This window comes from Nesoenas mayeri, assembly GCF_963082525.1.
Source record: "Nesoenas mayeri genome assembly, chromosome: 2".
Classification (NCBI taxonomy): Eukaryota; Metazoa; Chordata; class Aves; order Columbiformes; family Columbidae; genus Nesoenas; species Nesoenas mayeri.
This window is the reverse complement of record NC_137543.1, coordinates 98988776-99277133: the sequence shown is the minus strand read 5'-3', so window position 1 is coordinate 99277133 and position 288358 is coordinate 98988776.

Genomic DNA, 288358 nt, shown 5'->3' with positions numbered 1-288358 from the left:
CTACCGAAGGCAATTGGCTCGGATTAGCCGAGGTGCTTCTAGATAAATCAGGTACCTATTTTATGAGAAGTGATGTTGCACTTATCAATAGAAATCTCAGAATTTTTTTCACCAGAAATCTGCATGCTTGCTTATTTTTGATCTCTTTCTCTGTTCTGCTCAAGACCAAAGAAGGGGATCTGAGAAAGGGAAATTTGAGGAACTGGAGAATGTCTCTGTGATTTCTGTTGCCCCTTTTTTAGCTGAACATGCAACCGAAATTTATTGCCTTGGATGTTGTGGAAGTGACTAGTGACTGAGCTGGGCATCTTTGGTGCAATTTTTATGTACCTTTTTCTAAATAAATAGTTCTCCTTTCTTGGAAGCCAGGGAAATCCGATGAATGGAAAATGTTTTGCAGCTCCAATCTCTCTGTTCTGCCAGCGCTTATCTGACCTCTTTGAGAGCCCTTATTTGCAGTCATGCTACAGTGCTTATTCAGACCATCTCTTTGCCAGTGGTTTTTGGTATTTTTGTCTGCACCCCAGCAATATAGTAACATGTGTTAGCAGGGCAGCAGCAGTGAAGACAGAGCAATGTAGTTTTCGGAGAGCCATAGGAACCACAGTGTGGACATGCAGTCTGTGGGTCTTCTTTAGTCTGGTTGGTATCATGTGTTATAACTTAGACAACAGAACATTTTCACTGCTATTGCCCGTATCAGCTGGATTGACCAGAAGGGATATAATAATGTTAGTGAAAGTCTATCTAAGAAGTCTGGCAAAAGAGTGAAGTGAGGAGAAAGTAGTTCTCTCCAAGGGAAAAAGACTGAATTGTCCCTCATCTCCCTTTTCAGAGCCAGCTCCTCTGTAGAAGAGTAGGAGTGGGAGCAGAGAATGATCAGCCCTGCTCCTTCCTACATCTCCAAATATAGGAAGAACATATAGGATAGGAACATCATTTTAGGAAGGATTTGGTGCTTCTGGGCTGTGCTCCTTGGAAGTAAAGGAGCATTTAGTCCATTTGAGGAGGAAAACAAAACCTTTTGCCAGTGTGGCAAGAAGCGGCTTTCTAGATAGTCTGAAGAATAATGCAGTGTCTTAGTAACGTATGTGCCAAACAAATGTGTGTTTTTGAGTGTAAGATCTGCCAGACTCTTGCCAGTGGTGCTTAACAGGCAAATTGCTTAACAATTAGAGGAGGAGTTCTGCAACTGGGATCTGTGCAGGTGCAGGCTCCTGGTTATGGGCCAGGCTGATTTTGCAATGCCACTGGCTAAAATAATTTTTAAAGAAAAGCATAATGGAACTGTATATATTTCTATACATGTGCCTATAAGTGTGTGAGGGCCTGGGCAAACATAGGTACGAGTATGTTTGAACTGCACGCTGACAGTAGTTGGAGCAGCATAGAAGTATTGCCAGGGTTGCTGGTGATGAATTAACCCCAGTGGACTGAGTTTAGTTTGATTACTCTGAAACAAAAAAAAGCCATCGTCAGCACTGAAGATTAACAACACGTGGCATGGTGAAATAATGACTTTAGAAACTCAACAAAGTTGTTTTGTGTTTTCAAACAGCATGGGATAACGTGAGCACAAAAACATACTGCAAGCCTAAGCTGAGCACAGGTCAGGATAATCTCAGCTGGATTTCTCCCCGCATCTGGGGAGGACGTTGAGCACACAGAGCAGTATTTTTCAGTCTCAACAGCTTGTGAACTTCATTTGCTTAAACAGTTGCAGAATAGGAAATGTACAGAATTATTTATAAGTGATTTTTATCAGAGACTGTCTTAATTGAGGTACTAAGAGAACTAGCTGTAGAATAGATTTTGGTGACAGATGTACTATGCTTTACTGTTATGTAAAAAGCCACCTTACCTTCTCTGTCAGCTGTGGTATCTGGCTATAATTAGAAGAAATAATATCTGTAAAATAATTGGTTATGCACATTTTGATTAATTTCCTGGGACAACTCACTCCTGTGTCACTTCTCAATCTCCCTGTGATTTCTTCATTTTCCTATTTGGGAGAACTTCTGATTAATTAGACTCCATAATCTTGCAAACAGCTTCGTAAATATGTGCAGTAAGGTTTATTTCCTTATACACTTGTGAGATACTACTGTAAGCGACACATGGTATTCTCAAAGTGTGTCCCATAAATTATATAGCACCATTGCTACTGGAAGTGGAAAAAACTGTAGTAGAGCATTTTTCTTGAAAGTTTAGTTGTAGCATGAAGAAGGAATGTACTAGTTTATGCGCACTGTAAGCCTACTTTGCTGGTTGGTTGTGCTTCAAGCAGGTTAAGATTGTGAAAGATGTTTTTAGTGAGAGAAAATGTTTTGAAACATAAGACTTGTCCATCTCATTGTGGCTTTGTTAAGTGCATTTAATTTTCTTTTTAAGAAGTGAACCTGAAGAATTTTCAGAATTGTGAATTTGGTATTTATGTCAGACAGCAATGATTATCCTCTCCAAAATGTAAAATCAAAACAAGCAGAAGAAAGAACCCACGCTAGAAAAAATGGTTTTGTTCCCAGGCATGGGACCAACTGAAAGATGGGAAAAAGATGTGGAGAAAACCAAGGAAATCAGTTCCAAATCTTTCCTAGGGCTACTGCTTCGATAGCCTCTGTGTGTGTTGCATTGGCAAGCATGGTGCCTGGGCTGCTGCAGCCCTCCCCAGTGGATCCACAGGTGTGTGGGTGTGAGACTCACTCTGGATCTATGCCAGGCACCCTCGTGCCCTGCCTGGCTGTGCCGTGGGCGCCACTCAGGCAGGGGACTGAGTGGCAGCGATGGCAGCTCACCATGCCAGCCCTGTTGCTCCTGCCTCTGCGGCTTGCAACAGGCACCAGCACGCTATGACGGTGGCAGCCTAAAGAGCCTCCAGGCTCAGGGCAGAGATTATTTTATCTGACTTTGTAGAGATAATAAAATATTAAACATCCAGTATTTCTCCAAAATAAGAGTAACTGGAGAAAGAACAACTTTGTTCTTTTAATTTTCTCTTTTCTTTCAGCAATTCCTTTGGGGCACACAGTAGTAACAGTAACCTATATTAAATGTGCTCTAATATTTGAGCCCTAATGCAGTATTTTCCTGGAGTGTATGCACTACTGATTATCTTTCCTTATAAAAGCCTTGAAGGAGATCCACCAGCATTTTGGGAAAGACACAGTAGACTATGACTCAAACATCATAAACGTTAGGTTAAAATGTAGGATGAAGTTGCAGACCTTCTGAAAACCTTTGGAGTTTTTTACTGATTTAGAAGAGGCCAAGACTTTCCTATAATATGTTATGAAAATGGGCCAGACTTTATTTTGGTATCACCATATTGAGCATGGACTCTTCTCAATCCAATCTCTACTTATTTTCAGTGTAAGTTCACCCTCCTCTATGCAAAAGGCAGACCTGACCTGAGGATGGATGCACTGTGACCAAACCATGCTGGGCAGCAGAATTTTCCTGCCCACCTGCATATGGGTCAGGAGATGGGGTCTGCAGGGGAACCCTGGGGTCGACCCAGGGTGCAGCGAGGTCTGAGGTGAAGCTTCCTTTGCTGTACCCAGGCTGACCAGTGGGATGCACACCTGTGCACAGGAGAACACTGCACCAGAACACTTACATACTGCCTCCCACCCAGGAGGTCTGGCAGGCATTGCACTTAGCAGTGCTCTTACCGTCCTGGTCTTGCTTTGAGGAGTGTAGATCTGTAGTGCTGCATTTCTTAGTCAATTCTCCATTGTTGGAGACAGCATCAAGAGAAAAATACATCCCCCTCTGGCTCTACCAGACTGTTTTCAACCCCTCACATGCTAGTGTGTTTAGCTATTCAATAGTGTATGCTCCTCTATACTTCATATACCTTTCTTCTCTTCACTTTTCCTCCATGTCCCTGAACACTGATCTGTATGTTGTATTCCTTGAAATTCGTGATTAAATCCTTCTGTTTAGAGCCCAAATCCTACTGGCTGCATTTTCAGCTTCTCACATTCCTGCCTATCTCCCACTCCAAATTTGCTGTCCTATCCATTTGGTGGTCTCAACTGAGGGAGGGTGTTGCCCATCATGGTGAGGCCCAGCTGCCTTCACGGCAGCATGAAATGGCACCAGAAGCCCCAAGTGAGGCCAGCCCACCTGGGTGTGCAGAAAGCTGAACTGCCGCTGCCTGCTGCTGTTGTTGTGACAGATAGTGCCATGAAGCGCATGTGATGTGGTTGTTAGGCTGTGATTCGGTTCATACCGAGTGGTATTGATTGGTGTTGGTTCAGTGCTTGCTACATATTTTATCAATTGACCTTCCAGACTGTATTGCTGCTTTGCTTCTTTTACTTCTAATACTGCTTTATCTCCAGGTTTTGTAGCTCCTAGTCTTCTTGTGCTTGATTTCTCATAATGTTTCTTTAGTATTCTGTTATGCAGAAACTCTCTTCCTGGTGAAACTGTGCTTTCTTTCCTTTGCTTCCCTTCCCTTTGTTCGCCTTTTACAATATATTTTTTTTTTAAGAAATCCACCTGTTCTTCCCTGATCTATGATTTCCATTAAGAAATTCAGCTTCCAAAATATTTTCGCCCTCAGCAGAAGAAAGAACTCTAAATGCAGGTGTTTTGCAGTAAAGCTCAGAGGTGCAGAAACAGGTTTTATAGCAGATCTTGTCAAACAGGATTTACAGAACCCGATAACATAATACAGTTCGATAACATAATGCTTTCACGAACTGTTCTCCTGGCCATCTGCAAAGCCTCATGGTTACACCAGCTGAAGATCTGGTAGCCTATTTCCAAGATGTTGTTTATAAATATGCACTGAAAATGTGAAAGAGTAATTGTAGTTAAGTGCATTTAGCAGGGTGCAGTTCACTGCAGGTATTAATTTTGGACTTCTACTGGAAACAAGGGAGACAACATTGTTTGCTGTGTCATTTTAGCACTGGCTGGTAAGAAAACAAGGTAGGGAGTTAAAACTTATACGCAGATCTATGCCGCTGTCTATATGGCAAAATTATGGTTGACACTCAGGAATTTCTGTCCCACAGCTCTCTGCTCAGCCCAGGAGTGTGCTGCCTGTGTGTTGCAGACCTCTAACATACAGATCTGCTGTATCAAGTAAAGAGACTAAGATTGCAAGAGATTCAGCGCAGGAAAAATAGCAAGCTTGTGCAAGTCAAAATAATAAAAGATAAATAATACACTGTTGATTAACAATGTGTGAAATGCCTTCAGCAAGGAGATGCAGAGCATCAGAAAGAAGACCAGGGGATTTTCAAGCCTTTTGTTAGTTATGAGGGATAGAAAATTTCTAGTAGTAAATGTGAATTCATACAGATATGAATTACGATAATTTAAAGATTTCTGATTCATACACCTGGCTGAAGTTCAGGGTTATCAATTAGGAAATGCTTTCTAGGTTCTTACCACAGCCTTTGTGTAGGAGTGAATTTGAAACTCACAGCCCAGAAGACTTGTGATTGGTGTCAAAAAAGGGACAGGATTTTCAAGATATATAACATAGAACCATAATAAGGTGCCAGCTCTTTAGAAATCTCCCCTTGTCAATAGTGCACAAGTGCCTATTCTCCATGCAATTTCATCCAAATGCACTCTTTAATGACCTGGATCATGAGAGACTTAGCAAATCTAAAGATAAAACAAGTCTAAGAAAGATTGCAAGCATATTGGGGGAAAGAATTACAATTAAAAGTGATTCAGACAAATTGGAGACATTTCCTGAAAATAATAAAATTTCACAGTGCCTCATGCAAGGTATTGGGCAAAAAATCATTAATCAAATAAAGGATGAGAAACTGTTGGTTTCTTCCAGGAAGGATATTGGAACTATGTTGGATCACAAGATGAGCAGGTGTAAACAATGTCAGCCTGTGGTGGAAAGGAGAAAGTCCATCTTGAGATGTGTAAAAAATCCCACCCAAAACCAAAAAAATGTCATGAAATAATCCTTCTGCTGGTAAAGCTATTTTATGTCCAGTATCAGGCACTGTGCTTCAAGAAAGCCATAGATCACTTGGAGAGAAAGGAGTAAAGCAAGATTAAAATATCTAAAAATGTGACCTAAGCACATAGACTAAGAAGAGAAAAGGCAAAGATTTGAGTTATTTGTCCTGAGGGAGGGTAAACTGGTGGAGGAAAAGGGACAGGATAACAGTTTTCAAGTGGAAAGAGAAGGGAATGATCTACTCTCTATATCTATGGTAGGCAAAGCAAGAAGTAATAGTCAGAAGCTACAGAGAGAACCTAAGTGAGAAAGCAAGACAGAATATGAGGATAGTGAGGAATCTGACAGGAATATCTGTGAGGCTGGGGAGTCATCCTCCTCAATGGGCTTTCAGACAAGCATCCACTACAAATGACGCTGATATTCAGCTTGCTCTCGCCTGAGACATCTCAAGGTGTTTTCCAGCTCTGCCTGCTGTGATACGCATCAATGAAACCTGCAGGAATGATGCCATGCCTGCAGAAAGCATGGGACAGTTAGATGATAAATGGGTCATGTGACACTGTGTCTGCATTAATGCTGGTGAAAGTTTTGCCACTGACAACCAGCAGTCACAGCACCCCAACTTTTAACTTAGAAATGAAATTTGTTGCTGTTGTGTTTTGTGATGATTAAAAAAAAATAAAAAAATCCTGCAATCACAGGGTTGCCCTTGAGACTGCTGGAATTTTCCAGAGCTTCCTTGGACTGTTTTTAGGGGCTTTCTTCCAAGCGTTCCTTTTCCCCTAGCACTCTCTGAGAAGATAAATTGTAAAAAATATTTATGCTGCATCTAATACTGTTGTTTTCACTTGAGCAGTGGGCTCATAATCTTTGGATGCAGACACACATTCCTTTTAGACCTAGCTGTACTACAGTGAAATGTTTCTTCTGCCCCTTTCCTGCCCACACCCCCATTAGGTGGCCTCAGGAGAGCCAACATGAGGGACCTGTCTTTGAGAGCACCTGGGCGCGTGTCAGCCAGGCTACCTGTCACTGACCCATCCTTGTCCTTTGGGTAGGTGCTGCGGTGCCAACAGGAACAAGTGCTTTAAATAACAGGGTAAGTACTGGGAAACCAGCACTGCTAATGAAGCTCCTGTGGAAATGGGCAGCTCAGATGCATTTTGAAAATGTAGGAGAATTCAGTCACACAGACACAGTCTGTTCCCTGCCATCTGGCCTCGATGCCACAGGATGGTCCCAGTCATCCTTTTTTTTTAACTAGTATAGATGTAACCCCTGTTGCCAGCAAACTCCTCCAAAGCAATAGCTGTTGTAGCAGTGAGACTTGCCATGAGGGCAGTGGTTCTCCAAGCTCAATCCAATGGTCAGCATGACCTCAACTAAAACATGGCAGGCCTGAAGTAATTCCATCTAGTACCTAGAACATCCCCTGAACAATACAGCATAATCTGAGTGCATTACCCAAGCTCCATCAACTTCAACATATTCCCCGCAAATTTCTAACCAGACTATCTGACCCAGATAGTGCCAAAACCAAACAGACAAGACAGCCACTTTAGTCTAGGCTCTGAGTACAACGTGTAAGTGTGAGGTCAGGTCTTATTCTCAGCATGGTACAGGGCAGATGCCAAGTGCTTTTTCAAGCCCATCTCTCCCTCTTGTAGCAGCGCTGGAAGGAAATGGCACATGTGTTTTAAAAATTGCCCCTCATTCAACGTGGTAATATTTGAGTGTGTTTGTGAAACCACTTCAGAATTACATTTAAACAAAAGGAAAAAAAATCCTACTTCAATTATCTCTGAACAGACCAGCCTGCCTGATAATGTTACACTATGAGAGTAGCAAGAAAAATATTTTCACAGCCAAAACACTTGCCAGAAAAGTATTCTGGACCATTTTCTTAAAACTACTACTTGAGATTTTAAAGGAAATCATTATGACCACCACAGTGTTTTGTTTGTTTTTTTTTTTCCGAATTCTGCTTCATTCATTGAAACTGTTTTCACACTTGTGTTATTTTGCAGTGCCATACCATTGCAAATATTTGACCCATTTTTTTTAAGTCAAATCTGAATACTTTCTCGGTTTAGATCTTTATATGTTTCAATTACAGAAAAAAATAAGGTCAAAAAATGATGAAGACTTAGTGAGACTTGTAGTAAAGCTGATTTTATTACATATGAATAATGATGTTGAATATATTCACCTTTGTGTCCCTCCCAGATTTTGCATCTCAGCTTTTCTATTACCTGAGAAGCTTCAGGGTTTCCCTGGGGGTCAGAAAGATGCAATGCATTTCAGCGCCACAAAGTCCAGATAATAGATAGCCAAGGACCATTTCTATCAACTGCCTTGTTTGATCACCAGCCACAAGGGTAGATGAAGAGTAAATGAGAGAAATTTCAGACTTTCTGCCTTCAGTCTTAAAAACTTACGGCAAGTTCCCAAGGGCAAGCTGTGGAGTGACTCCAGAACTGATCACAACACTGACGAACAGAAGACAAGCCAGCCCATAATGGTACAGCCCCGGCAGATGTGTCCTCTGTTCTTTGAACCCATCACAGTACCTCCCCACACCAGCAGTTGCTAACCTCAAGAGCTTGCAGGTCGAAGATTGGGTTTTGCTCTTTTTTTTTTAATGATCCTTTTGAGCACTGATAAATTTCATCCAATCTTGTACAATGTGAACAGAGTGTGAAATCCTACATTGCTGCACAGTGGAAAGGGAACAGCGCTATCTTGTAATGTACTTATTCGTCTCTGTGAGGGATTGCTGCCAAGCTTCTGCAAATAGACATTTTTGGCCACCCTCCCTTAAATGAGCAAAAAATGCTGAAAATTTATTCCCACAAACCCCAAAACTTCTTTCTGGTATTTCATGACATTAAAACACACATACAAACATGTATACACACAGGCAAAACTTTGCCAGGATTAAAACTGCTTTTTTGCGACCATAGCATCTGATTTCCCAAAGCCTCAGAAAACACTTGGAGGTATCTAAGTCATCAGTTTACTCAAAATTTTGTGGTTTTTTATATCTCTGTAACTCTAAAATCATTGCCATTATGACAGACAAAATGAAACCTGAAAAATACAATGCACATCTTGTGCAGCTATATTAAGACTATTTCTGAGAAGGGGGAGAAAAATAGGAGAGAATAGCTAAGTCCAACACTTAATAAGTAGGTAATAGTTCACATTCCATAGTTGGAGTAGTTTTTTACTAAAAGAAAAGCAAATAAAAGTGACTGATTAAATGTTCCTTGCATCCTTATAAATTTGCTATTCTCCAAAGAAGGCCATGCACTTGCTTGGAGTGTGTGCACATGAGTGTGTTATATCTCTTTCTATGTGCAGGATATATTTCCATCAGAGACAGGTAGTAGAACTGATGAGTACAAGACAGGAAAAGGCTTTGGTGATGAATGATCAAATTTTCACAAACATCTCACCTCATTTGATTTGTTCATAAAATCCATTACAAGAATAAATAGTATTTTCCTACCTCAGGCATTCTGCAATTCTTGGCCACAGGATGATGGTTTTCTGTTGTTGGTTTGTTGGAGGTTTGTTGTTTGCTGTCTTTTGTTAAATAGTGTGTCATCTGAAAAAACACCAGTATTTTTTCTGAAGGAACATTGTGGCATTGGGAAATTGACAGCATCATCAAACAGTCAGCAGTGGTGTATAGGTAAGGACTTCCTATTTAGAGTGATCTATTTGATAGCCAGGGTTGGGAAAAGGAGGGTGAAAGAGACAAAGAAATGATCGTGCTGATATAAATGTTTCTCTTATCGTTTTTCTTTCTCTGAAAGCAAGAGCTTCTGGAATAGCCTGTGCTGTCTCTTTAGATCAGTTTTGGAGAGGCCAGCATGCAAGCTTGGACTCACACCAAGGAAAGTCTCTGCACCTTGCAGAGTCAGAACCAATGTGCCATTTTCTGCAAATATTGCTTTGCAGTTTAATCCCAGAAAGTACTGTCTACTCCTACTTCTGCTATTGACTAGTCCTTTTTAAATAGTCTTCATCCTATGTGAAATTGTAAAGAAAATGAATTTTTGTTCTCTTAACTGGCCTCCAACAGAAGATGCTTTTGGGACTCCACCTCTCTGCATGGGCTTATAAGGCAGTTGGTGAGTTTTTTCTGTCCTTATATACAGCATGTTACTGAATTGCAATAGCACTTTTCAGTTCCTGAGTCTGGAGGCATGTTTTCTTTGGATGAAACCCAAGTGCAGAGGAAACCCAGGCCCAGTGAGGGCTGTGATGTATACCACGACCCCCTAGATGCCCCAGACTCTGTGATGTATAGCTCAGTAGGTAATGTATATGCAGCTGTAGCGACCAGCATTTGCATTAGTTGTGGTGCGTTAATGATTAAGCTCCAGAGACTCACAAATAATTAAGCTTATTAATATATGGAAGGCTTCACAATGTTGGGAGCCTTTATCAGAGGCTCAGATGCAGTTTTTGTGATATTCCAGTAGGGAAGTTTGTGATGCTTTTAAGTCACTCCGATGTTGGGGCTTTTCCTTCTCAGTCTTGGCAAAGTCAGTGATCAGCAACTTGGCCACCAATGCTCTGTCCCACGAATTTCCGTGCCACACAACAACTGGTGCAAATAGGTTCCTGCCAAATCTTCAGAAAGATGTGCTTGTATGTATCTCCCTCCCCAGGGCCAACAGGACAAGGGCAATTCATGGCCATGGGTTGTCTGAGGAGACTCTGAGATGCCTTCTGCTGTGCTGTGGTCCAGAGGGTGTCCCTCCAGATGAAATAGCAGCTTGACTGACAGCATGCCACTTTGAGTGATGTTTGGGTTCATATCACTGTCCTGCCCAAGGTTGTGCTAGGGGCGGCAGGCAGTGGCTGGACGCTGCCTCCTCTCTATGGGCATTTTGGGCAATTATGATCTTTGCGGGGATATCATGTCCTGTGGCTTGTGCCTGCTTCTGGAAGCAGCACTGTGGCTTGAAAACTTTCTCCTCATCTGGCTACTTACGGTGTCACGTTCATGAAATGGTGAAAGCTGACAGGCCCTCTACATCCACTGCCTCTGCTCTGAGCTGGGTATATCTGCCTCGGGGGCCTTCCATTAGGCGTGATGGACTTTTTACGGCACCTACATTGCTGAAGGACTCAGAGCGCCAGTCCAGACTGGGCAATCCTCTTTGCTTGGCAAACTCTCATTGCAGCCCCAAGAGTTTGTTCCCCAAGCAGACTCTGAATGAGTGTTCTGCTACTGGTGCCCATCACCCACTGCTCCTTTGTCAAGACAGGATTAAGCTTCCTGACTTTGGACAGTCAACACATGTGCTTTACATATATGCTATATTTTTCTCCTATTTCACAGTCTCTTCATATTTTCAGCTACTTTAAAAAAAAGCTGTCTTCTTTTTGTTTTCCAATTTACAATGAAACATTGTTCCAAACCTTTTCCAGTTACTCATAGGTTTCTAGAGAGTTTAAACAATATTGTGTGTTTTACTGCTTCATTATCTTCTTAGATTCTTGCTTAATTCTTCTGATGGCTAGAACCATATGCTGTGTGGTAGTCACTGATACAGGAAGTCTGGGAAAGGTTAAAAGTGCATGTTAAAAATACAGTTTTCCACAGGTCTCATTGGGAAAAATGCTATTGATCTTTTGTCAACCATTTGGGCTTTTTATGTATAGTTCTGCTTAAAAATGCCTTCAGGGAAGTGCTTAGAGAATGAAATTTCAGGTCGTGAAAGATGGAAAGGCTGAGAACTCAAAAAAATCAAACCTTTCATTTTTTCAGAGAACAGTACAGACCTTGCACCAGGCTGGTGGCAATATACATTTCCTCCTGCTGCTCCCATTGAGGTACTGGGTTTGAAGGAGCTGTGCACTGCTCAGAGGGTGGTGTGTAACAAGTTGGTTAAGCCCTCTGCTCCATGGTGAGCGTATGAGAAAGGTCTCTGGGAAGTGTTGGTCAGGCAGGGCTGGGCTCCAGGAGCAAGTTGTTCAGTAGCCTGAACCACCCGGTTTATTTGAAGGATTCAGTGGCGAAGTCCTCAAATGAAACATACTCATGCAGTTTCCCAGGCTTGGCCTGAGGTAGGTCTACTGGCCATTCCCACATGTCACTTATCGATGATGGGCACATGTACACCCCAGACAGGCTGAACTCTACAGCCAATGTTTGATCTTTTTGCTGTTGTGGTGGTTAAAAATAACCAACTGCAGTCTTAGCCATCTGGGTTAAATATTTTAAATTTTATTGGGGGTGAGTTGACTTGGAGTATTTGGACACCAGGCTCTCCATGCTGAAGGAGCTGAACTTCCCTCTCCACTTTTCCCTCTTTCTTAACTTACTTTTGGCAGTAGTTTGCAGAAAACACATCTGCTACCCTTGGCAACTAAAGGCACCTTCGTTTTCAGACAGACTCTGTAAATACCAAACAAAACATATTATAGATGCTTGGCTTGGATCTAGTATAAAATTTGTCTCCTAAGCCACTTTTTTCTCCTGTGGTTTATGCAGACATAAGGGCGTTTCTGCAGCTATACAGGACTTTTCATCTATGTGATGTTTTCATATCTGATTGAGGTCTAGTCGCCACCATCCTTCTCCTCCTGCTTCTAAGGACATAACCTGCAAAACGTGATCTGGACTGAGCATGGCTGCTGTTCATTTGCCAGAAAATCGGGAGGGAATAGACTCCATTTCTCCCAAAACTCAGTGGATCTGTGTCAGGCCCCGAGTGTGCTTCCTCCTGCAGCAAATGTGATGGCCACACTGAGAAAATAATTGCCATGAATCACTTGCTTCATAAATTCTTGTCCTTTCCTTCCTTCGGGTCTTGGTCTGCCTGTAGGCAAGATGGGATTTTATCAAGCACCCGCAGCATCCCTCTAAAGGATTCTTTGTCTGCTGGGCACCCGTCTGTCTGTCTGGAGACAGAGGTTACATGGTATGTTTCTGTCCTTTCAGTGGATCTCTAGAATCCTTCTTCTGGGAAAAAATATTTGGGTTTGCAGTTTTGAAAATTGCTTACCACAAATATTTGCCTAAAATCTGCCGGTGCAGGGAATGTTTCTTCAGTAAACACATTTGCCCGCGTGTTTTCAGTCAGTAAACACCGCAGAGGTGTGAACACAGTTGAAGGGAATTAATTTTTAATATAAAATAATTTGGAGAAGGCTGGAATCAGCTTTTCCTCTTGTATTTTGGGGAACGCTCTCCAGCCCAAACCCAGACATGCTCAGTGTGAGCCTGTACATTTTGAGGGGGGTGAAAAGAGCACAAGATGCAGCAACGTGTTCCTCAGTTTGGAGGGAGCTGGTGGTGTACCTCTGTGTGATATGAACCAGCACATTTAACTTGACTGGACATTAATGGTGACTTGTCACACTGTGAGGGTCCTCACAGCAGTCCTTGTGACCAGTCTTTTGGCGGGGGGGAAGAGAGGCAGGCGGGAAATGGGAGCTCAAGTTGCGCTGAGCCCTGGTGGAGGTGGTGCTTGGTGGAATCAGGCACCAAAGAGCTGGTGGGACTCAACATGTTTCTGTGGTGACTTAGCCTAGGAAAAAGGGGCACACTGAGGAAGAGGAGGCCTTGTTTCCTTCCTGCTGAGGTGTCAGCTCCTGGCCAGGCTAGTGAGAGCAGCTGCTCATATTTCAGGCTGCCTTCTTGGTGTCCTTTCCCCCTACCCTGAAATCTCTGAAGTGGGGCACCTTATCCTATGAATGGTTTTTCATCGCAAGTTTTCCTGCCCTCCTTTGTGGAAGGAGTGCTGCACTACTCTACTGTTGTTTCTCCAAGATGGTTTAACTTTGGGAGGAGGCGATAGGTTCCCAGATTCCATCTCTCGAGCAGGGGTAAGCCTGTGGTGGGACAGAGCAGCTTGCTTTGCCCTGGCCTGGGGGCTTCACCTGGCCTGGGCCTGGCAAGAGGAGAATTTGCACAGGGTGCTGGTATGTGCAGAATTGCCAGGCTGTACCAAGGATGTGGCTTCATTATTATGGATTTGCACTCCAGTTTTAAAGCTAATTTGCAAGCTCTAGAGAAGTGATGGCTTGGCAAAAGTGAGATGTCATTATTCTTATTAGCATCCGTAGTTTTTGACCAAAACCTCTGTCCTCACTCCCCGAGAGTCTGTTGATTTTCAGCCAAGAAATGTTGTGACCCAGGTTGGGTAAAATATTATATTTATTTCTAGGTAGGGGAATATCCTCTCAGAATGACATAGCCAGGAACATAAGCACGACTTGTTATTTTCATTCCAGGGATCTCTGAAGCTTGTCAGGGCTGCTGAAGATAATCAACCCCCTGTCTTATTAAAGATCCTTTTCTTCATCAGTATGTTGTCCACCGGCAAAGTGGGAGGCTCAGTCACTGATGCCAGGGTAGACTGCGGGCTCATAGAGGAGCTAATTATGTTTTGCGTTTTTAATTTTTTTTTCTTCTTTCATCACAGAAAGACAGAATAGTTGTGAATAAATTGGGAAAGGGGAGGGTGAGGAGAACTGAGGGTTCATTAATATTCATATTTAGCCACAAGTACACAGAAAAGGTGACAAGGAGCTGGCTCCCTGGAAACCTATGCACCTTGGCAGTAGATGGAAAATTGCATTTAATTATAGCTACCTTTAGCTCAGCACCTAATGAGTATGTTTGAAACCATGCAGGGTTGCCGTATACTAGAGGAAGATCCAAGACAAACAGAAAATGAAAACCTTCCCTCATTCTTCCCTGTTCTGCTGAATTTAAAATAATTCTGCCAAGGCCCAGGAGACCCAGTGGACTTTTATTCTTGATTTCTCAGTGATTATGACAGAAATCCATCCAGAAAAAAAAAAAAAAAAATCAAATATGATCGTCAGCAGGGGGGAAAAAGCACATTTTAATGGCGAGTAAAAGAATGGAGAATTATTTCATTCTCACTTTGCCTAGTGAGCACTGCTAGGGTCTTGAGGTCTCTCTATTTTTCTCTCTCTTTTCCTGCTGATTTATCTATTCTTTGATAGCTTTCAGCATTTTCTTCTTTTTAATTTTATTTTTGGGGAGACTGCTATCTGTGGATTTTACTGCCTTGTAGCTAGGGAAGAGAGGAACCAAGGAGATTTCTTTCACACACATTTCTTAGGGTTGCTTTAGCATGTTGGTTCCCACAGCAACTTTAAAACTGTAGAGCCAAATCCTCCATAGCACACAAGCACAGGCAGAGATTGAAGCTAGCGGAGATATGTGAGTTTAGGGGAAACCAGAATATGGTCTATACATGGCCTTTCATCTAATAAACTTCACCTCACTGAAATGTCTCAAACAAAACATTCGAAGCTGCTTTTTAGCTTTATAGCAAGGAACTGATGCTTGTGGTGCAAGCTCAGCAGATATTACTTTCATTTCAGTGGCTGAGGTAGGAAAGTTAGTATCCCAAATTAACCCTTATATTTTTAACACATGCTGAAATTTGGCTTTTTTCATATGGTCCAGTCCACGAACTGTCAATAATGACCTAGTAGAGGATTGTGTTTATCTTTAAGGAGAAGCTACTTCCAGTGTGAAGAAACCTTAAAAGATTTGGCAAGTGAAATGCCATGTTGGCCCAGGGGCATGTTAGAGCTCTGCGGTTCCTGGGCTGTTGCTTCTCCTCATCATTGCTGAGGGCAGAAGCAGCAAGTCTGGCATTCAGTGATGCTGCCGGTTCCCTTACACCCTGACCTGTGAAAGTCTGGTCGGCAGTGGCTCATCCCATGAAATGTGCATGGTCTGTGGGGAAGAAGCTGCTGAGGAATAGCCATGTGCATCCAGGAGCCTGGGGGAGAACCCATGCAAGGCAGGAAGGCTGGCAGGATGGAGGGCAGTTGAGATGGGCAAACAAGCTATGAAATGCAATCTGGCCCTGATTCTCGAGTTTGGGCCAGTTATTTCTCAGCTTGTACCTTTGTTGTTGTTGTTGTTTTTTTTCCCCCTGAAATCGCTATGTTTTCTTCTTCCTTGGCTCTGCCCTTGGGAAATCTGGTAAACCTTGGGACAAACAGAAAATCGTATGAGTTTCCATTTGGTCGTTGTCCTCTTTGAGTCTTTTTTTGGTGAGACTTTGCTAATGGTGAACGCTGCTTAAATATCCCTATGCTCCTAGCAGATAGATAACACTGGTTCTTGAGAGTTTCTTCCGATAAATCTCTTATGGACATGTGACAGTTAGTATACCATGTTTTCTCTCTCATGCCTCTTCAGTATGCATTTAGTGATTTGTTGGTTTGCAGGAACTAGCCTCAGCTTCAGAACTCTCCCATGTATTTTATTTTCTTTCCTTACTGGAGATGTTTCCTTCTGCTTCTACTCTTTGCAGATTCATATTGCTTTTCTAGCAACATTACAGTCTATTTTGGCTGATTTAGAACAGGATGGATAGAAAGGCACAAATATTATTTCCTGGTAAATAAGCAAGACTAGATATGCCTCAAACACATTTTAAAACATTTTAAGCCCTTATTCACAGTCAATTTATATAGCTGACTAGTGGGCAAATATAAATCCCTAAATCCTTATTTTCCTTTATTTTGATCAGCGTTGTTTTGTCTTTCTTCTGCTTTTCTTGTCAGCTTATTCTAAAGGCAGGAGGTGCTAACATGCTTTCAAAAAATCCTGTTATATTGCCTTTTTAGACACCTGCATGCCACAACAAAATTTTACCTCAGTTGTCACTTATTTTTTGAATGAAAATAGTTTTGAATTGGGATCAATAAGAAAACTTTCTATGCATGTGTGCCTTTAAAGGCATGATATATACCTATAGCTGGATGTTGTTGCTGCTACGCTATCTTTTGTTTATTAGAGTCCTCAGCTGAACAGAGGACATGCAGAGTGACAGGCACTTTTGAGTAGACTTAAGGATGTGCCAGAGCCCCAAAGTGATTCATGAGGTGTGACAGACATCCACAATTTTTTACCTATATGTGGAGCTTAAAATGCTGCAAGATGCCTTTCTTCTGTAAAAAATAGCTGCTACTCAAGGAGCCATGGTTCAGGCACTGTGGGTCCTCCCTGTTGATGCTGCAGGGGAGGAGATACTGTTGTACAGGCTGGAAAAGGCACAGTCCGGTCAGGAGACAGTTATGGGAAAATTTCCTGTGACTTCTTGATCTTTTCACGGCCATTGTGATACCTTGTGATGCATAGTGTGCATTGCTCTGGTTTGCCTGGGGAATGAGGCGATTTTACAATATTTCCAGTCAAAACATTTTGGTTTTCAATGAAGTATGTGTGAAAAATATTTTGTATTTTTGGCTTTCAGTGAAGTATATGGTTTATCCTCCACCCCTCTTGAAGATACACCAAATTTGTGGGGGAAGAAATGGACTTAAATCTATCGGTGATATTATGTTCTGTCAAGAAACCAATACATTTTAATGGAAAAATTTTAATCAAATATGGAAAAAAACCACTTTTTCTCAGCAGCGATCCTGCCATCTGCAGAGAAGAAATTTAGGATCTGAGGTGGTTACCTTCTGGTTTTGAGCCTTAAAGCTCATGTTTTCAAACTCCTCAAGCCTCATGCCATACAGGTGTGCACAGCTGGAGCATTATGAAAAATAAATAAGAAGAGATTTCTAATAGAATAACCAGCAGTGGTAAAAGTGGCTTCACCTGCTCCGCTGAGAGGTTCATGAAGTGATGCTCCCCTGTGGCAACTGACACGCACCTGCTCTTGCCATCATCGCTAAGACTTCTATGTCTTTCCTTCGAAATATGATTTCTTTGTGTCAGCTATATCTTTATCAATACCTTTATGCATGATAAAGCCCTAAAACTGATAAAGTGAATTTAGATGGTGCCTCCCACTGATACCCACTGACCGATTCCCAGCCATTGCGTAAGAGCCTGTGGGAGAATGCAGGGAGATGGCCCTACAACAGCATAGATGGATTATCAGATTGCATCAGGCATGAGAATAACTGTATGCACAGAATGTATTCAGCCCTCAGGCACATATCCATATGTTTGCATGCTGGTGGGTGTTTTTTTAAAGTTACTGTTTTAAAGATATCCACACAGGTGGTTAGCAAGCATTTGTTAGATGGTATAGCATGAATACTGAAGCAATCTGACTGCTCGTGGGTGAGGAATAGAAGGAGAAGCAGAGCTGTGTACTCAAGCTTTTCAGGATAATGGTTATTCTCTTTAAGAAGGAAAGGATTAGTTTTTTCCAGTTAGCTTTGGAGAAGTGTACAGGGCTGTGTGGAGGCTGACAGAGAAAACAAAAACTTCATGGGTTAGAGGCACTTCAGAAAAACAAAGCCAGTTTTCATGATATAATTTTTTTTTTAATTTTTTTTTTTTTTTTTTTACAAATGGCATAAAGGACATAAAGCATGGGGGGAAGGCAGCGTTTTGGTTTTGTGCTAGTTGTTTTTTTTGGACAATGGAAATACATGTTGAAGCCGGAGTGTGCCATTGCAGAACAACACTGTGATGAGCAGCGGGACAAAGCTGTGCAGCCCCTGAGGTTGGGCAGTTGGTTTGCAAAGGCCACAGGCTCACCAGAGAGGCACAATCCTGCACCACTTCCTTGTGGGATGATGAGAGCTCTCCCCTGCAGCCAGCCGGCTTCTCTGGGTTTCGTTTCCTCCCTCTATTTAATGGTCACTGGAGCACCCCTCCAGAAGGACTGGTTCATCGTGTGGACAGTCACTTAGAAGACACCAGGTGTTGCTGGTGCACACTCAGAAGCATCTTTACTGGAAGGATTTTGAAGCCAACTTCAATCCACAACCTTCTCCAGGTCTAAGCTTGCTCAATGAAGAGAAAGCAATAAACACCAAATAAAGATGGGTTACTAATTGTAAAGGAGATTTTCCAGGGACAAAAATCATTCTGAGGAACTTTTCCTTCTAAAACAGCAAAGACAGCCACTGAGCTGTTGGAGACCCATCTTCTATTTCCAAAAGCTTGCTGAAAATAGAAGGACTGTCAGTAAAAAGCCCTAATTCCAAATGCTGCTGAAGCCATGTAGAAAACATAATTTCTTCAGACAGGCCCACGACTTCTCCATCATGTCTCCAACAAGTACACTCTCATCGCAACTTTTTGTTGCATCTACAAGGCTTGTGCCAATGTTCGCTGAGGAAAACAATTCTAATGTAGGCTTGCTGGCTCATTAGCTGTGAGTCTATAAGGGCATGAGTGACGTATGAGAGGAGTTAATTAAAAGAGCTATTGTTGCGAGGACGGAATGAATACCGGTGGTCATACGGGGTGGGAGTGGGACTCAGGCGATATTCATATTGAACTATAACTGGGATATATAGGTGCCTGAGCCAAGTATTAGCAGCAGAACCACCCATATGCTGAGGGAGTAGTCAGCTGGTGAAGCCAGGAAAACAGAATAGGACCAAAACTGACTCAAAATGTCAACATGAATCCCTTACTAAACTGACCTGCACCACGCAAATCTGTGCATTGTTAAGGGAGAGCTGTACAGAACATAATATTTTAACCTGAAGTGGGTCTGGCCAGCACTCAGCTGTAAAGACAGCAATTGCCTATCACAATTTGCTTCAAATGTGATTGAAACTCAAGAAAAATTAGTATACCTAGGCTGACACTATCAAAATTACTGCAAAAAATTAAAAAGATTATCCAGTAAAAAAACCCAAACCACCTGGATTTCTGTTGAAAAGCTGTGGTGCTCCATGTGAAACCTTGGAAATGACTGAGTGATGCTCCAGGTCCTTTGTCTGCCAACTCTCATAGCTGCCATATGGGTGGCTTCTACATGGGCTGTGTGAGGCAGAGCTGGTGGAAACTTGTTATTTCCAAGCTTCTGACCTCAAGCTGTAGTGTATGTGGGTGGTCTTTAATAATCGTTACTGAAATGACACCTTATGTAGGCACGCACGTGTTCACCTGTGCACATTGTGGACTGTGCATCACCCTTCCATCCTTTGTTTTTGGTCATTTTGGGAATACCTTCCCTTGTGGACTCTGACTCATTCTGTTCTTTTGCCATCTCTGAGCGATGTTTATGCTGCATTATGCTGAGAAGCCACTTAAATCTTCGCATGCACCCTCACGCGCGCATGCAGACAGTCCGGCATTATCAAACGCCATGGTGAGGATGTTCGCATTTCTTCTCATTAGCGATGTGCAATGTAAAAGGTTTGCCTCGAGTATCTTGAAGAGGGCAGTAATGAAGCTCTGAAAAAATAGTCAGGGGACTGGAGCTAATTAAAATGCAGCAGGGTGTAGAAGTAAAGGTAGAAGCAGCTCGCTATGCCATGTCTCTGGCAATCAGCAGTCCCTAGTTTACCCACGCTAATTGACAGGAGACGCGGTGCTACTGAGCGTGCACACAGCCAGCGTTAATGGAGTCGGCACACGCTGCTCTGCCTGCCTGACTTGTCTCATTACCGACCTTGAACTGGCAAAGGTCAGTTGATGGTGCTGCTTTCATCAAGATGACAGGTGTCTGAAGATCTTCTCTTTGTAGTATAATAATTTGGCAGTTGTCTTATCCTGTCTGTGAATTAGTGATCTGATCCTGAAGAGATGATGGATAAAAAAGACTGGCTTACCGTGGTGAGGAGCTGGGCTGTTGTGCATTTAAAAAAAATAACAGGTACTGACAGTTCTGGAAGAAGGAAACAGAACTATATTGCATATTTCCTCTTGGAGAAGGTAGTGCCTGAAGAAGCGAACAGGCAAATTTTCACAAGTGGAAATGCAGTCGGCCCACTGTTAAAAATCGGCAGCTTGTTTGAGTTGATAATGAGCACCAGGTGCACTGCTGTCTATCTGCAAATATCTAATAATAAGAAGAACAATAGTCAGGGCACCTGACACCTGCAGTAAGCTGTAACAGTGTTGTTGAGGAGATGTCTCATCCAAAACCAGTGTTGTCTCCTCAAGATGCATCATTATAACATGCTGCGCCAGAGCCGCATCTCATGTGCTCTCCTTTTTTTACCCCTTTGTTACAGATGGTCTCAGCAAAGACAGTGGAGACTGACAGAAATACTTCTGCCATCCTCCCCTTCAAATCTGCAAAACCAGCATTTTTGACAAATACTTTGGTTTTTCTGAGAGATGACTGGCAGCCTGTGTCTTGTGGCTCCTCTGGTCAGAAGTGGAGCTTTCTGGAGCCTGGGCTTGCATCTCCTTTTCTCTCCCACATTCACCCATGCAGGGTATGTATAAAGGTGTCACATGCTGCCATAGCAGCATTTGGCAGTTGTTTGTGGGTGCAAAATAGAGTAAATCAGGGCCTAGATCTGGGAGTTGTCCACAATCCCCAGCAGTCCTGACAGAAAAGAGCTTGCTGTTGGAGAGCTGAGAGGAAGTCTTACTGGGGACAGACTTGGAGGCAGTACTCGACCGCATTTTTCTTCACTAAATTAGGAAGGAAATGTAAAGTCAGCAGGAGGCCAGATATGTAAAACGGTACCTGCAAAGGGACTTCTTCAAAGAGGCAAGTGCCTCTTCTCCCTCATGTCAGTGTGGGGGCTCTGATCCCGCCATGGTTGGCTCCTGGGAAGCTCTTGCACACAGCTCTGCTCTGTCTCTACTGAGCGCAGAGGAAGGTGCTGGTCTCCAGCCTGCGGTGCCCCTCCTGAGCAAGATGGGGTGGGTGCAACCCTCACCAGAGATGGAGAAGGGCAAGCAGAGAACAGCTTCTCTTTCCTTCACCTGCTGTTTTCCAGGATCTTTTTATAATATCTGTCTGTGAAAGCAACCACTTTTTGCTAGTATAATTACCAGAATATTTCTTCATTTATCAGTGATTATAGGAAACTGAAGTATTGTATGAGGAACAGAATACTCTGTAACCTGAAAATGATTTATAACAACTCTCTTTTTAAAGATGTTTGGAAAAAAAAAATGCTGGGGCAAAATATATGTGTGATGTCTGTATGGCTGCAGTCCAGCTATAAAAACAGAAGACCAGGAACTTTTTAGCAGGGCAAACCTGAGGTGACTAATAGGATGATTTTTGAAACAGAAAAATGTTTTTATTATTGAGCCTTCCCAGTTGGACAAGTTTTCTCAGCTGCCTCTGAGGTTACTGCCAGGTGTACAGGATGCTCCTGGTGTCTCATCCTCCCAGTACCTGCACTGGTATCGCAGAAACCCTCAGGCTTCCCACCACCCCCTGGCATGTGGAGGGGCTGTTTGGTGTCTGCTCCCAGCACTGCATCCAGTCCACTGTGTCAGGATGCACTCTTCTTCGGGGACAGGAGAGCAAGCCTCCGTCTTTGTAATGGGTTGTGAAAGCAGTTGTAAAAATAAATGTTAAAAGGAAAAAAGTGTTGCCTAAGTGCATCCCGAGATCAATAAAATATGCAAGCATGGTCTCCTGCTGTTCAGATCTGCAACAGTCTCTAACCTGGAGCCAGGGGGCCTGGAACAGCACTTTGGGGCTACTCTAAGTGGCAGCTGATAAGAATCCTAAATTAATGCAACAGGTAAGGCTCATACGTTTGTACCCTGAAGTCTCAGGTTCAGGTGCCAGCTGTGAGAGGGCTCTCAGGAGGTCCCTGTCTAAAGAAGTTGTGGTAAAGGAAAGAAGTATTGATAAAAGAAACTCTAGCAATTAAGGTTTTATGCCTTGGTTAACTCCTTGCAACACTGGGTCATTTTTTGTTTTGCAGAAGAGGATCTATCTCTTTCTTTCCCCAGCTAGGAGACAATCAATAATATAAGTGGTGAAAAACAAGGACAGTGGCCACTTTTATTTTCCTGAGGAAAGAGATTCATGGATCTTTTCTTCTTGAAATGAAAAGCTCAGCTTATGCTACTGAAACCAATAGCAACATGGTAAGACAATAGTTTCTTCCCTCTACCAGTGGAAAGGCTGGTGAGTGGAGCAATAATATGCACGTGGGAATTATAAGATGACAACTACGACAAATACATGGTTGTATTTGCCTGTTACATCAACCTCAGTTTCTGTTAACTCCCAGGTTATCTCTTTTATTAAAGAAAAAACCCGCCAAACAAAATAACAAAGCCAAAACCAAAAACAATAGTAGTAGCAAGGGAAAAAACATCACACAAGTATCCGGGCTGCTTCCTTGTTGTTTTTGTTGTAAGGGTCATCTGGGTCCTGAACCCTGAATACTCTGGGAGTGGCAGTTTGCAGTATTCCATAATTAAGGCACCAATAGAAGTTTCTAAGGATTAAAGTATATGATTTAAAGCAAAGTCATCCAGGAATATTTGTGGCTCACAGGAGCATTTGTGTTCAAAACATTTGTGCCAGTCATTTGAAATCCTAAGTGTTTCATCCCTGTCCTTTTCCTGTGTGTGTGTGTGCAGGCAGCAAAGTCAGGACTGAAAAATGAAGTGGCCTCTGGTGTGATAGCTTTCATAAAGGCTGTTGGGTGAGGCGTCCTCAGGGATCTGGTGCCAGTTTGTCATCTCTGAGGAGGGAAGAACAAGACCCATGAACAGTCAAGCAACTTGTGCAAAAGGAATCAGAGCTTTTGGGAGACAAAAATGCAGCAGCTCTCTCACTGAATCAGGTACACATTTCAAACAGAAACCAGTTTTAAGGCTTAGATGAATTCAAAGCTGTGCTGGGACCTCTCTAGCTGACTTCAGCTGCTCTGAAGAGGGCCCAGTGGGTGGATGTGAGGCAGGATGGAGACTACATGCAGGCAGCCCTGGCTGCTCCTTTGTGGGACTCTGAGGTGGGAAGAGAGTCTGGAAAGGACCTGAGGTTGATTGACAAGGAGTTTCCTGGTGAGAGAAACAAATGTTTGCTTCAGAGGTTGATATGTAGACAGTGAGAGAGGGTAGCAGGAGGTAGTAAAGAAAAGGATGTCTTGCTGAGACCACAAAATTCAGAATTTGGAAAGGGAAAAGCAGTACTTTGTTTTTTTTCTTGTCATCCAATTAGAGTGACGCGTTAATGCCACAGAGACCTGAGCTATGAGAGGCCTTTTGACTCCTGCGTAAGCTCCCAAGGAACCTGGGAAAGTGGACAAAGAGAAGAGATGTGAAGAGGGGAAAAATAATCTTTTCTCCTTCCTTCTGGCTGGCAGCTCTCCGGGAAACTGACTTTTCTGTGTCTGGGTAGGGAGGACTGACCACTCTGGCTAAAAGTTTCTCTTACACCAGAAGCAGGTTTCTGGGGTAGATGCAGGAACTGGTGAGTTCTCTTTAGCCTATGTCACATGGGAAGTCTGACCACAAGAGCATTCAGGTCCCTTCTGGCTACGTATGTTGAGTGTTGTCCCTTGTTTAAAGAGGGAAAAGGGTTAAAGTATCCTCTGTCCCCATATTCTCCTCTCCCTCAGCAATCCTGAGATTTTCCCTCTTGTCACTACCCCAGTGAGTATTGCCTTTGGCTGAGTGCTCTGGGTGACACAGCTTTTGCATAGCATCCCCCTCTTGCAAGAGGCAAGGAATTAGTTTCCCTGTTTCTGAGTGCAAATTACAGAGAATTATTCCAGACCCAGGCTCAGCCATGGAGACTGTCTCAAAACTGTGTTCAGTGAAAAAATGAGGAAACATCAAACATACAAACTCTTTGTAGGTCTAAGGATTCCTGAAGGAGGCCAGAGGTCTTGAAGATTCGGTTCAAATGGTGCTCCCAATTTCATCAGCTTTGTCTCCCAGCAGTTAAGACCTTTTGTTTTACAGCATTTCTTAACTCCAGTTTATCAGTGAAATATCAGTGAAATATCAGTGAAACGTTTTACTCTGAAAGACTGTCACTTCACACAGCTACTCTGGTATGGCCAGAAGTGATTTGCTGCGATTGTGTTAGTCACGGCATTATTAACTGTTAATGTCCAGGTGCACTACTTTGGGATGTGAGTCAATCTCTGCTTTTAGACCATTTTAGAAAGCTGGTTATCCTTACTCCAGAAGGATGATTATTTTTCCAGCTCTTTCCAATACCATTCTCTAGAAAATCTTGAGTATACAGTTTTTCGTTTTGCACTGATTTGCAGCAGCACAGAGGCTTGTCTGAATTTTCACACTATCCTTCAAAAGAAGTGGCTGTGTCTTCACACTCTCCTGTTAGGCAAGAAACTCTCTCTTGCCTTCTAGTAGTAGCTTGAAAATTCCTGTATCTTCAAAGATTAGTGTCAATATTTCCAAATAATTTGATTCATATAATTTTTGATTCCACAACTGGAAGTAACTAAGTCCTGAAAAACAATTTCTTTTCTAATCTGGAAAAAGCTTAAAGAAAAATATGCTGAGAGAAGGACAATGAGTTCTGTTCTTATATCTTGTCTGTTTTGTTGTCGAGTCCTCTATTAATCATCATCAACACAGCACAGCAGAAATGTTTACCATACCAGAAGACTATGCATTTAGTGGAAAGCATCTTTCTAAAGTTTTGTCTTGCTTCACTCAGAGATTTTTGTCAGATATGCACATTTTCTATCACATTGCTATGTCACAGGAAAGCCAAGGAAAGTGAAAGGAAAAAGAAAATTAATAAAAGGAGACAGATAAAGCATGTGCAATGTGTTCCAGTGGTGCTTGTGTTGTTTGGGTCTGTGCTCAGCTCTGGGACCGTCGTTGCTGGAGATCTGCAGCAGGCGACAGGGTGCTCATCTTTTACAGAAACCCCAGGCAAAGCCGTGATGAAGACCAAGCTGCAGCAAGGTGAGCTGTTGAGGAAACACCTTTCCAAGAACTGCACATGCAGAAACACTATTGAAGTTTTCTCAAAGTGGAGTTGTGGAGTTTTTTTTGGTCATCCCTTGTATGTAACCAGAGAGAGAGGACATAGTGTTAGAAGTTCAGAGAATGGACTTGCCTGGCTCCATGCAAACCTGGATTCAAAAGGTGCCAACACAACTTTACAAATCCAAAGCATTTAGACATTCTTATAATCAGATCAGAATTAGAATGAAAGTTCTTTTCTATTTGCCTACTAAGAAAGTAATTTTAGTAATAGATTTTTTTTTTTAACATTCCTGCACATGTGTATTTTTGTGGTCTAGATTTTCTTCTGCAATTCACATTTTCATGAGTTTTGGTCCATTATATAGTGGCATAATCAAGCCAAGGGAAAAGGTAATGTTTCTTTTCTGTGTGCTGCTTTTGAATAAAATTAAGGTCATGACAGAAAAGCCGATGAAACCTAGGGAAAATGTAGATTATCTGAAAAACTTTTAAGAAAAGTAATTACTGCAAAGTCATTGCATATTTTTATGCAGGTGGCTTATTTGTTTTCCAGATTCCTGGTTCTTGTGGCTAGCCTTTGTGCTCATGTCAAAATCTCCTTTGCTTTGGATATGCGTGTATAGTGATCCATATGGGTGATCCAAAGTCAAATGAAGTCAACAGTGGTATTTCCATTAATTTTAATCCATTAAAAAAATATGTTTGTATCATATTCAGTGGTTTGGAATCTGATCTTATGCATTTGCAATGGAAAGAAGTGTGTCTATGTCTATATCCCATTTATACTTTAGAAACCTCTTTCACCTCTTTCAGTTTTATTTGTTGCTTTAAAAAAAAAAAAAGAAAAGCACCTGTCATCTGCCTTTTGGTGTTATCTGTCACTTATGAGGAAGTCACTGCTATACTTGGATGTCAAGAAAACTATGAGCATATGTTCTGTGATAATGGCTTAAAGGAAATAGAATTAAGCATTAAAAGTAAACTGACTGGACTAAGTTATTACAAGGAGCATTAAGAATTTTCCTCAGCATACATCTAGATCTGGTGTTTGAGATCTGAAGGGAACCATTCAGTTTCAAAACAAGAATGTTTCTGATTTTGCCGCGTTCCTACAGTGCTCCATGCTTGCTGCTGGAACTAGATTCAGAAGGATGGAAATACTGAGCGGGAAAAAGACATCTCTGAGAAACACTTCTTGGCTAAGTATGAAGTGCCATGAACATGTACTTGTGAGATTACACCCTAGGGGATTTGCACCCTTAAAATATTTAAATTACAGAAGAACGCTGAGACTTTGAGGGAGCTCATTGTGTCTCAGCCTATGAATTTCACATATTCCCACTGCTACCAATAATAACATATGCAGAGAGTAGTTTTACAGCCACAGTCTTATCTGAAGTTCATATCTGGGTTTTGTTGTTCATTTGCAAGATAGCAGCCTGAGGCATCCTCCCTACTTTCCTGTAAGATGCCTGAAATTACTTTCCTTTTCCTGTTCAAGAGGCAAAATAGGCAGAGAGGAGTACAAGATACAGGAGGAGATGTTCAGTTTCTCTCCATTACCTGGTGGGAAACATTTGTATTTAGAAGTTCGTCTCTTTCCCCTTTTTCTCAGAATGGGAGCTACCAGGAAGGGAAAGGAGAGAAACAGTCTTCTCTGTGTCGTATGGAAACTTGTGGCTGGATTAACTCTTCCCAACTATAAGCAAAGCAGAAAGCCAGACAGTTTCATTTCTAGCCAGTCAGCCTGGCCACAGTTCAGTTCCAACAGAAGTAAGTCTTCTACCTTGTCATGAGGGAAAGTAATCACAAAACACTTCCTATGTTATAAATATTAGAGAGATCTTTATTAAAAGGATTACCTATTGCAATTTTTTTTTTTGTCATTGTGGCAGGCACCAAATGGCCATTTTGTTTAAACCAACACCAGAGAGACCATGGCTTCACCTTTTGGACCATGCTGGCCGTATGATCTAGCTAGCTATGGTGTGACCTTACCTCTGTGGGTTTCAGCATGTGCCTGGTTAGACTTTAACTTGTTTCTGTCCACTGGGTGTTCGCTCACAGAAATCCAGAGGAAAAACGTCTTGTCACAAGGGTTCTTTTCTCAAAGGTCTTTCTGAAATTAGTGAGAACTGAAGGTAGATTTGTGTCTCCAAAATCCAGTCGTAAGGAAGCTGCTATTTAGCACGCAGTTCTGCCATCCTGACCACTATGTTATCTTTCTGTTATCTTGTTTTGCCAAGCCCCTTTCTCTGCCTTTGCCAAGCCCTCTCATTAATTCCTGAGAGTCTAGTGTCCAATGTACACTCAATGGAAGTAATGATGGCACAATTAACTTTAAAGAAAAGAAGAGGATTGCAGGTGAAGGTGTGAGAGAGACAGAGAGGAAAACAGAGAAGAAGTGCAGTTTTGTGGGCATTGATGCACCTGTGGTGCCATATCTCTATTGCAGTAATAAAAACTTGAGTGTGTCACCACTGTGTTTAGACAAGATCTCAGAGACCAGCAGTGACTCTTTAGTGGGGATGAACTGTGAGCCGAGCAACCCCTCCCATTTGATTTTTAGAATCATAGAATCATTTTGGTTGGAAGAGACCTTCAAGATTATCAGGTCCAACCATAACCTAACGTTGTCACTAAACCATGTCCCTAAGAGCCTCATCTACAAGTCTTTGAAACACGTCCAGGGATGGTGACTCAACCACTTACTTCCCTGGGCAGCATGTTCCAGTGTTTCACAACCCCTTCCATGAAGAAATTTTTCCTAATATCCAATCTAAACCTCCCCTGGCACAACTTGAGGTCATTTCCTCTTGTCCTATCACTTGCTACTTGGGAGAGGAGACCAACACCCTCCATGCTACAACCTCCTTTTAGTTAGTTGTAGATAGTGATCAGGTCTCCCCTCAGCCTCCTTTTCTCCAGGCTATTCTCTGTATGGGATGGTTAAGGCAGAGAAACCAAAGAGGACAGGTTTTACTGGTATAATTTGCTTCAATTCCCAGGTCGGGGGTAACCCAGCCACTTCAGGCAGGTTGGACCTGTATGGGACCAAATGCTGAGCTGTTTGGCTCCTGTTTGCCCAACCTCCCTGAGCTGCTGAAGGCTTCTTGTCTCTGATCTGTCAGGATTCTTACTGAAAGCTGTTCCTCCTGCTGATGCAGCATTGTCACACAGAGGGATCACTGGGACATGTCCTGAGGCGAGTAAGATATCACTGGCAAGGGCCTCAGATTTCGACTTCATGCGTGTGTTATGAATGCAGCTTGTTTTCTGAAGAAGATTCTGAAAAGTAGATCAGACTGTCCTTTAAAAAGAATTATTACAAGGCTAAAAGAGTTCCAGAAAGGAGGACAGTAACATCACTCAGCAAAAAGGGATCTTTAGCCAACTCTTAATTAGAACCCACAACTTCACTAAAGGCAACAGAGCAGTATGGGTGTAAGAAATGAACAGTGCAGTCCATTTAACTTCTGAGGCTGGTAGCAAAGATTTAGAGTTGTTGATATAAAGTGTCAAGGGTTTGGATTAGACCCCTTGCTTTTTTCCACTGGGATGCTTGGGGAGCTGATCATGATTTTCCTATGCTCAGTGATACTTCACCCAAAAAACACCAAAGGTCCAGCCAATGTCAGCACAGCCGTGAGCTGCATGGAGCCAGGCAGAAATTCTGCCCCATTATCTTAACATTTATCCATTTGGGGACTTTCCTCTTTGAAGAGGAATATCTTGCTTTTCCACTTGGTATATGCTGATAAAGCTATGAATTGACTCCTTTGCTCTGAATTTTCAACAGTTCTGTTCTTTTAAAGATCATCTTTTTTCTTTCCCTTTTGCTCCATCTTCCCCTGAAGTTCCCTGGCCATGATGAAATAGCATTGGGCATGACCCAGGAAGAAAGGAGCAGTGTTGAAGTGTGTGTGTGTGCTTTGTGGCTTTCCTGTGCTTTCATTTGGAATTAAACTGTCCATGCAAGAAGAGAATTAAAATGACATGAACATTCTTTTTTTTTCTCCTCAAAGTTTCCCTTCCTGAACTCCACATAACAAGTTTAGATTTTTGCTGGAATTATTTCCCTCAGGACGAAGCCTACGGGCCATAAAGGACTGAGCGCTGCAGAACAGCACCACACGTTGAAAATCATCCTAGCACACACTTGGGGGCGGTTGTGTTTTTATGCGGTTCAGTCAAGCAGCTCTCTAAACTAGGAATCATTATCTTTGATTCTAATGGCTAACTTGATGGCTAAGGTGACAATTTGGGTGATAGTTACCTCTTGCGTTCTCATGTGAATGCTGGATAGTTACCATGCCTGTGAGCCTGCAAAAGCAATTGCCCATTTAAAAAAAAAAAAAATTATTTTTTTTTTCCCCTCTGGTGTTCATGTACAGCTGTTAGAGGCAGGGAAACAAGTTCATTGTGAAAAAATGTGTAAACAGTTTGAATGTGGTGAGAGTGCTTATGGTTTTGCCTGTGACTTGGAACAAAAGACCAAATCCTAAATCAAAGCATATATGTTTGCTAATAGCAAAAACTGAAAGCTGTCAAAGGAAAAAAATAAACAGAGGACCAAAAGGCACTCGCAAGAGGCAAAGACAGCAAAAAATCAGCCAAAGGCATCTCTCATGGCAGAAGCGGTGCTAGGAGCAGGGTACCCCTGGCTGCCCCCCACTTCCTGGGCAGAGTGACGATGCACTGGGCACTGGTTATCTCCATGCTCTGCCCTCCACAGTGGTGGTGGCAGTGGTGGTGGCAGCAAAAGGAGACTTCAGGGATCAAGGCTGGCTTAGGGAACCACTGACACGTGTTGACTGCCTGCTGCCACCTCAGCCGCTGCTTTTTGTGGCCGAGAGCTACCCCAGGCACAGCAGGAAACATACTCTGGGCTGGTTTTTTATGTTAAATCACACCTCCTCCTACTTTTCTGAATTCTGTTGAGGGGCAAGGGTTATAAACTAGCGAAAAGCATTGGCCCCTTGTGTCTGTGCCTAGTCTGCTTGAGTTAATTCATTTTTTGGCTCATTACATTTTCTGCCCCATTACTAATCACCTCTTGGGCTCTACTCATTGCCAGAGTTTTCTGACCGTCAAAACATTACTAAACAAATGAACTAAATAAAAAGTAAGCCTTCTTGAAGAGCCTTCCCCCAACCCTCCTCTTGTGTTAGTATTCCAAGTGTGCCCAACAGGTAGGCATCTGCACTCATGTTATCTGTATTAATTAGACTGTAATACCCTTGGCACAAGCCAAGGACAGGGATGCAAAAGAGTCTCTCCTGCAGCTCTCTGATAATTTATACCAACTGAAAGCTTGCTGCAATGTCTTTCTCCAGTGCCACATGTACCAATAGTGATGCATAAATAAGATTAATTTTTATTAGGCATTTTCCCTTCCTTCCAACTAATTAGCCCCTTCTCCACAATATCTGAGCCCTACACAGTATTTAATGAGCATTTTGCAGCAAACTCCTGAGGCGGAAGTACTGTTATCCCCAGACAGACTGTCTGCATCACCTATAGTCATGGGAGAAGTCTCTGATAGAGCGAAACATGAACTCAAGTTTCCCAAGGTATACATTGGTGCTCAAATGACCAAATCCTCCTGCCCAGCAACTACCTGTAGTAGTTGTTTACCGTTCCCCAACTTTTCACACTTGTATCTTATGCCAAACATACCTAAATCCTTCATGTATAAAACCTAACAGTTGAAGCAATCTGTCTTCTGTATTAGGTTTCTTAACTTTGCAGCATCTATATTTCTTAAAATCAGAGGGAAGAGGAGGGTAAACATGATTGACTCAAGGGATAAGCTTGCCATGCTTTTCATTACGGTTGATAAGTAATCTAAGCAGTTCAGTATCAAAAGTACTACAATTAGTTGCTCAACCTTGGGATGTGCTTGACCAGGCTATGAAGTTCATGTTACTGTAAAAGCAGAGCAGGATTCATTATGCAGCCAGCAATGCTATGGTAATAAAAGAAGCACCAAAAGTGAGTTTGTTGATTAATGCCTGAATCCATGTTATCTGTCAAGGGCTACATTCTACACATATGAGCATCTTCTCTTAGCAAGAAAGTTTAGCACCAGGGCTTGTCCTCTGCTGCTCACTGCTCTCACCTCCTCCCACTCACCCTGGGTGGTTTCTGTCTCCTGCTGGCTTTGCAGAACCAAATCACAAAATCACAGAATCAGAGAATGTAAGGGACTGGAAGGGACCTCAAAAGATCATCTAGTCCAATCTCCCTGCCAGAGCAGGAACACCTAGATGAGGATACACAGGAATGTGTCCAGGTGGGTTTTGAATGTCTCCAGAGTAGGAGACTCCACAACCTCCCTAGGTTCCAGTGTTCTGTTACCCTCACTGAGAAGAAGTTTCTTCTCAAATTTAAGTGGAACCTCTTGTGTTCTAGTTTGAACCCATTACCACTTGTCCTACCATTGGTTGTCACCGAGAAGAGCCTGGCTTCATCCTTGTGAAACTCACCCTTTACATATTTATAAACATTAATGAGGTCACCCCTCAGTCTCCTCCAAGCTAAAGAGACCCAGCTCCCTCAGCCTTTTCTCATAAGGGAGATACTCCACTCCCTTAATCATCTTTGTTGCACTGTGCTTGACTCTTTCCAGCAGTTCCCTGTCCTTCTTGAACAGAGGGGCTCAGAACTGGACACAATATTCCAGATGCAGTCTCACCAGGGCAGAGTAGAGGAGGAGAACCTCTCTCGACCTACTAAGCACCCCCTTCTAATACACCCTAGGATGGGTCTTCTTGGCCACAAGGGCACAGTGCTGGCTCATGGTCATCCTGTTGTCCACCAGGACCCCCAGGTCCCTTTCCCCTACACTGCTCTTTAATAGGTTATTTCCCAACTTATGCTGGAACCTGGGGTTGTTCCTGCCCAGATGCAATACTCTTCACTTTCCCTTGTTATATTTCATTAAATTTTTCCCCGCCCAACTCTCCAGCCTGTCCAGGTCTCGCTGGATGGCAGTACAGCCTTCTGGCGTGTCAGACGCTCCTCCCAGTTTGGTGTCATCAGCAAACTTGCTGATAGTACACTCTATTCCCTTATCCTAGTCATTGATGAATATATTGAATAATACTGGTCCCAGTACTGACCCCTGAGGCAGATACTAGATACAGGCCTCCAACTGAGCTCCGCCCCATTGACCACGACTCTCTGGCTTCTTTCCTTCAGCCAATTCCCAGTCCACCTCACTGCCCGATCGTGCAGACCGCACTTCCTCAGTTTAGCTGTGAGGATGTCATAGCCCTCTTCCTTAGAAGCAAGAGTTGCTGGTAGCCTGAGGCACCCCTTTGGCCACGTGGTCATCGCTTGCCTCATGGGAAGATTCAGTCTAGACATGAAGAAGAAATTTTTTACAGTGAGGGTGGTTAAAACACTGGCACAGATTGCCCAGAGAGGTGGTAGATGCCCCATCCCTGGAAACATTCAAGGCCAGGCTTGAAGGAGCTCTGAGCAACCTGATCTAGTTGAAGATGTCTCTGCTCATGGCAGGGGGTTGGACTAGGTGACCTTTGAAAGTCCCTTCCAACCCAAACTATCTATGATTCTATGATTCTATGATTCTATGCCTGTTGTCGTGCAAAGGTGAAGGTGGAGAGCAGTGCATCTACACCCTGCATGGCACTTTTAGAAACACCTGTTGTCCCACATCCAGAGTGGGAATGAGGGATGCCACTGGAGCCCTGTGGCCCCAGGAGAAGGGGATGGGTGGGCAGCCTTCAGCAGGAGGGCAGCACACACCAGAGCTGGGGTGTACCAGAGCCCGGAGGCTCTGCTCAGGAAACCCAAGGTTTGGCCTTTGACGCAGGGTGTAGGTTTGTACAGAGCAGGGTTTTTGTGCCTGAAGTACCATTAACAGCATGTTTTGAGCCACTTTGGGAACTCACACCTTTGCCAAAGTTTTTGCATTGTCACATTCTTTTGGTTAATACAAGTATTTAGGTGAAGCATGAAGGCATTGTATTTCCGAAAGGAAAACACACAGAAAAAGGTCCGATCTTTTTGTTATTTTTTTTTCTTTGGGTATGATTGTCTCTACTTGTTTATGGCTGCCACTAATTTGCTCATTTGCTTGCTGGAAAATAGCTAATTAAAACCCACTTCAGCTAACAAGCTGACTGGGACCATGCAAATGTCACTCTCTGCTGTCTGCTATTTTCGTTTATACTTTACATTATTAGTGTTGTTTTTCCTCCCTCCATAGTAATAAACACAAGGATAGATTTAGTACCCTCTTCACAGGTGTGTGCTTGTACATCAGCACATCATCCTGAGAAAAGTGCTGCTGTTTTACTGCACTTCAGTACTTTGAGTGTTATTACCTCTGACAGTTAATGGTTTCAGACTACACTGCTTGTTAGCACTAGATTCTGAACAGCTTCATCTATCTTTTTGTTTTTACACTGACTGGTCACATTAAGTATATGTGTCTGAGCTATTAGTCCCGTCTGTTCATTGCATGCATTTCATTTGGTGCTTTTTTTCGCTAAAATTAGTATGTATTGTCATCCATATACTTCAACACATCGACTTTTGTTATAATTATGCTGTCATCATTTTGCTTCCACACACTTGCTAATTTATTGTAGCTAAATTAGACCTAATATTAGCAATTTTGCAGCTGTTCCCATAGACCATGCTCAGCCATATATTTGTACATTGTTTGGTAATTGGATTTGAGGGCTCAGGAATGGATGACGGCACTCTTAGAAACAAGGGAAAGATTTGAGGAAATGGGAGAAAAGATAAAGAATACAAGCCCCATGAGAGGCTTCAGGGGTGAATTTCCAGAGCCAGCTTAAAAGGATTGCACATGGCCAAACAAATCAGAGACTTAGTGTACCAGAGCACAAACTTTCCAAAAGGCATGTCTCATTCAGGCAGGGGATTAGTCATTACTCCTGAATATGCTTTTTATTTTAACCAAGACTGGACCATGAAAAATCCCTGGGGACTTATGGAGGGTCTAGGGAAATGGTTCTTATTGCAGCACATTAGAAATCTCCAGGAAAGGATCTTGGCGCCAGGCGTGGCTGTTCTCAGATTATTTCTTTGGGTTGAAGCATGGGGAGAGAAGAAGGAGAGAATGGTTTTGTTTTGGAGTGCAGGCTCTCCATCCCTGTATAGTGACATCCACCACTTGTTGCTTATCCAGCGCTGCTTCAGCTGATATCGATAGGAACAGAGAACGAAAGGGACGATTTTTCGAAAACAAGAGAGAAAATGAAGAAGGCAGAATACAGCTGCTCAGATCTTATTATCCTTTCTGGGAACAGGTTATTTTGTTGCCAAGGGAGGTACAGGTCCAGCAAAAGAAATTATGAGAGCCTACCACTGAATTTTGTATGTCCTTTTTGTAAATAATCTTCTCATGTGATAGACAAAATTGTGAAGGAGACTGTTCAGACTGATGCCACAGAATCAGTTTAATTCCCAGTCCAACAGAAGAAATAAAAGAAACTTAATCACTAAAGAGCATACCCTTAACCGAAATGGAACTAAATTCTCTCTGCCTCTGATACATCCACCTGCTTAATAGGAATATTATAACAAGATGCAGTGCTGCTGGCAGATGCACATGCAAGTTTAAAAATAAGTCAGTGAAATTAACTAAAAAAAAGGGTATTTGCTTAGATCTCATCTATAACACAGAGTTCTTTCCAACTCACTACAAGCTGTTGCAGCAGGTTGCATTCTGCTCTGTTTCTCCCTTGTCCAAAGCTTAATTTCTGTTTGGAAAAGAATAGAGCAAAGTGACCTGCCAAAAAGTAAGACAGCATAGGCTGAGTAATGTAAGAACTCAGGCCCTACAAATAACTTGTGCAGGGTAGGAAAGTGGAGGCCAAAAGCCAGGCCACTTAACATATTTTTAAATTATTTCAACTCACACAAAATATTTAAAATAACGAATCCAGCTTAAAATATACCCCTTCCCCCCATAACAAATGTTAATAACCAAATCATTGACAGATTCTCTTGTCCTGACAAAACTGTCATTAACCTTCCTCTCCTATCAATCACCAGGAAAAGAGATCAGTAGATCTTACAGTAGCCTGAACAGTTACTGCATGTAGCAATGGAGAAGTCAGTCTCTCAGCAGCTTTTTCCAGTAGATGCTGTGACCATGGTCAGCATACCCTGTGGGGAACAGGGAATTACGTGCTTCGCTCATTTACTCTGCTTTGGGTTTTTGAGGGATTCATTTACTTTACTCTGGCTAGTCTTCTCTTGGACTCCATGATCTGGAGACCCAATCAGGTCAACCTCTTCTTTGTTGCTGTTGTCAGCACACCTTGCCCTGTTTCACATCTCTACTTTTCGTGTAATTTCTCACCCTCTTGTCTTCACTCTATGTGAGATTGTCTCTTAAGTGGAGATAGGCAAAGGCTTTTTTTCTCCCCCCCCAACCCCCGCCCTGTAATTCCCAGTTATTATTAATATTGCTGACCAGTGTAGAAAGATGCATGCAAAGAACACTCATGGCAGAGAACATATATATTACAATACACATTTCAAGGTGATCATAAAAAGAGGAGGTTTGGCAACAGTAAGTCTTAGCTTGCACATACTGTTTAAGTTCTTGAGTTTTGCTACTTTACTGTAACATCTTTTCTATCAAGCTGCTAAAGACCTACTAAAAGGGTACAAAATGAAGTCATTAGCAGAAACTTGTTTAAGGCCTCCACACACATATGTGCTCTTCAGGTAGCTGGCTGGGCAGTGTTGTGAGGCTCTTACTTGGAAGCTGGAGCAATAAATGTCATGTCAGAGGCCAGCTGTCTGTAATCACAGTTAGCAGGTTGAACAGACTTGTGAAAATATTTTCTTTATGTGAAGGGAGACACTGCACACTTTGCCGCAGCAGAAGTTGCTAAACCTAATGTAATATGACAAGTCCTTTGGCAGCAAAAGCCACATTTAATAGACACACTGCCTGTGTAATGGGAAAGAAACAAAAGCAGTTTTCTGCACAAATGTCATCATCTGTCTTTTGCAGTATCTCTCACCTTGTCCTACTCCCACACCTTTTGTTTTCCATATGACATAGGCCATGTGGAGTGGTATTCCTCCACAGCATCCCCAGCTGTCTTCTTCAGATGCTCTGAGACCTGGTCTTTCCCCATCCAGAGCCTTGCTAGCGATGCCCAACCTTAATATTCCATCCTTGTGCCTAGAAATCCAGCTGGTAAGGGGTGTATTGCTCTGCTGGCCGTGGAAGGGAACCTGGCACGCCACAGCAGGGAACCCTTGTCACCCTGCACTGGGCCACAGACTGGATACATCTCCCATATGCTATTGCCTAAAGAGGTGGTAGGTGCCCCATCCCTGGAGACATTCCAGGCCAGGCTGGATGGGGCTCTGAGCAACCTGATCTAGTTGAAGATGTCCCTGCTCATTGCAGAGGTTTGGACAAGATGACCTTTGAAGGTCTTTTCCAATGCAAACTATTCTATGATTCTATAGTAGCCTCACTTTACAAGCAACATGCCTGTAGCGCTTTGTGCAGCTAGTAGTGTCTTTCAGGAAACTTCTAGGGACAGTTGTGAGACAGGGAATAGTCTGTCTGTCCTCCAGTGGCACCAGTGGATGGCCAGCTGGGGCCAGTCTCTGCATCCCACCACTGTATCAGCAGGTACATAATACCATAGGCTCTGCTGCTGCAAGTGTGGCGCTGGCTTGTCATCACAGGTGACCTGAATAGAAAGGGCGTCACACCTGAGTCCTCCCTGGCCAGTATTCAACCACAGCAGCATTCTCTCCTGCCTTGCACAGCATCAAATGCTAACCCTGCTTTGAAGACACGACAAGATTTCCCTACCAAATAGCCTGCAAGAAGGCATCCTTGAGTCAAAGGCACAAGGTCAAACAATGCTGTTTATCTTGTGCAAACAATAGTGGTGTGCATACCCCCAGACCCTCTCTGAAGAAGTTCAGTCTCATCCTCCACTGCTCTGCCTGGTGGAAGCGGGTGGGGAAATGCAGACTGAGTCAGACCTCTCTGCTTGCAGCTGTGTGATGGTGTCTTGCACCCTCTTTGCACTGAAGTAAAGGATTATGTGAGGTGTGAGGCAGTGGAGAATCAGGCTCCCGAGGGCTCCTTAGAAGATGGCAAATAATTAATGACAGTGTGCAACCCAAGTGCAATAGCCTTAACAGTGAAGTCAAGACTTTTACTTGCAAAAACAATTGTTCTGTCACTGAGCTATTATAACAGAAAACTAGTTTAAAAAGGAGATCCTCATAAAAATGTTTCCAGCAGCAGCCAGGGTAATTTTCTGTAGTGGCTTTGCACAGAATCTAAAGTCAATCTATTGAGCCAGAATATCTTTAGTACTAAGATGTGTTCAGGAACAGAATAAAGTGAACCCATCAAGAAATGGGTTTCTGAGATTTCCCTTCTTAAGAATTATTGTCAAGCTTCATGATGACTGGCAGCAATACTTGAGGGCCTACAGGGAAGTACAGTGCTGGTCTGCCTGCCATCCAGTCTTCTCTCTCTCTGTAGGACTTCTCTTCCCCTTGGCAAGATGCTTTTTCAGCTGAAAGGGGATGGACACAGAGGCTCAAAGTAATTTTCTGATCTTTTTCCATTGAATGCTCAAGGACAAGACCTTGAAGAAAAGCAACAAAGAAACAAGAATAAGTGAAGCATTTTAAATCTACTGCTCCCTTTCACAGTTCTTTTCAGCAATTTGGTTTCCTAGTAAGACTATGCCATTAGGAAGATAGGAACAAAGCATGTGTGAAGGCGTATGAAGGGAGGGAGGTAAAAAAATATGCTGCAGCAAGATGCCAGGCTCACATTTCTTATTCTTGACTCATTCCCCAACATGTTACTCCATATGAAAGGATGCAATGGCAGTGATCGGAAAAGCAAGTGTAGCATCCCTTGAACTACAGATCATTTCTAAGTTTCACTGTGACAGATAGATGAGCTGATCTAGTGATGAGGGTGTATATGTTCCATTTCTTTGAAGTTGTAGCAGGGAAAAGCAAGGAATAAGTTAGAAAAGACTCCAGGCACAAGCGTTATAGATGAGAGAAGTAACAGATTGGCACTTGAGGTAATAGTGTTTGTTTGACTTAAGAGAATGATTTAAGTATACTAAAGAATAAAATGGCAAGCGACATATATTTTCCCTCAAGTTTTATCTGAGATCAGCCTTTGCAGTCTTTGTTTTAAAATCAGAGCGCAGACCTTCCTGGCTTCCACTTTTCTCTCTGGGTGTTCATCAGACTTCCAGGTTCATTTCAGGCAGGATCACAGCATATTGGTCCCCCACTGCCTTGAAACTATGTTGCCATCTATAGTGCATTTGAATGCCAGAGCTCTACAGAGCTTGGCACTGACACAGGGCAAGGTGGGTATCAAGGTCCCTGCCAGCAGTCCCCCTGGAGTCCTAGTACCCCAGTGCAAGCGGAAACTGGGAAGTGCAGGAAGAAATAAGTTTGAGCTTATTCATATTTAAATCACATCAGCTTGCTCCGTAGCATTATTTTCATGATCATAGCTTCTTAAGCGGCATTTAAGCCTGTTCTCCTAGCCCACAGCTGCATGTTGGAAATGCCGTTTTCCAAGTCACTTTCAATGTACATACAGATTTATAGCCTGTGCCGCAGAGGAAGTATTTTTTGCTGACCCTGCTTTGCTTCTTAAAGTGGACCCTGAAAATATTTCACGTGCTGCACTGGCTAGAGCAATAGCACTAATGTTGCAACCCTGATATTTTAGACAGCTGCAACTGTATCGTTTTTACTATAGAACTGACATTCAATTTGGATATAAATTCAGTACATAAATGTATAATAAACTGTTCGGTGATATTAAGGTAGTAACTTTTATTTATTTATTTATTTATTTTTCTGAACAAACCACCGAAATGACTGAACCAGTGTAGTTAATTAAAATCGATCTCACTTTTTAGCACCAGGAAGTGCATAATGGAAGATAAGATTGATTGTAACATTGGATCACTTCATTTAAAGATTACTAATAGGTTAAAATGACAGAACCAATCTAGAATTATAATTTCAGAATCAATATAATTTTTATAACGTTGTCAAATCTAAAAAATTAATCTAAATTTATGCTGTGAAACTAGCAAATCCTTCCTAGCTATTGTAATGAAATGAACCAACATTTTATTATATTACTTCTTTAAATAGAAAAAAGGCTTCTTTATTGGCATGGCATTGCAACAGCCTAGGTAACCAGGCTTTCAGCTTAGGGAGTAGCTGCTCATTTCCTTCTAGGGCAAGAGTAGAAATGGATTTTAACCTTCCCTGTTTCCATTATAGACCCATTTTTCCACATTATTAAGCCTCCACAACAATGTGAGAGCAGGCTGCATTTCAGAAGAAAAGATCAGGACTGCAAGGAGAGTAGCACTTCAGGAAGGAATTCAAGTTTGTTAACAAAGCTGTAGTAGAAACATGGGCCTCCTTGTTCACTATTGCTATCCCTATACCCTCAGAAGAAATGTAGACTCACCTTCTCCAGAAGAAAGAAAGGGAAAGCGGTGGTAGCTTAAAGACAGATATTTTCCTTCCCTTACAAATTTATTTTGGGAGTAGGGCCTGTCCCAAGGCCACATTGCTGATTTTGATAATAATTTGGTGTGTTCTTTCCCTTCAGAAGCAAAAAAAAAGCTACTATCATGGCTTCAGTGCACATTGATATTTCTGTGGATGTCAGGTGTTCAGGTTGTTCTCTATTTTTTTTTTTCCCAGCCATAAATTCACTGCAGAACTTGTAATGACTTATTTGCTCTAAGTTCAGAACCATTCTTGTATACTGAGCCATATGGTGTTGACTGGGCTTCCAGTGGCAGAGCTCACCCAGGGCTGCGGATTGTGCCTCTTCCACTTGAGCTCCTCAGCAGCAGCAGATCTGTCAGGAGCTTTAGCAACCACACGATAAAGCAGGTCCGGCCACCACAGATCTGGGCTGTTTGCACTCTTGAGTCTCTTTTGGAGCTACTTATCTCTCTCCTATGGAGACCTGGAAGTTCTACTTGGGAAAACCAAAGCTACTCCTCTCCAATAACCTGTGAGTCATGAGTCAAACCACACTCAGGGCAACACCTAGCTATGAGTTATCTCTGTGTGTTTTCTGACTGATGTTGATGTGTTTGGCAACAGCCTTATCTTCAGCTCTTCGTGCTGTGCTGCTGTTCTTTAAAAAGGAAACACTGCCCATAGCTTGGCCTTTACACTGAGCAGGAAGAAGGCTCAAGTCAAGTCAAATAGAAACAAGCTGGTCCATCCTCTGCAGTAGTCTCTTGTGTTGGCTGAAGGAGTGCTTTATGCTGATCCTAACATGCCCTCAAGTTTCCAGTTGAACTGATTTCAGCTGAATTGAGAAGGAAAGTGAATTGGGGAAAAGCCGGGCACCAGACCGGAGCTGCCACATCCATTAACTCCAGCAGGTGGGAGCCGTCCCAATAGTGAGCATACACAAATTACCCTGGCTTTTTCAAACCTACTTTCTTACTGCCTGCCTGGGCCCAGGGCCTGAGTCCAGGTTTCTGTATCCAAACGCTATTAGGGAAAGTGATAGCCCTATAGAGCCTTCTTCCTGCTCAGTGTAAAGGCCAAGCTATGGGCAGTTTCCTTTTTAAAGCATACATACTGCTGAACTGCTCCCAGAACTAGCTGTCGTCCCTCAGGACTGCACAGGGGTGAGGACCCCGGTCTCACTGAAAAGAAGGGAGCCTTCTAACAGGTGTCAATCAGGCCAGGACTGTGGTTTGAGAGCCCTACCTTTAGTGGAGGGAATTAAGATTTCTCCAGAGAAGTTGGTTGGAAGACCACCATCCCTATTTCTCCAAAGAAGCTGCAGAAGCCCCTGTCTGAAAAAGGGCATGAAGCCTGGAAAAGTAGAACAGGGCATCCTTATGTACAAGGCATTTCTCTTGCATCTGCACACAAAAGTAGAGGCAATGCACAGGCAAACTCCACCCTGAATTCATTTTGCAGTGGTGGGAGGTGAGGCTGAGCATGTCTGAGTGGGACCTGTATGAAGGATCTGACCCTGGGATGGCAGTAATTATTGCAGGAAAGGGTGAGAGAACACATGTATGGAGACCCCAAAGAGCACTTTGGAGAGCTTTGTGTTTCTTGGAGGTTTAATGTATTATAATCTGATTCGGCACAAGCCAATCTGGGAATAAAAGAGAAATGCAGAAAGACTAATGATTTGAAGCACAGGGGGAAGTGGAAAGAAAACAGCACTTTTAAGTGCATTTTTCCCCTTTTATGCAAGATCTGACTAGGGCCAGGCAGAGAGAGTAAAAAGCTTCTGTGAGTTAACACAAAAGTGAAGCAGTACTTTAAAGAGGCTTTATTTGCTCCTTAGAGCCTTCTTTTGATTTTTATTATCTCTGAGACTTGTCAGGGAGAAAACAGACAAAGACATTAGATTCCAGGTCTTGAGAAAAGCTCAGGGGCTTGAGACTTCCACAAAATGAGAGAAATTACAGCCTGAAAAAGCTGACGACCTTACCCTAAGAGCTGCAAGTCAAATAGAAACAAGCTGGTCCATCCTCTGCAGTAGTCTCTTGTGTTGGCTGAAGGAGTGCTTTGTGCTGATCCTAACATGCCCTCAAGTTTCCAGTTGAACTGATTTCAGCTGGATTGAGAAGGAAAGTGAATTGGGGAAAAGCAGGGCACCAGACCGGAGCTGCCACCTCCATTAACTCCAGCAGGTGGGAGCCGTCCCAATGGTGAGCATACACAAATTACCCTGGCTTTTTCAAACCTACTTTCTTACTGCCTGCCTGGGCCCAGGGCCTGAGTCCAGGTTTCTGTGTCCAAATGCTGTTAGGGAAAGTGGATATCGAGTGATATTACCAAGGACCTGCTTTTGGTTCAGTAGCTGACAGTTCTGAAGCCACTTCAGCTCGAGAAACAAGAAGCCAAGTTTGGTTTTCACTCAGGGTCAACTTGTTTTGATTGTTTGAGTCTGTTTTAACTACACAAAAGAAATAATTTCAGCTGCTTTCTGACACTTTCATGTATTTCTGACACTTGCCTGCCTTCTGCTGGTTTCAACCAGAAGAAAATAATGCTAATGGTAAAGATGCTATAAAAAATAGACCCTGAGGTAAATTTTGCCAAAAGCCAATTAGAGATTTGAAACAAAGATAGATGTTTCAGGCCAACTCAAAGCTAATCAAATTGAGCTTCTGGTGGTTCCAAAAGAGTACATAGACTGAACCAACTCTGAAACACCCAGCAGATGCAGCCGGAGAGATGTGCAGCCAGCTGAGACCCTCTGCTGAGGGAGCCTCAAGGTCTGCAAGAAGCCTACAGAGTGCAATGGCTGCAGTGGGACATAAAGAAAACGTCTGTCTCTTTGCAAAGTGGGTTCCCAACTACAGAGAAAGCTGTTGATCTTAGGCAGCATCACAAGCTTCATTTGAAAGCAGACAAGGACCACTCCAGAACTTTTAAAAGACAGACATATATTTTCTGAATGGAGTTTTCCAGTGGTAGCTTCATGAAGAATAGGCTTCACTACTCCAGCCTAGGGACTCCAAAATTGTTGGCTGTCTAAATAGTGGAGGACTTGATCTGAGTCAAGCATGGGAAAACTTGGGTTTTCGTAATCATGCATGGAATTCATTTGTGATAAAACATAAAAGCAGCTTGTATTTCTAGGTTAAAAGTCACTAGAGCAAGTTGTGAATTTGTCCATATTTATTGCTCGATTTAGGATAAGGAAGTGACTGCCATTGAAAGAATGCACAGGGAATATGTTGGGAGGCTTAGCTATTTTTAAGCCATTGATTTCTGCTGAGTGTGTCTCCTATGGCCATTACTTAATCTGCAGGACTGCCACCATTCTTTCCAGTGAAGACTCCCACACATATCCTGTTTTTCACATTTCTGCAAGAACATCTGTTTGCCGTTCTTCCAGTGGATTTTGAAAATGCAAAAGCCACTCATGATGGGACTTTCCATTATGACCTAAAACCTAGGATTGCCCATTCCAGAAGATTGAGTGGCTTTGACTATCCAGATGTTTCTACTGGAACGTACCATTCTGAAGAAGGAAATTGAGGAAAGGATAAAGGAGAAATGACCCTTTGCTAATAATGAAAGAAAAGCGAGAACTTCATGAGACATCATGAAAAATATATTATCTTTTCCAGAGATATATCAGAGGGAGAAAACATGAAAGATGGTGGTCTACTTCAGCCCACCCATCCTACTTCTAGCAAGATTTGGACTTCTGCTCATGCCCCTGCTGTTTGCTTACAGATGTGTGTGTGAGGAATATCAAGAACTGAAGTCAAAGTTCAAAACCCTTCCTTCCTTCCTTCCTTCCTTCCTTCCTTCCTTCCTTCCTTCCTTCCTCCCTCCCTCCCTCCCTCCCTCCCTCCCTCCCTTCCACGCATGGGAAGAAGAAACCAGGTTTATCAACAGTTATCAAAAGACAGAAGTCCTCCTCCTATCAGCTGTAGTTAGGAAGATGATCCAGGCTTAAAAAGCATCCCAAAGTTGTTACTGTGCAAAACTGACGTAACCATCACTCTTCTGTTGCATCTGTGGAAGAAAAGGGTTCACTCTCTAGATCACTCACTTCAGAGAAAAAGAACACACTTCATGCTCCTGCATTCAGCAAGGAATCCATAAGCATTTGTACCTCCAATCTGATGGCCAGACTGAGAAATACTGCACAGTAAGGGTTGGCCCCATCCCAAACATCTAAGTCACAGGGTCTCAGTATCTGCTTTACAGCTATCCTTTGCTATAAGAGAAGTTGCTTCAGGATGCTGTGAAGCCCCTAAGCAAGCAAGAATGTTCACGGACAGGAGTTTTCTCTTACAAAGCATTTAATTTGTGGGAAAGTTGTTTTTAAAACCTAGAACTTCCTGTGTCTGTGTATGTTTTATTTTCAACATGGATAGTATTTTCCATCAAAACCAGAAGGAGAGCCTCTTTCACTCTGAATAATAGATTGAGGTGTTCACTCGAAGCAGTGACTTGTCTCACTTTTACATGTTGGAAATATGTGTCTGAAGCACCAAGTGGTTTGTTATTCTCAAGCAGATATTTCCCTTCCTCTTCTGTGCATCCTAGATAAGTTCCCCAGTTATAAATAATTGAAATGGCAGAAGAGTCTCTAGTTGTTGCAAGTGAAAGCTTTTACAAGGCATGGGTTGATTCTGTGGTGGAAGAAGGACCCCAACTTTTTTTTTCTGTTTTTTGTTTTTTTTTTTTTAATCTCAAAATGTTTTGTGGGATGACTAAACTGTTCTCCCACAGCTCTTGTTTTGACAGTTTGAAATCTCTTTGTAATCTTCAAAGCGATAACTAGTTTCCCAGGGGCTTTCATTAACCATTAGAATGCAACAAGAACAAGTGGCTGGACATGAAAACCAGATGTATTCAATTTAGAAGTGATGCATCTATTTTTGAAAGTGCCAGTGACTGGGAGAGACCTTCACTGGTAGAGGTGACTTTCCTAAATCTTGTTACCATCTGTCCCAGACAAAGTATCTAGTAGGAAGGTATACTTCAATCAATCTGATATGAGCATAATAATAGAAAAACTCTCTGCTCTGAACACCCAGAAGATGGGATCAGAGATGTCTACATCCCTTAGTCTTGCCTTTGAGGAGACAGAGTTCTTCATGCAGATGTGGCAGGAAAAGGCTGGTGGATAAAAGTTTGGACATGAACCGGTAATGTGCACTTGCAGCCCAGAAGGTCCCCCATACCCTCGGCTGCATCAAAAGTACTATGGCCAACAGGTCGAGGGAGGTGATTCTGCCCCTCTGCTTGCCAGCCTGGAGTCCTGCATCCAGCTCTGGTGTCCTCAGGACAGGAAAGACCTGGACATCTTGGAGAGGGGCCAGAGGAGGCCACAAAAATGGTCAGAGGGTTGGAACACCTCTGCTGTGAGGACAGGCTGGGAGAGTTGGGGTGGTTCAGCCTGGAGAAGAAAAGGCTCTGGGGAGACCTTATTGTGGCCTTTCAGTACTTAAAAGGGGCCAATAAGAAAGGTGGGGACAGACTTTTTATCAGGGCCTGTTGCGACAGGACAAGGGGTAATGGTTTTAAACTAGAAGAGGGTAGATTCAGGCTAGACATGAAGAAGAAATATTTTACAATGAGAGTGGTGAAACACTCAAACAAGTTTTCCAGAGAGGTGGTAGATGCCCCATCCCTGAAGACAGTAAAGGCCAAGCTGGACGGGGCTCTGAGCAACCTGATCTAGTTGAAGATGTCCCTGCTCATGGCGGGGAGGTGGACTAGATGAGTTTTGAAGGTCCCTTCCAACCCAAACTATTCTATGATTCTGTGTGCTGTTGATGCCCTGCAACTGCTGGATCTGTTAATGTAGGGACATATCTGAGGCTGTGAGGACATCTGCCACACTTCATGTGCATCAGTCAGACTGTGTGCTTGGATGGACACTACGTAACAGCACAGCAGCTCTGCACTGTAGGACTAGGTGATTGAACACACCTTAAAATCCATGCAATGATACAAGTATGTGGTTTGTGTTGCCCACGTAGATGTTGAGGTAATTTTTTCCTCTCCTCCATATGCTACCACAGAGAGCTTCTTATTTGGATGATAAGGAAGGACAAGTAGGACATAAAACCAGATGGAAATTCCTGAGTTAGTAAGACGACAACTTTGTTTTCTCATCCCATTCATAAGCGTGCCAAGGAAAGAGTTAACATATCCTGAAAATACTGCCAAGGATAGGTATTTGTGGAACCTAAACCAGGTTTAAGAAGGCAGGGGGTAATTAGGGTAGTTGGTTTTTAATTATTTTTGAAGTCAGTCCTTGCTAGGCCGCCCAGCCATATCCAGGTTAATGGTCACCAATGTATGCTGAGTCAGCAAACCCACGTGTTTGCCTTCACCGGGGGCTCCTAATTGGCTGAGGCTGGCTCTTTTTGCTGGATGTGCTGAACTTCTCTCTGAAGCCAGGATGATTAAAAGAGAAAATCATTTTACAGTTTTAATCAAGCTCACAGGAACACACCTTCCAGATTTTGTGAGACGAGGTATTTGTTACCTCCTGTCCTCTGGCATGGTAGCAGCTTAATGAAAGGCTGCATATTTTTCTGTTAGCAGCTCAACCACTTAATTCTTGAGTTCCTTCAGAGCTCTCAGATGTATGCCATCTGGTCATGGTGACTTGTTGCTCTTTAATTTGTGAATTTGTTCCAGCACTTCCAGTTTTGACACCTCAATCTCTCACAGAGTCTCATCTTCATTACTTGAAAAGAATAGCTCAGAGGGCTGCTTCTCTCTCTTACATGCATCTTCTTGTAGTTTCAATTTCATTAATAGAATTTTAACTTGGAGCAGAATTTATAGCTTTTCCAAAATATGCCATCTCTCCACCTCCTACCAGTCCTGCAATACTTTATTGTGCTATATTTTTATTAAACAAAAACACATCTGAAAAGTACATGGAACATGTGCAGACAGGTAACCAGTAACTTTTCTATCTTAATAGAGCTCTGAAAGTGCAAAGAAACTTTTCCCCAGAAAAGTTCCCAGAAAGCAAAGAAACATCTATCACATCCACCAAAGTGATCGGACAAGAGAATTGGACAGTCCATTTAAACACATATAGAATTCCTTTTTGTGGAAAATGTTATTTATTTATGTATTATAAAGAATAGCTATTATTTACTCTCTATTTGCTTTTCAGGTTTTCAGGGAAGTTGAGTCCCCATTGTAACATGCACTCTACAAACACATAGTCAAAGGTAATTCCTCTTCTGAGGACTTTACAAATAAAGAAGACAAATGGCTAAGAACAGACAACATACAAAGAAGTTGTCAAAGACAAATGTCCTTACAGATAAATTTTATTGGATTTTTCTTATATATACAATGTCCTCCACTCACTTCCCAGTGTCTCTCCAGATATCTACCCCCACCTAGCCTCACCAGGGTTTCCTAATATGTTTTATTTCCATCCTTTCCCCCCTGCAGGAAGATGTGACAGCAAAAACCTTGGCAGTGAAGAACACCAGCCCCTGCCAGCCCCTTTTTCCTCTTTCTGGGAAACTGAAACAGTTTTTCCAGAGGTATCTTTGCTTGTGGGGTATGGGGCAGGAGGCTCACCTGGCTTCTTTCCCTTGTTCCCTTCTTTCTCATGAACAAAGCGTGGGTAGTATGGCAACTGCATTGCCCTGGCAGCAGAGGCCACTGCCAAAAAGCATCCTTTGCCTTCAAACCATGGAGGCAGAGAAGGGAGGGCTGCTCTGTTGCCCCTCTCTGTATTTTGTATTGGCAGGAAACTTTTCTGCAATGCCCTTCCCAAACCTTGGAAATGGGCTGGCTGGCAGGAGCGATTGTGGATGGGCATGGAAAGGGCAGGAACTTGAATCTGCTCTTCACTTCTTTATTAAATCTAGGTAATGACAGAATCTCACTCCCCTCCTGACAAAGTCTGAGGGTCTCTAGTGACATTTATGTCACTGGAAAGGCATATAATATGTACACTGTGGTTTAATTTTATCTTAATGAAACAATATACATATAAAACTATCCATTAAATATAAAACAGTGAAGTAATTTGCAAATTTTCCTACAGCATAATAAATTAAGCATGGAGAGCACTAAGGAATGCAATTTGCAGTCATTTATAATGCAGTGTTTTATGTTAATAATTCAAAATCACATGCTATTTGGAGACACTTCTAATTAATGTATTTATGAAATTGTGAACTGTGACGGTTTTGGTTCCATTTAGCTAAACATTTCAACAGAATGGGCTTGCTGTTGTTTTGTGTTTGCTTAATGGCACCAGCAAGCATCAAATGTACAACTGGGGAAAGTTGGGGGTGGTATCTGTTGCAGTTTTTTTAATATGTATGTGTTTTTGTCTGTGTGCTGTATACATGCCTGTGATTACACTCCTGATCTCACTGAGGAGAAGAAAGTTCTGTAATAATTTGAGAAGGAAACAAGGAAAGGGAAGTTTTATGGATGAATAATTAATTGCAAGAAAAGTTCAGTACCTTCTTAAAGAGTTGCTAATATATTCAGTACTTTTCATATAGCAGATCTGTATACACTGACATTTCTCCTGACTGGTTAATTATAACTGATACAGCTCGTAAATTTGTATTCATATTTTTATTTCAATATTACTCAGCTTTTTTCATCAGACTAAGTATTTGTCATGCTGCTGCTTTATCAGAATGCTCTGAAGAATGTCACGATTCCCCAGAAAGTTATTATCCTGAGAGGACACTTGCAGAGATTTTGGATTATTTTGAAATTTCGAGTACATTTTAAGAAAAAAACCCACACATAGCAGAATTTGTAGTGAATTATTACATGTCAAAGCCCTGATTCTGAAAATGGCTTGAAATGAATGGGCTTCTAGGCATATGCAGAACCAGATGCTAATAGCACTCTGTTGTAGCTCTGCACAGAAAAGTGAAGGGAAAGCTCTTGAAGTAATTTTCTAGGAACAATCTGTTTCACACAGAAACGGAAAAAAAAAGAAAAAAGAAAAAGAAAGAAACCTGAAACTCCTCAAACCCATACTAAAGAGGTCCAAGGCACTGTATGTGGCCCCGTCCACCTTGAAAAACAGTTCTGAGAATTCTGTGCGATGGTAAATTAAAAATGCCATGTCTCCTGGTAATTTCAAAGCTCACTTGCAGATCTGTAACTCCATGTTGAATGTTTTATTTCACCACTGTGCTTTCTGTATGATTGTTATTCTTTTCCTTTCTTGGTTGCTTGCCTTTTTGCCTTTTTTTTTTTTTTTTTTCTTTCATTTAGTGCTTGAGACAATACGTATATGGGTGGGAAAATATTTTAAAAGTTCTCATGGCCTTTAGCTGTGGTCTTGGAAATTGACCAATGTAATCATTAGACTGAGAATTAAAGCCGGATTTTGACCACTTTGTGTGATTTATATTTTAAACAATGTAGCATTTAGGAGGCAATATGGGTGTCAAGGACCTAGCTCCCTACTCCTTGCCGTCATCTGAGTTGTTCTATTGAGTCTTTTTATTTCCTTGGTATCAAGCAACAAATATTGGCAATGCATTAGATTAGCTGAATGATTACTAAACTGCTTTTTCCTAAAATGAAAAACATTACCATATCTTCTGCATTTCTTCAGTTTTGTCCAGTATGAATGCATTCAGAAAAAGTCCCATGTATTTATATATTTGTCTGCTTCTGTTTCTAGTCTCAGACTAAACTGGAATTTCCAGGAATTGGTGAAAATAAAGATTCAGATCTGAATAATATTTTAGGTGAATTGCTCTATCTGTATGTCATTTCTTCCTGGATTCTTAACTAGAATTTCTCTTTCACTCAATGACATGGATTTGTGGGAGATTCCAAAAATGAGGCTAAAATTGTTGGATCAAAATTTTTATCCAAGCAATGTTCTTTAAGAATATATCTTCTTAAAAAAAAAAAAAAAATACACATATATATATAGAGAGAGAGAGAGAGATGCACACGTACACACACACACACACAGATACATATATATATATATATATATATACACACACTTGTCACAGGGACCTAAGGTGTTAGATATGTCTGTGGTGCATCAGTACAAGACGTAAGGTGATATAGTGTACTGGGAAACAAACTGTGAGATAGAGGGCATCTGGAATAGATGTTCTGTGGACTTTGCTAACTTATTAGTTATTACCTGTTGTCAACAACCTTGGTGGTTTGGATACAATGATCCAGCTTTATTTAGAGCTGTATGCTCCCAGGTTTATGCCTGAATTTGAGTTTTATAGTTAGTGCCCATCTCTAAAATTAATTTACAGCAACACAGAAGGAAAGTGTCTTTGCTATTTTGCCTTTTTTGTCTTTTCTTCCAGTTTGAACATCTTCACTTTATTGTGAGGCATGATGGCTGCTTACAGCTTCTGTTTCAGCCTTGCAGTATTTCAGCATTTAAAAGACTATGGGAGGTTTGCTTCAAAATCCTTTCTCCAGTGGCAGCAAAACAGCAAAACTTGGAAACATGTGTACTTTTCTTTTTCCTTTTAATTGTTTTGGCATGATTTGTAGAACTAGATCCACAGTTGCCAGTGGTTAAACGCTATTCATTAAAGGTACTGTAAAACAAAGCAAGCCAAAAACACCGATTCTAACTGCTCTGTTCAAAGCTTATGTTACCATTTTTGATTGTAAGTTTGCCTGAAAATTATGGTTTTATTTGTTAACATATACAGGCATGACACAAGAGTAACCATATCAAAATCACTTCAGTAAGTTTTGCTGGATGTGATTAGACACCTGTAACTTTTACAATTTGCAAATAATGTTATGATGCTTTGTCTTACACCTTATTATCAGAGGGCAGGAATCATTGGCAAGCCTGAATGTAGGTGCTTCAGCACACATAAAACTAGAGTTAAATTAACCACAATGTTTTGAAAGAAGAATGAACCCAAGCAAATTTAACGAGGATGTCTCATGGAATTTCACCACATGGCAGGTGAAGATTTTCTTTCAATTAAATGTTAGGGAGATTCAATGTGGATGTAATTATTAAATTGTATTGGTTGATCTGAAAATTCAGCAGAGGAGCTGCCATTCTTTAGCATTCTAATTATCTTACAGGATTTTTATTTGGTGATTTATTTAGAATTTATCAATCAGAATTATTTCTGTAGAAACTGTGGTCTCTTTCTGGGGAGCTCTGTTGTTTTACCTCCTCAATTTGACATGGTTTTTCAAAATGGAAGGCTGTTTTTTTGTTTTGTTTTGTTTTGTTTTGTTTTGTTTTTAAATCTTCAAAGATACCTAACTAATCAGTTTGAAAGACATCAAAGAAGGACAGGAAAACAAAGACTGGCAGAGCTCTTTATGAAGGAAGAAATGCTATACTTCTATTTATGATCAATGTCTACTAACCTGTTTCCTGGGGATAGCTACAGCTATGTATCAAACTGTAAATAGATACTATAATAGTTAAGGTAAATACACCATTTCTTTTTTTAGATTTCAAACAAAAACTTTACCTGTAAAGTCCTTGACCCTTTCTTCCCCCTTGGGCTGTAGAAGGACATGCCTCTCCTCATTTCTGATTCTACCCAAAACTGCAATTTGGATAGGCAAGATAATCTGGAGGAAGAATAAACATATAGGCATACTTGAGAGATGGAGTATGTTAAGTAAAAGAATAAGAAATACTGCAAATTTTGTTGACTGGCACAGAGAACTCTTTGGTGCAGGACAAATCCTGGGAAAGCTAAAGCTTTGGGACTCTGAACTGGCTGGAGACTGGAGAAGGAGCAGACGGTCTGTGTCTCTTTTTTTTTTGTAGGAGCTCAGAAAAACTCTACATAAGAGAAGAAATTTAGGGGATTTTGGTACATTGCTACCACAAAATGATAAATTAACCAATCAGTAAAAGAAAATTCAGCACCTGCTGCAGCGACAGCTTGGTAAGAGGTAAAGGATTTTGCCACAGAGCTTAATTCAGCTCCCACTGAGTTCCCTGGGAACTGAATTCAGCCTTTTCAAGTCAGAGCAAAGGAAGTTTTCCAAGCTGTTCGGAATATTTCTATAGCCATGAACAAAGCTGCTGGGTAAGGCATAAGCAAACAAACAAAAAAACCCCAGATACAGTAATGGCCAGCAGTGTACGGAGTTGTCTAGCAGCAAGCAACAACAAAAAAATCCACACATCCTCTGCCGAACAGTTAAGCATTTGTCTCAGCAGTGTTTGCAACCCCATTGCATCTGTTTGCCACATACATTATGTGAAGGTGCTTGACTAGACCAAATGCTAAGGGAAAATTTATTTCAAGTGCCACATTTCTAATATTCTTGGGCAGAGAAGTTGGGAAATCTGAGAAGGAGTTTTATGGGCCAAATTTTCTGAGACAAGTCCCCATAGGCCACACTGAAGATGCAGGGACCTGGCCCACAGTTACTCCTGCCAAGGACCACATGGAGAACTTAGCAAGACCCACTTTATGGAAGCCACACCATTTGAAAATAAAATATTGAGTTAAATAGCATTTTCCAAATACCATTTACCCACCAGTGCAGTTGAGAAAATAATATCTTTGAGACCATTAAGCAAACTGAAAAATTGGGGAAAATCACTGAATCAATGACCTGGTCTGTGTCTTCCCCCTCACTTGGATAAACTTAAAGTACTTGCTTTTTAAAGCACATCTCTCCCTCCCTCCTGCCGGTTATTTAATGCAGTTTGAGTCTAACTTAGGTGGGATATGCTGGGAATTAACAGTGGTACTGCCTGACATTTCTGCAAACTGAGTTCAAGGGGCAGAGGAACAGGCTTCTGGCAGCGGGTCTTCTTTGGCAACGCAGAGGGTTAACAGCCACCAGAGACGCAAGTGACATAACGGAATATTCTTGGGCAATCCTAAAGTACTGAAAGAGACCAGGCTGGACAGAAAAAAATACCCTGAAAGAACCAACTTGCCTCTCTTTGGGACATTTACACTGCCAACAACTTATTTTACATCCATTTATGATGTGAACATTTTGTGAAATGTTGCTCCCTTGCTAAACTTTGTTTTGGTGTGTTGTTCAGGACACTGGAAAAGAGAAATGGACTGCATTCAATCTCTATTAAAGCAGAGAGGCGTCTTCCTCAGAATTTATTTTCAGAAGCTTTGCGCTAACTTCATTCTCTTATTAGGTGAAATTACCAGTGAGACATTTTTAGCAATGATGCCAAATGTGTTCATGGAAAAGATGTGTCTGTCTGTGCTCAATGAATTGCCTACTGTTTTGTCAGCTTGGAGAGAACAGATCTTTACTATGGGATTTGGGGGTCTGGGATTAGGTCCTAGTGATAATTCACGTGGGAAAAATGTTATATCATATGTAATTATAGAAAAGCAAATATAGGGGAAGACAGCAAGAAAATGTTACAGGTAGTTAGAGGTGCAGGAGAAAAGGAATTAATAACCTGAAAAAAAAAAATTGATATTAATATTTGTGATTCTTGAAAATTGAGAACAAACAAATTGGGAAATTTAATTTTTTGGGAATTGAAAGTCCAAAATAATTATATTGTGAATGTGCTTTTGTGGCATTTTCATATCCCTGTGAAATAAACTGAGAGATAAATTAAACCGATGCAAAACACACTGGCTTGCTGGAAGAGCATGTTTTCTGATAGTGGTACAGTGAAGCTGAAGATGGGGAGCACTAGGCTCTCACTTTTCCCACAAGGGTCTAATCCCTTGTGTATGCTACATCTTCTGTAACACATCTGTAGGTACACAGTGCCCATGGCAAATATTCTCCCTGCAGGAGAATGTGGGACATCATGAAAGGCATGGGATCCTAGGAGGCAATGTGCCACTAAAAGGCAATTGGGTTTAAGATGGAACTGCTGCAGAATGAATGGGCTTAGGTCAGTCCAGCAATCTGAGGAATTCTGATTTGGAACAAGTTTGAGCAACAGAAAATCGTTAATGATGATATCTGCAATGGGGGTGGGAGGAAGATAGAAAATTTTGGCAAAAATAAGAACAAATTAATCTGGAAAAAATACAGCACTGTGGAAATGGCGTCTTTTATGTGAAATTCACTCTGAGGAAGTGGACTATATGATCACTGGAGGTCCATTCCAACTAAAATATTCTATTCTATTCTATTCCGTTCCATGCTATTCTATTCCGTTCCATGCTATTCTATTCTATTCTATTCTATTCTATTCTATTCTATTCTATTCTATTCTATTCTATTCTATTCATTATTTGTGTTAGCAAGCCACCCTCTTGATAGTCTTCAGGATGTTAAGCCATAACTTCCATGGACTGGGCACTTGGCAGTGAAGCTTTAACTCTCAAGGAGAGAGTATTTTTTCCCTGCTTATTCTCCTGTGTATATTATATACTGCACAGGCTAAGGAAAGCTGTATCTTTAGAGAAGAACCTGTTTGAAAGACATGAGGAGCATGTGCAGAGAATGTGGACATCACACAGCCTGCACTATTTAGACTGAAAAAAGTTCAGAGTAAGATCCTGCCTTATCCTGCAGCCTGACCTCTAACACCTCTGCTTCAGAGGTGAAGCATGAGCTGTAACTAGCAGATTGGGGTGAATCATTACTGGTGGGTCATGCAGGTACATATTATTGATTTCAGGTCAGCCCAGTTCTCTAGGAAGCACCACCTCAGATTGCCCTCAACTCATTTGAAGAGTCTGGGATGAGATTAATTTGGACGGTGGGGTAGGTTATCTCAGCTCTAGCCTACCAGAGAAAAACCTGTCATTTCTTGTGTTGCCTTTCAGGGTGAACTGGGAAGACAAGAACTGCATGGGATGCTGAACTGCCTCTAAAAGAAATGTTGGCATTGATAAGGCTGTCATGCTGACATGTATGGAAAGCTGGACTTGGGGCTGCCCAGCTTAATTTCTTTAACCAAGCCAGTGCCTTTTAACAGCTCCACAATAATGCTGCTTCTATGCATGTTTCCTTATAAATAGAATGTATAGGGCCATGTTCCGTCTGTGTATCTGTCTTTGCATCCCTGTCTCCAAAAACTTTTGTTCATTTCAAGGAAATTTGACATAGGAGTAGAAGTTTCTAGGTATTTGCCAGTTTGTTTGTTCGATGTGACATATAAAACATGGAGCTACACAAAACATGATAGCCAGACATGTTGTGATGGCTCATTTGCACCGTTCATGCAGCATTACCCTCACTTTTCCATTTCTTATTGATTTTAAAAACAGAATGAACAGCAGGAGCAGCTGCTGCCAGGAAAAGAAACTGCAGGAGCCGGGGGGACACACACGAGGGAGTGCAAAGACACAGGCTTTCACTGCTAATGACCTTGGCTTCTAGCACATCCCATGATCAGCATAACTCCTCCTATTGCTGGAAGGCACAGGGACTGAATCTGTGCATCCCATTTAGGGCTCAAGAAAAGGAAATAAATCTGCTTTGCTTAACAAATTCAGTGAAAAACTGGTGATTTTCTACTTACGGTTACTGCAACCTTATGTGGGAAAAATACTTTCAGGAATGATTTTATTCCTTAAAAAAAAAATCTACTGCTCCATAGCTGTTAGAGGGACACAGACCAATACTTGTTTTGTGTTCTACTCTATGTTGTTTCAAATGCTCTTGAAAGCATTTTGCTCTCTGTCATTATTGATAGAGTGTTGCTCTTGTTTTTACCACTCTGTAAGTACAGGTATTGACACTTCCACTAACTGTGTTATCAGGTCCCTGCAGTAGCAGGGAGGTGGTGAGGAGTCATACCCAGGAACATCCTTGGGACCTGCTCATGTCTGAGACCAGTATGTAAAATTCCACCTGTTATTTTACAGGATGCTCCCTCAGCGTCACATTTTCTCCTTGTTTCCCTATTTATCTTCTCCTATCTGCTCACGCTGCATTTACATTTTTCATTATTTCTTTTTCCTGCCTACTATTTTGTTTCCATGTTCACAGCTGGGATAAGAATACAATAACTTTACATTTGAACACTTGCTCTGTGATATCTGAATGCACAAATATTCAATGCATCTATTGTGTGATGTTTTTCATTTGGGTTCTTCCTGCACATCCCCAAGGAGAATGAACATTAAATGCAGTACGGCCAAACATAAATATTTAGGTTAATTAAGAGACAATGAGAAATTGGCTTTAAAGTTTTTTCCTGCTGCAAATATCTCTGGGGGAAGATTGCTGTGGAATGATGTTCCTTTAATGTGGTAGACATGTAACATGTACCAAGTTACATATTGAATATATTTGGCCAGTTGATTTCAGTAAAGGACTATTCCTGTATGCTCTTCTACACTACTGTATGAATTATCCATGAACATTTAATTAGTTTTGTAGAGGAAATCTGTAAAAACATGAAAGCGATCATCAGTTGACCTCTGAATCAAGCTGAACTCTACAGTTTAGGAAACAATGAGGAAAAGATAGTTCTTTTCCAACTAGAATTTGATTGTGAAATAAACAACAGTCTATTTTCATGCAGGTTCATGAGCTAAAAGGAGGAGTAAAACTTTACATACATCAGGATGCAGCTATATTTAAAGCTTTTAATAACATGTTGGCCAAAACTCAGACTCTGTTTCCATTTCAGTGCCCTGTACAGAGTCACAATGGTCATAATTGGCTACACTGGGCATTTCAGTTCCAATGAAAAAATCAAGGCAAGTTTGTGGTTTGTTTTTTTTTTCTTCCCATCCTGGATTTTTTCTTTCCTGATAATTTCTAATCTCACCATTATGAAATTTCATGCACTGTGTTGTTAAGGTTTAACCAGCTAGAAAAATGTAGATAATGATGGTGGTAGAGAGTAACTGCACGTCTCTCACAGGTGCAGTTGCTCTGCAGTGTTTGCAGGTGTGCTCTGGGCACTGCCCAGCTCAGCTGCCACTGATACACCCTGCTTTCCTTTGCAAAGAAACTCAGGGCATAAGCAGGGAAAGAACCATGCTACCCTCCAAGAGCCCAGGTCAATGGGGAATGTGTTGAGTTATACCAGTCCCATGGTGCAGACAGGGACAGTTAGGTGGAGTGTGTTCAGAGTAAGTGCATTGATGCCAGCTGATCCCGGTAAAGGATGCTGAAATAGCTGTGTCTTTGTGCCAGTGAAGGAGCTGAACCAGGATGAGCCAAAAGGAAAACATTCTCCTAGAGGGAGTTCTCTCCTGATCTATAAGCCTCTCTGAGGGAAAAAGTGAAAAAGAACTAAAAAAAGTTACAAAATTGGCCTTTGCACAATAAGGCATGACCTTGGGCTATGAGGAAGGTAAGCGAATGAGAGACTGAACTGTGTCCATTTTCCACAGAGTGAAACAATCCTGGTATCTTTTGGTAACTGCTTTGGTGAAGAAAGGTTGGTGCTTGTTTACTCTGTCTCATTGCAGACTGTACTTATTTCAACTGTCTCCAGCTGAGGCAAGGCATTTGAGTAATATGAATAGAGGCTCTTATCAGGTAAGCAATTATATGTGGGTTTAAAATAGCTGTAAGGCTCTAATACCCTTACAAAATTTCTTGCTCAGTATTCTATATTATAGAAGCTATTTTATAACAAGAATATTTTATATGTGCACGAGGTGTAACCCCTTTTTGATATACACAAAACTGTTTCAAGAATTCTCATTAAATAATATTATGTAGGCTTGATTCAGAATAAAATCTTTGGCTTCTCTCTCACTGTACATACCTTTGTAAGGGACAGGTGTTTGTTTTTTTTTTTTCCCCTTACTGTTCCTTTCCTTTGGTTTTAAATTCATTTGCTTTGTTCAGACCTTGGGTTAAATAATTTTTACATTTAATATGTATCCTGATGGGGGCTCTAAACACGTTTTTGAATCTGGGAATTTGGAAGGACATCTCTCTTTGATGTGTGGAGATGTATGCCTACAAAGTATCAGCCTTAATCATTCATACCTGCAGGCCTTATGCTTGTGTTCACACACATTCACTGTAATTTGTGCATGTACCTATTGTTCCCTCTGATTTCAGAAGCTGAGGGAATTTAATGTCTGAATATGCCATTCAGGACTGAACTGGGGGAACCTAGGCTTTGTGAATGTTGTCCTTGTTTCACACAAAGTTATCAAAGGGCAAAATGCAAGTGACCTGTTCTTTTACTCTCTGTCATAGATGTCACCATGACACAGTGATATCTCTCTATTTCTTGTAACAGCATCCTAACCACGCCTTTGAAAGAGCTGAAGTCTTTTGGACCAATGAGTTGTGTCTTTATAATGCCCAGGGAGCAATAGGCTGGAACGCCTTTCCTCTGAGGACAGTCTGAGAGAGTTGGGGTTGTTCAGCCTGGAGAAGAGAAGGCTCCAGGGAGACCTTATGGTGGCCATTCAGTACTTAAAAGGGGCCAATAAGAAAGAAGGAGGACGGACTTTTTATCAGGGGCTGTTGTGTTAGGGCAAGGGGTAATGGTTTTAAACTAAAGGATTCAGGCTAGAAATGAGGAATAATTTTTTTATACAATAAAGGTGGTAAAACAATGAACAGGTTGCCCAGAGAGGTGGTAGATGCCCCATCTCTGGAGATATTCCAGGCCAGGCTGGACGGCGGTCTGAGAAACCTGTTCTAGTTGAAGATGCCCCTGCTCATGGCAGGGGGTTGGGCTGGGTGACCTTTGACAGTCCCTTCCAGCCCAAACTATTCTATGATTCCTCAACCAAAAGCAGAAGAAATTCCCACTTATAATTAAGATTGAACACACAGCCATTATTTCCATCTCTTTGGTGTCATAATGTTATAATACAAGATATCACTGTGTGCTTTATAGTGTTTCCCAAACACAAATACTAGGGTTACCCAACTCATCTTTTCTCAGCACAGAAAGGCTGGGCTGTAGGCACCTCTCCCTGGCTGTAACTGTGTGATACCATGTGGTGCAAAATGGCTTCTGCCAGCAATGCTGCAAATCTGCTTTGTTTTGTAAGGAAGCATTTTTGTAGGAGGTTTGATAAATTGTCTTGTCACACTTGGATTAAACTATTGATTTACCAACACCCTTATATGTTGACCCAAGAAAACACAGTGGATGCTATTTAGAATATTACAAAACCTCTGCCATACGCATGTTGTCTAGCCTACACTTCAACCCTATCACCTTTCAGCAGATTGCTGTAGACAAGAAATCTCATGGGCGGGGAATCTGCAATGCATATAAGCTTACTTGCTCATTTAATACAAGAGAGTCCTAGATACTGACCTTGTCTATAGCTTCCAGCTTGGCAGGCCTGTAACGCCACAAAGACCTGCAAATCCCTTTTTAACAAGACTACCTAAACCAAATGGCCAAGGTCCAAATACATGAAAACTTGAAGATGTCCAACAGATAAGTTGCCCATACCTTTAAGTAGAAAATTGTCTGACGCTGCATATACTGTTGTCTGCTTACATGGTTCAGTATCAACTCCCAGCATAACAGTGTGTTCATTGTCAGTTCTTAAAACACTATATGTATTATTATTTCATTAGTGAACCGTGGAAGGGTATTTTACATGGTAGACATGGAAGTGCAAATGTTTACCCAAGACATGTCACAATTTGAAGTAAAAAACATGTTCTATCTATGTGGATTTTGTTTTTAATTATTTGAAACAGATAACATTTTCGCTTTGGGCAGGTAAATGGGAACAAGTCTCTTTATCTGCATAATGGCACCATGACATTAAAGGCTGAAAAACTGTGTGAGTTAAGAAGGCATTTGGGGAGTGCATTGGGACAGAAAGGTGTGGGCCTTCCTGTATGTCCCCAAGCTTGTTTTAGCAGCCCTTTCCATGAGCCTGGCAAAGAACAGAGGGAACTGGGATATGGAAGCGCACATGGTGAGGACTGTGAGCACCTGGGCACAAGGTAGCATGCTGACTCCTGCAGGGAGAAAATAGATAACGACTAAGCCTAAACTGAAGTTCGGCAAAACTGTATCAGAGGTTACAGTCTGATGGAAGCAAAACCAAAGATCGTTTCCACTTCTGGTTTACCCAGATCAGCAAAGTTCAAGGTAGTGTCAGATGTAAATGCCTGAGCAAAAAGGCTTCACTTTTGTCCTGCCTAGGAATAGCTTGTGTGTTACAAAATATATCATGCTTTCTTTCGCCAGTGATAAAGGAAGACTGACATGGCAAACCATAGTAGCAGTGTTTTAAAGCAATAGCTGAGTAACTTGGCAAAATTTTTAGTCTATTGCCTTTCATATACATATTTAAATACTTACAGGACCAGGGACCTCCACACTGCTCAGAATTTCCTAATTTTTTGTGCAGGCTCATGTGTGATGCCACTCAGCTTCTATGACATCAGGTCAAATTATGTCATATTGTAGGATGTGGTATTCCCTGGTACATTGTGCAATATAATAACCTTTTCAGCTTATAAACAGAAAGAGACAAGTACTCTTGAAATCTGAATATTTTGCTGCATTATTATTTAAAGATTCGGAGTGCCTGTTGACACAGCAGTTAATCTCATATTAACACTTCATAAAAATAATAAAGAGCAAAAACTCACCATCCATAATGGCTACAATTAAGATTGTCACCCTTTTGTTAGCTTTACAATCAGATAAATTAAAAACCAAACAATTGAAGCCCCTGCAGAATCACCAAAGTGTAAACCAAATAAACTCATCTTAAATCACCCTCTGAAGCTCAAGGAAGACATGCATCAATAGGCATATAAAAGGGGGGTTTCCACACAAAAGTCCTCACCTAAAAAATCACTGCCTCTGAGCCTGATAGCTCCGGGGACTGACTACTCAACTGCACTTAGCTGTGAAAGCTGGAGGAGAAAGTGGCAGATGTATAGACAAAGGTGGTGTCCTTCCTACAGCAGGCTCTAAAAATCCAGGGTTATCACTGACATCTTGAGCAGTGATCAGCAAAGGACAGAAAGTGAGTGTGAGAGAGGAAAATATGCCTATTTGCAGGAAGCCCCTGACTTGTAGGAATCATGGTCGTATGTGGTTGCTAATAAAAAACTCTGCTTGTATCCCAACCACAGGTAACAAAACCACCCAGATAAAGGGTATAGCAGGCGAGGTTCTGTTGGCAAATCCTGTTTCTCAGCTGTTTTGTAATATAACACTTGCCCAGCATTGTGGCCTCTGGGCACAAGAAATGAAACTCAAGAATGAAAATAACCAACCTGTGACCATGTGAGATTAGAAACACTGCCCACAAATTACATCAAACATTACTAGAAGAAAAATGAAAGCAATCAATCAAACTGTTGCTGGGCAACCAGCAGATAACTCTCATCCTATAGGAGGGAATTATACCACTCTTTTGTCTGCAATCACCAATATAATGATCCCTGAGCAGGCTCCACTCTGGCTTCAGTGCTGCAAATTCTTTTCATGCACAGATATCCTGTACACGAGGACAGATGGGGAGAGTATCAGTAATGAAAAACACTGTCTGCTAAGTTTTTTGGAAAATAATGCAAAAGGATATTCAGAAAAGAAGTCTAATTAAAAGAGCTGCTTGCTGGCGTGTAGCTTTCTGGGTCCTTGCTCTTCTCTATTTAGGCAGAAAATAAAATATTTCCTACTGCAAGGAGCAAAACTATTTTTCATGGAGAACACTGGTTTTTGTCTGTATTTCATTCTCTGCACTTAATACTAGGGCAGGCTAAAAGATTTGACTTTTGTAGGCTGACTGCCAAATAACAAAAACTCCACCAGATTCCTAATACCAAGCTGTACTTCCCAGAATCACATATAAATTTTTTGTAGTGATAATCTCTATTTCTGACTGAATGGTTTATAGAATCATAGAATCATTTCGGTTGGAAGAGATCTTCAGGATCATCGAGTCCAACCATAACCTAACATTGTCATTAAATCACATCCCTAAGAACAGTCTAAATGCCTTTTAAACACCTCCAGAGATGGTGGTCACCATGTCCCTGGGCAGTCTGTTCCAATGCCTGACAACCCTTTCAGCAAAGAAGTTTTTCTTTATATCCAATCTAAACCTCACCTGGTGCAACTTGAGGTCATTTCCTCTTGTCCCTTCACTTGCTGCCTGGGAGAAGAGACCAACATCCTCCATGCTACAACCTCCTTTCAGGTAGTTGCAGACAGTGATCAGGTCTCCCTTCAGCCTCCTTTTCTCCAGGCTAAACATCCCCAGTTCCCTCAGCTGCTCCTCATCAGACTTGTGCTCCAGGCCCCTCACCAGCTTTGTTGCCCTTCTCTGTGCTCTCTCTAGTACTTCAATGTCCTTATGATGAGGGGCCCAAAACTGAGCACAGGATTCAACGTGGGGCCTCAACAGCACTGAGTACAGTCCTGCTGACCACACTATTCCTGATACAAGCCAGGGTGCTGTTGGCCTTCTTGGCCACCTGGGCACACTGCTGGCTCGTGTTCAGCTGCTGTCAATCAACACCGCCAGACCCTTTCTGCCAGGCAGTTTTCTACCCACTTTTCACCAAGCCTGTAGCACTGCCTGGGGTTATTGTGACCCAAGTGGAGGACCCAGCACTTGGCCTTGTTGAACCTCATACAACTGGCTTGAGCCCAATGATACAGCTGGTCCAGATCCCTCTGTATGGCCTTCCTACCCTCCAGCAGGTCAACACTCCCACCCAATTTGGTGTCATCTGCAAACTTACTGAGGGTGCACGCAATCCCCCAATCCAGATAATTGATAAGGGGATTAAACAGAACTGGCCCCTATACTGAGCCCTGGGGATCACCACTCATGACTGGCCACCAACTGGATTTGGCTCTGCTCACCACAACTCTTTGTGCCCAGCCATCCAGCCAGTTCTTCATCCATCGAAGAGTACACCCATCCAAGTTGTGACCTGCCAGGTTCTCCAGGAGAATGCTGTGAGATACTGTGTCAAAGGCCTTACTGAAGTCTAAGTACACAACATCCACAGCCTTTCCCTCACCTACTAGGTAGGTCACTTTGTTGTAGGAGATCAAGTTGGTCAAGCAGGGCCTGCCTTTCATAAACGCATGTTAACTGGGCCTGACCCCTTGTTTTTCTTGCATGTGCCTTGTGATATCACTCAGGATGATCTGCTCCATGACCTTTCCTGACACCAAGGTTAGACTGTCAGGTCTGTAGTTCCCCAGATCCTCCTTACAGCCCTTCTTGTAGATGGGTGTCATGTTTGCCAACTTCCAGTCAACTGGGACCTCCCCAGCTAGACAAAATTGCTGCTAGATAATGGAAAGTGGCTTAGTGATCACCTCTGTCAGCTTCCTCAGCACCCTTGGGTGTATCCCACTTGCCCCATAGACTTGTGGGTGTCCAAGTGATATAGCAGGTTGCCTGCTCCCCATCCCTTGTCTTCTGGCTCAGGGGCCTGGGTACCTGGAGCACGACTGGTCTGACTATTAAAGACTGGGGCAAAGAAGGCATTTAGTACCTCAGCCTTTCCCTCATTTTCTGTCATTGTGTTTCCCCCTGTATCCATCAGGGCATGGAGATTCTCCTTAGTACTCCTTTTGTTTCTGACATATTCATAGAAGCATTTCTTGTTGCCTTTCACAGCAGTAGTTAGGCTCAGCTTTAGTTCAGCTTTGGCTCTTCCAATTTTCTCCCTGCTCAACTTCACAGCATTTTTGTATTGCTCTTCAGTAGCCTGCCCCTCCTTCCAAAGGTTGTAAATTCTTTTTTTTATTCCTAAGTTCCAGCTGCAGCTCTCTATTCAGCCAGGCCAGGCTTCTTCCCCACAGGCTCACCTTCCTGCACCTGGGGACAACCTGCTCCTGTGGCTCTAAGATTACCTTCTTGAAGAGAGACCAACCTTCCTGGACTACTTTGTCCTTCAGGACTGCCATCCAAGTGACTGCCAACCAGCCTCCTAAACAGAAGAAAGTCTGCCCTTCAGAAGTCCAAAGTAGCCGTTCTGCTTACCACCCTTCTAACTTCTCCAAGAACAGAAAATCATTTCATGGTCACTATACTCAAGGTGACCTCCACCCGTCATGTTGCCCAGAAGTCCTTCTCTATTTACAAACAACAGATTCAGTGGGATACCTTCCCTAGTAGGCTCACTAACCAGCTGTGTCAGGAAGTTGTCGTCCATGCACTCCAGGAGACTCCTAGACTGCTTCGTCTCTGCTGTGTTGTATTTCCAGCAGACATCTGGTAGGTTGAAGTCCTCCATAAGAACAAGGGCTAGAGATCAGGAGACTTCTCACAGCTGCCCGCAAAGTATTTCATCTGCCTCTTCATCCTGGTTGGGTGGTCTGTAACAGACTCCCACCAGGATGTCCACTTTATAGCTCTTCCCCTTGATTCTCACCCATACACACTCAACCCTATAATCACTCTCATCAAGCTCCAGACAATCAAACCACTCCCTAACACACAGGGCTACCCCATCTCCTCTCTTTCCTCACCTATCCCTTCTGAAGGGTTTATAGCTATCCATTGGAGCGCTCCAGTTATGAGAGTCATCCCACTATGTTCCTGTGATGGCAATTACATTGTAGTTTTTCTGCCTCACAAGGGCTTACAGCTCTTCATGTTTATTGCCCATGCTGCATGCATTTGCATAGATGCACTTTAGCTGGGCTAGTGATTCTGCCACGTTTTTCTGGTAGGAAGCCCTGATTCCTTTGTGGCCATCCTCAAGTGCTTCCATGGTTTCTAACACATCAATAACCTTTGTGTTTCTCCTACTGCATGCCTCTGCATTCCCTACCTCTACTGGGACATCAGACTGAAGGGACTCACTAGCTCTTCCCTCAAATGCTGGCATGTCACCCTTGGGTATGCCACTGCCACACCCAGTTTCCTCCCTGTTCAAATTGTATGCATGTCCTTTACAGTGGAGAATACTATCAAGAGAAACAGGATTCTTTGTTTCAAAATATTCTTTAGTCAGGTATTGAACACATTTCTTGAAAGATCAAAAACATTTTCTTCAAGCACCCACCAAGTGTACATTTCTACCAATCCTGTTCTTTTCTGGTTGAGAGATCCTTATAGGTAATGTTGTATGTTTACAGAATCATAGAATGGCTTTGGTTGGAAAAGACCCTTAAGATCATGGAGTTCAACCATAAACCTAACACTGTGAAGTCCACCACTAAACCATGTCTTTCAGCACCACATCTACACATCTTTTAAATACCTCCAAGGATGGTGACTTAACCACATCCTTGGGAAGCCTCTTCCAATGCTTGACAACCTTTTGGTGAAGAAATTTTTCCCAATATCCAATGTAAACATGCCCTAGTGCCACTTGAGTCCATTTCCTTTCATTCTATCACCTGTCACTAGGGAAAAGAGACTGTTACCCTCCTCTCTACAACCTCCTTACATTTTCCTTCCTGAGAAATGTAAAGATTCTAGTTAGTATAAGTTCTTTTTTCTTATCTTCTATATAATTTCAAATGTTGTTCAAACTAATCGCTCCTTTTCATTATTTCACAGAGAGTTCCTCTGTCTCCTTGTCATATATTTTTGTATTGGTTACTGTTAGATTTGAGTATGGCTTATGAAGCTTTCATATCACTGGGATTTTGTATGTATGTATGCATTAGCATACATTTTGTAGCTGTGTTCTCTTCTACCTTCCTTCTAGAACTTGGTGTGAGAATATAGACGTGGTGTTTGTATTGTATTTTACCTCCTGTTCCTCCATGTGAGTGATTGTAGCAGCATCTACTATATGAGTGGCACCAATGCTGTTTTGAAAGCTGTATACCCATCATTGCTCATGCAAGTAGGAATGAAGTCAAGGTGTGTATGGTTGAAGGGAATAGGCTAGCCACTCATGTTCTTGCAGAAGATCAATTCACATTCCTCTAACGCAAAAGGTGGCAGGTTTTATACAGCTCAAGCTCTGTTCCTCTAGGAGTCTTTCCAGTTGCATTGATGAGTGGACCCTGGCACAAAGCTGTTCAGGTCATACTCATGCACCAGTTGTAACTGGTTTTGAACTCAGGCCTGTAGGATTTGACTACTTCAACACTAATACAGCGCTCATGATCATAATAAGAATCTAAGTTTTGCTGAGTCTCTTAAGGGATGGTTTGGCTCAGGCAAACACAGCAGAGAGTATTAACACAAACCCCACACTCCAGGCCCACCACTGCTGCCCTTTATCCAGTCACCCACAGCTGCAGTAATTGGATCTTTAGGTACAGGTTAATGGGATAATTAGCCAAATGAGATCAAACTTGTACTCTGTGTAGAAATGGATGGTTGCTGTCTCACAGCTGCCTGCTGTATGCCACTAGGGCAACCTGCATTTCTTTTCAATGGGCAATAAAGTAGGAGATGATTTAGATGTGAGTGATTCTGCCTGCTCGTGGTGGTGAGGACAGCTTCACTAGTACTGCATGTTAAAGAGCAAATAATACGGTTAGCAATTGCAGCTGGAAGCATATTGGCAGGGAAGTCTTCCGTTCATCACTCTCCTGAGGCAGGCCAAGCACTCAAGTCTCAACAGCTTACATTCAAGGACGTTCCTAGGGAATGACACTGCCAAGAGAAAGGCTGTCTGCTAAATTGTCCTCATACAGAGGACCCTGAAGACTCTTCATTTTTGGTACTTTTATAATAGAACTGAAATAGACAGTTTCGATATCACATGGAGCTTACTTATAGACTCACATTTTTTCATAGTTCATGGCTGACTTGGATTTGACCCATGACTTGCCTTGCTAGATTGAGAGGGAACAGGCATATGTTCAGATCTAAGCAATTCCAGGAATCTTTTCAGATAAAAATATTTCAAGTTTTCATTTGGGTTTTTAGGACCATCATGAATGCTTTTCATTCAGAGATCACTCTTGAGATCAGGTTTTGGTGACATGAATGAACTAATCTTCTTATAAAAGTGTTGGCAGAGACTTTATTCACCCTACACTGATGGATGAGGAAGCCCACAGAGCAATTTTTAACTAATGCCAGAAACATATTTTGTGGTGGATTTAGGAATGCCATCCCAGTCTTCAGATTTTTATTACTGACTCAAGAGGCCATCTTCTGCAAAGTAAGTGATTAATGCAGGGTGATATGAAAGGAATGTTTTTAAAAGAGCTTCCTGTGTATTTGGCATAGTTTATGGCTTTTTAATAACAAATCATTATTATTGTAAATTATTAAGCCCAGAATCTTCCATAATTTATTTCAAACTGATCTCTATTTATAACCTGTTCACAGATTTTGTTCATTCCACGGCTGTTGATTCATGGATTATTATTAGATAGGTTTTAAAAATTTAAAGTGGTGTAGGAGAGAGGCTTTTATTCACAAACTCGTGTTTTGGGGTTTTTTTCCTGTGTCAGAGAGACTGATTGGTTTACACCGCAGCATCCACTGTGGCGTATAGGGACCTACTATGTACAGTGCAGAATTCTACCAAGGTGAGGTCAGTCTGCCAGGCAGCAGACACGACACCAGTGCAGCACATTCAACAGGCTGTAAACTAGCCAAGGAAGGGGGTAAGGTCACTGACACCAAGTCCAGCACAGTTGCAACCAGCCTTCCTCCCAAAAAAACTAATTTAAAGTAGATTGAATATTTCCACTCTACACTACAGTCACATTTGATATTACAGTGGAGACACAGACATGGCCCATTGTTTCCCCATTTGCTGCAGTTAGAAACAGCAGTTGTCAATTAAACTAGAAATAATGTGACATATATGCAGATAAACACACTGAGGTTTAGTAAGTCAGTTTGTGCTTACAACATACATATGGACTTTTCTTCCTTGCAAAATTCCCAGAACATTTTGTTGCAAGCTCAGTAATAACATATATATATGAGGGTATACAGAAAAAAAAAAAAAAAGGATGAGGTGAGCCCTTATTTAAACTCTTTGAAAACTTAAAAAAAAACAAAAAAGGAGTTGTGTTCATTTCCAGCAATAGACCGTGGGTTTCTAGTCAGCTGACACATTGCAGAGTTGGGGCTGAAAGCTGTTTTTTTCTTAACTGGTTCAGCCTTTCCTATACGTGACCAGCATGGATCCTGAACGTGCAAGATACTGATAAATCTATAGGAGGCAAAGGCATTCATCATCTCATAGAAAGTGCTCATTGTCTAGTAGCGTGAGGCCATGATGTTTGTACAGTCTTCTAAATTGGTGAAAGCATTAATTACACTGAATAATGGTAACCCTGGTATCTTGGCAGACATCTGAAACCTTGGATAATTATAGCTTCTGCTAAACAAATTTTAGTTCTTCTCTGAATTTTGATTTTAGGGGATAGAAATAATTTTCAGATAACCCAATGCCTGAGAAATCAGGCTGTGAAGAACTGGAGTTTTACCTGAATGAAAATGATTGATAGACAGGAGAAAAAGACCACTTCTGATGAGATCCTGTATTTCTCCTAAGTCTGAAGAAATGGAAAGCATTGAAAAAACAGTGAAAAACCAAACCAGACTGACTCACAAAACATATTTTTAGCAAAGGAACACAACATAATGGAACATGAAATTAAAAGAAAAACATGGAATCAGTCTTGATGAGGACTGGAAAATCTACATGTCAGCAAAAATAAACTTGTTACTTAATAAGGTTAATAATAGAAAAAGAACCCTAAAGATAAATTGTTATCACAGCTGACGACCATTTTATTAAAATGTTAATGGCCTGAGGCAAAAGCAAACTGTTCCCTTAATCTGCCAGAAGAACTGCTTTCTCAGGAATTATATACGCCAGAGCACTTGGGATCTGAGCTAACTGTAATAAGCATGTTTGAGAACTGGAGCATCCACAGCTTGTGAATTTGTGACTAAAAAGCAGTGGATCTCACATGTCTCAAAATGCCAAACACAACTTTCACTTGCATTTTCAAGTGAAAAATCTGTTAGATTCAATTGCAGCAGTCAAAACAGCGGAAGTGTCAGTGATTGAAAGAATTTTTTCTTTGCCTTCTTCCAGACTAACTGTGAAAAGGTATAGCTTAATAAGGGCAATTGCAGTAATAACAAACAGAATGAAAATATGTTTTCATGAACACCTGTAAGCATGGCAAAATTACAAAGCAACCTGGCAAATATGCTAAGCATTCAATGAATTATGATAGATAGCAGCATGATTTGTCTGGGATGAGAATACTAATAAAAAAGCCTCCACAAGATTTGATGAAAGCTCATGTACAGAAGGACTTCTTTCTACAAGCACAGTATCAGCACAAAACACAACAGAACTGATGAAGTTGAGTTCACGTCCTATATTTCCTTGTGACATATGAAATGCATATCCCTCAAAACTCTCGGACAACTGAGCAGTGAGAAAGAAATGGCAAAGCAGAATGCATTTGTGATGCCGAATGCTACAGTTCTTCTCAATCTATCTCAATGGTAAAGGTACAAAAAATACATAAAAGCTATACTATAAATACATGCCTAGCACCCAAACCTCCTCTGCCAAAGTTTGCATGAAATGAAAGGGAATGAGTAAGACTGAAGCAGTTAGCACAGGGGTTGTCTCCCTCATGGGGGAGGGAGGTATATCCTGATTCACAAGTAGTTCCAGGGCAGAGGATCCAGCAACATAGAACAGTCTGATGTAGCTCCAGCCCTGAAGCTGGTTTGTGTGTGCAACAGGCACTCAGACTCCCCTAGGTCTGGTCTGGGGAGGAATATTACCAAGCCTTCCTTCCTTCTGTCCCACCCTCTGTCCACAGGGTCCATGACAATAATGGTGTAAGTTTTGCAGTAGGCTTTTGGGTCAAGGGCAGGTGTTCTGAGAGCAGCCCCATTTTGGGCCACAGCCAGGAGGGACTCTGGGAAGAGGCATAAAGTTCTTCACCCTGACCCAGAAGGCATTGCCTATGGGTGTAGCGTTTCTATGCACTCTTAAGTCCCCTAAGAGGATAACACAAGGTGTTATACCTTCTTCTTTTCAGTAACATTTATTCTTATTTTACCCAGTATTCATACACGCAACCTAAACACAGTTTTTAACATAGGTCTTCCACACTTACTCAAACAGTTCAATTGTTTTAAGTGAAGCTTCCTCCTGTCCCTTTATGGAACAAAAGGCAAAGGCTTCATGGATGTATGTCTGATCATCAGTCTTTCGGGCAGACACTTATCATTCTTTTTTGAGGAATTTTATGTACCAGTTGAATCAGAGAGGGAATTCAGATACTTTGGTGCAGAGATATAAAAGAAGGTTTGTAAGAGAGTGGTTTTTTTCCTCTTTGTCATATGAATTCATGCAGTTATTCTCCTTAATTTACTGTTTTCCATTGTTTTCCAGGCCAACTATTAACCTTACTTTAGAAAAACTGCAATTTTCTGGGCCAAATGTATTTAACTGCCATGCTACACCTGCAGTTCATTTAGTAATTTCCTCCCACAACAGATATAAGCCTTCCTCAAAAACTGGAAGGTGGTTGAGTATTAATCACTTATAACACTCTCATGTTCTTCCACTCAGCTTTCGTATAATACGAAGGTGAGTATCATTCTCACATGTGAGATGACTTTTCTTTGATGTAAAAAATAGCACCTAATCAGTTTAAGTAAGGATCATGATGGGGCCAAAAAAGATGATATCTACAGATATTTCTGCACAGTGAAATGAGTGGTGCATGCAAAACACCTTTCCACCTGCAATGATGGCATTTAATCCACCTGTGCCTGGGAGAGGTGGAGTTCAGGATATCTACTCACAGACCAGTCCGTGGTACATTCAACTTTGCCTGACTTGTCCATGGTGCATCAAGATATTTGGTCTGTGCTAGAGCCCCACACATGCTCTCTCCCATCAGGAGAAGCACCAGAGCTGAGTCTATCTTTGTGCTTCAGAAGGCACCATGCTTTTGCAACAGACCTGCTTTGTATTGAGGTGATAGGATAAACATTTTCTGTGCATCTGCGTTCTTTCAGCATTGTTTATTCTGCCTTTTTCCTCAGAGCAGCCCTGAATATGTGTTGCATGGTGAGTGGCGTGGCCCTCTTGCAGAGCTACGTGCAAGTCTGGCCTCTGCATGGGAGGTTGGAGGACAGCAGTTGAGCAGTAGCATCCTCCTTGACAGAAATCAACTGGAATGCCACTTTTTTGGACCAATGTAGATAGAGCTGTTACTTTGAAGCAAGAAACAAAGGCCAGGACACGGAAGTAAGAAAGCGCTGCACAAATTTTAACAAACAAGTTCACATTTCTTGCAGGAAAAAAGCCTTTTGTCACCTTTCCCTTCTTCTAACCTGATGACCAATGTGTAATGTTGTAAGAAATTCAGAAATGGTACTGTTTGGTGCTAAGCAGAGATGAGAAGGTAGCTAAACTACTACATGGCTTTATTAGACTGGAGTGCTTCTTCATTGTAGTTTCAACTTTATGTGCTGGAGACAATTCAGAGAAGGGTAAAGAAGCTGGTGAAGGATTTGGAGCACAAGTCTGATGAGTAGCGGCTGAGGGAACTGGGGCTGTTTAGGCTGGAGAAAAGGAGGCTGAGGGGAGACCTGATTGCTGTCTACAACTGCCTGAAAGGAGGCTGTAGCATGGAGGCTGTTGGTCTCTTCTCCCAAGTAGCAAGTGAAGTGGCAAGAGGAAATGGCCTCAGATTGCACCAGGTGAGGTTTAGATTGGATATTAGGAAAAAATTATTCACAGGAAGGGTTGTCAGGCATTGGAACAGGCTGCCCAAGGAAGTGGTTGAGTCACCATCCCTGGAGGTGTTTATTATTATAAAGATGCATGGATCAGGACATTTTGATCTATGCTAAAGCTCTCTCCCATCAGGAGAGGCACCAGAGCTGAGTCCATCTTTGTGTTTCAGAAAGCACCATGCTTTTGCAACAGGCCTGCTCTGTAGTGAGGTGATAGGATAAACATAGAGGTCTTAGGGACATGGTTTAGAGGTGGACTTGGCAGTGCTAGATTAACAGTTGGACTCAATGATCTTAGATGTGTTTTCCAGCCAAAAGGATTCTATGATTCTAAGAAACACAGTGCAGCAGCACAGTACCCAGTTTGATACTTTTTTATAGACAACTGGGCAAATAAAGCTGACACCATCCACATAAAATGTGCACACTGGGCAGCATCTTTTTGCAACAGTTGTAGTTCAAGATCAGCATCTGGAAAGGGTATTGGACGGCAGACTTTTGGGGGGCATCCCCAGTGGGCTGTGCAGTGAGGCTGCTGCACGGTGGGCCTGCCCAGAGAGCAGGGATGGAGCCAGGTGGGTGCGCTTTTCCGGCCGGAGTCGGCAGCCACAAAAGCCATTGGAGAGGCAGCAGGGACTGGCCAACCAGTTCTCCCAGAAGATGACAGTCTCTTGCCTGGGAGTGCCAAGCTGGGGATGACACAGCCAGATTTCTTGCAGAGCTTAGGAGGAGCACTGCACTCGTGCAGCTCTACAGCTGTCAAACCAGAGCTCTCTCAAGCCTGGCCAGCTCAAGCTCTAGCGAGCGAACGTGTGCTGGTCTACACGCAGCCCAGAGTGTCCAGAAACGCTTAGTGACAGAAATTAACAGCTTCCATTATAGCACACTAACTTCACTGTGTAGGCAAGCCCTCAGAAGCCATATTAACCCAAGCTTAGACTGTAATTTGAACTCTCTGGCAAAGGTACTCCCTAACTAAATGCAGAAAATCTCTGTGATGTGGAGTAACAGTGCATAAGAAATAAAATAACAGCAGGACTAGGGAATAGGAATGACACATCTTTCCTTCCAAATTGAATTGTTCACTTCGTTGTGAGAAGGAATAATTACCATGTTTATTGTGTTTGGCTCAATTAAGCTGGAATCTTAGGCCAGGAACCTTTCTTTTTACATTTCTGTAAATGTTTTCCATATATGGCTGCGTCAGCATCGATTTTCCTATCATGAAGGTACCACAGCTGTCTGCCTGAATGGAAACATGCAAACCAGAACCAATTCTTAAAGTCTTTCTTCTTTCTTCTTTCTTAGTTTTAATCATCTAAATTTGCTAGTAGACGGAAAGAAAAGCAAGCAAGCCTCTTGCATTATTTCTGTAGAGTATTGCCCTTGAATTCACCAGGGACAAAGTATGGCTTGAAACTTTCCTTTTGTATGTGGTGCACATTTACTCATGGAACCTATTACAACAAGATGCATTAAAACCATATGCACAGGGAGATTAGAAAATGTGCATTACTTTTGTCAAGTGACATACATGTGTGACTGGCACATGGCATTATGAGCAGGAGACAGGGAAGCTTGTGGTAATATTCAGTATTTTGTACTGGGTAGAGGAGAGCAGAAGATAAGTACCTGATGTCAAGAACACAGGTACATACAGTTTAGTTAGCAGCAAGTCTGTGTGGGACTACATGTCGTAGTCTTCTACTAATTCTAGTGGCAAGGCGCATGTTTTTAAGAGCTACACATTTAAACAATGAAAGAGAGGCTCTCTCAAAGACATCTATCTTCAAGCTCCACTTGTAGAAATATAGTTTCCCAACAGGAGAGGACTGGGATCAAATATGTAAGAGGAGGAGAAGTCAATCACTCCTACAGGTCTATGAAGTCCTTGAGGGGGAGAGGAGGTATATTTGTGTGAGATCACTCAAGAGTATCTTAACCATAACTATTTGCATGCTGGATACATCAGTGTCTGGGAATACTGTTAGTATCAGAATGACCTAGCAAATTACCTGTTGGACTTCTGCATTAACCCTTTTTCAGCTGGGGAGGTCTATAATTCCACAGTCACTACCAGTGACTGGTAAGGGTGAACAGAAGAAACTATATCTACACTTCTAGAAGCTGTTTTAGGCCAATTTCCTCTGATTTTTTTTAAAAATTTCTGTTTCTATATAAAGAGATAGAGAAGCATAGAGAACTAGAGATTATAAATGTGTGAATAATGCAAGGTGAAAAGTAAGGGGTAATACTTACCTTGAGAACTGGGAAGAATTCTGGGAAAAGGCAGATATGCAATGGCAAGAGCAGTTCAATAAAACTTTGTTATGCCATTGTTAGTTGAGGTGAACTAGAATATGTGACAGAGGAATGGCATGTAAAGAAAACTGTCATGTTTCAAATTCATTACATTTGCAGAATGACTATGATACCTGCTTATTAGCTCAACTTGTCTTAATGTCCTAAGGTGTGGAAGGAAGAGTAACACAGAGAAGAGCTGTATTAAAAAATAGTAGTTTGGGTTTTGTTTCCTCATGCTAAAACCCGCAAAATGCTTCATGATGCAACAACACTCAGCTGAGACTTGAAGTCTAGCCTGAACCATAGGAAAGTCCAGTCCAAATAAAAGTCCAGTCAAATAAAAAAAAAAAAAAAGCATAACCAAAGCATGTGTCCAGCTTTTGGTTGCCCCAAGACATGCTGGTTTTCTCTGCATTGTCATATGAGATTGCACACTAAATACAACTCATGCCTCTTCTCATATTCTAACAGTTGCTACTTTAAAGAAAACCTTGCTGCACATCTTCATGCAGGTACAGAGGTGATTCCTAAGAAGGGACTAATCACCTCAAGAAGCCAGCAGAAGACTTCTCACTGCCAGAAGTGATACCGCATTGTTTCAGTAGGCAGAGCAATTCCATGCCATCCTCAGTGCTGGCATGTAGGGAGTTCTTGGCAGCTCAGATGGTGGGTCATAAATCCTCCTTCACCAGTTTGGGGGCTTGATTATTCTTTTGTGCTCTGCTGGAAACATTACTTATGAGAATTGGGGCATTTTAATTTGGCTGTGCTACCACTTTATTAATATTTGAACATCTCACTGTTTTCTGTCTTGGCACAACGGGATCCACAAAAAGAGGCTAAAAGAGCTCCCCTCCCTGACACCAGATTCCTGCCCTTTTATTTTTAATTACTTTGAATTATTTCTGGAACTTTTTATGCCATTTTGAGAATACAAATTAAGTTTTGACTGTAAGAAAGAATACTATAGAAAGCAAGTAAATGTGGCCTTACAAGTTCATCCAGAGACTGCATCAAACAGGCAAGGGACAGACACTTGCCAATTTATCCATTATATCCTGGCATAACAATGATCCATTAGCCTGAGCAAGGCCTATGTGAACTGTATGCACATTTGGCTAAACCCACTCAGTTTATTTAGCCTCTGGTGTGCTCTAGATTAAAGCAGGCGCTCATTAGAGAATAGCATTTCTTCCACAAATGCTGTTTTCCATCATCTGAGAGAAGTGACAGAGCTTTTCAAAAGCCTTTGGTATTTAAGGACAAATGCTCCCTTCTTGTAAATGTTCATCCAAGATTCAATAGGTTTTAACTGTTAGTGTTTCTAAAAGCAAATGTTGATCCTGAGGCTAAAAGAATAAGACCAGAATCATGGAAGATTGAGCACCTTTAGCTGGGATTTACCACTTGAGCACAATGTGTTTGTTTCCCAGCAGCTCACCATAAAAGGCTGAACCCCCAAAGCTCAACTCCCTGACATTTCTGAAACATACCTTGAGATCCCAAAGTAAAAGTTACCTCTTGCGGTGGGATAAATCTGTTCTGTGGCTTCTTTCCAGGAGGATTTCATCACCAAACCAGGGATTGGAAGGAAAAAGCACCTCAGAATCCTCAGTAATTATCTGGCTGTCAGATATAAGGGACCTGGTTCTTGGTGGTACTCCAGCATCTTTACACCGATTATGTAAAGAGTAGACATTTTAGGCCCATTTTAGTCCCCTTCAGGCATTCAGACTTCAGATCACCTTCCAGGAGAAGAGCGAATCTACTGTATGTGCCAGGGCACCATAGCATTTATTTTCTTTAAAATCAGATTGGTGTCTTTTTAGCAGGTTCACTGGGAGAACTATTACTCATAATTGTAAGGACATTTAAGTACAACATGTATCTTTCAGTTAACAAAAAATGATGGGGTCAAACCCTGAATCTAATTAAAATAAATGTGAGTCCTCACATATATTCCCACTAGTTCATGATCCTTGGCTGGAGAAGATGACATATTCAAATGGACTTTGCTGCCCTATGCAGCAGTTGAATTAATAATTTTATTATAAATGTGTGCAATTCAGTCTAGATACATTTCTGTTATCCCAAACTGCCAGTTCTATTGCCATCTCATATGTGTAAATCTTCACAGATTAACTTAGAAAAGTTCAATGTTGAGAAGATTTGCATTTACTTTTATACTTTACTTTGAGTTTCAGTCATTCGCCATCAGTTGCTTTGTGGTATGTGCAAAACTTATCCACTTTTGGAATTATATACTTTGCACATTCAGACATATAAATAATAATGCCTAATAAAAGCAGGAACGAATATAAAAAAACTGTTCCCCGGGATGCAACTGATTTTCTACTTTACATCAGTCTTTGGAGCACAACGCCTACAAACTGTGTACCATATATTTTACTGTGAGAGGATGGATAAAAGCATGGTAAGAGGTCCTGAAAACCACAGCTTGCCTATACACAACATTGTCACGTTTCAGTGTAATTCCTCCTTTCAGCTGGACCCAAAGATGGTGCTTTCTGATAGTAAAGAATGACCACGTGCAGCCTCTGCCTGCATCCCTGAGGAATTATTAGGCAATAGCATGTGAGACAGTTGAGGAGGTGGGTCAAGGCCAGGGCTAAATGACAGAGCTACATAGCAACTAACAAACAGGCTGTTTAAAACACATTGGCTCATAATATCAGAACTTAAACTATTATAAAGGGAAAATACCAATGGATCTTATTAAGATATTATTTCATCTTGATTTGGTGAAAGGTATTCATTCAATATACTTGGCTCACATCTGAAGATATTTATTAGTATAAAAATGAGACAGATAAAAAAGAGAATAGATGTTGATATTAAAAAAAAAAAAAAAAAAAAGATTTAACGAAAAGAACAATGCCCAGAAGTGAAAAGTTTCCCCTTTTCTCCTCCCCAAAACAAAGGCCCAAATTAATGCATCCTGAACTCTACAAGCCACAGGATGAATATTTTACATAGGCTTTCAGGAGTGCCCGACTAATAGCAAATGACAGTACTGGGAAAGCAGGTGACATGTAGCCCAGGTGAATCTCCATAAAGATTATATATTTTTAACTATAATGACCCTTTGGGAAAGGTTTTGTGGTATTTTGTTTTGTTTTACAAAATAATTTGAAGGTGTGCAGAAGGGCCAGGGAGGAACAACAGGTGGAAGGGCAAGTGAGCTGCACCAGCAGCAGCCTCCCACCGCAAACCACGAGAGGGCTGCGGGCAGTGAAGGGGATGCTGCTGTTACAACTGTTTATCAGAAAACCAACTAGAAACAGGGTTTATCCAAAATTATTCAGCACTCCGACAACTTTATAAAACACAGGTTCAGATGCCAGTTAAGAGTTTGATTACTACACAGCCGACTTAAACTCAAACCCAGAAAATTTCTTACTGGTTTGGCAAGATACCTCAGTCCTCAAGGAATGTTCCTTGATGGCTAGTCTAAGGAGGAGAGTCTTCAACAGCAGACTCACTGCTCCAAGGAAGACCAACTCAATGAGGGTCTTCAGGGGCTCCATTTCTACCCGAGTTGATTTATACCCAGTCTGAGCTGTGGTACTTTACTGTAGTAGTCCAGAAACTTCTTTCAACCAAGGCATTTCATTGGTCAAGGGCCCTGTTGACCAAGGTGCATGTGCATGACCATAGCGGTAGATCAGCCTAGAAGTTTCTGTTGCTTTTGGTTGGTATCAGGAAGTGTACCTGCCACAATCTGACGTGGTATATCTAAGCAGAATGATAAATACGTCTCCTGGCTGCTCCTGCTGCCTCCCGCCTCTCCTCATTCAGGAGTGTACAAGAGCCTGTTTGGAGCAGGCTCTGCTACCTAACAGCTCTGCGTGAACTAACAGGTTTGTTTTGTGCATACTCCCTGAGCTGAGAGGTCTTTTGCTCTTTCTTCCCCAAGTTATTTCCACCTATCTGCCTCACCTCATCCCTCTCTGCTCCAGATGAGCTCAGCCCTCCAGCATCCAAGCCTGAGAAAAAACAAGCAGTAGCAGCGGTCAGCTCCAGCTAAGCACTATTTGTAGGCCATGCTCTTGTGCTTTATTTTTTCTGCTATGCACAGAACTGAAAGGGAAACAGACCCCTGTTACCATCAAGAGTGACAACCCATCAGTCTTCTCAACCTGCTTAGTCCCCTCTGAAGGAAGAGGACAGGGCTGCTGAAAGGCAACGACATCTATTCCTGCCATGTCAGCAGCACTTCATAGTATCAGAGACAGCTGATGGATTGCAAAGGAGAACAGTAACTTTATTAACTACTTCTCTTGTGTTGAGCTGCTTTAGCAGAAATTTGAATAACCGTCTCGTACCCTGGGTTTATCGGACGTGGTTTGTTTTTGCAAGTGGGAAAACAATTGTGAGCTTCGCGCCTGGATGAGCAAACGTGTTTACACAACACTGCTGACGCAGCAGAAACAGGGTACAATATGTGTCAAATATTGCTTGGGCTGCAGGCAAAATAACTGTTGAGCTGAAAGGCAGCGCTCGGTTCCTTTTGCCAGAGGCAGCTGTCTGGTACGTGTGAGGGTGAAGGGACAGGAATGGGGCTCAGTGTTTAAATCCCTTGTTGCAAAGCAGTTCCCAGAATGAGGAGAAGTCTTCCAAGGTTGCTACCACTCTTCACCTGGCAATGCATAATAACTATTCCCATCAATTAATTTAAGTGGGACTTGAGTGGCACATAGACCCTCGGCTTCGCCCTTAGCATCTGACTAAAAAACATCTGAAGTCAGTGGGAAACTTTTCACTGATTTTGGTGTGAGGCTCATTTCGTATTTTGGGTGGTGAAGAGATAGATTTGCAAAGCCTAATTTCTGCATCAGGATATCTGCATAGCAAGGAGAGAGGGAGCTTGGCTCTTTCTAACACACAATAACACAGAGCACAGAAAGATGGGCATTTCAGATGATTGGTTTAAAAGAGCTACCCTATAATGGCAGCACAATTACAAGCCTGCAGGGAAAATTTCTGGGCTTTTGTATAAAAAGGAGCAAAGAAGAACACAAAAAGGTTTCAATGAGTTGCAGTGCCAGGGTTTCAGTTACCAGTTCTGTAGGAAAGCCAAGAAGAGGGCTTAACTAAAGATATTTCCAGCACTGAGCCCATATACGAAATGGGTGGATGTGCAAAAGCAGAGTGGGAGGCAGAATGGTAAAGGAGAATGGGGTGTGATACAGGAGCAACCTGCTGTGAACAAGAATTACCACAGAAAGTGGCCAGAGCAGTGAGGAGCAGAGAGACTTTCTGGACAGAAAAGGGTGGTCTGATGTTCTCCAAATAAATGAAGATTTAAAAAAGGGGAAAATAAAGGGAAAGTGAAATCAGCTGCCAAGGACTGCTGGAGCCAGAAAAAGCAACAAAGGCCTATTTTTAATGTAACTTTTTTTTTTTTCTTTTTTTTTTTTTCCTGCCAGTAAAAAAATCAAATTATAAAATAGGCTAGAGAAAGGAAGCAATTGGGAATGGCTGAAGAGGATTCCCAGCTGTGCCTGCAATCAGTGCAATTCATGACTCACAACATGCTGGCCACATCACTTCCCAGGAGCAACATATTCTCATGAACAAGCAAAACAAGTCAGATGCAATCTTTAAAGGCTTTTTGGATCATTCAGGGCTTAGTTGTGAAATCGCCCATGAAGCAGCTCGCTGGCTTTGAGGGTGAGGGTAATTTGAGGATTGGTCAGCTTTCCTTTTTGCTTCGGCTGCCACCCCATCCACCAGCCCTTGGCGGTGTGGCCAAGGACATCCACTCTTCTCGGTCTTCTGACTGAAAGGAAGACCTGGAAATAAAACTCCTTTACTGGCTTTCAAGTAATTATTGTCATTCCAATTTCCCACAAGGACCTTCTGCTACCCTGAAAAGAATGAAAAAAAAAAAAAAATCTCAAAATAATACTTAGATCTTTATGTGAAACCAAATGTCTCAGAATTGAGTGCCTGTATCTAGGTCTTGCTCATTCTCACCTGCCTGGTATGTAAATAATCTGATTCAAATGATAATACTGTGGGTCCCTCCAAATCTCAGCTTCCATTTAACTGGGTCAGACTGCTGCTTTTAATCAGTAATATTTTTAAAAAATAAAATTGTGCACTTGTTCTACCACACAGTGAAATGTTTAGCAATATATATAGTTATCATGTAGCTACACTGCTGAAATAGAGAAGATACATTTAGTGCTGCAATAACCTTGAGTTTTTCTCATGGTTGGTGTTTATTTACTTTTATTTCATGACTGAGTAATTTTTTTTTCTTCAGACTTTTCATCACTGATTGAAGGTTACATATCTCATTTCATAACAGGGTTGAGGATCACACACTAACTGTTAGGGTTAGAGTCCAGCTAAAGGTTCAAACTTCTGTGAAGTGTCATTCCTGTCGTCAAAGTTTTCTTACCCAGCTATGACATCTGCTATGTGTGTTGGAGTATTCTTTGCCAACGTTACAGTTACGCTCACGTACAGCAGATAAGCTCTTTTTCCCCAGTGTACTGCAACCTTTTCAAATTGATCAGTGCTCTGAATCTGAATCCAAAGTCCGAATTTTGAAATTTCCAAGGGAATGAATGCTGTGAAAATAGCAAATAGGAAACATCAAAGGATTTTGTTTCTACTTGACTGAAACACTGACTCTTTTGTTTTATAAGTGCTTTTTTTTTGTTTGTTTTAATATTGCTTGATATATGTACGTTTTCAAGGAATACAGAATGTAGAACATGCACTAACACAGAGAGAAAAATAAAATTATCTCAACGTTAAATCATGACTAAAAAAACCAAACCAGAACAACCACAATAATATCAAAATGTTTTCAACACTCTTCTTTTGGAAATGCAACTGGGTTTTGTGTGGATTTTTTTTTTTAACAGTATGCATTCTCTGATGGAAGAGCATGTCCTTGATGTCCTTTTAAGAAGCTCAGTTATCACTGCATCTTAGAAGAAAGCAACTTATAAGCTTTGATGGAAGGGAAGAGGACTTATTTTAGAAAAAAAAAAAAAATCAGAGGTAAGGATGTGAAATATACAGGTGAGTTACTGTGTTTTAGTAATGTTACGGTAAGCCAGTTGGTAAAAAAACTCAAAGCATTCATTATTTCATGCACCATAGCTGGATCATGTCCTTTAAATATATGCTGAAAAAATATCAAGCCAATGGGCCAGTTAAATCCAGGGATCTCTGCTCCAGAATGTATTTGAAGAGATTTATGTAACAGAGGTAACAAAGTCTCATACTGGCTTTGTATTGCAGTAATTAATAAAACCTCTAGAACAAATGATATAAAGTTATTTTCATTTGAACAGAACCACTGGTGTTAATTTCTGCCCAACAAGAGCTCTTGGGACGAAGAGATCTCTGGTAGTCCTGCCTTCTTTTGGGACACTGTCTTTGGGGTTATCCTGGACTTTGTCACATATTTCTAGCAAGTAGTCTGAGAGCTGAATTTCAGAGTGAAAATAAGTGTGAAATTCTTGAGTTTCTTTTTGCTTTTCCTTTAGGATCTACTGTTTGAGGAGGCATAGCATTTTGAAGTTGCTGGGAAATTCAGAGTTTAGCACATCAGTAAACAGACTGTAATCTTTAGTGTTTGTTCTAAAATGGAGTTCTAAAATTGTGAATCAGAGGAATACAATAGCACTGTTTTGCCCTTGCAAAGGCCAGTTTCACCACAAATAAGTCACGTCTTCAAGATGCTGACCATCTCTTGACAGACCTTGTCCATCTCTCTCAGGAATTAAAAGGCCAGAGCCTGACCACGATAACAAAAGAATTAGTTTTTCTGTTGCCGAGACATTTCATTAAAAAATCCATGAAGCTTTGACATATCTATTGTGTTTTCTCTTTCAAAATCTTGCTAGACAAGGTTTGACTGATTTTTAGTCCAGCCAGCAGAGGTTCCAAGACTGGCTACCTGATATAACTCTCACAGCAGCAGTTATCTCTTCACAGTTTGGAAATATAGGGAAAATGTGAATTACAGCATTAAAATACTGAGCCACAAGAGAAACAAAGAAATAATGTTTCAATTTTCAGTATGAGAAAGGCGATGTCTCAGCCTAGCAATATTTATGAGCTGGTAAAAAGCTGTTTATGTCACAGTGGTCATATGTTCCTTAAATGTCAAGTCACAATCAATAACCTTGCTGAAATTTGACCCTGTTGGGCATGGTGTAGAAGAATTGAACGCTCTCCAGGCTATCGGTTGAGAGGCAAGAAACAGCAAGCAACTGATGAGAAGCTATCAATAAAACCTTAGTATTGTTTTGAGTTCAATTTCAAGTAATTGCTAGACATCTGAGATTGAGTCTGACAGACATGAAGAGGGCTAATGTTGTTTTCTGGTAATGAAAAGTAGGTTTCTTGTTCAAAATAGCACAATGGGACCTAATAGTGGAATGGCTTCCCCCTCGAAAAACATGTTGCTCTATGAGCATAGGAACCAGTGAAGCCCATGGTTTTATGGACTTGTGCTCTATGTCCTTACAACCCTCTCCCTTTGTCCTTCCCTCTTCGCCCTCTGCTTCCCAGCAGCTCCAGTTTCTCCCTTTTATCTTCTGTTCACTGCATAAAGCAACATGGGCCCCCTATTTGTTACTCCAGCTTTCACCAAAAATACCAGGTCAGGGATGTATTTTCCTTTTTTTTTTTTTTTTTTTCTTATCTTCTTTTACTTAATAATAGAAATTATACTGGCACAAAATATGCCATCTCAATTATTTTTCAAGTGAATTCCCTGTAAAAGTGCCAGGTCTCTTCACAAGACACCCTAAGTTAAAGCAAAGGTTTCAATGGTACATTTTGCTTGTCCATTGTAGGCAGATTAGGTGCTTATGGGGAATCACAGTAACAAGATTGAGAGAGGGATACTTATTAATTTGTTCTTAACATAATTATCTGTGATCATGTGTTGGAACGCCCTTTTTATATTACTTAACAGACTCTGCAAAATAATTTGTCATAAAGTTGTTCAGTGATGCATAATTCAGGAAATGAATCCTTAAAAGAAATGTCTTCCCCCATTCTCATACTGTTCAGGAGGAACTTGCCAGAACACAAACTTCTGGCAGAAATACTATTAAGCATATAATAGCACCAAAATCATTGAAGGAAATTACAGCCTTCAGGAGGCTTTCACTTCCCACACAGAGCTCCGCATCAGTTTTTCAGCTGAGTTCTCTTGTACTTTGACACTATAACATTTTGGAAAGAGCACTCAGAGGCAGTGGCACATGCAGGCACATGAGATTCAGCATAAGGCTTGATCCTGAGGCTGAATCAGGATTTAGTGTTCAGACTGGCTGAAAGAATAGCTGAAACTACTGAGGCAGCTCCTTTATTCCAGTCATATCCTGACCACCAGGTAGAAATGTGGTGACGTTTTTTCATTTCCTTGGCCAAAGCCCCATGGAGGCAGATAATCATATAAAATTAAAGATGTGTTTGGAATCTCCTTCCTTCCCTCCCTCTTTCTTTCTTTCTTTCTTTCTTTCTTTCTTGCTTTGTTTCTTTGTTTGTTTGTTTGTTTGTTTCTTTCTTTCTTTCTTTCTTTCTTGCCTGCCTGCCTGCCTGCCTGCCTGCCTGCCTGCCTTCCTCCCTCTTTGAGAGGATTCTTCTTAGTTTTAGTCCATGTCTTGCTGTCTGGCTTGGCTGTTAGCTAGGATTAGACTGGGACAGGAAGCCAAGACCAACTGGACATAACCTTGTTCTGATGGGTAGTCCCATCAACAGGGCTGTCGCTATGGCTGACTGATATTACAGTAAAGTGTCTCATGTTTCCAAATAATCTCTAACTTTCTGCAGGTCCCTGCACATGCCTCTCCAACCCCCAGAATTTCTGGGCTTGTTTAATTTCCTCAACAGTGCACAGGCCTCATCTTCAGCTCTTTAGAAAAAATTTGTTCCTTTGATTCTGTGTTTCAGCTGCACTTATGAGGTTGTTTTTATCCTTTGGATTTTTTTTTTTTCTTGTTATGGTCAAGACATTCTCTTGTGCTTAAAGAGACAGGGCAAGAATCACACAAAGGGTGAAAACGCAATCTGTAGCTTCTTTCTGGCAAACCAAGCTTTACTGCTCCAATAGTCAAGTACACTACTTCATCTCTCTGCAGAGGCCTCGTATGTGCTGAAGTCAAGTCCAGGCCTAAGTGTGAACAAGTGCAAATATCAGCCTAAGTATTGTACAAAATTTTATTTGAGCTCTGAGCCCAGAAGTCCCATCAAACATTGTGGCAGATGAGGTTTATTCAGGATATCCTAGTGCCCTTGCAACTGAAGCTGCGTAACTGCTTCATTGGTGCAGTCATTATATTTTCTTTTCTCTATCTGCTTTGCCTGTTGCAGTTCACCTCTTTCGATGAGAGGCAGGAGTGGGAGATTCTGCCATTGCTCTTGATATTTTGTTTCTTTTTTTTTTTTTTTTAGTACTTCATGAGCTCGACATTTGCAGAATCTGGTTCTTATCTTTCTCTTGACATGAACGTGTATAGATGTACATATTTTCCTGTGGAAGTCACTGTGCTAAAATTCATGGTAACTTTTAAGGTTAGCTGACATATCCTGAAATCACACCTGCTTCAAGTTGTTTCCCTCATGATCATACTGTGCTAAAACATATAAAACGGTACAGCCTGAAGCCTTTTAAACTCTTTTTAATAGCAAAGAGTAGCTGGGTCAAGGGAAGATTTATGTTGTGAATACAACTTCAAATGTGACAGAAAAAGAGATTTCCTTTGTGAAAGATTCTCAGTGCCTGTGATTTACAAGAGGACAAATGGGTAGGAAAGGAGCTCACAGTGCCTCCATCATAACGACCCAATTAACTGCACTCTCGCCTTTGAGTTCAAGTTGGTCTCTGTGCCCTCGGTACACACTGTACTGCAGCACTATGTAAAAGGCGAAAGCTGCATTATGAAGGGTGGAGGAGGCCTGGAGAGGCCTATCCAGCCAGGAAGCACTAGTTCCAGGCTGGGACATGATATTTTTCAGAGCTGATCAAGATCACTCTTGTTTCTTGGTAATGGCATGTGATAGTACCATGGTTGATTGCCTTCACCCTGTACCAACACCACCAACCTCAGTGTGTAAAGTCCAACTCCTGGAGAAACTAGTCACCTGAATATAATTCCCAGGTATCTCTCATAAGGGTAACCTAAGCTGAATCCCTTTGAGTTATGCAAGCAGAGAGTTAATTTTGCCTTTTATATGCTTATTCTAAGGAAATCCAAGTAATTTGAACAGCTTGGGTCTAAGAAACTGGTTTTAATATCATGTGTTCTCTATAATCCCAATGTTGGGCACTCCAGGAAGTATTCTGATTTTTAAAAATCTTTATTTCTAGATGGAAATCAGGAGGACAAAAAAGGGAAGCTAATGGTAGGAAGACCAACAGCCACTTTTGAACTCCATTAATAGTTTGATTTGCACTCAAGTTTCAGTCTGAGATCTGGAGATGAGAGTTGTCTGTTCTTGGCTCCACAGGGTGTGAGGGAGCCAGAACAAAATAAATGTCTTGGTGGTATATAATTTACTGAGCATGGCCACTCTTCCTGTGGTTTATACAACCTTCATAGATGCAAGGGAAAAGACTGCAGTGTCATTAGTTTACTTTCACCATTAAAAATACTTGCAGATGAGTTCTGGATATAGTTTGTCCTCCAAGTCTTTTTTTGTTTCTTCAGAATGGAGGAATTCTGATACACACAAAAAGCAAAATAGAAACTGACCTTTGAGCTATGGCAGAATGTGCTCTTTGGCAGGGACAGTTCAGCTACTCAAGGCTCTGCCTCACAGGGTATTTTCTGATGGGCTCCTGCATCTCCCTACCACTATCCCACTGTGAGCACTGGGTTACAGTACTTAAAAATATTTGCTTCCAGGTGTGTGTTAGTGAGAAGTCAGTCCTATCAGCAAGGGTTAAAGTAGACCGAGTGTAAAAAAAAAATCACTGAGATAGCAGAGCTGGTCTTTTTATTCGCTTTTATTCAAACTGTGTGTCTTCTCTACTACTTCTTTTTTTTTTTTTTTTATGTATTTTTTTCACTGAGGGATCTCAAAGCGGATATAAGTAGGACTGAGGGAAAAGTGTCTGCTTTTCTCTGTTCTACCATAGTCCATATAGTAAGCAAGTCCAACTTAGCTTTCTATGGGAAAAGAATAGAAACAAGAAAGTAATATTAAAGATTATCTGTATTCACTTTCCTTCCTCAGAAATGCTTATCCCAAACCTTAGAGCCCCTATTGCCATAAAGCTAATCTATCCTGCTAATAGCCATGTGGAGCAACAAATTGACTTCTTGCCCAAGTGGATAGAATGCATTCAATCTAATCACCATCTGGCTGAAGGGGTTTGAATTAATCTTGCTTGGCTGCTTTGTTTATTGTTCATCTCCCCCACAACTCCCTATCTCCTCCCATAAACCCCAACAGCACCCACTCCACCTTGATTCTCTGCTTCTTATGCTTAAATAAAATGTTAGCATGGTGGGGAGGTTTCCGTGTTTCCTTTCCTATAGAGGCAGCCAAACTGGTGTCGGGGAACCCCATGAACTACCCTTTCCTGAGGTTGCTCTGGCACATTTACTATGACATGTTTGACAGAAACACAGGATCACAGCCTTGAAAGACCATTTCATTTAATCCCTTGTATTACCATACAACTTCCCAGTGGCCCCAGAGATCTTTGCAGAGACTCTGGAATAATAAAGGACACTGGGATGTGCTTAGTTTTATATGTCTTCTTATTATGGGGAGTTCCTTTCTTTTCCTGCTTTTACTGCTTTTTCTAGTATCCCTGAAAGAAAGGATGAAGAAACATTTGAACTTCCACTGAGTGTTAGCTCCTGTTGGGGGACCTCTGCTGCTTCAGCAGGAATCCTCCCATCTGCAGCTTGTGGTGGCCAGCCTGAGCTACCCACTGATCCAGGCAGTGTGGTCATTCTCTAGTGATATACTTCACCAACAAATGCAAAGCCTTGCATCAATAGTGATTTTCTTTGATCAACAGTTGTTAATCTCATTACTTTAAAGACTTGCCTTCTTGGGATTGGTGAGTCAGTAATTTGAGTCTACTTTATAATCCAATCTAATAGAAGTCAATTGCAAAATATAAGAAATGAGAAAGGAAACGAGCTCACTAGGTTCATTCCTCTTTGGATTTGTCATGAGCTGATCTTCTAAAGAATGTGGTGAAGTATTTCCTTCCAGGCAGCTTTGTGAATGACACTCAGGTTTCAGAAATTCTGACTCTATCAGCTTCCCACTCTTGCATGTGAATTCTGATGAGGCCTTTTTTCTGTTTTTATTGTTGGTTTCCTTTTAAAATATGTTGATTTGTTTCAGAGATTTAAAAAATTTGGGTTATAATAAGAGCCTCATTGATCAGATGTAGAAAGAAAAAAAAAACCCTTAAATAATCTCTTCGGCGTTTGTAATTTTTAAAACATCCATAGGATCCACATAAGAAAAAAAAATAAAAAAATTACAAATATTACATTTTGACAACATATAAATACCCAGCTGTGTAAGGACATCAGCATACTGTAGCATTAATAGCTGTCATTGAAGCAGCAAGTATTCAGTAAGATTCTATTTTGTTTTATTGTCTCCATGAGGGCACTTGCATTTAGAAGTGGGAGAAAGAGTATGTACCATCCTGTCCTATTACTTGCAATGTAGAATTAAGTGAATCTCACAAATGAATGTTGCCTCCAGATCAGATTCTGGATATTACTGAGTTTTACTTCTTTAAGATTTTTGGGGGCTTTTTCTTCCAATGAGGAATTGCTGAACATAGTGCTCTAATATAAAGATTTATGTTTAACACTGGGGCTATTTGCAAGGCTACTTGTAGAAAGCCATAGTGTGGAATTGGTGATCAGATATCATACCCTTGGAGTGTCATTAAAACTCAGCCCTTTTTGTGGTGCACTGTTGTGAACATTTATGATCAGGCTATAACAAGGGAAGGGAGATAATGTTAATGAAGCCAAAGCCATTTAGTAAGGTGCCATCTAGTTAGACATTATGCAGAAGAGAATTTATTTCCAAAAGGAGACTGTAAACAGAGCATTTTAATCTTTGCAGATTCAATACTTGACCTTCAATGAAGGTGTAGTTTTGAGGCAGAGCAGGGCTGAAAAAGGAGAAAGCAAATTGTGGAAGCAGCTAAGCTCTAACTTGGGCTCAAAGCAGCTTTCTTCTTTGATGTAAATGTTATGTTGCAGTGTCCTAAGGTTCTTAGTGTATTATCAAAACAGTATTCAGATTTTCAACTTCACGGGTCTCATATATGTGACTGGGAGTATTAGCATAGTATTGTCAACACTGTGCACTGTTGAGCTACTGCTGCCCTCCACATCAAGAAACATTCAGCTTCACCTGGCACATGAAATCACAGCAGGACAAATTACCATTACCATGGGGGAAAGCTCTTACTCTGTGCTTACTAATATGGGTGTACTGTTACTTGTTCTGGAATTTTGTTGGACAAAGCAGCATTAGTGTTACTAATTGTCCTAGAAGTCGTCAGGCTGCAATTCAATGCAGCTTCTGAGAAACAATTTGAGAAACATGCCTTTTATCAAACTGTGACTTTTTTCTTCCATGGGTATAACAGGCAGTTGGATTTTTTTTAAATAGTGAAGACTAGCTGAACATGAGTTCCACTACTTTAGTTCTACCTGAATTGTAGGTTGATGTGATAGTATGAACTAGTGAGAACTTAAGTAACTTGAAAGTACAGCTGCAAGAAAAAGTTTAAGATTCACTCAGAACTTTGAATTATTATTAACAGACCAAATTATTTTATATTTGTTGTGAAAATTTTGGTAGAACTGTGAATGACTTTTAAGCTAAAAGAGGTAAGTTTTTGTCTTCACAAAAGTAGACATCATTTACTTCACCTACTGGCAGCTTAAAAGTCAGCAATCAATGGGAAGAAGGACACATTCTTAGCATGCTTCTAGCACACAATCATTTGTAATTTCTCTCTCCTGGCCTTCAACTCACATACCCTGGTGCACTGCTGAGGGACTAATATGAATTGTAGCGTATGTTACCAATAAAGATATGCACATTGGTTTAATTCAGTATTTGAATGTGTTTTTGTCATATGACAAAGTGGCATGGCAAGGTTAATTACCTTAAAAAATTGTTTTATTAAGTCCCATTGGCCACACTGACTTCTCCTCTGTAAACAGCAGCCTGACAGCCTGTTGATTGCCTCTGAACTAGGCTCATTTGTACTAAATTGTGGAACTATAATTCCCACTATTGTTTATGTCATTTGTGTATATTGGTCACATCTTACTCTTTCTAGGAAATATTAAATATTGCAATCCAGGAGATACTGAAGTCAAAACAAATTATGCTTTCTTGACATGCAATGCCTTCCTCAGATAAAAATAAATACATGGGTAATTGTTCTATATTGCATTTAGAATCAAATGTAGACATTGTGCTAGGCTAGCATTTATTTTGCTTTGCTACTTGGTGATGGGGTTTTTTTATTTCTAAGAATAGGCTGGGGCAGAGAAATTGTGTATTGTCCTATGCATGCAAAGAGAAAAAATACACTGCTGGTGTTGGGTCTAAAACTTGATGTCATTAACTTACCTCTCCCGAAATGAAGGCAGATTCCCAACGGCTTATCAGCCTCTGTTGAGGCTTGGTGTTGCTTGTAAGCATTGCCAGTGAAGGTGTCACCCACAGAAACCTGGTTTGAGTTCTATCCACTGCAAACACACCGGGCCCTGAGGTAAATATAGTGAATCTCAGCTCTGGTTGCTCAGTCCCTATCTCACCCCACATCCATAAATCTTGAAAACAGACACATTCCTATGTAATACACAGATATAGTACCTTGTATGATAGGGCTACTGTTTTGAATGCAAAGATATACAAGCTTCCTGCTCCCAGGGCCTTATGGGTCTAGCACAAAGAGCTGCATGTTGAGCGCTCCATGTTGTGGGCATGGCTCCATCATGTAATCTCATGCATGTGCCCCCACCACATATGACTTCTTGATGATGTCTAGAAAGCTCTATTTAAAAGTAAGACAAAACCAGCTGAAGCCTGTGCTTAAAAAAAAAAACAAAGGGGGAAATAAATGACACTGTCTACAAGCTCAATGAGCCATATTTCTCAATTTACAAGCAATGAATTAACTGCTAAATAAATGGGTTGACACAACCAGAATGGAAATTGTAGGAGGGGGGAAAGGAGAAGAACGGAAATAATTTGGAAAACTTTAATTGTTCACACTAGGTTAAATTTTTACCCTATGGCACTTTGACAATAACCCCTTACAAAGCCTTCTTGTAGCAGTCAGTGGGTGAACCACATTAGCATTTGAGTTTGGATCCAGCATGCGTTTCTGCAGCAAATCTCCTGACTGTCCCCATACCCCTACTTTACTTTGGTTCATATTGTGGAGCAGTCTTAGAGGATGGAAACTGGATTCCTTCTGGATGAAACTCAGTTGCAGTATGTGCTCCAGCAGTGCACTTAGTGTGATCCAGCTGTTAGTGGTTTTCATATTTTCCGAACTAAGCTACATTTATTTTAAATTAACACCCAGCCAAACACATATGGTGTGGATATGGCATAATTTCTCCCCCTCTACAGGTGCTCTTCTGACCACAATACCTGGTACTAAGCAGCCATGACTTGCTAAGGTGATTGCTACTACCCTTCCTCTGTTTCTGCTTCTTTCAGAAACGGCTGCTCAGGCTCAAAAAGTTGACCTGAACTGAGGTTCAGTATCTGAAGGGTGCTCCAGTCAAGGTGAAGCCTGAGTTAGTCACTATGAAGTTGCACACACATCAATGATAACCAGAGAGAGCTTAAAATCAGAAGGCACAAAAATGAAGAGATCAGTTTCTATTAACAGGTGACAAATGTGTGAAAGGTTAAATCTGATGACATTTTTGTGCCTGAACTTTGCAGGCTGGGTTTCACAGGCTCACAGCAACGTTGGGTTACAGCTCCCTGAGAAGAATATAAGGCCAGAACAAAGATCCAGTATATCAGTTCTCTGACTGTGGCTGGTAGTGGAGAAAATGTAAGGAAAGTACACTGTGATTCTAGCTTCAGAAAATCTAAGACTCTTCCTGAACTGTAATTTGCACCTACATTATCAGGTTTTACCCATCATGGACCTTTCTTCCATTAATTTGTATAATTTCTATTTGAACTCATTTATGGTTTTGGCCTTGCAAGCATCCTGTGTAATGTGTTCCACAATTTCATTATGCAGTGTGTGAAAAAGTACTTCCTTTTGCTTTAAGCCTGTTGCCTGATAATTTCATTTGGTATCTTCACTTCTTATGTTAGAAGAAAGGCAGAATTGTTGGTCCTTGTTTACCTTTCCCACGCAAACTTTATTATAGCCCTTTCCAACCACCTTTCTTCTCCTTTGTACAAGAAAATCCTGTGTAATTTAAACAAAAGCAACAACCAAACAAAACCCCTACTACTCCAAGTCTACATTAGCATTTTTGTCCAATGTGAGCTTTGAAGCAAACCTTCCACTTACCTTCATTCACTTTTCATTGCTTGATTGATTCTGGCTGTACCATGCAGATTCCTTTCAGATTTACACTTGCTCCAGACTTGCTCTGTAAACATGCTCCAAGTCCTACCAGAAACAGAAGGGTCCAAACCAATGACTGGTCCCACAGCCCGATTTGGACCCCGCGTCCAGGTGGCTGAACTAAACTAGTCTGAAATGTTTTCCTTTGGGGTGTAGAGCTCTTAGCATCAATTGCTTTGATCTGCCAGTCCACCCTTCAACACCCAATTAGTTTCTAATGTAGATGTGACTTCATTCCTGTCTGGAAGCTTTGTCTAACTCCCAGTCATCCCAGTTGCCTGCTCTGCACTTTATCTCAGTCTAGTAATTCCTCTTTGTGGTGGTGGGAGCAACACAAAAAAAAATTATACAATACCATAATGATGTTTTCTCTTTTGCCATTGATTTCTTTCCTACTAATTCCTAACAGTTCATATGTTGCTTTACGAGATCGACACTGAACCAGTGTTTTCAGAGCCTTGTCCACATGACACAAAATCTCTTTCCTGAGTGGCAAGAACTCACCCAGAACACAGTGTCTATGTGTACACACACAGATGTTGTTTTCTTAATGTATGTTATTTCACAACTGTCAGAATCAAATTTACTTTGCCCTGTTATTTTCTAGTCAGTCAGTACCATGAGATATTTCTGAACTCTTTGCAGACAAATTGCATATTTGCTGCCTTGAATTATTTGGTATCATCAGCATGCTTCATTATTTACCCAGTTTTTCAGCTCATTTTATCAATATAGTCCTGGTACACATCATGGTGTGATTCCACTAGACCTCCCTCTACTGTGAAAACTGGCCATATATTCCTTTGCTTCCTGTCTTTTTCCAATTTACCACATTATGTGAGAATCTTATCTTTTGCTATAAGACTTAACAAAAAACTTTTTGGATATGCAAGAAAACTGTATCAGTGAGATCACCCTTTTCCATCTGTTCACCCTCTGATGACCTTCATAAATTCTGGTGGTATGACTTCCCTCCCCATGCCATTATATTGAATTTATCCATGTATAAACTGATTATGTTCTTCTTCATAGTTGCTAGTAATTGATCTGATGTGGAAATCACTTCTAGTTTTCTGGACCACCTCTCCTTCAGGGACTTTTTTAAAACAGTGGCATCACTTCTGACACTTTCTATTCTTGTGAGATGGAGACCAGTTTCCAATATTTGAGTTTCTTCAGAACTTTTGGGTAACATAACATAAATAGAGGGATTTAGTATTCATTTTAATGATGTATTTTAAAATCTACTGACATTTTGATATTAAACAGTTGCTCTAACTCATTCCTTCAGTCTCCAATGTGAAAAATTTCCTAAGCTTTCCCGTAATCAAACCTGACAGAGAATTAATTTGGGTTCTTGTGATTCTGGCTAAAATCCCCTAGGTTTTCATTCACAAAACTGTCTTAGATTTCCATTAATAAAAAGCCCCAGTCATTCCCACTAAAATATTATGGATCATCAGGAGTTAAAAGAAGTTGCAGAAGGAAGAGTTCAATTAGTTCAATTGTTTATTCTCCTTGTCTGCTGAGATCATTGTGGTGGATATGCCAGATAAAGCTATCTGTGGAAACTGGGCATTCTCTTATCTCTGCTACGCCCATCACTGAAATACCAAGATATCTAGAAGACATTTAAAAGTAGAGATAAGTTAATATTTACTTTTTTTCTGCTTCTCACGTCTTTTGCCATTCCTTTTACACAAAACTTGTTGGAACTCCTCTTGCTGAGAGAATATGTGGGATAATTAAAAGAAAAATCAGTATCTATATGCCTAGTAAAGAAGGATTAATTTAATTTCATGGTTCCTTTACATTAAGACCACTGCTGTCTACTCATAGGACTTCTTTTTATTTTCAACTTCCTGTCAATGATTCTGTGCTCTGACTTCTCATGTTGCAGACCTTTCAATCACAAATCACCAGCCAGCTGGAACAGCAGAAGAAGGACAGTTCATACACACCCTGTGTCTCAGCTAGTCTCTGTGAGAAGTGCACAGAAGTTCTGCTCTTTCCCATCTAATGCAGGCAGAGAAATCACAAACAGCTTATCACCCCCAGCAAGTTTTAAGGTAACCTAGCAGCTAAGTGTTGACCCTGGAATATTTGTCATCAGCACTCAGGGGAACCATTTGCACCTCGGATTTGTATAAACTTACATCTTAATGTGAACAACTATATGCATCCAACACATGGTCCCCAGTGATGTTGAATGCCATTTACTTTGAAGTGCTGAACCTACAACAAGATAAGCAACAGGAAACCTTGGTTCCAATGGTAGGGGCCACTTCTGGCCACTGTGCATTGCTATTCCAGTATTTTTTTGCCATCGTTGTTTCTTAGGAATAAGTCCAAAAATGGCTCTTTGTGATACTGATATGAATCAATGGAGACACATGTAAGTGGGAAATGACAATAATTGGAGAACCTTGATGACTAAGGAGTTGCTAGCTCAGGGACTCCCAAGTAACAACCCAGCCATCTGGCCAGCCATTCAGCTGCCTGCTGTGAAGGTTCTGCATTTAAAAATTGTGTTATCAACTTTACAATAAAGAAACAGCCACTTGAGCATCAGCTTGCAGAAAAGACAGAACTAAGAGATCCATTATTTAAATATAACCCTTTTGGCCAAATAGAATTAGGAGAAAAAAACCAAGAACACTTCCTTATCACTCAACCACCCAAGCATCAATAAATGAACAAGAGAAACAGAGTTGCAACAGTTACTTGTAGTGCTTCATGTTGCTGGAGGAAAATCAAACTGATGTTGTGTCCTTTCCATGTGTTCTCGTCCTTCCAGATGAGCTGCAGGAAGTATTGTCTCATACAAAAGACAGGCAAGATGAAAGGCACCGCCAAACCGCACATATTAAAAAAAAATAAATAGACTACTGAGTGCTTGTGGAAGTGGTGAAACAGATGTAAATTGATGGGGGAAAAAAATGAAAAAAACACTGGTAGTAGCTAGATAGACAAAGGTCTATCTTGTCCTGAAGAACCATCATACATGATTTTGTGCAAAAATGGATGCTAAAATGGATGCTTTCCTCCTAGTACTAAGCTAGTACTAGCTGTACTAGCTATACTAGCTAGTACTAGCTATACTAGCTGTACTAAGCTAGTACAGCAGTTAAGGCAGCTTTTTTTTTTCTTAATAAGTTGGAACAGTTGACATGCATTTGTCAGAGATAATAAATTCCTCCCAGCATCATCTTTACAAACAAAAACTTCATTTACTGTGTAGAAGATTAACTGGACATTTGGCAAAGCTGCTGTAAGAAAGCAGCACCCTTCTGCTGTTCTGAATACATGATCTGCTCAACGCAGATAATCCAAGCTCCTTTCTTTCAGTCATTTAACCTTACTAATAATTCAGATCTTCTTGGGCAGAGGCTGTAAATGTTGTCAGATTGAAGCAGCTCACAAAAGTAATTTTTCTTGTTATTCTGAGAAGTAGGTACTGGTTATGGTCTTCACTCATCATATGAAAAAAATCATTAGCTGTAAGCAGTGTATTTGTAATGAAAGAATAACTAGTATAGAAGTATTGTAGGACTTGGCAAGTTTCATTGAACTGTGTGATAACATGCTGTGGGGAAAAGCTGGGAAGTAGGAGATGTGCCCATGTGATTTTAGGGACTCAGAATGTATCATTACACACAGAAACATACATGTTTGTATGCACACGTCTACCATCAAATGCCATTTATAATGGCCAAATAAAACATTAGACATGAATGTGTATTTCTTGTTAAGAAAAAAAAAAAAATTTTTTACTGTCATAACTCATTTGAATGATTTATACTTAAAACATATATACCTTTACTGTGCGTGTATTTTGCTCAAGTGCTGTCCTACAGCTGGTTTAGAGCAGAATTTTACTTGTGTTGAAATTAATAGCAAAATTTCGATGTCCTCTATTATAGGAATGGGCTTATAGCTTTTTAGAGAACTCTGAAGGCACTGCACAACTATCTACTGTGCAATGCATACTAAAAAGCTAGTCAGCAGCTAAACTTAATGTCAAGGTTTAGACCCTTAGACTAACTAAGGGTCTAACTGTCTAACTGTAAAGTGAACAGGAAACACACTTTGCTTAAGAAGGCTCATTTGCCAACTGTGTATCTGCCTCTCTGTGATACCACAAAGTAAAACAGTAAATTGGGATCTCTGAAAGCACAAGGGCTTTTTTCACCACAGTTGGTTTCTCAAGGGAAGAAGACTGAGGCTATCCTGGAGCCATCATTTCGTACAGCAGTGGGTACAATCCAAACATAGCTGGGTGTGACAACTCTCAAAAAGTAAGAAGGAAAGTTCTCAGTTCAAGACCAATGGTTTATCCTATTTCTACCTCCATCCTTGTGATCTCTGAGTCAGCAGTAACTGCCAGTTATAAAAAGGAGGCACCCAGTTTAAGTTTGAAAAATCCATTAAAGCTCTCAGGATGCCTGCATTTTGAGCTTTATAGAGTGGTTGATCTCTCACACCTCATTGAATTCTGTTGATTTCGTTCACTAGTTCTTTCATGAAAATTCAAGGTCCCATTTTAGGTGGCCAATTCTGCAATAAGAAAGGAAGAAATCTGATTATATTCCCTTCTCTCCAGGTGAATTCTCTGACTTTCTGTTTCTTTCAAACCTATTTCTCATTCAGAGAAAAGTGAAGAGACAGAGTAGTGGGTGAACAGACACTGGGAAGTGCAGAAGCTTCACAGACATCATTTCTCCTTTTCTCAGCAAGGTATCATCTGTCCCTCAAAGTACTTATTTTTCTCCTCTGTTTGTTTAGAAATGTGGTCCAGACAAGGATTAGAGTTTTTTTGTCAGCTCCAGGCTGGGTTATTGACTTCTTTCATGTCTGAAGCTGAATGTGAACACATTATGCAAGTTCTGACTGCTACAGAAATTGGCTGTGCACTTTCTGGAGGGTTTAAGCTTGTGCTCAAATCTCTCCATAACTGATTCCCAGAGAACTTCCAGTTCTTCTTCACTTTGAGAACAAAAGGTTCAAGCCTTAGCTACATGGGACACACCAGTTTGGTCTAGGAGATATCTGTCTCCTGGACAATGCAAATTTCAAAGACCAAGATGAGGTGTAAGATGACTAGGAGTCCCTCATTCCTTGCCAGTGCAGCCCAGCTATGTAGGGGAGCACCCTCCAGAGGAGATCAAGTGCATTGTTGAGTCTGCCTACTTGCATGAAGCACTGGGAAAACATCTTTGAGGAGCATCTTTCTTTCATTCTTCCAGATCAAAGATCCTTTTTATTTCCATGAATTCCTCAAACTCAAACACAATTTTGACTTTCTGAATGCCAAAGAACACAAAGACTACTGCTGTTGTGATTTTATGCTGATGGGACTCTGTTGATAATGGACAGTCTTATATTTAAGACTCATCCTAATGTTGAATATTGATACCAAGTTTCCTTATGTAATCTTCCACCTAATTTTGTTCTCCTGTGGAAACAGGCAATTCAGAGGCTCAGAAAGAGGACAGGGAATTGATATGCTTAAGGACGGGAAACCGTTTTACTCCTAGCTTCAAAGCTGAAAAGAAAAACACAGAGAATAAAATACAGTCTTCAGAGTCTTCTGGCCTAGGGCAATGGAGCAACCCTATAATGGGCTCCTTTTTTTTTTTTTTTTTTTTCTTAAGCACCCTGGTAACATAAATTACTTCTGTTCTGTCACAAGATCACATTAGGGATGTGTCATATAGGATCCCACAGTCTCAAGGCTCTGAATGGCAACAGAAAACCATGTGAAGCCTCACAGAGTTATTAATTCAACTCATGTCACTACCGGACACAGCCAGATATAGAACATACTGGGGCAAATTACAGCCATGAGGAGATTTTGCAAAAATGCTACTTGACAACTCTTTGTTTTGCATTCCGCCTAAAACCAGCCATCAAAGAGGATCAGGTTTGCTTTTTTGTACTGCCACCAGGAGGATACCTACAAATCTCAGTGTCTGAGCTCTTTTAGGTCTTGTTAGTCAGTAGAAGCTACTAGGGGCTAGGACACCCAGTTTACACAATCAAATTACTCTGGATTAGCAGGTATTATACCAGGTGTAACAGACTGGTGTATGGCCTGCTTAAATATTGATGCAAGTGTACTCCTGATTAAAGACATACACACAGGAACCGCTCCAGTGCTGTCCTTGGTTGGCCCATGCAGACCGTTGGAGCTGCCTGCTCCTCTTCCTGTCATGTCGTGCTTAACATTTGGGATGTCTGCTTCTCTTCCAGCACTCACTTTTCCTTCAGAGTTGCGTACGCCCTTGAAACAAGCAATATGTGGATGTCTGTGTGTGGGAGGGGGTGGGGAGGTATTGGGGATGAAGTGGGACACCTTCATGGAGTACTGTATGTTAAATAACAGACTGAGAGAGGGAGTGATGAGTCTCTCAAGGAAGCATAAACACTATGTACTCATTAGAAGACTCATTATAAATAAAGTACAGGGAAGGTGCTCTGAGAGCAAGCTTTTTCGTTGGTATTTATTAGGACAAAGAGCTCCTTTAATAGGGCAACTGAAAAGCACTCTGCTGCAATCATTAATAGGCATTACCACTTTTACTGACTTCTTGGGAACAGTTTTGCCCTTCTCACTGCCTCTGCATTAAAGGGACAGGCTCTTTACTCCATATTTATTCCAAAAGTACAAACCAGGCCAAGGCTGGGGGGAAGGAGTGCAAAACCCCAAGAACTTTTACATCTCAGCTCAGAGGCAAAGCTTCGCTGATGGTGTGAAACACAGCAGGAGGCTGATAGACTTGGATGGGCTCCTTTGCCTGGATTTCCTCTATTTTGGGAGCTCCAACTGGGTACTTCAACCCACTAGAGGAAAAATATAGCAAAAAAATGAGAGTAGGAGAGAAAGAGAGGAGCTCGCTCTCTGAAGTTCCACTATGTATTTTATCACTTCTGCCAGGCTGGAGCAGAGTTCTCTGCTTTAGCTAAACACTGTGCTTCTGGCTTTCAAACCACAAAGATAATTGCAATTTGGCACCTGAAAATGGCAGCCATTTTCTCTGTCAAGTTAACATACTCTTCTTGAAGCTGCAGAAACTACCAGCCTGCTGGAACACAGCCGTGGTGAACAGGAAAGTTTGCTGTTTGCACTTTTTCTTTTTAGTGGTGTTGGTTTTTTTTGTTGGTTTTTTTTTTTTTTTTTTTTTTTCTCCCTAGTGGAATTGTAAGGTATGAAAACATTATTTTCTTCTGAGATTTCTTTCTTGCTTGTTGTTGGATTTTACCAGGCTGTGCATGATAAATGTGCATGGAAGACTGAGCACTGAGAACAATTTGCAATTTTTTGCATTATGTGATCTTGAGCCAACACATGCGATGAGCACTGGGAAAGGAAAATATTCAGAGCAATTGTAAAGAAAAGTGAACTTTGTTATTTTCCTTTAAAAAACATACACATGTGACTTTGAATTGGCTGTCTTTCCATTCTGCGCAGGCACATGCACGTAGCCATCCTTCTGCTTTTCAGAAGAAAATGAAATAGGTGAAATGTTTTTGCTGAGAGCCAGTGCCTGCAATTGCAAATGTTGCCTCCCCTAGAGGATCGTGCTCCTGTAGGACTGCATAATCTCCACAGCAAGGTGCAGTGGAGAACTATACTTGGAGTAATCTGTCTCCTTTCCCAGCTGGCTGAATAGCATGTTGCTGAACCCAAGCTGACTTGGCTACATTGCTCTGGGCCAGAGGCACTCACTTCAGGCTCTCCCAAAATGTGGAAGGAGTGGACATACAACAGCCTATGCTGAGAGAGGTCCCTGTCATGCACAGCCTGAACACTGGAAGACAAGTACTGCACAATAATGTGCACTTCTGTGCACCACAGCTTTCGGTCCTTGTTATTTCTGCAACTTTTTTCCTCCCAAGGCAAGCACAGCAGCTACCAGTCAAACGCCTGAGAGGACTTTTTCTGCGGTCTCACTCTCTTGGTCCTCTGTGTTTCTATTTCCTCTTTGCTTACTCTCTCCTTCTCTTCAAGTCTGGACAGTTCCCTCAGCCCCAGATGTGTGACATTGCTGGATGAGATCAATGATTTCTCCTGCTCACCACCTTATTTTGAAAGAAGCCAGGACTGGGTGTTCTGAAGATTTTAAGAACAGTGCAAAAATGTGGATTGAAGTAATGTCTTTGCCTTTTCATGGAGCATTAGGTTTACTTTGGTGTTCATTTTGTCAATAGAGAGGCTTATTTGGAATGAAGAAAGCAATCTAGGTGAGTTCTCTGGCCCATTATTTCTCATTGTTATTTCTGTCACACAAAATAAGTATCTCTTTCTAGGTTGTCTGTGCAATATATTTAGTTAGGCAAAGTATTGACCACTCTGGTCCCCAAATAACTTTCCTCAGCTGTCTGTAGTTGAAGGTTAATGGGAGAAATGCAAAAATCAGTATTGAGCTGTGAGTTTGTGGAAAACCTGCAGCCTTTGCTTCAAACATTTTCTTTTAAATTCATGAACTTAAACAAGTGCATAACACTCTTCAGACAAGCTTAGTTCATTTGAAATCAGGCTTATATCAATTTAGATTAGACAGACAAGAATCAATATAAGCTGTCACCCATGCCAGCCAATGTTAAATTGAACTTAGAGCGACTACACAGTGGTTCACACTAGTTTAATCCCTTGTTCAAAAAAAATAACTTACATTGAACTGCTTTCACCACCTCGTAAAGAAAAGTCTTTGCTCTACCTAATCATGTTGCCTGTGAACTTTAGCTGAAACTACGGGACCAATGATGAGCATTTCTGAGCTTTAGCCTTCTGCATGCATCTCTCTCAAGACCTTTCTATTGTATGTGGTAGCCACCCGAGAAGGTTTTAAGGAAGGACACATCCAGGTGATACAACACAGCACTTTGCATCAGTACTTGCTTCAAGCAAGGTAGCTCAGGGACTGTATGAAGTGTGATGTCTTCTGTAGTGATATGTCCAACCTAAGTAAGTTGGTATATACCTGAGTTAAAACGTACAGCTAAGTAGGACTGTGGGCTGTATGGCGGCTGAGAGGTACATGGTTTGAGGAAATGTGGGTGAGCATTTAACCCCATTGTTGCTGAGCTCCCATTTTCTGCTGTGAACTGCTGGGGTCTACATAGAGGCTGCATGACACCTGCTGCCATTCCCTGTAGCACAGGCTGAGCTCTGAGTCTCCTGGAGCAAGTGAAAAACTGCCTCTGATCTTCCTCCCTAGTCTTCTGAAGAGATCTTTTTCTCTTCTAAACAATGTAGAGGAGGTTGAGTGTGTGGTTATTTTACAAAATCTCTTTGAATTTCCATTTGCAGGCAGACCTAAAAAGCAAAATGAGGAGATATTTGCCTATTAATAAATTCCATCCAGGTCCCCAAAATTTGCAGTCATAGAGGAACTGGGGAAGCTTGAGCTGTGTGTAATGTTCCATCTGCCCATGATGCTGTTACAAACAACCAACACTCCCCTCCCCCAAACAAATGAAGCGGGGAGAAATAACCCCAAACCCCAACAACCTTACTTATAGTAGGCCTGTGCTGAGTATCTGACTTAATTGGAAATCAATCTGGACAACTTCCCAGATAACATATCTGTCCCTGTAATTCCTATCTCAAGGATGAAGTTGATCAGAGAACTGGAGAGGACTGGTGAGTTATTCTTAGTGTTTATCAGGGTAGCACCTGGAGGTGATCTGATCTTCCCGCCTCCTCAAAAAAAAAAATCTGTCTTCCCTTGGCTAGCTCACAAATCTGCACCCAAACGCTTCTGTGCCAAACATGTGCAGGTGTACAGTATGTGTGTTACTACTGAGCCATCTGCAGCCTCCCCTGCATGGCAGTTGTTTTACTTTGGAGTTCCTTTACCGACCAAATGGAAGTCTGCAGAACAGTTTCAATAGCACAAATTAAGAAGCTAATGCTTTCTCACAGTGAGATCAGCTTTGCCTGAGCTCACGTTGCAGGAACAGGAGATTTTTCTGTCATTCTGCTTGTCTCACTAAAGAAAGTATTCGAGAGGCAAGAGAAGTGGTGTTATAGGGCCCACCTTTATCCCCCATCCAGGGCAAATATTGGACAGACAGTCCCACTTAAGGGAAACAATACTAGGATTAAATTTCATCTCAAGAAGTTGTGGTCAGCTGGTCAAAGCATCATCTCAAGGTCACACTGAGCATTGACTATCAGAGGTATGAGACATCCCAGCTTCCCATCCCTCTCTCAGAAAGCACTGTTTTTTCCCCAAACTAAACTCTTTTGTATCTCTAGCTCCCTCAGATCATAACATGCTCAGCATTACCGTGAGCAAACAATAAAGACCCTGAATTTGTAAGGGAAGGAAGAAGTGTGTCTGTGAAAGCAGGAACGTCACCATTTCCAGTTCTTGTTCCAATTGGTGCAACAGAAAGCATCAATGTGCCCTCCTGCTTTTCATAAACCTCAAGGAGCTGCCAGCCAACACGCTGAGCTGATGAAATTGATGGCTGACTAGATGAACAAAAGTGCACTTTGGGGACCTCCCCATTGTCTGTCATTCACTAATGTCCTCCCCTTGACTTCTGTGGGCTTCCTGGGGAGCCAGCTGTTCCCCACATGTACATTGGCGGCTATGTTGCATTTGTGAGTGTAGGCACAGCTGTGAGTGGTGAACTAGAAACAAGGAGAGAACTTGTCCTACTGCCAGCAGGAGGTAGTGTGGATGACATGTGATCTGGAGGCTTCCTGAAGCATCTAGGTGCTTCTGCCTCATATGGCTTTGGATCCTCAAAGCTACACCCAGCTGACCACAGGGGGCCTACAAATAACACATTCTTCAAAAAGAATCCAAACAATGACTATCATACAGCCCTCTCAAGCAGACTCATGCGTAACATTTTCAGAAATCTCAAGAAAAAGCAAGTAGAAACTTTCCTCTGTTTATAGTTCCTCCTATTTCTCTAGCAGCACTGTTTAAGCCAGCCTTACTGCAGAAGCACACCTTACCTGTGTCTACACCTGGCCAGGCCCACAAAGAGAGGTGAAGATCGCATCTTGATGAACAAATTAATGTCTAACTGCTACAGGGTAAGGGTTAACAGAATACAGTCCATTTCTGCTCCTCCTCATTTCAAGATCTTGTTTTACTTGCATGTTTTCCATGCCCCTGTGTGGTTCTATATTTTAGTAGAAAGGACAAAAGGATGGATTAGAACATATCATGAAAAGGAAGAAGTTTGGGATGTGGAATGCTGTGCATCAGTGTGAGAAACATGTCAGCTCAGACTTTTCTGGACTGAAGTCAGAATGTTTAAAACTTAAAAGTGAGCCACACAGCAAAGGTGTGCTTTCCCAAAGAGTCTAAAACTGACACCCCAAAGTACTGAGATCCTCCCTTATTTGTGTCATGTAAATAATCTGGAGAGCATAATATTCAATGTAAGGAGTCAAGCTGTTTACATAAGGCTGAGGTACATCGAACTGTATACTGCACTGACAGAGATACTGCCCACATTTGCTGAAACAACAGAGAACATCTCAGTGCTTTTGGTGAGCAGAGGAATTAGACCTCTGCTTCTCCCTGTGCCTACAAAGTACTGAGTGTCTGCATCTCATACAAAGTCACTGACGTCTTAAATTCTGAGAAGGCACTTAAGGTTTCTTCAGTTCTAATTTGTATTCTCTTTGCTATTTTGCTTTTTCTCCCTCTTGTTTTTTTTTCCTTCCCGCTCAGGCTTCCTTTTGCATGTTAGTGCCAAAATAGAACAAGAAAAGGGAGAAAAGTAGCTCCAAACTGGCATTCAATTATTACAGATATTTTTTGCAAATGCATTTTATAAGTTTTGCTGTGTGTTCCTTTTGCTAACAAGATTTACTAATCACACTGGAATGAAAATGATTCAGAAACCGTCAGTTCAAAGTTATTCAGAGAAATAATTAGCAACCTTATCCAGCTCTTAGAAAAATCTGTTTAGACCAAATCCTTTTGCACAAAACTTTCTAGTGAATTATTGTGTCTGTAGCTCAGACACAGCCTGACCTTGGATAGATAATTCTGTTCCCTGTTCATCTCTACAAGCAAGCAGCCATTAATCTAGTATAAACATCAATATTTTTGTAAAATACAATCTCCTCCCAGCACCACTTTATGACTTTGTGATTTACAAAGTCTTGAACTTAGTTAAAATGACCACATATATTGTTTATGGCTTAATTACATAGCTCTTTTCCTGCAACAATCAGGTGTTATTCACACAGAACTTCTCAACTGTCCTTGGCTCTGCCTTGAAAGGAAACACATCCTCTACAAGGCAGAGATGCAAGAGTAAACATTTGGCAAGGGTACATTCCTTTCCAACCAGCTCCCTCTGTGCATGGTCAAGGATTTTATTTTAGCAAAGGTGTTGTATTCCTGTCAATGAACCTGAACACTCTGCTGTCTTACTGACATCAATATCTGGCAGTTTCTGTGTGAGTGATATCAGTGTCATTCCCACCTAGAGGAACTGTCCATAAAAGTGAGCAGTGGCATCAGTTTCCAAACAGGCTGAACACAAAGACTTGTCTTACATATAAAGCACTTTCCAACCTGACAGTTGTCAAAGTGCCTATCTCCCAGTGTCTAGGGTGCATTTTATTTTCATTTTTAAGGGAATTCCAGTCAAAACATTGATATGCATGTATATTGCGTATGAAATCACCTATGAAAAGGACCCTTTACTTCCAGCCTCCCCAGGTTTCAAGGAAGCTGGTCTCAGTCGCATGTAGAGAAGAAGCCAGACTTGGCTCAACAATTTTATCCTTATCCCAGAAGTTTCCTCTTTTTAAGTCCCAAGAGTGGAACACTGTCATTCCTTTTTTCAGGGCTACATTTCTATAATCTGCAAATGGCAGGAACTGAGAGCTTAGCAATGTTTGGGAAGCCAAAGCATTACTTTAGTAGAAGAAGTGATCAAATTAGCCAAAGAAACCTAACTATGACAGATGCCATCTCGACTGAGCAGTTTACAATTTACTGCCACAGAAAGAGCACAGAGGAAGGTGAATACTGACAAAAGAGCATTCTTTTCCAAGCTAACTGCTTTTGAGATGAATGTCAGCTCCTTACCTTATAATGAGACATATCTATAAATCCTTTATGCGAGAGCTTAATAGGAGCTGGCAGTCTCTGACTTGTGTGGTTCATTCAGTGCTACAAGGAAAGAACCACAGGCAGCACGTCAGCAGAAACGAGCCTCAGTGCCAGGACTCAAAACTGGTATCCCTCACAGAGATTAGATGGCACTTTTGATATATGCTAGAGCAGGATGACTGACAGATAGCTGTGTGGAGGTGGCAATTTCTTATATATAGTAACTACTCAGCTCTCTAGAACCGAACTATCCCAATAGCTGCATATGTTTTTTGAGAAAGTCATGGAAACCTACAGCCAACCACTGTAATGAATTCAGGGGGTAGTTTAATGGAAATCTCAAGAAGGAATGTAATTAGATGAAGTCAATTAGGCTGCTTGGGGATTTCTAGCTGCTGTTGTTGCTATCTGGGAACCCTAATAGGACGATTAGGATTAACTGAAATCAGCCTGATTGATTAGGGCACATAAACCTACATATGCCAAATTCCAGGGGGACGGTGTGCTGGAGCTTGAATCCATCTGGAGCTATGAGTCAGGAGGATGAGTTTACTCTGCTGGTCTTGGAGAAAGCAGCAGATCAAGGCTAGGTACACACAATATAAGCCAAGCCAAGTGGTGGGTGACACAAAAAGGCTGCTAGGGAGAGGACTGATTTTATCTGTTATGGCATTGTGTGTGAAGGCTATTCAGCCTGTCCTCAGGAAGTGAGACTAATACTAAGCAGATCTTTTCATTAAAAAAAATGTTGTGTGTATATAAAAAAAATACATCCACATCTTCTTCATAAAGATTTTTAGGCTCAAGTCCTTAGTCAGTATGGCTGTGAAATATCCCAGGATGTCAGAATCTTGTTATTACTGCAGTTCTGTTAGTTCTGGAGCCAAATTTGCAAATGTGAACTTAGAAGTGCATGAAAAAACTGTCAGTGAGTAAATCCTGATGCTTCTGTGTCACAGGGTCAAGCACACAAATGCTTATTTGAATACATTTAAAATCCAATCCATGCTGTGCATGGGAAACCCATCTGCAACCTGCCTAGAGGACAATGGAGTTATTTCGGCTGTGTTTGTTGCGGAGAAAGATCCTTATGGCTACTAAAGAGTTTCAGGAATAAAGGATGGAGGGTGTGTGACAGGGGAAATGGAGGGAAGCGGAGAACGACAGGCCCACTCTCTGTTATTCAAAGAAGCTGCTCTACAGCAAGGTAAAGCGGTCCAGGCAGGAGCCTGAGGGATCTGATCCCAGTCATTACCACTCATGCGAGGGAGACGATATGTCAAGGGTGGGGAACGTCTTGGGGGACCTGCAATATGGTAACTCACTTTCAGCTAAGTGGAGAACAACAGCTTTAGCTGTACAGTTTAATAATGGGCTAGGCCACTTTGTGCATCGGCAGTGCTGTTAATGCACAGTAGTTTGCCTTTCATTGTTAGGAGTGGAAACCCATGGTTCCCATTTGACAGCCAGGAGTAAAATTATTTTGCCACTAACATTTCTCTTCATCTCGAGACAGTGGGGTTGTGCATTGCACTCCTCCTGCCCGCAGCCCCCTGCACCTGCAGCCCCCTCCTCACAACGCAGGAAGGTTCCCATGGGCTTGGAAACAAGGGGGATTTTTGCTTTCCCCCTGCAGCTCCCGTGCCATTCAGCTCTATTTGGGTGGCATACCCGGCTGTGTACCATGGCTGCCAGCTGTGGAGTGCTGTGCAGCATCCTGGAGTGCCTCCAAAGGTATTTTGAACAATTAGTAACCAGCCCGGCATGATCATATCCTAATGAATTACTGAACTATTTTCTTCTGGTTGAATACTGGGCTAAATCCTGAAAGAAAGTGGACACCTGCAGATTGTATTGGCCAAGACCTGTCAGTGAGAATTTGCTTGAGTTAGGATCACAAGACTTGTTTCAACCCTTCCTAAATATGTCCTATATTGGCCTTAATATTGTTAATTTCTCTTGTCACTTTAGAAAGCATGTTTCACACAAGCATCATACAGCAATTCAAATAAACAGAGGCCCTATCATAGCATCAAATGCCAAAATCACTAAATGGCACTTTCCTTAGATACCTGTTGACCTGTGAAAGTATTTTTGTTCCATTAACTGGGCTTTATTAGGAAATAATGGAGAGCAGAGGATTTTTCCCAGTACTGTCACCTTGCCCATTATTATTAATAATCCAGCTCATGTAGTCATAAATCCAGTATAAATCTTCCAAGAGAAAAGCCTTTATCACAAACAGGTTACTCAGTGAAAAATGTCTGAATCTATCCAATATTTTTGCATTTTTTGCTCTATTTTGCAACATATTTACCAGCACATTGATTTGAATAGTTATAAAAATGTTACTGATCACCATTGCAAAGATTTTAATCAGAGCACTTGCTTCAATGAAAAATATTGTATAAAATTTTCAATAACAATCTTAACATAAAATTCTGTAAAAATTATGAAATCTCTCTTTCATTCTGACCAGTAGAAATTATACTGTTACTCCCCCCAACAAGTCAAGGATCTTTTATCCCCTTCATAAATGTTTCATATCTATGGGTCTGACTTTATGGTATGTATAATTGTATAGGTAACTCTTCCAGCAAAACAGATCACCCCTGACAGCAGATATGTATGTTTTCTATAACAAGCCAGTTATAATTGACTGGGGCACCTGCTAACAGAGATGTTCTCTTTTGTGCTGCTTTTTTTGTGTTCTATAATCCTTTTCATAATCTATTTTTTGTTAAATTGTTTTATTGCACCTGGCTTGCAGGAAGATTTCATCTCTATCAGAAATGGTTTGACCATTCATTTTTTACTCTAGTTTAAAAAAATTAAATCACCATATTTCCTGTAGTTAATGTCATTTTTCCTCACAATGAATTCCAGTATCCAGACAATCCTGGATAAGCAAGAGATACTGCAGCCAGTACTTCCTTCTATCACTAGACCATTTCACAGCTTATTTCATTTGCTGTAAGTTTTCACAAGTTTCGATTGAAAGTCTGAGAGACTTGAGGGAAAAATACAAGATTGTTTTTAACACAGTGGCATTTGACCAAACGGGAGGGAGGAGGAGGAGGAGGGGGAATGTGAAAGTCAAAAGTGTAATAGAGGCTGGAAATTCTTGAACAGATGTAGCAGGTGTAAACATGTTTCCTTATTTTGGTTCCTGGATTTAATGTCCTCCTACAAGACTTCCACGTGCTCAGAAAAAAGGTTATATGTGCAGATGGTAAACTGCTAGAATGCCCAGAAGGTTCAAAATCATCTGCACTTGTGAAGACAGGAAGAATTTCCCATTGTCTGACTCAGAAGTGTTTGGAGCACTCTCAGTTAGAGACAGGTTCGGCTGGAGCAGATGCCTTAGGTCGTGAATTGGAAACACACAGGCTCTTTTTCTTGTGATGTCCAAGTGGCTAAGAACATTAGGAGAACTCCCTGGAGCAAGGAGGTGGGGAGAGACATTTTGGCATGTGGTCCACACAGTCATTACAAATGGAGGCTCTGGGCTGTTGCTGTCCCTGGGCTGCTGCTCTCTCCTCCTGACACATTGCATTGCCTCGGGTCACTGCCTCACTGCTTGCCTGCCCATTGTAGTTTTGATCATACATTCCCTTTTGGCACAGGACAATTATTTTCTGCATTCTGCTAGGTCCTCTTCCCATTTGTCCCTATTAGTCCATAGCCAGTGCAGGAGCGAAAGGAAGCAGGTGTCTTCAATGCTTGGCTGACACGCTGCAATGGGGACGCACCGGGGACAGCTCTGACTGTGCAAGTGCCTCTCACAGAGCGTGCTGCCCCATCTTGCTCAGCACAGACAGGCAGCGAGAAAGCATGGTGACTACTTCTGAAAGCCTTGCTCATTATTGATAATGAACATTATTAATAATAAAGGTATGATGATACCATCACTGGCTGGGCAAAGGATGGGCACTGCCTCCACAGGTGCGCCCTCAACCCAGGACTGCCCTGTGGAATCTGCTCTGGCCACCTCACCTGCCCTCCACCTGCAGTGTTCAGGTGAGGCCACCACATCTCCTCATCATACATCCCCATCTTTGTGATGGGCTGACTGGCGCTTGTGACTCCGTGTCTTTGGCGAGGTCCTCAGCTAGCGTAAATCGGTTATGTCAGCTGAACAGCTGGCCTGACACACACTGGCCGGCCCTCACCAGCATCCCTCCAAATACACTGCAGGGTCAAAAAGAGCCTGCCAGCACCTCCCTGAGGAGGAGCTGGCTCAATCCCAATCTAGGTGAGATGCAAGCTGTGCTGATGGAAAGAGGAGACATGGTTAAGGTACCCACTATTTCCTGCCCCCCAGTGCCCCTCCAGTTTTGCCAGGATCTTAAGTAGCTATCAAATCTGTCTGCTGGACTCATACACTAGAAAGGGGCTGAACAGCAGGGTGGCAAACTTGTGGGTGCCATGACATTATTTATGGTACTAAAAAAATGACACATGACGAAAACAACATCTCATGATACTGAGTAATCAGGTGATAAAATGAATGACGAAACACAGTGTAGATATGTGTATTGCAATGTCAGTGAGCAAAGCAGATACCTGTGTGTACAGAGCTGAGAGTGCTGGACTAGCTGTTAGCTCTCAGAGAAGAAATCCTTGAAATGCTGTGAAATCTAGATGTATTTATGGAAATGTCAGATCCATCCTCAGCAGTGTCCAAAAAAGCAAATACAATTTTAGGATTTAGTATGGGAGGAACAAAACTGAAAACATTGGTATGTCCTGGTATAAATACATCTGACGTGCCTGGAGTTCAACCCCACTAGCTCAAAAATGGTAATGCTGGAGCCAGAGGAAGGTCCAGGCTGTGGGACAGCTTCTGTATTAGGACTTAAAAATAGATTAGGAGTATCTGTCTGAAAAATGAATACGTGAGGGGGATATGAGAGAAGTCTATAAAATCATGAATGGCACCGAGAAGGCAAATGGGGAATGATTGTAGTTGACTCTCCCACCACAAGAACTAGGAGCATCAGATGAAATTATTAGGTGGCCTGTTCAAAACAAATAAAATAAGGGCTCTTCTTTACACCTGGTTTTGTTGCAGCGTGCCACTAATTGTCACAGGATGCTGCAGTGTCAAAAATTGATATGGGTTCAAAAAGCAATTACACAAATTCATGGAAGCAAAATTCCATCAAGGGTTATTAAATTTAAAGATAGCACATCTGTCTCAGGGAAGTCCCTGAGACACAGCTTGCTGGAGTTTGGGACAGCATGCCAGGGAACTATTACTGCATGCTTACCCCTCTCTTATGCTGTTCCCCAGGCATCAGCTGTTGTTTATGTTTGAGAGAGGCTATTGGGCTGGATGGACTTGTCTCAACCAGCATGGCTGTTCTTATGTTTGGATGCCAGGAAATCAGTTTTTCCACATCCAGTCTATTGGAAATGATGCCCTTTCTTTCATACAAGGACTTGGGTAGGATGATTTGTGAATTTGCTATCTGTCAATTATTGTAGTCACCTGTAACGGGATTTTAAGTCTGAGGCAAGACAAACGTTGCTCTGAGCAGAATGTGGTAGTATGTCTCCAAAGCACGAGAAAAAGCAGGGAGTATACATTTCACTGGCTCTTAGGCCCCCCCACATGCTAATTCCAGACCTAATGCTCAGTCTTCAAGGTCTAAGTAGATGGGTCTTCAGTGACAGCCAGAAATTCACCTATCAAAACCCTTTGAGACACACTTTCAGATCCTTCTCCTATGGGACTGGGGCAAACTGCAGAGCCTTATGTCAGCCTAAACCCTCCGGAGTACCCCATGTCAGACAACGAATCTCTTCTTATTTATTCATTTACGACACAGGTACATTCTAAGGTGAAGCCTACACTTTATTTTAAGCTTTTCACCACCTGCTGATGCATCTAACCGTGGCCGATTCCTATGGTCAGCAGCTTCCTGCTGTTCTTATAAATGCACGAACAACAGATCACAAATACCCTTTCCCACAAAGGCACACGTCTGCTTTGCTTTGCCGCCGGCTGCGGTGAGGCTGGAGAGCAGCAGCAGCACGCTTCCAGCGCTTGACGAGTCACCGTGGTACACGCACTCCAGAAGGTCGGCCTTTCCTACCCATTATCCTTAAGAGCAGCATGGCCGCAGAGCCCCGATGCTGTGCTCCACGGGCGTGCAGAGCTCATGCAGATCTAAATTTGCCTGTAGGAGGACTATATTAATCAGCTTTTTAGGGGAAAAAGATTGTATTTCAGCTAACGGGCCCCATGTGTTCGTAGCTATCGTTTTGAGGTGGCTAGTGTTATTCCAGAGCCTTCTGCCTTTAAAAGGAGGATGTCCATGCAACGATTACTTATTAATTTAATAAGATAATAATAATAATAATAATAACAACAACTACAGATGCTGAATCAGGGAGTGACCACCCCGGTTTGAGAGAGCAGCTGTGAGGATCGCATCCCCTGATAGCTTTGCCGATGTGGCTCATGTGGCTCGCCCCTTGCCGTCCAGCTTTCTTGGGGGTCACTAAACCTCCACCGTGGCCAGCTGCAGCGCGGTGCCCGCGGCCCCCTCCCCGAGGGAGGGACGGAGCCGCTCCCTGGCCGGATCGTTATTCTACCACGGGGGTACAGCGGCCGCCGGGCCGCCGGCGAGGCAGCCCGCCCTGAGGCGCCGGTGTCCCGGCCCCGCCGCCCCTAGGGGGAGCTCGGCGGCCGCTGGCCGCTCAAACGCCGCCCGCCTGCCCGTGAGGGGCCGGGCGGTGCGGGGCCCCGAGCGCCATTAGCGCGGGCCCGGGGGGCGGCGGGTGTCGGGCGGCACATCGCTGAGGAGGGCGGGCAGGGTAACGCACACCCCGCCGCCCCCCCGCCCTCCTTTCTTTCAGACGGGAGGTCTGCGGAGAAAGCTCCGCTCCAGCCTCCTCGTACCAAACAGCCCTCCTTGACAGTGATTTCAAGTACACAACAGGACAGTTTTCACTTGGGGTTTTTGCGGTAATCTTGTGTGTTGAGGAGCTGTTTATTGTTTGGGGGAGGAGGGGGTGACACCCTGGAATCCGCAGAAAATTTCGTTTCAGTTTTATGAGGTTGATGTACGTTGTCCTTTCCAGCCCTCCCTCGGTAAAAAGAAGTTACAGACTCAATCGCTCCACGTCTTTAGTCAGTTCTTGCCACACTGCTGTGGGGCAGGTGGGTAAACATTGTAGGGAGAGTAAATTGTTAAGTATTAGTAGCTGAAATAAGCAGTAAAAACACAAGTAAGGAACTTGTATTATGAGACAAGTAGGTTTGCTCTGGTAGATGGGGTGGGGTATTGGGTTCATCTTTTGCCACTGGGGAAGCTGGGGTGGGGGTGATTTGGCCAAGGTCATGGAGTGAGCCCCAGCAGAACTTTGCCTGGAGCCAACCGCTGTCTAATTCTGTTTCCTCAGGGCTCAAGGGCTGAGCTTTGCTGTCATAAGTGTATTTATTGCCTGTGGGGTTTGTTGTTGGTGGGGCCTGGATGGGCAAAGGAGCGTATTGCCAGCAGCTCTGAGGTTATGTAGCCAGCACAAGCCCAAGACAAAATGGAGAGTGATTTAAAAGACAGAGTTTGTTTTATTCTTAGGTGACTGCACACCAGTCTTTGGGGAGAATAGAGTAAGTTTATTAAAAAAATGTAATCTGTCAATTTATTTTTTCCCAGAAGTTATGTAGGGACTGTCAGCTCTTAGAGCCAAATCTTGTGTCTGGCACATTCAAGGGCATGGAGGTATTTTGGAAATAGAAGTGGGGGTTACAGACACAAGACAGCTACATGTAAAGGCTCTGCTTCACTGTGGCACAAGTGTTTCAATCCTCCTGCCTGACCCTGGTGACTCCGCTCACAGTCAGTGTTAGGAAAGGCATTTTTTCCCATGGATGACAGACAGACACATCTCAAAGAGCCTCAAAGGGGCAAAACACACAATACAGAGCAGCTCTGGACTGGCATTAGTACAGAGGCAAATAAATCCCTCCTCCAGATATTTTACTTTCCTGCAAGAAACTTCAGTGTGCAGATGTGACAAATTCATGCAACAGCTGTGCTGACGCTTTGATCTGGCTGCACTGATTCAACCTGTTCCTGCATTTTGCTGTGGCTGTTTTGATCTGGCAGTGCTGTCTCCAGCATCTCGCTGACCGGAGGGCTGTTTGCAGGGAGGTAGGAGTTCAGGACGTGGCAGGGTGTGTGGCAGGGCACACAGCAGGGCATGTGTGTCCTCCAGAACACTGCGTCCCAGCAAGGAGGCTTGTTCTGCTACGGGAGCTTCTCTAGCGTGTGCATCTACTGATGAAATAGCAAAACAAAACAAGCCACCTGAGACAGCCACTGGTGGTTTTGTGATTCGGCAGGCCATATTATGGAATCTGCAGAGCAGTATTCATTATCTTCTACCTGAAAGATGGCATTTTCTTAAAGGTGTTAATTTGATTAAATATATCCTTGCTTTAACCCTGGGAAAAAGCAATCCCTCCCACAACACTGCATCCTTTCTGGCATACCTCTGCTCATCTGTCGCACAGCTACAGGTACAGTGACAATGGAAAGATGCAAATGTTCCCTACCTTTGGCAAAGGGTGCCAATGACATTAGTGTTCTTTCATAACAAATTCCAATCATCGGCAGACAAGTTACAATCAAGGTTTTCTTTCCACCCTTGGCCCCGCTGCTGGTTTGAGTAGTGTATCATTAGAATGATTAGATAACAGATTCAATGCACAATGCTGAAATTAAACTTGACCTGTGTAATCATATCATAAATAGCAATTGCAGGTTGATTTTCTTTCAGCTGTCAACCACAGATCCCATCTAAAATGAGTTGGCATTGGGGAAACAGTTGTAGTTGGTGAGAGGGAGAAATATTGGCAGAAAAGGTGTGCAGAACATCAAGATACACAAGTGAGTTATCTTGTAGCTGAATAGTATGCTTGTTTAGGAAAATACCTGGGGAAAATTATTCCAGTGCATTTGACACCTGGAAGGCTGAAGATGAGTGCTTCATACAGGACCTCTGCAATTGTTTTGGCATAACTTTGCAAAAGGTAAATTGGTTAGGCCTGCCCTTGTCAGTATTTGTCAACAGTTGCAACAGTCGCTGAGAGAGAATTCCCCTGCTGTATACATGGCGTAAGATATAGCTGTCCTGTCTCACACACCACTCTTGAGTGGTAAGTATTGTACAAGGTCAAACAACACTCTGTGGAGCTTTAGGAGAGAAAAGACATAGGAAAGTGCAATAATTTAATAAAGTATCAGAACAAATAACATAAATAACTTCTACACTACAGAAAAGTGTAATAGAAACCAAAACAAGAAACAGCTTCTTCTCAGCTTCTTCTAAACCTTACCCACCTTCTCTGGCATAGAGTGTGGTAAAATTGATCCACCTTGGTGCTTTGCAAGGGAGTTCACTAGAGGTCCGTAACAGAATTGTACCACACAGTTTATTTTTGAAGTCTTTGTGCAAGAGTTGAGACATGAGAAAGTGAAAAAATAAGTGGGTGTTAACCATTTTGTGGTGTTTTTTAAGGTGATTCTTTCAACATAAGTCATGGAAAAAGAGAAGGTAGGATGAAACAGAGATAGGAGACTGCAAAATCTGTCCCAATTTCGTGATGTATAGTATCCCAACAATTCTTGTGAGTTAGCATAGGTGCATAATGTATAATAAATGCACGATTTGGCCTGATATGTTATTCTAAATGAAGCATTAAGAATAAAAGCTATTATTCCGGGTAGCACCAAAAAAACCCAAACAGAAAATCTAGTTGGTAGCAAGATCAGCAATATGGTACTGAAAGTTTTTTTACCTTTGTAGCTGGGGGAAGTTCAGAGGAGTTTATATTTCACTGGAAATACTTAAGGAAAATATATTTTTAAAAATTTAGATAAAAGAAAAAAGATAAGCATTTTGAAAGCATAATTCAGAGACGAGAAGGTGTTTTGTTGGGGTTGTTTTTTTTTTTTTTTAATTTTTTAATTTCAGTGTTCTTTTAGAAAAATATTAAAACTAGTTTCTATTTAAGAATTACTAGTAGTGATTGATAATGATAACCATTTAGGATAACTGTCTTCTTTCCTAGTACAGAGTGTCTCTCATTTGTGTTTTAGTGCTCAGACTGTCAATATTATTTCATTACAACACCAATAGGAGACATATGAGTATTGCAGTTGTTTTGGTACTAAATAGCAGGAGTCCTTAGTGATATGGCAGTAAAATTAAACCATTTTTCAACTTGTCATATTATCACATAGGTAATAATAGTGCATATGTCACGAACTGCAGCTATGAATGTGTGAAGACATAGTGTGAAAAGGTCTGTATAAAATTTAGCCATTAAAATAACATTTTAAATTAACTTTTAAAATAGCATTTAGATTTTTAAAATGTATGTAATATTTGCATTTAAAAATTGGAAATTGTGTGGAAAATTTATTCTTTTTCCCCACAACTGTATCACCAGCAATCTTTGATAAAGAGAGTTCTTGCCGTTTGTGGATTTTAAAAGGAGTGGGTGACCTGCCTGACTTACCAGGCTCCTTCTTCAAGCAGCCACCAGGTAAGCTGTGGCTGAAAAGTTACTGTCACTGGTTACTGGTTTGCAGGTCATGCAGGATGGTCTGGTTGTCCCAGCAGACAGGCTTCTGTTTCCATACTTGCAGGGGAACCCAAGGAAGAAGGCTGAGGAAAACACATATGCCTAGCACAGATTTTAGGCTTCTTCTGAGCACCACGTAAGCATCAGTGAGCCCTAAAAAAGAATCAATGGGTTCCCGTTCATCTGTTTGCCCTAGTTCAAGTGCTGTTATCCAGAACCAAAAATCAGACCCTACCTGTGCCACCATTTTTGCTTGACTTCAAAGACTAGAGAACTGTGGGGACTGCTTTTAAACCTCTCTGTGCTCTGGACCATTGTTGTTAGGTGCTCTCAATTACTTTTTGGTTATTTCACAGGGAAAATAAAAAATATTTTAGAGTTTAAAATGATGAGTTACATAAAGACAGTATGCCAGTCTTTAAAATATTGAGTTTTGAGGTTCTTTAAAAAAAAAACAAACAAAACAAACTTGTGGAATTGTGGCTGAAGCAAGTATGAATCCTTATGTGGCCAGTTTACACACATAGGCTGACGGTGGGACTGCTTGTCATGATCACGTTTCGGAGACCTCCCTTACAAGTAAGCTGTGGAGGAGGAATCTGCAAAGCAAAGGTAAAAAAACCTGCCTTACCATCATAAGACATTACTGGAGACAGAAGATAGGTAGAGTTACCCATCTTAGACCAAGCAAAACTGCATTGCTGGCAACCTATATTCAGCAAAGAATTATTTCTTCTCCCATTAATTATTTAGAGCACATACTGCCTTTTCAGCATAGATATGCGCAGATCCAAACTAAGCAGAGCGTCAGTCACTAGGCCCTCCAAATAATACCACGATGCAAATGTTAAGCAGTAATAATAAGGCCCTAACTACTACTGGTTTCCCATTTGTAGAGGCAGATATCAAAGATTCAAACCTTCTGTTCTCAGAGAACACGTTGGGCATGAGACAGAGCAAATGATCAGCCCAGATTTGTTAGGTATGTAATGGAAGAGGGTCACACACTGAAGTGGATGAATTTCAAGTGCAACCAACAAAAATAAGCTCCTTATGTAAGAATTTTGAATATATTCAATGCTAGAAAGACAAGAAATCACATGAATCAAAAGTTAGCCATTGCAGAACGAAACCTGCTGTGCATAGAGGAATTTTAAAGGCAACATTGAATTCAGTTCCAGGAAAAATGTACACCAAACATACTTGTCTTGACAACCCCATTCAAAGAGCTTCTCGAGATGGAAGCTGTGTGAATAAAAAACCTGAAACCATAAAAACAGCTCTCTGAATCTAAGGTGAAAAAGCCCTAAATTACTGGGACATGTCACAACCTGTCAATTTATTAGCAGATACTTCTAAATCAGGATTAGGAACGAAATATCAAAACCTTCAAAAGTGGCATAATGGAACTGTTCTGAAAAGGAAGAGAAAATGTGCCACAGGACTGGGGTTTCTTGGACTTTTTCTAATGATCTTCAGAAGGATGTAGACAACAAAGAAGGTTGCAAGCAGCTGATGTCAGGCTTTCAAAACAGTAATTGATTTTAGGCATATGGGACCAGAAAAACTTTTGCAGTGGCTTTCTGAGGAGATTTTTTTAGTCCGGAATAATCACAAAGCAAAAGAACAAGGAGCTAATTCTGTTCTACCTTGCCTTCTGTTTAGGAAGTGTGAAATGCTGCCCTCAAATCAGAATTTTCCTTTCCCACAGGGATGTTTTAGTATTTTACTTCTAAAGATAAGCATGACTATAGCTAGTGACAACAGATAGCCTATGAAGTCTAACACCCGATGCTAAGGGGTCACAGTCATTGATTCAGGAAGCTTTTGGCCTGTGGGTTAAACAAGATGTAGCTTCAGCTGAGTGTCTAGAGTACTGATTCTCAGCAAAAACCTGCTTATGATGTCTGAATTAAGAGATCAGCAAGAGCAAAACTGAGAATAGATCACTGAATAAAAACCTGGGACTATATCAGTCCTAACAAAGCTGAGGGTAGGATTGCTTGCAGGGGACTATGGAGATACTGAGGCAAGTCCCACATCAATTTGTTGAGAAAAAGGATGCTCAGCCACTTACAAACATAAGTTCAGCAGCAAATGGTGTACCTGACAGAAGGGGACAAAGGTGTAAAGGTGAAGGAAGGAATAAAACACCTATATCTGACCTCTTTGAATACGGTGGATCTTTGAGCTAATCCTGACAGCTTGTGCTGATGGCACAAAGGAGATCCTGACCTGATGCATGAATTCTGTCAGTCAGGTGCTACCAGTTAGGTTGTGATTGGGGGAAACTGCCTGCCAATGTGCATGGTGGCCTTGAGCCAGGTGCTGCAAACAGAGCAAAACAGTTTGAAGGAAGAACATAGGCAGGAGGCAGGCAGCAGGCAGGAAGGTGCAGCGAGCTGTGAGGTTGCTACACAAACTCAGGGCGACAGAGCTCTTACAGCTCATGCTGGAAAAGAGCTGGATGCACATGCAGTGGCTGGGTAGGAAAGGACAGAATGAGACCTTACCCATCTCCCACATGGGCAGTGGTCACAGCTAGGGCAAGGGGATGAGGATATCCATTACCCCAAATACCATGTGTGTCCTCCTCAGATGATGCGTGACTTTGGCTAAGTAGACCAGCAACTACTGCGGGGCTGGAGGCAGTTTTGTCGCTCATACTGACACTATTCCACTTCGCTGAAACGCTTCAGTCTATGCTGGAATCCATGTGTTTCCCCTCTCCGGCAAGTGCTCAAAGCCCTTTGCTAAAGAGTTATTCTCATGCTCTCTGATTCAGTGAATATGCAAGAATTGCAAGCAAAGTGGAACATATCCAAAAGGAGAGATCAAGGCAAAATGGCCTCATAAGGCAATCTTGCATTTAGGGCATGCTTCTGAGGCTGTGGTTCAATGATGCAGTAAGTCCAGTTCCAGTGCTCCTCCTACGTGACCAAATACATCCCAGCTATATTTGTGTTGCAAGTGCTGACACCGAGTTCACACTGGTTCAAAAAATGTTGATGGATTATCTTCAACACCCAGCCTTATTCTGAGACTGGCTGTTGTCTTGCAGTCAGCAAAAGGTCAGTGTAAAGATAAAGGTGGCATAAAGACCAGTCACAAAAGAAATAAACTGCAGTGCTCCCCTCTGGCCTGGATCAGATCAGATCAGTACTGCCTGTATATGTACTGACTTGTACAAATCTGGGACTGATCTACAGTTTCAGGGATGGGAGACATATTCTCAAATCATTGCTTTGACAGTGATTAGGACAGAGAACAATTATTGTAGAGTGGATTATTAAAGATACTTGCTTGAGAGATCTTTTGTTCAGAGTCTGATCAAGGGACTGTCAATTTATTGAAAGTGGAAGAAATTAACAGCACATAGACCTGGGAATACCTATTGTCTCTTATGTGGCAATCTTACTAGAGCTTGTTGAACTGTTTTCTTCAAAGTTTTAAAAAGAAAACAGATTCAAGGACTTTACATACCATATGCCCATAACTGGATGCTCCACGGAAAGAGCTGCTTACCCTCTCCAGTGCTTGGGGAGAACTTGCCCCCTTCCTCAAACACTACACCAAATATATACTGCTCACTGTATATTAATTAAGAAATAACGGTCTCAGCAAAGGGCATTTCCTGGGGATTAATCACTGATTGGGTGAGTGGATGACTTGAGATTTTTAATTAAAGATGCAAGCTTCCCCTGTTCTGGCATGTGAACTTCCATTTAAATTAGGTTCTATTGAATTCAGAGGTTTCTTATGGCATGAAGTTCACCAGTGCTGACAGGTCTGTGCCCCCAGTTTAATAGGTGGCAATGCACTCTAGAAAGACAGCTTTCATCTCTCTCATCAGTGCCAAAGTATTAGTGCTGTGAATGTGGCCAAATACACCAATTTGTTCTGCTGGGGCCTTCAGAAAATTTTAACTGGTTCATCCGTGGTAGTGAAGGAGTTGTTCTCAAATTTGTAGGTGTGTGAGGTCATACCAGAGGATCTTTTCCATTCAGAGTCTACATTGAACCCCATCACAGTCCACCACCTACACAAAGATGGAGGTGAGGAGTGGTAAGAAGTGAGCTAATGGAAGGGATGATGAAAAGAAAGCGTATGGAAAGCAGAGATGTGTCTTGCCTGAGAACAACTAGAAGAAGCTTCCTTATGTGTTGAGTGGGCCATGTTAACTGCTGTGGCATAAACTCAAGATAAATTAAAACTCCTTGAGTTTATTTCCTTAAAGCAAAAGAAAATGCAACTGTTAGATGTTTTTGCTGTTGAAAATCAAAGATCTTTACCTTGCCTGAACAGACATTATGCTGTATGCAAACTTTGCTCCAATCAAAGAGAGGAGCCCCAGTGGCCAGCAGCAGAGCTGCTGCCAAAAGCAGTATCTGTGTAGCTCAGTCGGGCCTGGACAGGAGATCAGTTGGTCACAGCAGAGATGGATTGAACTTGGAGCGGGAACACTGGAGTCACCTCTGTTGGGCATGAAAATGTCCCAACAGCTCCATCACACACCTGTATTTTGTGGTTGAGCTGGGCCATTATTTCCATGTTTAGTTTGTCTGAAGCTCATGCATTATCTCCCTCTAGTACTCATTAGCAAAACAAAAGCAGGATCAGGCCCTAAATTTATGGAAATTAAATGCTGTCAAGTCTGTTTATCTCCTCTAGGACTCTTTCACAACTTTATTAAAGTTACATCAGGCTGCTTTGTTAGGAAATAGTAACATATTTTCTGCTCCTCCATCTCACAGCACTACTGTGCAGAAACAGATCTGACTGGGAGCAAGAAGACAGTACTGGAAATAAATTTGGTGTCATGCTGAAAGTCAGCAATGAAACTTCACTGAAGATGGTGGGTGAGAAAGATTCCCTCCCCTAAGGAAAAGCCCAAGAACTACCTTATCTGTGGGACATGCTCATTCAGACCCCAGGGGCCACACCATATGTACCGCATCGTACATACAGCATCACACATGTCTGGCAGTGCTGAACTGTGGGGGCTGAGGCATTTCTCCAGGATCTAACTGGAGATGCTGGGGACAAGGTGGCATACGATGAAACAGAGTGATACAGAAAGTGAGAGCAGAAACATTGGAGAAGGAGCCAGAAGAAGTAGCAAGGACACGGCAGAGCCAGTGAGGAAAACTCTTGTAGCCTGACAGAAAGCTAAGAGGGAATAAGCTTGAGTTGTGGCTCAAAAGAAGCTTGAAAGTGTGAAAAGAGAAAACACTGCCTATTGTTTTGACTCCTGCTGTGCCCAGAGTAACGGGACATTGTGTACATTCTTTCTAAACAAACAGAAGTGCCTTAAAAAGCCCAATTCACTCCCTCATCCATTTGTTCTCTAAACAGAAATAACCCATAGGGACCCTGAATATTGGCTAACCACCCAGGTCAAAGAGGGAAACCAGAAGTATATTAATAAAGGGAACTTTCTTCTCAGAACTGATTTTGTCTTTTCTTCTCTCTAATAAAAGATTGTAGTCCTTGTCTGTAATGATATTGTCATTAGCATTGTCATAGCAACTGATAAACAAGGAGAAAGAGATGTGTAACAACTTTAAAAAACCCAAAAAACAAAACCCAGGCAGTCCAAATGTCTTACTAACAAGTAATTTGATGACAGAATTCAGCAAAGCGGTTGCACAGTAAATGGGTTTATCTTTAAACATAATGCTCTTTTCCATTTTAACTGAGCATAAAATTGTATCTTGAAAGGATCGGCAAAAACACAGGGCTTTATGCCTCTTGAGCAGTTCCATGTGACATATGGTCTTTCCAAACAGTAGTTTTATCGGCGGTGCACAGTAGCAGCAGATTTGAGCTAATGTTCCTGTGAAAACAAGTAAGGGTTTATCCAAAAACTGAAGAAGGGTAGGACAAAGGCACCTTTGGCCTGCTATACAGAAAAAAACAAATCGTATCTTACGTCAAACTTATGACATACCTCTATAAATACAGCAGCTGATGGTAGTGACTAACTTCAGCACACGCACTGAGCAGGGCTGAAGTGGGCTCGGCGACCTGTTTGATTCCCTGCCCACCAGCGATGCTCCCAGGCGTGTTTCAGCCACATGCCATCTTGAAGTCTTGGAGGGGGTGGGGTGACTTTTGGGGCCAGGTCGGGCATCACTGCCACAGGGGGGCTGGCCCCAGACTTGCCTGTGTGACCAGGTCTCCAGTTCCCAACACAGGTACTGTCATCCACATCCAACACTCTCAGAGAGCACGTGTTGCTTGTCGCTGGATGCATGGGGTGCTGAAGGACACCTGTCTTCCTGCTCCCAAACATCCCCCTTCATGCCAAGAAAAGGGTTGGGGGCTGTTCATTTAGTTACTGGGCAACAGTGAAGGGCAGGGTGAGCCTTGTACACAAATACACATGCCTTGTGTTTATTTTAGTACATAGCTCTGGCCAAATATTGGCCTGAAATTATTTTCGAGCTCAGTGCTACCTCAGTTGGGGATCGCTGCTGCAGACTTTTGCTAGAGATAATCCTTGTAAATTAATTGGTGTTGGAGTTACAAATGCAGGAAGAAGGCAAAAATTAATGGATTGCAAAACATTTCTGCATCTGAAGGATTTTGCTATAGTAGTTGTACACACACAGAACAGAAGTAAACAAACATATGCTCATATGGTTATATTTCTGCATACACACATGCATGCATACACATATTTATATTTACATTTACATTTACATTTATATATGTGTGTATATATATCATCACATTAAATAACAGGTAACATAGCAGGGAAAATTGAATTGTAAAGGAACGAAGTTGGAAATAAATTTCCTGTGGCTCCATAGCTCCACAGAAGGCAGGTTTTCAGAAAGGCTTTCAATGTGCTTGAATGGCTCTATGATGCTTTTGTAGTAATGAGTGTTGTTTCTCTCATTCTTGCAACAATGCAGTAATTCGTAGGTTGAGTTCCTCAAGGCCTTCTCATCAGCAAGAATGAATTCCCTCCATTTTGAAGTGTTTCATGAGCACTTCTCTCTCCCCTGCTGTCTGTGCCTCTTTCTTATCCCCAAGTATAAGTGTCAGTTCTACTCCAAATTCTGTCTGAAGTTCAGTGAGATATTTTTCCAGGAAGTAGCAGAGATCTCTGTGTAACAGTCATGCAAGTTTTTCAGAATTGACATGAGATTTCACAGTTGCGGCAACATCGTGGATTTATACAGCTGTGATCCACCCAAGGGCGTGTGGAAAAAGATATTGGTGCATCTCAATTAGAACTGAAGCATTAAGAGTGCAGCCTGTGGATTGTCCCAAGCCCTAAAACTTCAGAGGAAACAGACACATATCTAATTTGAGACCTGCCACTTAGGAATAGCATCTGCCTGTAGTAAAACAACACAGTAGAGGGTAGGAAATTACTCTTTTGTGTTCTGTACAGATACAGAAGGAGTAGGCAGAGGCACAAAAGAAATATCCACCATTGGTGATACCCAGAGATAGACAGATGACCTTATGAAATAGGAGGAAACTGCAGCTGCTGAAAGTATCTTTCCGTCTCTGAGTTTTTCTTGGGACAGTGGCACCATGCAGGGTTGCTAACCCCAGGATAGTAATACCAGCCCTTGAATATTTCATGCTTACAGAGGACATCATTGTATACACACTGCACACAAAGTATTCTGCAACAAAGTAAGAAAGGCTTTGTGCTGACTCAGCAGAACCAGGTAACAAATCAGCTTTAAAAATAGCTCTTTCTCAATAAAGGGTAATTGGTTCTTGCTTTTTCTCATTGTGCAAGATACACTATAGAATTCATTCATGAGAGAGCACTCTGCAAAGTTGAAGTAAGAAACAGGAAAAATTAGGGTCGCAGTAGAGTTGTAAATTCAGCTTGCATGTCAAAGAAATTACAATAAACTGATATACTTTCTCGAAAAAAAAAAAAATCACTGGTTATATATGCCATTCCTAGAATAAAAATAACAGACACTATACCAACATCTGAAAGGTGTAGATGAAGATGTGGCTGTCACAGAATCACAGAATGGCTGAGGTGAGAAGGGACCTCTGGAGATCATCTACTCCAACCCTCCTCCTCAAAACAGAAAACATGAGCTCAGTCCTCAGGGCTGTGTCCATTTAGGTTTTGAATATCTCCAAGGAGAGAAACTACACATCCTCTCTGGGCAATGTATTCCTTTGTTCAGTCATGCTTACAGTAAAATGGGGTTTTCTTATGTTTAAAAGGAATTTCCTGTATTTCAATTTGTGCCCATTATCTCTTGTCCTGTCACTGGGTACCACTGAGAAGAGTCTGGCTCCAGCTTCCATGCTGTTTCCCATCACGTGTTTATACACACTGATAAGATCCCCCAGAGCCTTCTCTTCTCCAGGCTGAACACTTCCAGCTCTCTCAGTCTCCCTTCATATGTCAGATGCTCCAAACCCTTAATCGTCTTTGTGGTCCTTCACTGGACCTGCTCCAGTAAGTCCATGTCTCGCTTGTACTGAGGAGCCCAGCACTGGACCCAGCACTCCAGGTGTGTCTCACCGGTGCTGAGAAGAGAGGAGGATCACCTCTCTCCATCTGCTGGTGATGCTCTACCTCATACAGTCCGGAAGGCTGTTGGTCTTCTTTGCCATGAGAGTGCATCACTGGCTTCTGGTTAACTTGTCATTCACCAGGACCCCCATGGACTTTTCTACAATGCTACTTGCCAGCAGGTTGGCCCCAGACTGTCCTCATGCATGAAACTGTTCCTCCCCAGAGGTAGGACTTGGCATTTCTCTTTATTTAACTTCATGAGATTCCTGTCAGCCTAGTTCTCCAGTGTCAAGGTCCCTTTGAATGGAGGCACAATCTGGTCTAGTAACCATTGTTCCCAGCTTTATAGCATCTGCAAACTTGCTGAGGATGCACTCTGTCCTACCTTGCAGGTCATTAATGAAGATGGTAAATAGTACTGGTACCAGTGTCTTCTGGGGTACACCACCAGTGACTGGCCTTCATCTGGACATGCCAATGATCACAAGCCTTTGAGCCCAGCAGTTCTGCCAGTTTACAGTCCATCTCACTGTCATTCATTTACTCTGTAATTAACCAATTTGTTGGATATTATGTGAGTGGTGTTATGGAACACAGTGCTGAAATTCCTGCTGAAGTTGAGAGAAAACATATCCACTGCTCTCTGCTAATATACCAAGTCTGTCATCTCATTATTGCAGTCTACCAGATTAGCCAAGCATGCAACAACTTCAGCTGGCTTGATAAAAAAGAGATGAATAATTTCTAAGGAATTATTAATTTAGTGGTATCTGACTTCCTGATCACAAAATGCCCCTGAGCAGATTATGCAGTGTCCCCATGCCCCTTCATGTCCCATGTCCTGACCCTGCAATGCATTTCACATCCTGAGATTGGAGTAATTCTTGATCTGTGTGTGATTCACATGGTTTATTATGATGTTGATCTAATGTTCAAAAACTTAGCCAATCTATGTGGCCATTTATTCATGTAACATACTTTTGTTCCCTGGTTAATTCTCAGAATGAGTTCTCAAGTACACCTGGTCAAAATTGGCTTTCAGCAAGTATTGATATGTAGTGAAAAACACAGTATGTCATGTACGTCACTACTTTTTTTTTTTTTTTTTCCCCTGGGAAATTCAGGGAAACTAAGACATGGATTGAAGACATTCACTTAAATTGAGAGCTAACAGCACCAAAAAATCCCGAAATTTTAATGGAGGTCAAATATTTAACACAAAGATTGTAGCTTGAGATTTTGTTTTGCTTTTTTAGAGTAAAATTTGTCAAAATACTGTGCAAATCCTGGAGATACTCTGACAGACTTTCATGTTTATTCTTTCAGTGTATTCCCAGCTTCTTGGGTGCTGGTGGAAGTAGACCCCTGGAACAAAAGATAACTAATGGACCCCTGTCTCGTGAGCTGCCCTTTCTTGTGCCATTCTAGTGGCCTCACCTGGCATTGGCAGAACAGCCGGACTTAAGGCCAGAATTTAAGCTACTGCTCTTTCTGCTTCTCCAAACTTTTCTTGAATGGAATATCAGCTTCCTTAGGTTGAATTAGAAAGAGAAGAATAAGAACATCTTCCATATCTCCTTTAATTCTTGATATCTTTGCAACAGCTGTCAGTTTCAGTTTGTTCATCGATCATTCAGTTGAGCAAGAGCAAGAAGATGAAGGACCGTTCACCCCTTGATGTTGTTAACAAGCCTGTCAGGCTTTGACAACTTGAATGAGAGACATTTCATAAAATTATGAGTGAAATTTTAAATGTCTCATTGAGGCATACCACCAATTCTTTATTGTTAAATGAGAACTTGCAGTAACTTTTTTTTTTTTTTTTTTTTTCCCCTGACTCAGCACTCTGCTCACACCGGACCCATCAGGTTTTTGGAAACATTTCTTTTTTATAGTGGGCATGCTCAGCAAAATTATCATAAGCATTAACACTCAGTTCACCTGCTGACATTACTGTTGAACATCAGTACTGTCATTTGTGTGCACACAGCAAAAGGGGAAGATAGTTTAAGGAATACTCTTTAAAATGGACTAAGCTTCTCTGTTTCCCTGTCAGTATCACCACCCGATTCAAACTTACACTATTTTACAATCAACTCAACGTACTTTTTCTCCCCTGCCACTGACTGAGTGGTCCACATGGATTTTAGGTGACGTTTTACTTCTCAACAACAAATTGTTGTGCACAGGGCCAGAGGTTTGTTTGCCTTTCACTGGGACAGATGTGTCCCAGCAGCCTCTGTGAGAGCTTCCCAAATTTTGCCCTTCAAGGTACATCAAAGCATATTATTTTCTTTCTGTACAGGTTTCTGCTGAGGAGACCATGAGCAGGCCTTGCTTAGTTTACTGCAAAACCCATTTGAACATAAAATTTTGGTTTTGCAATGTACACACACGTGGTGCCAGAAGGATCTATTGTATTACATGAATAACCATCATTATAAGCTTGCTTCAAACAGAAGAGGTATCTGTTTCTCAGCCAGCAGACAAAACCAGATGTAACCATGCAATTTATAGCTAAGTAATCCATCAGCACATAGGCTTCAGCTTGGAAAAACACTTTGAGTACCAGCTTAACTTTAAGTGTATGTTTATATACATAGATTTCAGTGGGGCAAACATGTGCCTACAGCTATGTGTGACTAGAGCTATGTGTGACTGAGTGCATCACTGGAAGAATGTCATTAGAAAAGTCTTTAAATTTTAGCTGTATGAATTTGTCTAGGGGTAAATATAACAACAGCTCTGCCTTGGCTGGCTCTCTTTCTTTTCAGTGTAGTGCAATGTAAGCAAGATCCTATTACTCTGCAATATTGATGGCATACCTTCATGCATATGTGATAGCACATTCCCAGCATATTATATAGCTTAGAACTATCAGTTCCATCCTGATTATGGTGGGTTTTTTCCCAGTTTTATTCTTCAGAGTCTTCTCAAAACAATAATATCAATACTGTGTGTTCAAACTATTTAAGGAAGAGGAACCAACATGGTTTCCTAATTTCTATTCTGTTCTCTGCTGCCTTTCATTGTCTGTACTCTTTTCCATGCTCAGGAGTGAGTGTGCTTTCTGTCAGAGTTTAAGCATATTTCTCTGTCACACATTCTCCTGCTTGAAGCTCTTTTGTTCTAATACTCTTGACATTTAAGCTTGTGCACTTTAAAGGTTCTTTCTCTTTACTTTATTCTATGATTTATTGATTACTTCCAGCTTCTGTTTCCCTAATCCTATTTCCTTTCATGTTTTCTCACCCTTCCCACTTCTTGTTATTTCATCTCTTGATACAAATAATGCTTCACAATTCTGGCTTTAAAGCCACCGCCACTGCACAAGTTTTTCTTCCATTGCCTTGGCATAGAAGCTTTTTTTTTTTTTTTTTTCCAAATGGAGGCCCAAAGGCATTGTAAATTATTACAGGGGTCATTGTTACTGGTGAATGAGTTGCGGCCACACATTTACAAAGAGCCCACTGAGCCGCATTGTCCTGTGCAAGTAGTACCCGTAGAAGTCACAGGCACTACTCACAGATCAAGGGACTACTCAGTGTGGGAAAGTGACACTCGGCACTGGGACTCCAGTTGGCATTGTAGGGAGAGAAGCCCCCTTCCCAAAGGCTGAGCTATACTGGCTGTGCCAGTCTGACTTACTACCAGAACTGCTATGGTGCCCAACAAGGGGGTTTTCCAGCAGTTTAGGATTATTTCACCTACACATTGTGGGGTGAATTCTGTGCTAATTGCCACCTGGTGGGAGCTGCACAGCTAGTGATACAGCTTGTCTATGTGTGCTCCCATCCACGCTTCTGTGAGGTACCATTTTGTGCTTGTTTTGCCCAGCACGCAGGAGCCAGCTATCAAAGGAGGCTTCCATTCGCCAGAAAGACCAGTTCTAGCCTAAGAAACAAGCACACAGCAGAACCTCTAGTAGGTGTGGGTCTCAGTGTGAGTCTTGGACTGAAGTTACTGAACTTGGCCATATCCACACTTTCCTGCCATAGTGTGGGCATAATATTTGTTTATAACTTGGCATCTTCTGATGTCTCAAGCTATACAGATAATTTTGAAAGCATCAGATGGGAGAGCCTAGAATGGAGCAAAGCATTGCTGCCATATGGCCAAACCCTACACAAGGCTTTGAATAATCTTCCTTCTCTGTTCTCTGGTTTATTGTGGGAAAGGACCTTGTCTTTCCCATAGAAATGTCTATTCCCATCCTGGATGGAGTGACACAGTGGGCCCTTTTATGTTCCATCCATGCCCAATGTAGTACAATGACTTGCTGCTATGCAAAACACAGTTATTCAGCTAAAGTACACTTGAAATTTGTATATTATGCATTAAGAAGTAAATTGCCCCAAAGTAAGAGCTTGATTCTGGGCAGTACAGTGCTGTGTTTGGATGAACAATTTTGTCCACTTCCAACTCAGACACAAGGAGACTGAGAAGTAGATTGTAACCAATACTCCCATTAAAGGCATGCTCTAGTCAATTAGTGAGCGATTTTTCTGTCAGTCAGGATTCTGTGCAAATGAAGAGGTATCGAGGATGTATAAAATGATGGAACTCAGCTGAACATGTACCTCCTGCTTGTGTTCCAAAATAAATACAGACTTTTCACTAGCAAAAAAAGAGCAATATTCTTTACATTTTACCATTTCAGAACACATGAAAAATTAAATTGCCAATAAAATTTTACAACAAAGGAAATTCTTGATAGAAATTTTATCTCAGAGTATTGATTTTGTTACTGTGAAGAAAATTGCTGTCTAAAAGTTAATAAATAAGAGTGAGCAAGGATAGACTTTTAATAATCTGATTTATTTTAAAATCTTCTAACACAGAAAATATTGATAAGATTGTATTTTAAAAGAAAGAGGTAGCTTACTGGTTTTCTTACATTTAATCATCAGTTAGAAGATTTTAAATGATTAAAAGGTTGTCTTAGGTGTATGTTAGTCTATGAACACAGTTCCTTATTAATCTGTGAAAAAAAGATTACTAAATCATTGGCCTCTGGTTTATCTATCAGAATATCTGATGTACGTACCAGAAGGATGTTACTCTGGTTTATTTTACATACATAACACTGAAGCGGTCTGTTATCCTAGAAGTCTGAACTAGCTTTTACTTTACATTAAAAACTCATCAAAAAATTATACAGCCTGAGATATTTCTAAATGGCAATAACTGTGCTTTTCACTAACACCAGGAGTTTGGCTTTTATGCTTCTGGTAAGGGCATGGATTTTACCAATAGCAAATATTAGTATGCAATATTGTTGCTGTGTTTTTGTACATACCTATATATATATGCACATGTATATTGTAGATATGTACTTGCCCTTCTTTTAGACAACGACACAGTGACATCTTCCAATGAATAAGCAACTGAATGAGCAAGTAAGAGGATGCTGTGGGTTTTTTCTTTTTCAGCAGTGGGAATAATATTTGTCACCTATATGGATAGAAATATTTTGGAGAGAGATTTCTGCAGGTTCCCATTATTTTCTCCTTTCAGAATCTCCCCAAAACACATCACAAAAAATAGTCATGATATATCAGGATGACCTGTTCTTCTCATGTAAGAGGAATTTTAGCTTCTTTTTAGAAGCTGTAGGTTTGTTTATTCCGGGTTGCCTGGAGAGTTACCCCAAAGCAAGCAGAGACATGCCACCTTCTTTAGGACTCTAAAATATGATCCATGGGACCCTGGTGCTCTGCCAGCTCCAAGGGCGCAACACAAGTGAGGGATTCTGCCCTAGACCCCCACGTAGCAGTGATGCTCTTACATGGGTTTTAGTGGTGTTATCCTCAGATGAATTCAAGCGAAGCAAGCTCAGGAACTGACAAGCACAAATGAAACTCCAAGTGAATGACCTAGTAGTATGTGTGTGTGCCCTTCTTTCCTATTTAGTTTTATTTCAGGAGTGGCTACCGTCTTGTGCTGTTGTGGCTTTGTTTTCTAATCTCCTCAAGGATGCCTGCCAGCTGCTGGATACTCAGAAGAAGACAGTCACTTGGGCTCTTTCCCATAAGCCATACCCCCAAGTAAGTTCTCACACACAGAAAAGAAATTCAGGACAACAAAAAGATATCAGTGAAAAGGTTCTTTTAGAGCAAAAATTTGGTGGAGATTAAAATGAGGCAAAAGTTCAAATGAGAATGAGCCACTGCCAAGCAAGCAAGAATCTTGGCAAAAAGAAAGGGAAAGAAACATTGGTTTAAAAGGCAAGTAACCATGGCAAGGCAACAGCTCAATGCTAGAATCTGGTTAAGAAGTAATATCACACAGAGCTGTGATTGTTTATTCAAGGCTAGCCCATGAGAGAACAGTTGTCTCCAATGAGTGTTCTCACAGCTTGGATCCAAAATTATAACTGCATTTTTTTTTTAAAGCATCCAGTACTTCTTCACAACCCATTTGCTGTTAGACAAAAGGATAAGAAAGTACCAAGTTTATTCTTAGTTTTTCTTGTGTGTTTAAGGCACAGCTTTACATATGGAAAGTCATTTTGTGTCAGCTGTTGAGCTGGTATCATGCTATTTTGCAGGAGATGCCAATGGAAACTGTTGATACATTTTAGTACCTTTCCCAAGTTTCAGAAACTGGAAGCAGTGTATGTTTTAGGGATGGTTAGTTTCTGGGGATTTTTGGAGGGTGAGAGAAGAGGTCTTGCACCTCTGAGTTTCATTAGTGCAGTTGCAATACAAAGCAGATAATGGACTTGGGAGCTGACAGCTGCAGAATTAAGTTTAGGCGTGAAATAAAAATAATGGCAGCTTTGATACAAGTAATAATTTACTAAAGATGTTTTGTGGCTATCAGCAAACTCAGAACATATGTACACATCCATACACCTGCTTAAGTTGTGCACCTGTTGTCCTACAAATGAATCAAAAGGGAAAAATGGAAGCTTCCAATGTTCTGCTGTAAATAAAAGATGATTAATACCATTATAGTGGCAAACAGGTATTGGCAGCACACAGAAAGAATGGAAGATTGTCATCTAATTTGTGCTTTTGTTTTGACATCTAGATGAGCTTGGAATACATATACAGTGCTAGAGGGCACAGCTGCAGCCTGACAGATGAGAGAGAACAGGTCAAATTCATGTCTCACTGTAAGTCTAAAGTAGCTTAAACAGAGCAGGGATTTTCATGGAAATGAACACAAACTAATTTTTCTACAGTGTGGGTGATTTCATTGCTTACACTATTTTATCACTCAGTGCATCTCAGACTAAACTAAGACACAGTGGTCTGTACCAGGTCTGCAGGTCTCAGCACTTTTGAGAACCTGATTTTGTGATTCTTTGGAGAATTGCAGGTCACATGGAAGGTTTCTTTTTGGAATTAGTATGTGCATCCTTAAAAAGATCTTTCAGGCTAAGGCCTAGATCACCACTTTTGCACCTTGTGGAATCATTTACACATGTGTAGGGCGAATCTTTGAAGGCTGCTGGAGTCTTTCATCTTTCAAGTCAACAGGGCACATGAAAATTGCTATGTAGGCAACTTCAAAGTTCCTTGTTTACCCACAGACTAATTAAAATTTAGGCAATAGAAGTGCAATATCTTTGAACTTTTCTGCTTCAGAGATAGCTACACTGGCTGTCAAGGTGATTTTGAAAAAAATCGTTCTTAAAGGAGAGGATTGGATTTTAGAAGGTGAAGGTAAAGCTAAACTATTTCCTTTGCTCCTGTCCTGTCCTTTCCTTCTCCAACCCACCCACCCAACAAATGCATGCCATTGTCCTCCACCAAAGCAGCTACCTGACTGCAGAATTGCCTCACCTGGAATCAGGATCTCTGGCAGGCTCAGAATGGCACTCAGGCAGGGCAAGACTACTATTTTATTTTGGTGTGTTTATGGAATATGAAGTTTATTTTGCCCAGTCTTGAGTAAATGTACCATATATTAGGAGCAGATAGGTCCAGTGCTGAGAGATGTATGGCTTTGTGTCTGATATGGCTAACCATCCAAGGAGTACCTCCCCAAACTCACAGCTGCCATTCTATCAAGCAAAACTGCTACAGCACATTAAAGAAATAAGGACAGCCTTCTATTTGGTTCTTTGCTTCTCATCTAAAATGAAACCAGTCAGAGCAGTCTTTCTGTATGGAAAAATCACAACCTCGTCTTTTTTTGGTGCTCTAGATCCCACCTGCACTGTGCTAATTTCCTAATGTCAGATTCTGCTTTTCGTATCCCCAACACATGGAACTGCACAGAAGAACAGAATCTGACACATTGTTTTTAGCTATTTTTTTACTTAAGAACTCACAGGTCTTCGTGAGCACAGAGGCTTTACATTTGGTTTTATTATTATATACACTCTGAGGAAGGTAGAGCAGGAATGATCACATTTGATGCCATGCTCTTTTGTGCAGGGAAAAATCTGCTTGTGCAGGGAAAAATCTGCTCTCAGAGTCTTTCTGTGTATCTCTGAACTGTCGTGAACATCTCTGTGGTGTCTTTCGTAGTCACAGTCTGATGCAAAGGGCACTGAGTCCCTCTCCACACAAATATATCATTGCTATAAACAGGCTCTTGTACAGAAATCAAGAGGTAGTCCAAAGCATATGTGAAAGCAGAACTCAGCTCACTGTTAGTGCATATCTTAAGTCCGCTAAAGAGGACTATATGTTCCTCTTTTGTGTTATTGTCTTTTCCTCGGTTGTCAGTGAGAACCTTTGAATTGTGCAGTATGAAGTGGGGATGTGTTGGCACTCTTCCTTGACTTTCCTCTTTACCATTGTCAGAAATTCACAATCCAAATGACTTCTGTTATGCCATAGTTTGAATTATTTTATTTTCATTGCAACCACCTTTGAATGTTACTATAGTAATATCTCTGTTTTTCCTTGTCAAGGAACTGTCACAGACAATTTAATAAATCTTTTATACAGTTACAATGCAAAAAAATGATGCATTTATTTTATTCTTATGCTTGCCTGTAAATAAAAATGATATTTTAAATGGGTAGCATATAATTGCATCATAAGGAAACAGTAGGAAGATGCCAGAATCCAACAGGTTAAAAAATGAGAAGATACTGGAATTAAGGTTGAGAATATCTCTCTTGCTCAACCTTTTCTCAAAACTCTACCTCATCCTATTCGCTTCTTTTCTGGGCATGAGCAGATGGCAAACATGGAATTGAAAGAGAGAATTCTCTGTCTGTGTGCTCCAGTGACAGCAACACACTATTCTTCAGCAACCGTGAGGAAGGACTAGGTTGTGCTGCTGGCTGCAAAACACCAGGTTACTTGATAGCAAGTCCACATAATTTGGTCTCTAGGTATGAGAAGATAAAGTATCCTCCCTAGAGGGGCCTGAAAATGAGACTCTTCAGATACTTCAGTTGTTAAGCTTCAAAAAGTCTTCTCCAGACATGAACATATGGTGAATTTCATTTTATATATATATAATTTGCCACATTTGAGAAAAATGCCCACTAAAATGGCAAATAAGCATATGCAGAGTAACATCCTAAAGGCAGATACCAAGTTTCAAGTAGCACAGTGTTAGAGCATCTTAATCAAGGTTGTATGCTTTTTGTTTCCTAAATAAATAACTTTCCTTGATTTCAATCTCAAGAAAAAATAGACCCAAGTATTTTGGTTGAACTTCTCCCAGACCCTTAGCTGTAGAATAATAAAAAGAAAAATATACACTTCAATAATTTAGTTCAAACAATTAAATTTGGTAAAGTTCTGAGAACATGAAAGCAGGGTGTTTCAATGGGGAGATCTTCACGATAGAAACCATAACCTGTGCGTCCTCTAAAGCAGAGTTGTCCATCAGGTGGGCCAGTTCAGTCTGATGCGCAGACTTTGTCTACTGTGGAGCAATATGACACCCTAGAGCTGAATGCCACTTATGTGTGTGGGACTGATGAGACTTCCATCAAGGATGGAAGAGAGGCTGGAGATGGGCCACCTTATCCATATGGTCTTTGCACAGGCCTATTAGCAACACCTGGTCTCCCCACAGTCATCACCACTATTGTCACAGTAGAGGCTGTGAGATACTGCTAGAAATGTTTAGATACATCTCTCTCCTGTCACCAATGAAACCCCATACTAAACAGGTCTGACTGGCACTTCCATGTGTGTATCTTGGTGCATATTCTATGGGTTGGCTGCCTCATCTTACATTGTTTTTTTCCAGTGTGGCTTTTTCTGAAACTCAAGAATTTGCTCAAAGCACCTGAGAAAGGATTGATTTGTGACCACTGCTCCATAGACTGATGTGTGCAGTGAGCAGGCTGAGCTTCAAAGGGGCAATTTAACATCCTTGCAGTGTCTAGCAGGAATTCCTCATTCTTCTCCTCTCTGTCCTTCTTGAACCTCCTCCTGCCAATTCTCCACCTCAGAAGAATGAGAGCACCAATAATAGAGACGTCAGAGGCTGCAGGAGAAGCTGCTGGTTGCTGCTGCATGAACAAAACCAACCAGTTGTCTGAGTTTGGATTTAAGCAACAGGATCTGGCAAAAAGTGAATATAGGTTTTCCCTGAGCCTGAGATGAACTAGAGAATCATGCACACTCCTATAGAAGTAGAGCCGCAGCAGAGCCTCAGTAGGTATCTTGAAATCCAGTCCTGCCCTGGGAAACTGACCTCTCTTTGCAACGAGTAGGATTTTCATGTGGGCATTAGGATTTCTCCACTGAAACCATTCCTGAGTAAATTACTGTGTCTTTAAATGAGGTTAAAAGCACCAACCAACTAGGAGAAGATACAGTATTCCCCATGTTAAGTGAGGTTCCTGTGGCAGACTTCCACCGCTGGAGTAACAATTTTCTGCTGCTATATAGTGTGCTTCCCAGGGAGGCCTGTTATTTAAGTCTCCTTCTATATATCTCTTTCAGAAAAGGATGCTGATAAGTAATAAAAATCTGTCAATTTCTTTATATTTAGATCAGTGGTAGAGCAAAGACAAGGATTATTGCATGGATGGACAGTTAGTCAGGGTGATGAACCAGCCTACACATTAATTTTATATTTTGGCCTTCTTGTGGTTGCCATTTTACCTGTCACATTAAGCATCCAGCAGGCTCCTATTTAATGTGCAAAGGATGCAGCATTTTAGATGATGCAAAGGGAGTTAAGAACTTGACATTGCTATGGGATAAGATCTTTAAAAAAGAATGTGCTCATGACTTATGTGGATGCAAACAAATTCCCATAATTGGCTAGGGACAAGCGATGAAGGAAGTATGGAAACACTCTCGCAGGACAACTGCCAGGGGGCTTACAAGTACAAAACACGATGGTACATAATGGAATGTTTCACAAATGAGAGAAGGCAATAATGAAAAGAGAAGCTGCAAGAAAAGAGAATCATTGGAGATGGGACAAGGGAGCAACAGACAGCAGAGGCTTAGCATTTAATCAAAAATAAAGAGGTTAAAAATCCCAGGAAGGAAATACTTGAGCACTGCAGGAGACTAAAACTCGGGAGGGCTACAAGGATGTTGTGAGGTTATGCAGGGAGAAAATTTGAAGGGCCAAAGCCCAACTAAAACTTAATCTGGCTACTGCTGTAGAAGACAATAAAAATGTTTGTATAAATACAGTAGCAACAAAAAAAAAGGGCTAAAGAGAATCTCTATCTTTATTGGATGCATGGGGAAGCATAGTGATGAAGGATGAGGAAAAGGCTGAGGTACTAAATACCTTATTTGACTCAGTCTTTAGTAGTCAGACCAGTTGTGCTCCAGGTACCCAGGACCCTGAGCTGGAGCACAAGGATGGGGAGCAGAAAGAAGCCTCAATCATCCAAGGGGAGATGGCTTGCAACCTCTTATATCACTTAGATATACACAAGTCTATGGTGCTGGATGGGATCCACCCAAGGGTTCTGAGAGAGCAGGCAGGGGTTCTCACCAAGGCACTTACCATCATGTATCAGCAGTCCTGGCTAACCAGGGAGGTCCCAGTTGACTGGAAGTTAGCAAATGTAATGCCCATCTACAAGAAGGGCTGGAAGGAGGATCCAGGGAATTACAGGCCTGTCAATCTGCCCTTGGTGCCAGGGAAGGTCATGGTGCAGATCATCCTGAGTGCCATCACACAGCACATACAGGACAACCAAGTGATCAGGCCCAATCAGCATGGATTTATGAAAGACAGGTCCTGCTTGACCAACCTGATCTCCTTGTATGACAAGGTGACCCACATAGAGGAAGAGGGAAAGGCTGTGGATGTTGTGTACTTTAGTAAAGCCTTTGACGCTGTATCCCACAGCATTCTCCTGGAGAAGCTGGCTGCTCATGGCTTGGATGGCTGTATTCTTCGCTGAGTAAAAACCTGGTTGGATGGCCAGGCCCAAAGAGTAAATGGAGTTAAATCCAGTTGGCAGCCAGTCACAAATGGTGCTCCCCAGGGCTCAGTATTGGGGCAGTTCTTTTTAATCTCTTTATCCATGATCTGGATGAGGGAATTGAGTGCACCCTCAGTAAGTTTGCAGATGACACCAAGTTGGGTGGGAATGTTGGTACTCTTGAACAGTTTAACCTCAACTCTTTTTTAACAGAAATGTATTTGCAAAGAGGAAACCACTGTTCAGTATTTCACTTAGCAGCTCTGAAATGAGGCCATATTCAAGCTATCTGCAGGAATGTGTTTGCAGAGATTTCATTACTAGCAAACATTTCTTGGTAGGCTCACAGTGTAAAATAAAGACTTATTATTTCCCATCTGTTTTGCCATTTAGCATTTGTCCCTCTTACACTGACACTTCAAGCTGGCTTGCTGTGATTAGCTTGGTGTGGCAGAAACACTGCTCACATCATCTGTCAGAGCTCAGGCTTGCAGTCCTGGGCTGAAGCTGTAGGTTAAAACCACACCAAATGTTTGTACTATTGTAACAGTGTTGGTGGCTATGGGAAAATTCTTTCTTTCTTTCTTTCTTAGGAAGTTTTGGTGAATAAGGTCTAGAAACAAGAATGAGGTGTGGGGGTGAGGAATCAGCTGTAGCAGTAGAAGGGCAGAAGAGACAACTTATTTCATACATATGTGCTGTGCATATGTCATGACTCACCAGGACATGAATCTGCAGTGGGAATTAAAAAGCAAAGAGAAAGACAGGGTAGGTTTTTCATTTAGAGTCACAGTGACTTTTCTTATAAAATCTTCTTGGTCTTGGTTTCCAACAGTGATGGGACTGGTCAAGACAGTTTTAATTTAGTAAGGGTTCCAGCTAAAGCTGTTTGTAATAAGAGGGATGGGTGGCTTGTGTAAGCAGTGATCACTCAGCTGGGTCACCAGTTGAGATGTACTCAGCTTTGTATGGTAGCAGTTCTGATCGCATGTGGCTTGCAATGGTGCGAGTTTGGAGATCTTGGCCCAGTTTTCCTTTGCCACAGGTCCACATCGTAAAAAGGAAGGACATGCTCTCATTTAAAAGTTTCTGTGGGTCTCTGCAGGGACAATGAAAGCACAGACATAAAGGTGAAAAATCCATAAAGGTGAAAAGTTGAGAACTTGCCATTCAGAAGAAGGCAAGTCCATCACATCCCTGTGGCAGACTAGAGGGAAACTTCTGTGCAGGATCGTTGGGCACCTTCTTCTGGTGAAGGGATAGAAAATGCCTGACATTCACTTTCTATAACTGCCTGGATACCATCGGAGTCCCTTCATACTGTAAGCAATCATTGTAACAAAGGACAGTGATCATACCGCTTTAATTTATGCAACCAGCAAAGATGGAGAATTGAGGAAAATATGTAGAAAAAACCCACCCATCTCCCTCAGGGAAAGCTACCTATAGGGATCTATGGCAAAGTGAGAGTTTTCAGAATGACAACAACTCACCTCTATAAGAAAAGGAATAAGGTTTATGTTTGGTGGGGGTTTTTTGTTTGTTTGTTGTTTTTGTTTGGTGTTTTGTTTTGGGGTCTTCTTTGTGTGTGTGTTGTTTTTTGTTTTGTTTTGTTTTCCCTTATAGCTAAATACTGCTTGTATTTAGCCTGAGGCTTCTTTAACCAGGGGCTTGTGTTGGTCCCACAGAGTACAAGAGGAATATGCCTGTTCACAGAATCACAGAATCGACTGGGTTGGAAAAGACCTCAGAGATCATCGAGGCCAACCCTTGGTCCAACTCTAGTCTGTTTACTAGATCATGGCACTAAGTGCCATGTCCAACCTCACTTTAAAAACCTCCAGGGACGGCGAGTCCACCACCTCCCTGGGAGGTTCAGTTGATAGAAGCAGAACCAAGCCCTAAATTTCCCTAGATCCTGATACTTTAAGGATTTTTAATTTAGTAGTTTCCACTGAATTAAGAATTTATGACATATTTTCCACCACAGTAAATGGAAGGGACTGTTGTCAAAATTCCTGCTACTCTGTGAGTGTGGAAAACCTGATGGTTTCTTGAGACATATTATCTGAATAGCTCCTATTGGCTTGCTGTGGTTTCCTCCTACTGAAGAACTACAGTGTTTTGAAATGTAAGTTGCAGGAAAACTAATTAATACATAAGGCACCTGCCATGTTAAAACCAAGGGAGGTATTATGAGATGGATAAGAAACTTGTTCTCTTCGGCTGAGATGTCTCAGTAGGTAATAAGGCACTTCAGGCACTCTCATAGATGAGATGGGGCTGTCTCTACTCTTATTTTGATCACGAGTGCCAAAGGCCAGATGACAAGCTCTGGATGCTTGTTTAAGGGAACAAGGCTGCATATTAAATTGTCCTGTTAGTGCTTCTCAGCACAGCAACCAATCTGTTGTACACCTAGATACATGACTACAGCACACTTCTTAATAAAATAGGGTCTCAGTAGCTTCATTTATTCATCTCCTGTAACATCTGTGAGGTCACAGTGTCATAGAAGGGTTGAGGTGTGAAAGGACCTCTGGAGGTCATCTTGTCAAAGCCCTCTGCTCAAGTAGGGCCACCTAGAGACGGCTGCCCAGAACCATGTCCAGATGGCTTTTGAATATCTCCAAGAAGGGAGACTCAACCACTTCTCCCTGCAACATATGCCAGTGCTTGGCCACTCTCACAGTGTAAACTTTTTTCTGAGTTCAAAGGAACCTGTGTTTCATTTTGTGCCTGTTGCCTCTTGTCCTGTCACTTGGGCACCACTGAAAAGAACCTGTATTGATATAGTTTGTCTTCTCTCCTCCAGGCTAAACAGTCTCAGGTCTCTCAGACTCTCCTCGTAGGAAAGCTGATCTAGCCCCTCAAACATCTTTGTGGCCCTTTGCTGGACTCTCTCTAATATATCCATGTCTCTCTTCTACTGAGGAGCCTAAATCTGGGACACAGGACTCTAGGTGTGGCCTGAGAAGTATTGAGTAGAAGTGAATCACCTCCCTTGACCTGCTGGCAACACTCCTAATGCAAATTAGGGTGCCATTTGCCTGCTTTGCCACATGGGCACATTGCTGGCTGATGTTCAACTCAGTGTCCACCAGTACAACCAGGTTCTTTTCTGCAAACTGCTTTCCAGCTGAGTGCCGCCCAGCCTGTTCTGGTGAAGGGAGATGTTCCTCCACAGGAGCAGGACTTGGCCCTTCTCCTTGTAGAACTTCATGATCTTCCTGTCAGCCCATTTCTGCAGACTGTTGAGTTCCTTCTGATTGGCATCACAACCCTCTGGCATATCTGCCACTCCTCCCAGTTTTTTGTCATCTGCAAACTTGCCAAAGGTACACTCTGCCCCATCATCCGGACCATTAATGAAGGCGTTAAACAGGACTGGACCCAGTACTGTCCCTTGGGGTACACTGGTCTCCAGCTAGACTTCGTGCCATTGATTGCCTGACTGTGGGCCTTGCTGTTCAGTCAATTTTCAATCCACCTTGCTGTCTGCTCATCCAGCCTATACATCAACAGCTTGTCTATGGTAATCTTATGAGAGACAGTGTCAAAGACCATACTGAAGTCCTGGTAGATACAAGCCATTGCATCCACCATATCCACAATATACATGGTGATGAGATCTTCACAAAAGTACCAGGTGTTCTGCAGCTGAAAAAGTGGGAACTTCTGCACTGATTCTTTGATGAGAGGCTTTTGTGAGGGAGAGCAGAAAGCAACCACTGGAGCTCCCCATGGCAAAGCTCACGATGAGGGCTCAAGCCTTCAGGAAGAGCTCCACATCTCGTTATCACTAACATGACGAGATCAGGTAGCTCTTGAGTTCTCTCTTTGAATTATCAAGCATTATTCACTCTGGACTCCCCAAACAGCACTAGCAGTTGTGAACATTAAATCAAGGTTTGCCATCTTATTTTCAGGGCAGATATTTTCTGGCAGACTTACGTGTGGTTGGTTGTATGGACAGATCCTGAACGGAAAACAACATAATGGAACTGAGAGCCACTTTACTGATTTTTGAAGAAGTATTTCCTTTTCTCACTCATATCCTTCATTAGTGGTGAGCCCAGACCAGACAATTGAGAGTTGAAATGGATGTTGGCTCATTCATGATAACATAGTAAAAGAGGTAATGCACACTGTGAGCAGGCCATAGTGATCAGATTGCTGAGACCATATATTTTACCCACAGAGAATAAAAGCAATGTATGGTCAGAGCTACAGGCAAATATTTCCTCTTATGGAGGGAGAATATAGACCCCGTACAAACCCTATAAAAAAATAGAATACCAAATCACATCTGAAGTAATTCTCACCTAGTACCATCCATGCTGGGGAGGATAAGTGTCTGGTTCAAATTGTCAATGGTGATTTGTGAATACATGTGTGAGCCTGTGCACATGAATGTGTTGATCTAGGTAGTTTTTGCTTTCTAAATGCTAGATAGATAAAAAGAAAGATTTGTATGGTTTCAGGTTTCAAACCCCTTCTCCCACTTTTTCTGTAGGTTTTCAGTCCCTGAGTTTATCTCTCTTCCCCTCTCTCTCTCTCAGATGTTTCTCCAGCTACCTGGTGATCAGCTTCAATTAAATCTGTAATACAGTTTTTACTGCTATGCAAGTGGTGGAGGAGAAGCTTGAATGTGATTTACAGGAACTCAGACGCTGGGGACTATACAATGAGCTAAATTGGCTCTGTCAACAAAAATCTATCTAAGCATGATTTCCAAATAGGAAATAATTTCAGGTTTGAGGTTCCTTGTTCCTGAAATGCAGATGAATGCATGCCATACTCTCCCCTTCCCGCCTCCACTCAGACCCAAAACTGGTATTAAAACTGGCAACTGTCTTTACTTTTTTTTTGTTGTTTTTTTTTTCTGCATTCATGAACAACAAGGCTGACATTGACTCTGGGAGAGAAAAGAAGCGAAGACAGTAAATATCACATTTTGTCAAATAAACCCTCTCTACCTTCACATTATAAGGCACTTTGGACCAGTTTCATTAGAAAGGGTAAACTCCCAAACCCAGAGACCAGAAGGTAACTCATGCCACCCCCTCACCCTCCCTCCATCCATGGAGGAGTGGGACTGCAGATGTCAGGGGTGCAGGGTGCCTGGGAGGAGCACCCCATGCTCTGGTGCCCATCCCACACAGTGCCCACCTGCCATAGCATCGGGCACTCCTGAGCCATCCTCAGCACCGTCTGATCAGGGAGGAAGCTGGGACTGCAGCAGCATGGAGAGGAGTGCTCATGCTTCTTATGGTACCACCAAAGACACCCAAGCATGTTCCGTGGGAGCTCAGTGAGGTAGGGGAGCACACCATCTCCTGACAAAACCAGTCTCCATGCTCTGACAGACTCTCTTGGCCCATGAGCAGCATGCCGGAGGCCGGGCTGGTGCAACCATCCTGCCCTGGTGGCTTGTGTGGCTTGTGCTCACACTGGCAGCAGGAGTGTCTTGGCAAGGTTTGGCTGCTGCACCGGGCCACAGAGCCATCTCAGATCACCCACATCCTCAGTCCTTCAGGGCTGGTTCTCTTCCTCTCACACAGTAACCAGATTGATAGGTTGAGATTTAATTAAAAATGATCAGCTACTGCAAGGATAGGCTTTTTTTTTTCTTTCTTTCTTTTTTCTTTTTTCCTTTCCCCAGGCACTTGGTTTACATGTTTACTGTGCTAAAAACAGTTAGGAGCAATCTAGATAGCCCTCTGTTAGCTGTGATGAAAACATTCTCCAGTACATTCGATGGCGCCTGCCACTGAAGAGGCCCTAGAAACACTGCAGCTAGATAGGGAATGAGCCTTGCTTTCCACAAATGAGCCTTGCTTTCCACAAATCACATCCTGCAGACCCGATGCTGCCTCTCACCTGGGGTCAGTGCTGCAGCACTGTCCTTGGCAGGGACTCTGGCTTGTTCACACCAGGGTCCCTTTGGTGATACCTGTGGGCTGTGCTGGGTTACACTGTGTGTTCATCCAGAGCTCAGAGCTGTGGGAGACATGGAGATGGCTGGCACAGAGTTTGCCCCCAGAGCCTGATGTTCTTGAGGGTGACCGCCACATTCAGGAGGGGGAAAAAAAACTCAGCATGATCCCTGGCATTCAGTGAGTTCTGGCACACCAAAACAAGCTTATATCCTAAATCTATGTAGAAATACTACCCTGAGAGGTGGCAGCAGCTCAGAGCTCTCAAGACAGATGTGCCTCTGCCTCAGAAATGACTGACCACTGCAGCATCCCCTCGTGGGACACAGCCCAGTGCCGCTGCCCATTCCGCAGCAGTGTGGTGTAACAGCCACAGCCGGCTCTCCTTCACCTCACTGCACTCTGCAGGGCACCTCACTGCACCTTTCTCCAAGGTGCAAGCCCTTTCCCTGGCTGAAAATTTGTTTTCTGCTCCCCTGTGCCACTGCTCATTGTCACACCTGGTTTGCTCACATACTTCTACTCATAATGCAAAAATTTTCCTTCCTTCCCATGTCATACACAGTATGAACATACATGCATATACACACACACAAATAAAAACATTCAATTAATCTAATGGTTAGATTTTTTTATTCTAGTGGGCTGTAGCAAGTCAGAACATTCCCAAAATAAAGCTGCTTTATTACCAATTTTGAAAATGCCCCTGTCCATCATTATCAAATATCTTAAATACCCATGTTCAGCAGCATTCTGCTGGTACTTAGATTATGAGTCACTGGGTAATTTAGCCCTGCAAGGGAGACTGTAAGCTTTCTCCCCCTGTCTTTTCCAGGGAGGACATGCCAGTGGGGGAACTTCATTAATATTCACTGTAATGTACATCTGTTTGCCCCCTCAACCACTGCATGAAAATACATAGGGAGAGGGGGAAGGGCAGAGTAAGTGCTTCAAAATGTTCGTAGCTGAGGCAGGAGCCAGGGATGCACCCTGAGCTGTTTCTGTCAGTCTGACAGGGACAGCAAACATTTACCATCTCTAGGAGACATTCTTTGCAGCTTTATAAGCACTGAAGCATTTGAAATAAGAAAGGCACTACTGCTGGCTGAGGAATAATAATGGAGCTCAGGCTGACAGTGCTCCTCAACAGCTCAGTGTTAGGACTGGATCCTGGGTTTGGATGCGAATGACCCACTTAAGATTTTTTGTTGCTGTTGTTCAGAAAACCTCACTGTCTACCTTCTGTCCCATTGAGATGCAGCTATGACAGAGTCATACTTCATATTCATCTATAGGAACATCTGGCCCATGTCTAACATTTAATTTCCACACCATTAGAGTCAAACAATACGTGTACATCAGTAGATAATGTAATGCATTATCACGCAAGGCAGAGAGCAGCAATTTATTAGCCTAATTTAAAATAGCCTTCAGCAAAAAATAGTGCATCTTAATTCATGGATCTGAAAGGAATGACATATTTTCCTGTAAAATGCAAAGGTATGAACAGGAACAGAGACATGCTTTTCCACAGTGGTGCATATATTATTTCTTTTTCTTGTAAATCTTTTAAAAGATGAAATATCATTTCTCTTAAAAAAAAAAAAAAAAAAAGAAAAAAGAAAAAAAAAAGGAAAAGTTCAAAACCAAGGTACATCCATAATAATACAAAAGGAGAGATCTTACCAAGGGGACAAAGGAGTAAGAGCTGCCCCAGAACACAAGCAAAAGTGACCTTTTCTTTACAGTGAAGCTGTGATCTGAATGTGAAGATCACTCAGACTTTCCATGCTCATATTTGAACAAATCCAGGCTCCTCAAGTGCACATCAAGCGTTTTCTCTTCTTTTTAATCTATTTTTTTTTTTTTAAATCTGTCTTTTCCAATACAGGACATTCCCTAGATAGGACCAAAAATATCAAAACAAATTAGAAGCCTTTGCCACCCTAGCAAAATGAGTCACTTTTCACAAGCCTTTGATTAAAGACTATAACTTCCTTCTAGGGAGAAATTAACTTCCTAAATGGCAGAGCAACATTAGGCTTACATGTGACCCAAAGTTCACTTCAGTTCTCTGAAGCGGGATGAATTTTCTCACATTTAGTTAATAAATACATCATTGGTTCTGTTCTGCTCAGCTCCTCCCTCCTTTCTCTCTCCTGTACCCCAAGTTAGCAGCTGTCTGAAGCTGAGATTTCTATTTGGCAACATTTCTGCCTACCCTTTTTTTATTTGATATAAAAATGCCACTGGGCAAAATACATATGCATGGGGCTTAGAGCAAAGTCTAGCCAAACAAATTCTGAACTATTGTTTTCCACGGTGGAGCCCCTGTGCTAAGAGAACTGGAGGGCTGCCCTGCCAGCCTGGGATACAGCCTGGAGGTGGGAGAGTGCCCACTCCCTCAGCAGCACTTTCAAATAAAGCAGTATTATGTGGGCAGCTGGAGCCTGCTGAAACATCAGATGTTTTGAGAGCTTCTTGGTAGATTTAGTTAGGAGAACCCACAGTTCAGGATCTGGTAAATTTGAGCCCTACCAGAACTGAAACCTTGCAATATTCGAAGCAGAAGTTTTAGATGACCAGGACATCTTGAAGGTAAAAAAATAATAGAATGCTTATTGCAAAAATCTGTGTCAGCACCACCCTTATTTGGCAGCACCTGAATGGAAGTTCACAAGATCTCAGCTGTGGAATTTGCCTGAGACAACATATGAATGAAAATTCCCCACAAAAGAAGCCTAACTGTTGATTATTCTTTCAGCATCAAAGACAGTTTATCTCCATCATGATGAACTGCTCCATTCAGTGTGCGTGCACAGAATAGCACAGGAATGATTGGTCATGGGGAATTACAAACATAAAAAAGTGACATAATGCTGCAATGTACGGAGAGAGAAAAGTCATAAGTCCCAGGTTCACGTGGGAGCTCTTCTGGTCAGCTGGGACAGGACCTGGCTGAGCACCACCAAAAACATCACAGCTGTGCTGAGGCTGAGGGGGTGGGCTGGAGGAGGAAGAGTGAGAGAAATTTTTGCTGTTCCCCTTTGGCTGATGGCAGCTTTCTGAATAGGTGTGTGAGCATGCTTTGGTCAGGTCAAGTTCAGTCTGGCGGTGACTCCAGGAGAGAGCTGCAGGTGTCAAGGACAATGAAACAGCCCTGGGCAGAGCATCTCACAGCTGAACTGTGACAGGGCATGCCTGTCCGTAGTGGCAAGGGGAGTTTTGGAGCTGAAGCTGAAAACTTCATGTGTTTGACTAAATTAAACAAGCCTTGCTTGAACCACGGAGACAGTCTCCCTGCTTGGAGGAGGGCTGGTACTCTTGTACTTTTAAAAATACTCTGCTGTTGACTTAAAACATGAACAGCAGCAAGAATAAGCAGCATCCAAGATCCAGGTGCATGATCCAGCTCAGCAGTCGATCAGACCACTGCCCTTCTGAAAAGAAAGAGGACTGTAAATGCAGAAGGTCTTGCAGATTTAGAAAGAGTCTACTTGACGTGTGTCCACTTGACACATGTCAAGAGAAAGAGAAGGACCTTACACCAAACAAAAGTAATCTCATCCAACTGGACGGTGTACTGGAAGGCTTAATTTGGGTGGTTTATTAATTGGCTGTAATAGAGCAATGATGGGGTGGGTGGGACAGGAGGGCAGTCTCTGTGTGGGAAAAAAGTGAAAGATGGCACATTAGCAGAAGATTTTGGCTACTCATCTCAGCTGCAAAAGAAGGGGTGAGTCAACTTTCTACCTGACCCCATGGTATATAAAGCAGCCTGGAATAAAGCTGGTAAATCCTACCTGACATCTGTTTATCATCCCTTTACGAAGAGGCAGCTGGATATATTCTCCTGGCAGAGAGACTTCCCTTGTAAGGATGTAGCTTAAGCTGAGATACCTGCATCTCTCTAGGAAGGAAAGAAGACAAAGAAAAGGTGCTTGCATTAATGCTGCCTCAGGGCACCAGCAAGTTACGGGTTGGTGGGTTTTACAAGACTACTTACTATGCTATTCAATTAAAAAAAAAGAGCAGTTACCATAGCAACACCCACATCTAATGGCTCTTATGCTACCTCTGAGATACAAAGCACCTTCTTACAGAGATACATTGACCAATACAGCATGTCGTGGGAAGTTTTATGCTTCTAGCAATGGTTTAAGGGTGAGAATGTGCGTTCCAATAACCAGACATATTTATATCCCCAGGTTGTAATATTAATTTATAACAAATTATTTTGGTTCCTTGATATCTCTTTTCTTCTCATTACCATTTCGTTTCTAATAGCTCCTTCATTTTTTTCTTTTGTTCCCCCCTGGATGGATGATATTTGATTAAGTACAGGATGAGATTTGCATATGGGAGCTCAGGGATAGGTCTAGCAGTTATGTGGGTCATATCTGTCTGTAGATCTCGTATCTGGGAAATGCTGCCACTTTATCATAGTTGAGCAGTCACTGCCGAGTGGAAGCCAGGGGCTAGAAGGTGTTTGTGGAATGCCATCTGATACTATGGGTGGTAAAGGACAGCTTTGCTGTCCTGAAAAGGGATGGAAAGCAACATTTTTGATTTCTCCTGCCCAGGAGGGAAAAGTGGGAAGACGAGGGGGTTGTGTATCTCCCCCAGGTGTGGGGAAGAGGGTGTGGAAGTCTCTTTTCTTGTCCTTCGTTACAGGTATGGTTAAATGGGAGAAAAGTTACCTGACCCCTTGAACGTGGTAAGGGCCAAACTAGTGTGCCCATGTGAGGAAGAGAGAAGGAACAGCTGGGCCTCAGGATGTCCTCCTCACCTCTTGGCCCTCCCTGTGGACATCTTATTTCTTCTCAACAAGTCACAGAGGGCACAGGTGCTGCTGTGGAAGAGCAAGATACTGCAGGATGCTGCATTCCCTGTCCCCAGACACTCCTTTAAATATATCCCTATGAAGTGGCACATTGCAGGACTGTGTTCTGTCCCCTGGGGAGCTTGGAATGGTGAGGGGTAATGCAAGAATCACAGAACTTCTTCCCCTGCCCTGGGCAAAGCCCAGCTTGTGGTCTCTGGGTCTCACAGCTCACCTGCCACTTGAGTTCCCACCATGTTTCTGAAAAGAGGGGTCAAAGCTGACAATTATTTTCCAGAAACAACAACAAAAAAATGAAACAAATCCTCAATAACCTCTGATTTTCAGTCTTGTAATTATCTAGCCAGCCCAGCAGGAGAGGAATAACATATTTGTCCTTCCTACACCAAATATCCCTTGCAAATCTAAAAAAAAAAAAAATCCAGAACAAAACCCTAATAATTTGAAGAAAGACATAGGTACAGATTAATCATAGTTATTAATATTTAGATATAGATAATCTGCATAAAAACAGGACTGCTATTTTCTTACCGCAGCACCACTGAAAAATATCCGTTTCATTCAAATTGCAGGACTGAGTATCTGTTCCATGTTATTTTTCCATGAACATAGGGGTCCATGTATTATTTGTGATGCTCCTAATTTTTAATTATCCCAAATTAAAACAATGGGATGATATATGATGAGTGAAACCAAGCATATGTTAAAAACGTCTAAACAGTTTTACCTGGGAAAATGAACAGAAACATAAATTGCTTGTATTGCATATTTAAAAATTCAATAGCAAGCTAAAATTATCATTTGCATTAATGTATTCTGAAATATGAATTATTAAGTGATTCACATTGGCGCAACAAAAGCCAGTTTGGAGAACCTAGCTTTAGCCTGAAGCATTCCTCAGCAGCCTTATCTTCCCAGTCCCCTCTAAATAGTGTTAAATTATATAAAGGAAATTCTTCTAATTGGAAAAATGTATAAACAACACCTGTGTAAAAAAAACCAAAACACACAACCTCCACGTTTTTAAGTGGCTTTAAAGAAAACCCCTCTCCAACAAAAGGAATTCAAATATTCAATGCTATTCAAGTCTCCTGTCTCTTTTTCTCTCTTCCTTTTTTAATCCCCTTTGTACTTTGCACTCCTGTAATTTTTTTCTTTGCTTTAATCCCAGACATCGCTTAGTTTCTTTTTTTATTATTATTTTTTTCTTTTTTTGTCCCTTTGTTCTTTAGATACAGTCCCATTGTTTGGAGGTCAAGGTAAGGACCTTCCAGAGGGAAGGATGGCAAGCGCCCACGCCTGGGGTGCTGGGGGAGCATCCAAGGGGCCCTGGGGACTGCGGCAGAAGCCTGGAGGGACACCAGGTGGTGGGACCAGGAGGTTTGTGGGACCTGTCTTTCTTCTTTACACTGTGGCAGGAGGGAGTGTGCAAGATGGGGAGGTAGGAGGGGATGACTGAAAGCAGAAACATTATCTAGTGCTTCACCCAGCAAAATCTTAGTTCATAGAGTAATACTTCCTCCTCTGCACTGCGTAAGAAAGGAGAAACCTATCAGTAAGGTTTTCTGGGACTGGAGCTTGGACTTCATAACTCAGGATCCCTTTTATAGGGGATTTACCTCCCCTCCCCTCCTTCCCCTGCTTTGTTTTGGGCTAAGGAAATGAGATCTGGATGGATAGAAAGACTAACAAGTACTAGTTAACGAGGGATGGCCCAACGATCGAAAGCACCCCCCAATCACTCTTGGACTCTTGTCCTTCTTCTGATGTGCTGAAGGTCAAGCAATGAGTTTGTGGAAGTGCCAAAGTTAGCAGCTTGTGTTTCCAGAGCTCTGCTTTCACTGTGCAGGCTTGGTTTCCCAGAACACTCCAGGTAACTTCAGTGAGAGGACAGTTGCAAAATATCTTTGACTAATTGGGGATGAGACACTGCTGCTTCTCAAAACAGTTTATCAGTCATAAATGCCAGATTTGGAATATGTGTTGTACAGCTCAAGTTTGCAGACTTCCTCCTGCACTGAGACACAAAGCTCAGCATTTCTGAAATTGAATTTCTCTTCATGCCATGTGGTTACAGATATATTCTGACTCACTATTTCCATTTCTCTTATGTATTAGTTAAAAGGAAAAAAATGTTTGGAAAAAATTATCTCTGTAGCATTATTTCTATAAAAATTCATTTCATATGTGAAGTGTTACACTGCTCTGAGAAAAGTGACATCAAAGGACTTATGTGTAATTATGTCTATGTGTTGTGCATATACAAACACACACACACAAGGCGCCTCATGAGCTATGCTGTTTAAGAGACCAAAAGAGGACGTGACATTTATACAATACAATAAACATAGATCAAAAATAAGTTGCTATGCGTTCATTAGAGCACAGTTATGCACAAATAGCTTTACATGGCCAGCAGTGTTGCTAGTCCAGTGTCCTGTCACCACACAAGCATCCTTAGTAACCCTGATTACCAGGAAAATTTTATTCCTAGTCTCCACTCGTTAGAAATGGCATAAACCTTGAAGCTGAAGAGGTTCTTTTGCTTCTGAAAAATTTGCTAGCCTGGGTGGATATTTTGGTTACCTTTGAAAAAAAAAAAAACAAAACAAAAAACAGAACAAAATGAAAAACCTGCCATGTTCTTGGCCCCTGAGATCTCCTGGAGCAGGGAATACATTAGCTACACACGCGCAGGTATAAGAAATCATCTGTTTTTCATTAGCTTTGCATTTTCCACTTTCCTATGTCTCTGAATTTCCCCATGTTCTGGTACCAGGGTCTGATCATGCTCACTGGGAGAGGAAGAGGAAGGACAGGAGCCGCAGAACAGGTATCTGCTTATATGAAGCTCCCATGTTTCTGCCTAGGAGATCCCAGCCCAAAGCACAGCTCTTGAGCTTGACCAATGAAGCCCTGCATTGTGCATGCCCATGTTGGTTGACCCAGGAAGACAATATCACTCAAAGTATATAGAGATCAAAGTATGTGGAGATACTGCTGCACATGAACTTCCAGGTGTCCAGGAAATGCCAACAGATGAACTGCAAGAGGAATGTCTAGTCTGGCCCTCTTAGATCACACTTACTTCAGTCATCTGTCACATATTTGCTGCTTTTCGTGAGATGTGGTCCCTAGTTGGAAATAAACATGAGTAAGGTGACCTGGATCCACCTGTCCCTGAAGATGTATTCCCAGGTAACCACCCTGGCCCCTGAAGGGATGTTTCCAGTCACTGGTGGTCTGGAGCAGCCAGGTCCCCCTGATTCTCCCCATGGAACAGAACTGAAGCCAACAGGTCCCCCAAGCCATCCCATACCTCATCTTTACCCATACCAAACCATAGCTGGGGAAAGGAGTACCTCACCAGGAGATCTCAGGGGCTGAGCAACCTGCTTCACATTCCTTTCTGAAGAGATTTGCAAACTTCTACTGGTCCAGCAAGCCCGGGATGGAAAGAGGCCCTTTGGGGCGTCCCATAGCTGGGTCTCAGGACCTCTTCTCTTGCATCTATCTACTGAGCCTCATGAACTGGAGCAGCAATTGCGGTTTGGGCCCCTTCTTGGAGACGGCTTGCTCCCACCTGCCGAGCTCAGCTGGGCAGTGGTGAGTCAGGGGCCACGCTTGCCCATTTCTGCACATTGTTTCACGTTCAGTTAAAAACAAAGCTGTCAGTAATTAACAAAACATGAGATATTTGAGAAACCAGATTTGCCAAGCTGCTATTTTAGCAAATCGTAAGAGTGTCACTGCCAAAATCATCACTTCTTTTCTCCCCTCTGCCCCCCCTCTGTAATCAGTGGTGCGCTGTGAAATTGAAAACCTTAGTGTGCGGGAAGAAAGTGAGGTTCAAAGCAAGCTGTGGTTTTTCAGTTTTTTACACTACCAATGCAAAACATGGCATAAAAAAATTAATGGCACTGTCTAAAAAATTCTGTCTTCTTTGGATTATTCTTGCTCTCTGAGTAATAACAAGCAAGCTGGTCCTAACCAAACAAAGCAAGCACCTATCAAACAGTTTTCTAAAAAAAAAAAAAATCATCCTTTAAACAGAGGGAAATGCAGGCTGGCAGAGTTGTAGTAATTCACACAATGTGGTTTGTAGGCCAGGAGTAAAGTACATAGCTCATGGGCTCTGTCTAGTACATTAACTGCTGGGCTGCAACATTGTCCCCTCCAGTGGACGAGCTTGGTTGCAGGATGGGCTCAGAAGTCAGAAGTTATTACAGGTCTCATTCTGCACCACGTTTATTTAGTGTTTGAAGATGGATGTAACTCTTGAATCTCACAAACTGTGACTGGAACTAAGAGCTCTCACACACTCACCAGAGCTGCTTAGTGTTAGCCAAAAAAAAATATTAATCCTATACTCTAGAAAACCTTACTGTCAAGATGTGCATGTGTGTGAAGAAGGTGCATATTCACCAGCCTTCAGGCTTGGTTCTGAGTTCAACAGTGCTAGCAAATGACCTTACTATTTCTAAGAAATTAGGCAGAATCAGGTACTAGACAGAATGAGGTTCCCTAGGCGTTTTGTTACAGGAACAGAACTTTATGAGGTCAGACATTAAATAGGGTGGAAAAAGCCATATTAAAAACCTGAGTCAAGACCTGTTGTAGTCATTGGAAATTTTCTGATCAACTTCCGTGGACACTGGATCAGGCTGTGAGAGAACACTATGATTTCATATGTCAGTATTCAAACCTCAGGATGTCAATGTCAGACTATTTACACTGCCCCAAGGCATTTGGATTAGACAGCACTAAGGTTACTACTATTTTTCATATAACCCACTGTAATAGGAGGCAACTTCTTCTAGAAGCCATATAATAAACCTTGAGGCATTAATTTAATACCGGGATGCTAATGTGAAACTCACTGATGTAAACAATTAGCACATCTTTGTTGACTCATGGTGACATTTTCTGAAGTGCTTAAACAGCTGAAGAATACAAACCAATTAATATGAATGTACATCCTTTTTAAAAAAAGAGGCATTTTCAAAGGTGTCCAATTTGGATACCCTGTTTCCACTAGAAATGAGGGAGAATTGAGTGTCAACTTTATTAAACTAGTTTTGAAAATCCCACTTTTAATTCTTTCTATGGACCATATTTTAGTATTTTTCCGTTCCCATAGATTTATCAAGGTGCTGTCACATCATTTTGCTTTTCTAACAGGTGTTTCCACCAAATACAGCAATAATGCAATACTCATGTAACCAAGATAACTACTCCAGTGCTGCAGCATCACACTTCTCAAGATGTGAGACAACATCTATCCAGGGATTTGATGGAATTTCCTGGAGCGTTTCAGCTTCTCTCCAGCTTCTCATTCTCCTCTTGCTGGTTGTTTCTTATCACAAATAGTCCCTTACAATTAAAATAGTCTGCCACCAGCTAAGAATGCATATGTAGGCACAAAGTTGCCTTATTACTCCTAACACTGACCCGTATCTGGTGAGAACTTTGCTGAGGTTTTCCATTCCATTGTGCTCCTTCATGAGAGCTGTAGAAACGAAATGTACCTGATGCACTGCTAATATGGGCAGTAGCTTTTACAATTTCTCTGACCTCTTCCTAGAGGCATTTGCGTAATTATTTCATGCTAAGTAGAACAGCTTCATGTCTTAAAGCTTCTTTGCACCATTTCCAACAGCACACATGGGAGCACTAGATTTCCTTCTAGCATTCCTTCAAAACTGGGTCTCTCATATCTGAAGTTATTGGATACACTGACTCTTCTCCCCTTCCCTCCTCCCAGCACAAGCCCTCAAATGCAAGTTAGGTGTACTCTGGGTGTACCTCTTTGGTTGGACATACCAGGTATTAAGAGCAGGGGAAACCCAGAGCTTGAAACCCCCACGGCAGAAATCCACCAGACCTTTGATGTGAGGTAGGTCTCTGAACAGCTCAACAATAACACGGCTTAAATGGTTTTGCAGGTCAGCGCAAGCAGCAGGCTGGCCATTGAAGGTCTCTGGGTACCTCCACAGTTAGCAGGCAATTAGGGGTTGTAAGGTAAAAGGCCATGATGTTCAAACACTGAAGTTAGACTGTGCTCAGATGTTGTTTAAGCTGCTGCTGATACATACGAAGATATTGCCTCTTCTAGTCCAGCCCCAAGCATGACTGCTTGGTTACCATGTCCATAGCACATCTCCAGGCTGATACTCCAACCCAGTTAAGTCAAAACAAGCTTGTTTAGCCTCAACATTTTTGATTTTTTTTTTTTTTTTTCCAATACTTAGACCATTTTGGCCAGGTGGGGAGTGACAATGATACTGGCAGATTCGAACAGGAAGGGGAAAAGGAGGCAAATGCCTATAAGGAAGGTAACTGATGAACAGCTGAGAACAGGCTGTGTTTGAGAATCTCTTAGTCCATATCAGCTGCAGCCAAAAGTGCTGCTTTACATCTGATTACAACCTTTGTCTTCTAAACAGCTCTGGGTCCCTTGGTGGTTCTTAGCAGTTTCAAGAAATTATCTGCTATCTGTATATCCTACATTGCTTAGGTATACAAGTAAGATACTCCTTACTGCTCCTCCCTCAGACACTCTGGAGACATAAGACAGACGCTTCCAGTCTGGAACTATTCCACTCCAATTATCCACTGTTTTTTTGTAACGTATTTTTTATTTAAGTAAATCAAGAGGTTCCATTTAGCACATTGCGTTTGTCTTGGCATACGTTTCACACATGCAGAAACTCTATATTAAGGCTTTCGTGTAGCCGTTACCAAAAGAATCAGCCAAATGTATCCCTAGTGTAACTCACTTCAGTGAAGTTTCACTAGGGTATCCCTATTCTGTTGATTTGTCCTGTTCATTCTCATTCCAAAAGACAAAACACAAGAAAATGTATGTTTGTTTTTAGTTAATACAGTGTATTCCCTGTATGATACACATTTAATCCCCTGCACTTTCCCTTCACTGTATGCTATACTGCTTGATGCTTTATAGGAATGATTTTCACATTTATATATCATTCTGCTTTTACAACAGTTGTTGTAACAACATAGATATTGCAAGAACAAGAAGTGGGCAGTCAGGAAACACTAAACTTGAAGTCACCATTTGCCCCATGAATATAAGCCAGAAACCTCAGAGTGAGTTTGTTTTCACCAGCAAACGTAAGAGCAGCAGGAGTCACCTAGGTGAGGAGTTATGAGTGCCAGTCTCCAAGGACCAGTTCTTGGCCCTGTTTCAATCTGATGGTGAGAGGAGCAGCATGAAAGAGGTGAGAAGAATCAGATAAAATAACAGCTCCTTGGTCTGGTGTGAGAGGTGGGCAGGACTTCACCTGGCTTACAATGTGGTGCATTGCATTGCCTGGACTATCCTGTCACAACTCCATGTTTGCTTCCACAGGCACTGATAGATATACCTCTCTGTATAAAAACCAGGTCAGCAGAGCACTGCCTGCCACGAGAGTCAGTTCAGAAGAATTAAAGCAGAGTGCTATCAGTCACAGAGACATGGGTGAGCTCCCCTACAAATTAATTTTTGCCTCTCTGCTATCAAACACTTTTATCAATGACATGGGTGGGACCATAATTGCCTTCTGGACTAAGTCTACCCTGACAAAAAGAGTCAGTGAGAGCGATAAAGATCACGCATCACCAGTCTGGAGCATTTGCTAAATTGGGCACAAGCGAATGACATCCCTGATGATACCGGCCTATATCTGCCAACAGAGAATTCCTCACACTGAAGGGGTGCACAGGCTACTCCAGCAGCCACTGCCCAGAGCCGTGGTAGGTGACACAGTAGGTGACACAGCAGGTGACGCAGTAAGTGGCATCTCAGGGTGATCCATCAGCCATTGCAGTGCTCAGTTATGTTAACAGGAAATACTGTTTCCCCTGCCACTCATGTTCTCCTATGTATTTAGTAGTGGCACGATCTGTGCAGTACTGCGTCTGTTTCTGGGTGTCGAAGCACTAACGAACAGTTGGAAAATATCCACTCAGGGGATTGATGGGCTCAGGGTACCTGACAAGGGTACAGACCTGAAGGTGGGTGAGAATGTGGTTAGCATGTCAAGGAGAAGGCGAAAGACTTATTTAGTCACCATTAAAACAGGCAGCAAAAACCTGATAATGTGTGGGCTTTTTGGTTTAGCAGATGTATAACAACATTCTGTGGCTGGAAGTTGCAACCAGTCTAATTCAGAATAAAACTGACATGCAGATTTTTAACATTCAGGATAATTAAACAGTGGAATTATTTCCCAAGGGCTACAATAGAGAAAACTTTTCGATCAAGTGTGAATGCTTTTTTTTTTTTCTTTTTTTTCTCCAAACAGATATGCTCTAATTCAAGGAGGAATTAATTGAGGCCACTACTGCAGTCTGCACAATACAAAAGATCACATTAAATGTAACCCTTGATGTTTTGGGTGTCTTTTACTAGCATAGAGGCCCAAAAGCAGGATTGTACATATAGAAAAAGTCTTATTTATTGCTAACAGACACAGCAGTGGGCCAGGACTAACATTATTAGGCTAAACATTCATATGCTCAGTATCCACAAGGCAGTCGCCTTGCGAGTCTCTGCTGGCCAAGGTGATGTCAATCATGCAGAAATGTGTCATCCTCTGTTTCTCCTTAGAACAGACTGATCCTCAGTCCTGTTGATGCACTGCCTTCCTCCTCCCTGCTTCTTCTCATAGGGATTTTAGATCTTGTCAAGTTAATGACGGTTTTCTGCTCTTTTTTCTTCCCTTTGCTGAATCTCTGATTATTTTACTTCTCTTTTTCAAACTGGTACTGGTACTGACTCAACAAGCTCACCTCTGTGGTCCCTTTTTGTTCCTGCCTTCTTGCCTTGCATGGCTTAGTTGCTTATAAAAATCTCTCACCTCCAGATTAGAGTGACAGCTACAGCTCATCTCCATGAAAACTGAACACTGAATCACATAAATGGTTCCAGTGGTACCTTTTGATTTTACAGTCAACACACACAGAAGGACCCTAGCTTCTCTGAGTTACCCTTGCATATTGCATCCCCTGAGAACATATACCTTAACGGAAAGTGTCCACTCAGCCTGCTTATGCCTGAGGGTTGCAAGCATACCAAAACAGACAGAAGTAATGGTTCCCACCTTACATGTGAGCCATGGCTATGGAAAACCAGAAAATAAGTAATTAAAAACAAATTCTGCTGCTGAACACAAATAATGGGGGGTATGTATGAGGCATGTGCTTAAGACCCCATAGAGGCAAATGAAACTGTTAGATAAACAGACATTACTAGGTACTGCTGTGCTTTTATATTTCACATTTCATATCTTTCTCGATAACTTTAACTACTCTGAAAACCCAAAGACATGGCTGTTGTTGAGGATAATGTATGTGCCAAAGTTCAAACATCTACACCAATTCTCTAAGGTGTCAGACTTGCCTAAAAAAATAACAGAAAGAGTACATTTCCCCCTCCACTCTCTATAATTCAAAACTTAATTACAACCCCAAATCCAGCAACTTCACTCTGGGTTCTTCAAGGGATACGTAACATTTTGGGCAAAATGTTGACAGAATGATAAATATTCTGCAAATGCCCTGTAAGATAAAAGTATTTAACAATGGGAGTCTCCAGAATATAAAATGAAGGACTTTCTTGCACTGATAAGTGGTATTAATGCCAAAGTCAGTCCTGAATGTCCTGCTTCGTAAGCCTCTGTAGCTTGCCACTGTCCTGTGAGCTACACAGAACCTGTGTGTGCATTCCACTCAGCACTGCTATTGCAAACAGAGGGAAAAAAAACTTCCTTCAGCTTTAATGCAAGCCTTTTTTGGTGGACAGGCAAGCAGTGTTTGTTCTGGCTGTAGTGTCTCTTTTAAATGTTATATATTGCAGTGCCTGGAAACTCCACTAATAACTGTGTGTGAAACTGTGACAGATGGATTACAGAAACAGATAACAATGGACATTTTTATGTAGTTGTAACCTGGTCAAAAATATTTCATTTTTATCTCCATGGATAACTTCAACAAGTAAAACAACAGAAAACAAACACCAAAACAACAACGATGACAAAACAACAAACAAACCCAAAACACTAGCAGAGATGCAAAAAAATCTGAGAGGACAGTAAAATTAATTTTACATGCATCTACATCACCTTGAAATAAGATTCAAGTGAAGATTCGACAAGAGTCATGCTCGGGGCTCAAATACCAGTCACACCACCATATACTCCTAGTGTGTAGACCTAAGAAGTGATTTTTCATTTTCTACATGAAGCTCGAGGGAGATGAGATGAAGCAAATTCATTCCTTTTGCTTTGCCTTGAGTTTGACCACTGCTGCATGTCCAGTGCATGTCCAGCCCGTGAGGCTGCACCCTGCAATCCTCCCTCACTGTAAATGTGTTGCTCCCTGCAGGACTGTCTGTACTTTTGCAGAAAGTTTGGGTACACTGCTAAGAGCTCTCCAAAACTTCTCCATGGGAACTTTCTGCAGTGGGATGTGACATGCTTTCAATCTGGCTCACAAGGAAGAATTTGGCAAAAGTTGAAACTCATCTGAATGCCACTTCACGTCTTTATGCTTCCTTCAGTTTGTGCAAAAGAAAAAAGAAAAGCAACTCGTCTCTTCCGCCCCATCTCCTCACCCAAAGAACACCAGCACCAGCATGTTTTTCAGAAATCTGTAAACTTTCTTTACTTTGGTTCCTTTTCCAAAGAGTCAGGAAGATTAGAGAGTAACTGTTCTCCAAGCAGTATTCCACTTCTACTCCTAACTGAAACAATACAGGGCAGATCTGTACAAACCATTTTTAAGTTTTGCTTTAAATCAAAGCACTTCCATTCTCAGAGAGACTGTTTCAATCTGGATATTGAGGCAATGTTTAGGTTGTTTTTTATTTTAAAGTGCTCATCCATTCTCAGTCATGGCAAAGACTCTGAGCACAGCATTACTTAGGTGTCTGCCTGAGGTGTATATGTGTCTGTATGTATGTGTCCTATTTTTAAGCTATTTTAACTTATGCTTCATATTCTAGTGCTTTCTGATAAGTAGAGTTTATGTCAGAATAATTGGCCTGAGGATTTTTCTTTCCAGTCCAGTACATTTCTGAAGTACAGCTACATGGGAGATAATGGAAATGCCTCTAGAGTATCTGTCTGACAAGGGAAACAGCAAGAGTAAGGAGTGAACACAAAACAGGGACCTTGTCAAAGAGTGTGCAAGTGAATCAGTCCAATCAGTCACTGTGGGTGACGTATCTAAACAAATTGAAGCTGACACAATGGTCAATTTGACTGAAGAAAGTATAATTTTGGATTAGGGTGAACACCTTTAATCTGTCAATTGTGGCAGTCTTAAACCTGTAATTGAAAGAGCACAGCACTGCTTTACTCCAGATGTCAGTCAAACCCATCTACTCTCTTCTGATCACTGATCAGTTTGCAGTCTCTTCTGCATTTACTTGTTAGACTCCTATTTATTTCCCCTTTTAGAAAAAATTCTTTGCTCCACTTTAAGAAAATCTCAGTCTATTGAGGACAGCCCTTCAGAATAACACTTGGATTCACCTGATTTTCAAGCAGATGGTATTCAGGGCAAGGGAAACAACAAAACAGAGTATCACCATGTGTTTGATTTTAACTCTCACTCTCTGAATTGCCGTTTCATCCATTAAACACTATTTTTAGTCTGCTTGTGTGCCTGGATAGTGTCAGCCCAGTCACTGCAGAACTGCAGTTGTGCTTCTCTAGGGTCATTCACAATGGGGTAATTTTTGCCCTGTGAGCACCACTCCTGGAAGATGGTTGAGCTTTCAGCCCACCTTACTTGTTCCTCCTGTCCCAGTCTGGGACAGGTAAGTGAATGATTTTCATAGATATCTTACCCATAGACTGTCTGTGAAATTACACACCAAGGATACTGACTTATGGGATGCAAGGCTCTCTTAGCTTTGGGAGAATTACTCCAGCCCTGCCTACTTGCTACTATGATTTATCAAGAGGAATGGTCCATATACTGCTCACAACCACCCGAGACTTTTACCCCAACATCACTTCTTCCAATATTTAGATTAAAGCAATGTGAACTGAAGAATGATATTAGCCTGACCTTGCAATAAACAAACAGATAACAGAGTGACTTCCTGTGTGAGAGGCCCTCCAGTTCTATTCAGCATCTCAGCCAAATTCAAGATGAGAGTTTCCTTATCTTTTCTCAAGCTGCAGGTGAGCCATGCCCCATGCTAACATCCTTCTCTGAATACTGAATCTGACATTCTCCACAACATTTTGAGTTGTAGCCTCTTTAATTTTATGATCACCGCAGATACAGTTGTTTTGAATTTTGCTGAGCCCCTTCTGTTGCAGGTCTAGAAGTGAAAAGAGAATGAAATCTCTTGTTATTCTTAACAGCAATCTTGTCTTTGGGAGACAGGCCACGGGGAAGCACTGAAGAGAGAAGCAGATTCCCATCCTCTGGTAGGAGAAAATGCAGCAAAGGATTAAAGCAGCTAAGCAAACTTGTTCTTCAGCAGGTAAGGTTGAAATAAACAGGCAAAGAAGCATCCCACCCTCCAGAGCTTCTCAAGAGTAAATAATCCAAACTATTGGTTATCCATCCTCTACTCTGTCATTATTCTCTGCCTGTCAGCTCCTTGTAGGGGCTGTTCTATTCCTCTTGTATTATTATGGTTGCCATGCCCTCCTCTCAGCAGCTCCTATCAGTTATAATAAAACAATGGGGGGGAGGTAGGAGCCCCACTTGGGTTGCAAAATTACCAGGAATTAAAGGAACAACAACAAAATTTAACAACAAAATAAAAATAAAAAAAAAAAATCAACAAACAGAATAAAAAGGGAACCAAAAAGAGTGAGATAATTTTGCAATCTGTAGATGATTTCTACTTCTGGGATTGCATTCATCATTAAGATTTATAGGTCAGTCCAGAGCTTAAATAGCAGATGTTTTCTTATTATTTATCTTCTTGGCTAAGGCACAAGATTCCTTTTTAAGGAAATCTGCATAACACATGCAATGAAAATAGACCAGGTCCTAAGATCAGCCCTTCTAACCAGCTCATCAAAGAAGGGTTTCATTTCACCCTTCCACAACAGGAAGAAATGTCCTTGCTAGGGTCTGATCTTGAAATTTCAGATGACAGAACTGAATTTTACCTTTTATCTGGCTGGCCTCTGACTGTAGATGTGAACATTTGAAGGGTTTCTTGTATGGTCAACTGGTTAGGAGGTTCCAGTTTCTGCACCTCATCTGAAGACCTATGGTTTGGAGCTTTAATCAAAAGAGAGCATAGCAAGTACTACTCTGAATAACATCACTACTATACACATTCCTTATAATGCACAACCTGTGCTACTCTGCAGTTACCCAAACTGACCAAAGTGATATCACTTCCACAGGCATCTCTTCTCATAAGAGCCCTTCTGGGCTTTTTGCATATGTAGTCACAGAAATGGAACTGCTTTCAAGGATCCACTTTTCTAACTATTGCACCATTTTGTGTACAAATCAGCAACGAGTTTCTTTCAAGCTGTTTTCAAGTTATTTGCACATGCCATCCTCTGTCACAGAGGTGTAAGGGAAAAATCAAACCAAGCAAAATATCCCAGCTACTTGAATTCTGAATTTCTTCTTTTGTTCCTTACACTAGAAACACCTGATTCACAACTACAGAATATCCTTTCCATCTTGTAACGTACTTACAAAACATATGAATTGTACACATTTATAACCTCCACAACTATTGCACATGCTGTTGGGTCTGTCTTGAAGCAGCTATTGTACATTAGGGATGCTACAGCAGATAACAGAAAAGCCTCTCCTGCTGCCCACCTCAAAGCTGTGTCCTTCAGGGGAAGTTCAGACTTGACTTGAGGAAACATTTCTTTGCTGAGAGGGTGCTCAGATCCCAGAACAAGCTTTCTGGAGAAGTGATTGACAACCCACCTTGGTCAGTGTTGAAGAAGCATTTGGACAATGCCCTCGATAATATACTTTAACTTTTGGTCAGCCGTGAAGTGGTCAGGCAATCGGACTCAAACGTAATTGTAGACCTCTTTCAACTCATATCAACCTAAATCAACCACACCCAAAACAGCTTGATTCTTCTTATGAACCTTTATTATATTATCCTATTCTGTTCTATTCCGTTCCACTCCACTCTATTCTTACTTCTTCTTTTCCCTACCAGTACATGCTGAGGAAACCTTCATGACCTTTCCTCCCTTCTGTATCACATTGGTGGCTTGTAGCCACTCTGTGATCTACTCATGCCTCCAGGAATGTGTGCCTACTCTCATGTTTCCAAACTGGAGCAGAAACTCATGCTGCTCCACCTGACATTAGGATATCTATTTCTACTCTGCAGTTTTTTACGCATGCTTTATTGATGTAGGGACTATCTCTTCTGTCAGAGCTTCAGCTGGTAAGGAGCATGAGAGCTGTAGAAATCTGCCATGAAATACAAATTTTTCTGGTTCATGAGTGCCATGAAATCCAGAGTATGATGTGGACAATGACTGTATCTTTTCAAGAAGGAAGCTTATGAACCTTGAATGATGGTTTTCTGCAATCTAAATTCAAAAGACCTGACCATAAACTTCACCATTTCATACATCTGACGACATAAAGACCTGAAGGATAGAGCCTCAGAGATGCGTTAAGGAGGCTTTCACCCATCAGTAACCTACTGGAGTCTGCCTCAACACATTCACAACCAGCAGATCCAGGTCTCCAGTGGCCAGCTGATCAATGGACACACTGTGTGGGTGGGTGGGTTCTCAACAGAAAGCTGGTGGTGTCAGTCTGGTCACTTTAGAAATTTTATCTGCTTTCTAGGAAAGGTAATAACCACAGCTGGCATTAACTGAGCTTCCATTTTGGAAGTTTAATTGGAAAAAGTGCCAAATCAGCTTATTTGACACTGAAAAAGCTCAAAGAGATGAAACACTGTCAGGTCAATGTGATGCAGTTCATGACACTGCTGTCTGTGGAGATAAGCTTCATCCTCCAGGAGTGTGAATAAAAGTCACCAAGTTTTTAAATGAATTCTACAGGTATTTGGTGAAGAAGGTTGCTGCTGATCATGCTGATATGGGTAAGGAGCTGGCTGGCAAGATGGCCATCGGACACTAAAAGGCAAATGCATCTCCTAGAAAGTCCCTACATGCCTGTAAGATAGCTGCAAAGAAGGACTGAGGATTTTGCTTTCTATACGCTCACGTGAAACCACCTGAGAATATCAGTGTGATGAAATTACTGATGACATTATTCAGATACAAATGAGCTTCATCTTTTTTAATTGATAAAAGAAGCTGTGAAAAACACTCTCCTAGCACACATTAGGTAATTTGTTTGAAAAACTGGTGCAACGAGTGCAGAAAGCTGCCAGCATATGTCTGTCCAGTTAAAAAATCCCAACATTTTGATGCAAACTCACTGGGAAGAGACAACAGGCCCTCACATGTGCTCAAACATGGATCTGGTGGATTAGCAGGCAGAGCAAGGCTAGAGAATTTCCTTGCCAGGAGTGCCCCCTGCCCAGATGACTTTTAGGAAGAAGACAGTCTTTAAGGAGAAAAGATTTCAAATGACATGGAGTTCGTAAGCTGAAGCCTATGTTTTGAGTTACACTTGAGTTAGGAACTGGTAGCCAGTGGTTTTTCAGACCACACTTTCCACTTTGTAAAAGGCCCCACAAGGCAAATGCATGCTGGAGTTGCACATCCTGAAATAAGATGCTATAGCTGTACTAATTGCATTCCCATACTATGTGAGAACAAAGTATGGGAAAGCAATGCTGTAAATTGGACCCCACAATTTAAGAAGGATGTGAAGGTCTATGAATGCATCCCGAGGAGGGCAGCAAAGCTGGGGGAGGGGTGGGAAGACATGTCCTGCAGGGAGCGGCTGAGGACACGGGGTTTGTCTGGTGTGAAGAGAAGGAGGCTGAGGGGTGACTTCATTGCCCTCTCCAGTTTCCTGAGGAGGGCAAGTGGAAAGGGAGGTGCTGAGCTCTTCTCCTTGGGATCCAGTGCCAAGACATGTGAGAATGGCTCAAAGCTGCATCAGCGAGGTTTAGACTTGACATGAGGAAACATTTCTTTACCGAGAAGGTGGTCAAGCACTAGACAGGTTGTTGATGCCCCATGCTGGTCAGTGTTAAAAAAGCATTTGGACAACACCTTTAACAACAAGCTATAACTTTTGGTCGGCCCTGAAGTCGTCAGGCAGTTGGACTAGATGATCGTTGTAGGTCCCTTCCAACTCAGCTCTTCCTATCTCCTCTCCTCTCCTCTCCTCTCCTCTCCTCTCCTCTCCTCTCCTCTCTTTATTCCATTCTACCTACAACACAGCACAGAGATGGAGGCCCAGGCCTGAGCTGAAATGGGGCTCTTGGGTCCATGGGAGGGGGTGTGAGTAGCAGCCCCAAGTCAGACTGGTCATGACCATTAAGGCCTGTTACTGTGCTCAGGGCCCTGACATCCATCATGGGGCACTGACCTAAAGGTATTTAGGTATCTAAATAGGTTTTTAGGTATTTTAGGTTTTTTAGGTTTTTTTAGGTATTTAGGATGTGGTCTACCTTGACTTCAGTAAAGCCTTTGACACAGTCTCCCACAGCATCCTAGTTACTAAGTTGCAGAGGTGTGGTCTAGACAATAGAGTAGTGAGGTGGGTTACAAACTGGCTTAAGGAGAGAAGCCAGAGAGTGGTAGTCAATGGTGCGGAGTCTAGTTGGAGAACAGTATCTAGTGGAGCGCCTCAGGGGTCAGTACTGGGGCCAGTATTATTCAATATATTCATTAACGACTTAGACGAGGGAATAGAGTGTACTATCAGCAAGTTTGCTGATGACACTAAGCTGGGAGGAGTGGCTGACACGCCAGAAGGCTGTGCTGCCATCCAGCGAGACCTAGACAGGCTGGAGAGTTGGGCGGGGAATAACTTGATGAAATTTAACAAGGAAAAGTGTAGAGTCCTGCATCTGGGCAGGAACAACCCCAGGTTCCAGTATCGGTTGGGAAATTACATATTAGAGAGCAGTGTAGGGGAAAGGGACCTGGGGGTCCTGGTGGACAACAGGATGACCATGAGCCAGCACTGTGCCCTTGTGGCCAGGAAGGCCCATGGCATCCTGGGATGTATTAGAAGGGGGGTGGTTAGTAGAGCAAGAGAGGTCCTCCTTCCCCTCTACTCTGCCCTGGTGAGACCCCATCTGGAATATTGTGTCCAGTTCTGGGCCCCTCAGTTCAAGAAGGACAGGGAACTGCTGGAGAGGGTCCAGCGTAGGGCAACAAAGATGATTAAGGGAGTGGAGCACCTCCCTTATGAGGAAGGGCTGAGGGAGCTGGGTCTCTTTAGTTTGGAGAAGAGGAGACTGAGGGGTGACCTTACTAATGTTTATAAATATATAAAAGGTGAGTGCCATGAGGATGGAGCCAGGCTCTTCTCGTTGGCAAACAATGATAGGACAAGGGGCAATGGGATCAATCTGGAACACAAGAGGTTCCACTTAAATTTGAGAAAAAACTTCTTCTCAGTAAGGGTGACAGAGCACTGGAACAGGCTGCCCAGGGGGGTTGTGGAGTCTCCTTCTCTGGAGACATTCAAGACCCACCTGGACATGTTCCTGTGTGACCTCACCTAGGCGTTCCTGCTCCAGCAGCGGGATTGGACTAGATGATCTTTTGAGGTCCCTTCCAATCCAGAACATACTGTGATACTGTGATCTAAGTGAGGCATCTCAGCTAGGCTGAGCTCTCTATATCGCCCATGTCAGATATTCAGATTCACTTGAATGAGTGTGAATTTGCTTAGATTAGCTAGATGATGTGATTATCCTACTACCTGACCCTCTCTGGGGACATATGATTGTTCTTCTGTTTTTGGGGCCCTCATGCTCTTCAGGACTTTGCTCTAGGTAGACTGTGCTTTCACTTTAATCCTGTGAATCCCAAAGTTTGCTCAGTTGTTCTCAGAGCAAGTCACCCTCTGATTCTTGTCTTTAACCTCTTTTCCATGTATCTGCATAGAAGCTCAATAAACTGTCTGTAGTATTAATCCAAACTCCGTTCCACTATGTCTGTGAGGAGGTAAAGAAAATGCTTTAAACAACTGTAGAGCCAGTGCTGTGTGCTAACTGCCCATGTCTCTTGGAAAATATTTGCACAGTTTGTAATTGACATGAAACTTCTCTTGGTAATTTATATGCCACTTTTAGCTCTTTAGGATTACTTCCCTCTTTGGTTTCCCTAAAGAAACGTGCTGTACAAGCTAATATGAGAGTTCAGCTGAGCTCCAGTCCAGTACTTTTCTGTATTAGGTGAAAATGTTGTTTTCATTACTGATCTTTAATCCTGAAAAAAAAAAAAAAAAAAAAAAAAATCCCTGCAAGTGGAACTGTTTCTCATAAAGTCCACATTCCATAAACAGTTGCCCCAGGTCCTGGGAACAACAGCCAGTCCACTCATGGACTGCACCACAAAAGCAACAGCTCATGGTAATTAGGTCAGGGCAGAACAAGGACGTGCTCACTTTAAGGGACAAATGGTATCTATCTAGCTAAACATTCTTCCGCTAAGGCTGTTTTAGCAACCAGATCATTTTTATCAGCTTCTTATCCCATTTGGGAGCCCAGCATGCTTCTGATGGAGGCTGTGTAAGTGCTTCCCGGAGAGTGCTGTAGTTCTAGGGTTCAAAGCAACATATCAGCATGAAGAGGAGGTGTGTGCATGTGGAGGGTGGGAATAAAAACAAGCCCATACCATGTTTGCTGATTTTGAAATGTTCTTGGATGGCTTTCCAGGTAGTATATAGATATAAGAATGTAGGAGGCCTCCTTTACCCATACTGAGGTTTGCTAGATGTGCCTGTAACTCATCTATAGTGGTGGACTGTTTTGTAGGCTGATGTGAAGGAGGTCTGCCAGTGCTCTGAATAACTTGGAGATGCCTCACTGGCGCCTGTAGCATGGTATTAAGCCCAAGCTCACATTTGACTGCAAAATTCAGTGTAGACATGCAACTTCGCCTGGCACCCACTACTAGGAATGCTTCTCTTCTCAAATACCTCTGTTGTGAGGACAAGGTGTTACTCATCCTCATTATGCATATTACAGGGTGCCTTACTGTTAGTCTGTCAGGCAGAGCTGTCATCTGAAACCTCCAGCGCAGTGAGGCGATACAGCCCTGTGTCAGTCCCCCTGAACTGTGAAAGTACCACATGCAAAACTATTAGCATGACATCTGCACAGTGTAGCATGCACCAAAGCACCTTGATGTAAAGAAAGGGCAAGTGTTTGGAGAGAGCAGAGAGGAAAATGTGGGACACCTATGAAAGGCAAAGAAAAGTCTCTCTTTCTTTCTTCACCAGGGAATTGGCTCACATAGTACTACAATAACAAGCACTGGCAGGCTGCCCAGCATCACTGTACTCTGGATGTAAGTGAACTATGAGGCTCAGGCAATCTTCTGGGAAAAGTTCACACCACATGTATCTTATGTTTTCCCCTCATTGTGTTTTTTTTTTCCCCAAAGCAGTCTATCATATTCCTTTCCTGTTGTATTATGGATTTCTTTAAGATCCCCAGGAGCTGCCCTTTTAAAAACTAAATATTGAGTAACCAAACAGATCTGGTTTTAAAGGTAACAGAGATAAACTAGTCCTTGTCATCTCAGAGACATCCCTCAGAATAATAACGAGCACAACTCATTAAAAAAGGGGGATGGGGAGGGCTTCTGTTGTTGGGAACTTGTTGTTTGTTTGGGTTTTGTTTGTTTGGTTGTTTTTTGTTTGGGTTTTTTGTTTGGTTGGTTTTATTTTTTTTTGTCAGTTAAAACCAAGAAGTGAAAGAAGTGTGTTATCAAAAACACTACCGCTACCTATACAATGTACACCTTCAATGGAGTGGAAGCCAAAGCAGAGCAGGCTTCACAAAACTAGTGCAGTAAAAGGAAAAATGTTCCAAAATAGCATGTTCTGTGTTTGACCTGAACCTTTCAAAACAAGTCTGATGTGGTTTCACATTACAGTCCTTGTCACCTCAAAGATCCCAACTGTAACTTCCACTGCAAATTTAATGGGTACACAAAGACTTTATTAGAAGTAAACGAACCTGTAGAGGTTGAAGGGAAGAGTCAGTCACTCTGTGCTAAATGCAATAATAAGATGCATTCATTTATTTTTTTGCTGTTTCTCAGCATGGCTTTTACAGAGTTATGAAAAAACAAGTTTTCTAAGTTCACAAAAACAATGAACACATTGGACATAATTTAGCCAACAAAGCAGACCACAGACAGTCTGTTGGAAACTGGGTAACAAAAGCAAGTCCATCTGTGCATAACCAGTCCAAATACGTATTCCCCATTGCCCTGCAAATACAGATATGGTGAATTTATAATTTACTGTTTTTTTTACTAATTAATTGTATTGTATTAGTGTCTGGAGGTCTTTGCTAAGCTCTGTATTGGACTATGTGAAGTGTTGTACCTATGCATAGAAAATTTCTGCCTCAAAGGGCTTAGGAGGTTAACTTAGGGTCATTTTGCAGATGTGATGGCACTGTACAGAAAGCAAACATGAAGCAGTTCATTCAGCTTTAATTTGCAGTGGTATTGAGTACCTGTAATTCCTGGAGACCTCAGTAGGAGTTTTGGATATTCAGCACTTTTTAAACGCAGACTGAAGTTTCTTGCTATGCTTCTGACAAAAAGTGCTTAGAAATTAGAGACAGAAAAGACTTATTAGGTTATCAGGCCCAATTCATCCCAGAGGAAAACCAATTGAAGTCAATGGAATTTCACTGGGCATGGATTTACCATAGAAAGGTTGTTCCCTATAGTATATTTAGAAGTGCTTTGTCCTATACAGTTTAAATTAGCTCTACATTAGTCAAGGTACTGTACCATTGTTTCAATCGGCTACCCTTGCAGAGAGCTGTCTCTAGCTATCCTTATCCATGTTTTCCCTCCCACCCCCATTCCCTTGCTGTCTTCTTCTTACCCCCTCATTATTTTATATCTAATTTGGCTAATGAATTGCTCAGGCAGAGCCTTCTTTCATGTTTGAGAAAAACCTAGCCTGTATTGAGGTGAAAAGAAGAAAGACAAAACTCACAAAACAAAACAAGACCAGGAAAAGAGAACAAATTCTTCTATTGAGAAAAGCAAAGGTGTTTCTGAAGCCTTAGGCTCTTTTATGTCACTCCATCAATCCATACATAGCTAGGCTACAATTTTTCACCATATATTCTGCATTAAGATAGACCTCAGTACTTTAGTCTTGACTTTTCAGTTTCGTCACTGACTCACTGCATTCTTAGAGCAAGTGGCTTCACTTTTCAAACCTCAGCTTTACCGCTATTGCAATAGCCATAGTGATGCACACATAAAGAATTTCTCAAGTTGTTTCACAGAAATCAAGAAAGCATTTTAAGTTCTGTAGTGGAAAAGTAAAGTAATACAAGACAAGGACTGTTGCCATCAGTACACCATTCTAACACAAACATTCATCTTTTCTCTGAGTCTTGCCTAATTTTTATTTTATCTTCTCTAATGAAAGTTCTAACAAGTTTATAGGCAATTTGTAGTCTATCTATGCTTTTGGTCATGTAATTACAACTAAAACAACTGTGTGTGGGTTCAGTGCTGCCTCTGCCAAAAAAGAAAATGTCCACAATTAAGAAACAAACTCTGAAACCACATTGGACAAGTTACTAAATCCCATCTATGTAAAGATTTATGTGTTCACTTCTGAGTCACTGTATCATTTGACCATGCAACAATTGGGATATTTTGTTTGAAGAATATCAGGAAGAGCAGAATATAATTAAAAAATAGCCATGTTCCCAGTTTTCTTAATGCTCTTCTAAAACAAGTACACACTCACTTTATAATTAACCACAGAGCTTAAGCAAGCTGCTTCTGATCTTGACAAGAGAGTTCCATGTTGTCTTCCTGTGGTCATTTCATCAGCCAGGGCTTTTCATGTAAGAATGTGCTGCATGCATGTCACAGCATGGGATCTCATCACAGACACCTGCTCGCAACCTGTGAACACAGATTTTAATCCCTCTCCCTGCAAAAATGGTGACAGAAGGGCATATTATTTAATTACTCATGCATGCTCTGCAAGACAGGGTCCACAGCTCCACTTGTTTCATATGGCTTGTGTTATTTTTGGGGGGTGATCAAATAGGATGACTGTTAAAAAAAGGAAAAAGCTTCACCATAGACTTCTCTTTGCTATTTGCTGAGAAGAATGTATGAAAAGATTGGCAAGATGAGCCAGGGCAGAAACTGAAGAAAATCTAGGTATGGTAAATATAGTCATAACATTATTTGTGATTTCTTTAGTTCTCACTGTGAAGATACATAAGCTAAGCTGTACTGTGTAACTTAGCTTTCCTCCACTATAAGACCATGGATCCATCAAAAATTCACTCTGATAGTCCCCTATACTGTACTGAAGAAGGCAAAACCAACTTAAACTTACTAAAGCCTCCATCTAAGTTAGATCTGCAGTAGTAGTTATATTTCCCTCAGGTGCTAGAAGGGAGAAAACCAGGAGGAAGATGAAAGAAGTAGCATAAACTTTTAGCTCTGTTTAAACAATGCATTTATTCAGTCAAAATCATTCAGCAATTCCTGCAAAATCCTATCATGGACCAAAGCAAAGCACAGCTAAATGAAACGTTATATATTGTATCCGGCAAGCAATCACCATACTCGCATTCTCATTGCCCTCAGCAGCACCTGCATTCTTTGATCACAGTCCTTTTATGTGCTCCACTGTATACAAAAGACCAAGCTGGCAATTAGCCATTCTAGCACTGGGTCCTGAAATCTCTGCAAGTGCTTCAGCCCTTTAATGAATTCCTAAATAGAAGGAAGTTGCAAACAAAGTTCAGCTTCTGTATTTTATGCCAGGTTCCCACAGCACTGTAGGTTCTTAGAGCTTAATTAATGACACTTGCATCCTGTATGCCTTCCAGAGCTTTAGTGGAAATTTTACTGGTCACTTCAAACTCTGACATCTTTTGGACAGTTGTCCTCAGAATATTGGGCAACCTCCCCAGTCTTTGGAAGGAAAAGGCAAGACATTGCTGCGAATCATGACTGATCTGTATAAACAGGATGGACAAAAACTGAAGGGACAAAACATGCATCCTTTAAAGTAAACACTTCATCAGAAATCCTATGCATTGTATAGGAACCAAAACAAGCAATGAAACTTAAAACCACAGCCTTATATACCAGTATTTGGGAACTCTGCCAATACCTCTAATTAAAATTTTGTACTAATCTCTTCAGGGAATCCAATAAATTCTTTCAGAAAATGGAACATTCTTCTGTGCACATCCAACTACTTATCCTGTAAGAGGGAATATAAAGGAGATTGTATACGATCAGACAGAGGTTAGTGGAGTGGAAAGGACAGTGTGAAAGCTACAGGAAATGAGCCATCTATGAATGAAAATACTGGAATTCCTTCTTGAACCCTGACTCACATAATGTATGATTTTACTGGTCCTGGCCTAAGGATTATTACATCAATGGAAAGACTTCTTTCGTTTTAGTGGGGTTTTAATCAGTTCCCAGAACAGGGATACAAAACAGGTATTTAAATTGACAAGGTAAGCCAACATGTCCTTTCCCTTCTTTCCCTTTTGTCCTACCATCATTAGAAAGCTTGGTGAGAGTCGTTTTAGATGAATGAGAAGTGTAGAGGCTGGACTGGAGAGGGTCTAAGACAGCACCTCTGACACTGGCTTATAGGCAATAAACAACACATTCAGTCCTGTTAGAGATGCAATTAGAGATGAAAGGAAGGAAAGAGTTGGTAATTGGTTGATAACTGGAGAGGAAAGGGATGCTGATGGATAAGTATTTCTAAGAAGGGAAAGACCAAATCAGCATAATTGTTTGTAAAATAGAGCCACAGTGAGATTTTAAGAAGAAAAATAGGGTGATACATAGGTGTGAAGTAGAGGCGAATAAAGTAACTAGAGCAAGTGTACGAGGCTAGGTTAGAATCTCATTCATCTGGATGGAAAAAGGTACAAGATAGGTAGGAGGCATAAGGTAAGCTACAGACAGCAGGGAAACTGCGTCATACGTTATCCGTTTTCTATTTGAAAAAGTCAGCAGAGTCTTATAAAGAAAAAGAAGTGAAGGCAGTAGGAGAGAACTATCAAAGATGAATTTAGGCTGGCTCTGCAATAAGTAAATATTCTGTTTAGCTATGCAACTGAGCCTCATAAATCAAGCAATCCTATCCGGAGCTTGAGTTATTCAAATCTAAGGCTTTTGTTTGGCCAATGTGGAGCTACAGGGTTTAATAATTGATTGTCTTACACTTTCCATAGCCCCTAACACTCATACAGACTGGCTGAACTTAGGTAAAGGGAAATGGAGGCACAAGCATGAATGGCATCCACCCTTTGTGTGGCTGTAAATGACTACATGCAAATCAAGAGAGTGAGGACTCAGTTCTCTCCACTAATTCTCCCAATTGAGCAAGATCTGCAGTGAACCCAAACAGGACTTTAGTTCCAATCCACTTTTCATTTGCAGAACTTCCTCTCTTCTCCCAAGCTTAGAAACAAAAAAACTTCCCTTCTGCTATCTTTTTCTAAAGGACCTTTCTGTGACTAAATCATTTTTGTGTCTATATTACATGTAATTCTCTGATGTCAGATGAGATTACAGAGATAATCCTCCTAAAGGATTTGTAGCATTATAGATTACAGCTTCCATTCATATGTTGTATGCATGCTTCAAGAGGCCTTGAGTGATGCTATAAGATCTCTGTGTTCAGATTATAAGATATTTGCATGCAGCACTGCCTTATTGTAGGTTTACTAAGGGACCAGCTGTCCAGATGCTGCTGTTCTCTTAATCTATGCAAAGGTAAAATACTATTGTGGTCAGTGGGATCCTTGCCAGGGCAACAAGATTGAAACTGTTTTTGTTGTATTTCTTTACCTGTTATCTCACTATAAAATGCAGTGATCACTTAGCAGACAGAACAATTAATTCCAGAAAGAAGTCATCTTTGTTTCAAACACAGTTTGTCCAAGCCAGAAAGATACTTAATTAATGTGCCTATTTTTTCTTTCTTTTTTTTAAAAATATCTAAATTCCTGTTGACATAACCAGCAGGAATCAGCAGGAATCCTAACATTGGGTTCTGATGTGGGGTTGTTTTTTTCGGTTTTTTTTAGGGGCCTTCCAAAGGCTTAAATAATTTTGTGGATCTGCATGAAGTTGCCCTCACTGGGCATCTCTCAGGAAAAAGCTGAACAGTTACAGCTGAATTGCTGCTCCAGAACTCAGTTTCTCCATCAAAATGAATATGGCATTAATACTTCGAGGAGGCGATAATCACTAGGAAGATGTTTAGTTGTGTTTCCTGCTGTGCAACACACACTCTTCTGATGAAGGAACTGAATAATTTTGGGAAACACAGAGGGGCTATGCTCAGGAACTTCACAATATGACTGTTCTGATACAAGGCCAAGTCTGGCTCCCAAGCCTAGAAAAGAATATAGCTGATCTCTGTGATACTGGATTTTGCAAAACACTATTCACACAAAATTATATCCTGCTTAGCGCTGTGGGATATTCCTAGAAGGAATGGGACTGATGATAAATTTGGGTGACATTAACACAGATGTCATTACAATGTTCTTTTGCCTAATTATTAGTGTATTTATGTTTCTTGAGTCTTGCAGTCATCATTTTTTAATTTCTTCTCCTGTGAGAGCATTTAGGAGAGTGGGAGAATTTACATTTGCTCTCCAATGACAGTATGTCAATCTCTACAGCAAAAATCTGTGTTTTCTAACCTCACCCACACTGACATTTTGCCTGTGGCAGTTGAGCTCCTGAAGGGATCAGCAACATTCAACCAACAACAGCTGTTTACAGTGTGGAGCAATGATCTATATCTTCAAAGAAGTCTAAGCACCTCTTGATTTCAACTACAGGGAAAGAGAGAATTAAGTATGTAGCGTAGTTCTGCTACATACAAGCACACAAACATCTAATGGAACTACACCTTTAGCAGCTTGTGTCTGCTTGATTTAGGACATCACAGATCTCATCTGTTTGTTGTCTTTCTGACTCCCCTGGCTGTGTTGAAATCACCACTGTGACAGCCAAGATGAAGTATCTGACTGTGTGAGCATTCCCCATCCTTTCCAGTACCCAGCAAAACTACTTAGTTTAAATCACCACTGACGGGAACTAACTTCTTAAACAGGTTTGAACTTGATCCTTGTTGAGCACATCTGACTGTGCCCCAGATTGCCTAGTTCAGCTCAAAGCCATCACATGTACCCTATTATCAGCAGCAGCAACTCTACATCAGTCAGCAGCTGGCAGATGGGCCCTTGGGGACTTTTCCAGCCAAGGCTAGTGCAGCCCTGTGGCTGCTTCAATATATTCTCCATGTGCAAAATAGGATGTATCTCTGTGAAAATGTTGTTATTGCACAATGGGTGTCATTGATAGCAGGAAAGAAACAATGCTTGAGAGCTGGGCAGGTTGTTCAAACATCATTCCTGTCTTTTTATATACTCTGATTAAGGCCCTTTACTTACGACAGCCATCATGCTGTTACTGGCTACTTGGCGTGCACAGAGAATATCTGAAATCCCTTTTTACTGTTCTTTAAAGGGTGAATTGAACTGTATTTCAGTGCCTCAATTTCTAGAGGTTATGACATTCTCTTAATGTAGATTCTGGCTTATCTATACTCAAATACATACATATCTATCTACACAAACAGGTACATCCATAGTATCCATCTTTTCAAGCACTACAGACATTTTCACTATTACCCCATTCAGTTTCTCTACTACATTTCCAGGTCATAACCCACCCCACTGTTGTCAGCAATACTTACCCCTTAACTCCCTAGCAGTATTTCTTCAGCAGTGGCAGACCTGTTAGGCAACCAGGAAATCTAAAACAAAGGAAAACTGTTACAGGGAGAACATGGGATGGGCAGAGGAGTGAGTGGAACTAACAGATTAAAGGCCCAAGGGAGAGAAATGAAGAAAGGCTGGAAATAAGGACAGCAACATTTGGGAAGATTTGCTCCCAGTGCAGGCAGCAGCAGCAGCTGCTAATACTGCCAGGGACAGTGTCGGATGAAGCATGAGTTCACCTATTGTGAAAGCACAGCACCAGCATGGGACTAAAGTTCTTAAAGTTCCATGTTCAAAACAATACACAACTAAGCACAAAGATGGAACATACGACTAACTGAAGGGATTAATTTCCTAAACCTAGATGTCTCTTTTAGATGCGCCTACTCTCTCTCACAGGACCTGTAATGCATCTACCAGCCCTGTACCTCAGATCTCTACCTTTAGGCTACTGTATACTAACCACTGTGTCCTGTTTTAGGCTTTGACCCCCTGCTTCTCATCCTCAAAGCAGGACAAGGAACAAAGACCAACCCCAACCAACTTGAGGTAGAACCCAGGTTGTACCTGCAGCTCACCAATGGATCTAACACAGGGTGGTGGGCAGCTCAGCCACATGGCCACCTCTCAGAGCCTGCAGAAAACCCTGCTCCCTGTCACATGTGTTGAATGCAAACTGTGTGCAGCTGAGCACTGTCATTTCCCACAATCACAGCTGCAGAACTCAGAAGAAACAGTGTAATCAAGCACCAGGCATCCCCCATTACCATAACCACACAACTGAAGCCTGGCCACAACATAGCCTTCTTCCCCTACCCGTCCTGCCTGCTTTTACCTGGTCTCTTTCAGTCACTGTCGTTCCTCACCAAAGCTCTCAAAGGGCCGTGACAGGAATGTCACAGGAGATGAGATAGAAGCAACTACAGCAAATAAATAAACCAATAAAGCAATAAAAAGACAAAGCGAGGGAACAAGGGGGATGTGAGCTGTTCAGAGGCTTGAAGGCCAGCCCATGGAGTCAGTCAGTCTAGACTCCAGATGTGAACGCAGAGCCTCAGTGAGTGCAATACAGGACTGCGTAAATATCTCAGCCAGATGTCTCAGGGCCCAAGCTACAAATCCTCACAAATGGTGACAGAGTTGGCTGTTGCTGTTCGCATAGCTCTGCTTCCAAGAGAATCAGTGGTCATTCAATCAGCGGCAGTTCATTTTTGCTGCCAGATGGGAGGGAAAACCAGGCTCAGAGTTGCAGTTAGTCTCATAGCAAACTCAGCAGTCGGTGGATGGGTCATGGAGCCCTCTGTGGGTACTGAGGTTTGCTCAAAATAGCAATCTGGGGAAAGAGCTGAAAAGATTATAGTAAACATAAAAGCACATGATCCTAAGCTCCTAAATGGACTAAAGTAACAGGTTACCGTGTCAGGCACCTGAATTCAAATTTAGATCTTCAGGACCCTTCCCATTCAGTCAACTAAGTTTACAGATGCTTAATATTATGTGATGGAATTACTTTATATTTCATTTGCTGGAGATGTGTATTGCACTGTCACTAAAGAGACTGATACCTGGCTTTGCATTTTCACAAATTAAGCATTCCTTTGCCTGACTTTTTTTGTTCCCAGAAATTGTCTCCTAGGTGGGTGCTCACAGAAAACACTATTGACAGCTGGATCTGTCCCTTGGGAGACTGAAGATTAGTTTCAGCTCACTCTTCTGCCTGAGTTAGACCAGAGAACCCAACCTATCTCTACCAGGAAAAGTCTCTAAACACTAGACTATAGTGTATTTTAAACCAAAGCTTTCCCAGTCTCTTGAATTTATCTCATACTCCATAAAAAATAAGTATTTATTGCAGCAGGGGATAGGACCTGGGGCTCTGCAGAGAAAGTATTGATATAATCCACCCTGTCACTGGACCAATTTAGGATATATCAATTTATGACCCAGATTCTCTTCAGCAAGTCACCCAAAATTGGAACTGGCTGAATAATTTATGAGATGATTTGTAAGCAAAAGCCCAGAGTTGGGTTACTCTGATTCACAGGAATAACACTATTTGTGATTTTTTGTTCAGACATAAAGCATGAACATGTTTTAGGGTGGCCAATAATTGTCCCAAGATTTGCAGAGTTGTTTCATTCTCCTGTATTAAAGTGCCAATAGCAAAGTGACTCATACAGTATAAAATATGAGCTTTTGAACTAAACAGCCCAGTAAAACTTGATGAAGAGAAGTGTTACTATCTCAGTCTCCTATTCCTGTAGGTGCAGTTACAGCCTGAAGCTGGGCTCAGGAGAGAAGTATCTAAAAAGGCCACTGTTCCTCTCTTCTGTTCAGATGTAGACTCACAGAGACAACTCAGATTCAAAAAAATATTAGGATAAATTGCATTACTTATACTCAGCACAGGTTAAGAGCTCACATATGAGCAGCAGCTGATGCAGGGTGACTAGTTAAGCTGTCATTGCAAAACTCTTGGGACTGTGAGCTCCAACTTGCAGCTTCTTTTCTCTCATTACCAAGGTCCTAAGGAAGGTCAGACCTGCCAAAAGGTGTTCTGAACAACACCGGGCTCCCATAGTGGTACATTTCCCATAAAGGCTGCAGGGGCTTTGATTTATACCTGCATCACATCTGACCCTCAAACCATTGCTGGGATCCATTTAGTTCTAAACAAGATGCTTCCTGCGCTGCCACATTCCACCTCGGATCTAAATCAGATTTATCTGAACTGACAGCTGTATTGTTTTAAGGTTTAATTTATTTCTCTTCCTATCCTGAACAACACGACCCCCAAAAACATGGTACAGAGAGAGCTGTGCTAGACACATAGAATAGATCCTTTTCCCTGTTATTCTGCACTTTCTCAAGACAAAGGGCACCTAGTGTAACAGTCGAAATAAGAGTTAACTCCAAGATTCAAACAAGAATATAGAACAAATTATTCAGAGCACATTGTGCTGTTCTTCCACCTCTTCGGTAATTAATGCACAGCATCACCATGGCTGAAAGTTAAAGGGGTATTTCTTCTGGCAGTGCCCTGGCTTATCCAGCAATTGTGTTGGCAGTTTGGAGTTTTTCCCAGGATCTCCTATGGCCAGGGATGCTACAGGCCATTTTATTAAATGTCAATGACCATTACTGATTAATTCTTGAAAAAAATCAACCTTAAAAAATTTTTTCCTTCTGCTCCACATAAAAAACACATCTATTTAAAGGCATTTTCAGAAGATGTCCTTTCTTTTGGAATGAAATACCATGAAAGAACTGTACTTGTAACCCTACTCTGCACCACTGACTTTCCCATACCAGGAGGTAGCAAATTTTCCTTGTCTTGCCCTCAAATCTGCAGCAGTGTTGCAACCCCTTTTCCAACACAGGCTCAGAACTTGCCTCTGACCCATAAATTTCAGCTCCAGTGGGTAAACAGTTAATTAGCAAGAAGACAGAAATATATGTGAGAATTTTGCTCTTGCTGTACAGATCTCTGAGAGGTGGAACTCCTGTAGATCAGTAAAAAAGTAGGTGTTGACATACAGTGTTGGGGTGCGGAAATTCCAGAATCCTTATCTCCATCCTTGAAAAAAAAATCAAAGTACCTCCAATCACAGACCACAGCATGTTCCTCTCTGTGGAAGATCAGATTTATTTCACCATTCATGCAAATGCAGTAGCCATCTGACAGCCTCAAAGCTGCATTCCTCCATGCCTGTGGTCACATCAAATTTTTGGGAAGACATGAGGAACCATTTTCAGGAAAAGGGTGCTTCATTTACTCTTTGACTCTCAAAGAATGTTTTGTCTTCCTCTCTGTTTTGTGAAGTGCTGTCAACACTTACACTGAAGTTTATTGTAAATATACAATAATAACAACTGCGTGTATTCGTCTGATTCAATTCCTATGTAAATTTATGTTAATATGTATGCAGATTAAGTCTGCCCCCCTTGGTCCTGGAAAACTGTCAGAATGACACATGGGTTCTGAAAAGGTTGTGTACTACTGATCTGCAGTTTTTCTATAGTGTTCAATAACTAACAAATCAAAAACAAGTGACTGTGGTTATTTCTCTTCACTTTTGCTGGACAAATCAATAGAGACTTCTAGACAGAGTTAAAAAATAATTCTCTAAACTCAGACTTTGAAACTATGACCTCCCTATTTCTATTTCACAACAGAACAAATACTCACAGGTGGGATCTTTTGAGGAATTGGGTGGTACAAGGAAGTCTTGTTAGTAAGCCTTCAAGAACTGACATTCCATCTTCTAGACAGAAAAGCAATTTTTCTCCCTAATATTTAATAACCACTAAACCAATGCCTGAAGTTTATAGATTGTCTTCCTCACTTTTTTGCTGTCTAAATAACTGCTGTTTTTAAGAGAGCTCAGAAAGGTCATCTATTTTATTCTCTCCTTCTCAACCTCCTTTTTCTCTGTTTTAACAGAAAGACACGGACTTTCCACCTGTGTGTGCAGTCAGGGCCATTCTGAGCACTCGGGTCGCACCAGCGGCGAGGCAGCTGGAGAGCTGTGGTTTGCTGTTCCCTGCTTTCCTGCCAGGGACGTTTGGCTGCGGCACTTTCTGGCACTTTGTAGTAAATAGAAACTAATCTTCAGTTCATCCCAGGGCTGAGTCCCTACAAGGCTCCCAGGTACTTCTTAAATAATCACAACAGGACATAAGTCGGGACTTCAAGAGATACACATGCTCTTTGAGCAGGGATGAATTTCCAGTAATCCAAAAGGGGATGGGGAAATTGCTATCAGAAAGAGCAGATGCCACAGTTGTTGGCTAGGAAGATACACCAGACAACAGAAGTCCAATTGCCAGAAAGTATTTATACTCCTGCAGTTCACAGCTGAGGACTCGATCCTGACCTTTGATACACAAAACAGATTTGTTCTGCAGCTGGACACTCAGTTGCAGCATTTGTGCTTGGAGTGTAAGATTGTGCACAGAGCTGATAAAGGTGGGAGCTGAGTCATCAGTTCTGAAGTAAGGCAGCAATTTCCTGACCAAAATCACTTGCACCCTAATAACACTTAATGGACTTGGAAGGCCAGAGATTTCTTTCGGAAAAACAACAAAAAAAAAACACAAACAAAAACACACACAAAAACCCCCAAAACAAGCCACCAAAAAAACCCCCAAACCAAATAATAACAAAATACAAACCAAAACCAAATGAGAACAGAACTGTACCCTATACAGTGATAAGAAACTCACCCATTTCATTCTGGCCTTTCAGCTGCCTTAAAGGCTGACACTAAGAAAACCCTTTCTTTCCCAAGCTCTTCTTACTTGACTCTGGTTTAGAGTATTATTTCACTCCATTTTTTTAATCTCATTTTATTGAAGGCAATCTTAGTCCCAAGAGCAAAACAAGTAGAATAAAAGCAGTTAAAACCTGGAAGGAATCTGTATTTTTTCTTTGAAATAGAGCCCCATGTCAGACAGCTTTCCACATACCTTGTTCAGTGTAGGTTACATTATGGCATCTCATCAGGCCCATTCAAACCAGGTTGCAGAATTACTGTGGCTGGGATCCAACACTGTTGGTGGTGATTTCATCTCAATCATTTTCTCTCTTTCCACCTCTCATGCAGCTGCCTGCCTGTCTTGATAGGACCAAAGTGTAGCTCATGGAATCTATATGATAATCACAAAAATAGTTATTTCTGCTGAAAAATGGATTTAATTCCCCCTCTAAACCTTTGTGGATTGCCAACTGGGGGTGTGAAACCAGCTGGCAAAAGATGCATTCATTTCAATTTCATGACTTTCATATACCGCAGCTTCCTGGCTTTAAATGGTTCTTCCCCTCTCTAATGAGAGCACCAAGGCCTTGATTAATAACCCTCACTTTAAACTAAGTTTTGAAGAATCTTCTTTTCATGGTAAGTTCTCTGGGCATGTCTGACAGCCTGCTTGATCCAGGGCAACCGAATACCTCTTCTTTCACAGCATGAGCATTTGTCAGAGAATCTAAGAGTCAGGCTTTGTGAAGATTTGTATCCCTGAGTATTCTGCAAGTAACTTGCACAACAGCGTGGGAAGAAAGCTTGAACATTGTGCTGGTAAAACAGTGAAAAACTAATTTCATCTATGTTTTCAAAATGTAAAGGCTTGGAATGAACTCTTTTACTTTCTTAACTCTTTCAACTCTTTTCTTATAAAATACAGTTTTTATTTACTGAAAATCTTTTTCCTCAGTATGTTGTTTGCTACTTTTTTTAGTCTGAATAGGATTTTAGACAGATTGACTAGGCAACACAGAAGAAAAGCCTGACATGTTTTTTGACAGTTAATCACAGAGAAGGGAAAAGTTATCTCTCAGGAAAGAGCCATCCAAGCCAGGTAGAGCCATCTGGGTCAGAGCCTTCAAATGGTTGAATAGTGATTTAGGAAATAAATGTTGAAATCAAAGGTATCAGCCACAGAAAAGTACTATTTGCTTGTAGACTCTAGCTTTTGAGACTTTTCCAGCTATCCACTTAGTTGAAGTCTTTAATAGACAGTAGACAAAAGCTTTAATCATAACTGAGTCCTTGAATCTGGACTTAGAGAGATTTTAAATGGGCTTTATGAGCAAGCTTGCTTGAAAAGGACTGTAGTACACCTCCTCCCTGGTCACAGGCCGAGATGCTCCCACTTTGTGACCCTGCCTCCTTGTCAATGATCTCCTCTGGGAGATAGAAGAACACCAAGGCCCTTCAGTGGGAGCCTGCTGAAAGTACTTGAAGTTATGTCTAAATTGCAGTCACATGGTGGCTGCTGTGTCATGCAAGCCAGGACATACCCCAAGCTAGACTTAAAAACTATCTGCAACCCAACAGTAGTTGTGTCAACACGGAACTCGGCAAACCTACATAAAAAGGTACAGCTGATTAACGTGTGCTGAGTAATGAGTTGCCATAACTGGACTGCTACCAGCATTTCATCTAATTTAAATATTCCTGGATGTTTCTGTACCAGACTTCTGTTGCTGTGGTTGCCACAATCAGGAAAACTAGCACACTGCTACTAACTTGACAACCCAGAAGGCACAACTGATCTAGGGTTAGACCAGAGATTTTGTTTAACAATTAAATTAAGTTTTGCTTTGGTTATGCTTATTTAGAGGTTTGCTCTTGACAGTCACAAAATTTCATTCACATTCAGCCAAAGCATGAAAAGAAATACTGGGGCTTGAGGGAGTGGAAGGAAAATGGAAAGGGGGAGAAAAACCAACCCTAAACAAAGGCTCTTGTGAAGTTGATAGCATCACTAGTCTAGCAAAGCAAGTGAAAAAGAGTAAAAAAATTCAGGCACAGAAGTCAGAAGCTGCAGCTCTCTTCCATGGAAGGAATACACTGCATCTCATTTCTACTGTGCCTACTGATACCATCTACAGAAAATCCATCACCAGCTGATATAGGGCTACAGTCATTGTCAATGCATTCCACTACTATGGTGTCTCAACTTTCATGAGTTTTAGTAGATGCACAGTCATGGACTTTTCTATGAAACAGAAAGACAATACAAGCTCCTTTATTGTTGCCTTATAGAACGATTAGGAACTCTGTTTCTTTATATAGTAATTTTCCTCTTTTTATTGCTTCAACTACCAACAACTACTACAAATTTACCTTAAAACAAACTGTGACATATACCTCTGTATATACCTAGACACGTGTGCATATATATAGACACAAACACAAATACATACATACATATATGAACATATACACACACAAAGAAGAATACCGAATAGGAGAATTTCCTGAAAAAGCAAGAAAAAACCAGCATATTCAGAAACAGAAGAAAGCTAATGCTTGATTACGAAGTATTGCAACTTAGATATTGGATATCTTTCACATTTCCTTCTTCTTCTGCCATAATTCTGTTTCTGTCCTTGTGATGTTTTCTTCTAGCATACCCATGTCCTTCAGGAAGAGAGCCTTTTGGAAGATCCCATTGAACTGGGATACTCACAGAAAATTATCTGAGTAGTTTGTATAGAGAGAAAGAATAACTTTGGAATCAAGTGACTGAAAAGAGCAATGCTTCGGTTAGTAAAGCTTAGACTATAGCAGTCGGTGAAGAGTGGTAATAGCGATGGAGCCTTTGTCTTTGAACAGGAGCTGAAAAGGAGAAGTAGGTTCAAGTCAATAATGCCAGAATGGTAACTCAGTGAAGTCACTGTACACATCCTCACCAACTTCAAGGAGCTTTGGCCCAACATTGGGACTTGTTCCTGTGCTATAATTTCTTATCATGCAATACCTCCTTCCATACATATTTGGTTCTAATAGCAATATAGATGCAAACTTCACCTGCAAGTAATTGCTGTACCTCATAAACAGGGCACAAAATTTTTAGTCACATTGAAGACAATAAAAGCAAGTCTCTTCATCCAGAGAACCTGTGAAGTCGCTTCTTGTGAAGCATCATTCAATCCTTGTCCTCAGCCAAAAACTATGGGAAGCAAAGCTGCTCTACCTCTTCACTGAATGAAGAGCTCTCAGCCACTAATGCAACACACAACTAGAGCCAGAGCTCCACTAATGGACTTTGCTAATGGTAGATATGGTGTCAGGTCCATGTCAGGATCAATACTAGAGATTTTGTGTTGCAGTATGCCCTTGGTGCACTGTTAGTGGAAATATAATAATCTCAAGCTCCAGACCCAAGGCTGTACATACTGTTTCTCTTAGCCCTTCATTATGTTGAAGAGGCAACTGTTATATAAACCAATAAAGATGTAAATATCCCAACCCAGAAAACAAGAAAGATATGCCAGTCCCACATGTTATTCAGATTGAAACATAAGGTATTGTGGCAGGCATCCTTGAATCTTAACTTCTACAACAAGTGTTTCAGAGCTTTCACACACATCACCCCACCCTAAAAAAAATAAATAAATACTACCCAGACATCTTGAAAGGAGGCAGTCACCTCTCCAGGACTTCTTCCTGAATTCAGCAGGGCTCCTTGCCTTGGTTGGATAGCAAATGCAGTTTCATAAGTCCACACATGCTCAGATGTCTGTAACACAACACACTTTATTCCATAGCCAAAAGACATTTTACTTTTCCTGACTAGTGAGGGACAGCTCAGCCTAATGTCACTCACCCTTTGTTTCTCACGAGACAGTTCTAATATAACAATGGAGAGAAAGTACAATTGGTGGGAAAGAAGTAATGAAGGAAAAGGAGGGAATTGACTTTGACCTTATATAGGTCACTTCTATAGCCCTTTTCAGGATCTTACTGAATGGCATTTTCTTCATGTAGGTGAAGTCTGTTCTGTCTCCCCAGAAATTCAGTGTCTTTTGTACTGAGAATGAGCTTGTTTGTTTTGGTTGCTCTGTCCTAAGCAGAACACCATAAAAACGATAGGACAGAGGATCCTCCTCAGAAACAGCATTTTGTTTCAGAGGATCTCAGAGTCTAAACATTTCCTATCAGACACTTTATTCTCAGAGGAGCCTGGCTTTCTGCAAGAGTCCTTTGTAGTCCAGCTGGATGTCATTAGGTAATTAAGCATACGAGCCAGGAGGTAGTCTTGAGCATGGCGGTTTCACAATTTAAGATCAAAATGTTATTCTTCCCTTCAAAAGATCTAGTGCCATTTGTTGTAATACTTTCATGCAAAGGATCAAATATAGTATTGATTATTCATTATTACCCTTAAAGAGGTCAGTAAGCTTCTGGAATTCAGAAGACTTCTGGGGATCTGAAGGTATATAATGCCTCAGGGCTTGATGACTCATCTTGACCTGAAGCTTTGAAATATCACCTGCTGTCTGGATTGTTCCTGCTTGCTGCCTGGGATTTCAAAGTCTTTCTCTATCTCCCTTTTTTCCCCCCAAGGCATCAGTCTTACAGACAGTGCCAGATCAAGAGAAGCAAAGAATGCAAAAGAAAGTGAAAGTGAGAAGACTGTGAGCTGGGAACCCAGCTGGTATACATCTGCTTTGCTAAGCTTGAATTGAAAACAAGTATCATTATTGTTCTGCACACATTCTACTGTGTTTAGTTATTGCATCACAGAGAAGAGGCAACAAGCATATCCTATGGCTAGCTGCATTGTGTTCAGCATGGGTTCTATATCTGTTCTATATCCTAACACAGGGAGTTTTTCAACCTTTCTGTGCCAATTTGATCTTCAGTCATGTTCAAATGGAGGAATGCTTAGAGGAGACGGTGGGTTGTTGTGGAGATCCTGACAAAATTTAAAACACCATCTCTCTCAACTTAAGAAAAAAATCAATGTCATATTAATCTAGACATTGTATTAAAAGTTTCCATTTTCAACAACATTGTTGCCTGTATGTTGTAGAATAAACCTTCAAGAATGCTTTCTCACAGATGGTTAAATATTTAAGTATTTGGCCACAGATTTTTTTAAAATTGAGATAATTAGAAGACTTGAAGCAGTTAATATTTATTAGTCACAAAGAGTTTGACAGATTGGATGTTTTCCTACCCACACATTCTCTAGCAGAAAAAAAAATAAAGCCCTTAGCTTTCGTTGTATATGAAGCAAGCCTTTTTACGAGGCAGAAGTAGAAAGCATAGACTTTCCAGGTTTCTCAGTATGAGACACTGAGATTAGTGGCTACCACTTAACTCAAGAACAGGCCAGCAAACAACATGTGGAAATGCATAGAATTCATACTAGTTAGTGTCCAGGATGGAAACCTAAGGACTAACTCTTCTGTAGCAATTTACCTTTATAAATTATAGTGTCTCTAGCAAGGTTGCAGAGCTAATCCAGTCACTGGAGATTATGAGACAACCCTTTTTCTACTACCTTTGCCTCTACTTTTGGCCTTCTTTGCAGGAGACAAGACGCGTAGCACAAAGGCAGACCAGTTTGTGCCACTCCAGAAGTGTACAGAAGAATCCCTAAATAGTAAATGAAACTGGCAGACAGGAGGCCAAGAACCAGCAGATTACTAAGGCTACTCTAGAGGCCAGTTTCACCAGACATGTCCTCTTTTATCTGTTCGAAAATCTGTCTGAAAAGCAGCATTGGGACATTTGCCTAGGCTTGCTGGCTGCCCCACAGACAGGTCGGAGCAGAAGCAGTGACACACTTCTCACTAAGCTGCAGATGTCCAGCGATGCTGAGCACCCCAAGGAGCACAGCTCAGCACTTCCCAGGCCAAGTTAGGCCAATGCAGCTCCATTGAGCCAACAGGCAGCCCACAAAGACAGTGGGTTGGATGAGCTCAGGACAGACACACAGACATCTGCACAGCACATCCATGGTAGGTCTAATGTGCTCTCCATCTGTCAGACCAGCAATACATGCAAATGTTCAAACAGTATCTGTGTGCAAGGCCTGTGCAATGGATGTACACATTGCTAATGTATGACAGAGCAGCCACTTGAAACTGTTGCTTTTTTCATAAGATTAATACTGACTTTGTCAGTGATTCATGAAAAACATTAAAGTAGCATCAATGTTATACCATGTACCTGACTGGCTATAATGAAGACTCATCTACATTATATCTTACTTCTCTCTTCTTAATAGCACCACTGAATGGTCAGCACGTGCACCAGTATGAAATCCCTTGGGGTCCTTTACATTCAAAGGTAGATAGAAAGTAAGATAAAACCAAACAAGGCATCTTAGTAAGAACATCTGCATGTATCCACACACATCATTAAAAAAAAAAAAATGGGTGCACAGGATTAACTGTACCAGGCAGGGAGATGAGTGGAAAGGATTTTCATCAGTGTCTACACAGCAAGGCCAAGGGCAGGAACCAATCTACAATATTCCTGCTATAACTCTAACCTGGTACAAACCAGCAGGGTAAGACTAACTGCCCTGGCAGGCTGAACACAGTCCTGATGTGGAGTCACCCCAGCATTGCCCTCAAGGGAACCCAAGAGAGGGATCAGAAATCAGCCTTATGTACCGATCTGTGCCAGTGCCAGTTTGCTCTCTATGGGGATGGTACCTGGAGCAGAGTGATCCCCTGGCTACACCCTCTCTTACTGTGTTCAGAAGAGTTACATCTGCTGAGGGGATTTTTTTTTATCCTACAAAAATCTTTAAGGGCCATGCTTATATTATATATAAAGATAAGATTTGTTCTCAGCTTTTTTTTTTATTAATATTATTTTTGAGATATCTTTCCCAGTGCCTTCTTTTCAGAAAATAGCTATTCATGCTTTATCTCATTGCTATAGTGAGATTCTGGAGGACTGGAAAACGGGTAGCATTATGAGATACAATGAAAGCAAAACCTGTTTTAAGTTAACAAAGACTCAAAAGTTTATTAAACTTTCATAGGTTTTCTTTGATTGCTAAAAAGCATGTTGGAGAAAGCCTGTTAAAGGTTCAGCACCTGTCCTGTTAGAGGAGGGATCCACAATTCTCAGCCCTAAGAGCTCCGGAAAGACTCATTGCAAACCAGAAGACAAGAATAGAACATAGCAATAAAAAAGAAGCTGCAACCTTTTAAAAAACAAATATCACAGGATTCCTTCATGCACTGTAAAGAAACAAAACGGAAACAAACCCACATTGTTTCCTTGTCAAGTACCCAGAAGAAAAATTTACAGCTTAAAAAGGTTTGACCTCGATATAGGCCGTAATGTAAAAATGTGAGGATCTTGGAAACTTGTGCTTTTCCTGGACCGAGGCCCAGATCTGGTAATATATCTTGCCTGTTACTGTATTTTTCTTGCTTATTCCAAAGTAGGAAAGGCTCTTTTGAAGAAACACGTTTTCTAGACACTTTGATAGACCGGAGTTGGGCTCTGTTTAAATACTTCAAGTTTGATATACACACATATAGCTATAACATTTTCTGGATATGAGCCAACATTGCTTGTCTGGATCCAGTTCTTACTATCAATATGTTGTGGGACACTAGACAGAATGGTCTCTACCCTAACACATGGAGTATATGTTAGGCCAAACAGATAATGGTGAGACAGGCAACTTGCTGTGCCTTCTTCACCATAGTTTTAATGAGCAGCACCTGAAAGAATTTATGCACATATTGAAAATGTCCACCTAAGGGAAAAGAGGGCTGCTGGCACACACTGGTAGTGCATCACATCTGCTTGGAAAGGGAAATTTTTTCCCCTTAATTCACACAAGGAAATCTGTCAACAGTTCTATCCAGTGACTGACTATTGTTGGGATGAGTACTCTTTCAGAGGCCATTTTGCTGGGCTGGCCACAACGTGCTTTTGCACACTGACCTGTTCTTCTGTTCCTGATGATCTCCAGGCTGAGCTGAAACTGAGGCTACAAACTATTAAGCCTACCATAAGAATGACATGGACTGTCATGTACATCTCTCTGTTTACTCTTTTTGGTTATCTAGAGATTATTTATGCAAATGCTTTCCTGTATGCTATCTCATAAAAGCTGACGGAGGGCATCAGAGCTACCGAGACAGAGTCCAATTGACATCTCTAAATCCAGCTAGAAGTGGGGGGCAACCATACAATAATTCATGTTTACTATCCCCACTAAAATTAATTTCTGCCATATCTTATCAAACCACTGGCCGTGAGAGAAAGTTTTCCCTATTGGAACATGCATAAGTCACTCTAACTTTTGTAGCTGTGGACTGAAAGCAATTCCTTCCCCACCTTCCAGTGTTTGCTCAGGTGCAGTTTGGTTTCCACATGAACTGATTCAGAAGAACCTGCCTCAACCAGTGAGCTAACAGGAGTCATCAACCAGCTTGTGCTGACTACAAACAAAATCCTCATCCTGGAAGAGTCTTTTACATAAAAGTACACTACATAAAACCATCTTTGTATTTGTCACTTATTGTAAGTCCTTCAGTGATTTGCCTTTAAGGATGACTACATTTTTAATCAATCAGCAAGGAATGCAGTATGTAAAGTTCATGCTAGCTTGGGCGGCAGTGGACTGTGTTTTTTCCCCTGGTGAACAACTCCCTCTCAGCCCGTGAGCTGTAGCTGGTGAGGTTGTGCAGCCTGCCCATTAGGACTGCTCCCAGCCGCATGCCTGACTGCACTCTCAAGTCTCAGGGCCAAGAGTAAACTTTAAAGGAACCATGCCAATTAAATGTAGGCAGAAACAAAAGACTGTTTTTAACTGAATCAAATGTGATCAGAAATGTTCGCATTAAGCTGGTACCTATAATAATTCTTATTATTTTCTATTCAGTAAAGAAGGCTTTTGGTTGAATTTGAATATTAAAATCTGTCATGAAAATGAAGCTATCTAAAAATTAGAGTTGATCAAATTGTCCATTGCCATTGGAAGCAAATTAAATACATTTTGCTAGTGGTGAAAAGTAAGCCTAATTTCAAAAAACAGTAAAGATTTTCTGTGCCAAATGTTTTAAAGTCTTGTTTTGTTGATCTTACAAGGAGAAAAAAGAATAAAAGCTAGATGGCATACATTATCTGCAAGAGGCAAAGACAAAACACTGCAGGAAGGTTATCCTGTATGAATTTCAGCAAACCCTTTATATCATATGATAGTCCAAATAGAATATAGCAGGTTGCAGAAAACATATTTTAGGAATGACATAGGGAATTTTATAGAATATACTTGGATTAGTTCTTACACTCTCTCCATTTTAAATATAATTGACTCAGCCCTCAGTTCAGACAAAATAATGTTTCAACTTCAGTGTTTAACTGTTCTGCTGGACTGGAACCCTACTTGCAATGAATCTAACTGTGCAAAGAGACTCAAAAATGTCAACATTTTCAATCCCTTTATCTTGTTTTTATTTTCAACATTAAAAGCAAGTGGTGAGCATACTACTAGAAAGCTCCTCTCCAGTGCTCAAAGGGCCTTGATTCTAACCTTGTCACGCTATGAAACAGCTAAAAGCTATGAGAGATGGTCACCTGTTTGTTAGAGCCTGTCCAGAGCTTCTAACACAGTTTGTGCAGCATACCACCAGGAAAAGCAAGAAGCATATAAAAAATGTCAGGGTGTCCAAAACAGACACTGGATTGCCTGCAACACTTCATCAGTGTATTTCTTGGAAACAGATCTTGTGGGAATGTACTGGATTTATTTCTCTTGGGGCCTCACAGTATCACAGTAAGTTTGGGATTAGAAGGGACCTCAAAAGATCATCTAGTCCAATCCCCCTGCTGGAGCAGGAACGCCTAGGTGAGGTCGCACAGGAACATGTCCAGGTGGGTCTTGAATGTCTCCAGAGAAGGAGACTCCACAACCCCCCTGGGCAGCCTGTTCCAGTGCTCTGTCACCCTTACTGAGAAGAAGTTTTTTCTCAAATTTAAGTGGAACCTCTTGTCTTCCAGCTTGATCCCGTTACCCCTTGTCCTATCATTGTTTGCCACCGAGAAGAGCCTGGCTCCGTCCTCATGGCACTCACCCTTTATATATTTATAAACATTAGTAAGGTCACCCCTCAGTCTCCTCTTCTCCAAACTGAAGAGACCCAGCTCCTTCAGTCTTTCCTCATAAGGGAGATGCTCCACTCCCTTAATCATCTTTGTTGCCCTACACTGGACCCTCTCCAGCAGTTCCCTGTCCTTCTTGAACTGAGGGGCCCAGAACTGGACACAATATTCCAGATGGGGTCTCACCAGGGCAGAGTAGAGGGGAAGGAGGACCTCTCTCGATCTACTAACCACCCACCTTGTAATACACCCCAGGATGCCATTGGCCTTCCTGGCCACAAGGGCACAGTGCTGGCTCATGGTCATCCTGTTGTCCACCAGGACCCCCAGGTCCCTTTCCCCTACACTGCTCTCTAATATGTAATTTCCCAACCTATACTGGAACCTGGGGTTGTTCCTGCCCAGATGCAGGACTCTACAGTTTCCCTTGTTAAATTTCATTAGGTTATTCCCTGCCCAACTCTCCAGCCTGTCCAGGTCCCGCTGGATGGCAGCACAGCCTTCTGGCGTGTCAGCCACTCCTCCCAGCTTAGTGTCATCAGCAAACTTGCTGATAGTACACTCTATTCCCCCGTCTAAATTGTTAATGAATATATTGAATAATATTGGCCCCAGTACTGACCCCTGAGGCACTCCACTAGATACTGGCCTCCAACTAGACTCCACACCATTGATTACCACTCTCTGGCTTCTCTCCTTAAGCCAGTTTGCAACCCACCTCACTACTCTATTGTCTAGACCACACCTCCTCAACTTAGCTGTGAGGATGCTGTGGGAAACTGTGTCAAAGGCTTTACTGAAGTCAAGGTAGACCACATCCACCGCTCTGCCATCATCCTTGGTAAAGCCATGCTGACTGCCCCTAATAACCCTCTTATCCTTGATATGCCTTGAGATGGCACCAAGGATAAGCTGTTCCATTACTTTCCCAGGGACAGAGGTGGGGCTGACCGGTCTATAATTACCCGGGTCCTCCCCTTCTTGCCCTTTTTGAAGACTGGAGTGACATTTGCTTTCCTCCAGTCCTCGGGCACCTCTCCCGTCCCAAGACTTGGCAAAGATGATGGAGAGCGGTCCAGCAATGACCTCAGCCAGCTCCCTCAGCACCCGCGGATGCATCCCTTCTGGATTTATGGATGTCCAGACTATTTAATTGCTCCCTAGCCCAGTCCTCATCGACTAAAGCAAACTCCTCCATTGACCTGGCTTCATCCGGGGTCTCAGGGGTACAGGGCTCCCGAGGACAGCCTCCAGCAGAGTAGACAGAGACAAAGAAGGCATTCAGTAATTCTGCCTTCTCTGTATCTTCTGCCACCAGGGCACCCACCCCATTCCTCAGTGGGCCTACATTGCCTCTGGTATTAGTTTTATCCGCTATGTATTTGAAAAAGTTCTTTTTGCTGTCCTTGACCCCTCTTGCCAGCTGTAATTCTAAGGAGGCCTTGGCTATCCTAGCTGCCTTCCTACATCCTCTAACAGCAGCCTTATATTCTTCCCAAGGGGCCAGCTCCTGCTTCCATGACCTGTAAACTCTCCTCTTCTGCTTGAGCATACCCAACAGATCCCTATTCAACCACGCAGGCCTCCTGGCTCCCTTACTTGACTTCCTACGTGTGGGGATGCTCTGATCCTGAGCGTGGATGAAGCAATCTCTGAATGCAATCCAGCTATCTTGGGCCCCTTTTCCTTCAAGCAGTCTTGCCCATGGGATTTCCCCCAGCAATTGCTTGAAAAGGCCAAAGTTAGCCCTGCTGAAGTCCAGGGTAGCAATTCTACTCGCTATTCTGTTCCTGCCACACAAGATGCTGAACTCCACCATCTCGTGCTCACTGCAACCCAGGCAGCCCTCAACCTTTACTGCTTCGACCAGCCCCTCCTTGTTAGTGAGGATGAGATCCAGCAGTGCACCTCTCCTAGTCGGCTCCTCCACCATCTGCATGAGGAAGTTATCATCAATGCACTGGAGGAACCTCCTGGACTGTGGCTGGCTGGCTGAATGGTCCTTCCAGCAAACATCAGGGAAGTTAAAATCACCCACAACAACCAGGGCCTGTGACTGTGAGGCCACTCTCAGCTGCCCATAGAAAGCCTCATCAACTTCCCAGCCTGATCTGGTGGCCTGTAACAGACGCCCACAGCAGTGTCATCCCTGCCAGCCTGTCCCTTGATCCTGACCCATACACTCTCAACTCGCTCATCATCCACTCCTGGGCAGAGTTTAGTACATTGTAGTTGCTCTCTCACATAGAGAGCAACTCCACCACCACGTCTGGCCGGCCTGTCTTTTCTGAAAAGGGCATAGCCATCCATGACCACATTCCAGTCATGTGAGCTGTCCCACCATGTTTCTGTAATTGCCATCAGATCATAATCTCCCGACTGAACATAGGATTCTAACTCCTCCTGCTTATTCCCCATGCTGCGTGCATTGGTGTACAGGCATTTCAGGGAGCGAGCAGAGCACACCCATTTCTCCCTAGGGGCATAGGAGGCCACCCAGCCCTCATCAGTTTTAGAATGCTGCCCCACTGGGACAAGCCCAGCTACAACCCCATCCCCCTTTGAGCCTAGTTTAAAGCTCTCCAAATGAGCCCAGCTAATTCCTGCCCCAGCATCCTTTTGCCCCTACAAGATAAACCTTTCCCGCGTGACACTGTCCGGACTGGTGTCTTATAGAACCAACCATTATCAAAAAATCCAAAGCCCTGCCTGTAGCACCACTCTTGGAGCCAACCATTTAGAGACTGAATTTTCCTATTCCATCCCACATCGTCACTTGAAGATGGAAGGAGTGAAGAGAAGATCACTTGAGCCCCTGAGTCTTTCACTATCCTTCCCAAGACCTTGAAATCGTTCTTCATTCCCCTCAGACTATGGGAAGCAGCTTCCTCCCCGTCTGTCTGGAAGACCAGCAGCGGGTACTAGTCTGTCGGGTGCACCAGTCTGGGGAGCTCTCTAGCGATATCCTTGATCCGGGCTCCAGGTAGGCTACAAACTTCCCTAAGATGAGGGTCAACTCTGCATACTAGGCCCTCTATTCCTTTCAGAAGGGAATTTCCTATTACAATCAACCTTCTTTCTTTCTTGTCAGAGGCAGTCTTAAGTTGTGAAGTCAACCGCCTCTTCCTATGTGATCTTGTAGGCAGACTTGGCACCACCTCCTCACCTACCTCTTCTTCAAGACCCAGGGCCTCAAACCTATTAAGGAGGGGCATCTGGGGAGACAAAGGAGGCAGGAAGGGGGGCTGCCCGTGACGCCACACCGGAATACGCTTCCAATACTCGTCGTCTTTTAGGTCCCCTACCTCTGCCCGACAGCAACAAGGGTGGGGCCGTCTCAGGAATTCCACCTCTGTCCGAGAGGGCAGGAGGTCCATCTCCTTTTGGGGGGTACCTCCCTGGGACCTTTCCAACTGGCACATCAGGGTGTTACTCCACCAGTCGGTCTCCCTTTCGCACTCCCTGATGGTCCTCAGCATCTCAACCTCCTCCTTAAGTTTTACAACCATGTCGAGCAGATCTCGCACCTGCTCACAGCTCACGCAGGTGGAATGCTGGCCTCCCTCCCCCGGCAGCAGCAGCCTCTGGCACTCCCTGCAGCCGGAGACCTGAACAGCCACCGTTCGGGACAGAACCTCAGTCTGCGTTGCCACAGTCTGTTTGAGACAAGCTCTCCTCCTGGAGGCGACCATGGTCGTCAGCAGTCTGGGATGCTGGCAATAAGTTAGAGGGGCTGACAAGCAACAAGTGCTCTCTGCACCCTGCTGCACAAGCTGCCACACCCGCGGCTGCAGCACAGTGCGAGTGGGACTCACCCGCTACACAAGCTGGTTGCTCCTCCCTGCGCCTGGTGGGCAGCGACTAGTCAAAGGACTTATCAAAGGACTTTTCAAGGCAAGGGGAGGGGGTGTGGTCACCTTCACCGTGGGAACGCCCCCCCGCCACGTCAGCCGCTCTCTCGCAATGGCTACCGGGACTTTGGGGGTGGGGACGCGCCGGGCATCACGCTGTCCCGGTACGTTTACCTCTGAGCTTCCTAATCTCGGCTGAACCTCGTGGTCGGCTGAACCCCGCCGGCTCCGGCTCTCGCTGGGCTGGCTCCGATCAGCTGACTAACACTCTCCTGAAAATCTCAGGTACGTGCTGAACAAAAGGGAGAACAAAACATTCTGCCTTAAAAAGCCCTTTGATCAGATGAACTTTTGCTTAAAAGAGAAGCGAGAATGTCACCATTCCAAAGGGATTCTGGCAATTTCTGCCATTATTTCCATAATTCAATACCTTACAATTATGCATTTCAAAGTCATCTGAAAGAACCAATAAAGACAGATTGATTACTTTATCTGTACGCATCACTATGAGACATTATCACTCAATGCTGCCAAGCCAATTCCATGCCAGCCCTTGATCTAAAATTAGACTAAGGACAAGGAAGTGTTCTTTCCTCTACAATGATCACCTAAACCTGAATGAGCCAACAGAGGCTGGGAGTCTACAAAGCAGTCAGTACCAGTGGGTGATTGCTGGTGAAAAAAGTCATGACCTCAAGAACAGGCCATTCAGGACTTTCCTGAGAACATTTACAAATTTCAGCACCCAGTAAGCAAGGTGCTCAAAATATCCACTAGTGATACGTCTTGGAATTTACTCAGAAAAGGTAACTAGGCAGGGAAGACAGATATCGAGTGTAGCAACTTGAAGTACAGAGAGTGGTTCTGGTTGACCAGAAACAGTTATTGTCCAGAACAGAAGTAGAAAATGTTCTGCACTGGCCTCTTCTCCCCACAGTTGCTCCACTAGGAAGAACAGAGATTTCAGAGCCTCAGTCCCTGCAGTTCTTCCCAGCCTGAGCAATGTGGAAAGTTTCCGCCCCACATCTGGGCGGAGGTAGCACCAATTAACTGAGCTGCTCCTTTCTCAGAAACATGTATGCTGTTTCACAAATACTGTGTGGAGGTCAAGGAAATGTCTTCTGGCTCTGACTTCTTTGGATGGTTTTAGCACTTCTTCACACCCACCTGATTGCACTTGGATTTGAGCACTTGCTTAAAGTCAAGAATCTGTTTGCTGCTCCATGGAAGACGATGCCTTCTATATCACCATGACCTAACATAAATATAGGTGAGCACTAAACTTCCACCACAGCTGCTCCATCTGGAACTATGTGTGAGAGCTTAAGCCAAGCAAAGGATTGTCCTCATCTAACTTCACAAGTCCTCAGCCTGCTATCATCTTAGAGTACAAGTTGGGTTCGTATGTGTGTATGTAGGGACACATGCCTCATGTTATTTTCCATGCATACTTCATGTGTGCACTGCGCACATAGGCCTAGATCCATGAGTGTGTGTGTGCGTGCAGACAGATAAGCAGATAATCTGGAATTATTTCAAAGCAAGTGAAACATTTTTCTTTCTTTCTAGTTGTTTCACAACAACTTGGCCTTGGGATCTTCCAGGGAGTTGTATATATGAGTGACATCCTTGCCTGTTTTTACAGCTCCCGCCTTACGTCAATTTAAGCATCTTTCCTACACCTGGAGGAGTTCAACAAACATCAGCTCACAGGTGTCACCCTCCACGGGCTGAAGGCTGGCTCCAGAGAGTCTAGCCAATATCTGCTTTGGCTATTAACAGCCTTGGAGAGGCCAAGCTCAGTGTGTGGGGGGAAGCAGAGGGAGGAGAAGGTGGAAGGCAAAGGAAAACAGGGGGGTATACATGTATGTGCATGTGCATTTGCTGCTGCTTTAACTTTCCATCCATTTAAGAGTTTAAATACTAGTCAAGCACTTAAAATAACATTAGGACACATTCCAGCTTTCTCTGCCAGTCAGAGGGAAAAAATGTTGAAAGCCGGCATCTCAGCACCCCAAGGGCTTTATGATTTGTTAGGTTTAGTAGTTCAGAGGATTAAAAAGACAGAAATATTAGTAGAAAAAGAAGAGGGAAAAGTCAATGTATTCACTGAAGCAAATCTAATGGGTTGCTCGGCCAGAGAAGAAAAGGTTCTACTACCTGACTGAATCTTATTTATATTTCTTGCTCCACAATAAAAAATAATTTTCTAGACATTCTGCCCCCCCCTTTTTTTTTTGCTATGCTAGTCACATTTCCTAAATCCTTTATCAATGGCTGCTCTGCATATGAATGGGCTATAATTGAACTGTCACATTCATGAAGGTCAGTAACCTTTCATTAGGAAGAATGTGTCTTTCTTGATAAATTGGAAAGTCCCGGAGGATTTGAAAGCATTTTTTTTATTTCATTCTTTCAAATATACCTTTAAAATCTAACACATCCTTTTCTCTCTTTCTCTCGCTCTCTTTTCATAGCACTCTGACAAACCCCTCATCTTTGTCTTTGTCATAGGCAGTTCCATGCAAAATATTCAATCACAGGCTTTCACTGTGACCTTCTTAAAAGCAAAATGGGAAGCATAAGCCCCTCACCCTCAACCTCTCACTTTGAATTGCAGATAGCTGATACTTTTGCTTAAAAAAAAAAATAAAAAAAAATCAAAACCTTGAGATTAGAATTTTTGCTTATGTTCTTGCTTCTTCAGACTGACTTGAATATCTACAGTTGAGTGACCCAAATCAAACTGTGTCAGTGCCAGTATACCTGTCCATCTTTTTCGTGTGTCCATTTATGTGCAGAGATGGACAGCCAAACACTTCAAGTAATGACAGGCTGTATGTGAAAACCAAATTATGGGAAAGAATTGTCCTTAAAAAAAATACTTAGTATTGCAAACAGCTTTTGAACACTGCCACAGGTTAGCTCCATAAAACTCAGTCTTCCCTGTCTAAGGAAAATAAGCTCTTCAGAGGAATATTTTTGCACCTTGATGTGCACCCTGACACAGCAAGGTCTTCAAAAGAAGCTTTGCAGCTGCCAAACTCATAACCACTGCCAGAAGCTCACTTTCTCCTCCAGATTTCAATCAGAAAGCATGCAGCAGGATGCATGGAAATGTGTTGAGCTTCCCACCCTTACAAGTGCAAAGGTGCCATCAGATGCCTTAAAAATACTACCAAGGCTGCTGATCATACGGACAGAAGATATCTGTTCCTGTAAATCCCAAGACTAAGCCTTCTTCTAGCTAGCTAAGCCTAGGGCCTGTCTTCAGTCAGTTGACCAGCTTGGTGTCAAGGGATCAGAAGAAAGGGAGCTTGGTGACAAATTCAGTCATCATCAAAATAGAAACATCAGCATGGAAAAGGGTATATGTGATAAATGGAAGCAAACATCTGGCCTTTAGTGTTAGCTAGTCAAATATTGCAAGAATTAACATGAATTTCAGGTTCTTCAGAGCTGTCAGAAGACTGTCCTTTTACTGTCAGCACCAAGAAAATTGTGGTGATTGAAGATTCAGCCCTATAAGATGGAATATAGAAGAAAGAAGAACAAGGTATAATTGCAAAACAGCTGGAGTCCTTTAATGGTGCAGGCCACACTGGAAGCTCTTCAGCTGGAAAGATGAAAGAAGCAAAACATTTCTTTTGATTTTTGCAGAAACAGTTGAATGAATACTTTCATTAATTAGGCTTAACTTACTTTCTCAAGTCCTCTCTCAAGTAGTGGACTTCTGTTGAGTTTATATGCCTAGCTTTGAATGGAAATCCTTTACTGCAGTGCCACAATATGGATCTTATACTAGTAAGGGAAGCCATAAAAATGACTCTCTCCAAGCAAAAAAAGAAAGGTGTTATCTGACTTCCATATTAACATCCTCCTCCAGCAGCAAGAGTACGTTCAAATTAGTATGGAGATGGCCTTTATTTAAAACCTAGATGTCCTTTTCTGCTCCAGTTCTGCCACCACTCTCTAGACACAGATTTCATGGTGGAAGCTAGCCAGGTGTGCCTAGAAGTATCTATCAGCCTACATCACAATCAGAATTCTCTCTGTCACTGGTGAAGTGCAGGCGCCTGTGAAAACAGTATTTAAAAAAAGACCCGCCTTTATCAGTGGCTAAAGCTATCTGGCAAACACTACCTAGGACTCTAAAACACAGAGAGGCCTTCACAGACCATCACTTTCAGTGCCATGTACAGGCTGCCCAACCTAAGAGCCCAACTTAGAGCCAACCCCCACCACAATGTCTTCTAAGGTCAATAAGCAAGGAGTGATTCAGACTCGTATTTTTTGTGAGCAGCAGTCACAACGCATCACACAGGCAGGACCAAATTCTCTACGTGCCTAACGTGAGTACCAAGGTGACTTTTTTTTTCTTTTCCAGTGACTGCAGAGGAAGCCAAGCACCTTGGCATAACAGGTGGTCAGAATTACTCACCAGTTTCTTGACCGGACACATTGTCATTGCTCCCATGTTTCATAGCAGGCAATGGGAATACAGCTCACAGTTTCTAGCTGTCAGCATGATCTTTGCTCTATGGGATAAATAGGTACATTCCTGTATGGTGCTTTTCAACTGTACGTCAGGAAATGACTCTGCAGTGAGCCCTGTTTCAGAAACAAGAACCTGAGTGCTTTACTAGGGAGTGATTAGTAAGCAAAGAATAAAATAGAAGTTATATTTTAGGGTAAAGCACCATTTATGGATCAGTTCTCCCAAGGGTTACTTTGGGTTTTAATCTCCTGCAACACATGTGAGTGTGCCAGTGGTTTGGAGTGTGGTTTCATACGAGCACCCAAACATTCAGATACTTTCAGTTGCCAAAAAGCAGAATTAACTGTCAGTCAAATAAACTCAAGTGGAAGATCACAATCTTGGAAAAGAAATCTCATCAAATTAAATATTTTTAAAAATATTTTCTAGCATGCCTGGCTTAAAATAACCCTGGAGTAACACTTCTTACGGTGTATTGTTATTTCCCTTTTCAAATAAAAGGTTAATAGCCGAGTGGATGTGAGGTAATTGTAACAGAATCTCTCCAGAGATTTATGATCTTGTGTCCTCTGTTTAGAGCATCCAAATTTCTTTCCTCACTTGAAGATGGAGGTAATTTCCTACATTTGAGTCCTTGGATTCATATACAGCTAAAAACATTTGTATATCAAGGAATTTGAATTCCAAGATTTCTATTCAGGACTGTCTCAAATGAAGCTCTGATAACTGCTTATGGAAAAAACAACAGAGAGGCATATCACTTCATTATATATATCCAGACCAAAACAATGAGGCTTCTCAAGCACTCTGCACATGCACTGTATATAAAATAAAAGTGGTTAAAGAATTTGTTTAGAAGTGTGTTAAGCATTTTCCAGGCAGGCGGTGAATAAATCCACTTTACCACTTCATGGCTTTACAAAGAAGCCCATCCATTAACATGGGAACCCTCTTGTTTGCATTTCTTAACAGCTGACATTTGTACCTTTCCAAGGAAAGTGAAGGGCATCTCATTGCCTCATTGTTTAAATCAGTGTGGAAATAATGGGGATGATAGGGAATTGGAGCTAATTTCCTTTGTCTCCTATTCAGCAGATAATGGTGGTATGTGCAGGAAGCTAAAGGCCAGGCAGAGGAGGTGACCTGAAGATGACTTCATTCTTATGAGGTTCATCAAAAGCTCCTGTCAGTCAAATGCATGCTGAGAGATTGGGGACTGGCCATCTGGTCCAAAGTTAATCAAAGAGGAAAAAGGAAAGTGAGGAGGTGAAAAATCCCCCTGTTAGCTTTGTTCAAGGTGGAGGGAGATGTAGAGAGTGAAGGGAACTCCTGTGCTCCAGCAGCCCAGCGCCCAGGCTGGATGGCAATGCTGCACACAGAGGAGTAAACCCAGCAGAGCATGGTGGAGGAGCGTGGGGGAAAGTGAAAGACAGCCTTGTTTTGAATTTTCACTAGGATGATCCCATACCAGTTTTAAGTCGAGAGTCTGAAGGTCACTGCTGCTGTTAGCCATGCAGAGCAGAGGCAGAATTGTTTCACTTGTCCTCAGAAAAAAAGGGGGAGTGACTGACTTACGGTAGGGAACTGGTGTAACATAAACCACAGGGTTTTCTGTCAGAGAGCCAGACTTCTTGCCTCAGAGTTTTGTTTCTTACAAGCAGGAACAAGAGATACAGCCATGCCACCTTCATGTCCTGCAGACACCACCTTAACCCAGGTCCTCACCTTCTAACCCCTCCACCCACTGGACTCAAAACCAGGTGTCCTGCAAGAACTAGCCACTTCTGAGAGATCTGGCCTGTGATGGTTTTCCTGTCAATACTGACCCACATACATTTTTACACTGTCTCTAAACTAAGAGGAGTATAGAGAGGGGATTTAACAATAAAGCATTTGATTTGGTTTATGCTGAAAGGGTATCACACAATGCTTGTAAGTAAGACTGAAGACACCAATCAGACAATTGAAATACTGTTTAAATGTGTGCCTTACGTAAAAATACATTATTTCACCATAGATGCATTCTGAAGTAAAACACCCGAGCGTGACAGCCTGTTAGCCTGATTTCCATAACCAGCCCTGTTGAGCTGCTCAAATCAGCTAAATAGAGACATATTTTTAAAACTACAAACGTCCAGATTGTGAATCCCTCCCACATGCTGGCAAGTAGTCATGCTAATGAGTAGTATCCTTGACTCCAGGGGAAAAATTCTTGCCAGAAAAGGTTTCACAATCCCAGCCCTAAACATTTATAAAATGATTAATCAATGTGAACTAACTTAAAACAAAAAAGAAAAAAAAAAAAAAAAGAAAATGAAGAGGAATAGGGGAAGATTGTTTTGAAGGGCTGCAAATTAAAGTTGAGCACTAAGAGATGTTTTTGTGGACTTAGGCAGAGCAAGGGATGAACCTGCTGTCTCTAGTACCAACACAGCCCCCTTCAAACCCCCCAGGAAGAAACATGCTAAAACCAGGAAGAATGAGAACAAAAGAGTTTGACTGCTTCATATACCTGGGGGCGGGACTCTCTTCTCCATTCAGTTTACATTCTGCTTCCTCCTCAGGTCGAGGTCCAGTCAGGTCCCTATAGAGAGGAACATATGGAAAACAGTGGCTGTGAGTTCCGCTCTACCTGCAGCTTTGCTGAGCTGAGTCTCCTCCCATGCCCTGTTCAGAAGCGTCACTTTGCATGGCCAAGCGTTGTAAAATAGAGCTCAAAATGGCAAGAGTGGAGGCACGCAGGTCTTTAAAAACAAAACCAAACCTTTACAAAGCACCTAGTCCCAAAGAACTGCTGCTGAAAAGAGGATTTCAGCCAAGAACGTACAGCCCTGCCCGTAAGTACACAGTATATACACAGGTATACACTGATCACTGCCCTCATGTTTTTAGTGAGTTTTTAAAATAGAAAGCAACCTGCTGCATGCTAGGCAACTTGAAACAGGTACAGCCAAAAGTGAACAAGGGTGGAGGTTGGGAGGCCTTGGATTTTCTTGCTGCTGATGTTTGACACAACCCCCTTATGCACAGGAATAAAAGTCAGTGAAAAATCTCGTGCACACCAAACACAGACTAATTTTCCTTACCTTGACTCGTACTTTCTATCTACTGAACATACTTACCTGAGCTGTGATGACTTCAGAAGAAAAGGAGTTAGTAACTTTGTTGTTTTTATCTGCACTGCTCTAGATCTGAGATAAAGATGACTAAGAAAAGGATCTTTCCCAATCCCTGGAAAGAAGAAGCAGACATGTGGACACCAACAGAAAAAAACAAGCACCGACATGTCTGAAATACTGTGCCTGCTATGATTAAAACTCATGAGCAACTAGAAAACAACTCTGTTTCTGTCTTTATAGCACGAAATCTGCAGACACTTAGAAATGGCTTACAGAAAAGTGAGCAAGGAAATTTCACAAGATAGAAACCTGCTATCCTCTGGATGAATTAGGGTTTTTTATCAGGCAGCAAGTTATTATCATATATTTATGATTCCCCTTGCCTACTTCCTGCTGGATCTCACACAAAGAAAAAGCTTTAGACTTACCTGTGTCTGCAAGGATTCCTAGTCTAACACATTGGTTGGATACACAGGCATGACTATGGTGTCTTCAGTATGTTCTCCTCCTTCTTGTGGGCTTGAAATAATTTAACACACCAAGTTAGATAATGCCTTAAATCAAAGAGTAGCCCCATTTTCTGCAGTGTCTGAGACTATTTCCAAAAGTAGGTAGGGAGTTTAGCTACATAACCCTAAACCGATGGAAGATAAGTGACTACATCCTTTTGAAGACATTGAGAACATCCAACTATGGTGTTTGCCCCATACCTCCACATCTCTGATCTTTTTAGTCAGAAATCGTGTAATTGCAGATATTGCAAAGCCTTTCCTGAAGAACCTATTCAACTTTCTTCTCTGCTCTGTTATCCTGCATGGCCAACAGCAAGCATACTGCACGTATGTTTTAGTGATTGCCACAGCAGTAATTCACAGAGAACCAGTTTTCTTTCAAAACACTTCAGAATAGCAAGGAGTTGGGGGAGGGAAGTTATCACGATGCTGGAAAGCACTAACACAATTTATTAGACAAACCCTGTGTGGATGCAATGGCAAGTCTGCTATCAAAGGCAAAAACCTTTAGGCATTTTACATCCCATAATCCCAATGAAAGCCTGTTTTTGCAGATACCCTGCAGTTCATGAATCACTGGCTGCAGCATACAAAATCTCCTATTTAAGTAATTACAGTACAATACATAAATCTGCACAGTGGCTGATGTTATATAAAATATTCCAAGGCAGACTCAAAACTACAACATTAAAAAAAAAAAAATCCCAAATGGACACAATTGTCTTGCAGTAAGCATATTTTGTGAAGTTGAGTATGCTCCAATCTACTCATATTAGGTCTGTCCTGGGGACTTGAGGAGGTCTGGCAATGCAAGGACCCAAGTGAGCCATATACAGAGAATGGCTCCTATCTCCAGATATAATTTTCCATTTCTTTTCACTTTCTTCTCAGCACACCCTCAAGCCTATTTTTACACAGCTGGATGGTTTTGTTATTGCAACCTTAGTTTTCAAATATCAAAGAACACAGAAAACTCGAATCTCAACCCTGGCCTTAGCCATGCATTTCCTGAAGAATGAGGTTGCTCTCCATGTCTTCAGCAGAATGAACCAAAAGCCTGGTATTTATTTACCTAAATTCCACCAGGCAGTGTGAATACTCATCTCTGTATTCAGTTCCGATTTCTCTCCACACCTGGGCGTTTCAGCTTCTACAATCAGCAGTAGGGAAGATAGATTGTCTTTAACGAAGAGCCCCCATTTGACTTTGGTTTCATCTACAGATAGCACATTTCACCAAAGCTTGTACCCTTCAGCTGGTCTGTAAATCAGACTTGGATTGACAAGTGGGTGGCATTTTGCCAAGTTAATTCCAGATCAGACCAGCAACTCTTAGTCATACCCACACAACCAGAACACCAACGAAAAAGGATAAAGAAGGGCAGAATTGCATTGTGATTTACAGAGCATGATGAATGTGTTCATTTTGGATTAATTAGAAAATATGTTCTACTCTTCTCCTTACAATTTAAGATCTGGTGAAGGTCACAGAAGAAAAAATATCTGAACTGGAAAATGAGCATTACTTTTATTGTAAGGGTTTACTGACTACTTCTTTCAGAGGAAGTGCATGAGTAGTCTTTCAGTGGAAGTCACAGTTTTAGAAACGTTGGCCTGAATAAAACTTAGCATTTTCAGAAATCTCCTGTACCTCCCACAAGGTCCAGCTCTTAAGTACAAGCTTTATCTTCTTGTTTTTGGTGCAAGGAATCTGCAGAACAATAGGAACCTGGTTTGCAAAGAGAAAAATTATGACGGTTCACAAAATGTAAAGTCAATCACCATTTTAGAAGTGTTTTATGAACTGGAAATCTTTCTCCAAAGTATTTTACTACAGTCCAACAAAACATTACCTGCTGGCAGAATTTTATCCTGTTAAAGTTGGCAACGGTTTCTTCACCAAAGAGTAAGTTTTGTTCAGGCTTAATTTACTTTCATACTCCCTCCAAAACCAATGTAATTGCTCAGGTGCAGGTTGACAGGTGAGTCTAAATTTAGTGACCAACAGCAATCAAGGCACTAACACCAACTATACAGTGAAAACAGGGAGGAACAACAATTATCATCTCATGAAAAGGCTGTGTTAGGTTTGTGTGGAGTTCCCAGGGCAGGCTGTTTTAATTGGACATAAGTATTTCCTTGAAGAAAGGCAGAGCCATGATGCAGAAGGCTTTCCTGCATTAGGTCTGCCTTTTGCTACAAGCATCAATCACAAAGAGTACAAGCAGTTTGAGTTAAAGACACAGTGAAGAGTTTGGCAGAAATTTGGACTGGTCTGTATGTGGGATGTTATGATTCCTCCAGCTGCAATTCCCTAGGATGCATTTCACCTAGCCAACACCTGACAGGAAATATTTAGGAGGTTATAAGTCTTCTTTAGAAGAAAATTACAGCAGAAAGAGGTCCAATATAACAACTAAAACGTAAGAAAAAGATTTCTCACAGTTTGTGTTCTAGGTGCCCAGCTGAAATCCTGGCTCCATAAAAAGTCTTTTTCTGTGCACTTCTAGGAGGCCAAGTTTGTCAAAGTCTAGCTAGCTTTCATATATATTTGACTTTGCTATGCTGCCTAGCATCATAGCCAGAGAAGAGCAGATTCAGTTTTACTGTGAAGAACAAACATAGTGTACACTAAAGCAGAAAACAGTTTGTTTTGCATATCCCTATGCACCTCAGCAGGCAGCCATTTAGTAATATGAAGAAGGTGTCCCCATCCTTCTCATTTATTGGGTTTATTTGCCAGAGGCAGGGAGGCAGAACTTTGAGATAATTTTTCAACATAGTTGATGCTGATTTTATTTTTCTCTAAAGCATTTTATTGACTTAATACAATACCAAGTTTTTTGATTCAGGGATCATATTGCTCCAGCATGACAACAGATTTGTCTGCTAAAACAGAGAGTTGTACCACAGTATCTAATGATCTCTGATCATATGCATATAGGTTGTTTTATGGCTTTAATTCAAAGAATAGAGCAAAAGATCCAGCCTTATGAAAATGGGTAATTGTGGCTGCCATACAGATGCTTTGCTAAAAAACCTCTGACTCACAACCAAAATAAATCAGAGAGGTGGGAAAGAAAGGGTGCAGCCTATTGACCATTTTGTGTCAGTTTAACAAAGCTATCGCTGTCAAAATTACAGCAGTAATATAGCAGACAATATAACCAGTATCTTCACCTCATCTTCTCAGCAGCTGAACGAAAGAGAAACAAAAGTAAAAAAAGCAAGCATTTTTTTTCATAAGGCATGTCCAGTGCTTAATACCTGCCTTTTTCCTGTGTTCATGGTCAAACTATCAATATGAATGAGCAATGAAATGAGTGTGCACCCTGGTAGGGTGGATGAGCTCATGATTCATGAATGAGATTACACCAGAACTTCCAGAAAAAAACAAGTATTAATCTATGTCCCTTTTCTCATACTTCCCCTTAGCAGCCTTCTATCCAAAATCCAGAGAATGAAGCGATTATGAGAAGAAAACAGCATTAAAAAAGATAAAAACTCCACTGCTCTGCTAATCACTTGGAATAGTCTGTATAGCCGCCAACTGAAGCAGGGATCTTTGCTCCATTGTGATGTATTAAGCGACTTCAAGAAAATGAGATGGGAAGGTAAATACACAAAGTAGGATTTAGCAAGGCACTGGGTGAAGAGGGACAAAACCCCTTCTTACAGTTGTCAGTAAAAAGGAGGGTGACACTCTTATAGAGTTAGAGGAGGTCAATAAATCACCATCCTTATCTTGCAAACAGAGCCTGTGACTTCAAAAATTAGCTCATTTATTCTGCACAATTAAATTTATTGAAGTGTGACAGAAAAAGTTTAGCAGTCGCTGATGCAGAAAGGCAGCAACAACAGACGCAGGCAACTGACTGAATGACACAATTAGTTGATTTTCATTTTATTTATCAACATAATTATTGAATTGTATTTATCCTATTTCACAGATTTTTACCATTATTAGACCCTGGGCCTCAAGGGAAAGAATTAGTTCAAATTTTCAGTCTAACTTAATATGATTATAGAGCTGCTAATAAAAGAAAAGTTCTATAAAGTGCTACACAATCTTGTATTCAATGTCACCCCACCATCAGGCTCTAAAATAGGGAATCCTTTCACATAAAGGCAGCAAATTGAATATTAATTGTGAACACGCTACATTTCCTAGATGGCAACTGGACCTATGTTCGCAGGATCCCACCCTGATGCTGCCTCAAAGGAGCCACAATTCCTTCCAAATTTCAAACGTGGGGATATGTTTGTTTCTTAAAAACAAAGAAACAAAATGACAAAAAGCAACAAACAAAACCACAAACCCCCAAAACACTCAAACAGGCAAAAAAAACCCACCACCAACAAAACAAAACAAAACCACAAAAAACCACCACCACAACAACAAAAAAAGCCAATGCACTCCTTTTGTCCCCACCCCAACTTCAAGCTTCTATAAAATTATTTGGAAATGTTGTGGAAACAGTGCAGGAATATTAGAGAAAGGCTATCATGTCAGAGGAGCAGAGGATGAGTATGGTTCTTACAAAAAATTACAACACTGATAATTTTGGCGCCCACTGACAAAAAAATAACTCTAAAGCTTCTGAAAAGATTTTTCAAAACAAAAGCTACTAACAAATTAAAAAGGTACCTGTTAGCAAAAGTTATTCTTCTTCTGTCCAGTTTAGAAGCATCTAGACTACTCTAAATTGCTCTGGCTCACTTCTATGCACACTTTTTTTTGTCACTCATGGTGTCTGCTTTGGTTTTGAACTCATAAAAGACAAAATGAGAAATGCTGGACCTGCCTCATGCACATATTCCGCCCTTGCTTTCTACATTCTGTGATTCTGTGATACATGAGAAAGCAAGCATGTGTTCAGCAGTGAGCTATATAATAATTCATGTCCTTTCTCACAGGTTCAGGAAATTAGACCACATGCTATTACGAGTGTCTAATTTTTCCAATGTTTTGAAAGACTATTTCCATTGCAACTAGCTTACTCAGTTGTACCCTCCACTTCCATTCCATAAAAATTAATTTATTTGCTCTGAGAAAAACATATACAAGCCATTTTTCTAAATGTTGGTCTGTCATGGAGCATTGCCTAAAAACATTAAAAAATGGAGAGGGTCCAATGTAATTCTGCAGCTATAATTAATAAGAATTAATATTATTATTTACAATTAGTAGCTGACTTTGGGTGATACTTCCAGAATTCCCAGTGACAAATAACATAGTCAGGTTAGTGGGATCTTGATATCTGTGTAGGCTCAGACTATATTTTAGGAATTTCGTATGGTGACTTCTCCAGGAATGGGGAAGAAGGAAGGTTTGTGCCTGTAAGACATATAAACTACTAGAGCTAATGAACTGGATCTCTCTGGGACTATTCAACTTAAATTTGACATGCACTATCTACAGAAAAAGGGATCAAAAGAAAGAAAACTGTATATCACACATTTTCTTTTGTGTATTTCTTTTGGGTTAAAGCTTGGAAAGTTGCCTCTCAATTTATGGAGAATTATATGCCCCACTGGGAGCTGGAGTTGATGGAAACCACTCCATAGCAGCACTGCGAGATGATCTGCCCACCTCTGGAGATGTAGAAGCAGAGGTGGCGCTGTGTCCAAAGAGCCTTCACTTCAGGATCAGAGAGGATATAACAAAGGGACAGAGGGGAACAAAAACGGATCAAAGAATGAAAGATAATTTTAACTGTTTAATTGGCTGGAGATGTTTCCACTTCAGCCAAGACAAGCAGGATGACCATGAGCCAGCACTGTGCCCTTGTGGCCAGGAAGGCCAATGGCATCCTGGGGTGTATTAGAAGGGGGTGGTTAGGGGGTCCAGAGAGGTTCTCCTTCCCCTCTACTCTGCCCTGGTGAGACCACACCTGGAATATTGTGTCCAGTTCTGGGCCCCTCAGTTCAAGAAGGACAGGGAAGTGCTGGAGAGAGTCCAGCGCAGGGCAACAAAGATGATAAAGGGAGTGAGCGTCTCCCTTATGAGGAAAGGCTGAGGGAGCTGTGTCTCTTTAGCTTGGAGAAGAGGAGACTGAGGGGTGACCTTAGTAATGTTTACCAATATATAAAGGGTGAGTGTCACGAGGATGGAGACAGGCTCTTCTCAGTGACAACCAATGATAGGACAAGGGGTAATGGGTTCAAACTGGAACACAAGAGGTTCCACTTAAATCTGAGAAGAAACTACTTCTCAGTGAGAGTGACAGAACACTGGAACAGGCTGCCCAGGGAGGTTGTGGAGTCTCCTACTCTGGAGGCATTCAAAACCCGCCTGGACACCTTCCTGTGTAACCTCATCTAGGTGTTCCTGCTCCGGCAGGGGGATTAGACTCGATGATCTTTCGAGGTCCCTTCCAATCGCTAACATTCTGTGATTCTGTGAAGTAGAACCTTTGTTGCTTTTGCTTGTATTTGGTATTAGCAGAGGAGAACAGCATGACTTCAAGGAGTAACTTCTTTCAATCTCTAGAGAATTCAGCAAGGCTCTCATGATATTTTACTAGAACATAAATTAGAATCCTTAACATTTCACAGCAGTGTAAACTGGACTGGTAGGTCAAGCAGAGTCACTATAAAATGGATAACATAAATCAATTTTCCCCTGCCCACTGCATCCTTACAAAGGAAAGTCTTTGCCTTCTAGCCTGGTTTCATTCAATTCAGCCAATATCTGGACCACAGCTAGCCAGGCATAGTCTCTTCAGTGCCTACAAATCTGCTTCTTCCCATCCCAAAGACAGTTGATCGCAAGTCTGCTTATTGCTTATCTCTGCTATCTCTCAACCTGCCCACTAGGCTGGAGGCCTCTCTTACTGAGTGGTTGCTCCTCCCTGTCCACTGTACCCTTACTCTGCTGTGAAATCATCTCCTCCTAGAAGCTGCTGCACTGATTTAAAGGGTAGGAAGACCTACCTTCCTCTGACAAGGACTGTAGTTGAGACAACTATGTCTTTTTAAAAAGAAAGCTAACCTATAAACTGAGAACAAAGAAAGCAGATACTGTCTGACAGACCTTGGCATTATCCTCGTTTTCCAATTGGGAAACAGAAGCTGAAAAGGGGAGACATCTAAGATAATAAAGATTGCTGGGACACCTCTGCCTGTCCAGGTGCCTTGCCTGACTCTCCAACTTCACTTTGCTGGCTTTGTAGCACACTATAGAAACTTAGATGTGTTCACTTGAAAGTATTTAATGCACTAGAGGCTAGCAGAGCTTACACACTCATAGCTCAAAAGGATATTGTTCGTGTGCAGAGTTATATATGCTCTAGACAGCACTAGGCTCAATCCATCTGATCTACAAAATTCTATGTCTTAAAAATGTCACAAGCCTGGAGGATGCTTTTCTCCACCTGCAGCAATCAACACTGCTTTGTTTTTCTCTCCGTTTTCCAAAATAAAATCTTAGCCATGATGGTTTTGTTGAAGGATTAATTTGATTTCTGACTGACTTCAAAATCTTCCCAGATTAACCCCATGGACTGCTGTATAGCCATCAGGCCTCTGAGCTGACTTTTCATTCCAAATCAATGTTTTCTAAATAATTATTTACCCATGAACAGGTCATAGAGGCCCCAATGGCAATATTTTCCTCCCCCTTCCACATGCAGAATCATTACTCAAAAGGGCAATGTGCCTCAGGTTTCCACACTACTCACCAATTCATCTTTTCTTTAAGCCATATCAGTATTAATTTGCAGCACCAAAGCTGGAGAAAGCCTGTCCAACTCTTCAGAGGAAACAAATTAATTGAATGCAATCAGTGAGAAGAAAATGCAGAGGAACCCTGACTGTATGAAATTCCTGAGCCCCTGTGAAGTTTTTTTTAGTAATAGGGGTCCAGGTAAGAGTAAACAACAGTTCTGCAAAGCACAGGGGGCAGTACAATGTTATTTCATCTTCCTATATATCAGTTTTCTTATCCAAAAGGTGAAGATCTACCAGTCAGCCTAAAACAGCATTCCAGTGCTATGAGAGGCTGTCAACAAGGATCATTCCAGGTCTGAAACCAGGTGAGATAGAGAACAGGGAGAAGATCACAGAGGCAAGTCCACAGCATGGAGGAGTGCGGTCAAAGGGGTAGAGTTGCATGACATTTTAGGGTAAAGGAACCCACTCCTCCATATGGTTTTTGCTGGATCAAACAACACCTCCACTTGGACCTGTCTTGAATTTGAACACTAAGCAGAATTCCTTTACAAGAAAGCTACAAGTGCTACAAAACCTGGCTCAGCTCTGCCAACTCCAGCTACCCCATCAGTGTTCTGCCCACAACTTCCTCTGCAGCTTCACTAAAATCATAAACAGCTCTGTGTGACAGATCTGACCTTCACACAGGTTGAGCCTAGTTAGTGGAGGGGCAGGTTACTGTTTCTTCAAAGCTAGCGACCTGGACATGACAGTGGGCTGTACATCAGTTACAAGGGACAATAACTGGAGCTAACACAACTGAGAGTGAGCAGGCAGCAGGGACAGGGCCCAGGTTCATGACTCTTCTCCCATGGCTCTAATGTGACTCTGCAGAGCAGGCTGTGGTCAGGCCTTACACCACCGCTTACACAAAGTTTCATGGTAAATAAGAAATTTTAAAGGAATGCAGCCTGAAACAGCCAGGTTATGACTACAGGTGATTATGGTAGAAATCAGATCTTAAAGGGAATGGGGAATAAATGGTGGAAAATGAGATACTGAAAGGCTTCAGTGGGAAGTGGTACTTTTTCCTGTCCCTAATTGCAAAGAAGATAAGTCAATACAGATCAAACAAAATGTTCTCTCTCCCCAGCTCTCAGTGTCTTTGAACTGTAGGAAACCCACCAGTCTGAGGTTGAGCAAAAAACATTTTGAAAGGACCAACATGAGGGAGTAGGCCAATATACAAGACCTTGGAAGAAGAAATGCTGAATGTAACATCCATTGCTTGCCTTTATACCATCTAAGATGTCGAACACCATCTGGGCCTCCTCTCTGGATTTCTGTCACCAGAAGTTTGCACTCAGCAGAGCACTCTGTTGCTGAGCAAGAAGGTCATCAACAAGACAGAGCCAAGCTCTTCACAGTGTTGCATGGTAGGTAGACAAGGCATAAACTGAAACAAGAAGTGCAGACTGGCTATAAGGATTTCCTTTTTCTTCATTTGAGGACAATGAGGATTGCCCATAGGTTGTGCAGCCTTCTTGGAGGTTTTCAAGGCCTACCTGGATAAACGTGAAATTTTGGTGGAGACCTAAATTAGGAACACAGAAGATGAAGTACATTTTTCTTCTTTAAATCCAGAATGTCCAGCCTGTACAACACAGCAAGAATTTCTAACCCTGCTCATGGCTGATTCTGCTTAGAAAGCAGGATGTTGGACTAGAGGCCTCCTGAGTTGCTTTCCAACCTGAATTATCCTATGATCCTACCTACACTGAAATTGTTTGCCTACTGCATATTCACTGATCCTGTAGGAGAAAAGAAAGCAACTCTATATTTGGTAGCAGAGACTCTCACCTGTTATTAGAATATTTGGGTTCTGGTCCCTTTTCCTAATGATCAGTTATGTACCAGTTGTGCTGGTTTGACTGAAAAAGAGTTAATTTTCTTCACTCAGTTAGAAACCTTTTTTTGTCATAGCTAGCACACTCATTATTTGGACTTAGTTTGAGAACAAGAAGATAACACGCCGAGACAGAGTTAATGTTTTTAATTGCTCTGGTCTGAGAGCCAAGGACATTCTGACTGCTCTGCCCACAGGTGTGAGGCATTGAGGAAGGGGGGCAGAGATGGGACAGAGCTGGACTGACATCCAGACTGATCAGTAAGAGTATTCCATCCCATTAGCATCATGCTTCATATTTAGGGAGAGTTGGGATCTTTCGGTCTCTCTCTTGCATTCTCTTCACTCTCAGAGACCTTTTCAGGTCTTTCATTAGTTTGGCCTTTTGCCATCCTGCCATTTTGCAGAGGCCTCAGGGCCTTTCTTCCTTTTTCCCCTTTTCTCTCTCTCTGGGGTTGGCTTTTGGGACCAGGTGCTGTTTCCTGAGACTGGCTGCTCGGTGTGGACAAAGTTTGTGAGGAATTGCATTGAGTATCATTTATTTAATATTCTATTTCTATTTGATATATATATTTACTAGTAGTTTATTAGTATTTTGTTATTTTAATAAACTGTGTTTATCTCAATCCAAGTTTCTCCCTTTCATGTCTCTACCTTATCTGGGAGGTGGGAAGAGAAGTGAGTGAGCAGCTATCAAGGTTATATTGCTAGCTCAGGTTAAACAACAATGCCAGCACAATTACATTACAGTTGAGATTAAACTTAGATGTGTAATACCTCTGCATTAATAACCAAGTTTGACTTCAGTGTGTCAACAAGAAGGCAGTTTCCAGCACAGAAAGGTCTGCCTGCTGTACATACTACATAGAGTGTAGTTTTTTGCTACACTGACCCGTAAGAGAAAAAACACACACACGTATGAGAAATTAAGCTTTATCTCCTGCGGCCAGAGCTGTTAAAATATCCAAGGTTCCATCTGACTCTTCCAGTTCAGTGCCATCTTCCCTTGCATTTCTGGGGTATGAGACCATAAGGAAATGCTATTCCTTTTACAGCTAAATCATGCTATTAACTCCAAGTACTTCTCAGATATTGGTACTGTTTGTTCTCCTAGCAGCAACTTTGAGGAACTCAAACAGTCACATATTGCTCAGAGAAAATACAGAAGGAAAACAAGCTGAAATTTTGATGGAGACCTTAATTATGAACATGAAGGTGAAGTACATTTTTCTTCTTTAAATCCAGAATGTCCAGCCTGCACAACACAGCAAGAATTTCTAACCCTTCTCAAATAATGTCATAGATGCCACATATTTAGTGCAACGATTTCAGCAGTGAATGTCAAATGTCTCTCAAATATTTGCAGGCTTCTTAGCTCCTAAACTGACAAGCTTTAATTTAAGCAGATATAAGTGAAATCTGTCACAGCACATGTTGGTTAAGATATTTAAATGATACAGGCCACAATGAGAAAGACAAAGAGCACATGCAATCCTCATTAGAATCAGTCTTGCAGGGGCTCTTCTCATTACAGTTACTTAAACAATAAATTAATTAAAAGCTCCTCAAAAAGCCCAAACCTATTCAAGATGTGTGGGAAAAATGCCACACTCTTGCAATCTGCTCTTCATGGAAAAAAATTGCAGTCTTCTCTTTCATCTTTATTTCTCTTTTCCCTACAGAACTCACATGGAGTATATGATACATAACCAAGCATATGAGGCAATGGAAAGTGCAAGGTTGTTAATTTCTGCATAATACCTCTGAGAAAACTCATTACAATAGACTGCAGCAGTGTAGTTAGTGGAAAACTTAACTGGGGGGTCTCATAAGGTCACTAAAAGAATTCCCCCATTTGTCTGACACAAGTCCTTAATATACCATAGTCTTCTAAGTCAATAGCCTGGTGTTTTGCCCATCCTTTAGAGATACAGTGAGCTTCATGGGACAGACAGTAAGCCCTTTTAATCTTACTTTTCTCAGGAAAAGCACCTCACATCAGCCTGTACCTATCTTCTTTCCTCACACCAAAGCCTTTTGAACCTGTCAGCACATTTCAAATCAACTTGCTAGAGGAGTAAGAGGTGACAGATGAATTTACACAAATATTATGAAAGAAGTCAGTACAATAAATAATTGTAGTACTCTTAACAAAACAGACTTCTAAGAAGAGTTATCATATTTAGCAGTCACCAGGGAACCCCCAGAGGCAAGCACTTTAAGGAATTTCCCAACCACAGACAAACCTTGGATTAAAGCTCACACCATCTTAGACACAGGGTAATTCAGTCACAAGATCCAAAGTCACAGAAAACCAGGCTTCACACACACCACTCACTAATTCCAGCTATCAGACCTTGTTTCTAGACCTGCATTTGGACAGAAATAATTGGTTATCTCCACCTGCCAGTTCAAGTCCACAGAGAACAAAGGACAGGATCTAAGCTTGCGGTTAGGTACCCACAGTGCCACTTAGATTGAATGGATATTAGATTGGATGGACAAATAGGAGATCTTCTATCCCTTATCTAACCACTGGGTCCTCCTCCAGAGGACTTACTGAAGCACCTTTACTTCCAGTGAGCATGTCCAGAAACACAACTATCTTGATTATGTTAGGTCAAACGCCTTAGAACCTTCATACCCCAGAAGCCATTTGGGATTTAAGAACCAGGTCCTCTAGTACTGATGTTCACTTAGCACATGGCTGGCAGAAAGGAAATACTCCTGTTGAATCTGTCCTGTTACACAACCAGCTCAATTCCTAAGGTTGAGCAGGGCTAAACAGGTGGGACTCTCTTTTTTGGATCTGGTTACTCTGCTCAAGGTGTCTATATCTCAGGTAGCTTTCGGAAATGTTCTCTTGATCTGAAGCCAAGAGAACTGGAATTGACAGATTATGATAATGATTAACTACGGATGGTCTGTTAATGCCCTGCTGAGTTAATCAGCCAGTAAACTCCCAGATAAGTGCCTAAGAAAATGGAACATATCTGGAACATACCAATCTCTCCACAAACTGAACAGGCACCTAGACCATTAAATCTCTATTTGTTACATGGGTACCTTCACAATCTGTCCTTCAGACTCTTTAATATCCAACACACTTCTAGAATTCTTTCAATTTGAAAGTTTCAGTTTTACTAAACAATCCAGACAAACTTATCAGATTCAGTTGGAATACCTTTTAGACTCTATAATGTTCACATCTCTACATTATACATTTAGTGCGGATTTCAAGTCTGACTTTTCAGATGTCTAATCCTTTTAGTAGAAAGCCTTTTAGATAATAGGATCTTTCTTGTATAATGCATTCATAAATTTCCTTCAGTGATAGGGGTGTAGTTCAAAGATCATTTCAACACTGCTGATTAGTTTCTTAATTAAATTAATGTATTTAAAAAGGAATAAATAAATACTGGTCACAGATTAAAGGGAAGCAATAGTGGGTCACAGAACTTGAAAAAGGCTCCCCAATGAAATAAAAACAACAAACCATCGAATTTTTCTCTCTGGAGAAGTGCGTTTGTGAACAGCTAATGTGATCTGTCTCCCTCCCAAGAGGTGGACTGGAAACCCTGGGCTGAGCTCTCATGAAAGAAGGGGTCAATCAAGGGTGTTTTGTAAGGTGGAGAATGAGATTTACAGGAACATAATCAGTTTGCCAGTTCATCATTACACACTACACATGTCCTAAATTAGAAAAGCATGAAGCGGGTGGATATATTACACTGTTTCCTGAGAAGCTTATTGGGTGAGTTGTTCTTGTTCCAGTTCTTTGAGAATCAACACCACATCTCACAGGAATCTGTAAATCATCAGCAGGTGATATTTGTTGGCTGTCATACCATGGACAGTCAGAGATGGTTACAACTTTTACCAGGCATTTTCTGTTCATGTTTTTAAAGTTCTCTTTTCCAGGAAGCTACAAAACAACCACAAACCAACCAGTAAAGTAGCAGAGCACAAAACAAAATTCCAGAGATAAGAGACAAGCTGATAATATAGTCTTTGGCATTTGTTTGGGAGCATTGCTGAGTTAAATATCAGTCCTTTTCTAGATTAATAAATGTATGTCTGCTCTCTCTCTCTATTCACCTATGTAGCCCCTGTCAGTGCAGTATCTGAACATGCCTGAAACACCAGTGAACTTACCCTCACAGAACTCCTCTGAGGCAGCAAAACACAGAGATTAACAGACTCGTCTGAGGTCAGATGGGAAATATGTGGCATAGAAAGGACCACAGAATTCTGGTTTCTCATGACCATAGCAGAAGCATCTATGTTACAGGGTCCTGTATGCATCTGGTACATAAGAGGTTGTTACCAATTGCCTCTGTGGCCACTGAGAAGGAAATAAGATATGCATCAAAGACAACTACGTTGGACATGAGGGAGATATAACTGCAGAGAAATCAGGTATTGGGACAGGATATTCACAGCAATGCTGTGGCATGTTCTTCATACAGGTTTTTAAAAAGGTGCTGATAAATAACTCTCAGGACTGAGTCTTCTGAAAGATTGAACTGGCCTGTTGTCTTTTACACTGTGGACATGCCAGCCTAGTATGTTACCTAGTTTGTTGTGCTATCTTATCTTCGCAGTGCATATCACAACTGGAGTGGTAGACAAGTAATGGTGATATTTATTATCACCACAGTAACACAGGGATGGGTCTAATTCTAGTGTAACAGAAGATATACACAATAATATACCTCGTCAAATTATTAAAACAAATCAAGTAGCTACAAAGGACCAGGGACAGGCTCTCTCAGCAATGTTGAGCCACAGTAAGTGGAGTGTGAAGGAACATCTCCATAACAGGAGACTAGGGCTTTGGCATGGAATATACATAGTATATAAGGTGTGATTAAAATTAAACAAACTCTCTCAGCTGTCAATCAGTCAAGAACCCACAAGATGAAAAAGCAAAGAAAACTGCCACACCTGCATGGGAGGAGAGATCTGTTATGGGTCAGCCCAACTCATTTCTTAATTCAATGAAACACCTCCATCTGACTTCAGGACCTTGAACTGGGCTTCTCCATTATAAAAATTACCCAAGTTTTGTATTTTATAAGGTACTGAATTCCTAGTGAATGCCAAGAAATTCAGCACCCTCCAATGGAGTTTCTTGTAGCAGTATAATTGCGTGGTATTTCTGAACACGTGAAAGCCTGGACAACCAATGTCATGGACAAATAGTGACTGTACACATACAATAAGTCAGATGCAGCCAGAGTGTGCACAACTTACTGTGCGTGCACTCAGCAACTCACAACGCATAAACACTAAAATGCAGGCATCATATTCTCAGCTGGGCCTTCCAGCCAAAAATGTATCTGTTTGTGTATTCTTGACTCAACTCATGTGACACAGACATAATTCTGCAATGCGTGTTCCCCTTCCTTGTTTGGATGGGGTTTGCCTCTGCCCTGTTTATAGAAATAAAATAGTAACAGTGAAACAGTTGACATAAAGGATGTGCTCTGAATTATTTATGTGTTTTCTGATTTTTTTTTTTAATTGGAACAGTAGGAGGAGGAAAAATAAAAAACAAACAAACAACAAAACCAAAGCAAAACAAACCAAACACACACACACACATACCAAAACCACAGAAATACTAAAAATACCTGCCTAGCTACACAGCAGAAATGCACTTGAAGATCCAGTAACAAACACCTCCCAGCATAAAACTAGGGACTGCATTTTGTGGAGAAAATACATGTTACATCATGTATGGGTATGTGAGTTTCCCATGGGTTAAGCACACTTCACCATATGCTGCAGGTCAAAAAATATGTATGTGCGTGTGTAGAGATACAGATATCTATCTCTTTCTGCCATTTCTAACAGCATGCAGAGCTGGAGTTCATAGCAGGATCTGGCACTGAGGAACCAACATGTGCATGTGAATGTGACTCAGCAGAGATAGATGCATTTGTTTGTGTTCTTCTACTGCATCAGGGGTGGAATATGCAGTTCATTTCTTCTCTTCTTGCTAATTTAGGGAAGGCTCAAGCCACTAAACCCTAGCAGTATACTACTCAACTGACCACTCCAGACCAAAGCCACCAAATCCTCTGGGTAGCCAAGCTGCAGTTATGTACCTGAGAGGTTCCACAGCCCAGCTCACTACGCTACAGGATAATAACTGTGATAACATCATCTTCACTATTCTCTAGGGAGAAATCCTAATCAAAAGCTTTTCAGAGCTACAAGCCTCACTTTTCTGTTCATGGGAGAGACAATTTATCTGTGGCCATGGTATGCTGCATTTATCTGAAGATTATGTTCAGCTGTTCCCCTTCCAAACCTTTTGATATAAGTGCCGGAATATGTTAACTAGCCTGTCAAAGGATAAAAGGAATACAGAGGAATCTTGGAAAGACATCAAGCAGAGAGGAACCTGGATCACAATAATGAGATATAAAGCATGGATAAAGATCCAAACTTATCTAGGCCCTGGGGTTTAGTTGGCCCCTTTCTGTGTACAATGTCAATGCTTACAAAACTCTTGAAATTTTTAGACAAGCAACTTCTGTGACATTGGCTATTGAGGAATTCATGCTGGTTTTGGTAAATACTGGGAAAATCAGCCTTTTTGGCATGGAGTTATTACTTTTGCCTCTGGGAAGTAAAGAAAGTAAAAATAGATCAGTAACTACAGCTTGAGAGGTTTACATAGCCCATATAAATGAAAATTTTGGCGAGACTTCTTTTACATCCCACTGTTTCATCTTCATGCTGTCTTTTCAGGTTTACATTAAAGATGGTTCTTATCAGAGAAATTGGACTCAAATCCAAGTCTAGATGTGAAATATCACCCACCTGGGTCAGCCTCTTTTAACCCCATGCCTTCACATTACGGTGCTTAAACCCTGGTTCAGAATCTGCCACAGCTTCCAAGCTGCTCTCTTTGTAAAAAAAATTTAGATCTCTTTCTAAACTTGCTGCCCACAAAACATTCCTTAGCTTCAATTCAGCCTGGCTCCCCACAGGCCATTCCACAGTCACTTAACAGAACCTGTCCTATTGGTCTATACTTTCTGCCTCCTAGAGTTAGTATCTGCTGTTCAGGAAACAAAAATAAATGCTAGTTTTCTAGTGTAACACAACCTCATAAGACTCTTGCAAGCCCATCTCCTCAGCTTTCTCTCTGTAAGGACAGAAAACTGTTGCTACAGATTTTTGGTACTCATGGCTGAAGTCCATTATCAGAGTGGTGAGGGGGCCACACAGCAGCACAGCTGCTCTCTGCACACATGGCAAGTGCTAAAGGAAAGGTCACCAGCATCTCTGTCCCTACCTTGATAAACATTGCTCTCCAGACATTGAAACCAGTTGCAGATCTCCCCTTCATTCCCATGATGAGCAGATCCAGACCACTGACTCAAAATCTCCATGTTCTGGGATCTCTTTCTGGTTTTAAGAAAGACAATTTGAAAATCTGGTAGCTTGAAAACTCCCAGGGCTCAGTACAAATTACTTCAAGTCCCAGTGGAAAACAGATTCGTCCATTTCAATAACATACAGTTTGTTTAGAGAGCTGGTAGTTCAGAGGAGATTGAACCATGGTTCCTGCCAAGCCTGGGCCTCATACCACTGTGACTGGGACAGTGAAAACGGATTGTTTTTTCCCACAGTGCTGGAATCAAGGCATCATTCATGTAGCTATGTTTCCTCATGGTTTAAAAGATGGCTGTTAAAGGATGTTCCCGACACTTCATGAAGATGAGAGAGCCCCTTTGCCTAGTCTCCTGCTCTGGACAACTCTGATCAGGTCATGGACCTCCAGCAATCTCTTGGTTCAGATACCCCTGCTGGCTTTAAAACACAAAACAAAGCTCTCCTAATAGGCTTATACAAAGGAGATCCTCGATGAAACATTAAATAGGTGGAAAAACACTTTTGCTTCAACTAGCATGTGTCAGTGTTCCCACTAGTTTCACTTTTCCTCACACATAAGCCTCACACTTATAACAGTCCATCGCTGTCACAGAGACCTCAGCCTGCTGGAGGCTTGTGCTAAATACTGATCTGGCCTTCAGCCCCATCCAACCATCAGTAGCTTAAACACCTTCCTGACTTGCTAATTGCAGGGAAAGGGGGATTATTACTTGCCATCCTTAGCCCAGGAAACACCATCCTTCTTAATCACATGCATCCAACACCATACAGTGTCTCAGATCTTCCTTATAGGCAGTTGCTGTTGCAGTCCTACAGGAACAAAACGCGATCCCTCTCTCCTCAAAGGAAAATGTTGGCACCACCAAAAGCCTACCTTCCCAAACGATTCCGGAGTTAGCACAGCAATTAGCAAGAGCCTGATGCTTTCTACAGAGCCCCAGAGTCAGCACTGCCACTAGGATTTAAAAGTGTACAACACAGCCAGGTGTGGCCAAAGAAATCCAGCTGCTGCCAAGCTGGTTGCATTTTGGGTGCAACTGGGTGTCAACCTGACCAGCACTTTTGCCTAATGGGAGCAGGCTAAGCATGCCAAGGGGGTGACAGAATCTGCGCAGATGTGATCCAGGCTACCCAACACAGAAAAAAGACAGATCTTAGAACAGAAAAAAGTCCCAGTCCCCTCCACTCTTTGCTCACTGCACCTTCGTGGCTGCTGTGTGTTCACATGGTAGGGAGCTCCCAATCCTTCCCTCAGTAAACCAGTTTTCAGTGTGCTCTGCCCAGCTCCAAGCCCTGCATCATTCCTGCTGGCTCCCAGGAGACCCTCTGTGAGGGCTATGTGGGGACGTCACGGCCCCATGCCATGCTCAAGAGTTTCCCATGAGCTCTGCTCCATGTTTTGGGCTGTGTGTTGGGGAGAATAGGATGCCCCACACTGCCCTCTGTGAAAGCTCTTCTGCCCTCTCCATAGCTCTTTGAGAAAGAGCCGTTTTCTCCTCTCTTCAGAAAGCAGGCAGACTAAAACAGCCTTCCTCTTTGCTGCTCACCCACAGCTATTATAAAAAAACCACCAGAAAATGCACTAGCTGCAAACAAAGTAGCTGCCTCCCTTCACAGTAAATTATACAGCTTTCCATGGCATATTTTTCCACTCCAAAGCCATCCCAAGAATGAAAGCAGTAAGTGGGCATCATCAGGAGGCTAGGAACAAGCACCAGAACGACTTCCACTATAAATCACTTGTGTAGCCACCAATACACACACAATGACGAGGAAACACACAAAATCCCATGAGGAAATCAACTATTTTATCATCAGAGCAGGGCTTGAATACTGTGCAGTAAATAAGGCTAGGGGCCACACACTGAGCAGTAAGGAAAAAACTAAATATCAAAGTTGCTGCTTGGTAATTGAGCACAGCCCATTCTGTGCACAAAATAAGGCAGGGATGAAACAGGGAAAATTGCAGAAGCATATGTTATTAAAGGCTACAGCAAAAAAAAACAGAGTCACAAAGGGACTAACTGAAGATACCAGGTGAAACTGGAGTTCTGTCATTCCTTGACTTGGAAGTGTCATGCACATGTGTATATGAACGTGCGTATGCATGCTGTGCAGATTTGATTACCCCATGCACAGATAATCCACATAAAATTAGTGGTCAAGTCCCTCAAGAGGCTTCTACAGAGAAGGGAACTGAGGTTGGAGGAACAAGTGTCAGAGCTCCAGCAGCAAAAAGCTACACAGAATGCCAGAGTATATGTTTCCTTATACTGCTCATATACATATATATTTCCTACTACCGCAGAATTTAGGTGAGAAGCAGGGGGGGAATTACAGTCACTTTGCAGATAACCTGCCAGAAAACTGCAGTCTTGCCTTTGCAACTCTGAAGGCATCCTTTAACTAATTTCTTTGTAATGTGCATGCATTCAGCTTCAGTGTGAGCAATGAGTGAAGTAGGAGAAATTTATGACACCTGACTTCTAGTGATGATCTTTAGTGGGAAGCTAGGAACTTACCCATCACTTATACCTTTAAAAAAACCTCCTCCAGAATGCTGTTTGCCTGCAGATCACGCAGCTCTGCTGGCTTTGACAAAAAGCAGTTGTTCCAATTTCTGGGACAGGCAAGAAGGAGACTTGATGTGGTTATTCTTCCCCAAGGCAAGGCCTGGGTGGAAGGGGAAGAAATGACAGCAGGTAGTGAATAGGGAATGGAGACAGCCCAGGGAGGGGAGGCAGTGGAAACACCTGCTGAGGCAGCAGCTGGGATGAGAGGGAAAGCAGTCTAGTTTAGGGCAGAAGAGAACACAGAGAGGTAATGCTGTTCATTCTAGGCACTGCAAATTACAAAAAGGAGCATGGAAAAGGAAAATCAGAAGGCAGCTCCCATTTCTCTGATTTCTGGCAACTTGGAAAGCTTTGCTCCACTTATTAAGAAAATGACCAGTCTGTAGTACAACAAGAGAGGAGGGGACCAGCCTGGTCATTTCTTTGGGGCACCAGCCACCCCTCTTCCAAAACTCACCAAAGCTGACAGAAATTTTCCCGCTGGTTTGAGCCTAGGGTAGGCAGAAAACTTGATTGCTAATCTCTAACACATTCATTGTTTCAGCAGGTGCAGTGAGGTGAGGCACAGGAGTTTTAATTTCTGCTTTACATCCTCCCTGCTAACACCCAGCATGCCTCTCCCTTCACTGCGTGGCTTTGCTACCCCCACTCTTACTGTTTTCTGCCTTCTGTTTCCAAAAGTCAGCTGCAGGGCTGGGAAGGTGGTGAAGCACCATGTGGGAGCAAACACCAAACATAGCCACTTAAAGAAAATGTTATTTTTAAATTGAAATATTTTTTTTCCCCCGATTTATTTTTAGAACAATAGTAAAACATACAAATCCTGGAGGCCTCAAACACTATCCTGCTGTGCTAGTGACTTAATTTATTTCTTTAATTTGTTAAAACCTCACCAAAAAATGTTATTCTTTGGAGACTTCACTAGCCCAAGTTTTGCATGTATTATTTGCTGTAAAAGATTAATGAGGTAGCAGAGGTAATTTTTAATGGATTCCCTTGGTTTTCTCTTACTCACCCTCACTTTTTCTCCCCCCTTTTTTTTTTTTAACTCACATGGCCATCCAGGTCTATGGATCTGCTAAGTGCTCTCTTGCAGGCAGGATACAGCATTCAGGAGGAATGTAATGAAATCAAAAAGCCTCTTTCACAACTTCTCCCCCTTCTCTTTCACCACCCAGAGATACCGCATCAACCACCGTGCTGCAACCAGACTCCTGCAGACCAAATGCCTCCTCAGCCCCTGTCCTTTGCAACACTGAACAGCGGTTAGAGCCGAACACCCTGAGTTTACAGAAAGGTTGTGCTTGTGACAACAGCTAATCCGACACATAGCTCAGAGGTGCTGTCAGCTCGCCAGGCGATGTGCTGACCCTCTCTTTTGGCTGGGTTAGGATTCTGCTGACACTCCCAGAGTCTCTTGGGGAGGGTTTTGGAACTCAGCTGCAGAAATCTTCCCATCAACCTGCTCCTCTTACGGGAACTCAGCACTGTCTGGGGTGTAGCAGCAATGCAGGCTTCGGTGGTGACGGCTAAGAATCAGACCTGTTTCTCTTTATGCACCCAGAATAACTAGGCTGTTTGTCAAGAAGTTGCACTAAAAGATTTCGCCTAACAGGACATGAAATGGAAAAAGAGATGAGGAAAACAAAGAGCGAGTGGATTAAGATGCTATGTGCAGGGCAGAGAGAGAGAAGTGACACATTCCTCATGATAGCTTTAGAGACAGTGTAGGTTTGTGGTGGGGTAAGTGTATGTAAAAGGGAAAAGAAATTGCAACTGCTGGCTGCAAAAGTGAGGAAAAGGAAGGTACAAGTCTCTTGAAAGGCAGCCACAGAGGCCTCTGTTCCTTCTCCATATGCAAGGCTGATTTTTTAACCTGAACAAACCAAAGAGAAACAGTGAGCAGCTACTCTTTAGCTTGCCTCCCTGCCCTTGGGGAAGTCTGCTCATCGCTTTAGGGTTGGAGACTCTCCTACTTGCCAAAGAACTTGACTGTGAAAGCCCTGTAGCATGGCTGAGACCAGGCCACTCACCACATCGCGGCACTCAAACCACTCGGAGCAGTTTGAAGATTTGTCCAAACTGAACCAGAGAGAATGCATAACAGGAACTGAGTCAAACATACTAACCATGGTAATTTCATTAAGGTGGATCACCTGGGGGTCCAAGAGCCATGTATGGTCTCCAGGACAAATCCACACAGCTCAGTTCCTGTTTTTGCCACAGTCTCAGCCCTGACCCCACCAGGACCATTGCCAAGCTTCTGAATGTGCCACTGGTGTAGCACTGATGCTTATAATTTGCATTTATGCCTCCATGGGAGCACATCAACTGTGACCAGCCAGATTTCTGCAGGCACTTGCACACTCTGTCTGTACACCTAACTGCCCATCTTTGAATGTTGGTGCCACAGAGGCACAAAAATTCTTTAAGAAATTTGGCCCCTACAGTATACCAGTTGAGCAAATATATCAGCACATTTTTCTCACTCCGTCTGTTTTTCCTTAAGTGGCAGTGTCCTGGTTTTGGCTGGAATAGAGTTACATTTCTTCCTAGTAGATGGTATAGTGTTGTGATTTGGATTTAGCATGAGGAGAATGCTGATAATACACTGATGTTCTGCTTGCTGCCAAGTAATGTTCATACCAAATCAAGGACTTTTCAGAGAGGAGGCTGGACATGCACACATGAAGCTGGGAGGGGGCACAGCCAGGACAGTTGACCCAAACTGGCCAAAGGGATATTCCATATCATAGTGACATCATGCTCAGTGTAAAAGCTGGGTGAAGAAGGAGGAAGGAGAAAACGTTCGGAGTGATGGTGTTTTCCCAAGTAATGATTACACGTGATGGAGCCCGGCTTTTCTGGAGATGGCTGAACATGGGAAGTGATGAATGAAACCCTTGTTTTGCTCTGCTTATGTGTGTAGCTTTCACTTTACTTATTAAACTGTCTATATTTCAACCCACAAGTTTTCTCACTTTCAGTCTTCTGATTCTCTCCCCAGTTCCACTGGGGGGAAGTGAGGAAGCGGCTGTGTGGTGCTTAGTTGCTGGCTGGGGTTAAACCACAACAGGTAGCTAACACCACACAGACACAGCAAAGCAGAGCAACAGTGTAGGAATAAGGAAAGGACACTAGAGTACCTGTCTGGAACAGCTGGCTCAAAGGCAATGACACACAACAAATAATCCTGAATACAGAAAAACAAGGTTGTCATTCTCTGTCATGCCAGAAACGTCATAAACCTCAACAGAGACTTGCCAATAGTTTGAGGAGCCCACAGAAGAATTTTTATAGCACCACATTTCATAACTTCTGCTGTTATCTTGTGGGCCCAGCTTCCTGATCTCTGCCTCCCCATTCAATGGGATTTACTCAGAAGCTCACAGCCTCCACTGCCAGGGGTGTATTCAGGTCACTGGCTGCCCATCCCCAGAGGCAACTAGGTCACTCCTGTGCATATAAAACAGAGAGCTTCATGCAACATGCTTCATGCTGGGATCCAAAGGAAGGGCTGCTGAGGAAGTGGCAAGGGGGGGAAACTGAAAAAAACCTAGCTCAGTTCTAGTTCAGACTAAGAAGCAAGCTCACCTAAGAGGAAATATCCCTTGTGTATTTATCAAGTGTCAGAGGCAAGACTTCTGCCCACACTGAAGTCTGTGCTGTCAGACAAGGTAGCACAGAGCTATTAATACTTCAGGCATTTCTAGATGAGTTGCAAGCACAGCCTTATCCCCTCTAGGCTACCCTGAAAAAAGCATAAACAATTATTTCTACCAACCAAAGTTTAACATGTGCAGAGGTAGCCCTAACACTGACCAGATTTCCCAATTTATCACTTTGATCAAAACCTCATCAGGATTTCACTTCTGCGTTTTCTTTGGGTTTTTTTGAATGGGATGACACATAATCAACAATACCACACAGGTATAGTAATAGTACTTAAATAATCCCCTACACAGCCAAGATTCCTGTACACATTCATTTAAAGTTCGCCAGAGGCAAACCAAATATACAAACAATTAGAGATCTGTAGGCTGGCCAAGAAATATTTGTGCGGCATATAGGCCCAAGAGAAAATACAATGAAGATTAAGAATATTATTAACACATATATGGAAGTAATAATATTTGATAGATTTCTATATGAGTACATCTGTGATCCTGGAAAAGCCCAGAAAAAAGGACTGGACTGACATTTTCCACACTTACCTACAGCTGTCAAAGCTGTAGCACAGCAGTAGTTCTGAGTATCTGAAATCTAAATGGCTACTAAACCGTTTTCCTTTGTTTTGTTACACAGTAATTAGATCCACCTCATTCACTCAGTTCATGAAAAATGTTTCTGCTTCACTCGCATCCCAAGACAACTACTTTCACCATTCTCTTTATTATTTTTTTTTTTTTCCCCACAAAAAAGCTTCCCCTCATCCCCGAACCTTTAAAGTTTTTTGTTCCCACTGCAATCTTTGGCACACAAAGCAGGTGGTATAAGAAGTGCAAATGCTTCCATATTTGAATTGCTATAAACTGCTGTATGGTTTTGTTAAACACCGAGTCTTTTGATTTTCTGGCCAGTCCATTCCATGCTCACGAGTTAACAAGACTATAGGCATGGAGAGACACAAGAAAGGCCACCTAATTAAATGGAGAAAATGAAGATCAAAACAGGCTACTGTGCTCTCCTATGGTCAGGTACAGAACTGCCCCTGGTGCAGTCACTGATAACAGGCTGGTTAACACTGCACCTGTCACTTTGCTGCAACCTTCACCAGTCACCTAACTCTAGCTTTATGGGAGCCAACTACCTTTTAACTTAAAAAGGCTTATACTAAAAATATTCGTAACCCTGGAAATCGTCAAACAGCTTCACTGGAAAAACAAGAGGAACAACTTCAAAATTACAAGTCCTGTGGAAAAAACTCTGCATAATATGATAATGGACACGGGTTATTTTCTTCTCCATTAAACCCACTGGAACCAAGCACTAAAAGTACATGCTTACTTGAGGGGTGGGGGGACTGTCTTATGTCGCATATAAGCATAAGGTTAGCTGGTGTCCAGATCAACCCTTGGAGCTGCTCAGGCACAAGCTGCTCCATGTGGCATGTACTGTTCTCCTGATCAAGTACTCAGAAACCTTCTGTATAAGCAGAAGGCCACAAGCAGGATTCTGAAATTAAATGCATTATAAATCAGCGTCCCAAACTGGACGAGGGTCCCATTGCTCCAGCCATGAATGCCGTGGCGTGAGTGTTCCCAAACTAGGCATTCCTGGTCCTTCACACACCTGAAGTGAAGGCAGGCAACTCACTGCTAAGACATAGACCTTCATTAAAACACCATATGATGATGAAGATAGCCATGAAGAAGATGTTTCAGAGAGCTCACACCTGTAAATTGCAAGGAAAAATAGTACACTTTTTTTTCAAAAATAAAAAAATTCACCTCAATGGATTCTCCCTCAGGAGTATTAAAAGGATTGCCTCTTCCTGCAAATGGAGGGAGCTGAGAAGGGCTCACCACAAATTGTGGCAAATAAAGCTCTTGTTGAAAAAAGAAAACAAGCCACAGAAATTATTTGTTGATGTATTGTACTGATTTTGACCAAAATTCCTGTGTGTTCAACTGCCACCAGAACATTCAGTGAAGGAGAAGAGGGAGACCAGCACCACTAGACATCCCAGTTCACAAAAAGGCTAGCCTGTTTACCTTCGGGTGTACTTGGTATTTTACCTGATTAGCTGGAAGGAGTCTACCTTAAATAAGACAGCTAAGAAAATACAAATAAGTGGAATGAGAGTATGGGTAAGATACTGTTACCTAACATCAAATAGTTTCACAACTGTTCTCTCAAAAACAAAGGAAAAAAACCCATCAAAATGCTGAATTTGGCTTCCACAATGCAAAGAACAGCTGGAACATTTCTGCATGATTTAGTTTAATGCAGCAAGATTGGAATTTTTAAGTTCCCAAGGAAAAAAAAAAACAAAAAACAAAAAAAACCAACAGCAAGTTGCTGTTTACTTTCTGCTATCTGTACCAGTTACCACCTGGATCCAACTATTTGCCTCCTAGGATGCAACTATTAAAAAATCCACATAATTAATTACTATAAAACCAAAATGAAAGGTCAGCATCACAGTTCCACGTATTATCATTTCTACCTGCAAAACATCTGTACTCCAAGAACGACCTTTTGATGAGAGAAGACCATTCCTTGACTCCTCAAAGTCCCACAGCTCAGACTAGCTGTTTGAAAAAAAACTGTTTCCCATGAGAAGTCTCTCATCAGCTCCACACCGCACAAGTCTGGCAGTGAAGTGCAGGTAAGATAAACAAATCCAGGAAAAATTGAGAGATTTCCTAGGCATTATTGTAGGTTCAGCAGGTTTTGCTAATCTGCCTATTCTGGGGAGACATTCAGACCCCTTTTCCATTTCTTCTTCTCTAATGCTTTCCTGAAACCTACAGTACAGAGTGCATTTGTGAGAACAGCTTTTGTGCCACTAGAATTAGTAAGGGTGGACATAGACCTCATTGCAGCCAGGGACCCACACAGTCACAAGGCAACAGCTCCAAAATGACGTAGGACTTACAAACCACATCAGCTGGAGCTCTCCAGGGGTCAGAAAAGCAAGGGAACTAAAGACCTGTCTGCCCCAAATTTGCCCCCAAATTCCATGTTTCTTCTGAGGGAGTCCTCTGACACACCTAGACATTGGTGTTGACACACTGAGTATTGCTGGATACTATTATTTTGGACACAAATCACAGCACCACTCACAGCCAGGGACTGGCACCCATTCCCAATATTACAGGGCTCTTTCACCTCACAGCTCCCAACCTGACTTCCTGAAAGCAGCCAGGGACAGCTGCTGAAACCCCATCAATCCAGACAAAGTCAACATGATCTGTGGATGCAGTCCAGCTCTGCCAGGAAGGGCCTAACAGTGAGCGCGGCTGAGGAATTATTATTGCAGCCTGGAGGCTTTCTCATGCAGGGTTCTATTTTGGTGCAACATTTATTGTTGCATGAGCGTATCCTGGGCATTTGGGGAACTCCAGACACAGACAACACTTAGTTCTAGGTCACAATAGTGATATGGGTTTCAACTTCCCGATTTGGGTGCAAATGCTTGGGAATGTTAAAGTATTATATACTGTGTAATCACTTGCCATGGCCCAGAACATATAATGTGCCCACCAAAAAGAAAAGCAAATAAAATAAGAGTGTTTCTTGCCAGTCCAAGCAAACATTTTTCCATTGCGAGCAGAGCAAGACAGTACTAACCCACAGAACTGCAGTGTTTAAGGATTTCACTTAATAGTAGCAAGAAAGAAGTCACACTCCTGTGAAGTGACGCAGAAACACGTGTAACACAATTTTGTCATCAACACAGAAGCTGTGGTCATATTCAAGGAAATGTTTATTTGATCCATTTGCTAAAACACAAATCAACTAGGTTTAAAACTATTTCATAATAGGCATTCTCAAGCAATGATCCAATTTGAAGTGAGCTATTTGAGGTGATCACTGTATTTTTTCAGGCAAGACAGCCATTTGAGTAACCAACTGTAGCTCCTCTGTCCACAGGTTGCAGAGTTTGCTCCAGGAAGAAGGCTGCAGTGAAAAAAAAAATAACCTACTTTACTATATCCATGTTAATTATTTTTGCTTGGAAAAAAAAAAAATAAGAAAAAAAAAAAAGAAGAAACAAGAAACTCTGACTTAGCTAATGGGAAATCCTAAAGGACTTGGATGAACAAGTTATGTGTATCCACTTGCCCTAACCTTTGTTTGGCCTTTTAGCTAAGTACAAGGGGCATATCAGTTAAGTATCTGCTGTCTTCTCTCTGGGAAACTCAGTGAGTTAATAATTCATTTGAATCTATTATGATTTCAATGCAATGAAAAAAACCTTGGCTTTCCTCAGACAGTACAGCTGGGTAAGTACAGAATTTCCCGTCACTGTTTAAGACTGGGTGGGGTGGGAAAAAGAAAGAAGGAGAAAAAAAAGAAATGAGTAAAGTTTATAAAGAAGGGGAAAAAAGAACACAAATCCTGCCAGGAACTCGAGAAATCTTGCCTTCCTTCTTTCGTTTATGGAGATCAAATAATCCAAATTAAACATGAAATCCCTTGCAAGACACTGATGACTTTGCTCAAACTCGGACAGCTAAGGTGCTGAGAAACCACAAAGTTCAGCTTCAGTCCTTCAGATATTCATGTGAGCAAGTACCTTAACTGACAGGTCTCGTGTCTGCAGGACCAGCACTCCAGACAGACAGTCCCTTAAGGAGGAACTGACTCTTGTGCGTGCCTACGGCCAAAAACAACTATATCCACATCCTCGCTATAGACCTCTGGGCACCTCCACAGTACAAGTAGAAAATAGCAACCGCAGATGAGCAACTGCAACAGCAACTGTACAGCAACACTGCTGCCGCATCTCAGGAAGATCTTGCCCCCCAACAAAGGAACACACAGAGGATTTACAGGGTCCTTCCCAAACTGTTGCACTTCTAAGTGAAATGGGATTAAGCATTATGTAAATTGGATGATGCCATTTGCTCAGTGCTACAGTGGATAATACTCCACTCACAGCTGTGCCTGCCCTCCAGGTGGGTGGATTGACTTCCAAGTCTCAGGAAAGGACCTTCTCATTGCCTCTTAACTTGGTCTTTTGTCAGCCTGTAGCCATACCCTCAAACAAAACCTACAATTTCATTGCATTAAATCACCTATTTTTCACCCAAGCACCTCAAAAACAATCAGCATGTGCTTTTCAAGCCCTACAAAACCTGCAAATCACACTCATTGTCTCCACTTACAAAAAAAGCAATGCAAAAACAAATTAAGTCAGAGGAAGCCTGGCAGAAGTCAAACCCACTTTGAGTCCCATTCCTGAAATGTCCATTCTTCCCTCTTCTCACTTTCACTGTGGCTTCCCTAAGATACAAGATTTTCCTGCCTAGGGTTTTCAAAAGACAGAAATATCACTTAATATGCACAGGAACAAATTCAGGACCACGCCTACAGACAATATGTGGTTATTAATATTTGTTCCACGTATTGAATTTACAAATATTAGTGACTCCCTCGACTTGCTTCCCATGACCAAGCAAGATCAAATAATTTTCTAAGAGAAGTGTGAAGTTAGGAAATATATTATGCAGATGTATGCAAGCCAGTACCTCTCCCACACATCCAGGTTTAGCAGGCAGATCTTTCAGAACCAGCTTGCAGGAGGTGGCTCTGCAGACATTAAGGCTTTTTAAAGCAGTGCACAGGTATGGGGATGAATTTCATGTCAAGAAAATAATACTAACGGCACTAGAAAAAAAAAAAACAAACACGCTTACTGCAGTGGTTCAGACCTGTGAAGTCAGAGGAGACCTTTGGGATCCCACAAAATGCAAAATGCAGCCCATGGGATTTCATCCAGTGATTCATTTGTTAAACCCCTAACCTTTGACTAACCTCAAACTTGTCTTCCAGGGTTAAAATCAGCTTAAATTCAGGGACTTCAAGGCTACATCAACACTGCCTTGTGTAACACAGACCTGGGGGCAGGCCAGTAAAGCATGACTGTGCAACCATATTGTTAACAACCTGCTGCTCAGCCACCTCCCAATCCCACAGGGCTTCTTGTCATGTAGTGGGAACCTTTCCAGGAGAGAACTTGACCAGCCCACCTGTCAGGGGACATTTGCTTGGGTTTGACAGTACAGGCATTGGCAGATCCAAGCCAGTACGGGTGTATCTCCAGAGATGCCCTATTCTGAACCCAGCCTATTCATAGTGCAAGGATAAGTTTCTTTCCTACCACATCGTAAAGCTGATCCAAAGCTAGTGTTTGGTTTGGACAGAAGATGAACTGAAGAATTACTCCAAACTTGGAACCATGCTCAAAAGTCAGCCTAGCCATAGCCCACATGCAAGAAAATCCACCATCACTCCTTTTATCATGTTCCCTGCATCTGAACCACTCTCATCAAAAAGTGAATGCATTAAGTCCTTCCTTATTGAGAGCATAATTATGTAGGTTACAAAAGTGATCAGTACAACACTGTTTCAGGGGAAAAGGTGCAACTATGCAGTATAGCCCTATTAAAACCACCCATATGAACTGATTTCTAATGTAAGTCACCACAGTGTTGGATCCACTTGCTCTAGTGAGTTTCTGCTTGGTACTCAACTCTGCAGCTGCCTTGCATCTCCCACACCTCCTTCTTTACTGTCTTCATGCAAGTAAAAAAAAAAAAAAATCAATCAAACCTTACTTCATCAGTAATAAATCAATTGCTTGGATCACCCAACTATAAAACAATGATCTTGTAGCTCCAAGAGTGTGAGCACATGAATGACAGCAAGAAAAATAACTAAGTATTTTTATATATGTATTTGTTATCATTCACAGAGGGTCTTTTTTTGTGTGGTTTTTGTTTGTTTGTTTTGTTGTGTATGTTTTTTGTGGGTTTTTTTTTTTTTTGGGTGTGTGCATGTTTTTTGTTTGTTTGTTTGTTGTTTTGTTTGTTTGATCCTTTTTGTTCTGGTCACATCTGAGCTCTCCAGAAGGGCTGTACCAATAGAAATTCTCATTTCTTGCTTGCTAGTCACGACCAAACAAATCAAAGCATTCCTATCCTCTTTCCATGTCATTTTCTCAGATTGTATGCTGTATTCATACTTTTTTTTCCCTGAATACAAATGAGTACAAATGTCAGAGGCAGACAAGAAATGTTGGAGCACACACAGTACATTCTCAGTTTCTTCTAAAGATCAGACCATATCAGCAATAAAATAAAATAAAAATAAATAAATAAATCAGTCAACCTCTATCTACCCAATTCCAAACTAAGATAAGAAAATATCCCAAACTTTCCATAAAGCCTCATATTACCTCCCATTGAAGCCCAGAGGCCTGAGAATACTTCCTATTGTCTCCCTTGCTAGCACTGCATTCCGGCAGAGCTTCTGTATTTGTTCAGAGCTGCTTCTTGTTGTTGTTGTTATTGTAAAAGCCAAGCGTTACACGAGACAGAGAGCTTGACAGCTTTCCCACAATCCTCAGCATGTGGGAATAGCAAGTAACAAAGTGTTAACACCTGCCAACTGGTGGTTAGGTGTAAATGTCTCTGTTAACAACAAACACTGCTGCTAGCAGTCATCAGAGCAAAGCAGCAAATCTGTTCCCTTCTCCAGTGTGGAAAACATCAAACAAAAACAAAAAAGGCACTTAATTGCTTGATTAAGATGTATCAGTGTTGGAAACTGCTGATCTAGAACATTGAATCTCTGACATTTACTCCACTCTTGATTAAACAGAAATGCTTTAAACTAGCTATTGTACAGGCAGAAGCCCAGAGCACCATGTACCATCCAGAGAACTGCGAAAGTAAAATTTTTCACAATAAAATAAAATCAGAGCCACCTCCTCTCCATTGTTTCATAAAAGCATGAGCTGCTGAGACCCTCTGGCTATAACGAAGAAGGGATGGAAGAGCCCTAAGAAAGAGGATTAGGAGTCAGATAACTCCTTGATTCCCTTTGCCTCATGTGGAACTTCCAGGGAAACCTTGTGAAAAAGCTGAGCTCCTGCTCAAAAAAATGCCGCTGAAGATGGAGGTTTCTTTATGGAGAGAAGGATCAGTTGTGTGCTTTTAAAAATCATGTTTTCAGTTGGCCACTTCCTAGGCCACTTCATGAGCCATGTGGCACTGATTTATCACCAATTTGCACATGGCTAATGTCTGGGACCTGAGGCTAACAGCCTGCTTACTCTAGATTTGCCCTCATTAGCCATCTTGCTTGTTTCATTGGCCTTTCCCCATGACAAAAAGGTAAGGGAGAAATGGGTCAACTGACTTGTCTCAAGTAAACTACAGATTGCCAAGTCAGAAGAAGGTAAACTCCATTAATCTACACTGCCCACAAAAGCCCACTGCTGCCCAAATTTCCGTACTGCGCACACAGAAACTCCAGCTCAGCTGGAGAGCAACATTAATCCTGTTTTCCATCAGCCTGTATTTCTTCAGTAATTGCTACGAGGAAAACAAATTATCCCATTCTTGAGGGGCAGGCGGTATTTCACATTTATATCTTTTTCCCTAAAGATACTGTCTGTCTGAAATACTTCAGAAAACTGTGATTGCACCTGACTAATCAGCTAGTGACCAGGACATAGATAATTTTAACCTACATCAGTTCCCCAGCCTAGGTCACGGGGGAGGAGGAAGGCAAGTGGAAGGCACGGGTCACTTCTTTTGGTGGCGCTACCAATTTGTGCCATCATTAATGATGCATGAAACAAAGGCTTTCAATAGTCAGCACCTTGAAACAGAAGACATAAATTCTCCTTATTTCCTGAAGCATCAAGTATTTGAAAGTTCTAGAAGTAGTAGATGGTTAATGGTAATACAATGGATTACAAAGACAGGCAGAGTGTTGTTCCAACTCTAAACAACACCATCCACCAAATTGCTATGGTGAAGGTTCGAACAACATTTCATTAAAGTTTCCTGCAAATTATTCTATGGGTAGAAAAAGGACAAACAATTGTTTATTTGGCCAAAAGTGGCTTTCTCCGCTAGGAATGGGTGAATCAGGTAATAAACTTGCCTACCGGTATGAATATTGACCTATTTACTGAGCTAGATATTTTCAAACAGCAGTCAGAGAGGTTTTTTTACTATAGGAGTTCTAGGATCACCTGCACCAGAATAGCATTAGAGGAAAGTTTCCAAGTTTCATGTGAATATCCAAGCCCCTCATCAGCTGAATTTAGACTCTCAGTCACATGGTTTCTGTGACTCAGGCATTTGTTAGTCATCCTCTGCCCATTGTATCTCAGGAAAGTTAGAGATACCCATAATTAGAAAGGCAATCCCCCTCCTTCTGTCTTCGTTCTGCCTGCTCTCTAGACATCATGTCCTCTCACTCCCTTACTTATCAGAGGTCATGTGCTATCTCATTCACATTCCCTTCCCAACTAGATTTATTTCTTTATGGTCTCACCCATTTAAGCACTTAAACCAGTCTCTATACCTTACCTCACACACAGAATGCTCCAGATTAACTGATGACTTCATATTCCTCTTCAACCCTTCCTTTTCCAAACCCAGCAGCCCCACTCTGGTCCTTGTTTTTCACTCTTCACAGGCCTTTATCAACAGGTGCCCTCTGGGCTCTCACAGGCCATATTTTCAATTCAGTGCCATTCTTGCACCGTCTGGGGGTACAATACAACAGACAGGAGCTTGGTTGCTCCTATCTAAACCTATCCTGGACTAGTTTCTCTAATTTGTCCAACTTGTTGATCTGTAGAGCTGGCATTTCTGTGCTTCTTTCAAATCAATGTTTCTGCCCGATATATTTCTACTCTTACACAGTGTCCCTTCCATGCATCTTTCTACCAGCTCTCCCTCCTTCACTGCAAACAGCTTTCTTGTTTTCGCCTTCCAGCCCACTATCTTCTCTTCTTGCTGTTCAGACAACCAACTCCCACCATCCCTCTGCCAGTGACAACTGCATCAATTGAAGCAAGTCTGGTTTTCCCTTCACTCCACAACAGATTTTATAGTTTTCCAAGTTTTTATTCTTTGCTGTTGTGGCAGATGTACACCCCCTTTTCTTCCCCCAGCCTCTTCCTTCGATATGGAAGGTAGAGATGCATCCCCACCCTTTCCTACAATGAGGGTAACAGCTTCTTTTGTTTGACCCCAGAACCCATTGAACAGGGTCGTTAAGAGAGAGAAGGAGTAGGAGGCGCAGAGGTGCCAAGGAGCCGCTGGGTGCCCACAGCCAGAGTGAGGGTGCTTAGAAGCTTCTGGAATGCCCACAGTCAGATCTGACAAGGCTTTAAAAACCGGACCCCTCCCACCGATGCTTTGCCGCCTGTTGCGTGGACCTCTTGGAGCGCGGGGGACTGGGACGCTGTTTGCCTCATCTCCACGTGTAGGCGAGTGAAATAATTCCTCACCACTTGGGCGGGTGCTTATTCCGTGCTTAAATATAAGCACATGCATTTTCTTTAATAATTCCTCACAGGATTGCAGGTGCTTATTCCATGCTTAAATATAAGCACGTGTATTTTCTTTAATAATTCCTTGCCAGATTCAGGCAAGTGTATACATTTCCCAGAGTCAGGGACGGCTCTGGCATTGTTTCTGGTGAGCCACCTGTATGCACACTGTGGATCTCCATTGTTATTATTTGCTGCACCTCAATAATTACCTCAACTGATACTCAAACCTGTATTTATGTCACTATTGGAGAGCTAAAACACCGTTTTCCACCAGTTAATTTGCTGCACCTTCTTTGCCGAATAAAAGTTTGGTTTGGACCCTGTTGTCCATCTAAACTAACTTTCGGTTGCCTCCATGACAGCCGTTTGGTAAAGAACAGAGATCTCTAAACCAGCAAATTTAGAAGGACAACTATTTTTATTTATACTGAGACAGTGAAGCTCCCGTTGACTAGGTCAAGTATCCAGAAGATGCTGGACTGGATTATCAATGTCTGATCTGGAGCAGGCAAAGGGGAAAACTTGAGTGTGAGGCACTTAAATCTCAAGATTTACGCATCAGGTACTAGGAAGCAGGAGAAGACTAGGATGGTCAGATGCACACACGCCCTTCTTACACTCTGAATACAAGGATGAGAGTTTCACATAAAACCCAGCCCTTTTAAAACTAATGAGTAATCATCTCGTAAGAAAAAACATTTTGATACAAAATTTTCAACCAGTACTAATCTCTCATCTCTTTCAATGCCATAAACCTCCATCACTGACAGCTGTAATGCCGCTGTCCCTTTCCAAATTCTTCCTGACTTACCCTTTCACTGGAGATAGAATGCAATAGCTTTGATATTGGTTCATTCTCCCACTCTTTCCACCCATACACACACACACTGACCCCCTGTATTTTAGCTGAGGGTAACCTTGTCTTCTTCATGATAGGACATAACATGACAGATCCTTGCACAACAGCACCCTTACCTCTTGGTGAGGTTGCTGGGTACTGCCAGTCTGCCAAAGCAGCAGTGCAGGCAGACCAGCACACACCAGAGCAAGTCTAGCTTAGGTCCTACAGGTCTGAGTTTTATCCATTATGTTTCTTTTCCAGACAACCAGCTCCAAGCCAGAAAAAGAGTCTTTCTCTTTGTTCAGACACCTTGTAGCACCCTGAGACCAATGCACAAGAGAAAGAAGAGCTAAATCTAAATGCAGAAAAACTAGCATGGCCTAGTGGTTAAAGCCCAGTACACACAGTCTGGATTCCTCTGTTGTCTTTGACACAGCATTTCCTAGTACCTTGTCAAGGCCACAAAGTAAACCATCCCGTAGCAGTTCCCCCCGCCTACAAATGCAAAAAGCATCATTTGCATTGGCACCTTTGGAAGGTGCCCCCTCTCCTGGGCCCCAGCTGTATCTACCACACATCCATCATTTTACCAGATGCTGAGGATTCTGGCAAGCACTGATTTGGCACAGGTGGGATTACATGCTTCCCTGCAGACACATGTACATTCCTGTGTTTAGTTTTAACACTAACAGGTTAACCATTCTTTCTTCTCTATCTGTATTCAAATGATCACTGAAAGCTACATCTGTACTAGGTCAATGAAAGCCAACAGAGGAGCATTTGAAACTGGTTATTCAGCTGGGTAGGAGCAAACAGCAATTGTTACCATATTAGCCCAAAGAGAGAGAAATATCGAGCACCTGAAACATACTGCCAGCACAGCAGTCATCAGCAGAGATGGAGTAGGTACCTGACTGCCTGCCCCGTTCATTGATCCCACAAGGGACTGAGTTCCTGTGCATTCAACAGAACCTAGCAGAGTGAGCCTGCAAAGTTGTGTGTACAACTATCTTAGAAATAAATTACTCTCCCCACACTTTAGGAAATAAATCCCTTTCTTAGTAGTCTTTGAACAAAAGAGATGAGTTGTCCATTACGTTCCACACCAGCCTTAATAGTTTCCACTACAGGCTCTACCACATTACTTAAAACTGGTACTGATTATTTGCCTAATTGAAGGGCAGCTGTAGAAAGAAATATTAATAGTTCTGTTGGTGATGGGATGAAGGGCTCAAATAGAGAAGTCAGAACAACATAAGGACAAAGTAAGCTATAAGTATGTGAGAAGTACTTCAACGCCTACCTCCTACTGAAGCCAGTGATGTTGGCCAGTTTGGATGGTTCCTTGAAGGGTTTAAGGTCTTGATGCTAGGCAAGGCTTGTTTCTATTTCTGTAGATCAAAGCTCCAGTATTGCATTGTGATATCCTGGGCCCTGCTTCCCTTTTGTCCTTCACCAATAATGTGCAACATTTTCACTGTCAAAAATCAGATAATTGGAAGCTTAATAAAAAGGAATATTTTAGCGTGATTCTAAAGTCACTCAAGTGAAGGGTGCCTAGGTTTAGTATCTGGACTAAACACAAGATCTCTCCAGTTTGGTGCAATCAAAGTAGTCTTGCAGAATCTTGTTAGTGCTTGTCAGGTCCTGAACACTGGAATTGTCTTGATCGCAAGCACTAAAATCCAAAGAACAGACCTAGCAAGAGGCAAATACTTAATCACATATCACCAACCCTTTGGGCTATGCAGTTACCTAAAAGCCCTACATCTAGGACAGAGGTAAATTTGACATCTGTGCGATCAGATCCTTTGTAAGCAAAGGACAGCATAGAGTGACCTCTTATTTCTAGCTCCTTTTTCGGCCTCTACTCTTCAGCACACAAGATGATATCTGTCTTACCTCAAGCATCTGTACAGACAAGCTATACCTCCAGATCTCTCTCTGTCCTGTTGTCCCATGTTTTAGATTTCTGTCTGGGCAAATGCAGCCATTTGCAATGACAGAGCTATGGGAATTCTGGCAGCAAACAAATGTCCCTGTTAATGAAGGGTCTTAGGGCTATTTGCATCTTTCAGGGATTTGAATGCACTGCAGGGTGAGGCTGGGCCTCATTTTAAGAGAAGGCTCCAGCCCACACCAGAGCCAAGAGGCTGACTAATGTAATTATTTCCTTGCGAAGCAGTATTTTTCAAAGTGCTGATTCTTATTAAGAAAAAGGAACGGATTTGGAGCTCGCATTTTGATCTGGTGCCCAGGATTATTTGGAAATTCTTTTTCCTGGAACGAGACTTTTTATTCCAAATTTCTCCATGGTGGGGAGAGAGGGTTTCCTGGGCAGAATTAGAATAATGATTACAGCCTGTATACAATCAGCTCTAACCACTCTGGAACTCCAAAAATGAATGTTATTGCTTAGTGGCTTCATTGAAAACAGAAGTATTATTTAACCAGAAGGATGGCAACACATGGAAATAGCTCATTATCATATTTTCTCCCTATTTGAAATGTCACATTGAGTATGTATCTTTCATGTCCACTACACTTTAATTAATTTGGACTGTGTTTAAATATATTACACAGTATGCTTTATTACAAAATTCTGACACATTCCCATTGATGAAACAGGGCTTTCTTTCAAACACATGTAAATGGCAGTAGGAGTTACCCAGCCTAAATATTGTTTTAAATACAATAAGAGTACCACATCATCTGTGTGTCAGCTTGTGTTTTTCTGTGGCGTGAAACATATATAGCAAACCCAACATTACATCCAAAGCTTTCTGTTTGTTGAAAGGATAGTGATGTTAACACTCTTATTCCAGGTCTAAATCTTAACCACTTACCTTATTTACATAATTGCAAGACAAGCATATCTTTTACTCAATGGCTGAGTAAGATTCCAGCAGTGTGATTGCCTAGGAATTAAAAAAGTAGAATTGCAGGGTGTATGGGTGAGATTAAAATGGCTTATTTTAACACTGCTGGTGTATCTTCTGTACAGGTTCAAATGCACCTCTTGCAAAGGATGGTTGTCCTCCTCTACCCAGGTCTCCAAAGTGGAGGATTTATTTCATTTGTGGACCTCCCTCAGGAATGCAGCCACTCCAAAAGTTATTCCTGATTTATACTTGCATAAGCAACTGGGGGAACCAAAGCAGTTTTAAAAATTATATAAAAATAAGAGAGTTTACTCAAACTTCAGTGGTTTTTGGATTGAAATCTCACAGTACACGGAACTCCACATTGAACAGGATCAGGAGTTTTGTAGAAAGTATGACTAATATCTGACTGATAAGATGTCACCTGTCTGCTATTGTCTTTGTTAAGGCACTCAAGAATTATCTGCCAAACTATTGTAAAACCATTTTAGTTTCAATCATTTTGGTTCAGCAAACACTTCATGATACTCTCCCTTGAGACATCTCACCAGCTACCTCCTCAGGGAAATTCTATCCCACTCCATCATGCCAGTCCCAGTAGATGTCACCAAACGCCAGTGATGCTTGTGCCAGGAAGGAAAGTCCTTCCTCACTACTCACACACTACTCAGGAACCACTCAGATCCAAGGTGATCTGTGTCATTCACTAGGAGCCACTTGACTCACACAACAAGGCTCTGCCTAACAATAAAGTCAATCCCAACAGTTTCTTCTAAAATGTGTTCCGAGGACAGCTCTTTGGACCCTTGTTTCCTCATCCATCCCCCTAAGAGAGTAGTAATCAAAACTTTATTCTCTGAATTGTGCATTTTTCTTTCTTTTTTCTTTCTTCCCCCTCCCCCCCACCAGATGGCCTTTTTCCAACGTAATTCCTCAAGCAAAGATTCTTATAATGGAGAAGGTAATTCTGTTCTGAAACAAACTCCCAGATGGGGCCATGAAGGAACAGTATAAATCTGCTCTGTGTTGTTAGATACCCTACTACTACTTCTTCCATCCTGAATATTCTCTCCTCACCCTGTGTAACCCTTTCCTCAGGAAACATTTACACTAATAAGAAAAATGTTTCCCAGCAACTGAACAACAACAAAAAAGTTGTGTTTACGTACAACACAATGTCTGTCTTCAAAAAGCTGGACTGATTTTATATTTAATTTGTTCAATGAATTGTAATATATGAATAAACATAATTTGGAGAAGAATAAAAAAAAAATGAACTGTATTGCTGGAGCCAAAAGCAATAACTGCAACTCGCTTTCTCCTGTTTCTTCACTCCTTCAGACTCAAGCATTACTGTTGCGATCCTTTTTTCTTGTGTTTTTATGTTATATCTGCATTAAAGGAAAACCCCAGTGGAATATAAAAAGATACTATAATTTCTATGTATAATTACAAAGAAGAGCTAAGTATCTAATACAAAAACATGCAATAAAAAAGAATAATTCAGAATCAGATCAAAAGCCACCAAGATGGCTATCTGATGAGGCAGGATAGGATGCACTATTTAGCTCTCACCTTACAGTGTATGGGCAACCAAAATGTTTCACTATGTAAGAAGATATGATAGTACACTAGATAATCTCATCTAGGCTCACTTTCCATGAAAGGCCAAATGAAGTGGCCTCTTGAGGTCCCTTCCAACCTGCAGTGTTCAGTGATCTGTGATGGGAAGGTTTGCTCTGATGGCTCTCAGCTTTACCACAGCAGTCCACCTTGGTTCCCTTCTAACTTCAAGAGTTTCTTTTTACCTTCTTTTTTTTTTTTTATTTTTTTTCCCTGCCTGATTCACCAGAGTAACTAAAGTGAAATTTTATCCTTTCAGCTGCTAGTGAGCAGGATCTTGTATACTTTACACATTTAGGTCTTCCATCAGAATGTATTAAAGCAAGTAGACCAGTTTCCATCTCTTGGTACAAGTCAATAAAACATTTAGAAATACATGGAGTACAAGACTGAGTACACAATTGGCAGTTTCCAAAAAGGAGCAGATCATTTCAAAGTGTTCCTGAAGGAATAGTATTTCTTTACCTGGCCACAACCACCCCCACTAATGGCAACAGTAAACATACACAGTCTTACCATCCACAGTTTCACTCAAATCAACAAGCAATTTGCTTTTGTTTTGTAGACCTTTGAAAGTCCAAAGACCATTCTGTATTAAAGGCAGTTCATTACTCTCATCCATATGCAAGTGCCAAATTCCAGCCCGAGAGACCATTTCACCATAAATCCTCTTTGCCAGACCGAGGAATGAGTGACTTTGTTGGATTTGTAAGTAGAAGGAACAAAGGGAAGAAGTTAACATCATCAATCCAGAGCAGGAACCATAAAGATCTAGCAGAAGATACTCTGCAGCTAAAAAAAAAAAAAATACTTTTCTTTATATCTCATGTATAGGACTTCACGTACACTTGTTTCTGTGTGACTTGGCAGTGCAGCAACAGCTTTTAGGGAAGATACAAACAGAAGATTCATCAGCAACCATATTGACATCTGAAGAGGCATATGCTCACAGGCAGTATTTTGCCTGTTCCCTTTAACCTGATATTTAAATCCACCAGGTATAGATATATCTTGGATAATGCTTTTACCCTGTACACAGATTTGTGTGCTGTCTGTGCATTTAAGGTAACTTCAGCACTGGGCAGATGTTTACTAAAATCCAGATAATGATGCTATAATTATGAGACAATCAGAAACATGCCAGACCGCACTGGTTGTTTTCATTATCTTATTTCTATTCAGCTTTTGAATTATTTTTTTTTTAAAGTTTGGGTTTTTTTAGCAGAAGACAAAAGGTGAGAGACAAATAATACTTCTTACAAAGGCTTTCTCTATAGGTCAATTCCCACTAAGTCATCTTTCCATTCACAGATCTCGTTTCTTTTTCTATGTTGATTTAGCATAGGTGATTAAACAGCTTTAACAACAATTGAATTACAAGTGTTCTGAGAAGATTTTAGTCAGAATTTTTTTCTTTTTCAGAGGAAAGTCAGTTACAAGCTATTGGCTACAAACAAGACATGAACATTCAAATCCTCCTGCAATTTCAAAGTATGTTGACTTCACAAAGATTTAGGGAACTTAAGTACATTGCTCAGGATAGACCTTAGTCCAGGAAAGTTCTGACTAGGTCAAACAGTTATTTTCTCCAATATTTGTAATAGCATTCATTTATTTCCTCTAGTATTCCCATTCTTCATGCAACTTCCCTTGATTTTATTATTACTGCAATTAATTTTCTAAATCTAAAACAGTACTGGAAACAGAATTTAACTTAAAGAAATCAGACTTAATTTGCAAGAGATTCACTGCAACACAGTCTCTTCTAAAATGTTAACAAGCTGCCTGTAGAGGAGAACTAAAAGCCAAGGGGGATCTCAGAAAGAAGCCTGTAGTAAGAACAAGTTTACCTAACTACATATGCCATGCCATGATTGTGCTCTTCTGTCTCTAGGGTCTTCAGTCCTACCACATTTTACAGTATTCGATTTAAATTCTATACCCTGCATCTTGGTTGGGTTGGTGAAGGGTTTGGAGGGGAAGCCAAATGAGGAGCAGCTGAAGTCACTGGGTTTGTTCAGCCTGGAGAAGTGGAGAATGAGGGGAGACCTCATGGGGCTACAGTTTCCTCACAAGGGCAGGAGGAGGGGCAGGCACTGATCTCTTCTCTTTAGTGACCAATGACAGAACCTGAGGGAATGGCAGGAAGATGTGTCAGGGGAGGTTTAGGTTGGACATGAGGAAAAGGTTCTTCCTCCAGAGGGTGGTGAAGCACTGGAACAGGCTCCCCAGGGAGGTGTCATGGCCTCAAGCCTGACAGTGTTCAAGAAGAGACTGGATAATGCCCTCAGACACATGGTGTGAACTGTGGGGTTGTCCTAAGCAAGAACACGAGTTGGACTTGATGATCTCTGTGGCTCCCTTCCAACTCAGGACATTGTGTGATTCCATGATTCTATGATCTCCCATTCAAAAGAAAAAAAAAAAAAAAAAGTGTCTTAATCTACTATACAACAGTAGATGTGCAAAACACAATTGTTACTAGCAGAAAACTTTATCCTTTGTTTCAGTGAGCCCTATCACTAAGATTTGTTTGCTCCTAGGGTTTTACCTCCAGTGCCCTAATACCTGCATGCTCCACCTGTGTCTCTGAGATGATATAATTCACCCCACAACTTTCAACTGCATAACTTAATGTAGCAAAACTTCATCTAAAGAAGAATAGATACAGATTTATCATAAATTCAGTAAGCAGGCTCAGTCCCCACAGTGTAACATTCAGAAGCAGAAATCCTAGCTGCTACCAAATGAAATTAAACACCTCACTGTTTCTAGAAACATCAGGGGAAAAAAAATGTCTTTTCCTGCTTCCTCTTTGCCAAAGTGTATAAGAAGTGAAAAGTATGTCAAAGGCTGACACATTATTACCTTGACAGGACAAGGTGCTTTTTTTGGCTCTAAGTAAGAGACTGAGCTATTAAAGTAAAATCCTTGGAAAATGTATATACTTATTCCTAGATGGCTCTAGAGAATTCATGGCAAAGGCAGTCTATGAGGATGGGCTCTTGCTGTAAAGGGAAGCCACCCATTAACTCTGAGAATGTTCCAGGAATTCTGCTGTTTGCTGGGTTTAAAAAATAGAGACAACACTGCTAGGCACAATATCCTATGTAATATTACTAAAACCTTTAAAAGCATGAAAATATGAACATATTCTCTTACACAAAGAACACACCGCTCTGTGCACACAGGACAGTACTTAAATCCAGCAGTATAGCCAAACTTCTACGAACATAATGTGATCTTGCTACCCAAAAGTTTTGGGATTTTTTTTTTTTTAATTAGTATTATTTTTTTTAACACTAACAGAAAACGTAAGTGTTTTGAGAACATAGACAGGTTATTTTTCAGTAGAACAAATAATCTCTAAGTTGAATTGGTTTTGTTGCTTATGGTTCCTGGACCAGCAAGAAACAGAAAAACTGCTGAGTGATGCTACTAATGGTTTGGTGAGCTCCATGTATAACAGGGGTACCTGCTTGTAGAGAAAATCAGTCTGCTTACTTGCAGGTACAAATTGGGTGTCCAGTTAAGGACCCCATTTGGCATCCTAATCGCTGTGTCTGACTTTCTGAAATTCTGAGGGTCAATTTTGGAGCAAAAAAAAAAAGCAAATCATAAGGCATTTTAAAGAGAGTACCAAATATAAACTAAATAGTACAATAAAAATAATATATAACTTGAAAATGAAAATATATGATGTACACATCTGCAGTTAGACAGAAGGGAAACTGAGAGGAAGGCTAGACTGGGAGAACATGGAATGTGTCCAAGGTGGGTAGATCTGGTCTAGGTTACTCTTCACCTCATAGATGAATCAAAAGGATTCTGAGTAGAAAAAGATGACAAACAATAGCCTTAACAAGAGGAAGCACATAAAGGTCAAAAAACACACAGGCCTTAGAAACTCCTTTACTGATTTGATCCAGCATTTTGATTCACTAAAGCTTGAAAATGGAGATGCTGGAAGCCATTAAAGAAGAATGCCTTGAAAACCAATGTATGAAGCGACTTGAGATGTTCACTGATGACAGCACATGAGCAACAGAGACCTCCATTCAATAAATATGTTCAATTTTTACACAATTATTCTGGAAGAATTAGGAGGTGGCTGAGAGCTGAACATTATTGATCCCAGTAATCTGTAGGAAGAAATATCATAATTCTGATTAAAGCTGGGAAATTATGAAAAAAGTAGCTATTAGATTCTGGCATTCTAGAGATCACAGGAATTTAGGGTTAAATAGTAAGAAAAATGGAAGGAGCAAAGAAAGAAGTGAAAGTCTGAACAAGTAAGATGCCAGAATTTGGTGGCTAAAGGCATCTGATTTCTCACTATCTCAGGAAAGCAATAAGGTTGCAAGCAAATCCTATTGAAACCTTGATTATTGTTTTTGCCACTGAGTTCATGTCCCAGTAGGGCTTTCTGCTTGAATCAGACTCTAATGTGAGACACTTTAATTGTGATTACTGGGCCAGCAGGAAACGGTGAGCCTAATGGGTTAGTAATATTTAAGTCAAGTCATTGAAGAGAAAGAACACAGACAGCAGTGCAAAACACCAAAGAGGAAAAGAAGTGACAAAGTAACGAGTTACCTGGGGTCAAAGAAGAAGGAAGTTGCTGGTAGAAGCAGGGGTAAACATGCAGGTGACTTCCTGCTTTTGGCTTGTTATTTTTTTTGAAATATATTTCCCCAATCTGTTGGTGTTACTGTGACCTCAGCTACTTCAGTTTAAGTTCAGAGCGGTTTTTTGGCTTCAGTTTAGTTTCCTTATAGAGGCGTATGTCTAACAAAATCCACCTTCAAATTTACCATATGTGGAGAACAGTGCAAAAACTACTGATTCACAGAATCACTGAGGTGTGAAGGGACCTCTGGAGACTGTCTAATGAAACATTTCTGCTCAATGCCGGGGCAACTACAGTAGTAAGGTTTTGAGTGACTCCAAGGGTGGAGGCTCCTCAACCTTTGGGGAACTTATTCAGTGTTCAACCACCTGTACAGTAAAGAAGTTTTATGTTTAAACAGAATTTCCTGTATTTCAATTTGTGTCAATTATCGCTTGTCTTTTCATAAGGCACTATTGAGAAGAGTCTGGCTCTGTCTTCCTTACCTGATCAGGCAAGTCAGTAGCAGATATGTACCACAATGTCACCCATGTTGTTCTGCCCTCCAGTCCTGATCCACAAGCTCTCAGCTGGCTTTATCCATCCCTAGGCATAACTCCATGTGTTCTTGCTGCTCTCCCACATATAAATAGAAGATAACTCCCATCCATTCTGTCCAAACCTGTCCTTACAAAAGGCCCTGTATCCAGCCATGGCAGCACTCCCAAGTTGTGAGAGTTATCCCACCACAGCTCTGTGGTGTTCCTCTTCATTCCCCTGGCTGCATGTGTTAACATAGAGGAATTTCAGAGAGTCAACCAGTTATGCTGATTTTCAAGATAAGGTACAAGTGCCTCCTCCATCCTGCTGCCCTGAAGGCACTTCCCTTATTTGTGTCCACACGCTGAGAGTGAGCCTCCTACCATTTTGTTTTGTTGGTTTCAACAGGCCTGTCTTATCTAGATCACCCTTTACCCTTTCCTTACAAGCCCAGATGACCACTTCCTTGCTTGAATGGCAGTCATCCTGTCTCTTCTTCATCATTCCTAGTTTAAAGCTCTCCTCACCAGGTTGACCAGCCAACAGGTGAGGATGCTTTTGCCCCAGTTAGGTGGATCCTGCCTCTGCAAGAAGTCCTTGATCCTCAAGCATGCTCCCATTGCAGCTTTTCTTCTCAAACCCCAATTACCATTCCTTCTCCAAGACAGCAAATAAGACACAACTATTTCAGATCAGCAAAGGAAGACTCAGTCTACTACATTTGTGGAGAGGACCATGAGGGGAGCAGGGTGACTATGCTATGTCAACAGTCCCACCTGGTTACATCTGTGTGTCTCCAATATAAACCATTCTGTTTTAACTATATCTTTCTCACTGACTATGGCAAAGACTCAGCTCCAAAAAGCAGCAAACAAATTAAATTTTAAATAATTCTTCATATTTTTCAGGATTGTTTATCAGAGTTGCTCACAGATTTTTACAAGTCTTAGATTTGTACAGCAGCAGCAGCATAAGAGGAGCTAGCATGATGTAGTCCAACTACAACAAATAAACCTTTTTTTCACATTAACTACTCCAGCTGATAAGAAGGAAATGCACTACCTGTCAGAATATAGGCAGAAATCACCATTGACATACTGAAGAAATTTATTGTAAATTTCAGGAAAAACTTCAGTTTTCCAGAAGCAAGCTATTAGCATGCATAAGCTGAGATGTACACTTATAGCCCTTCTTTTCCTCTCTCATTATAGTGCACACCCTCCTGCCTGTGAACAGAGATCTCTGTAAGGTAAGAGTCACAACAGGTGGTAAACACTCCAGCATTTAAAGGCTTGTTTAGATGGTAAATGGAACCAATCCAATTAAATCAGTTGTAAATCACACCCTTCCCATTTCAGCAGTAGTTAGCATAAGACACACATTTCAGAGCCATTTCAGTATAGCTTAATGTGATTTCTTTTATCAGCATAAATTACATCAAAACCAGGGTCTACAAATAGACCTTAATCAAAATATTATGAATTAGAATGCAGTTATTTCCTTTGGTTCTAGTTACCACATAGACTAATCCTAAGACTTTATAAACATATGCATACCCACATAGAACACTCACTGGTTCAGTGGGAAGACAGATTACAAATTACTCAGTGCTGCCAATTAGTGAACAAGCACCAAAAAAACCCCCTGCAAATAGAATTAAAGCAGAGCACTTCACAAAATGTATGCCATTCTGTTTACTTGATAAATGTCATAACTGATACTGTATAGTATCTTACCAAGATAACCACTGAACATCCTGGAATACCAGATATTGGAAAATATATATGAATATATAACATAATGGAAAGAAATTTACATTATGGCACTTTGTGCCCAGGAAAGTGGGCAGCCTGTGGTGGAGTCATCATCCCTGAAGGTGTTTAAAAGGCATTTAGATGAGATTCTCAGGGACATTGTTTAGTGTTAGAGTCAGGTTAGGTTATAGTTGGACTCGATGATTCCGAGGGTCTCTTCCAACTGAAAAGATTTTATGATTTAGCAAAGATTCTCAAAAGACCTGTGTCACCTTGAGGTACATATCAACAAATGGCAAATGAGGGGGTGTTAATGCTGATGCATTGACACGATTGCTCAAGAATACTGCGACTAGGTTCCTGCAAGAACATCTAAAACAAATCAGTGCTACTATTATATATATATACAACCCACTGTTAGGTTTCCTACCAGCATTTATGTGGTCATGTTAAACCAGTGCAAATGTGCAAGGCAAGCAAATACTTAACTCTGTGTATTCTACAGGGTTAATACAAATAACTTCCTCTGAGTATTCACCAGAAAATTTCGACCTAGTAAGCTTATTCAGCCAGGAAAAAAAAACTGTACCACATACAACAAACAGGCTGCACAGCTTGAATTACCAATGCTGAACACCTCCACAAACCACAGAGTAATTTACAACACGTCATTCAACTGCAAAGACTTTTGAGGAAAATGCAGCCAACTGGGAGATGTTGCATAAAGAGACATGGACGCAAGATTCAAGTAAGCAATTGATTCAGCTTTAATACACACACAGCTAATGAAGATTACTTTCACTCTCCTGTCAGTGACTGGGACTGTTTTCCATGGAACATGTACAGCCTGTGCTTTGCCACAGAGTGGCTTTCTGTATCAGGGAATTCTATGCAACACTCTGTAGGGGGGTATGGCAAATAAATACATACAACTTTGCATAATTAGCATCACTGGCCTCCACTTGAAATCCAGTCCTCAAGGTACCAAATACTGCAATCAGTCAGGATGGCTCCAGGTAGGTGCCACATCCACTATGTCCCAGGGGTCAAATGTGAATGTCTAGGTGAGTTTTTCCACCCCATAATGACCTCATATTTTCCGATGCTGGCTCAGAAGCAAAACAAGTGGAAAGGGATGCGATTACTCTCTGCAAATACACCAAGAAGGAAGTATATGAGGGGAGGAAAGAAGAATGTAAAGACAATGTTGGCACAACAATAGGGAGAAGTGAGCCAGAAGTATGTTTACATACTAAAAAAAAAAAAAAAAGTCAAAAGCTTCAGGAAAAAAAATGTGATTCTGAGGCAGATTTTGCATTAAAATAACAAGAGAAAAAAACCTTTCCTCATTTTTGACATGCAGTTTCATCAGTTGATACGAAGCATTATACAATGCAGTTACTTGTGACAGGAGGGGACAGGCATGAGAAGTTCCCTCTACTCCTGCCAAAACTCATATACATAGACAGCAGACATAGATACAGGGTTTTTTAATGTATAGCAACGTGAGCTTCAAAAGAGTAGGATCACAGATTTATTTCCTCAAGGGAAAAAAAAGAAGCAGCAGTAAGTAGCTAACATAAGCAACTGCATTATAACATTGGCCATTGCTTTTTCAAAACATTGGCATGCTGTTGTCATGCAGCTATTATGAAGAAATCACACTGTGAAACAAGAAGCCTTCCTGCAAACCAGAATGAGAAGCACAGAATCAGCTGCAGTTTTTTCACTGCAGGGGTTTCTCTAAAGAAAAAAAAAATCTGATCATTGGTTTTGCACACACTAAGAAAAATTCAGTTTGCAAACAATGAACATCCTTTGTGTTCAGTGTTGGCAAGGCAATTGATTCTAGTTTGAGATTGGACCTGTGCCACTGCAAAAGCAGTTCGTCTTTTCTGTTCTGAAAAGTACTGTAATGAAGAGCTTCAACAGAGGGGATTTTTATCATTAGAGTTGGGCTATTTTCTTTCAATTCCTCTCACTTCACAAAACAAAATGTATGGATTCCATCATTCCAGCATATTGAGAAATAAAGTAACTCTGAGATACTGCAGAAAATGTTAGGACTTCATATATAACAAAAAAATAGCTTTCAATATGCTGTTATCTTCCCGTTTAATGGGGTTTTCCCTGCTTTCTCCACCAACATTCAGGAACACATTATGAGGATATGGCTTCCTATTGCAGGAATACAAACACTGATGCAAAAATTTGACTCTGAAGCCAATAAATCATCTCTTTTTGAATTAAAAGATACAATAGTAATTTCGTACATAGTTATTTCTTCCAGTAGGTCCCAGTATGCATACTATATACTTGGTAGGAGTAACACACAAAAATCCACATAATTATTGGATAAGAAATAGGTTCACACAAATGGAAAACATGCTTAGTGTGCCAGAGAGCTGTTCCTTTGAACCATTACGTGTTCAGGTGCTTACACTCTCTAAAAGAGAGAGCAAGCAGGCAGGATGAGTCCACTTGGAAAAAATGTGGCAAAAATCTGGCCTCCCAATGGCATCTTTATGATAGAGTATGAGTAATTACCTACTAAAAAATGGGGACCTTACTACTAGTTTCTGGGCTCCAAAGCTTCTTTTTTTCCTGTGTCAGTGTGTCTAATAAAAGATTTCACTTCTTCCTGCAAAGCCTGCATCTCTCATATCCTCAGACCATCTTGACTAGATCTATCACACTGCAATAAAAAAAGACTCTCAGCCTTAAAACTTGACAGACATTTCTTTTTAACACCTTTTTATACAAAAGCAATAACAGCAGGTAGTAAACCAACACTGCCACACAGCATGGTGTAGGAAGGAAGTGCTATAAACCCTATCACAATTATTTCAATGAAAAACAAGGCCATCATGAGTGCTGTATTGATCAGCCTCCTCCTCCGATCTCCACTGTTTGGAAATTCATTCACATTATTATTGTTGTTCCAGACAGTATTATTATAACAGACCTGCATTACACAATAAGAGGCTTTGGTGTAACTGACATCTGAAGCACCAGGGAGCTTGAATGTTTGCTACTGGTTAGAATGTGGTCTCCAGAGAGAAACTTTCTCTCTCACAAAAGAGGCTATCACATAGTCATTGCAGTGTGTAAATCAAATCCTCAATGACTGCTGTTTTTTCATTACTTGTCTGTGACCTGGAACTAAACCTTTGCAATTGCTGTACTGCTGATTATCCACCTCTGGAACCCACAACTGCAATGATGAACCAATCCCTACAAATAGGGTAAAACAAATGACGTACCTGAGTTAAAACAACAGGAACCTGTTTGGTTTTTAGCCTTGTTAAATAGGAAATTGAAAATGTAATCCCACTGTTTGGGCCCTAGGTGCTGTGGAAAATCTCTGGCTTCCATGCATAGCTGGGCACAGGCCAGACATAAGAAGCACAGGTAGATGTAAAGCATCCATTCCCCCCACCCAAATTAAACTTTAGACAGAGGTGGTCATTGAAAGACCCACATTTTGCACATTAATGGCCACATCAAAACAAAAGACAGCAATTTACACAAGAGCAATTTTGCTCCAAGAGCAACTGAGTGCGGTATGAAAGCCCAGGCACACCTGGGACCTCAGTCTGGCAGGCAGCTGATCACAGGAGCTGATGCAGGCAAGTACACATACAAGTACACATGTGTATAAGTACACCCAATGGCTGGATGGTTGCATCCAGAGAGTAGTGGTCAATGGCACAATGTCTGGATGGACACTGGTGACAAGTGGTGTCCCTCAGGGATCTGTACTGAGACCAGTGCTGGTTAATATCTTCATCAATGATATAGACAGTAGGATTGAGGGCACCCTCAACAAGTTCGCAGATGACACCAAACTGAGTGGTGCAGTTACACGCCTGAGGGATGGGATGCCATCCAGAGGGACCTGGACAAGCTCAAGAAATGGGCCCACGTGAACCTCATGAGGTTCAACAAGGCCAAGTGTAAGGTCCTGCACCTGGGTTGGGGAAATCCCCTGTATCAATCCAGGCTGGGAGATGAAGGGATTGAGACCAGCCCTGTGGAGAAGAACTTGGGGGTGCTCGTGGATGAAAGACTAGGCATGAGCTGGCAAAATGCCCTTGCAGCCCAGAAAGCCAGTTGTATCTCAGGCTACATCAAAAGGAGCGTGGCCAGTAGGTTAAGGGAGGTGATTCCGCCCCTCTGCTCTGCTCTGGTGAGACCCCACCTGGAGCACTGCGTCCATGTCTAGAGCTCTCAGGACAGGAAAGACATGAACCTGTTGGAGAGGGGCCATAGAATGCCACAAAATTGATCAGAGGGCTGGAACAGCTCTCCTCTGAGGACAGGCTGAGAGAGTTGGGGTTGTTCAGCCTGGAGAAGAGAAGGCTCCTGGGAGACCTTATTGCAGCCTTTCAGTACTTCCACATGGCCTATAAGAAAGATGGGGACAGACTTTATAGGAAGGTCTGTTGCAATAGGACAAGGGGCAATGGTTTTAAACTAAGGAAGGGGTTTAAGTTGTCCCTGCTCATTGCAGGGGGTTTGGACCAGATGACCTTTGAAGGTCCCTTCCAATCCAAACTATTCTATGATTATATACAGACTTACTGAACACCACCCCCAACTGGCCACTATGTGCTGCACAAAATGCATGACCAAAATCAGGCCCCTGCCCCCAGACAACACATCAGAAAGACCAATATTTAATGCTGTCCAGGACCAGCTCCTGCTAGTGGTAATGATTTACAAGTGAGAATTGAGCCCATGGCACTGTCCTCTACGTTTGCTATGACATGGGGAAATTCTGCTGCATACCCCAAAATCAGCATAATTCAGCAAATTCATACTCTGTATGAGCAGGCCTGAGGAGGAATTCCACCCTCACACCCTTTGTATGGCTTCACAAGCCCAAAGGCCTCCAGATCACTCATTTAAACAGTGACCCTGCTCACATCAGTCCCCTGGGTGACTGTCAGCTCCCCAGCCTGCCCATACCAGCTGTGTGGGGTACAGCCAGTGAACAATATGTGGCTTAATTTTCTGTTGCTATCATGGCTTTGAGGAAATTCTAGAAGCTGGCACAAGTCACAACCACTTATTCTTAAGCCAGGACCTGAAACAGCTCTGCCAACACCAGAACTGAGGAGAAGACAGAAGAGGGCAAGGCTGAGGAAATGACTGCAGTTGTCTTAGAGGTAGCCAACCGTCAAACTCAGTGAATGGTAGCTTTGCTCAGGACACACTCTCACAGCAGCCACCTCTAGCAAGCTAGACTGATGAGTTCACGTGGCAGGAGAAATCACACTACTGTGTCCACAGCCAGCTTCCCTCCCTAAAAAGACTACCTTCACCCTTCCCTCAGCTAGGCAGAAATTAATTCTGCAGCACAAACCAGTGCCTTTTTGCCATACTAAACTGGATTCAAAGCCTGATACCATGCTAGTGCCTTGTTGCTGCTTGACTTTGATTTATTGGGTAGATGGGGAAGCAGAAGAAGGAACTTCTTGACCTGATACTGAATGTGCATCCTTACAGTCAAATGAAACCCTGGTGCTTTGTGAGCAGTGAGTCAGAGAAAGGCAGAGAGGGGTTGCTTGCCATCCTGTTAGGGACGGATGTCGTCAATTAAATAGGCAGGAAGCAAGAGGTGCTGGAATGGAGGCCAAATCCAGGAGAAACAGGATAAGTTTGCTGCTTGCATGCAAGCAGGGCACACGGATCTAATTCTACCCACAAGCCAGCAGTGACCTAGCTAGTCCTGCACTTAAGAAAAAGAGGGGACGTGACTAATGGACTAATGGACTCACTTCAGAGGAGGTAAAAGACCCAGAGGCTAATGACTGCTGCAAAGAAGGCACTGGGCTCAGTTTTCCCAGCCACTGACAGTCCCTTTGACTCCCTCTGGCAACAGTGGAAGATACAGGCGTACAGAGAACCAAGTAGATGATCCAGCAGCTCCCACACACCAAGGCAACAGTGCCAACATTTGTTTTCAATGTGCAAGAAAGGCAAGCAAATAAGTCTTAGCATTTAGTACTAAAACAAAACAACATAAGTTGTGGCCCTGAAACCTCAGTGATGCTGTCCTGCAATTATCACAAACAAGACTCATCTTATTCTTCTGTATTTGTACTCGGTAGGGGAAAGTGAACTTGTCTGCTGCCTGTGATGTCAGCTTAAGAGCTCTGCTTAGGACATCATAATAATTCTTGTCTTTCTTTTTTGCTAATGGTTGCATAGCTTTGATTAAAATCTGCATGGTGCATTAAAGGCTAAACCAGATTATGAATGCCACATAGTACTTTGCATTAGATCAGAGTTGATTAGAATTTTTGATGATCCAGCAGCTAGAAGAGGAAATTGCACGAGCAGTAAAAATATTCAGCTGTTATTGTTGTAGGAGGCAGTGGCTTTTGTTTGACACAAGATACAAAACAGTAACTAAATGGACAATGTACTCTTTTGGTCAATGAATGGCTTTATACCACAAAAGAGCTCTGTAAAGAGAAGCTGGTGAGTTAATCAGTCCAAATATTTGTAAGACTTCTCATTTGCTTTCAAGTGGGCAGCCCTCCCCCACGAACAGTTTTGAAGCCAGATGCTAGTTAGTTTATTTTTCATCACTGCAAATATAACAGTCAACCATTTTAAGCAAATAAGCAAACAACAAAGTAGTGTAGTAAAAGTTAAAGATATTTGACCCAAACACATATCACAACACAAGAGTTAAGCAAAACACTATTGCTACTCTGAGTGAAAAGATTTAGTTAAACAGCACACACAAGTTGCAGAGGAGAAAGCTGCCTGATTGAACATATTATTGGCAGAATGCTGGCAGTATAAGCAGACAAAACCTGCAGTATAAGGAGGTTCACTTTCTAAGGTGATCCAGATTTTGTAGAAGAGTGCATAGAACAACTGCATTGAAAAGGAACAGAAGGGAAGAGCCAAAGATGAGGAGAGGTGGAAGAGGGAAAAGGAAAAAAAAAGTTTTAATGGTGCTGTCTCCAAACAAGGAGAGTATATTTCATGTTCTTTTTGGTGGTATTATTAAGCTAAACAAATAAGATTGAGATTTTTTTTTTTTATACGTAGCTTTTAAAGATCCCTTCCTCCATTAAAAAATAAAAAAAAAATAAAAAAAATAAAGGAAGAAAGGCAGTTGATGCAGCTATTTTGCAAGACTAAGCACAAGTTATTATACCACTATTTGTAAATCTGCTGCTAAGTATGATCAGTTGCCTTTGTAGTCCAACTGAGTTTCAGTAACTATCTCAACCTTTCCAGCACAGTACACTGATATTGTAATGGTTTCTTTTGCAGTTAATGTCCTGCTTATACACTTCTAAACTTGATTATGGCATTCAGATCAATGGATGGCTAAGGTTACAGAGTTGAAGAGAAATTATATCCACAATCTCCTTATTTCCGCTACAGCTTTAGAATGGAGTCAGATGCAGGAACACATCATTTTTAGAGAAGTATCTATACTTTCATGTTGACAGGCCAGCTATTCTAGTGTTCAAGTTAGAGTTACTTTTAAAATCAGTTACGCATATGTAAATCTGGAATAAGCCACCCAACCTCCTCTGGAATTGAAGAAGCAAGAGCTGGGTAGAAAATACACTTTGAGAAGCCCAGAAGTAGTAGAGGAAAGCCACAAAGGCTACAGAAAGTATAATACTTCTATCGGTATCACATAAAAAGCCACTTCCACAACTGCAAGAAAGCTACAGCTTGCTCTTGCTCCAGGCTTCTTCAGGATGTGGGTCCCAGGGGTCCGACCCCTCCTGGACAATTGCCCTGCTCACCACATAGACAGCTACAAGGCCTTTCTTAAGCAAGCTCTTGTGCAGGGGATGTTGACCAGACAGCTGTGCATCACTCCTGTGTGTACTTGGACACATCACTAATCTTAAATCCTTGCTTGGATGATTCTCTGTGAGGCAAGAAACTTTGCCTGTGCAACCCATGAAGACTTGGGTGCCTAAGGCAGGAGGAAGCCATTGTAAGGCTTACTTACCTTAAATAATCATTCAGCACATTGTAGAACATCCTGTCATTTCTAGGCCACTGAGAGACAGATCTCTAGTCAGAGTGTATCATTACTGCTATCCAGACATGCTTTTCCTAAAGCTGACTGCTGTAATCAGAGAAAAACACACTGCTGCACTCCTAGCTTCAAAGCCTACACGTTTGGAGACAGCACTAGGTATGTCTTTCCAGTTTTTGCTACCCACAACTCCATTGCAGCAGATTATGTGTTTCAGATGCATAAGTGAAAAGGAAGGGGAAAAAAAAAAAAATAAAGTACTGCAAAGTACATCACAGATATCACTGACAGCTTCAAACAAAACTAGTCCGACAAGCCAAGAAGTAACTAAGTAATCTCTTCTGTTATGGAGATAATGAGTTTTGATTCCCCAAAACTGTATCAAATTTTATATGTATTTGCACTGTGTTATGAGTAAGTGTTCTTTCCCCTTAATATTTGAAAGGGAACATACTCCAAAGGCACACTAGCTAGATTACATGGACACATCATAAGTTTCACAATCTTGAAAGCATCCTACTTTGATCTCAGAATTTGATTGTTGGAGCCCCACAGAGCAGAAAGATAGCACAGGAGGGTCTTTTCATTGATATAAACATAAGGAAAAACGAGATTTCTGTGAAATTGCTTTGATTTAGAATTTTTCTCAAGTGTTTCATTTCAACTATAAATAGAAAATAGAATCTCATGACAAAGATGTAGTTGACATAGTGTGCAATTTATCATCTGTGAGCACATTTCGGAGTACTTGTCTCAAGGCTGACTTGCTGTGTGGACTGTGGAATGTGACTATTTTTTTATATATTCCATTACAAATATGAGTAGCTAAGATGCAAACAATCCACAAAGAAAATTCTCCCTTGGCTTTCCTGATCTAGACTTCTCTGTGATAATAGATAACCTTGTGGCGCCAAAACTGTTCCAGTATAAATGGAAAAAGCGTTGCTTCTCTGGCACACTTCCTAGCGTGCTTTTGCCATGACTTGTAAAGACCTGTTCCTGGAAGTGCACCATTAAATAGATCTGACTTCGTCCCCACCTATAAAAATACCACAAACATGCAAATGATCATTAACATATATGTAGACAGCCACTGAAGTAAAACTAATATAAACAAAAATGAAAGCATCTGATTCCAAGGTTGCCACTCTCTCTTGCGGTATCTTTCTCCTGGGAAAAATTTCTAGCAAAAATGAAACATAATGCTTTACAGTAGGTTGCTTATGCTGAAACACTCATATTCTTCCACATCTCAGACAGCAGACCCATAGGTGTAAATCCAGGTTTTCTCTACTAGCACCAGCACAACTGAGAGAAGCAGCTGACCTCATCTGCTAAAATCTAATGTAACATGTCAAGGGCTGTCAGTGATTTAATGCTACAGCACCTGGGAGGCAAGGTGCCCAACCTCAGAGGGCAGGTGGTGACTATTACAGGAGAGTGTTCTACCTTCAGCCCACTTGAATTTTGGCTTCAGTGGCTACACAGTACTGAACATGCTCAGATTTTCACTGAGATTTTCTTTTTCTTTGTGATCTGAGAAGCTTCCCATGTGCTGCAAGGACAAACTCATAACTTTAACATAGATTGATGGCCAATCAGTTTAAAGGTGGTCTTGTCCCTCTGACCCACTTTCCAACTCTATTTGCACAGATATAAATCCAGAGTGATGAGTCTGGCTCCAGCAGAAGCATGGGGATAGCTGATAGGAGACTTTGCCCCACTGTTTGTTTTTTGGTTGTTGGTTTGTTTTTTTTTTTGACAATTTTCATAATAAACTAAAGCAACAGCAGACAACAGTTCTTACAAAATAAGGCCCTGACCAACATTTTCCTTATTTTAACCTGCTTCCTGTAGCACCTGCTTCTGTTACACAAGCAGAACATACTCCTGCAACTAGTAATAGGAATAGCCTTAATCTCTAGCGGACACAGCACTAGAGGGCAATGAAACAAGTCAACTGTGTCAGCATCTTATATATGGAACTTTTTGGCCCCAAGTGTGGGAGCTGAAAAGCTCCTGTGTCAGCCATAAACACACTTAGCAGCTGTCATGAGGAGATACAGATCCATATCAAGACCAGATCCGGTCTGTGCTCCTGCCCAACATGACAAGAAGAGGGTCAGGCTGCAACTTCTCCTCTTGCACTGGTCAAACCTTGCAAAGCTAGTAGCTTCCATAGTCACAACAGACAAAGATTTATTGTTGATTCTAGACCCTGAGGTAAGAACTTCCACTGGAGAGACCTTACCCAAAGCTGTCAACATGCCACCAGCCTCACACTCATTCACACCCCCGCACCTCCATGCAGGTTAAGCGAGGAGGAGATCCAAGTTATTCCTCAGCCCTGTCATAAATTTTATGTCACCTGGGAGAAAATTATTATGTTCTTTGGCACATGATAAACTGTCATTGAGTACTTTTCACTCTTCTGTGTCTATTATTTCCAAATGTTGCTTTTGATATATATAGTAAGAGGCTAAGAATTGGTTATTTTTTAGTGCTAGGAGATTATGCATAGAAGTGTATGTAATACACCTCTGTTTTCAAGTCACCTTCCAACATCTTATAATTTTGAAGAGCAAAATGTGGTCATCGATTAACTACAGATCAAAACCACATTTGTGGACGACTAATTTTCTAATGACACCATTTAATCATCTTCCTTGGGCACCAGAATTTATTACCTGGGATTTTAAGCACCAGATGCAGGATTTGAGTGTGCTAGGTAAATTCAAACTGGTCTAATCCAGAAGCTAGTTACTTCCTATTTATATGATGAGACCACTCTGAATCAGCTGCCTATTTTGACAGGCCATATATTCAGAAGGTGTTTGGGTAGAATGTGCACAGATGTGGCCTGGTATAAGAATATGTGTCCTACACATGCATGTGTGACCTATGAGTAGCTGGCTGATAGCTATTGAGCTCTGGATTATACCAGAACAAGATCAGAATCATGTTTGCAGCATCCAGGTATCAACAAAGTCTTTCCTGTTTTCCTTGCCAGGAATCTGGGATCCGATCAGGGAAGGCGTTGAAGTCCATCAGAGCCAAGGTGATTTCACAACTTTACAGAATCAGCATCTTAATCACATTAAAGACATTTCATTAATACAAAGCCAAGGAACGAAGGCAAAGGTTTACCGTAAGTAATTAGAGCTTTAACAATCAAGTATGTTGTCTGCTAGACAGTACAAATCAAAGTAACTTTTGTCTTCCAGGCATGAGTCAGAAGGTTAGATTAACTTTCAACACTGCTATACTGGCATTAATGATTGATATCTCAAAGACTTGTACCATGGTGTTGTTTACATGTGTACTGATGAAGGAACACAACTCCAACAGGTAGAAAAAGAGAGTTCCAAAAAGTCTGGAAAAAGAAAAGAATTCAGTAAAGTCTGAGAGTGCTTTGGTCTTAACAGAGGGGCTAGGATAAGGCTTCTGTTAAAAGAAAGAAAGTACTAGGGGTATGTAAAAGATGAAGAGATTTAAGAAGTTGGGTGGGAGGGAAAGGAGAAGAGAACTGAGACTGGGATTTGGAACAGGCGGCTGTGAATGTTGCTTTAACTATTAATTGAAGAGTAAACAGCCTATTAAATTCTTATGGAATAAGTGCATGAAAAGCAGTAGCACAAGTCAGATCTGCCCCATGTGGATGTTGTTTATGAAGCAGCCTCCTTGGAAATGTTCCTCAGACTTTTGACAAATGAACTTTCTGTAGGCTGTACATTTGAACATGGAATGCCTATTGTTTCCATCTGCTTTTGGCTTGTAGAGTTCCTTGGGGGCTTAGTACAGAGACAGACATTTAGTGGAAAGAAGGGTTTATTTGGTTGCAAAAGCACACTCTAGGAAAATGCACTAGGAGGTAATAAAAAAACCAAACCAAAAGTACCAACCAAACCCGAAAACAACCCACAACCAACCAGTTGTTTCTATAGAAATGAAACCATTACACAAGAAAAACACTTTTAAAAAAGTGCATACATTTTTCATGGATTGGGCCTAAAGCACTTATTCATATTTCATCTCTGTATGACATAGATTTGTCCATCTAATTCCATTTAGAACATTACAATTTTTGTTTCAAATGTATCTGTGCTGAAATATATTCTATAAAGTGCCCTGGAGCTGCTGGTACTGTGAATGTTATCTAAATGACTCATTCAAATTTTTAAGAACAGCTCAGCTTAGAAATACAGTATTCTGTTTTTCAATTATTTTTGTTTTAAAGTTTTTAGTTTGGGGCATAAAGATGAAAGATGTAGAACAACAGATAGCATTTTAGTGAAGTCACACAATTGCTGATGTTTTCTACTTCATGGGATGAAGCGAGGCGGGCAAGTGGCACGGTTTCTCCTGACATGCACAGGGTGAATCTTGATTGCTTATACCATTCCTGCAAAGGCCATTTCATGAAAAATAGAAATATCTCTCTCTTTGATCAGCAAGTGAAAGACAACTATCAAACACTGCTGCTTATACAGTGTCTGTTTCTATTGTGCTGCTACAAATTCTACAAATAACCGAACTTCAACTTAGCATTTCATGCACACGTTGTCTTTGCACACCTGCATATACCTGTATGGTGAAATTCTAGATTCAGTGAAAAAGAATTTTTCTTAAAATGTATATTATACCATAATATTATAGATATAAACATTCACAAATACTTGCCTGCATAATAGAGCACGTCAGGTTCTGTGTCAGGTATATCACAGGGCCCCCAGTGGCACAAATCCTATATTTTGAAGGCAGGCATGCTTTGTTCTTTTGCTGTAGTAGATAAACTTGAGAGCTAAATGGTTTGCTTTTTTGAAAAAGCATTCAGACTCAGGGATACCTCATTGACTTCACTGACATTGAAAAGTCACTGTAGAAATGATACTCCTATAGTACCAGCACACCACAAGACAGAAATTAATTGGCTAGCTGGCTGCTTCAAGTACAAGAACACTCTGAGTTGTCTTTCACACTGGTTGCTTCTGTACAGAGACAGAAAGCTAATCAAAGGGGATATCCTTTCAGACAGTACAGATACCTAGTTGTGATCAATGTATAGAATTGCATGTTTTTAGATCTGGAAATGCACAGCTGGAACTGGATTTGTTGACTGGTCTCTGCAATTAAACTAAAGCAAGCTTTTCTCAGGTTGCCAGGACAAGCCCTCTGAAGGCATCAAGCCATTTTTCAGAACAAAAGAGTTGTCTTTCCTAAACAATCTCTCCAATGCTAACCAGAAAGCATATAGATATCACTTCAAAAAAATTAAGGCCAAAATAGGATACCAGATGCACCTACTATGTATTCATGGACCATTAACTTTAATCAAAACATCCTAATTCATGCCCAAAGCCTTTAGTGAGGGAAAAGCACTGCTGTGCTTAGAGAAGTATCTACCACAGACACCGAGTTGGCAAGACCCGAGGAAGCCCTGCAGTAGCAAGGAATTAATCACGTGAGATGTACACAAATGATCCCAGCCGACGAACCACACCTCATGCTATATGAGGTGAAAGATCCACAGAGACTGTCAGCTGACGAGGGAAACTTTCCTCCCAAACCAGCTAAAGTGATCTGTAACTACTCTCTATACCACCTACAAAAAGATCTTCTGCTGTGGCCAGTCTCTATTGCTGCAGAGGAAAACAACAACAATGAAAAGCAACGGCTTACAGAAATCTTTTTTCATTGCACAAGGGAGGAGATGAAAAGAAATCTGCCACGATCACCTTCAGGTAGATCACTGAAAAATGTGAGCCATGACATTCAGGTCTGTTAATTGTCTTAACATGGAGATGCTGGGTATAAGCTTTAGGGTGTGTTGCTTTCCCCAAAAGGAAAGGGACAAGCAAGGTGAACTGCAGAGGGACACAGCCATCCATCCCGGGCTTATCAAAAGGCTTGTAGTGATCACAACTCTGTCTCCTTCTCAGAGGGACACTCTTATGGTCAACAGAACTCACAGCCAGAAAGCAGCTTCTTAATTTTAGACTGAATTAGCTTCTGTCAGCCAGGTGGAAAAGCCTCTGCTATGAGGTATCTTCTTCAGAGTGGCTTCTCAGCCTGCTCTTAAATTAGCTGAATACTCTGAACTCTTAAAGCGTCGCATCCCAATACTTGTTTTCCACCTTTTAACTAATTTTATAGCCCAGCTTAGGCAGAACACCACACGTCATACTAGGTGGATGCTCACAAAGAGCACTAAGTGTTTCTCTTTTTCATGGATTGCACCAGCTATTTTTTTTTTTCTTTTTTTCCCCACAGCAACAAAAATTTAAGTTAGATAAATTAACTGTGATGCTACCTACGTTCTTCCACAAGCTACTGCTTTCCAAAATGTGTTTTACTCCATTCTCCATTCCAATACATACTAGCTAGGGCTTAACTGTATTAAAAAATACTGTTTTATTGGAAATGAAACATTAGAGTAGGTGATCACTCTTTACCTTGCCTTATTGTTTACTTCTTCACTAATTTTTGCATCATACTTGATCAGCAAATGTTATGCATGACTGAGGAGATCGCTGATCTAGATTTGCCTGCCACACCCTGCCAGTGTATGGAGAATAAATTTACGAGAAATGTACCTGAAAGACCCTGAAATAATTATGAGGAAAGGACGCTTGCTTATAAAGACTGTCACAACTGGAAGCAGAGAGAGATTATTCACAGAATCACAGAACGGTTGGGGTTGGAAGGGACCTCTGGAGATCACCTAGGTCCAACCCACCTGCTAAAGCAGGTTCACCCAGAGCAGATCACACAGGCATGTGTCCAGATGGGTTTTGAATATTTCCAGAGGAGACAACACCTGTCTGGGCAGCCTGTTCCAGTGTTCTGACACCCTCCAAGTAAAGAATATATTGTCATGCACTCCCATTAACATGAAGACTTTCACTTCATGAAGAAACCAGCTGCTCTGGAAGACTGGCATAGGGAGTAGGCGCTACAGGTGACCTTTTCACATTGAGACTCTCCACTGACACGTTCAGCCAGGGAAGCGGTGTTTATATTGAAAATGACTTGCATCTTCTCAGCTTTCAGCACCTGCCTCCTGCACAGGGCTTTGTACCTGGGTATTCTGCATCTTTCTAACGTGCTTCTCCACTACTAGCCGATCCCATGCCCATTCTACTACTTATATTTCCAGCCAAATTAAACACAGAAGTTGCTGCCAACAAATAACAAAATTTCTGAAACCCAAGAAAAGCTCAGCAACATATCTTATACTATTGGCTACAGCCCTGTTTCCTAAAGAGAGGAAGGCCAGGCCATATCATATTTCCTTCACAGTCAGATCACTTTTACCCTCAGCAGAAACAGTAAGAAGTAAGCCACATCTGAAGTAAATGCTGTACTGATGAAGACCTCACTTTTTAGGTGAGTTATCAAAGGTCTAACCAATGGAAACAGAATATCCAACTGTAATTTTTGCTCCTGAATTTCCACATCAACTCCAGTATACTAGCCAAGTACCAATCTAGGTAGCTCTATTCTACCACCTGATAAAAAAAAAATCTTGCTGCTGATTCTGTTGAATAAATTAGTTTTCACTCTTGTGCACTAGTGACATATGATATTACACAGTTATCACACTCTATCCTAGAAGCAGTCATCACACATGTGTGAATCCTCTTTGCATTGCTATTCTACCAGCTCTTTAAATGCTTTGTGTGTTCTGTGGGATAAGACAAAGGTGCTACATAATAGGAGATTAATTATGCTGCTATTTAGACAATCTTGCTGATTCTTGCTCTGACTTCTATATCCAGTATCACTCGAAAATCAGTGCAACAGAGTAATAGAGCTCTGCATCAGGCCATACAACGTAGTAGTAAAACTACTTGTGTACTTGTGTACTACGTTACTTGTGTGTAACTTAAGCAGCTAAATATACAAATAATTCACTGCTCACACTCACAAGAGACAAGAAAAAGGCTCATCTGGCTTAGGAGAAACTGGAAAAGAGCGTTTTAGGGTGTGGGCTTTGCCTTTTTGCCAATACTGAATGAAACACCTCACAGGACATGATACCCAAGTCCAGCACTATGGTGCTGAATCTACTGCAGGTATAAGGTAGTTATTTTGCATCCTGAAAACTACTCATTATGATGACACTGTTAATTTACCAATCTCATCTTCCTTCCTGCAAAAACATCCTGATAAGCATTTTTGTTTTGTTTTGTTTTTAGTTTTTTTCCCCCTCTCTTTCAGGACTTCTTCCTTTCCAAAACTGAGAAGTTTCTGTCTATGGAAGCAGAGTTAGAGCCCAAGAAAGCCAATGATCAGGCAATGCAGTGGCCTGTTGGCTCTACTATTCTCCTATTCTTCACTCATGAAGCTGCTAAAATAGTGTTATTGACCACTTTCAGTGGTCAGGAATGCCAGCACATCAGTGCTTCAAATTGCCATTGTAGAATAGGCAAATGAAATACAAATAAGTCAGACTATGATTTCTAATTTTACACACCTTCTATGCATTTGCCCATTGCTTCTACCTGAACCTGCCAGATAATCAGCTTTCAAGGTCAAAGAAAAAAAAGCAAAATTTTATTTGTCCATTGTTTTACTTTAATCTTTGCAGTTTCTACATCTGATCTTATCAAGGTGCAAAAGTATTGCCCTGCTACAGAGGCAGAAGTGACCAAGGAAGCTGCATGAAATCAGGTATGCTTTTTAGAATACAAACAAGAAAAGGCTAATGTGGAAAGGCTCAGTTCAGCAACATAAGTTATGTAGTTTTTTAAATACACCACTGCCCCCTCCAACCCAAAAGCTTAGATATTTAACAAGGTATCTGTTAGTAATTAGGCAAAATGAGATTATATCCATCACTAAATCAATATTTACACAAAGAATAAGCTAATTACAAATATCTAATGTTAAGAAAAGTTGTATAACTGTACACACTACCGGTATTCAATTATGACCCACAGGTAAATATTACAACTTTAAATGGTAGTGCTAAATATCACTGTTTTAATAACTAATTTGTTAACTTCATGTACAATTCTTGCAATCCTAAACCCACCTACTGGCTATACAGCCCATGAAAATACTGTGTTCAGAGAATAGCTTTAATACCAAATTGTAAACTGAGTGACAGGGATATGTCAATGAAACTTGAAGAATAAAACAAATAAAAGTTATACCACTTTGAGTCTTGTTGGTCTGGACACCACTAGAAACGCTTGGATCTTCAGCTTAGCCCAGGGAACGTGGATTGAACCACTTCACAAAGACTTTTCCTCCCTCTAAAGATTTGTAAAGGTTGGGGTTACAGTTATTGTCTGGGCCAACCAGGTCATAGCCAGCACTGATGAGCCAGTGATATTAAAGACCAATGGCAGCAGCATGAGATGGTATAATGCTAATACAGTCAAGCCCTTTCTAAAAGGCCTCTAGTCATTTGAATGGGCAAACACATCCTGCTCTACTGCTTTAGTCAGACATTGTTCCCTTTTACTTTCACAAAAAAAAATATGCTAGGATTTGTACCTCTGTAAACTCATTTAAGACTGTGTTTATTCTTTCAAGATAAAAGTCATAACTAACAAAAAAAAAAGAGGAAAACAATTTTTTTTCTAAAGATCACATCTTACATAGAGCAAAAATGGTTTTCATGTGCTTTCACCACAGGACTCGGTTTTAGAAATACTCTGCTGTAAGATGGAGTAAAATTTGCACAAGCAGCTCAGAAACACTAACTGTATTCAAGACACAGCCAACTTCTTCTGTTTGAGACACTGCTTACCTCACAATTGCTGTGGGCATTTGCTTCAGGTATTTTCTCTTGAAAATACTTGATGTTACCAACAGATAAGAGGAAAAGCCATGATTAAAGAAGCAGTGGTGGCATTCAATACAACCAAATATCTTATGTGTCACTGTCTATGCTCTGGATGTTCACAGGTCACAAGGAAATACCTTGGCGGAGACGAGGGGAAATCTTATAGGCAGAAAGAGAATTCCAGGAGAAAAAAGTTAAACACTAAAGAGGAAACCTCCAGATTCATCATGGATAGATTTTTAATTTATTTTCAAACTTTTATTCTATACACTCTTAGACAACATGCTAAAAAATGTCTTAAAGCCACAGACCTAATCATAAACTTCAAGAGCTGAGAGCTGATAGCATGCTGCACTTACTGTTTTGATGAGTTTACACTCCATGAAGACGAAGGAAACATCCCCCTACACAGCATATGGCATCACTACAGGAGATAGCAACAAGAAATGACCTTCAAGGGACCATCTGCCAGTTCTGCTCCAGTCACACCTCCTCCTTGCCCACAACATGACCCTTATACCAAGGAGACCAGCAAAGGATGCACATGAGAAACATCCTTAACAGTTAAAGCTGATGCTAAAGCTGATGTTAGGCTTGCATCATTCACTTCACCTTTGTTAAGAGTTTTTTCCATCAAATGCCAGGAGCATTTAACCTTTAACACTGTTGTCCAGGAGCATCTGAACATACCACTGAAATCACAGCCCAGAAGTTGTTATCCATTCCTCACTGCTTCCACATCTTCAAACATGGTTTCAAAGAATAACGAAGGAAGGAATCTGCTAAGACAAAATGTGTTCATTATGGCAGATGGTACCACAGGATAAATGGCTGTCGGTCTGCTGTAAATAATTCATCATTGTCAAGCATGGTGCCCCAGTCATCTCAACAGAAGCATATGATACTAAGAAAAATGTAACATTTGTCACAGAAGTACCACATACATCATGGGGCTTTCTTTTTTAACCCAAGATAGGCACAAGAATATGATTTACATAGTCATGAAAGACTTTTAAGGATGCAGAAGAGCAACCTCCTTTGCGCACACACCTCTGTGCAAGCTGACCAGTTCTCAAAGGAGTAAGATGAGTGTCATTGACTTTCTATTTGTTTGCAAGTAGGTGAAGAAAGAATGAGAGGAATGGACAGGAGCTTTGTTCTGTTTCTCTCCTAAGCCCCCAGGGTGGTAATCAGCGCATATTGTGTTCCCTGCACACTCAGGCCACCACCAATTCATTAAAGATGTCCTAGAGAAAAAGTGAAATAGGGAGGCAACTGGGACTCACAATACATCACGCAGGCCCCACAACTCCTAGAGCAAAGCCTGTGACAGTGCAGCTCGTGCCTCACCCCTCTACTACTGTGTTCAACCCCCTGTTTTGGGATCATATGAGAACGGATGGGGAAACAGGCAGACGGCAAGTGGAAGACACGTTTCTGAATGCTGCCCTTACAATGTAGCTCCATATCCCTTACACAGCTCTGAACAGCCCAGTGCTACCAGAACTGTTATTCCCAAATTGCAGAGAAGACCAGCCAAACAAGGAATGGCATTAGTTGATGCACAGAGGAAAATCCAAATAAAGAACCGTATACATGCAGTTACCACTTCTCCACACTCGTCTCCACAGTAACTATGTAGAGACTGCAGGCTGCTTGACCTGGAAAGGTGGCTTGAATCACCTGCCAGAAAAGGTTCCTTAATCTATCTTAGGTGCTGAATGGCAGCACTGAATGCATTCTTAGAGGTCTCCTTCCTCTGCATCTCCTAAAAAATATACAAGGCTCTTATAGCTCTCACCTTGAGAGTATGACTATTTAGCACAAGACAGAGTAATACATTTAATGCCCCAAGTTTCTGGCTACTGTTGCTTTTGCACTCTGAGCGACAACGAGAAAGGCTTCCCTAACAGTCACAACGGATGTGGCACAGGATTAGCACAAAAGACCTCTGACACCTGCCCTGGGCACACATGTTATCCTGAACAACAGGCGTGAGGGGGTTGCCAGTGTTGTTCCATCCTGCAGAAATAGCAGATAGATCAGAGGTAAAAGATGAATATTGCATTCATTAAAATACATATTTTTTTTTTGGTGCAATTTTGTGAGAGGAAGTGGGCATAAGGAATCTAACCCCACCACTTTTTTTTTTTTTTCTTTTTTCCCTTTTGTCACTTCTCATTTCTGCTCCTTTTACCCACATTACAGCTGTAGCTATATAAATGACAGGCTATGGCCTAGCATCATATGACAGATCATCCTACATCACTTCTGAAAAATGGAGATGCTGTCAACTGTCTGGTTCTCCTCACATTCACTGTCAGCATCAATGCATTCGGCCTGCATGTCACAGTCATCTGAACAAGATGAATACAGTACTGTGAACATCAGCTTGGGAACCAAGTCAATCAAACATGTGACCACAACCACACAGAAGTATTTGTACTGAGAAGCTGCTGGAGAGAAAGAGCTTCAAATTCCCTGCTATGTACTGCCACTGCTAGTTTTTAATTAAAATATCTGCCCAAGCTAGTATTAAAGAACCAAAAAAAAAAAAAAAAAAAAAAAAAGAGGGGGAGGATTTTTGTGGCAAGGCTTTTTATACAAATACTTGTAAAGAAAAATCTCAGCAGTCCCTGAGGCTGAAGACAACCAACCTCAACACAGACTAAAGCTGTCAGGGACCAGTCTTGCTGTTCCTAGTCTCACTGGACTAATCTCACTGACAAGTTTCCACAGTGGAGCAAGGGCACTGATTCTCTTGTGCTGCCCGTGTGAGCCTCTAACAGAGGTGGGTCTGAGGAGACAATGTTGTTTCCTTTTCCCCACTGTTCAGCACAGCTAATGCAGAAAGGAGATGAAATTAAAGGCAAAGATGAGGCTGCTGTCTTTAGTTTCTGCTTGGAAAAGCCAAAATAGCAATGGACCATGCCATGGTTCAGTGCTGCTCTGTTCACAAGACAGCAGGGCTATGCCCTGTCCCCTTTCCTATCATCCCTCCCCTCGAGGTTCCTAAGCTTTGTGGGGAGGCCTTTTCCATTTAAAAAGAAGCTGCACAGTGAAAAAATGGTGTAGGGCATGAGATAGGAAAATTAATGTTTCTCCTGTTCCAGTGTATTTCAGCAGAGAATATGCATAGTTTTCTCCTCCTTCCCATCTTGCCTCCCACTGTCTCTAAAATGTAGATCTCAAAAATATGTGCAGGTCTTTAGGTATATCTCTTATAAAATGCCTGTATCCTGTTGCCTACTACAGGTTGGTCTCAGAGCTGGAATCAATACACAAATAAGCAGGGAAACGTTAACCCATTGCGCTTGTGTTGAAATTGGTTTCAACGTTGATGAATCAAAGCAGTGGTCTGGGAAAACAACAGCAATGCCTTCAGCAATGCAGTGATAAAAAGCAGCATTCACCCAGCTGAAGTGGCATTTATGGGCAAATTTTTGAGCACTGTCCTAAAATGAAAAATGTGCAGTACATTAAAATCAGTATCATAAAAACATCAGGAAAAATGCCAAAACAGCAATGACCTTGTAGCAGTCAGAGAACAGTTCTATTCAAAGAGAATAGGACTTCAGCTCAGACAAAAGAAGACTGTTTTAGCTGTCTTGGGAGGTTTTCCAACCAGAAGATGCATTTGAATTGTCAGTGGAAGCCTGGACTCTCTCTAGCAGCTAACCCAAATGTTGAATGTTTTTCTGGGGTGACAGAACCTCTGCTACACCATCATGCTGCCTACAGCACCAAGGTCAGTCACGGAAGCACTTCTGGCTTTATCTACTGAATAGAAAGTGATGGGGTAAACTATGAAGTAAAAGCTGCACAACATGCCATTAAGAGTGACTTCATGATTTCTGGGACCACTTCTCTCAGCCTTTCCTGGATCACCATCTCAATTAGTACCTTAATGAGGGTACCATCTCGTTCAGTACCTCATCGGAAAACGAAAATTTACACAAGTGATTTTCAGAAGAGTTAATCACCTGCACAGCTACACCCCTAATGGCACGATCATACTCAAAACAGGAGCAGATGAATGATGGCTAAAGGTCATCCCCTTCCACAAGGATTGTACCATGACTCTTCTACTCCTACTGTGGCTCCCAACAAAAGGAAACCGTTCCTTGCCTTCTGGACACAGCAAGCACCTGCAGCTGAGCTAGGCAATGTGCGTGGAATACTATACCTATTATTAAAAGCCGTAAAACCTAAGACAAGACAGTTTACTTAAATGGGCACAAATTCCTCCCCAAATTCCAAAAGAGAATGACTATAATTCCCGCAGAACTCTCTACCACCCTTCTCCTGATCAACAGGGACAGCCACACAGAGGAGTCATGTTCATGTGCAACCGTGGATATGAATCAAATGAAGAGCCTGCTTCTGAAATATATACCAAACTGTAGAAGATACTACTGCTCTGTGATTTGCCTAAACAAATATATATATTTATTTAAATAGCTCTGTGCACTGCCAGGGACCTCAAAACAACTCAGTATCAGTACATGAAAACTAGCCAGTGAAATTAGCTCAGAGCTGGGGGGATCATATAAATTGTGGAAGGTTTCCTCAGTTTTATATCATATCCCATGCTCCTGCCACACACATGTAAGAAAACAAAAAGTGAAGCAATGCTGAGACCATACTTGATTCTGCTAATATCCAGACCTTCAGACTTAGCCCATTTGGGAGATAAAACAATTCTATTTTAGTTCTTGAAAGATAGAACAAAACTGATGTTTTTCTTTCCTACCAACAGTTTTTTTTACCAGTAACACAGAGAACCTGCAAGAGATTTTACTTAGCGTTTAAAAAAAAAATATTGCTACTGAAACTTCAGAACAATCTATGTTAAAAGAACTAAGCCTTCAGGACCTAGAAAATGGGACTTTTATTTACAATAAGGTGCAGTTACCTGACATATTATCAAGTTGATGGATATTTTTTAAGTCAGATCTCATTCTAAAATCCAGGCACTTTGCTGCCAGCATCTGAGTAAGATGCTGGCTCGTTAACAGATCTCTTTCTACGAGAAGAGGTAGAAGATTATCCCCAAGCTCACGTCTTCTAGTCAAACAGACACATTATTCTTGCTGTGCTCAAAGTTCTGAATGGTCATTTACAGTAAAGGCAACAGCTTTCACTGGAAAACAAGTAACTTGCCAAGAAATGATTAATTTAAAAAAGAAAAAAAAAAAAAAAAGAGAGAGAGAGAAAAGAAAAAAGAAAAGCAAATCTGTTGCAAATCTCTAAAAGATGAAGCTTTGTCAAGGAACAAACTTGAGAAACACTGTAACTTGATAATGTATCCCATACCTCACAAGTCCTTCTATTCCTTTGGATTCTACCAAGAGGAATACAGAAATGTGACACAAGTGTAAGCATCAGAAGAAAACAGCATTTCAGGGGAAGGTGGGGAGGACTGGGGAAGGAAGAGGGAGAGGGAAAGCAAGCTATAAATGTGATAAAGGTATAGTGCCAAGTAATGCAGTATTAAGATGAGCTGACATTACTACAACAGATATAATTCCTGGCCCTGTTTGATGGAGTTTATTCACTGTGTTCATCACTTCTTATCCAAGCTGTCAGGAAAATTGTAGCACGTACCATACACAGTCTTAACGAAACACACACCTTTGAAAATTGTGTTAAACAAACTGAGATAATTCATGACAGAGTTGCTAAACTCACAGGAAATGGGTTTGTTTTCTGACCAACGAGCCAAAATCTTTAAGATTTTTCATGACAGGCACTTCTCATATAACCATTGCTTACGTTTTTCTTGTCAAGAAGCTTTCTCAAATCTCAGTCTTGTGGGGTAATTGCCAAGAAAGTAGACAACTTCAAATTCTTCCAAATCTCAAGTGTTAACTGGTGGGTCAAATACAATCTAGTGGGTCATTATTGTGCCACATCACCACTCCAGTCAATAAGAAGTAGTATCAAATAGACCAAAAACATTTGGGATATTTGTTCTTTTAAATGAACATTGCATGTAAACCATTCTACATAATTGAGCTCCGGGACACCATTGCGATATTAGGGCAAGATTTGAGCCAGTCTCAGCTGTCATTACAGCACTAGACTAGCATAAACACAATACCCAGTACAGAGTCTGATCACATTTGTTTGACAGTTGCATGCCGAGAGCATGTCTCTCTCATCATTTACATCTCTGCATGGGAATTAGAATTCCAGCAACATCAGTGGAGTCAGACCAACATCTAGCCACAGTGAGGAAGAAAACAGAATGAGCCTGCATCCCGTACTAGTTGCATAAAATATGTAGAGCTGGTCAAAGAGTTAGCTAGTTCAGAATTAGGTCATTAAACAAGTTAGTTCTGCTATTATTCACTGAGTTGCATTATTTATTATATACAGATAATTGCCAGGTCATTTCCAAAATACTTTTGGCTTATGATGATTTCACAAATTTTAACCATTATTGCTTTCTTCAAAAAAAAGTTTCAGTCACCCAATGAGGAAACAGGAAAAAAAAAAAAACAGACATATGAACTGGATAGTCCATTATATATCACAACCATTTTCAAGCTGAAATGAACCTGTCATGAATAATCCATAGACCAAAATAGATGCAACTAATGCTTAAAACCAACACAGAGATAACAGACTTGGTTTGCAAGCAATAGAAAGTAGGTTGTTTATGATATGATTTATTTGCACCAAATAATTCAGGGTGTTAATCTCTTTCCTAGAAAACATCTAAAATAATGCCTATTTTGATGGTAGCAAAGACAAAAAAATGAAACATACAAATTAGATATATTTTATAACAACTCAACTTGAAGGTTTACTTCAGAGCTAACAAGGAAAAAAGAGTAAGATTAACAAATATTCTATTTATAGATTCTATATTGCTCCTTCTGGATGATAGATAAGTGATATTCATGACAGTGTCAAACTCAAATTTGCTGAGAACATAATTATCATTGATGAAGAAAAAAATAGCCTGGTACAATCTCCATCAGTCTCAAGACACCATCAGGCTCTTCACTACATGCGTAAGACCATCCTGAGTACTACCTTTAATACAGTAGCTACAGTAGTTACATGTTATCAAGAGACAGTGTCACAGAAAAGACAGTAGTGAAAAATCTAAATTACTGCACCAAGCTTCACCACTCTGAACAAAATAGGGCTTCACTCTTAAGAATGTATTTTTGCACCTCCAGTTGTAATCTCCTCAAATGCCAAAGATTAACCAGAATTAAGTGTCATTGGTCCTTGAATGGAAGACTCTTCATGAGAAACAAAATCTTAAAGGACAGAGGGCAAATCATTGAGACACTTTCCCCATGGAATTCTTACCACCCTTTCAAATTTTTCCACTTGAACTTCCAAATCTGGCTCTTCCCTTAATGATCAAGGTGCCTAGCAAAAGCTCATGGTTTACTTATTTTCATCTGTTTTACCATTAAGTACCTCCTGGAAAACCTTTCTTAATTTCTTTAGAACTGGAATTAACAGGATTACTGGAGATGGCAAAAAGCACCCCCCACCTTAAAACCTACAATATGGTCTGGACTTTAGGTTCTACTAAACACTTCTCTTTAGTAAAAGGAGTACAAAAATACAGTGGAAATATGTTCCAAATCAGACCATTCTAATCTGTTTCTCTTTGTTTTTCTCAGTACCTCAGTTTACAAAATTTGTTAAACTTCATGTCTGGAACTCGAGGATGGTTGGGGTTGACCATCAAAGGAAGTTGTACTGAACTAAAAACAAGCAGCTGAAAATGTTAGGAGTGGACAGAAGACAATCCTGCAACATTCTACTCAAATAATCAGTTCTAATGAGTAGCCGAACTCATGTAAAATGTCACATGAGGAATAGCTTGCAAGACTGTGCATATTTTGCAGTACTCTGGGATGTTTTCTGATGAAAACCAGGTATGCAAATTGGATTTTGAGCATTTTCACTGTAGTTAATAGAGAGGAATAATTTTCAAGGACAGAAATGCAAGCAAGAGCCTGGTACCCAACAATCATCCTCAAAATATTTGAGAAACCAAGGCAGGGCTGTCTACCTGCTCTCATGTACAAGGAAGAAAGACTGTAATCACTTTGCATAACTTCTCTCAGGACATTGAAGACAAACTAAGAAAGAAATCTGAGGTCACTGTAGGCTAACACTGCAATTACCTTACCCTCCATTTTCCCCAAGAGGTGTCCCTTGTGTCTTTATGAGTTTCAGAAGAGTACTCAGAAGATGCTTAACCTCCAAATTAAAGGCTTACGTCAAGGTTTTTCTCACATGCAAACCTGAATATTTAGGGGACAAGGACACACTATTGCATTTCCTCGATTCAGGGCTGCGATGAACAGACAAATCTTCAGACTTTTTTCAGATCTCTTATTACTCTGCTCTGGCTCCAAAATACTTGGTGACTTAAATCATGTTATCTATATTATGGTTTATATTATCCACTCAAAATATCCCGGCTTACATTCTGCCTAGCTTCTTCTGTTAGCCTGTGTATTTTTACCGTTTCAGAAAAATTCTGGAAAATGTGCTTGTCTTCTATATTTATTTAATTTAAAGTTCAGTTTCCCATATTTACCTCCATGCTATGTCGCCTTGGGATATACGAGTCATATTCATAGCAATTAATGGCTGTAAATAATGCAAAGTTTTGTAATGACATGAAGATACAAAAGCCACACATTCAAAAACTGTACTTGCAAACAGCCAGGTTTCAGTAAAACATGATAATATTCTCCAACATGTACCTAATTCAAACTGGTAGGTTTTACAAGGAATATAAGATTTTTGGTCTAAATCTCCTTTAATGTTTTCTGGACTCAAGCATAATCATCTGTTCTTAGATATCTTTTGGGTTTTGGACCCATATAGAGTGCTTTTCATGCAAAGGGAGAAATAAAATGCAAATGGAAAAAGGAAGAGAACAATTAATATGATTTATTAATATGAAATATGCATTAATCATTAGCAAGCCATTCTACATTCATCATTTACAGGAAGGCTCATCATTCAAACCACTTTTGGTGCCAATGTTAATTGCCTGATCTTGGGGCTGATCTTCCCACTAAAGTCAACAAGACAACAACTTCCACTAACTTTTACAGTAACCCTACCAATTTTGTCAGATATATGTACCTTCAAGTCAGCTGAAGAGATATCCCCATTTCCAAATAAATTCTCTGGGTTTCTTTTTTCTTCTTTATTTTTTCATCATGACATTTGAAAACTCATCTTTTTAGCCACTGTTTTATAGCCTATAGCAATTACTTCTTCACTGAAGCTTCTGAGAACACTAAAAGGGTTTCTCTGTAAATCACTTCATTATTTGCTCTTATGTTTGACTTTCACAAGTACAGCTACTACAAATGTGAGGTCTGATCTGAACATATGCATTTAATGCTCACGGGCCACTAAAGTCACTACTTTGAAGAAAGTAGCAGAGAAAAAATAACACTTTCACCAGGAAGCCTACTTGGTAGAAGGATGTTACACCACAAGCAATACATGAAATACATCACCTCTCTGTCAGCATAGCAGATTATACATGCTATGTCATACCTTTATTTCAGAGAACATCTTGCTTTGTGCTTAATCCATCAGACTGCCAATACCAGAGGCCAAAAAAATCTTCTGTTGAAATAAGAGTCAATACACCACTACTTCCTCTAACAGTCACCAGCTTGTACAGGAAAGCTCTCATGGGCAGTCGCACATGCACAAGCATCTCGGTCAAGGCCAAATCTAGGAGTTCTCAAAAGCCTGAGGTTCACTACAATCTAGAGCTTGTACATGAGCTACTTATTTGGGACAGCAGCTTAGACAGACTTGGAAAACAACTGGATAACAGGCAGCGAGATCCATGTGATGCAGTTGTACAAGGATATTTCTTTAAATGTATTACACTACAGACACGAGCAAGAAAAGCAATCACACAATTCAGTTCTACATCACAGAGAAGGTTTTCCCTCCTCACACACGCAATACACGTTTATCATTAAAATAGTCCCCACAGCATTGTTGTCACTGAAACAGCATTACTTGGAAAATTGTCACTAATTTGTTTTTCATCTCTCAGAATAAATGCTCCCCCATTATTTTATTTAAAATGTTCACATCACTTTGAAGCAATTTTCAAAATCACTGACATTTTTATTTCACCAGAAGCAGTCTTTTCTTAGCCTTCACTAAACAAGAATGTAACCCCTGCTGTTTTCTGTGAACTGGCATTTTCAAAAATTGTTTTTAGTCTAGTTTTCAGTGAAATGCAGCATAGAAAAGTTGATTAGAGATGGGTCCATTTCAAATGGAGTGTTTTGGGTTGTTTCAAACACACACAAAAAAATCTTTCCCATACTTTCTGATTGTCTGATTAAACTTATGATAATTCCTATCAAGAGCTCCTAAATGTGCTAATGGACTTCAATTCCCTTGACTTCAATGGAAGCAACACACTTCAGCATCTCACAGGAGGTAACTGGCACCACATGACTGGATTTTCAAAGGACCCAGTTTCTCAAACTACCTTTGTTCTGAAAGAATTCAATTTAGTCAGCCCTGAAGTCTGTCTCATTCATACGATAAATGTTTACAATAAAGCTGTTTCTCCCATTGTCCACTGCACAACTTTCAAAACCAGCTATTAAATGGCTGCCCCTTTACTCCACAATCTCTTTAAATTTGCAAAACTGCTCATCTCTTTACTTGAATGGCACCATAGCACTTGACCATCATCTGTTAGGGAGTCTCTAGCTCAAGGTATAAGAGCAAACAAACAAAAAAGACAGGTTTCTGACAAAAAATAAGCTGGTTATTCATTGCACAATACAAAAGAGGTTTGAAGGATTCAAGCCAAGTTAGAAGGTTCTGGATTTGAAACAACGACAACAACAATACAAATCACAGAAACTGAATTGACTAAATCAATTTTCTTGTAAAAATGTCACAATTACAGATGGTAACAATCTGGAAATAGCTGCAAAGAGAAAATAATTGCAAAGGGATGAAAATGCATTAATGCTCAATCATACTGGATGTGTGGGAAAGTATACTCTGATGCGTTCCGGCTGTCCTTAATTCATCATCCGACTGTACTAAGCACCCACTTTTACAAACAAAAACATTGCCTCAGTTGTTGAAATCCTTTATTTAGTAATCTGTGTAGGCTGAAATGTTGAAAATGGTTCCTAAATTCCTGGCTTCTGAATCTGTCTTCAAACTTGTCTTTGTCTATATTATCATTCATCTGCAGGCTTTAATCAAAGGTCATTAAATTTACCAATTTCTGACAAACATCCTAACATCATTCCTTCCAAGGAAATACCTACTATTTTAGAACTTGCAAATTCAAGGAAATGCCACTTAATCTCCAACTTTCCAAAATCAAGTGTCACACCAAGAATGGAAGGCAGGAAATTAAAAATCTTGGAGTATTCTACAAAGTGGGTGTTAGTATGGCTTAAGAAGCTGGAAAATAGCAGAGAAGACTTAGCCAAAAATCCAAACAAAGTCAGCAGACTTGAGGCACCCATGACACCCATGTCACTGTTTAGGCACCCCCAACCAAGCAGTGCACCATTGCTCAGCTGCAGCATAAGCCGATCAAGTACACCACAATCAAAAGTTACCTAAGCTGTCATTTCCTCTGCCTCACATGTTCACAATCGCCCAGTATGGTCTAGAAATGAAATCCAAGCCCTTTGAGAAGTCCAGTCCAGCAGGTATGCTAAAAATTCACCTTTGCATCCACAGGATCCAGCACCTTGAGGAGTGGAGCACCACACCTCAAAAGCATGTGCCCTTGCCAGAAGCAGACAGCAATTCTTCACTCAGGTACTTGCATAGGCAACCTCCAGATAACTCCATGTATTTCTCTCGGAAAAGACACTGAATCATATTCACTCTCTTGGGTTAAATCTGCAATTCCCTTCACGTTAAACACACCCTTGGAAGAAGTGTGATAATTTAAGTATTTTCGCTCATTTATGAATCACAAATGGCTAGTCTGATACATACATGCTTGTAAGCACAGGGAGGGCATTTTCAATACACTCTCTTTTGTAATCGCATCAAGGTACTACATTCAAGGGAAGCCCCTGATGTTTCGGACATTTGAGAGCTGCCAGTACCAACAGAGCAGAAAGAAAGAGCCAAAATGTGTTGACAGGTTGCTCCACTCAGCAACAATGAGTAACTGCAGATCCCCATGAGGTGACTTAATGTCCCTTGCTGAGATGAAGTCTTTTAACCTTCAACAAACCCTGAACAAGGTTTGTTGTTTCCAGAAACCGAAACATACTAATGATATTATTATTTGGGCTATTTGCTACCTGTTTCTACAAATGACTGCAAAGTGACCACACCATAACGCACAGTAACAGATGCACAAACACGCTGCTGTCTGGACTGACAGAAGCAAATAGTACCACTATGTACATCTGTCTCTCTACATGTGAAAACAAAACACACACATACATTCTTTATCATGGCTTTTATTTTTCTGCTCAGACCATAAGCTGACCTACTTTAGACCACGGTCCAAATTAACTAAATGCTTCATGAACCTCTCTAAAAATAGCCTGCTTTGTTGAGCTCAGCCCTAAAGCTAGGAATCACAGGAGACATCTTCCTCACCATTCTCAGTGCCGTTTGCAATACCTGACACAGTCACAAACAGAAGCAATAGAAGAAAACAGTACAAGAGTCAGGCTTTTGGAACACACACAACAGAGCCATTTCGAGTGTTGTGGTCATAGAAAAGCAATTCTGCCCTCAAGAACTGAAATTATTTGAGTTTTGTGAAGAAATACATTAAGAGATGTAGTTTTGAGCACATTCACAATGCATTGCATGTTTTCCAGCTGTCCAGGCATTATGCGACTAACACAGATGTTTACACACGAAGTTCAGCTTTCTTTCCAGGCAATGGAGATTCAGAAGACTTGCTAAACACTGGATGCCTTTATGTCACTGCCAAGCAGTCGAAACTAATGAAGCACTTCTCAATCCTGGCTAAGATCAAAACATTATTGGTGAAGAAAAAGAAAGGTCCTTCTGTATTAAATAAACCAAAGCTTCTGCACTGCCAAACAGTCCTTTGAGCAGTTCAAGTGGAGACTGAGAGGGACATGGTAGAGGACACAAGAGTCCCTCTTCTGCAGAAGCAAAAGCAGAGTGCCTTCCTCTTTCCTGGGCCTGAGAAAGCGGTGTCACGCTCAGCTCCCACATTGTCCCAGCTGGTGTTATAAAAGGTTATATCTGCTTCAGCCATGGACTCAGTTCTCTTCTGACACGTGCTTTATACAGGCACTCACACTGTTACTGAAGATTAGTATTTGTTACCAAAACTCTATTCAAAGGCAAAAAGCAAAAACCCTCACTGCTACTTTAAGTTTTTCTCCATATTATTTTGAGAAGATGATATAATCCAGATAGACTCTTATTCTGATAGCCTAATTCAACTGATATCTAGCTTTCTGAAGATCAGCAAAATGGACTGCAAGCAGAATATGTGCAACCCTACAAAAGCATCAGTAGCATGATGTTTGTTAATTTTCTCTAGGATTTACAGTCAAGTGTGTGGACTACTGTATAGAATACTCAAGACTTTGGTTACTTTCAGTTTATCTATAAATGGGCTTGTTTTGCTTATATGAGACAAAATAATTTTATGTCAGAGGAAAGTTTTAGTCACTGTAGTTGTTTCTTAGGATTAATGGATCGGCCCACAAAAGCTAAATGGCTTTACACACTTCAAACACAAACTGTGAAGAGTTGTTATACCCTAAGTCGCAGCTGCAAAAGGCTCCTTAGCATCGTTTGCCTAAGCTACAAAGCATCTTAGCTATGTAAACATTACTTCTGCAGAAGATTAACACATGGATAACAAGTTCCTGTCATGATGAGCTCATAAATGGAGTTCAAAATGATCTGGTTTTACTTTGTTAATTAAACTGAAATAAACAGAAAGGAATAAATGGAAACAAAAAATATGTCTAACGTTGTCTTTTGTTACTAATAATAAAGACTTTATAAAAAAAAAAAAAATCAGCAATGTAGCTCACAGTTTCCTGAGGGAATTAATTGTTAACATAATATGAATATTAAGCTAAGTCCAATATTAAGACTGGACATTTAAACCAGGCCTTGTAAAACCTACGAAGCATACTCTTGATGCCAACAGCAATAACCATGCCAGAGTGCTACAGACAAAATCCTTTTCTTGGCTCTTAAGGGGGTGCATTAAATATGTCCGTTTTCAAGTAACTTTCATTTGCAAAGTTCCATTTGAAACATTACCCACTTCCAGGTCTAAAAAACATATGTGAAACTTTAACTATCTGTTAAGTCAGGCTAACATGCATTCTGGAGAGCATCTCTTTCATGGTGAAAGAGTTTGCTGTTTTTCCTAAACTCAGAACACAAAGAAAGGTTAGACAACACAACATGCATCACTCCACAGAACAAAGCTCAAATGTGATGTTGTTGCATATACATCCTGTACATAAATAATACTGTATGTATATTGCAATTAGTTAGCTTCTGCCCTTTCTTCTTCAGAGCAAGGAGAGAACTTTCTTGATATCTAACCTTTCTTATTCAGAGCTTGTGCATGAAAGAATAGTGAGGTGGCTGTACAGAAGATCTTTTTTCTTACAGTAACCCATTTCCCCAGGCCAGCTATTGACAAAAGGTTTGTACCAGATGTAGTCATGCTTTTAGCACACTTGAAGAGTCACATACAACTAACGACAACACAGAATTCTTGAGTGCAACTCAAAATGCTTTTACACTTTCCAGTGCATTTTAGAGAGTTATGGCTATTGCTATGTGGAATATGGCTGGCTGGAACAGGATCAAACAGTAAACTAAATTTTCAAATGTGGAGTAAGGTAGTAACTTTTGTAAGACTGTGAGCTGCAACCTCTCAGCAGTAACTGCCTTTAAAGAGACATACATTTAGAAAAGACAATTCTTAGAAGTACAACTGAGCTTAGAACTGGGCTTATTTTAAAACAAATAGAGAAATATCATTTGCATGTTAAAAAGAAAAAAAAAATCATTTGTTTGCTGAGTGGGCAAAGTCAATTTACGCAGGCAAGATCTAGGCACAATTCCCTCTCCATAAACAATGTAAATAGCATACCTCAAACAGCCATTAGAATATTTGTAGACATTGAAATATCTGGATTCCAGCTGCTACAAATTTTATTTTTACTGTCATTAAAGAAGTTATACCAATAAGTGTCAGTGACTGAATTATCTTCTGTTTGAGAAGGAAGTTTCAGCTTGAACTTTCATCATCCTCAGGACCTTTTATTGTTTTTAAAGATTACTGTCAAGCAATGTTTGTGCTCAAAAAACTTTCCTCTGCTCATGGTTCCTTAATTACTTACATATTACCTTAAGATAATCTTAAAACATTAGTAATCTTTAAAGCAAAATCCTCTGGGTATAGGAACACAGAGCAATTCAGAGCAAGTTTTTCTTACCAGTCATTTGTACCTGTCTTGCTAAGTACAGTATGTCAACCAAGCCCACATCCCGGATTTAAATTTGTAATTCTCAGCTCACCAGAGGGATTTACCTTTGTGGGCAGGAAAAAGGGCCTGTTCAGATGCATCTTAATGCTTGAATCATTTTCAGAAAAACTGATTATGCAAATTAAGCTGAATAGCATTAAGAAACTTATCTTGGAGTTCTGAGTAGTAGGAGGAAAAGGTTGGTTTAATGTACTTCCCTTTATCCGTAGATAAGCAACACCAGATACTGCAGGCTTGTAGGCACTGGCCACTCAACACAAAGACAGGAGACCCCCTGCCATTGATGCAAGAGCAATTCTACAGTTCAGGGGTAGAAACTCATTTTCAACGGGGGCCACATCAGCCTCACAGTTGCCTGCAAAGGGCAGAATACAATTTTAGGACTATAAAAATGTAACTACTCCTACAATTATACAGCCCTAAAACTACATTCAGTCCTTGGAAGGCAACCCCCAGGCTGATGTGGCCCCATGTGAAAATGAGTTTGACACCTCTGCTATAGTTTCTTCCTCTCTTCTTCCACTTCCCTTTCCCTTATCCATCCCTTCTCCTCTAAAACACACTGAGAAAGGTTAGCATTTCTTGGATTTGGATTATACCCAGAGTCTTACAATTTAATCTTCTGGACGCTAAACACGCCTTACAGGAAAACTTGTAGCATTCTCATGAACCTGATTACCAGGACAACCTCATTGAGCCCATATAATTAATTGGTATTAATCCAGACAATAACTCAGCAGACAGACAGGAATGCTGTGTCAGCACTCAGCAAAATGAAAATGGGATGCCACTGTGTATGTAAAAGCAGCAAACATGTTCATATTAAAGGAATGTAAGGAAATGAGAACAGGAAAGGCTGGGTTGTTTGCTTGGAAGTAGACTGGCACACTGTCAGGTTTCTATTTCTGGATGATTCTTTTATCTTTACAGTTATAAAATGAAAAACTATGAGAGAACATCATTGGTGCTCTAGTAACTCTTAAATGTAGTAAAATGCAGCTTCCAGATTTCTTGGTCAGGCAGCGATAAGTGATTGAATTCCACATTGCCCGAATTAGCAGTAGGTAACTATATAATTTCTGCTATAGCACCAAGGAGGAAAGTGGGAAAACAATAGATCTTGTTATGTCTCTTGTGCTGACTGTGCCAAATCATAGGAGGAAACTAGAAACTGTGTTGTCTGCCATGCAGCCTCTCCAGCTCTTTGCAGACTTATTCCTGGTCTCAGGATGCTTATTTACAAGCCTGGCTCTTTGGATCTACTGCTTAGATGTGACACTTAGTTTCATCTGAAGAGTTGCAGATGATGCTTCCCTGGGAGGAAGCAACTCACTGCAAATACATGCTGGGTCATGGAAACCTACTACCAAGGTCCAGATGTATCTTTCTGCTCCATATGGAGATCTATTGAGCAGATTAAAGCCAAGTCAGATTATTTTCATTATACTGCTTTTCTAGAGGAAGAATAAATTAGATGTTTCATAAAAGCTGCCTGTTTTTGTAGCTAAACTGACTTTCTTTAGTGTGCAATTATTCTGGAAAGTCATCTATTTTGTGCTTTCATATAGGGAGCTATATAGCTCTTTTTTTGAGGACAAACATGAGACACTTCCTCAGAAAATGTGACCTAAAATTATAGATGTATTTCAAATGCAATGCTAATATTTCCAGAGCTATGCAGACATGAAAACATTAATTTACTGAATAGATGGTTATGGGATCTGTTGATATATTTTTACTACTAACTCTCAGCAGCACAAAAGTTCCTTGACAAGCAAAACTAATGAAAACTCATTGGCTTCCTATCAATCAGGGTTCCACAGCTTACCTCTCTATGTCTAATACTGTTCTTTCTCAAGACACAGATTTTCCTCCACTTTTATAACATTGTTCTCCTCTTCTGATCTCCACTGTCCAGTAATGCACTTAAGTTGCAGCCTTTATGTCAATGTGGGCATCAACAATGTACGTCCTCTTCTTACTTTCATGAATCATGCCATTTTGTAAGCTCTGTAGGAACTAATTATCCTTAGAACTCCTGTCAAATTTGGTTAAAACCAGTGAAAGCACTGAAGTTAAGAGCAAAAGGAGACGTATGTACACACGCACAGGGCATGATCTTTTAAGTGAAGTTTTCTCAAGTTAAAAAAGGGAGTAGGGCGGTAGTTTTTTCAAAGCTAGTTCAAATAAGGAGATACATTGTATATCTTGTTAAGCACGCCTTTTTTAAACTATTGGAATGCAGTTGCATTCATAAACAGCTATAAATACTTCCCATAGAAACAGCATATACTTGATGTTTCTCCTTGCTCCCAGCCAAACTTCTTCTCTCCAAATGTAAGACAAGAGCCCATTTTTGGAAACAATTTCAGCAATATGTGCATTCCTACAATTTGGAAAAGGACAAGCTTTTTGAGAAACAGAAGCAACATAAAATGCCCCTCTGTCACTAGAAGTACAGTTGCCTTCATGGTTACAAAGAGCAGTAATTTTAGCCTTGTAGAGATTAGGATGCAGAAACTATCCCTTGAATAAAAACTTGGCAAAAAAGGCGCTTTTATTTTCACCCTAAAATAAATTCAACACCTCATACCTGCCTGAAACTGTTGCTTGTAAATTGACCTCACAGCAAAATGAGAGTAGTTTGTTTTCACAGCGCTTTTGTCTTCAAACAGTTGATCCATGCCTTTCCCTCATTAAGGAAAACACATTTTTCTATGATGGCAGAGAAGGCTTCAAGAAACGGGGCATAGCAAGTACAATAAAGATTCCTAAGGGTGCACAATCCACACTTTCAAGATATCGATTTGAGAAAACTCTTGTATGCCAGCTGCAAGCTTGCAATTGCAAAGCAAGAGGCCAGCCTGGCAGCACAGCTGTACAGTTTCTGATCAAGCAGCAGCAACAGTAGTCCAGGATCTACCTCAGTGGCACAACTCAGGAGGATAAGGTCGGCAGTACAGAGCAATGGCTTTCAGTTTGATGTTCACACAGAAGCTCAGAGCACATGATGATGCCAAGTACTTTTAAAGCCATTTAGCTCTTTTCCAGCAGTCCCCGATGTCAAATTCCAAGTTTGTAAGACTGGCATTTAATTTATTAAGTTTAGCCACATACTCTCAGTGTAAAGTTTGAGGGAGGGACAACCAAACTGTATATATGGCTCCTGCAAGCACTTAGATGTGCCTGCAGGACCACAGGCTGGTATTATTCACTGTAAGCAAAACAATACACAGGCAATGCAGGGATGAGAATTGGCCACAGGTGACTGCAAGACATCCCAGTTTGAAGAATACAAGTGGCACAACCCTGCTCACAAAACCCCTTGCTTCCTGCAATTCCACAACTGGCAAGAGAAGTGGAAAACCCATTTGGAAACTGCAGAGAGTATAGCTTTTCCCTCAAACTTTAATTTCTATGACTAACAGGGCTTGGTCAGAGTTTTTGACCATGGCCACTCTTCCATATACCCGAAAATTTGGTTTTAAGGCAACCTGTGGTGGATAAAACCCATCAGCAAAGTGCTGAGCTATGGCAAATTCACTTTCACACAAACATGTTCAAAAAGAAAACAAAACCAAAAAAAAAGTGAAGTGGTATCTTATTTCTATCACACTTCATGCTAGATTAGGTATTGTTTGTTCTCACACAGCTGGCACAAACCCAGCATAAATTCCACACTGTGTTCTGCTTAATTTGACACTCAATGCAGATCATATTTGTGCTGCTTGGTGACTTGGTATTAATGAATGAAAATCAGATTTAGGAAGATTCTTCCATTCTAAGGTAAAATCAGGGTAATTACAATCACTTAACTTTTTATTCCTATATTACAGAGATCATTTCTGCTAAAACAATATAGGCCCACAAATTTAGAAATGCTTATCATCTATAGTTCAGCCCTCTCTTAGTACTGCCCCAGTAATTTCCAGACGTTACCGAATTTCATAAATTGCAAAAAGCATAGCATTAGAACTTTGAGTTTTGTAAGCTACTTTTCCTCTGCTCATTAGTTCCTCTCTCCACCTAATGGGGATACTCATCCTAACAAGAGTGAGGAAAAATAACAGTTCTATAAAAATGACTGTAACCAAGTTCAGAGTGCATAGTCATTAATATGAACTGATAACCTGCAGCATGGCTGTGTAGAAAAGTCTTATGCCAGTTTTCCTCTAACAAGGTCTTCTGCCACTGTTAGCCTCTCCTCTGGGAGTTGTGCACATGTGCTTAGACTAGCAGGTTACTTTTCCCTAGTCAGGATTATTCCCTGAAATCCCTGCATCCCAAATGAAGGGTAATTATTCCAGCTCACTCTCTGCTTTCCACACCTACCCTTGGCCCAGCCCCACACTTAGTGTTGATTTCTTTTGCAAAAATTTTCTCTGGCAACAAATCCCAGACATGCAGAACCACAAGACAACAGGAATTATCCTTTTGAGACACACATTAGTTCAGGAGTTTCATTTATACATATGTATCTATTTCTATAGAAGAGTTCAAACAAATGAAATTAGGGATTTATTCTTTAGCTTAGCAGAGAACAGCACCACTAGGTCCAAAGTCCTCGCCTGGGTAACATTGGCACTCACTTCTACTTTATACGCTTGATCTCTCATTAATGCACCAAATCCATTTATATGTCAAAGAATATGTGACTGAACTGTATTTTTATAGTCTTAGATCTCAACTTGTAAGGTGGACTTGGATACAAGTTATTAATTCAGTGATCTGCAAGAGCTAGCAATCAACCATAACCTTTTCACTATAGCAACTAGATGATTTATATAACAAAAGAGTAGTACATCAAGTCTGATAGTTTTATGATTATATCTTGAGCCATTCATCAAAACAGTTTCTCAAAGATTTAGACTTTTTTGTTTGTTTGTTTGGAGCTGATTTCAGATATGGTAAGTCAGAAATAAGAAATGTTTACAGCTTGTCTTGATAGCAGATAAATAATTTGAACATTCCTTTGTTATGTGCCACCTCCATATCTATAAAGAAGAATTATAAAAGCAGCTTACACCAAAGCCCTAAGAGCTGAACAAAACATAGATGCACACATCGTGCTTACTAAACCAATGAGCCATAATAACCACAAACTAAACCAACTTACTTACCTGTCTTCCAAGATGGCCACAGAACTTATTTAAAGAAACCTGGCATTGTAGAACAAAATTTTCAGATGAAATGTTCAATTAATAATTTGATGTCCAGTGAATACAATGTGATGAGGTCATTTAATGAACAGAGGCATCACTGCTTCATTTCTGAGTAAAAAAGAAAACCAAACCACAACAACAAAAACACAAAAACCCCACAAACACTAACCACAACAAACAACGACCTAGTCAAAACCAAAACAAAACCAAAAAAAACCCAACCAACCAACAAAACCCAACTTATTCTACATGTCTGTTTTCTTCAAAACACTTTTGGTCAACTATGGTAATGTTCTCACTATTGTATAATATTGTCACCAAACAGGCAGGTGTTACAGCGTAGAACAAGCTGGGTTTTCATGCACCATGCTCTAAAGGAGCTACCTAAGGATTACAGTAAGAACTTCACTCATGTCCCCACCACTTCACAGTCTGAGGAACAGGAGTCTTTTTTTAACAGGCAATGCTACCATCAAGCTTACAAATGAAACAATGAACCGCAAAGCACCCAGAACAATCCAGCAAGCTCCCTTGATCCTATACTTGTTGAATGAAGATACACCAGAATGGTAAGAGAGAGCAGAACTGCTGGACCTACAGTGAATTCTCTGCCTTCCTGTGGACCCCAGAACAGCAGCATTCATGGTCTCTACCTCACAACACTTGGCAGAGACAGAAGCTGGCAGGAGGTCTTGGGACTGCTTTGCTCCTTGGGACCAGACTTCTTTCCAAGGGGAAGTGCTACAACCACCAGCAGGCTATTCAGATGTACTGAAAAGCTAGTAAACCTATTTAATAAAGACTAGACAGGCACTGGTTTACCTAGAGCTTATTATTATTTCTCTTTAACTCTTATCTTCAGTTTCACTGCCCACATTGAAGTTAAAATGCCATTATGTAAAAAGACACTGTGCACAAGATAATTGCCCCTGGGTGTCTGGTTTACTTCAGAAATAAGGTACCTAAAACATGCATTGGACTACAATTCTGTAAGTCAGCAGCAGCCAAACGTCTACTGAAGACTAATGCATTACACACAAACTCATTAAACCATTCCATAAACCTGTCAGAGATTTTCAGCCATTACTTAGAGCTGAACAAAGGTAGGTAACACCTGATTTTCATCCAGCTACTTGCACTGAAACAAGAAATAATGCTTCTCCACACTGGCTGCACTGTTTGTATTTTTAAAAACTCAAGATATATGTATGTACAAATGCACATACAAGAACAAGAAGTATATAGGCCCCCCTAATTACACATCAAGAGTAGAGAATTTCCTCACTGAGAAGGCCAGAGTGGCATCTGAGAGTTGCTAAACTGACAGCCTCCATAAAAAAGGACACTGACATTGTATCTGTAACTTTAAAGTGCTGTTGTGCATACACACTTCTACATCACAAATACATTCCAGAAGTTTGTTCATCCAGTGCAGCATTGCCCATGTCCCAGAGAGATGTGTGTGCCTTATGATGCCATACTAAATATGTGTGTGCGATGTGGCATGGTTTCACGATGCTCCTTGCTAGTAACCCATTATCAGCCATAAGTATGATGCAACAGAAAAAAAGCCAAAATCAGTAGTACGGGCACATCAGCACAGCTATGACATCTGAGGAAGAACTGAAGTAAAAGGAACCTGCAGTTCTCCTCCAAGAACATCTCATTTCTGGGTCCCCTCTTCTTCTCCATACTATTTTCAGATTTGTGTCATATTATCATAGTATTTAGTAACCACGGGCAAAGAGAAGGACCCTACTGTTCCAAGCACTGCACAGACCCAGAACTAAAACTGCTCCAAGCAGCTTGTCCACACCAGTATGTCCATCATTTTCAGTACAAATAGAAAAATCCTCCCTCCTCTGCAGACCTGGCAGCCACAACGCTCTTCCCATGAAGGTGTACCTCAGCCTCAACTTCTTCCTTTCTCTTCTCCGTTGATTCTGACCAAGTAGTCCTATGCTCTGAGCTGGGATCAGTTTGGCAGTTTTGGGCACAGGAGCCAGACTGAAAGAGAACCACCCTTGAGAAAACTGTTCTCCAGTTCATCAGTTTCAGCCTATCTCTGCTCTCTTAATAATGGCAGGTTTCCCATGCACAAATAAAACCTCTTTTGCCAGTGTTCCTCACTGACTTCAGATAATGGAGAATTCCCCTAATGCCAGAAGAGCATATCTGTCCAGCTTTCCCAGGGAAGCATGTTTGCCTTCAAAAATACAAACCTTATTAAGGATTTCAAATCCTGGAGAAAGAAAGAGTTCTCAGGATAGTTAAAGAGGAAGTCAAACAAAATCTCCAGGGAAAAAGACAAACAAACAAAACACACCACAAAAACCATTTAGAGGCAATTATAAAAAGTAGGCAGTTATAACAATTATTTATCATCTCTGCTTCTGGAAAAGAAATCAGGGGTCTTACTCTTGAAGACATTCAACAAATGCAACAAGCAATCAGGTTCTGCTTGCCAGCACATTCACCTAGCACCTCTACCCAGTCAGCATTACTGACATAACCAGCCAAGTTGTTCCTCAACACAGCTGCTATTTCAGGATCTCTACCTATTGCCTCTCTCATCTGCATTAGCATGACTCTTCCAGGCCACCATCACCATATAACCAAGAGACCCGACTTCTTGCCTTACAGCACCCATCATCTGTATTGCCTCGTGGCCATAAGACAATGCCATGAGCCTGATGACAAACACCCTGATGCTACATCATGGAGCACTGGAGGTTATCTGTGTGCCAAAACTGTGTTTCATGTGTGTTGGAAAAATATCTTATGGACAATGCTCTTGGGAGCCATCTACTGGAAATTAGGAA